Source organism: Pelobates fuscus, chromosome 4 (assembly GCF_036172605.1).
Source record: "Pelobates fuscus isolate aPelFus1 chromosome 4, aPelFus1.pri, whole genome shotgun sequence".
Classification (NCBI taxonomy): domain Eukaryota; kingdom Metazoa; phylum Chordata; class Amphibia; order Anura; family Pelobatidae; genus Pelobates; species Pelobates fuscus.
In genome coordinates, this window is record NC_086320.1 from 148,588,212 (window position 1) to 148,876,569 (window position 288,358).

At 42.9% G+C, this 288,358-nt stretch overlaps 1 protein-coding gene across 1 annotated transcript; it reads left to right on the forward strand.

Annotated features, from left to right (window-relative positions):
• The first annotated feature begins 14,178 nt into the window (after positions 1-14,178).
• RIPOR2 (RHO family interacting cell polarization regulator 2) lies at positions 14,179-229,446 on the forward strand. Its single transcript, XM_063451670.1, has 23 exons — positions 14,179-14,366; positions 92,344-92,470; positions 95,117-95,272; positions 98,057-98,135; positions 99,590-99,613; positions 108,383-108,436; positions 111,358-111,507; positions 113,546-113,609; positions 114,979-115,022; positions 123,878-124,003; positions 124,934-125,082; positions 131,629-131,758; positions 132,073-132,219; positions 135,145-135,825; positions 144,087-144,268; positions 153,456-153,624; positions 177,319-177,454; positions 180,324-180,485; positions 180,807-180,965; positions 212,073-212,275; positions 218,461-218,544; positions 224,391-224,481; positions 227,143-229,446. Exons 1-23 carry the CDS (start codon positions 14,306-14,308, stop codon positions 227,241-227,243), a joined length of 3,279 nt encoding a protein of 1,092 aa, XP_063307740.1. The 5' UTR covers positions 14,179-14,305; the 3' UTR covers positions 227,244-229,446.
• The last annotated feature ends 58,912 nt before the right edge of the window (positions 229,447-288,358 follow it).

Here is a 288,358-nt window from a genome sequence, read left to right on the forward strand (position 1 = left end):
CCATAGTGCTGTGCTGGTGGACTAATAGACATGCATTTGCAACAAGACGAATTGGATGCACTGGAACAGAGGGCGTTGAGGGCTCTGTTCAAACAAGCTTACATTCTAGAGGTAGTAGGGTAAAGTGACACAAGTGAATGTATGTATTTCATGTATGGGGAAAAGTAAGTTACTAGAATAGTTTACAGCAAGCATGTCAAACTCACGGCCCAGCGAGCTGCGAGTACATGCTTGGTGTTAAAGCAGAGTAGGCACCTGCTTTCCCCACATTGCTACTCTGCTAAAATTGACCTGGCCGAGGGGGAGGGGCAGCGAGGGAGCACAATGTTACTGCTCCTCACTGCTTCATCGCGCGACGTCTGTAGTGAAGCCGGACGCCGGAATATGACGTCCGGCATCCCTAAACTGCACGCGAGGGAGCAGTGGGGAGCAGATAGAAGATCCCCACTGGACCCCAGGGAGATGCCCCACATCGGCTCCCAAAGGTAGGGAGCAATAAAGAAATTGTGTGTGTGTGTGTGTGTCTCTCTGTTAGTGTGTGCAAGGCCGGCCTCAGGGGTGTGCGAGCTGTGCGGCCGCACAGAGCGCCATGGAGCAGGGGGCGCCCTGCGGCCGCATAGCTCACACGGCAGGGGCGTATTAGCCGCGAGGCAAACAAGGCATTTGCCTTGGGCTGCATTTTCCAGGGGGTGGCAAAAAAAGCCGCCCCCAAATGCCCAAGGCAAATGTCTTGTTAGCCTTGCGGCTAACAGACATGCCGGCGGGCTGCTGGGCGGTCGGGCGGCGCTGGTGGGCAGGCTGGCGAGGGAGCACTTCCTCTGAGCTGTCTGCTCAGCTCCCTCGCGCGCCGCAGAGTGAGGCTGGGAGCCTCCCAGCCTCACTCTGAGGCACGCGAGGGAGCTGAGCAGACAGCTCAGAGGAAGTGCTCCCTCGCCAGCCAGTCCGCCAGCCAGTCCGCCAGCCAGCACCGCTCGCCCAGCAGCCACTGGACCACCACGGAGGAATAGACCCCCTCCCCCCCCCCCCCAGGATTCCCAAAGGTAAGGAGGCTGGGGGGGTGTTTAAATAAATCTTTAAAAATGTGTTAATGTGGGTGAGTGTGTGTGTGTCTGTGAGTGTGTTTGCCTGTGAGTGTGTGTGTGTGTCTGACTGTGTGTGTGACTGTTTGCCTATGTATGTGTGTGTGTGTGACTGTCTGCGTGTGTGTGTATGACTGTCTGCGTGTGTGTGTGTGACTGTCTGCGTGTGTGTGTGTGACTGTCTGCGTGTGTGTGTGACTGTTTGCCTGTGTGTGTGTGTGTGGCTGTTTGCCTCTGTGTGTGTGTGTGGCTGTTTGCCTCTGTGTGTGTGGCTGTCTGTGTGTGACTGCCGGCCTGTGTGTGTTTGTGTGTGTGTGGCTGTCTGCTTGTGTGTGTGTGTGTGGCTGTCTGCCTGTGTGTGTGTGTGTTTGTGTGTGTGACTGCCTATGTGTGACTGTCTGGGCAGACTAGATGGGCCGAATGGTTCTTATCTGCCGTCACATTCTATGTCTGTGTGTGTGTGTGTGTGTGTGGCTGTCTGTGTATGACTGCCTGAGTGTGTTTGTGTGTGTATATGGCTGTCTGCCTGTGTGTGTGTGTGTGTGACAGGGTGTGGGGGAGAGTGGGACGGGAAGGGGGGGCGCTGTGAAGATTTTTCGCACAGGGCGCCCAAATGCCTAAGGCCGGCCCTGAGTGTGTGTCAGTGTTGCATTGGCTGTGACTGGACAGTGGAGTACCTGGATGTGCATGAAGGCACGCAATGCCACGTCACATTCAGACGTCACATTCCGACGTGACATTGACGTGCTCCACCTTCACATGGTTTCAAGCAGTAGAGGGAGGATCAGATTTGGCACGGGGTCCGGTCGGCGCCATTTGGGGTATACCAGAGGCCGGAGTCACATACTGGCGGCGGCAATGTGAGTGGAGTCTGGTTGTTGGCCAGAGGGGGGAGGACTGTGTTTTTTTTTTTATACTGTACTTTTCAAACTAAACCTTTGTTTCTATGAAAATTTAAGGTTGTTGTGTTTTGTTTTTTTGCTGCCCACATAAGCTTAAACCATGTTTATGTGGCCCGTGCTAGACTTTGAGTTTTACATGCTTGATTTACAGTGTAAGCTTAGTTTATTAGAGGATACAGTTGTAGGAGAGGAAGCAGGTGGGTTACTAACACTGGCGTACATACCGGGGTCCTGGCTGCGACCGGGCCCGTCACTCCAGGTGGCCCGGCCATTATCTTTTGCGGCCCTGGCCCGCGCGGCAAACCGCAGGGGCCGCCGTCCAAGGGGTCTATCGGGTGTCCCATGCTGTCAGGGCCACCCAATGGACATGGATTGTAATGGGGCCCAGTCTGCGCTGGGTGCTTTAATAGTGCGACCGGGCCCCCTGTGATGACATCACACAGTGCTGGGAGGAAGTGACTGCACGTCACTCCTCCTAGCTAACACTGAGAGCCGCACGGGAGGAAGACCAGGGAGTCAGAGTGGGAACTCTGACTCCCATCCACCTGAGCCACCACTGGACCCCAGTCACCCTCCTGCACTTAAAAGGTAAGAAACAGGAGGGTGACTTAAATATTGTGTGTGTTTGTTTGTATGTGTGTGTCTGCCTGTATCTATGTGTGTCTGCCTGTATCTATGTGTACCCGTTTGTATATGTGTGTTTGTGTGTGTGTGCCTGTTTGTATGTGTCAGTCTGTTTGTGTGTGTGTGTGTGTCTGTCGGGGAGAGAATAGGGATGGGGAGGGCCACGGATCAGTTTCGCACCAGGGCCCCATGGATTGTGTGTACGTCACTGGTTACTAAGGTGTGGGGAGGGAAAGCTATTAACAGTTTAATTGATATGTTTTCTTAAACAAATTTTCTAAAGCGTTTTTAAAGGTCTTTTGAAGGAACTGCGACTGGGTGAGAGTCTAACTAAGCAGGGAAGGGAGTTTCATAGGAACGGCATAGCCGTAGAAAAGTCTTGAAGGCAGGTATGGGATGTCAGAGGTGCGAGTACGAGCATAGAATAGATGCAGAGCATATGGGCCTGGACAGGACATACTTCTGTATTATTGAGGATAGGTAGGAGCAGTGTGATGTAGAGATTTGTGAGCATGCACCAGAATTTTAAATTTAGCCTTACATTTGATGGGAATCCAGTTTAAAGACTGACAAATGGGGAGGCGTGTGAGGTGAGGGCAGACTGGAAGAGGAGTCTCGCCGCAGCATTAATTATAGGCTGTAAGCAGAGTCAGCACAAACATCAGGCGGCCGCCTTAGGGCGCACCGGCCCTGGGGGCACAATGTCAGGCCCATGTAAAGTAACCCCTCTAGCCGGTTACTTTATGGACCGTAGCCGAACGCAAGCACCTCCCCTCAGTGCAGCCCAGCCTCTTACTGCTCGCCCAGCTTACTGCCGCCCTAGGTGCCTCCTATACTGGTGTCTGCTGCAGGCTGTGTGGAGGGGGCAGGGATATGAATGACCTCATACCCCTGCTCCCTGTGTACTACACTGCGCTTCTGGCATCCTATAATAAGGCTGGGCTGCCAGACAGGACTCCATAATGCCGGACAGCATGCACTCCAGGGACCTGTATGTAATTTTGACTGTCTCTGTGTGTATGTATGTCTGTGTGCCTGTATGCATGTGTCTCTGTGTGCATGTATGTATGCCTGTATGTATGTGTCTGTATGCCTGCATGTCTGTGTCTGTATGCCTGCATGTCTGTGTGTATGTCTCTGCCTGTATATCCCCATGTGACTGTCTGTATGTCTCTGCCTGCAGGCCCGGACTGGCCATCGGGCACACCGGGCAAATGCCCGGTGGGCCGCGGTGGCCATGGGCCGAGGCCTGGCAGGGGAGGTCCCAGGATCTCCCCTGCCGGTCTATGCAGGGCCGGCACTATCCGAGCGCCGGCCCGCTGTGTGCCATGAAGGGCCGGTGAGGAGATCAAAGATCTCCCCACCGGCCCACTTTAATAGACCTGCGGCTGGGGAGGGAGAGGACCCAGCGGAGCTCTATCTTGCAGCTCCGCCGGGTTCTTCTCGCGAGATCCGGATCGTTGCCATGGCAACGACCGGATCTCGCAAGAGTGAACTCTAGCCCCAGGCTAGAGTTCACTCACCCACTGGACCACCAGGGATGGATGGCAGAGTGCCGGTCCCCCCCCCCACCTCTCCATGGTACCACCATGCCGGTCTCCCCCTCCCAAGGTAAAGGTAAGAAGGGAGGGGGGGACATAATGCCTTATTATTAGTTGTTGTTTTTTTTTTTTTACTAACACAAAATCCCTTTTAACATGCGCACACACAGCACTCTCACACACAGCACTCTCACACACAGCACTCTCACACACAGCACTCTCACACACAGCACTCTCACACACAGCACTCTCACACACAGCACTCTCACACACAGCACTCTCACACACAGCACTCTCACACAAATCACACACAGCACTCTCACACACAGCTCTCACACAAATCACACACAGCACCCTCACACACAAATCACACACAGCAGCCTCACACACAAATCACACGCACTGCACCCTTAAACACAGCAGCCTCACACACAAATCACACGCACTGCACCCTTAAACACAGCAGCCTCACACACAAATCACACGCACTGCACCCTTAAACACAGCAGCCTCACACACCCAGTACCCTTAAACACATCACACACAGCACCCTCACACACAGCACCACTCAAACACAGCATCCATCACACACACATACTGCACTCTTCACATACACACTACACCCCCTGCACCCCTCACACATACACACAGAACCCCAACACACACACACAATACTTCCAAACATATTTATATTATATATATGTGTGTGTGTGTGTGTGTGTGTGTGTGTGTGTGTGTATATATATATATATACAGAACAAATTGAGCGCACTCAATGGATTTGGTAAATAAAAAACAAATATATTAAATAACACGCATATAAATCAACGTTTCGACCGTCTAGCGGTCTTTATCAAAGATAAAGACCGCCAGATGGTCGAAACGTTGATTTATATGCGTGTTATTTAATATATATATTTTTTGATTTACCAAATCCATTGAGTGCTCTCAATTTGTTCTGTTTATATTACTGCTCAGAGAAGCACCTGGTAGTTGCTATTGAAATTATTTTTGTTTGGGATGAGTGCCAGAAATTGTTGTTTTATTTATTTATATTTATATTTATATATATATATATATATATATATATATATATATATATATATATACACACATACTGCACCCCTAAACACATTACATTCCAGACACACACTAGATCCCTTACCCAAATCTGGATCATATACACACACTAGATCCCTATATACACTCTGATTCCGTTATATACACACACACACTACATTCCTAACATACACACTCTGGATCCCTTATACATACACTAGATTAATTGTAAACAAACACATGCTACACCCCTAAACACACACACTCTCTACAACCCCTACAAACACTACATCACCTATATATACACACACACACACACACACACACACACACACTATAGCCTGTATGCACACACTTACTACACACACATTCTCTACAGCCCCTAGCCACATATGCATTACATTACACCACAAACACAACATGACTAAAACCGACCTTATTACACAATACCACACCGCAATCAGCTCACTCTACACACACGCAATACCACAAGCAGGGTCCAAACACACGCACAATACTCTTTCCTGGCCCTTTTGTCTCCTGGTATCCATTTATAGAGACACCAGAGACAAGTTGCAAGGAAACACAGTGCAAGCATGTTATTAAATTTGCTTGCACTGTGCAGAACAAATACAGGGCATATTTTCTCATGCTAGAGCTCTTTAGCAGAGCTCTGCCCTGGAAGAGCATTGACCCAACGCTCACTTTGAGAGAGGGCGTGTTTGTCATTGGTGATGACGAAACACTTCCTCTCTGCCCCGCCCCCTTAGTGGGCCGCTGTGCTAAAAAAATGCCCGGGCAGAATTTTTCTCCCAGTCCGGCCCTGTCTGCCTGTGTTTGGCAAATGATTTAGGTAAACTAGAAAAGTTGTGGCAACTGACATTTAATGTGGCTAAGTGAAAGATAATGCATCTTGGACTTAAAAACCCAAGGGCAGAGTACAGAATATTTGATAGTCCTAACCTCAACATCTAAAGATTATTTCAGATGACTTAAAGGTAGGCAGACAATGTAATCAAGCAGCAGGAAATGCTAGCAGAATGCTTGGTTGTATAGGAAGAGGTATTAGCAGTAGAAAGAGGGAAGTGCTCATGCCAATGTACAGAACACTGGTGAGACCTCACTTGGAGTATATTAGAGGGGCAAAGGTTTAAAAATATCAGGAAGCATTACTTTACTGAGAGTGTAGTAGATGCATGGAATAGCCTTCAGCTGAAGTGGTAGAGGTTAACCCAGTAAAGGAGTTTAAGCATGTGTGGTATAGGCATAAGGCTATCCTAGCTATAAGATAAGGCCAGGGACTAATGAAAGTAGAACATTGGGCAAACTAGATGGGCCGAATGGTTCTCATCTGCCGTCACATTCTATGTATGACAGTGTACCTGTATGCAGTGACGTACACATAACCCATGGGGCCCCCGGTGCAAAACTGATCCATGGGCCCTCCCTCTTCCCCCCCCCCCCCCCCCGACACACACAGACACAGACAGGCAGACTGACGCACATACATACAAAGACACATACATAAAAACAGACTGACACATACACACAATAAACATACATACAAAGACACATGCAGACAAACACACACAATATGTCACCCTCCTGTTTCCTATCTTTTAGGTGCAGGAGGGTGACTTTTCCTGGGGTCCAGTGGTGGCTCAAGTTGATGGGAGTCAGAGTTCCCACTCTAACTCCCTGTTCTTCCTCCCGCGCGGGCTCTGTGTAAGCTGGGAGGAGTGATGTGCAGTCACTTCCTCCCAGCAGTGATGATCTCGTCACAGGGGGCCCGGTCACGCTGTTAAAGCTCCCAGCGCTGACTGGGCCCCCTGACAATCCATATCCATCAGGTGGCACTGACAGTATGGGCCACCTGATTGACCCCTTGGACGGTGGCCCTGGCGGTTTGTTGTGCCGGCCGGGGCCGCAAATGGTGATGGTGGGCACCCGGTCACAGGGCTCTGCTGGGCGGCCGAGCCCCCTGGAGTGACAGGCCCGGTCGCAGCTGCGACCTCTGTGAATGCGGTATGTACGCCAGTGCCTGTATGACTTTGTCTGATTGTGTACCTGAAAAACATTGCCTCTATGATTGTGTAAGTATGTATGTATTTTTGCCTGCATGTCTGTCTACATGGCTTGGTAAGAAAGATACACAAAGGGATCTGAAGGCGAGGGACACACAAAACGGACTAAGCGGAGAAAGAGACACACAGAGGTACTGTGGTGGTGAAAGAGACAAAGAAAGGGGCTGAGCGTAAGAGACACAAAGGGGTGGGTGTAAGTAAGAAATACAAAGGGGGTTGTAAGACGGCGAAATGCATCTTTGCCTGTGTAGCTAAAAAGCCTTGCACCAGCCCTGACTGTGTGTAAGGTGGACCGCTGTAGTGCGTTGTACCACTGAGAAGCAGATTGCAGTAGTCAAGGTGAGAGATGATGGTAGCCTGTTTCAGTACCTTGGTCGCATCTGGCATTAAATAGGGGATGCAAGCTATGCTTTTGAGATAAAAGCAGGTTTTGGCAAGAGACTGGTCTTGACAAATGAAAGAGAGGTTAGAGTCAAAGCTAACCCCTAGGGATGTTTGATTGAAAGGCACATGGAAGGGGAGAAGGACACCTGAAAAATAAAGAAGCATGAGTAGTGCTATCAGACTGGGTCAGTCAGCTATCACTGAGTGCTAATATGTGGTCTTCAACCCATGGAGATGAGACATAGCTAGACACATCTGGTTGTGATAAGACCTAAAGTATGATGACATAGAGCCTCTCGTGAACTAAACTTGGCATGTATACAGTATATTGGCAAAGGCATCATTACAACACACCATGATTACAACATGTAAGCTTACACACAAGCAGTAAAAATTGCAAACCGAACAAAAGAAAAGTTTAAAATATGAAGCTTAAAATAAAAATGCAAAAGCAATGCATTAATGTATAGCTGAGAAGTTATTGTTACTATTATTACTATTACCGACACATTCCGTAGCGCTTTACAATATTATGAGAGGAGGGGTCTAACTATAAAAAGGACAATTGCAAGAAAACTTACAGGAACGATAGGTTGAAGAGGACCCTGCTCAAACAAGCTTACATTCTATTTAGGAGGTGGGGTATAAAACACAGTAGGACAAGAAATCGCTATCAAATAAGGTGGGAGTGAAGCAGAGCTGGAGGAGAGAGTAGAGTTTGGGAGCGAACAAGAGACAGGTATGTAATGTAGAGGTTACTCTGGGAGGCCATAAGCTTTCCTAAAGAGATGGGTTTCAGGGCACTTCTTAAATGATTGAAGGCTAGGAGAGAGTCTGATGGCGGTAGGCAGGCTATTCCATAGGAAGGGAGCTGCCCGCGAGAAGTCCTGCAAGCGTGAGTTGGCCGTACAGGTGCGAACAATGGACAGGAGAAGGCAGAGCGGAGAGACTGAGAAGGGGCATACCTATGGATTCTTATGATCAGTTAGAATAGCAACTGGATGTAGAGTTCCTTCTAACAGATGCCTCCATTCCTTCAAGGCTGATATTATAGCCAATAGTTCTGTGAAGATATATGAGGGTCTAGAGTTGTTCAGTGCTTTATAGGTATGGATTAGCACTTTAAATTGACTCCTATAGGATACAGGAAGCCAATGTAAGGACTGACAGAGGGGTGAGGTGTGAGAGGACCGACTAGAGAGGAAAATCAGTCTGGCGGCAGCATTCATTAGACTGTAGCAGGGCAATATGGCTTTTGGGAAGACCAATTAGGAGAGGGTTACAATAACCCATGCAGGAAATTATTAGAGCATGGACAAGCTCCTTTGGTTGCATCTTGCGTAAGAAAAGGGGGGATGCGGGCTATGTTTTTAAGATGGAATCTACAGGATTTGGCAATACACTGGATCTGAGGCTCAAAGGTGAGGCCAGAATCAAGTATGACGCCAAGACAGCACGCTTGCAAGGATGGAGTTATGTGGACTATTCATACATATGTGGCTTTAGACGGTAAAGAACTGTGCTCTGCATAACTAGAATGCATTTTATAGACTACAGAATGGTTATTGTTGGTAAAGAACTAATTAACTTCTTACTATTCTACAGATATTCCATTGTTCCAGGTATCACTGGTTCAAGTTTGGGATCAAATGTAAGTGATAATTGTATGAAATAAAGACTCTGTGATTAGCACCTATCCCACCTTCCACTCACAGTGAGACAAATGGTGGACAATGTTATCAGAGTGGCCTAAGATATGCCACCGAGTATGCAATTTATCTTGTGTGCTTTGAATACTGCCGCTTCCTCCCGTAATGGCCTCATCATGCCAGCTGTGTATCCAGAAATCCCATACCTCTAATCAGTTAATAACACATCCCCTTGACCAAACATAAATTAAAACCTAGACTCCTGTTTACACACCTACATTTACCTCTAATTATTAAGAATGGAAGGTTGTCTCTGTTAACCTTTTTTTAATATAATTTACACTATTGTCACTAAAGCCCCATAAATCATCATTCTCTAGGTGTTAACACAGAATGTTGTGTGCCATTAGCATACAGTACTATGTACATGCTGCATTACGCGTTAAAGAGACACTGTAGCCACCCAGACCACTTCAGCTCATTGAAGTGGTCTGGGTGCAATGTTCCATGTCCCTTAACCCTGCAATTGTAATTATTGCAGTTTCAGAGAAACTGCATGTAACGGATCACCTGGCACCCCGACTGGGTACCTATGTTGACGGATGCTCCTAGCGTTTACCAAGGACCATCAGCCCCGCACCGAGCACTCCACTTGACACCATAGGCACTGCAGACCCCATGAACCGCCGCAGCTTGGTTAGGGTCTCGCCGTCTCCTACCCACCCTGGACCTACGAATAGGCTCCAGGTTCCAGTGGGTGAACCTCTTTCCCCAGAAAGTGAAGCAGGAACAAGCTCTTAAAAGAACTTATTTTCCAGTGATTATCCAAGGGAGTATGAAGAGCATCGCAATCCCTTGTAGCGGTTTCCCCCAATAAGAGACAGGACTCTAAATTGAGGGTGAAGTAGAACTGAAGGTTTAATGATACAGCTGCTCTCTTTATACACATTTCCCCACAAGGTTACTACCCACGTGGACCTTGTGGAACACAGGACACAAAGTTACAACAGCCAATCAACACAGTACAGTAAGACACTCCCAGCTAATGCACACAAACCCTCCCCTCTGCCTGTGATACAATTACCAAACACAATGGACTAACTTAATTACCACAAGCAGAAAATATCCAGTTTTACCCAAAGTCCAGAAACACCCCAAAACAACAATACATCCTTGGATAGCCCTGATCTGGGTGAACAACATATCCAAAAAGCACCCAGATCAGAGCAGGGGTTCAAAAGTTTTATGGAAGTCACATTTGACCGACCGCAAGCATGGCTTTCATGCCCAAAACAGTTCCACAGATTTAGGCTGTGCGGCCGGTCTATCTTCTTCTCTCTCCTGGAGATAATTGGCTTAAGTGGCTGTGGTAACTTAATTATCTCCAGGTACAGGAAATATCTCTAAGTCAGAAACTGTTACAAAAAACACATAAAAATACATAACTCTTATAATACAATGTTTAACCTATATGTCCAATGTTAAAAGTGCGCTATAGTACAAATAAGGGTGGGGTCAGAAAATAGCAAGGGATGATAGGAGATTGAGGAGGGACAAAGGAGCCAGTTTAAACTGGTCTGGCAGTGTCCTTGGGACAACGCCCTGCTGGAGAAACAGTAGGACAGGAAAAAGGGGGAGGGGAAGAGGCACATTTTCCCATGGATTTGAAGGGGCAGAAAAAGTGTTTTAAAATCCAATAAGCCCAAATAGTACTTTTAAAGGGCAATACATCCCAGCGGCCATAGTTGCATGGCAGGAGGCTGGCAAGCAGGCTCCTCCAAAAAACTCATGGCAAACTCCCTTAAAAAGGGGAGTTTATCACACCTCAATAATTACCCTGCAGGGTTAACTCCTCCGCTAGTGGCTATCTACCAGGAAGTCACTAGAGGGACTTCGGGAATTGAAATGGACCTTTAGTCGGTTACCTGGCGCTGGACGTCATTACACTCTGCATGAGGACCTCCAGCATCAGATTTTCCCCATAGGAAAGCATTTATTAATAATGCTTTCCAATGGGGAAATACTAATGTGAGCGTGGCCATTTCCGCGCATGCACATTAGGTCTCCCTCGCTCAGGAGCGTGGGCAGAGCATGACCTAGCACTGAGGGACATCAACGCTGTATTCAGGTGACTGACTGAAGGGGTTTTAAAGCCTTCAGCCACGTGAGATGGGGGTAGGGCATTGTAGGATTCTACAGTGCCAGTAAAATGGGTTTGTTTTCCTGGCATTATAGATTCCTTTTAAGATGTAATAAATTTAATTTGGGTGGAAATGGAGGGAGTTTTGTGCCAGATAAGTCTGTGAAGTACTTGCACTTTCTATTGGTTGTGAGGACAGGTAGTAGTGTGAATTTGAAGTACAGAGATAATTTTCCTACATCCATTGTGATTTTATGAGGGTGTAACAGGAGCATCATTTCGAGTTTGAAATGTGTTTTATTTGTTTTGAGGTAGCTTTTGTTTTCTTCCCTTCTTCCCAAAACTTCAAATTGGGGAATTTGTATCCTTTAATAGGTCTTGTCTAAAGGCTGGAATGTTTAAACTCTGGACAGGGTGTGGACTACCAATGATGCCACTTGTGTCACTGATGCCCAAAATGGAGCAGTCCTGCTTGATGGGGTGCAGGGTCTGCCGAAAGAATACACTCCATGTAGAATCACAATTCCCTGGCTGACCCTACTCAGGGCAGAAGATGGTGTAATGGCGTGCTTGCTTGCAAGCAGAGCAGCCACCATCGGGTATGTTTGCAAAATATGACTCCAGTCAGTGACCTAGCCACTGTAAGATGTTCCCCTCGCAAAGTAGGCTTATTGCATGTAAATAATTGTCATCGGCAATGCTAAAGCGCATGGTTAAAAGAGTACTCCTTTTCTCTTCTGAAAAAGAGGGCAGAAAAAAATAACCATTGGAGCGTTGTAAGATGTCTGTCTGTTTAATGTTTTGAAACATATATATTTATTCATATTTGTAGAAATGAATAGTCACAACAGGAAGTAGTTGTTCTTCACCTTGGCGAAAACTGTGTATCTTTGTTAATCCAAGCTTTAAAAAAAAAAAATGTTCAGGGACACTATGTTCAGGGACACTACATTACAGCACAATTTAGTGCTTCTTGTGTATATAGCCTGTCCCTGCAGTAGTTTCAATGTAAACACTGCCATTTTATAGGCAAGGCAGTGTTTACATTGCTGGCAAGTATCACCTCTAGTGGCAGACGCTCAGACGGCCACAAGAAGTGCATCCTAGTCCACTGCTGCACGGTGTGCAAGTTCAGCATCTCCACGCTCTGCCACTAGAGTGCTTCCTGCATCGTAACGGACCTTTGGTCCGGTATCTGATGCTGGACATCCTCCCTTTTTGCATGGGAACATCCAGCGTCAGATTTTTGAAAAACCTTTATAAAATAACCAGTCCCCCTTAGCCTCCACATGCCTAGATTAAATGCTTTCCTATGGGGAGGTCTAATGTGTGCGTGCACCCCATTTGATGCGCATTTGCACCTGCTCGTCGGAGGGGGCGGAGCCGTGACCCAGCGCCAAGGAACTGGGGTCAGGTGCTGGGATCCGGTAAGTCAAGGGTTTTTAACCCTTATTTACCCGGGCGGGGGGGGGGGGGCACGATGGAGGGGGAAGGCAGAGGGGGAGCTATAGTGCCAGGAACACAGCTTTGCATTCCTGGCACTATAGTATCCCTTTAAAACTGTAAAATATAATAACTATAAAGTTTTTTCCGCTATCAATTTTTGATTTCCAGCTGTACACTCGAATTACCCATAACAAGAAGGGGTAATATATATTAAATATTGTTTCACTTTGTGTGCACTTTCACTTTCTTTACAGGGTATTTTTTTATTTGTATACTTCTGAAAAGGGAGGGCACGTTAATAGTAGTGCCTAATAGATAGTTGGGTTACTCTAATCCGTTCTTATAAATCACTTAATTTTACTTTAAAATGCCCTTATGGCTAACCCAACCATGGTCAGTCTGCCTAGTGCATTTGGGGATAGTATGCTGTGTGCGGACATCAAATTAATAAGTTGAACATAACAGATGCTAGCAGTCAGGAAGACAGTTGTGGCTTCCAGCCCAGAAAAGAGACCCTATACACTGATGGGAAGGATATTAAACACGTTTAAAATTAAATGCTGTGTTGCACCATAACCATTGCACTAAGATGAAGTGGTTATGGTACTTAGAGTACCTCTTTTATAAAATAGAAATACAGGAACATTGAAACTTTTCCCAATTGGATTTTAAATAAAATTCCTACAGCAGGCCTCAAATGGTGGCATGTATGTTTCTAATAAGAGTAAAAAATTAAAATGAAAAATGACGTTCCATCTCCTGTAGATTGTAAGCGTGTTTGACATTTCTTTTTCGTTTCTGTTAACACTGTTCATCATAACTGAATCTACAACAAAATAATTTCTGCATTAAGAGTTAAGGCTCTAGGCATCCTTGTGTGGGATAAAAATAGACATGGCAGGAAAACGTCAGAAAAGCAATTAGATTAACAGCTATTCAAATATAAGACCAATTAACATTACAAAAAAAAAAAAAAAAAAAGAGCTGCTGCATGTGATTTGACAACATTTCTCCAATGTAAGGGACTTTCAGGTGAAACTTGATGTTCTTAACTCAGAATAGATAGCCCAGAAGCATCCATTGAAGTAATGGCAAAAGTGCAGGATTCTAATTCAATTCTGCTCAGGGGGTGGGAAACCTCCCATTTACTTCCTTTTAGAAAGCAGTGAGTGAGGACTCCCCTCAGCAGACCATGCTGTTTTTTTAAATTCTGTACCATGCAAGTGCAATAGTTGGTAATGACGACAAAGCTCTGATAAAGCAGATCTGTCAGTGAGCCTGCTGGCATAGAAGCCCAACGGATGTTGCTGCAGTCAGGAAGCCAGCTCTGACACACGTTCTCCTCCAGCACTTCTGTGAACACTTCACTCTTTAAGGTGCTCTGGCTGACCGAATACATGGAGACTCCTGAGGACCAAATCAGCCTCCAAGAAGAAGCCGATGATGTGTTTAGTGAAGGTAATGGGTCCTCTGGATTTCTAAACTAGAATACTATTCCAACATTCCAAACAGCTCGAATTTGGAAGCAGGTTATTTGGGATTATTGAAATCTAGAACATTTCGGCTGTGGGATTATTCATTTCATAAAACTTTGTGTGTGGCCATTTTTGGTTAATTGCATCTTTAATTCATCTGGAGTGGGGAGATGCTATTTTATTTGTTTTTTTTGTGTGCTAATTGTATTATTTTTAGACAATGCCTAGGGCTATACATATAAAGCGTGTCAAGAGACTCTGAATTTTGAGTAGAACCCATCGTTTTATATCTGTATACTAAATCTTCAAATAAAACAATGTAATTGTTTTGGTAATATCTTAACTAGTATTTTTTTTTTTTTTTTTTTTTACCACTTAATATGGGCAGCCATTCTTGGTAATTTCTACTGACACTGTAGACTATTATTCAGTTTGGACAAAAAAAAAAATATATGCTTCAAATGTGTATGCATGTATTCAATTATTTATAGTACCTTGTTTGTAGTGTTAGAATTTTACCTTAATATTTAAAGGCGGTTGCCATGCATGTGCATCTGGGTGTGGTTCTCTTTAAGTTCTCCTACTAACCACAGTGGTTTTGTTTTTTGTTGATTTTGCACCCACAGGCTGTTCTCACATAATTTATTTAACTGAAAAATAAGTGTAGTTGTGGAGAAAAAAAGTGTGATGAAGAGATTCACATTCTCTTCATTGTAGGTCAATTCAACATGCCCACACAACAGGTCCGCAAAGGTATACATATAATGTGGGACAGTTGGTCCTTGTTTCCCAGAAAGCCATAATATACATGCCTAATACCTAGGGACAAAATGGAAGTATTCATGAATTCTTTTCTTTTTATTTTTTTGTAATCTATAAAATGGATTCCTATAAAGTTGTGTTAATCTCATTTCAGCACCATAATGATAACATTTCAATTTATTATATATATATTTTAAGTATTTTGTTTTTACATATAGCTGTTTTTACATATAGGGCATTATGGTAAATCCTCAAGATGACAAAACTTGATGGCGGTTGCTCTGCCTTTTGTCATGTCTTATTTCTAAATTACATGCTAGTGCCTACTGTGTTAAATATGGCATTCTTCCCCCAGGATTCTCCATGGACCTCAGTGTTGTGCATTTGTCAGAGCAGCATCAAAATGTGCAAAGCTCCCAGAAGGTGATAGAGCCATGTGAAAGAAACACAAGTGTTATGAATACAAAGCTGTATTCCTAACACTATAGTAACCCTCTGCCACCCCAGCCATGTTAAGGGTTAAACCCTTATTTCACTCACCTGACAAGAGCCCCGATGTCCCTAGGCACAGGGTCAGGCTCCTCCTCTCCCTGTTTGATATTGCAGGTTTAAGGGATCAGGGACACTGCATGAAGACTATTTCAATGAGTTGAAGTGGTTTGGGTGCCTAGAGTGTCTCTCTACGTTCTGTGGTAATGACAATGTCCATAACTGTTCATTTTTGTAACCTAAAGCTCTAGTAGAAGTACAAGGGGAGCAGTACCAGAACAGAAGAGGGTCCCACACAAAAATAATTACCCCAACTCTATAGTGGCCCCCACTTTCTTTGGGGCCCCTTAAAGAGCTGGGGTAACCAAAAGGTCAGGGCTGGCGCCACCATTTGGCGAACAAGGAATTTGCCTGGGGCACCAACCTGCTGGGGGCGCCCAGCGGAGGTTTCCTGGTGGACTGCCCCTGTCTGGTGCTGAAGCACTGGGTGAGCGGCTCCTTAGCCACCCTCCAGTCCAGTAACCCTAGCACCCGAGCAGAATGCTTCCTGCAGGCAGGGGAAGCCGGGACGTGACCTGGTATCCAGGCTGCCCCATGCCTGTGAAGACCGGAAACGCACTGCAGGGAGCCGGAAGCAGCCTGTGCTCTCCTGCTTCCCCAGCAGAAGCAAGGCTGGTGCTCTTCTCCTCTAGGAACAGCACTCGGGTAGGGCCACGTGGAGGCTAAGGGGGACTGGTTATTTTATAAAGGTTTGTATATTTGTTTGTGTGTGTGTTTAAACCAGTGGTAGTCAACCTTTTTCTACCTACTGCACACTAATGCATCTTTTTGGTTGAAAAAATGTCCTTACCGCCCACCAGTTTTCGCGCAAGTGCAGAATATTTTTTCTGAAGGAGGGTGTTAAAAAAAAAAAAAAAAAAAAAAAAGTACGTACATTTATCTTTTTATTTATACTTAATGCATGTTTATAATGTTTTTTTAACTTTTTATAAAGTTTAATGAGAAAACAATAAAATAAATTGAAATTACCTTTACTAGTGATTAATGATATCCTTGAGGTTGATACTACAAGACTAAATATTTGATATCTGGTTCGATTTTCGTAAGGAACAAACGAAGGTCTCCTCTTTTGGTGATATTCAGACGACTTCTCTGTTTGCGCATAATATGATTTCTCACCCCACTTTTTTTTTTTTTAAATTTTTTAACCTTCCTTATAGCAATGTCCAGTAGGAGGGCTGATCTAGGTATCCCACTTACTATAGCCACTATAACAGACAGGCATACATACATACGCGCGCGCACACACACACAGACAGGCGCACACACACAGACAGGCGCACACACACAGACAGGCGCACACACACACACACAGACAGGCGCACACACACACACACAGACAGGCGCGCACACACACACACAGACAGGCGCGCACACACACACACAGACAGGCGCGCACACACACACACAGACAGGCGCGCACACACACACACAGACAGGCGCGCACACACACACACAGACAGGCGCGCACACACACACACACAGACAGGCGCGCACACACACACACACAGACAGGCGCGCACACACACACACACACAGACAGGCGCGCACACACACACACACAGACAGGCGCGCACACACACACACACAGACAGGCGCGCACACACACACACACAGACAGGCGCGCACACACACACACACACAGACAGGCGCGCACACACACACACACACAGACAGGCGCGCACACACACACACACACAGACAGGCGCGCACACACACACACACACAGACAGGCGCGCACACACACACACACACAGACAGGCGCGCACACACACACACACACAGACAGGCGCGCACACACACACACACACAGACAGGCGCGCACACACACACACACACAGACAGGCGCGCACACACACACACACACAGACAGGCGCGCACACACACACACACACAGACAGGCGCGCACACACACACACACACAGACAGGCGCACACACACACACACAGACAGGCGCGCACACACACACACACACACAGACAGGCGCGCACACACACACACAGACAGGCGCGCACACACACACACACACAGACAGGCGCGCACACACACACACAGGCGCGCACACACACACACACACAGACAGGCGCGCACACACACACACACACAGACAGGCGCACACACACACACACAGACAGGCGCGCACACACACACACACACACAGACAGGCGCGCACACACACACACACACAGACAGGCGCGCACACACACACACACACAGACAGGCGCGCACACACACACACAGGCGCGCACACACACACACACACAGACAGGCGCGCACACACACACACACACAGACAGGCGCACACACACACACACACACAGACAGGCGCGCACACACACAGACAGGCGCGCACACACACAGACAGGCGCGCACACACACAGACAGGCGCGCACACACACAGACAGGCGCACACACACACAGACAGGCGCGCGCGCACACACACAGACAGGCGCGCGCACACACACACACACACACAGGCGCGCACACAGACACACACACACAGGCGCGCACACAGACACACACAGGCGCGCACACAGACACACACACAGACAGGCGCGCACACAGACACACACACAGACAGGCGCGCACACACACAGACAGGCGCACACACGCACGCACAGACAGGCGCACACACGCACGCACAGACAGGCGCACGCACGCACACACACACACACACACACACAGGCAGGCGCGCGCACGCGCACACACACACACACACAGGCAGGCGCGCGCACACGCACACACACACACACACAGACAGGCGCGCGCACACACACACACACAGACAGGCGCGCGCACACACACACACACAGACAGGCGCGCGCACACACACACACACAGACAGGCGCGCGCACACAGACACACACACAGACAGGCGCGCACACAGACACACACACAGACAGGCGCGCACACAGACACACACACAGACAGGCGCGCACACAGACACACACACAGGCGCACACACGCACACACAGACAGGCGCACACACGCACACACAGACAGGCGCACACACGCACACACAGACAGGCGCACACACGCACACACAGACAGGCGCACACACGCACACACAGACAGGCGCACACACGCACACACAGACAGGCGCACACACGCACACACAGACAGGCGCACACACGCACACACAGACAGGCGCACACACGCACACACAGACAGGCGCACACACGCACACACAGACAGGCACGCACACACAGACAGGCGCACACACAGACAGGCGCACACACACAGACAGGCGCACACACGCACACACAGACAGGCGCACACACGCACACACAGACAGGCGCACACACGCACACACAGACAGGCGCACACACGCACACACAGACAGGCGCACACACGCACACACAGACAGGCGCACACACGCACACACAGACAGGCGCACACACGCACACACAGACAGGCGCACACACGCACACACAGACAGGCGCACACACGCACACACAGGCGCACACACGCACACACACGCGCACACACGCGCACACACGCACACACAGGCGCACACAGACAGGCGCACACACAGACAGGCGCACACACAGACAGGCGCACACACGCACACACACACACGCAGGCGCACGCACACACACAGACAGACAGACAGACAGGCGCACGCACGCACGCAGACAGACAGACAGGCGCACGCACACACGCACACAGACAGACAGACAGGCGCACGCACACACGCACACAGACAGACAGACAGGCGCACGCACACACGCACACAGACAGACAGACAGGCGCACGCACACACGCACACAGACAGACAGACAGGCGCACGCACACACGCACACAGACAGACAGACAGGCGCACGCACACACGCACACAGACAGACAGACAGGCGCACGCACACACGCACACAGACAGACAGACAGGCGCACGCACACACGCACACACACAGACAGACAGACAGGCGCACGCACACACGCACACAGACAGACAGACAGACAGGCGCACGCACACAGACACACAGACAGACAGACAGGCGCACGCACACACACAGACAGACAGGCGCAGGCGCGCAGAGACAGGCAGACCGGCGCAGGCGCGCAGAGACAGGCAGACCGGCGCAGGCGCGCAGACACACACACAGGCAGGCACACACACGCAGGCAGGCAGGCACGCAGGCACGCACGCACGCACGCAGGCACGCACGCAGGCAGGCGCACGCAGGCACACGCAGGCGCACGCAGGCAGGCAGGCGCACGCAGGCAGGCAGGCGCACGCAGGCAGGCGCACGCAGGCAGGCAGGCGCACGCAGGCAGGCGCACGCAGGCAGGCAGACGCACGCAGGCAGGCGCACGCAGGCAGGCGCACACACGCAGGCAGGCGCACACACGCAGGCGCGCACACACAGACAGGCAGGCGCGCACACACAGACAGGCAGGCGCACACACACAGACAGGCAGGCGCACACACACATATATATATATATATATATATATATATATATATATATATACACATACACATACACATACAGACACATACATTATATTTAAGTCACCCTCCTGCACCTTAAAGGTAGGAAACAGGAGGGTGACTTAAATATAATGTGTGTGGGGTCCAGTGGTGGCTCAAGTGGATGGGAGTCAGAGTTCCCACTCCGACTCCCTCCTCCTCCTTCCTCCTGCGCGGGCTCTCTGTATGCTGGGAGGAGTGACCGGGGAATCCCTCCCTCCCAGCAGAGATCATGTAATCACAGGGGCCCGGTCGCGCTGTTAAAGCACCCAGCGTTGAGCGGGCCCGCCCGGAATCCACATCCATCAGGTGGCCCTGACGGCATGGGCCACCCGATGGACCCCTCCATATGCGGGCCCGGCAGTTTGCTGCGCAGGCCGGGGCCGCAAGTGATGTCGGAACCCGGTCGCATGGGTACCGCCGGCTCGCACCCACCCGCCCGCTCACCCAATCTCTCAAAATTAGAAAATCCCTACCGCCCACTAGCAATCCTGAAACGCCCACTAGTGTGCGGTAGGGACCAGGTTGACAACACATGGTTTAAACAAACTAACTATGTAAACTGGTATGAGGGCATATTTCAGTAAGAGGGTGTGTATGTGTGTCAGTGAGATTGCATAAGTGACATTATGTGTATGTCAATGAGAATGTGTGTATGAGTATTAGTGAGTGTGCATGTGCTAGTGATTATGTGATCAATTATATTTATGATAGTAATATAATTTATTATAATGAAAATGTTTTACTTACAGTGAACCTGTTGGACAAGTTCACTGTAACATAAGGTAAATCTCATCATTATAAATTAAATGCCACAATATTATAAATTACATCCCACCAAATGAATTGAATACATCATTTATCACAGTGATACATGATGGTTTTAATGTAAAATGTATGTAATGGGCTGTTTGTTTGTATGGATGTATATATTGGCAGTGTGTATGGATGGATGGATGGATGTATTGGGCAATGTGTATGCATTGATGGATGTACTGAATGTGTGTGTTTATATTGGGCAGTCTCTTTCTTTAACTAATTGTCTGCTCACTGTGTCTCTCCTAAAATATCTACAAGCCTGTCTTTGTTTCCTAAATACCTCAACAATCTCTTTATCCTTTCCCTAATTGCCTTCCTGGTCTGTCCCCTTTCCCTATATTTCTCACTGGTGCCTCTGCCCTTCCTAAATGTGTCTCTCTCTGCTCCGTCTTGTTTCCCTAAACCTTTCTTCAGTTCAGTTTTATTTTTATTTTTCTTCCCTAAATGTCCTGGCCTGTCTCTTTTAAAGAGGCAACTAGACACTTCGGAGTCTATTCACTAAACAGTGATTTGAAAATGTTATGAAAGAGTTGAGATGGTGACTTTATATAACCATTGTGTTTTTGCCTAGATGTTGCAGGTTATATTTAAGCTCTCTGTTGAATGAATAGACAGGGTAAAGAAAATAAATCAGACCTAACTGCAAGCCAAACGGCAAAAGTGTAAGCCGAAATAGCTGATCTAGAAGAATTCTCTAACTCAGCTACAGTCACAGCTCCGCTGTTTTTGTTTAACCCCTTAAGACCGCAGGTTCTATGCCGTCCTTATTTAGATGGCTCTAAATGCCGCAGGGCAGCATAGAACGCCCCGCGATCTTATGTACTTACCCGGTTGCCGGCGATCCCACGCCGGCGATCGCGGTATGGAGACTCACCTGGGAGCCCCCCTCCGTCCTCTTCGGACCCCCTGGGCCATTGATCGTGAGGACCTCGCGATCACATGGACGGCATAGCCGTCCAAGGCATTGCCAGCAGGGTTAGTGCTTGTAATGACAGGTACTCCCCCTGCTGCCTAAAAATAAAATAAGTTAATACAGTGTAAAAATAAATAATATATATTTATTATATAAATGATCTAAGTGTGTGTGTGTGTGTGTGTGTATGTATATGTGTATGTGTGTGTGTGTGTATATATATATATATATATATATTAAAATACACATACAATGATATTGATTAAATATATATATAATTTTCATTATATATATATTTATATATAATAAATAAATATGTAAATACGTTAAAAAAATATATAGTGGAAAAATGTATTCATACTTACCGTAATTTTCTTTTCCTGGCTATTATTCATGGCAGCATATACACATGGGTTAGCTCCTCCCCTACAGCCGATACGACAGGAAAACCACCAAGGTTTTAAAAGGAGGCTCAATCCCTAAGGTCCTCAGTCAGTTTACAAGCTCTACAGTACATAAATAGAGACATTAATGGGTGGGAAGTATATGCTGCCATGAATAATAGCCAGGAAAAGAAAATTACGGTAAGTATGAATGCATTTTCCACTTTCCTGGCTAATCATGGCAGCATATACACATGGGGAATACCCAAGCTTACAAAGGGAGGGACAGAGTAGCCAATCAAATAATCAGAATAATTCAACATAGATCGAAGAATGAACTGAGTTAAGTACTTGAGTAGCAAATTGTGCATCATAGACTGTTTTAACGAACAGTATGAAATGCCAGACAAACGTGTCTAAGGTGTCAGCAGAAACCATTGCCATGGCAACCCATGATGCTGCAACAGCATGAGAGGAGAGTGCCCTGATACCCTCCAGCACAGGTAGAGAACGGACGTGACGTCCAAATTGTGCCTTATTAATTGCTTCAATGTCCAATATGTAATGCAGGACAAACTAGTTCAGAGGTCCAAATGCCAACTTTACAAAGTTTCAGCAGGGACCATTGCCATGGAAGCCTACGAGATGCTGTAACAGTACTAGTGGAGAATGCCCCAAATCCTTTGGTACAGGTAGAGAATGGCATTGAAAGGCTCTCACTTTAGGCAGGATCTCTGGTGCTACATGCAAGACAACCATATCCTGTTGAAATTCAGTGAATGGGGGTACACAGGATCAAGCTTAGAGTTCACCCATTTTCCTTGCTGGGGTACCAGCCACCAGCACTTTCTGTGCTACCACCATGAAGCTCCTTCTAGAGGTTCGAATAATGGTTCAGTCAGGGCCGTGAGACCAGTGGTACGTCACATATTGGCTTCACCACACTCAGTGGAGGCATGATTTCATTCAATGCCTATATGAAGCAAAGTGCAGCTAAGTGCACACATTCACCTTGCTGAGGTACCAGTCACCAGCAACAGCAATGTCTGGGCTAACATCATGGAAGCTCCTGCTAGAAGTTCAGTCAGAGTCTGTGAGACCAGTGGTACGTCACATATTTGTTTCAACACTCTCAGCGGAGGCTTGAGTTCAATTGTTGCTTACATGAAGCAAAGCACCAGGGGCATCAACGCTCAATCGGTACCCTTCAGTACAGGTAGAGAATGACATAGATACGCATTCACCATAGGCAGGATCTTCAGGTGCCAAATGCAAGACGACCATATCTGTTGAAAAGTAGTGAAAGGGGGTTCACAGGATCAAGCCTGGAGTTCACCCATTTTCCTTGCTGGGGTACCAGCCACCAGCACTTTCTGTGCTACCACCATGGAATCTCCTTCTAGAGGTTCGAATAATGGTTCAGTCAGGGCTCGTGAGACCAGTGGTACATCACATATTCGCTTCACCACACTCAGTGGAGGCATGATTTCAATCAATGCCTATTTGAAGCAAAGTGCAGCTAAGTGCTCCTCTAGAGTGTTATAACACAGAACCTTTCAAGGCCTGAACGAGGAGTAATTCCAACAGACAAAAGCATGTCAAGCTTAGTAAAGCCTGTATAGGATTGTAAGAGGATCTCAATGACCGTCTCAGGGATGCCTATACTAATATGGACTCCCGCATCAACACCAGAACTTGAGGATCCTGGTGTGTCATGGAGCCTTGTAATAGGTCTGGACGTAGAGGAATTTCCCTTGGAGGTTCCAGAATCCTCTTATTCATCAAAGGAATTAGAGTCGACACGGTCTTCCACTGTCACCTTTTGCATTGCCTTTTTAGGAAAGTCGAAAACAGGAACATATGTACATCAGACTAAAATTCAAAATTTGAGTCAGTGTATCCTGAACCTGAGCATTTTGGTCCTAGCATGTAAAACATACTTCTGGACCTGGCAGGTCCAAGAAATGGCCATCAAATCTATGTAGGGTATCAGACAATCTGCGTCAACCCTGAGGATACGTCAGGACATGGTTGCCAATCCACCTTGTCCACAGTTATTCGGCTCCAGCAAACAGCCATTGTATTCTGAGCCACTGGTTGTTCTTCTGTGCCCTGATCATTATGGGCTGGAATTCCATCAATACGTATCTGTGAGACCCATCTTGGTAGATATAGGATACAGTTGCATTGATATATGAGCAACTTTGGACCCACTCATTCTTCAGCAAGCCTCTGAAGTGAAGAAGAACCTTGAAAATGACTTTTAGTTCCATACAAATGAATGGAAATATTGTGCAACATGGTCCAAACACTGTGCAACCAATCTTATAAAAACTGGAATTCAAGCTAATAATCGACCAATGAGGTTCTGTTCACTGGAAATTCAGAGATCTAATCCCTCTTTCAGCTGCCAAGGTAAGGTGTAACCCCACTGATGGGGACATAGTAAGTGGCTGGCTCCAATAATCTTTCTCTTGTTAGACCAAGATAGGAAGGATCTGTAAGGAATCCAGAGATGCCATTGGGCCCATCTGACAAGTCTGCTAGTGGAAGCCAGGATTCCTAGTAGTTGCATCTATTTTCTTGCTGTTACCAAGCAGAAATGAAGAAACTGGGAGAGAAAACCTTTACAAACTGTGGAACTGTTCCCGAGATAGGGAAAAGCAGAGCATAGAATTTTCCACTTGGGAATGTCAACCACTGAGCTGGTCTGAAACTGCTTTTCTTGATATTCATCAAGCAGCCAAACTTTAGGAGTTATGAAAGAACTATATATCTCTGTGTGCCTGCCTTCTGAGGGTCTAAGGCTATCAGAAGTAGATCCTCCAGATAATGGAACCAGGTGGAGTTCTGGACTCTCAATAACACTATAAGCACATATAAAGATTCTTGGGACCACATTGAGGCCAAATGGTCGGTTCTCTTCTGAGCTAATGCCGAAGATCTCTGCAGATTGGACTGAAAGTAAGCATCCTTGAGATATATAGAGGTAAGGATATTATCCTTCCAGATTGCTTGAGATATGTATCTCATTGACTCCATCCCGAAGACTCTGACATTCAGCCTCTTTTTGGCCTTCATGTGCTTTTCCTCTTAGTACCAGAAGAGAGGCGAAACTTGTCCCTGGAACTGCTCTTGTTCTGGGACCTAAAAAAAAAATCACCTCTTCGTCCAGAAGGCTTCTTCTTCCTTCAGTGCTTTACCTTTTGATTCATTGGTCTTAATACTCCTGTTGGTATGGAGACTCCTGTGCCCATTAAGAAAAAACTCCAGTCTATATCAATCTGGACCATGGATACCACTCAAGCTTCCAGAATATGACGAGCCCAGGTATGTGATCAGAAAAATGAGGCTCCTAGTACTGGAGGAGATATGTTCATTGCTGAAGAGCAAAATGACTGTTATAGCTCCATTAGAACCTTGTTTACCAACTGCCATGAGTCACCTCTGGAGTATTCCCTGCAGGACCAGTAGCTCCATGTATCTCAGAAATACTGGTCACTGGAGGTTCTCCGGTCAGACTATGAGGAGCTGGGATCCTTGAAACTTCCATCCTAAGGTACCAATATCTTGCAGCCCTCATTCGCCTTTTCAATGGAATTATCCAAAGTTTCCCCAAACAGCACCACCACTTCAAATAGAATGGTTTAGAGGGCAGACTTGGAGGATGAGTCATCATCCCAGAAATAGAACCATAATTCTTTCTTAGCTGCTATAGATAAAGCCATTTTATCCAGAGAATATCCTAGTTACATCTAGGGAAGTTTCTGTGAAGAAGTCAGTTGTAACCTGAAGACTTAAGACCGCCTCTTCAATCTTGGATTTTAATATCTCTCTCCATAGTAGCCTTTAGATCTTTAATCACATATTTCATGTTTGTAGAAACAGCAGTGGAAGTCACAGCTTGCTGGCCTTCTGCAATGGTAGGCGTAAAATTTTGGACAGGTCTGCGTCCACCTATGATCCATAAGTGTGCAACTTAGGTGGTGTAGTTCTGGGGTTGGAAATAACTTCCTCCACAGGGTAAAGCCTGGCCTCTTTTCTTACCCCTAAGGCCTCATGAACTTACTTTGTAAGCCCTGCCCACATGTCATGTGGCTGCACAGTGATAGGTCATGCTGAAGCGACAACCTTCTGGAGGAAGTCAGCGCATAACCGATTCCTTCCACTGTTTTCTCCTCATAACCAGATCCTGGTGAAGAATCAGACACCTGACAATTCGAATAACTAAATATTACCTGTGGTAAAGTATTAAGAAAAAATGCAAATGCACTGTTAAATTCTATAAGAAACCAGCAAAACAGCTTTAAAACAGGCTGAAGACCGCACTTATCCATGTCTGGAGACCCTGCAAATACTTACCAAATAAGTGTGGTATGTTTACTGTAATTTTCCCTTTATTTTAGGCACTTTCTGGCAATTGCCCTTATCCAAGATGGCTGCCACAACTTGTATTCCCACAATGCAAGTCATCTGTATTAGGCCCAATAAGGCACAAACTGCACACATGTGGGCCTATTCCGAGTGTGTTTGCTGTTTAGAGACCAGGGAGAGGACTCTGTCTGAAGCCTACATGGCCCCTAAACACCCAGGGAACCAGGAATAAATCACTGGGACCGAGGGGAAGCAAAATAGATAACAAAAGTGCCTGCAAGGGAGTTGAAAAGGCAACCACGTGCAAAAAGTCAAAGTTTAAAGGCACCACAGTCTAAAGGCCTCAAGATATAAAAGGTAACACAGTTTTCAAAATGTATCAAAGTTTTAAAATATATCAGTCTTCAAATGCACTGCAGTTTTCCAATGACTTGCGGTATTACATGCAACAGTATTAAATGCAAATTTAAATGAAACAGTTTTAAATGCCACACAGCTTAAATGCAACACAGCTTAACCCCTTAAGGACACATGACATGTGGGACATGTCATGATTCCCTTTTATTCCAGAAGTTTGGTCCTTAAGAGGTTAAATGCTTCCTAGCAAAAGCACAACCGCATAATGTACAGCCAGGGCCGGATTAACATAGGGGCTGATGGAGCTGCAGCTCCAGGCCCATGGAATAGGCCCATTTAAAAAAAAAAAAAAAAAAAAAAAAAAAATTTTTTTTTTTACACACTACTCTTAGGTTTGCCACCTGACTGGTATTTTACTGGCACAGCCGGTATTTGAGGCTGCCTGGCCGTGCCGGTATTGCAGTAGTACCAGCAATACAAATGCAGGTATTTTTCCTCATAATAAAAGGAGATTACTCTGCAATACCAGCACCGGCCAGTAGGGGTCACAGTGTGTGGAGAGAGGCAGGGATAGGAAGTTACAGCATATCCCTCTCTGCCTCTCTCTACTACTCACTGATCCGTGGGGGAGCAGCAACACAGCACATAGTCCAGACAGCCGCTCTACAGCTCAGGTAAGTGAGGGATGGGTGGAAAGGCAGCAGGGACACATGGGGACACATGTGGAAACTGAGACACTAGGGGACACTGAGACACTAGGGGACATATGGGAACACTGATAGACTAGGGGACACAGACACTAGGGGACATATGGGGACACTGAGACACTAGGGGACACAGACACTAGGGTACTCATGGGGACACAGACACATGGGGACACAGACACTAGGAGACCTGGAAACACTGAGACACTTGGGGACACTGGAAAACATGGGGATGCTGAGATACATGGGGATGCTGAGATACATGGGGACGCTGTGAGACATAGGGACATTGGGAGACAATGAGACATTGGGACACGGAGACACTATGTCCCCATTTCTCCCAGTGTCCCATGTCCCCCATCCAGTGTCGCTAGTGTCTCAGTGTCCCCAAGTCTCCCAGTGTCTGTGTCCCATGTCTCTCAGTGTGCCTAGTGTCCCCATGTGTCCCAGTGTCCCTGTATGTCCCAGTGTCCCCAAGTGTCTGTCTCCCAGCCAGTGTCCCCTAGTCTCCCAGTGTCCGTGTTCCCATGTCTCTGTGTCCCTAGTTTCTTAGTGTCCCCAAATGTTTCAGTGTCCCCATGTCTCCCAGTGTATGTGTCCCTAGTGTCTCACTGTCCCCATTTCTCCCAGTTTCCCTAAATGACTGTGTCCCCATGTCTTCCAGTGTCCCCATGTCTTCCAGTGTCCCCATGTCTTCCAGTGTCCCCATGTCTCTTTGTCCCCATGTCTCTGTGTCCCCATGTCTCTTTGTGCCCATGTCTCTGTGTCCCCGGATCTCTCAGTGTGCCCATGTCTCTGTGTCCCCGGGTCTCTCAGTGTCCCCATGTCTCACTGTGTCCCCAGTATTCTAGTGACATGGGGGGACACTGAGACATTGGGACACTGGGAGAAATGGGGACACTGAGACACTGGGAGACTAGGGGACTGGGCGACATGGGGACACTGACACTGTGATGCATAGGGACACTGAGACACTGGGTGACTTGCCAGACTGAGACACTGGGAGAAATCCATCTATACAGCAGAATCAAACTGTGAGTAGTTTGTTGGTGATTTTACAGACGTTTCTCTGATGTCACTCCTTGTGATTATACAAATGATTAAGGCTGGTATTTTTTTCCAAGAAAGGTGGCAACCCTAACTACTCTTCACATACTCTTGCTTAAAGGAGCACTATAGGGTCAGGAACGCAATCCTGTATTTCTGACCCTATTATGTTAAAACCACCACCCTGGCCCCTTCTTGCCTCCCTAAGTATAGTAAAATATAACTTGTATTCAAGTCTGCAGCTGCTGGCTCTGCCTCTGAACTGTCTGCTGACATCATCAGAAGTGGTGGTCGGAACAAATTACAATACTTCCCCATAGGATTGGCTAAGACTGTCAACTAGGCAGATCAGGGGCAGAGCCAGCACAAGTCCAACATAGCCCTGGCCAATCAGAATCTCCTCATAAAGATAAATTGAATCAATGCATCTCTATGAGGAAAGTTCAGTGTCTGCATGCAGAGGGTGGAGACACTGAATGGCAGTGCTGCACACTAGGCAGTACTGCCCCAGGAAGCACCTCTAGCAGCCATCTAATGAGTGGCCAGTGGAGTTATTTTCTCTGAATAGACAGTGTTGACTGCAAAAGGCCTGAATGGAATGATTCTACTTACCAGAACAAATACAATAAGCTGTAGTTGTTCTGGTGACTATAGTGTCCCTTTAAGTTTGGAAGCTTAAGAGGGATGTATGGGAACAAAACTTGTGTGGACTGGCTGACAATAAAATTAGTTTAGGTAATGCAGACGCTGGTCTCTCTAACACTGTGGCATGTCCCCTTTCTTCTACACTCACTACATACACCTTTTCTCTGTCTCAGACTGTATACCAGGAACTTCTGCCTGCTAGTAAGAAAGTAAGGAGACAAGTGGACCAGCAAGTGCTAGGGGACAGTCCTTAGAAAGCATGGAGTGAGCGCATCATTAGACACATTTATGTCAAGCTCAGGGTGCTGCCTGCATAGAATGCCCTTAGTTGGACAGCCTGCAGGATTGGCGGCAGCTTGACATGCATTCATGTCAGGCGGTCCTTCAAATTCTTTGGACAGACATGCCCCCTTTTTGGACAAGTTCTCCCCTTTTGGCAGGTCTGGTCACGTGATTCGCACCAGTGGCCCACCCTTTTACCCCACCCATTGACTTCCTGCTTCACTGGACACTGCTGTTAGGGGTTATGGATTTACTTGAAAGATGAAAGCATAAATTAGAGAGAGATTAGCATAGAGTATGTGTTTTCTTATAGCTGCATCCTATGAGTTTCCCTCCAGCACCATCTCCATCAGATACATGACGCTTGGGAGGTATGACTGTTTTAGTGTTTTTGGTCGATAAGATTCCGTAATTAGGCCCATCATAATTGTCAGCACCAGGCCCACTGGGCTCTTAATCCGGCCCTGGGTACAGCTGTATAATGCACTAGTTTAAAGATATCGAAGCTTAAATGCATCACAGCATAAAAGCACAACTGCATAATGTACTACAGTAAAACAGGCAAATAAAGTAATGAAGATAAAAAAAAAAACATGCATGTCCGTAAGTAAAGGGAGCAAATTGCTCACATCCTAAGGGCTGTAGGACAGGAAAAAGACTGAGGACCTTAGGGATTGAGCCTCCTTTTAAAACCTTGGTGGTTTTCCTGTCCTATCGGCTGTAGGGGAGGAGCTAACCCATGTGTATATGCTGCCATGATTAGCCAGGAAATATATATATATATATATATACACACACACACACACGTGTAATTTCGTTCTAACTGTATTTTAAAATTTATATATATATATATAATCTCAAAATACATGTAGAACAAAATAAAATTTATATATCTATATACATAAGTGTGTGTGTATATATGTATATATCACTATATATACATATATATATATATATATATATATATATATATATATAAATATTTAAAAATTATATACGTGTGTGTGTGTATGTGTATATATATATATATATATGTATATATATAATAATTCTACGTATATATTTATGTAATTTTACATAATTAGGTCATTTTATTAATTACAATTTGCAGGACCTGCCTGTCAACCCAGGCCGAAAGTTCAGGGAATTTAATTTGCTAGCACTATATTCAACCTTGTAACTTTCCAAGACACCATAAAACCTGTACATGGGGGGTACTGTTTTACTCGGAAGACTTCGCTGAACACAAATATTAGTGTTTCGAAACAGTAAAATGTATTACGACGATATCGTCAGTGACAGTGAAATTTTTTGCATTTTTCACACACAAATGGCACTTACACTGACGATATTGTTGTGATACGTTTTACTGTTTTGAAACACTAATATTTGTGTTCAGCGAAGTCTTCCGAGTACAACAGTACCCCTCATGTACAGGTTTTATGGTATTTTCAAAAGTTAGAGTCAAATATAAGGCTTGCATTTCAGTTTTTTCACATTAAAATTCACCAGGTTGGTTATGTTGCCTTTGAGACCGTACGGTAGCCCAGGAATGAAAATTACCCCCATGATGGCATACCATTTGCAATAGTAGACAACCCAGGGTATTGAAAATGGGGTATGTTCAGTCTTTTTTAGTAGCCACTTAGTCACAAACACTGGCCAAAATTGGCGTTCAGATTAGTCTTTTTGTATTTTTAAATATTAACACTAACTTTGGCCAGTGTTTGTGACTAAGTGGCTACTAAAAAAAGACTGGACATACCCCATTTGCAATACCTTGGGTTGTCTACTGTTGCAAATGGTATGCCATCATGGGGGTAATTCTTATTCCTGGGCTACCATATGGTCTCAAAGGCAACGTAACCAATCTGGTGAAATTCAATGTGAAAAAAATGAAAAATGTTACACGCTATATTTGACCCTGTAACTTCCTAAAACCCCGAAAAACCTGAATATTGCTGAATACAAATATGTGTATTTTATTGCAGTAAAAGCAAACAGTATTTTGACATTCACAGTTAGAATGTCACGTAGAACTAAGAAAATTAAAAAAAATCTTATTTTATCCCATTTTTTTAATATTTTATTCATATTAAATTCTGTTCCATACCTAAATATTGTATGTTAAATGAAAGCCCTGTTTCCCCTGAATAAAATGATATAATAAGTGTGGGTGCATTTAAAATGAAAGAGGTGAATTACGGTTGGACAGACATATAGCGCAAATGCCAGGTTTTGTTTACGTTTTGTTTTGTTCACAACTTGTACATTTGGCTGCGGTCCTAAGGGGTTAAATTTTGCTATTTTGTTTTCAATTAACTGGAAATCAGAGTTTAGTAGATAAACCTCTGAGAGAATGTAGTTACTTTCATGAGGGGGTGGCAAAATGGATTTTTGCCTAGGGCTGCAAAAGGAAAGACCTCAACTCTTGTACAACTTGCACAATTCTTTTAGGGATCTGCCATTTGCCTTTGCCCAAACCAGCATGGCAGAATTCCAGGACCAGTCATAGTAATGCAACCCTGGTAATTACACCACTGAATGAGAGGAGTCCCATGGCTTTATTGTGTTTATATTATTTAAATGCCTTTCCGGAATAGAGTTCTGGACTGCCAAATTCACGTGTGCTGGGGTTTCAGCTAGCTGCAAGCTCAATTACAAATATATCCGTATGTGCAGTGTTTCAAGCAGAAATACTTTGCACAAATCGATTCCTACCACCATGACCACTTCAAATCATTGAAGTGGTCATGGTGGTTGGAGTAACCTTTTAATAGCTGCCCATAAATGCTAGCTATCTATCTATATATACACACACAGTTGCGCCTCGGTTAACATAATTTTCGGTTTACAAATGAAAATCCATTGAAAATAATGCCTCGGTTTACCATTTTTATTTCGCAATACAAAGCAAGTTTCCCCAGGATGCATTGCACCTGGGAGGTTTATAGCACCGCCCCCTGCATGCTGGAGCCTGTGGGTAGCACGTGGCATCGAGTGTGAAGTCATTGGAGCGGCTTTTGCATCGAGTTTTGGAGCCATTCTGGAAATGGTTTGCATTTGTTTTGGGACTTTTTGGTGCATTTCTCAAGCTGTGGAAAGGTAGGGAGCTGAGCTTCGTCGTTTGCATTCCTTTTATTGTGTGTTCTGCATTGTGGGTTGGTTTCCATGCCAGCTCATTTTGGAGTGGGGTAAAATGACACAAAAAGGTAAGGATAGTATCATAGGAATCAGTCAGGAGCTATGAACAGTTTAATTGATACGCTTTTATGAAGAAGTGGGTTTTTAACAATTTTTTAAAGGAGTGGAGACTGGGTGAGCATTTTTAACGAAGGAGGGAAGAGAGTTACACAGGAACGGTGCAGCCCCCGAAAAATCTTGAAGGCGAGCATCAGAGGTGGGAGTACGGACCGAAGATAGACGTAAGTCTTCAGCAGATTGTAAGGGCCTAGATGGGACATACTTGTGTATAAGGGAGGATAGATAGGTGGGAGCAGCATTATGTAGCGATTTGAAAGCAAGAACCAGAATTTTAAATTGAGCTCTATATTTTATAGGAAGCCAATGTAGAACCAGAAGGGTGAGGCATGGGAGGTGCGGGCGGACAGGAAGATAAGCCTCACTGCCGCATTCATTATGGACTGTAATGGCGCAAGTTGGGAGCACGTAAGACCACTGAGAAGCGGATTACAGTAGTAAAGGCGAGAAAGGACCGTGGAATGAACCAACACCTTAGTCGCATCTGGCGTTCAGTAGGGGCGGATGCGCGCAATGTTTTTGAGATGGAAATTACAGGATTTGGCGATTGCACATGAGGCTTGAAGGAGAGGTCTGAGTCAAAGAGAACACCTAGGCAGTGAGCCTGCGTGGTGGAGCTGATGGTAGCACCATTGACTTGGAGGGAGACAGACACAGGAGTAACAACACTTGAGGGAGGAAAGACCAGAATTTCAGTTTTGGTCAAGTTTACTTTAAGGAAGTGGGCAGCCATCCAGTTGGAAATAGCAGAGAGGCAGTCAGAGACACTAGTCAAGAGGGACAGGGAGAGATCAGGAGAGGACAGGTAGATTTGCGTGTCATCTGCATAGAAATGATATTGGAAGTCAAAGGAGCTAATGAGTTTACCAAGGGAGGCAGTATAGATGGAGAACAGTAGGGGACCAAGGACTGAACCTTGCGGGACACCAACAGAGAGGAGTTGGGGAGAAGATGCAGAGCCAGAGAAAGAAACCCTGAAAGAGCGCTGGGAGAGGTAGGAGGAGCACCAGGAGAGCGCAATATCTTGTAGACCGATATTGCGGAGGATGAGAAGAAGCTGTTGATGATCAACAGTGTCAAAAAGCCACAGACAGGTCAAGGAGAATTAGGATAGAGTAGTGACCATGAGATTTTGCAGCGAGTAGATCATTGGATACTTTGGTCAGTGCCGTTTCCACAGAGTGCTTAGCGTGGAAACCAGACTGAAGCGGGTCTAGCAGAGAGTTGGACTTGAGGAAGTCTGTCAATCTCGCATACACAATTCTTTCAAGGATCTTGGATGCAAAAGGCAGTAGCGAAATAGGACGACAGTTGGATGGGGAGTTAGGGTCAAGATTGGGGTTACAGTTGCATGTTTGAAGGGCAATGGAAATATACCAGAGGAGAGCGAGAGATTGAGAATTTTAGTGAGAGGTGGAGAAAGAGAATAAGACAGAGTACGGATGAGATGCGAGGGAATTGGATCTAGGGAGCAGGTGGTGGGGCAGGAGGACTGGAGCAGACCAGAAACCTCTTCCAATGTAGCGGGTGCGAATGAACATAGAACAGCAGATTGAGTGGAGTTAGGGGAAGTATTGTAAGGGGAAGAAGAAAGATGAGAGATCTCTTTTCTGATTGTAGAGATCTTGTCAGTGAAGTGAGTTGCAAAGTCTGAGGTGGTCAAGTTAGTAGGTGGAGGAGGAACAGCAGGGCGAAGAAGAGAGTTAAATGTGTGAAATAGTCGTTTGGGTTTGCGGGAGAATGTGGTTATGAGGGTATTGAAGTAATTAACTTTTGCAGAGGAAAGAGCCAAGCTGTATGAGCTCAGCATAAATTTTTAGTGGAGAAAGTCAGATGCACAGTGAGACTTTCTCCAACAGCGTTCAGCAGTTCTGGAGCATTTTTGACCAGACGGTTTTTCAACTTTCTTACCGTTAAGGGCTGTTTTTTACATTTCTGCTCTGCTTGTGTTAGGCTGTAATTTTCCTCTTACTCATTTACTGTACCCACACATGTATACCATTTTTCCCGCCATTAAATTGTCTTTCTAAAGATACCATTATTTTCATCATATCCTATAATTTACTATAAAGAAATGATAAAATCTGATGAAAAAATGAAAAAGAAAAAACTTTTTCTAACTTTGACCCCCAAAATCTTACGCGTCTACAACCGCCAAAAAACACCCCTGCTAAATAGTTTAGAAATACCCAATGTAACCATGTTCTTATTTTTTTTAAATTTGTTTTGCAAGTTATAGGGCTATAAGTACAAGTAGGACATTGCGGTTTCAAGATATATATTTTTAAAATGTATCAATAGGGACATTGTAACACTGTTATCTGTCATAAATCTCTGAATCACGTCTCACATGATCGGGAGACTTCACTGAAGACAAATATTAGTGTTTCAAAACAGTAAAATGTATCACAACAATATCATCACTGAAAGTGCTGTTTGTGTGTGAAAAATACAAGAAACTTCACTTTCACTGACCATATAATCGCTGTGATATGTTTTACTGTATTAAAACCCTAATATTTGTGTTTTGCAAAGTCTACCGAGTAAAAGAGTACCCCCCATGTACAGGTTTTAGGGTGTCTTGGAAAGTTACAGGGTTAAATATAGTGCTAGCAAATTAAATTATCTGGACTTTCGGCCTGGGTTGTCAGGCATGTCCCTCAAATTGCAATCAATAAAATTACTTAATTATGTAAAATATTACATAAATATGCATGTAGAATTTAAATATACGCACATATGTATATATTTGAAGTCTACCTATATATTTATGAAATTATTTATGTAATTCTGTATATGGACATATGTATATTTCATATTCTTTATTTATATATATATATATATATATATATATATATATATATATATATATATATATATATATATATATATATAGGGAGTGCAGAATTATTAGGCAAGTTGTATTTTTGAGGATTAATTTTATTATTGAACAACAACCATGTTCTCAATGAACCCAAAAAACTAATTAATATCAAAGCTGAATATTTTTGGAAGTAGTTTTTAGTTTGTTTTTAGTTATAGCTATTTTAGGGGGATATCTGTGTGTGCAGGTGACTATTACTGTGCATAATTATTAGGCAACTTAACAAAAAACAAATATATACCCATTTCAATTATTTATTTTTACCAGTGAAACCAATATAACATCTCAACATTCACAAATCTACATTTCTGACATTCAAAAACATAACAAAAACAAATCAGTGACCAATATAGCCACCTTTCTTTGCAAGGACACTCAAAAGCCTGCCATCCATGGATTCGGTCAGTGTTTTGATCTGTTCACCATCAACATTGCGTGCAGCAGCAACCACAGCCTCCCAGACACTGTTCAGAGAGGTGTACTGTTTTCCCTCCTTGTAAATCTCACATTTGATGATGGACCACAGGTTCTCAATGGGGTTCAGATCAGGTGAACAAGGAGGCCATGTCATTAGATTTTCTTCTTTTATACCCTTTCTTGCCAGCCACGCTGTGGAGTACTTGGACGCGTGTGATGGAGCATTGTCCTGCATGAAAATCATGTTTTTCTTGAAGGACGCAGACTTCTTCCTGTGCCACTGCTTGAAGAAGGTGTCTTCCAGAAACTGGCAGTAGGACTGGGAGTTGAGCTTGACTCCATCCTCAACCCGAAAAGGCCCCCACAAGCTCATCTTTGATGATACCAGCCCAAACCAGTACTCCACCTCCACCTTGCTGGCGTTTGAGTCGGACTGCAGCTCTCTGCCCTTTACCAATCCATCCATCTGGCCCATCAAGACTCACTCTCATTTCATCAGTCCATAAAACCTTAGAAAAATCAGTCTTGAGATATTTCTTGGCCCAGTCTTGACGTTTCAGCTTGTGTGTCTTGTTCAGTGGTGGTCGTCTTTCAGCCTTTCTTACCTTGGCCATGTCTCTGAGTATTGCACACCTTGTGCTTTTGGGCACTCCAGTGATGTTGCAGCTATGAAATATGGCCAAACTGGTGGCAAGTGGCATCTTGGCAGCTGCACGCTTGACTTTTCTCATTTCATGGGCAGTTATTTTGCGCCTTGGTTTCTCCACACGCTTCTTGCGACCCTGTTGACTATTTTGAATGAAACGCTTGATTGTTCGATGATCACGCTTCAGAAGCTTTGCAATTTTAAGAGTGCTGCATCCCTCTGCAAGATATCTCACTATTTTTGACTTTTCTGAGCCTGTCAAGTCCTTCTTTTGACCCATTTTGCCAAAGGAAAGGAAGTTGCCTAATAATTATGCACACCTGATATAGGGTGTTGATGTCATTCGACCACACCCCTTCTCATTACAGAGATGCACATCACCTAATATGCTTAATTGGTAGTAGGCTTTCGAGCCTATACAGCTTGGAGTAAGACAACATGCATAAAGAGGATGATGTGGTCAAAATACTCATTTGCCTAATAATTCTGCACTCCCTGTGTGTGTGTGTGTGTGTGTGTGTGTGTATATATATATATATATATGTGTGTGTGTGTGTGTGTGTGTGTGTGTATATGTATGTATTTCATTCTAATCATATTTGCTGGCTCTACTTGGAAACTGTATTTTTGTGCAGCTGAGCACCGGGCATTTAACAAAGAGGAAAGCTGGAGTGCAAAACACCAACAAAGTGTGTGTGTGTGTGTGTGTGTGTGTGTGTGTGTGTGTGTGTGTGTGTGTGTATATATATATATATATATATATATATATATATATACATGCTGTGTGTGTAATTTTACTCTAATTTTACTCTAGTTTAATAAAAAAATGATATCTATCTATCAGAAATGACCGCATAACATTTAACTTATTCAATCTATTTAGATATATAAAAGTTACATTTTATTTGAAAATCTCTACAAAGTCCTTGGAGTGCAGTCATTTCTGCTAGATCTTGATTCTTGCCAGACCAGCACCGGGCACCACAGTATTACACCAGGAGTGCAAGCCCTCGTGATAGATAGATAGAGAGATATATATATATATATTAGATATATTTTTAACCGGCAGGGGGACTGCCTGTCAGTTCAGGCAGTCCCCCTGCAGGCAGATGCCTGGACGCCTATTGCAGCCATGGGACCGCTCTTTCGGAAAGGTGGCTGGGATACCAAATTAAGACAAAGAGAGGCATTTTGGATATATCACCTCAATACATTATCCCCAAATGTTCTAAATTAAGGGTTTTCATATTCTCTATTTATTTGACCCATACCATAGAAGAATCTTACAGTTAGTATCTATACATAAAGCCTTGTATATATTCTCTTGTAAATACTTATGTACTTCATTATTATTTTCTTTTTACATTTAGTTTTATTATTAGTCTTTAATTATCAGCCTAATGTGGTGAGCACTGCTTTTTACTACCCAGTTAGGATTGTCTCGTGTATATCTGGTCATCCATTACTTAGGTATACTATAGCAAGTCATGATAAAACCTTTTTCTGCTATTATACTTATGGCTGCTGAGGCTGGAACACCTATTACCGTTATATATGATATGAGTAGACTTGCAGTATCATTTTTCTAGTAAGTCATATACTCCTTCTGTTGTCTCCTCCATTTATCTCTAATGGATCATGTGATCGGTAAGCGGTAGACACCATATTTAAAGCCATAATGTATATCCAAGATATGTTTGGAATTGTTATATCAGTATTGACATCTTACTGCTCAATTCGTATGTTTGCAATTCTGTAGGTTTTAACACTTTGCGTTTCTTATTGAGCAATGCATTGTACTCAAACTTCATTGTTGGGAATGATGAACTGGTTGATAAGGGGAAAAAAAAGGGGGGAGAAGAAGGGAGAAAATTTCACAGCGAGATAGGGTAGTAGAGGATGCTGTATTGAAGGCAAAGTGTTTTACAGTATCGTTTTAGGGAATCCCGCTTTTGTGCTGTGAGTAGCTTAAAATCTCTGATCTCAGTAGGTATATTGTGCAGTTCCCCCAGTGTCAGCTGGTTCCAATGTTGGATCCCTAGGGCCACAGCAGCTATTGGTTTGTTTTCATTCTGCTGTAGGCCTTCCACTGGCCTAGGATTAGGTTGGGATAGCCAATCAGGTTGCCTGTGTCCAATGTGGTTTTAGGCATTTGCAGTCGCACCATTGATGGAGGGAATGCGACCAGGCAGGGACATACTACCAACACCTTTTCGATGTAGTGATTTGCATTTAGTGTAAGGTACCATCTGAAGTGGGTTTTGTATTCCTGTTCTTTATGGGTGACACACAGAAATTTAGCTGGCCACATGTTTTTATCAGTCTTTGTGAGAGAGAGTTCCTCCTCCATATCTTCATGTCACCTCATCATGTATGTGAAAGGTGCGTTTACAAGGGAGCCCAGGAGCTCCTGGTATATCAGAGAAATTGATACTTTAGGGGATTGTCTCTGAAGATGTAATTTTTCAAAACATGTGGGTCTCTTAATGTCAGCCTGTAATATTTCTAGCTGTTGAATTAAACTTTTCATTTGTAAGTATCTAAAATTATCGCAAGAGTAAGAGGTGGCTTGTTTTATGAAATTTGAGTAAGTGTTCGGCCTTTCTTGACCAGTTCTGATGTACATGAAAGGTCTGCTTGGTACAAATGGTAGTAGTCTTGCAATTGCACACAGAGGGTACACAGGGGATTCCTGTATAGAGACATTAAGGGGGAGCAGTCTGACTTGAGTGCATACTTTAGCAAACTAGAGTTTTATATGCGGTGAGTGCAAGAGAGGGGGGCACTGGGGCAGAGAAAGTTTTGAGTTTGTACGTTCTCAGGAGGACGTGGGATACAATGCAAAAGTCTAGGAAGGACATTCATCTTAACGGTAGTTAAGCATCCCACCCAGGAGATAAAGTGGCCTATTCTCATAGTTCTTGCTTAATGGCTTTCGGCAGGGGAGTGTAGTTTAGTGAGTGAAGTTGATCCCAGTGAGGCGAAATTATCATCCTCATAAGAGGAAATTATCATCCTCATCCAAATAAGTGAGTGGTTAGTGTATATATATATTTTTTTGATGGATAGATCTAAGTTTAGTTTTCCTAAAACTTGGAACAATACTAATTTCATATGGGATTTCGGGACCTGTTCAGTCCCCAAGGAGCAAATTTCTATAGATGACCCATTATGGTGATCCCTAAAGTGTCTGGAAATTGGACTCTCAAAGTGTTTTCTACCTGAATTAATGTCTGATGCACTGTAGCGAAGCTCCAATACTCTGAATGAGTATCTCCGCTAAAGTCCTGTCAGCAAGAAATGGTGCTGATGTGTTTATAGCCAGGGGTCAAGTCCTGGGGAATAAAGTGTGGGAACTCACTCGAGTTCCACCCTCACCCCACCACCAGAAAAAAAAAAACTTGCATGCATATATAAACACGTACACACACACACACACACACACACACACACACACACACAAACATACATACACTCAGACACACACACATACACTCCCAGACACACACTCCCAGACACATACACTCACAGACACACACACACACTCCCAGACACATACACTCACAGACACATACACTCACAGACACACACACACACTCACAGACACAGGGCGTTAATATTCTTTGCACAATGCACATTGCACACTGGGCACTGAATGGCACTTTAATATTATGATTTTCACTTGATTTATTTATTCCTTCTTAATATTATTATCATTCTTTACTTCTATGCCTGTCTAGTCAGTTTAACAGGGAGAGAGGCTTTGTAATGTTTTACAGTCAGCCTATTTTAGACTGACTTTTCGATATTGATACTTTCTTTCCTCTCTACCCCTGTAGCTCCATGTCTATAGGAGCAGTATCCTGTCTGCTATTATTATTATTCTTTCTTATTGAGGTGTACTGCTGTGGAAGATATTGACCATGCACTGCTATAATACATTAGGTTGGGTGCATGTATTAATTTACAACAGACACTCCTATTAATATTATTATTTTTTCCTGTGGCTACAGGATTCTCTAAGTGACACCACCTTTGAGAAGGTTATATTTGGAGTATAGTATATTGGATCCGGTCCTATTTAGTATATATATTTTTTCGAATAAAGCTGTTATATAGGATGGGGGATCAGACTATATAATTCCACATACTGGCGTCCAATTTTTTCCTTTTACCTACAGGTGGCATCAGGCATATTAGTCTCGAGTATGTATATTAAACTTTAAGTTACGCTTTTGATTTAGATACCCATACAAGATAACCAGTTTATTTCTGACGCTCTGGTACTATATATTATTTCCAGGTTATACAGACAGTCTGGGTTTTTCTTCTAAGACTGTCTGTAGCTTCTCTTTTGTTTTTTAACATACACACACACACTCCCAGACACATACACACACACACACACACACACACACACACACAGACACATACACACACACACACACACTCCCAGACACACACACATCCACACACACATCCACACACACATCCACACACACATCCACACACACATCCACACACACATCCACACACACATCCACACACACATCCACACATACACTCCCACACACATCCACACTCCCACACACATCCACACACACACTCACACACACACACACATACACTCACAGACACACACACTCCCAGACACATACACACACACACTCCCAGACACAGACACATACACACACTCACAGACACATACACATACACACACTCACAGACACATACACACACTCACAGACACAGACACATACACACACTCACAGACACAGACACATACACACACTCACAGACACATACACACACTCACAGACACATACACACACTCACAGACACATACACACACTCACAGACACACACACACTCACAGACACACACACACACTCACAGACACACACACACACTCACAGACACACACACACACTCACAGACACACACACATACTCAGACATACACACATACTCAGACATACACACATACTCAGACATACACACATACTCAGACATACACACATACTCAGACATACACACATACTCAGACATACACACATACTCAGACATACACCTACACACACACACACATACACACACACACACACACATACACATACTCACAGACACACACACATACACTCACAGACACACACACATACACTCACAGACACACACACATACACTCACAGACACACACACATACACTCACAGACACACACACATACACTCACAGACACACACACATACACTCACAGACACACACACATACACTCACAGACACATACACTCACAGACACACACACATACACTCACAGACACTCACAGACACACACACACACTCCCAGACACATACACAAAAATTATTTGCATATATTTTTTTAATTTAAAAATGTCCACCCAGCCTCCCTACCTGGAGAGCTGGCGTGGACCTGTCCCTGGGGTCCAGTGGGGCTTCAGTGCGGCCGGCTCTTGTCTCGCTGTCAGCCGCGGTGAGGGAGCTGTGTCCTCTCTGCTCCCTCTCGTCGCGCGGGCTGTCTGCTGATGCCGGGAGCCGGAAATGACGTCATATTCCGGCTCCCAGCATCAGCAAACGACGCGGCGAGAGGGAGCAGAGAGGACACCGCTCCCTCGCCGAGCCTGACAGCGAGACAAGAGCCGGCCGGGGGGGATCCTTCAGGTGGCCATTAGGCCACCTCTTGGGCCCCCCATGACAGGGGGGACATTTGGGGCGGCATTTTTTGCCGCCCCCCGAGTGCCTGCAGGACCATAAACGGGAACGGCGTTCCTGCACTAAAAAAAGTGCAGGAACGCCGTTCCCACGCGTTCCTGCAGGACTCGAGCCCTGTTTATAGCACACCTAGAAAACACACAGTGAAGGGGAGAATAACACACTTTATTGTCTATATAGTGTGTGTGTATAGTATATAATCTACCTTGGTGACAATAAAGGACAATGGGTTTACTCCCTAGAGCCACTGTGTCTGAAATTAGATCATCCAGAGCTTGTTTTTATTAACCTCCAGATCATAGGGCGCCTATAATACAGAACTGTACAAATCCACAATAAATACATAAACAAAACAATCCATACATCACCAGACAAGAATTATTTCCAAAAAGCGCCCAGATCAGATGTACCAAACCCGAGAAATCAGAGTGCAGTTTGACCAAGCGTTGCTACATCCCAATCCACCATGGAGTTCTAGGCTGTCACAGCTAAGTGACGATCTTTGAATGGATGCTGTTGGGGATAAAATCGGCTATATACGAAACTCTCTTAGTTAGATGGATATTTTGCTGGAGCCGCACCCTCTGTGATAGACAGGATCCTGGGAATCAGTCAAGAAGACAAGAGATGTGTTCTATAACCAATTCAAATTTTATTATACAGTCATATGCATTTATACCCCATTCTCATGTCGGTGGGGGCCATGAGCATTAGTGACATAATTTGTTTTTCACAAGTTATAAACAGCTGTTTCGAATTATAATCTTTCGTCATATAACGCATTACATATTTGATTAAAACCAGATATTTACAAATACCGATATCTTGGACAATTAACAAGAACATTTCGAAATCAGTATTTTTTTCCCGTAAAAAGGATTTTATATAAATCCTTTTTCCGAGAAACAAAGATGAAATGCCAAATTCATTCTTTGTTCAAATTAACCCTTATATGGACAGCTAGGATAGATATCAAAATGGATATTTGCATCTACAATTCCCCTCTTAGATCATATCATGATCTATCTTACGGTAAATATCCATGGGAGGCCTGCGGCAGAGAAACAAGAGGAGGTATATTCAGACGTGCTAATCACGTCTGCAGGACTTTCATTATTTCTTCACCTCGATTTCCCCCATTTGCTCTGTGCCATAGGTTTTCCCTTTAAGAGGAGTTCGAGCTGTTGATTTCAGCTTTTTCAATTATCTGTTGAACACATCTTTTAAGTGTACATCATGTTATCTGTATCTTGAGTCTTGGGTCAATGTAGGGAAAGTGTATTTGTGAAGGCAAAGTGTTATTCCCAACAACGGGAATATTATTATTATTATAATTCAAAATGTAAGCTCGTATAGTCAAAATGGGAATAAGATCCATCCCCTCTTTGGATCAGGGTCTTGGATTACCATTCCACCCGGTGATCTGGGGCCAGGTCAAAAAACCCAGTGGCAAAAACTCATATTTGAGGAAAAAGCACATCTGGGGAAACTCTGAGTGAGGGCCATGACTGTGTAGACATGTCATCCCCTCACGTTGACAGCATTAGTGACTTATAAAACCCCGCATTTGTAAGTAAATAGCTTGGGTATTGGGATTGGGAAACACTTCTTGATTAGTTTCAAAAGGTCCATTTACATATTAAATCATGAGATAACTTATAATCAGTTTGTAATTCTAACAATAATCCCAATCATGACTTTGCATCCTATGCCTCCTAATCACATCCCTATTTCGATGGTCCAGTCATATCCATACTTAATAAATGGGAATCCATCCTTGGTACACTCAACATACATCAATGACACACATAGTACATCCATGCCTGAGTAAGCTAACACTTCCTCTCTCTCCGGCTAACTCTACAAAAATAAAAATAACAAAATAGTTTAATAGTCCAGCATAGTCCAAATAGAATAAGTCTTTCAAGGAGAATAAAGAATGTTAGACACCATAAACTTTGTATCTTCTGAAAAGGTGGCTCCCCCTAGCTCTCATGCTGCGGTTGTCATCAGTGTCCTTCCCTACCTCCCCTCCAATTAGCGCTCTCCTAGACTACCGGAAAATGGGTAAAACCATATGTGAAGTTGACCGGGCGGCCGCTTAGTCCATGACTGGGTTAGGGTTTCAGACATTCAAAGCCTGAACATGCTGTATGGTTTCTAGCTGCTCTGGTTACAGGGAAACGGTCACAGATAGAGGTAGCACTCAAATGACAATACATGGGAGGAGGGTAGGGGAGAGCCAGGGAAGTGATTATAGTCTTTAGTAGTGGAGTCCTGCACCAGTTGTCCAATGGCGAATTTTACAAATGTAAAATGTTTTGCATATAAACATAGAATGTGATGGCAGATAAGAACCATTCGGCCCATCTAGTCTGCCCAATTTTCTAATACTTTAAATGGACTCTACAGTGCCAGGAAAATATATTAGTTTTCCTGGCACTGCACGACCCTACAGTGCCCCTCTCCATCCCACCCCCCATCTCAAGTTGCTGAAGGGGTTAAAACCCCTTCAGTGACTTACTGGAGTCCAGCGCCGATGTCTCTCTGCGCTGGGTCAGGCTCCGCCTACTCTCCTCTCTGCATGGCCGCACACGCGCATTAGACCTCCCCATAGGAAAGCATTATTCCGTGCTTTCCTATGGGGATTTCGGCGACGCTGGAGGTCCTCACGTAGCGTACTCCTTTAAGGGTAGTGGATGCATGGAATAGCCTTCCAGCTGAAGTGGTAGAGGTTAACATAGTAACGGTGTTTAAGCATGCATGGGATAGGCATGAGGCTATTCTAACTATACGATAAGACCAGGGACTAATGAAAGTATTTCGAAAATTGGGCAGACTAGATGGGCCGAATGGTTCTTATCTGCCGTCACATTCTATGAATCTTTGAAAACACACTTCTTAAGGAAAGCTTATCATTTAAATGGGTAGCGGATTTTCATTCTCCTCTCCTGCAACTGTCAAATAACATACTAAGTTCCCCTACTTATGCCCTATGTGTCACTATACTCCACTCCCTCTAGCATGTAAGCTCATTGAGCAGGGCCCTCAACCCCTCTGTTCCTGTGTGTCCATTTGTCTGGTTACAATTACATGTCTGTTAGTCCACCCATTGTACAGCGCTATGGAATTTTGTTGGCAATATCTAATCTAATTACATGTGGCTTCATTGTAGTATCTAAATCACAAAGTAGCTCATCACGATCTGCTTATAAGGCCCTTATAAGCCTGCTTTAAACAGCCATTCAGATGTCCCTTTTGGCGTAATGCCAAGCGTAAATCATGTGCCTTTAAGTTCTTTCAAAGGTGAGCAATTGCATCTGAGTTGCAAATACTGCCCAATGGGGATCCCTTTCTTAAGGTGCCTAGGGTGATAACTGCTGCATTTAATTGTCAAAGTGGAATTTTTATTCTTGAAAAGTGCAGTTCTAATCCTATTCGCTTGCATCAAAAGGATAAAGTCAAGAAAATTTAACATGTTGCCCGCCTATTACACTTGTGAAATATAGGTTTAGATTATAGAACAGGATAAAACACTGAAAAGTAACAGATCTACTTTAAGTAAAGGAATCGCTTTAGAAAAATTCTACAACTTTGGAAAAAACTATGCTGTTAGTTTAGCTTTCAAACTTATAGTTTCCTAGTCACCTCTTCACAATTTTGGTAACACTGAATACACTCAAATATGCAAAATTACTTTAGACTTAACCTTCTAGAAAGGGCCTGTAACAACCTGTTTTTCATTTTTTAAGTGATGTTGGCTTATTTGTTGTTTTGTTTTCTATTTTGTCTGAGAACTGTATAGTGCTTCTTGCCTCACACACTGATAATGTGTTATCAAAGTTGCTAGTGTTTCCTGATGGCGACTTCTAAAACCACATTACTTTGGATGATAAGAAGCAGGCTTTGTTGTAAAAGTTACCCATGTTTCTGAAATGTTATTCTTAAGGTTTATTTTTTTTGTTCAGACGTGTGACTTTCAGCTGTAAATTGCAAGCTCGTTTTCCATCTTATTGTAAATGTAGTGGTTCGCTGCTAATCACTGAAGTGCCTTTTTGTGGCTGTCCAATCACAGGCTTCTCAATGCAGCCGAATGAGAAGTCATTGCAAGGCAGGTGGTTCTTTTGCTGCCTCTTGAGCTAAACAAACTAGGAAATTACAGGACCTGTTATCTGCTGACAGGCAGTTGGGGTGTAACCAGATTCATTTATAAGTGCCAATTGTTAGACATAAAGCATTTCAAAAATTTAACGTGCTTTAGGGTACAATTACGCCTGGCGACGTTTGGAGCCGCTTAAAAAAGGACGTAATTGTACGCCCTCCGGTCTTAAGGGGTTAAACTAGAACAAAACAAAATTGGTTTCACCAACCTATTAGATAGCAACCATCTGCTCTCCTTTCTGCACTCCAGTGCTCTCAGCTAGCCTGCTGCTTTCCTTTCTGCACTCCCAGTGCTCCAAACCAGCCTTGACTGCTTTCCTTTTGCACTCCCAGTGCTCCGTCTCCTTGACTCTCTCACTGGAGAGAACTGCCTCTCTCCTACCTGCTTCCAGGGAGGAAGCCAGCAATCCCCCTTTACCTGCCTAGCAGGGAGGGGTTTATTCCCACTGCTACAGCTGATTATCTGCAGCTGAGCAGTGGGTTGGAGACAGATCCAAAAAACTCTGGGCTGGACCTTATTTCTCCCAGTTGTGTATAAACTGCGGAGTGGAGCATTGGCCCACCCTGCTCTCCAAATGCTCCACCCCAGGGGCCCATAACTAAACTTTTGGTTTGTGTTGCCTACAACACAAACTACAGATACTCCCCCTGCGGTTAAATGGCCTCTCTGCCTTCACTTTATCACAATATATATATAACAAATATAGCTTGGCACTCACCCTATCTCAATAATGAAGTTGTAGATGCCTTGGTGCTATCCCACGTTTAAGGGATATATATGTAGAAATAAGGGAAGCACTCTCCGGTCTTAATAAAAAGTCCTTCAGTATTTTATTTCCAAAACATGGATTTACAAATTTCGATCGACGTTTCGACCCCTCAGGGTCTTCCTCAAGATCATATATATATCTCTAGCAGGGCTAAAATCGCATGGCTATGTAGTGGTCTGCGTGCTTTTAGTGTGGTCCTTAGAGTTAAATGAAAATAGAATGTCTCACAAAAAAGAGGATCACACAACTCTATAGGTGATAATTCAATGTTTTATTCAATTGTGTGACTTACCTTTAAATCTTTACTGCCATTTGCCTGTTCAAGCCTACAGAAAGATTTGAATAAATGAAGTCCGTCACATTCTTTTCAGATAAGATTATCGTAACCTAATTTCGTGTCATCTGTAGCAACTGATGTTAGAGATGCACCGAAAGTTTGGTTGCCAAAATTTTCAGACAAAAATGGACAAACTCCTCCCATCCCCCGCCCCCCTCCTTTCCCCTTATGAGAGGGCACAATGCCCAGTTAGTAGCCAGCACTATGAGAGGGCACAATGACCCACAGCCGCTAACAGCTTACATTCAGGGTGCAAAGGTCAGACAGCTGAATGATCTCCACCGGCAGCTCCTCCGGCTCGTTCACGGACAAATCAAACACCCGCAGGGCCTTCAGCTTGCCGAGTGCTGGGGTGATGCTCTGCAGCTTATTGCAGGACAGCACCAGGCTCTGCATGTGGGAGAGGAGGCCCAGACTGTCTGACCGCTCCGTACTCTCGCTCACCTTCAGGTAGTTGAGGGAGAAGGTGAAGAGAGCCAGGGAGAGCTGGACGCCACACGCCCGCAGCATGCCATCCACAGCCGCATACTCGAGTATCAGCTTTAGGCGATTCTCCCTTTCTGCCTTCTCTATCTCCGTTCACTGCTCGCTGACTGCTGCCATCTTTACCGACAGACCCTCAGACCCGGAAATATTAGAGTGGCCAGTCTAGTGACTAGTACCTTTGTCTAGTCTAGTGACTTCACTAGACTAGTACCTTTTTGTCTTGCCTCCAGTTTCCCCTGGCTACCTCCAACATATTTTATGTTTTAACCCCTTGTCTACTTTCCAGATTGATCTATTGTCCGTATACAAGGGGACAGTTTCTGTGCTAAAAGCAAGCCTTTTTAATAAAGCTCACGTACTTAAGATTTTAAGCACTACTTTGGAGGTCTTCTACAGATATGTACAGCTGTAACTTGGTAGAGGAGTAGCCTTTTAAGGCTAGTACTTATTTATTTTTTGCACTTGAGATATGTGTTCTGTGATCATACTGTGTATTGAGTGGATTATCATCCCATTTACTATAAGATACTGACTACACTCATCCACCTAATGGTGGATTAGGTGAAATTCTTTGTTTAAAGGACCACTCTAGTGCCAGGAAAACGAGTATGTTTTCCTGGCACTAGAGTGGTCCTTTAAACAAAGAATTAAACATACTAGTTTTCCTGGCACTAGAGTGCCCTGAGGGTGCCCCCACCCTCAGGGACCCCCTCCCGCCCGGCTCTGGAAAGGGGAAAGGGGTTAAATCTTACCTTTTTCCAGCGCTGGGCGGAGAGATCTCCTCCTGCTCTCCTCCTCCGATCCTCCTCTTCTCCTCCCCGTCGGCTGAATGCGCACGCGCGGCAAGAGCTGCGCGCGCATTCAGCCGGTCACATAGGAAAGCATTCATAATGCTTTCCTATGGACGCTTGCGTGCTCTCACTGTGATTTTCACAGTGAGAATCACGCAAGCGCCTCTAGCGGCTGTCAATGAGACAGCCACTAGAGGACATAGGGGGAAGGCTTAACCCATTCATAAACATAGCAGTTTCTCTGAAACTGCTATGTTTATGAAAAAATGGGTTAACCCTAGAAGGACCTGGCACCCAGACCACCTCATTAAGCTGAAGTGGTCTGGGTGCCTAGAGTGGTCCTTTAACTGTATAGAGTTAAGCCCTTTGGAGATAACTGGAGTGTCCGACTGGTGAATAGATCCTAAGAAGTAAATGTCTTGGGTATCTTATTTTATGCTACTTGCTTGTTACTGCACAACATGGCCTGTAATGTGTGTCTGTCTGTGATTGTACAGCGTAGCCTGTAATGTAGAGATGCACCAAAATTTTTGGCTGAAAATGGGCTTATACCATCAAAATCATTTGGGTGAAAAAAAAAATAATTTTCCATTTCGGTGCATCCCTAACTGATTTATAACTTTTCAAGTCTGTAGCAATAAAGATGCCTATTAAGCAGAATAAAGAGAAGCCGACCTGATGGAACCACTTATCAAATCTACCGTAACTGCACATTTTCTGACTTAATGCAACATTTATCTTTGGAAGGTTTGATGTAGTTTTAATAGTTGGTTTGTACCTATTTAACCATTGGATGTTATACAAGGTTTTGTTTTCTGTTCTCCCATCATACTTTTGTCTGTACAGTATTTATGGTCTGTTCATGTTCTGTGCAAAATACAGCTGCCTCTAGTGGATGCAAGAGCAAGACAAAATTGGACTAGGCAATCCGTGCCAAATTCCTATTTGTTTACCCCACATCCTTTCCTTTTAGACTTGGTGTACAAAGTGTACCACGTCCGAGACCTATAATGTACATTTTGTATTTCACAGCTTGGAAGTCTGTGGTTCTTTCAGCTTTCATCATTTGGATGCTTGGGGCGTCCACTTTGTTGTGAAAACTAAAAAATGTCCAGTAGTTTATCTCCATGGTAACTCTTGCAATCCTCCTTATTGGATTGACCTATTGTGTGATGGCAGAAAGCAAGCACAACAGGAAAAGGAATTTGTAATAGCAGTTATATAACCAATTAGGTTGCGGAAATTTTGAAAGATTCAGGTTCATTTTGCTTTGTGTTTTTTCTCTTTTTCTTCTTACTCATGTAGAGAGAAATCAGGCATAAATCAGAAGAGGGAAAACAAATATGCATCATGTGAATGGTATTTTAGGGGAATTGAAGAAACCAGGGCACACAACCATTTGAGAATGACTCCTTAATTTCTGGCACCATTGTGCCGATATATATCACAATTTTTCCCCACCATAACCTATTTGGATTTTGCTTCCCAAGCACTACCAAGCCTCAATAAGCAAACCAGTAACCAGCCTCATCCTGAAGAGTTGCATTAACAACGAAACAGCTGTCTATGAGTTGTTCACTGGTTTTGCATCTTTTCCTAAATTGTGTTCCAAGCAGTTGTATACTGCAAACACAAATTAAAAGGAATCCATGTTTAAAATGGAATGAGGCAAAATGTGATTCTTTGTTAAACTAATTTGCATATGCCCACCCAGAATCCTTTGCGGTTGAAACATCACTGCAGATTTGGGATTTCTGTGGGAAAAGCAAGTCTTATGGATTGACTGGTGTGCAGATTTTTGTTTAGCATTGTATTAACTATATATAAATATATATATATATATATTTTTTTTTTTTTTTTGGGGTGCTTACTACTACCAATCACTCAACTGTACTTTTCCAGCGATTTACGCTTTAACAAACATTAGGGAAGAACTAGCAGATGACATTATCTCTTGCAGTATCATATCATTTATATGTCAACATAGCTGAGTGCTTAAAGGACCACTATAGTCACCCAGACCACTTCAGCTCAATGAAGTGGTGTGGGTGCCAGGTCTCTAGTTTTAACCCTGCAGTTTTAACTGCTATGTTTCACTGACGGTTAATCCAGCCTCTAGTGACTGTCTCGCTAGAGGCGCTTCCGCGATTCTCACTGTGAAAATCACAGTGAGAAGATGCTGGACGTCCATAGGAAAACATTGAGTAATGCTTTCCTATGGGCTTTTTGAATGTGCGTGCGGCTCTTGCCGCGCATTCGGATCTGACGTCGGCAGGGGTGGAGAGTTCCCCAGCACAGAGGGAGCCCGGCGCTGGAGAAAGGTAAGTGTTTAACCTCTTAAGCCCAGCAGCCCTGAGGGTGGGGGGACCTAATGACCCTATAGTGCCAGGAAAACGAGTTTGTTTTCCTGGCACTATAGTGGTCATTTAAACTCTAATCATCTTGCATAGAAACATAGATTGTGACGGCAGATTAGAAAATTGCATGGAGTCTGTGCAGCGTTTCGGTACGAAACCCTGCATATACAGAGCACTGACCGAGCCTTATCTCAGGAGGGGCACTCTTAGATTTGTTAAAGAAACAATCCAGGCACAATAACCAATACAGCTCTGTGCCATGGCGCCCTCCCAGAGTAAATAGTCAAACTGACAATTTACCTGGGGTCTGCCAGGATAGGGGCTGTAGTGGGGGACAGGGCCACTAGTAGTGTGTGTGTGTGTGTGTGTGTGTGTGTGTGTGTGTGTGTGTGTGTGTGAGGAGTGCATAGTGTGTGTATGTGTGTGTACGGGAGGCAGTGCGTGTGTGTGGGGGGGGCAGTGTGTGTGTGTGTGTGTGAGAGGCATAGTGTGTTTGTTGGGGGCAGATTAAAACAAGTGTGGTGTTTTTACTCATTTTTTAAAAAAAAATATATTCTTTATATCCCCCCTCCCTTCTTACCTTTGTCCAAGGAGGGGGCATATTGCTTCCAAATTCCTGGTGGTCCGGTGGAATTCCTGGCGGTTCTAGTGGGGAGTGAACTCTAGCCTGCAGCTCCTGGGCTAGAGTTCACTCTTGCGAGAATGGAGCATTGCCATGGTTACCACGGCAACACTCTCGCATGCTTGCGAGAGAAACCCCGAGGAGCTGCAAGCTAGAGCTCCCGGGTCTCCTCTTCCTGCTGTGCCGGCCTCCCAGCAATGTGCCTGCGGACCTGTGAGGGAGATCTATGATCTCCCCTCCAGTTCGTGAAGGCATTTAGCAGGGCCAACGCTTGAATAGCGTCGGCTCTCGGGGGCGGCAATTGCCCTGTTGCCCCACCCCCCTGGATCCGCCACAGCTTAACATCTCTGCTGCCGGAGGTGTGACTCTACTCCTGGCGGTGTCACAGGGGCCTCATTTGCATATGGCATCTCATTACTCATGCACAAGAGCATCAATAGATGATTCAGTGCACATATGCAAGACAACCTGTCGGTGGGAGGAGGGGTGCTGTGCACATATGAGGCAGAACCTATTGAAAGCGAATAAGATTAGCTTAAGTTCCCTGACTTTTTAGGCATGGTAATTGCTGTCCAGGTTTTGAACAAATCATGCAGACTCACTAGTGCAGGAATCGTATTCATGGTGTTTGCATACATTCCAACACCGTGAAGTAAATTTTTTTAGTTTTTCATTCTTATATCATAGGCGCTCTTACTGCAATAATGCATTTGTGGAACTGTTGAATTACTATATCCACCGTGTCACTGTTGGCTTCCAGTTCCTTAGGGGGAAATATGCTGAAATTTAGACAAACTGGAGAGCATGTACAAATCCAATCAAAAAAATATTTTTTTTTTGCTTTTCTTCTCACACAATTTTAAATGTATTTATTTTTCTCCAGTGAACAATTAAACTTAAAGAAACCCTTAGTTCATAAAAATGAAAAACTGAGTAAATGTGATGAAACGGCCCCCTCAAAAAATAAATACTTTTTGAATGCTATATGTGAACTAGCAACAAGGATTTTTTTTGTTTTTTGCAATTCGGAAGATCACTTGGGCTATCAAAAAGACTGGCAAATTAGAGACTTCATCATTGCAGAATACACCTATTGCAGAAGATACCCCAAAGTGTCAGGAGATATGTATGATCAAATGGTTGTGCGAAAAGCTTTAAAATGTCTTCAGGTCAATGTTTATGAAATTGCTGTCGTGTAATATATTACAGGTCAGTTGGCAAAATAATACCCAATGTGTCACAAAAGAAATGTGTGGGTGCTTTTAACAGAGCATGAAATTATCATGGAATAAATTAAACAAATGCCAGTACAGTACTTTACAAAAATTCAGAAAAATCTGCTGTTAAGTGGATTTAGTTTTGTATGTTCAGAAACACACTGTGCTACAGTACAGTAAATTCATTGCATTCAGCAGGAGACCATGAAAATGGTCGCATTAAAAATAAATGAAGCGTAGTGCATTTGTTTTTGTAATCTGAGAACCCACTGCATGATGTCATTTTTCACTTTACTTGGCCTTGTCGTTAAGATTTGTCTACAAAACAAAATTAAATGCTTATGTGGATGTTAAAGAAATTGTGTATCTGTGACCCTCTCAACATGCTACACAAAGTAAAGCTAAGCAGAATTAGTGGATTTCTTTTTAAAGGAGCACTATAGGGTCAGTAACACAAACATGTATTCCTGACCCTGTAGGGTTAAAACCACAATCTAGGCCCCCTGGTCCCCTCATGCCTCCCTAAATATAGTAAAATCTTACTTGTAGTTAAGCCTGAAGCTGCTGGTGTTGTCCCTGTTTCCTTTAGACCTGCCCACTGCCTGCTGACATCAGCAGAAGTGGTAGCCTAATCCAATCACAATGCTTCCCCATAGGATTGGCTGAGACTGACAAAGAGACAGAACACAGCCCTGGCCAATCAGCATCTCCTCATAGAGATGAATTGAATCAATGAATCGATATGAGGAAAGTTCAGTGTCTGCATGCAGAGGGAGGAGATACTGAATGTTTGGATGTATTTCAGGCAGCCATGACCCAGGAAGGATCTCGAACAGCCATCTGAGGAGTGGCCAGTGAAGCTATCACTAGGCTGTAATGTAAGACAGTGTTTACAGCAAAAAGCCTGAAGGTAATGATTCTACTCACCAGAACAAATTCAATAAGCTGTAGTTGTTCTGGTGACTATAGTGTCCCTTTAATGAGATCACACAACTTGTCCCAGTTGCTAAGTACACGTATGGAAGCTATAGCACGTACAAATTCTAAAGAGGAAAATTTAAATGCATAGCGACAAAATTAAAGTGTACTTTGACATGTAAATATATTAAATACTTGGCTAATACAACAAAGAATGTTCCAATTTTACGTTCAGTTCACAAACTTTATGTTCAAAAATACACCATATCATGCATTTCATATTGGTCAGTTACACCACACTTTAAAATATTTAAATGTGTTGAACTTTTAAATTGGTATAGGTCTGGTGCTAAACAATAGACTTACAAATGAGTTTCAGCTGCTATGAACTAATTAAAATTCCTTTTAATCTACGCCCTCCATGAATAAGATGCCACAGGTAACCCCCGGACAAATTGATTTTGATTTGTTATAGATTAAAGGGAATTTGACCCTTTTTGTAGCTTCTAAAACTCGTTTGTGTGCAAATCTACTCTACAAATTTCCTGGGAAGAAAGTGTGTGACATTTTGAATGTAATTTTATGAAAGGAATAAAAAGTTCATCTTTTTTATATTCTCCTTTCAAAGTGATTTGAAAGGAACACTGAAAGTACCATAACTACTAGAAACTCATCGGGCCCCCCCGCCGCCATGTAACTGATATTTAGAATGGTTTGACGTCTTACCTTGGATCTGCTGGTTACCAGTCATTGCCTTCACTACAACTTGAGTCCAGCAGAGAATTTATGCCTAAATTACGACCAGTGGTGCATGATTTTGATCATTGGCAGAGAGCGATCAGTTGGTGCTCTTTCCCAATGAGCTGGCCGTGCACTGCAGAACTTAGTTTACCCCAGGTAAAACGTCAAACCATTCTACTCACATCTATATAACAGTTCTGGGCTCAGCTAGGACTCTTGAGTTGTAGTGGTTATGGTGCTTGGAGGTTTATTTTTTTTCTAAAGAAGAATTCTTTATCTGATTCTAATCTACAAATAAATCATCTCAATTGCTATTCATGGTCTGCAGCCTTCTGTGTGTTGTTGTTTTTTTCTTCTTGGTGTTTCTAAGGTATCTTTGTTAAAATTGATTTTTAGTGAGTTTTAACGCCGGTTTCTAAAATGTTTTTTGTTAATTGTGCTTGGCAGTCAAAAATGTCTTTAACATAACATTCACTGACCACTTTTTGGTCTTGTTGATTTGATATCTAGTGGGGCACTGTTCTCACGTTTTAAAAACCACAGGCATTTAACCCCTTAAGGACCAAACTTCTGGAATAAAAGGGAATCATGACATGTCACACATGTCATGTGTCCTTAAGGGGTTAAATATCTAAATGTGCATTTTTCCTGTTCCATCCTAGATGGAAACCTTTTAAAAAGACAAGATGTGCTAAACAAAATCAGCTTTGTTTGTTCCCATGCCTTCAAAACGTGAAGGCATTTCACCAAACACATTATGCATTTTCATCTACAATTCAAAATGTAATTGCTGTTGAAGTACATGGTGGTCTATGTAGGATTGTGTTCCATTATCCTAAATTGACCCTGGTGAATAATTACAAAGAGCTTCTTGGATAAGTTTTTTTTTGAAAGAATTTCTTCTCCCATATTGATATGTTGTAATCTTATCCTTTTTGAAGATTGGCTACGGCCCACTATGGAAGTAAAAAAAACAAAAACAAAACATGGAAACCTAAATTATTTATCTGGTGTTTCTGCCTTATATCAAATGTTGCCCCATTTTAATTCACCGTAAATAACTTTTCAGTAGTAAGATACTTTAACCTTATTTAGGTTGATGTAAAGCTATTCCTCGTTAAGATTGATCCATACCTTGCATACTTTCAAACTCTGCTTAAAATATGCAGTTTCCCTCCATTGCAACATAAAAAATATAATCACATATGACTGACACTTCTGTCTGCTTTTGTCACACATTGCATGTAAAGTGCACCATTGGCTCACTTAAAAAGCATTATCAGATCCCATGTCTGAAAGTGTTGTTTTTTTTTTTTAGTTTTTTTATTTCTCCTGCACTTACATCATCTGTGTCCTACTTGAAAACTGCACACCAGATTGCACTTGAATAGAGTGAATAATTTATAGGTAGTACTATCACAACAACTGCACAATGGCAGCTTTTATGCCTGTCTAATTATGGGACGAACGAGGTAGCATTATCTGGCAATTTCTACTGAATTGGCAAAACAAGATACAGAGAAGGAATCCGGTCTATTTCACGAACAGACATGAGCTCAGTAAAATTCAATGCATTCAAATATGGATGAGTGTGATCAGCATGTTTGTTTAAAACTATTGAGCACATTACATCGCTGCAGATACACCAGTATTCAGCATGATCCTTTTTGGTTTTCATACTTTGATGAAATGTTACATGAAAATGAGACTAGTAATACATATACTTTTTGTGTTGTATAAAATGGAATCTATATACACAGAGTGTCCTGCATGTGACTCTGCATTATTGGCCTACATGAGGGAATGCTTTGTTAATCTAACACTTGGGGCTAATACTCAAGGTTGTAATAAACATTTTTAAATGTTTGTCGAAATATTTTTATTGTTGTATTCTGTTGTATGTTTGTTATTTAAAGAAATCCCTTTTAGGATCATGGTATACTTGGTTTTAAAAGCATTTTATGTAGAAAGAGCATATTACACAACCGTATTAAAGAGGAAAATAAATGACCGGATGTAGGCAAAAACAAGAGAAGCCACTCAGTGTTTATTCTCCTGTAAAGATGTTTTCATTCATATTTTTTATATTCCCATATTTGCAAAAGTCCTATAAAGTCAATATAAGCATACTTAAGTCCTATTTGTTCATTAAGATGTGCCCTTGCATTACTGGACGAGCAATACAAGCAAGATAAACGTGCTAAGTAGTAATAAAACTTCAAAAAGAAACACATCTGACACGGGTATGTAAATATTGTAATGCATCTGTCCATTTCCACAAAGGGATGTAAATGCTGTTCATCGCTCCAGCACGTCAAGGGTTGAACGGCAGTGAGGTTTGAGAACCTCAATAACAAGCTGCTTTCTGAGTTATGATGATACCAGCATCAGGCAGAGCTCCAGCCTATTTTCTCACCCCCCTTTTCCCTCTTCGCTAGTCTTTCCCTCCCTCTCTCACTATGGATACAGTAGCTGCTGCTGCAAGCAGTGTGGGATATGCCAGACAGCCACTAAAGACAAGCTGCTAACTGATCTGTTATATTTATTTTATTTTATTTTTTTTGGCATCAAAGCAAACACTAAGCTTTGTTAGCCTAGGTATGTTGGAGGGGTAATCGCATACAATGGCATACCTGGCTGTGATGAAGTTGTGTTGATGAGTATTTAACTGCACTGCTAATCGGTGGGTATATGCCATCCACTAGAACAGTGAAGGTAAGATGATGCCCTGCGCCAGGCAAGCCTGCTGTCATTTAAATGGTATGTGGGGGAATGCTTTGATTTATTTGCCCACATAATTAAATAACTGAATTTAATTTGTGTAATCTAGGTGGCATAGGTTGTTTTATCAGTTGGTGTTTTGTAATTGTAAGCAGCATATCTTGCTGTGATTTTTTTAATGTAGACCTACATATCTACAACACTGTATGTATTCTGTTCATTTAATGCCTTGAGAACATCCGTTCACAGTGTAAAGATGCATATGCCGACTTCTGTCACCAAAATTACAACATTTGCTAATGGAGTTTCTACATTTCCTCTAGAAGCAGTTAAAAAGGAAATTAGAAATGTTACTTCATCCCTTTAGGAGTTGTTGATTCACCTACTATTCTGATAGACCTCTTTTTCACCTATTGGTCCTTGTACATAAGGGTAGTGACCAAATTAGAATAACAAATTCATAAACTCTCTAGACATTCACTTTACATGGAGAGACATCTCAATTCCTACCACCTAAGTGTTTTTAGGCACTTTTTGCACTTTTGCAGTGCCTATTTTCTTTGGTTCCAATTCCTACCATTACTAGTTACTAAAAAGTCAAAAGTTTTTAATATCTCTCTAATGTTTCTAACATCTGGGACATTTAATTAAAAAAAACAAAACACTTTTGCCTAGTTTAGTGGTTCCTAACCATAATACATGCATGATCCATTATCTTGGTGAACCATTCATGCTTATATTTTAATGATATTAGAACACAAGTTGAATTATGGTAAGGCCTTAATGAGCTGAAGGTCTTCAAGGGTTACTCTAACTCATTGAACCTTGGTTTTGGGCCCCACTCAAACATAAAAATTAAAACAAAACAAAAATTGCCTCTGTTCCAGCATTGAGGCCAAGTTCCATAAAACTGATCCTCCTCTGCAGACGTCACTCTCCCTAGCTTCCTGGGATGACGAATAAAAACTTAGGGGGTGGGGGGAGGTGCATATGTACATGTAGACCTGAGGTGCTTAGAGTAATTCTTTAAGTCTCTCAAATGAGGTCCCTACTGCACTGAGGAAAGCAATGCTACTATAGCAAACCACGTATTGATGTATCATCGTCTGTGTGTTCTTCACTCACAGATACTGTGCTTAGTGTCTCGCCGATCAGGGCTTGGCTCGGGTATCATGTCATTATATCCCAGCCGAGCTCAGATTCACAAAGCGCGGCAGAAGGGGAAGGACTGTAGGAAAGTCTCCCACACTGCAGTCCATGAGACCCCAGTACCAGAAAGTAGCCTATTATCAGTAAACTAGTGGTTAGTGACGTCTGTAGATTGTCTTCCTAACTAAGAAAGGGGCATGCAATAGAGATACAGTGAAATGTAATGTCACAGGGAGGTGGTGTATATTGACAGGAATGTGAAATGTGGAGTGGAAGGAAGCCTAATAGAGAAATGTGTTGTGTAATGTAAAGGGGTAATATCTATTGAAGGAATAATTGAAGTTGTCCATTAAAGAAGGTCTAGTCTAGACTTCACTTTCTAGTAAAGTGTGTAGATTTGCCTAGGGTGGTGACAATCTTTGCACTGGCCCGGCTTTTAATGCTCATGTTGTCAGCTTCTTCTATATCCTGGTTTCTCAGCCTGTGGCGGGATGCAGTAGAAGAGCAGCACTGCCATTGGGGAGATCAGAGATCTCCCTCACTGGCCAGCTACCGTAATTCTCCTGCAGTGACGGAACTTGAATAGAGAGACTAAAATTGGTCTCTTTTGCTTGCACTGTATTGGAGCAATACTAATGGGTACTTATGGGTGCAAGCATGTTTCTTCACCCGCCGGACCACTGGGGACCAGGATTACCCCCTCCCTTGCCCAAGGGAGAGAGGATAAAGCTTAAGTTTAGTGTGTTTAGGAAAAGGAAAAAAAAAATCCCCTTACTGTAGCCCCTATATAACTCTTCTTCCACTGCAGCCACTATACCCACGCTGCAGCCAATATTCCTCCCTCTACATCAAATACCCGTCCCTCTTCATCCACTTTACCTCCCATTGCATCACCTACCCCCATTACATGTCCTATGGCCGACTCTAGCCCCTGCCGCCTCCACCCCCCCTCAATAGAGCCCAAAATGCAACATACAAAGCAAACACACCCACGCACAGCCCTGTCCCACTTAACATCCAAACACCCACCTAGTCACATTCACCATTCAATCATACTCCAAACTAGTTGTAAAATTTTGCATATATATTCTATATTTTGCCCCAAAGCTATATATTTGTGTGAAAATGTAGGTGTCCGTCTCCTCTTTGTGTAAATATGTGTGTCAGTATCCTCTGTGTGTCGAATATTTATTACACAAATTTGTAAACTGAATGTTAGAAAGTGTCCCCTCAAGGCCCCATTAGAGACTACAATGGAGTCTAATGAGCCTTGGAGAGGGTCTCTCCAACACTCTAGCCCCCATTCACAATATAGTAATATATTCTGATACCCAGCCCAAGTTGGCTCTCACCTTAATTACTGCTGCAGGCTGGGCAGCTGATGTGGCCGGCTGGCAGGCCTCTTTCTTTCCCTAGCAGGCATCTGTTTCTTTCCCAACCACCATTTTTCTTTTTCCCCTTCCCCTCTGTATGCCTCTTTGTGCCCCCAAGCCCCTCTATGTGCCTCCCAGCCAATCGGTGTCTCTGCTTCCTCCTCCGGTGTCTTCTTTAGCCCCCCTTACCTTCTGTACCCTCTTTATCACTCATCACTTTCTGTGCCCTTATATAGCTCCCTTTCCCTATTGTGTTTTTATTTAGCCTCTCTGTACCTGCTCAGCCTCACCTGATCCACAACGACCAAACCGGGTTTGTTAGGGGTAGACAGGGCTCGGACAACTCCAGGAAGGTGCTGGATGTCCTGGTGGGGACGGAGGAGGGGGGGTGGTGATGCCTTTTCCTTGCACTGGATGTGAAGGCCTTCGACAGATCGAATTGGCAGTTTATGAAGAAAGTTCTTACCAAGTTTAATTTCCCCTCACAGGTTAGCAATCAAATAATGTCTCCTATGGCGGTTTCCTGTCTGACAAATTTCCCATCACTAATTGGACCCGGCAGAGCTGCCCTCTCTCCCCCCTGCTTTCTATTTTGTCCTTTGAAACTTTAGCGCAGAAAATAAGGAATCATATGCAAATTTGCGGCGCACAGATGCAGGGGAGCGACTGCCGCCTTGCCCTCTTTGCAGATGATATTTTTATAGCATAGTCTGACCCTATGTTGGCTTTGCCACACCTCCTGTCACTACTGAAGGAGTTTGGAGACTTATGACACTATAAGCTGAACCAGGATAAGATACAGGTGCTACCCATTGGGCTCCCACAGTGAACAGTGTCAAGGTGAAGAGGCCTATCCCTTTGATTGTCAAACATCATCTCTTATGTATTTGGGAATTAAAATTACCCCCTCTTTGGCGGACATTGTGAAACCTAATTATACTCCCTTAATTCAACTTTTCAAAAATGATACCCTCAGATGGAAAACTGGTTGGATGTTAATGCCTTCAAAATGACACTACCGCGTTTACTGTATGTCTTGCGCATGCTACCAATTAAGATTCCCAGTTAATTTTATAAATCCCTACAATCGGCTTGCAGCTCATTTATTTGGGGTGGCAAGAGGCTGAGGCTACCTCTTGCTCTCTTACAGAAAACTCTGTCCTCAGGTGGGGTGGATCTCCTAAACATGATGTATCTCAAAGCTACCTTACTTGCAGCAAGCATTGCTATGCATGCCCTGTGTGGACAAGTTCAATTGGTGTATTTAGAAAGGGCTCAATTTCGGGACCAGTCTATGACTGATTATATGTGGACCCTCATAACCCTTCGCAGGCCGGAACGTGACTTGGTTCCTACTACGCAACTGATTTGAGGGTGTTGGATGACTTCTTGTCCAAAGTAGGTTCTAAAGATACGATCCACCCTAAAGCTCCTTTAACAGTACTTAAGGCCATAACCCCAGTGGGATTTCTTGGAAGAAGTTGGGAATGTGCCATTTGCTGGAGGGGCGGAAAGTGAAAACATTCCCTGAACTGCAGATATTATGGGGCATCCCTGACCGAGACGCTTTTTCTTTATTTACAGGTGAGAAGTATCATGACTTCACACGCTTGCTTTGACTTCCCCAATACCTCTCACCAGCTGGTGCTACAGAGGTGTCCGTCAGCCCTGTCTAAACCGAAGGCGTTGTCCCTATGCTATAGAGCAGGGCTGGAACTACAGCCTGACAGACAGGTGCTCTGCAGATCTCATTGGGAGAGGGATGGTGGAGAACTGCTACCAGAGGCCACATGGCTTTGGGCACTTCAACCGGTTGTCCACGTGGACAAAATGCTATTCCCACATTGAGGCACACAGGAAACTCCTCTGACGATGGTACATGAAACCACACAGACTAAACAAAATATATCCAGCTGTATCCTCAAAATGCTGGAGATGTATGGGTGAGGAAGGGACCTTACTCCACATCTGGTGGACTTGTAGCTGGATACGCCTACTGTGGAACGCCATCCAATCATTACTGAGGACCTTGGGGTACCTGGGTTCCCAAAGACTGTCTCTATATGCCTCCTTCAGTTATTCGGTAACACTGTACACCACTCCTGCCATCAACTGATAGCCCTTACCCTCATAGCAGCTCAAAACCTGATTGTGACACACTGGAAGTCTCCAGTGTGCCCATCCCTCACACATATTGGAGACAAACTTAAATCAATTTTGCATATATGAGCACATGTCCCTTGATACCCCAGCTAAAACTAGGACATTTCAGGAAACGTGGGCTCCATGGTTAATACTAACAAACCCTGATGGTGGCAGTGGCTAGCGCCTTCCTCGGCCACAAAACGAGGAGAGTGACCAACAGCCCCTACCCCCCCCCCCTTTTTTATTTTCTCTCCCCCTTTCTTTTTGTCTACAATTTTTACACTCCTGTTTACCAGTTGCATGCTAAACTTTTTGCAAGGACACTCTGGGAGGAATGACATATTCTGCCAGATCCTCACAATCAGGTGGGGGGGCCTTCCCCTCTCCACCCATGCCCACGCAGTTTCCTACTTGGGGACAAACACCAGTACCACCTTGACCTATAATGGCTTAAGCCTATGCATCATAGTAAATGTCCTCTCAGATAATTGTCATATCAGAACAGTATGTTTATTATGTTGATGTAACGTCGATATGTTTATACCAATGTATTCCATTATATGCTACAATGTACACTCCAGGCATCTAAGCGTGACCATTATTGCCTTACTACGTCAATTGTTAAATTGTACCACTTTGTAACTATGCCATGGATATGTAATGGGGGGAAAAAAAAAGCTACGAGAAAACGTTAAATAAAATACAAATAGTAAAAAAACAACAACAAAAGGGACTAAAGCGTTTGCCTAACCTACTTTTCCTGATACAAAAAATAATCAAAACTGTATTTAAATAAGGTCTTTATTGATAGTAATTTAGGAGACAGACCTAACAATACTTCAATGCAATTAACAAATGCAAGTGGGTTTTTGAAGTTAAACAGAATTATTTCCAAATAAGAATCGTAGCTTACTTTATCAAAAAATAGAACTATAATTAACTGAGGCAACTTCACGAGTCCATTTATATCCTTTGACGTGCTTGGTTACAGAAAAGGCAGTGCTTACGTTGCTGAGCCTACAGGGTCAACCTATTTGCTCCAGAACCACTACATTATGTAGTGGCTCTGGTGCCTAGAGCGCCCCTTAAAAACTTGGGAATATAGTGTGGGGTGAGATAGCTATGTAGTGTGTAGGTTATACAGTGTGTGTGTGTAAGGAACATGGTGTGAGGTGGGATAAGGATGTAGTGTGTATTTGTATAGGTTATGTAGTGAGTTTATGGAATATAGTGAGGCGTGGGTAAGGGATATAGTGTGTGTGTGTGTGTAGAGAACATGGTGTGGGATAGGTATGTAGTGTGTAGGTTATGCAGTGTGTGTGTGTGTATTGAACATGGTGTTGTGCGAGATATGATGTAGGGAACACTGTAGTGTGGAATAGGGATGTAGTTTGTATGTTTGTAGGTTATGTAGAGTGTGTAAGGCACAGAGTGTGGTGTGAAATAGGGATGTAGTGTTTGTGTATGTGGTGAAATAGGGATGACTGGTGGCAGAGTGAGGGAGGGGGTGACTGAGTGAGGGGGCAACTGCTGACTGTTAGAAATACCTTCCTTTTTTTTTTTTGGTGGGCTGTCCCTCCAGTCTGCAGCTCCGCCAGGTGTAAGATGCAGACTGTGCAGTATCTCATAGAGATGCATTGAATCAGTGCATCTCTGAGGAGATGCTAACTGGTGCTGCGTGGCACTTTGACGTGCATGCGCAATAGCCTCCTAAAGCACTCCTATTGTAATGCATTGGATTGGATGTGATCATAACGTTTGACCTTCACGATGGAGGCAGCGTCGGCATTGGCGAAAGTGGCGTGGAAAAAATAAGCAAGATCACCTTTACCATGCAACGGCAGGGGGGGCCTGGGACCTAAATAGTTAAACACAGGTTTTGTATTCCTGACCGTATAGTGTTCCTTTACTGTTGTGGTTGATCAGTTTGTGTTTTTATGATTATAATTTTTGTTATACATGAAATTGTCAGCGATGGTATTCATTTCACCATTTGTGAGAGAGGGGTATGAGATCCACCCAGCAATTTCTAAACAACTGCAAAACAGAGGAAGAATCTAGGAGATCAGATTGATGCCAAATTTCCCTCAGCTGCAAGAGAGTATTAGTAGAAACTAATACATTCCTGGCTGGCAGGCATTAAGAAGTGAGAGAAACTGGTGTTGGAAGCAGAATGCTGAAGTTGCAGCAAAGACTAAAGAAAAGTCCAAATATGCAGATACTCTAAAGACTGGTGAAACATGTGTTTGTTGGTTTAACCCCGTAAGGACCAAACTTCTGGAATAAAAGGGAATCATGACATGTCACACATGTCATGTGTCCTTAAGGGGTTAAGCTGAATTAGTAGATGAGATGTTCTACTTGTTAGTGCTCAGATCAGATCCACTAGGTTTGATACATAAATATGCGCGTAGAATTGAAACATATTTATTATTTTTACATAATTCTGAGTTTAATTTCAATTTGATGGTCCTGCCTGACAACCCATTGAGAAAGTCCAGAGAATGTACTTTCCAACACCCCATAAAACCTGTACACGAAGGTACGGTTATACTCTGGATACTTTGTTCAACACAAATATGAGTGCTTTCAAACTGTAAAAGTTATCATGATGATATCATCAGTGAAAGTGGAGTTTGTGTGTGAAAAATGCAAAAAAAAAATACAAAATTGAAACGCAAATTTTGGCCAGGGTTTGTGACGAAGTGGCTACTAAAAAAAGACTGGCCATACCCCATTTGCAATATCCTGGGTTTTCTATATTTGCAAATGGTATGCTATGTTTGGGGTAATTCTCATTCCTGGACTGCCACAGTCTCAAAGGCAACATAAAAATCTGGCACATTTCAATGTGTAAAAATTGAAATGGGCAAGCCATTTGACCCTGTAACTTTCCAAAATACCGTATATACTCGAGTATAAGCCGAGTTTTTCAGCACATTTTTTTGTGCTGAAAAACCTCAACTCGGCTTATACTCGAGTCAATGTCTGTATTATGGCAATTTACATTGCCATAATACAGACAGGGGGCTGTGGGGGCTGCAGAGTGGTTACTTACCTCTCCTGCAGCTCCTGTCAGCTCTCTCCTCCTCCGCGGCGGTCCGTTCAGCACCTCGGTCAGCTCCCTGTATAAGTCTCGCGAGAGCCGCGGGCTCATAGTGCGGCTCTCGCGAGACTTACAGTGTGAGCTGAGAGAGAAGCTGCACGGACCGGCGTGGAGGAGAAGGGAGCTGACAGGAGCTGCAGGAGAGGTAAGTGCTCTGACAGCACCATCCCCCCCCACTGAACTGCCAATGCCACTGGACCACCAGGGAAGGAGAGCCCTCCTCCCTGCCATGTATCAAGCAGGGAGGGGGGACGAAATTTTTTTAAATAAAATAAAAAATAATTAATAATAATTAAATAAATAAAACATAATAAAAAAATATTAAAATAATTAAAAAAAAATAATAAAATTGCCCACCCCACACCAAGGCTCAGTTACACACACACACACACACTGCACTCATACACACACACTGCACTCATACACACACACACTGCACTCATACACACACACACTGCACTCATACACACACACACTGCACTCATACACACACACACACACTGCACTCATACACACACACACTGCACTCATACACACACACACACACTGCACTCATACACACACACACTGCACTCATACACACACACACACTGCACTCATACACACACACACACTGCACTCATACACACACACACACACACTGCACTCATACACACACACACTGCACTCATACACACACACACACTGCACTCATACACACACACACTGCACTCATACACACACACACTGCACTAATACACACACACACGCTGCACTCATACATACACACACGCTGCACTCATACACACACACACGCTGCACTCATACACACACACACGCTGCACTCATACACACATGCATTCATTATATACACACACACACTGTAAATAAATATTGAATATATATAAATTTTTTAGGATCTAATTTTATTTAGAAATTTACCAGTAGCTGCTGCATTTCCCACCCTAGTCTTATACTCGAGTCAATATGTTTTCCCAGTTTTTTTGGGTAAAATTAGGGGCCTCGGCTTATATTCGGGTCGGCTTATACTCTAGTATATACGGTACTATAAAATATGTACATGGGGGGGTACATTTGTACTTGTGAAACATTGCTAAACACATGCGTTTTTTTTTTTTTTTTTTTATATCCGTAAAAGAGAACAGAATTATGACATTCACAGTTAAAATGCCATGCAGAACAATCATTTCTTAATTTCTCAAACTTTTGTAGATTTGATTTGTGTTAAATGGACACTATATAGTCACCATAACAACTAACAGCTGTATTTGTTCTGTTGAGTAGAATCATTCCCTTCAGGAAGGATGAGGAGATGCTGATTGGCCAGGGTTGTTTTTGACTTGTGCTGGCTCTGCCCCTGATCTGTCTCTTTGACAGTCACCGTCAATCCTATGGGAAAGCATTGTGATTGGTTTAGAGAATCACTTCTGATGTCAGGCATATCAGGGGCAGCGGCAGCAGTTGCAAACTCGATTACAAGTAAGATTTTGCTATATTAAAGGGGGTGGGGGTAGATGGTGATTTTAGGGTCAGGAAAACATGTTGTACCCAGAAGGGGGGCACCTGAGGCAACCACACTGCCAACCTGAACTCTGCGGCTGCAGCTACCTGTGCCCTCACATAGGGATCCTTAAATGTGTTCAGCTTTTCTTTTTTCTTTTTTAGTAAATATATTTTTATTGAAGAAACCTTTCAATAATGCAAGATAACAACAGTGTAGGTCACGCAGGACCTGAAACGGCTTTTGGCAAGTAGAGGAGACGCGCAGGTCTCTATGATGTGCGCATAGTAACATAAACAAGCATAAGAACATACAGTAGATTAGTCATGGGGGGGAGAAACGTATCCATCTACCCCAGAGCTAACAGCATAAGCGTGTACCCACATCATTACGTGATGAAACAGTGTTTGCACTCCCCAACATGCATGTCATTATACTAAGAACACTATTTGCGCATCGTGTGCCAAGTAGTGCGTCTATAAGCAAGGATGTATGGTAAACCGCTTTGGGAGGCATGAATGAGCATTTTCAGTTATACGGCCTTACCAATCAGTGGCCTTGTGTGGATGAGCACAGGAGTTGCGTACAGTATTATCAGCATCAGAATTGGGTTTGATGTATGCAAGAATTATCTGGGTGTGACCGTGAGACTTGTAAGTCTCCAAGATAGGGAAACACGTGAACAGCCCGGATATACCCTAATTGTATATGGTGAACCAAAATCGGAGTGGTTGTAAGGGAAGCGGGTTCTCGATCCACCCTAGGGTGATCACGTGTCCTCCAGTGTGTGTGATGTGATCATAGGCGTGCGCAGCCTATTGCATTAGGGTGTGCACCCTAAAGCACAAACACACGCCGCATGTATATGTATATGTGTATATATATATATATATATATATATATATATATATATATATATATAGGAAACATGGGGGGATGGGGTACATTGACGTTGTGGCAGGCTTATGCAATGTATGATCATATAATGTAACTAAATCCCCATTTTTTTGCCTAGCTTAGGTGTTTTTAAAAAAAACTTTTACAAACTAATAAAATCTGTCAACATTGAAGTTGCTGTTTAGTAGTTAGGAGAGTGCGCTGGATCTTGTGTATTTATTATATATATATATATATATATATATACACACATATATACATACACTGCTGTGTGTGTGTGTGCTCTGTTAGTGTGCTGTGTGAGGGTGGTGTGTGTAAGGGTGCTGCTATGTGTGTGTATGTGTGAGGGTGCTGGTAGTGTGCTATGTCGGTGAGGGTGTTTGTGTGTGTGTGTGTGTGTGCGTGCTGTTTGTGTGTGAGGGTGTGTGTGTGTGTTAGGGTCCTGTTAGTGTGCTGTGTGAGGGTGCTGTGTGTGTGAGGGTGCTGTGTGTGTGATGTGTGTGTGATGGTGCTGTGTGTGTGAGGGTGCTGTGTGTGTGGGTGTAGTGTATTTCTGAGGGTGATGTTTGTGTGTGTTTGCGAGGGTGTTGTTAGAGTGCTGTGTGTGAGGGTGTTGTGTGTTTGTAAAGGTGCTGTGTGTGTTTGAGGCTTAGTGTACTGTGTGTGTGAGGGTGCTGTATGTGTGTGGGTGCTGTTTGGGTGCTGTGTGTGTGCTGTTTGTGTGAGAGTGCTGTATGTCTGTAGGTGCTTTTTGTGTGTGGGTGCTGTATGTGTGTGTGTGTGTGCTGTATGTTTGGACAGATTGTGGAGGTGGGGGCAGGTTAGTAAATATCCCCCCTCCCTTCTTACCTTATGTAGGGAGGGGGGATCCTTGCTGCCATGTGCCATCCCTGGTGGTCCAGTGGAGAGTGAACTCTAGCCTGCGGGGCTAGAGTTAACTCTCGTGAGATCTATATATACACACACTGACACGCATACTCAAACACACACACATACACTAACAGACACACACACACTCATACATTCATAGACACACACATTCAGACACACTCATACATTCACAGACACACATATTCACATACACTGACACACATACACATTCACATACACTGACACACATACACATTCACAGACACTGACACACATACACATTCACAGACACTGACACACATACACATTCACAGACACTGACACACATACACATTCACAGACACAAATTCACAGATACACATTCACAGACACACACTCACACATTCACATACACAGTCACAGACTCACAGACAGTCACAGACACACACACACAGTCACAGACACACACACACACACACACACACACACAAATGATTATTTTTTTTAATTAAAAAAATGTCCACCCAGCCTCCCTACCTGGAGTGCTGGCGTGGACTTGTCCCTGGGGTCCAGTGGGTCCGGCGGCTCTCTCAATATCAGCCGCGGCGAGGGAGCTGTGAGCTCTCTGCTCCCTCTCACTGCGTGGGCTGTCTGCTGTAGCTGGGAGCCGGAATATGACGTCATATTCCGGCTCCCAGCATCAGCAAGCAGCGCGCGGCGAGAGGGAGCAGAGAGCACACCGCTCCCTCGCCGCGGCTGATATTGAGAGAGCCGACCGGGGGGGTCCATAACCTCTTGCCCCCCCCCCCCCCTCCCATCCATGACAGGGGGGGACATGGGGGGAGGAAGGGGGGCGCTGAGTGCCTGCAGGAACGGCGTTCCTGCACAAAAAAAGTGCAGGAACTCCGTTCCTGCAGGACTCAATCCATAGGCGTGCCGCGGGGATTAGGGTGTGCCCAGGCACACCCGGCACACCCCGTGCGCACGCCTATGGATGTGATCGGGACATGTGTGTGTTCAGCTTTTCTGTGTTTTTACTGTTCATTGAGATTATCTATAATACATCTATTGTCCTGGCTCCGTAAGGTTAAGCTCCAAGATTGCATATCACTGTACCCCCCTCACCACATAGAGCACGCAAGCGGTCCTCCTGTATCATTACAGCGAACCACTGCACACTCGGTATATAGCCAAGGCCTTCTGTTTAAGCACCAGCGTACTAAAGCTCCGTTGCTTAGCAGGGCCGGATTAACACAGGGGCTGATGGAGCTGAAGCGAAATAGGCCTATTGATTTATACATAGGGACACTGTGATAGGGTCACTGGGAGATGTGGGGGCATGACACTAGGGGACACTGGGACATGGGGGACACTGGGAGACATGGGGCACTGAGACACTGTGAGACATAGGGACACGGTGAGACCTGGGGTAATCGACACTAGGGGTCACTGAGTCATGAGGGCACTGGGAGACCAGGGAACACCAAGACACTGGGCGACATGGGGACACTGATACATAAAGGTACTGAGACAGTGGGAGACTTGAGACACTGGGGGACAGGGAGACACTGGGAGCAATCCATCTATACAGCAGAATCAAATTGTAAGTAGTTTTATTTGGTGATTTTACAGCATTTTTTCTCATGTCAATCCTTGTGATTTACATCATGTGATGTCACCCATACATAAAAGCGTATCAATTAAACTGTTTATAGCTTCCTACTGATTCCTCTCTTGCAACTGTCATTAGTCTAATACAATCATTACCTTTTGTGTCACATTACCCCACTCCCTCTAGCATGTAAGCTCATTGAGCAGGGCCCTCAACCCCTCTGTTCGTGTGTGTGCAACTTGTCTGGTTACAACTACATGTTGGGTCGTCCACCCACTGTAAAGCGCTGCAGAATTTTTTGGTGTATATAAATGCCATAATAACGAATTATGCAAATTAGCAATTTTTGTCCAACTTAATGCTTCTCCTAGCGGTACAGTAAAACCTGCCAGAGTACTACTGGTGCTGTAACCACTACCTGTGCGATGTAGTGGTTATGGCGCTTGGAATGTTCCTTTAACTCTTTCAATACAAACGGAGTGATGGCTCTAACATGCACTATACTGTATGTTCTGACTATGCAAAAAGACTGCTGTAAAATGTATTTTGTTCTTGACTTTTGTAATTTTTCAATATCCTTCAGGATATGTGTTATTAAAATGCACTATAGAGCTCTCTGCATGTCAGCATAAGTACATATTTATCTTCTTTATGCTAGGAGTGCCGGAAACAATGCTGAGATCCAGTGTGTGTGGTTTTTTTTTTTTTTGCATCAGTAAATTTACATTTATTTATTTTTTTGCAAGATGGTGTACGTTTTCATCCTATATCTTGTAATGTTTATACATATAATTTTTATTATGCTGTTCTTATGTTGGGGGTGAATTTGTCCTAATACCATTTATACATTTATGATATTACTATATTATTTGATAAAGTGCATCATAGTTTTTGTTTTGTATTTATTTTTTAATCTTCCAAAACATGTGTTAACAATGAAAATGTTGCTCTGGAAGTTGACGAATGTTGCTGTTATAGGAATCGAAGACCTCTTGCCCTATTTTTCCATTTTATTTGAAAGTCTTAAATGTAATGCTTCAAGTAACACTCAAAGCACCATAACAGCAACTCTCTGTAGTAGTTATGGTACCATGAGTTTTAGAACATTTTTGTCTTATTACTCGGTGCCCTGCTTCACTTCACCAGGAGAATCAGAAGCCCATGTTTAGCAGATTCTGGGTCTCCCCTCTCTTGGCTACCCCAGGCTAACCGATGTCATGTATGCAGCACTCCAAATCTTTTTAAAGCACAGCAGATTAAACTCAGCAGCAGTGTTTCTGGACTGGCAGGTGCTCAGAGGATATCTCCAGGTCTGAACAGACAAGGTCTTCCATCATGACCCCTTGCTGATTGTGTTCTGTGTTGGTCTTTGCCAACTGCCTAGCACCTATCACCGTGTAATCGGCATGCTGACGTTCCAGCATTACAGGTAATTGCCTTGTAAAGCTGAAAACAGCCACTAGATGGTGACATGACATGCACAACTATTTTAACTAGGAAGCCAGTCAGAGCAATTTTGCCTGAGAATATGATTTTATTACACAATATTCTTTTTAATATTTTGTCTCACAGCTATTAATGCAAACGCATCTGCAGATATTGATATTAGCAGTGGGGTTCCTTAGGGTTAAGGTTAAGGGTATAATTAGGGTTAGCGTTCTGGTAAGTTAAGAGTTAATGCTGGATTATGGTTAAAGGGAAACTATAGTGCCAGGAAAACAAACTCCTTTTCCGGGCACTATAGATTACCCTCGGTCCAGCGCAGATGTCTCTCGTCGCTGGCTCAGCTCCACCTATGCTCCTTCCACTCAATGCCCGCGCTCGCTTTAGAATCTCCATATGGGAAAGCCTTATTCAATGCTTTTCTATGGGGAAAATCTGACGCTGGAGGTCCTGATGCAGAGCAAAAGTCTGTTTCAATTCTGGAAGTCCCTCTATTGGCTGTCTGGTAGCCAAGTGTCCTTTTTAACTAACCGTTTAGTGTAAGCAAAGGGGTAAGATTGGTATGGTGTTGGGGGGGTTATAGGGTTACCATTGACTACCATGAATTAATTTAGTTCCTAGACAAATAAGACCTTTAACAATCAGGACTGATACGTGAATCTATTTTGAGCTCTTTATCACCTTACATTTTATGCAGATAAAAGTTGGGATAGAGGTGCAAAGATAGGACTAATACCCTGACCACTAGGTAGCAACAAAATAAAAATAATAAAACCTTTATTGGGTATCTGTATAAGAATAGAAAATGTAGTGGTAAAGTGTACTACTATCACATGGACATAAAGGAAAAAAAACAAGAAAACTAGATCTTGTGTGTACCAAATATTTACAAGTGTACAAAGGGACAAGGAAAACCAACTTAAAACCAGATACGGTATGTACAATATGTGTATAGTGGTGTAACAGTCTTGTTAATGTAGAGATAGACCAAATCCCAATAATAGAAGAATATATAGAGTATTAAAGTAATACTGACTCTGTAAAAAGCTGTAAGATCTAGCTAGGAGTACAAATTAGGCAAGTATAAGAGAAATCCTAATTCCCCAATTGATGCTATATTGAAATAGTAACAAGCTGGAAAGCAACAATGTTGCAGACTGGAAAGGGGAACCTCAACTAAATGCGAAGGAAAGGGGAACCTCAACTAAGTGGTACTAGCAGATTATATGGTTGCCTAATTAGTCTCTTGTCAATCTATACTTAACGTTCTGCCAGCACTCTAACAGTGAGTGCCGCTGTCTAGTGTCTATAGGGGCACCCAGGCTGACAAAATAAGCCAACGCTAGTAGTCTGTCGGATACAAGAGTGTTATACGGCACTGTTAACATACCTCTATTCCGTGCCTTCGATGGCACCTGGGCTTTACGTCCAAGCCAACACGAACGGTCTCTGATGCTAACCGTGCCGAAAAAGGTGAGAGTGCACCTGGACCTATTAAGATACAAGGGGGAGGGGGATCATACCTTCTCACAAGTTTAGAGTAATATGAATGCGATGGCGCCAAATCGGCTGGAATCTGAAGTGTCCAGGTTATCTATGACTCTGAGCCCCAGTACAGGAGGTGGATACATTCTGTAGCATATGCTATTTCCAGTAATACCTCTGAATGTTGAATTAGCTTATACCGTATATCACTGCATTTATAAAGAACTGCATGGCCATGATTTTTACCTTTACCTATGCAAGCATTATAGATTGCTATGGTGATGTAAGTGTCCGCTAAAAAAAAATATTTTTGGCTTCTAGTGCATTAAAATGTTGCACTGCTTTATTACCCACTTGTGTGGAAAAAAATGCAGAACAAACAAAGTAATAAATGAGCCTTTTTTTTGTTTGTTTTTGTTGGAAAGGGGCTTGTTTTTTGCAGTTTTGTTGTATAAGTACAAAAACACAAGGGAATCTTGTGTTCTACATAGTAAAGAAAAACAAGTAGGTTCATTTTGAAACACTAGTGATATACCATCTATGAGATCTTGACTCCGTAATGTATCAAACTTAAGATTTAGGGTGTGTGAAGCAATAAGCAAAATGTAAATGTAAATAAATGCATGGTAACACTCAACATAACACAGTAGACAGGAGGATACCTGTTGTTAAAAGGACACTTCACTTCCCAAAGACAACAAAATAACTGTTAAGTAGATATAGCCTAACGAAAACAAGCATGCATTTTCTATTGGAGTTAGATCTAAAAAACTGCTTTAAATCCCCCATTTAAACTGCTCAGACACCCTGTGGCTGTCCAATTACAGAATTGCCAAGTACATCAGTGAGAAATGTTTGTAGGGCAGGTACTCCATGTAATTGTCTCTTGAGTTTAGCTCTTCTGAACTAAACAAGCAGAAAGTTACAGGACAGGTTAATTTGTTAAAGTGCCAATTTCACACACAAAACATTTCAGCAATCTAAAGTGCTCTAGGGTTCCGGAATGTCCCTTTAATCAAAGAACCAGCTGTCATGGTGAGATGCTTATAGGAGGTGAATAGATTTCAAATAAAGGGAAGTAGGCTCAACCTTTCACCAGATAAAAAGGAAGAGGTCGCTGCCCAGTTGCTCATATACAACCAACTCTTCTTTCCATGAGCAATCTCTGCTTTTGAACCAGGGACTGAGCTGCTTGTTGTCTATAACATTGTCCAGTGACCTACACCTTGTCCTCCAATCTGGTAACGCTGAGTGCTTTGGGATTGCTGCCTCTTTAGGTTTTCTTCAGCATACATAATGTTTACTTTCAAAGATGTTGATGGTAACCTCTGCTACTGCAGCCCAGTTGGATGCTGGATTAGCAGAACATTCTGTTAATATGCAGAGTGGATACAAACATAAAGCTTGAAGGCAAATACAGTTCTAATCTGACTTGGAGGCTTACATATCTATACTGTATACTCATTACTTCTTGTCCCATAAAGAAAGGGATACGTATTCTACACAGTAACTGTACATAATACATCCCCCACATGCGTCAAGGCACTCATACAATTTGCCTTGTTGAGAGGAATTGCTTTTTGTGACATGCGTAGGTTGCATCATTTTCTTACCAGCTGTTTCGTAAGCACATTAGGATAAAAAAAAAAAAATTAACACTTTCCATTGCAAAAGCAAATCTTGTCTTTTCTAGTGAGGTGAGATCAAAAAGATGTCCTTAACCCCTTAGTGACCAGACAGCTTTTCAATTTTTTTTACTGTTTTGGACCAGGGCTGTTTTTACATTTCTGAGGTGTTTGTGTTAAGCTGTAATTTTCGTCTTACTCATTTACTGTACCCACACATATTGTATACCGTTTTTCTCACCATTAAATGGATTTTCTAAGGATACTATTATTTTCATCATATCATATAATTTACTATAAAAAAAAACATAAAATATGTTGAAAAAGGTTTTCTTTAAAAACCCACACGTTTTCTAACTTTGACCCCCCAAAATTGTTACGCATCTACAACCGCCAAAAAACACTGTTATCTGTCATAAATCTCTGAATCACGCCTTTAACCTAAATACATTAGGTTAAGGAAAATACAATGAAAATAGTATGAAATTCATAAAGAGATTAATTTAAGTGGAATTTTTGCTTTACTAATTATCTAAAATTTCCCTTAAATATGGAAACATGGTTAGATCTTTATACAAATTCATACATAATGTATACAAACAGCTATATATATATATTTTTATTTTTTTTTAGTAATGAATATATATTTTTTTAGTAATGTTAAAACTACAATTATAAAGAACAGAACAAAAAATTCATGTTACTTTGCTATAAAATTGGTGACAGATGATAATCTTGTTTGGAGAGGATTAGGTGTGAGCAGAATGTTTTAAATAAAGAGGTTATTTAATTAATATAATAAAAGGAGAGACCGGAGATATGTTGATTTCTTCGAAAGGATCAACGTCCTCCAAGATAATATAGTGGCTTGTAAAATTTATAATGGTGAAATTGACATAAAGTAAATTAGGATCCATTCTAGTTATAAAGAAACAGATGTATACATGATCACACATTAGTCCATTGTTGGCACGTTATTCGAACATCAGAGGTATAGAAGTGTCAGGATTACTAGTTGATCCAGCATGCAGTACTGTCACACCTAGGACTAAGGATAACGTATAACCGGACCTTAGTGTCTGGACTTAACGTCTCCAAGAATAGTCAAAATACTTGCAGAGGTCAGGGACACAGAATCAGACGCAACGATGAGGGAAAGCCAAAAGGCAAGGATACCAGATATCTGGGAAGTCAAACAAAGCCAAAGTCAAATACCAGAATATCAAGATCAGGAACGTACTCTCGGATAACCATAGGCATGAAACTACGACAGGGCAATGAGCAAGATGAGAGTAGGGTTTAAATACCCCTCCTGTGGATCTGATTGGCTGTAACCGGCCTTTGACCCCCAAAGGCAATTACCAGGTTTACATGTGCTTGATTGCTGCTCAGCACAAACCCTCCTGTGGATTTGATTGGCCATGACTGGCCTCTGACCCCAAAAGTAATTACCAGGTTTACATGTGCATGATTGCTGCTCGGCACAACTTTTCCTGTCAGGACCGTTAATGCCATTAACCACATTTTTATGTGTGGATTAATACGTGACAAAGAGTTCTACAGGAATTGGATAAATTCTATGTTTAAAAAGCGAACCTAAAACCTTAAATGTGCAGTTCATTGCATAAATAACCTGATATCATAACCCACAAGAGAGCACTTTTATTCAAATTTTTTAAGTATATTAACACCAATGATTTTAACTGATCTTTTATTTATAAATACCACCGCACAGAAATAGATTTTTTTGATTTGGTGCTTTATGTTGAACATAATGTACTAAAAACACGGACTTTTTTAAAAAAAAGTGTGGACGTTAATAGTTTTATCCTAAACTCTAGTTGACACCACCCACCCTGGATTAACAATGTCCCTTTGGGCCAATTCTGTAGAATTAAAAAAAGTTTTAATAAACTCCTCACGGGTATTACACATTCTTCCTAATGTTCTCTAGGCTTCTAGTCCAATTTATTTAATACAACATTTTTTAATTTAATATGGCAATGCTTTTACGAGCACTTTCTCGTATTGTGGGTTATGATATCCAGGTATTTATGTAATGAACGGTCCATTTAAAGTGTTTGGTTTGCTTTTTAAAGATAGAATTTATCTAATTCCTTTAGAACTCATGACTTTTATACACCTCTGATGTTCGAATAAGGTGCTAACAATGGACTAATGTGTGATCATGTATATATTTGTTTCTTTATATCTAGAATGTATCCTAATTTACTTTGTCAATTTCACCATTGTAACTAAAAGGAATTACAAGCCACTGCATTATCTCGGAGGGCGTTGATCCTTTCGAAGAAATCAACATATCTCCTGTCTCTCCTTTTATTATATTAATTAAATAAATAACATCTTTTTTTTATTTAAAACATTCTGCTTACACCTAATCCTTTCCAAACAAGATTATCATCTGTCATTATTTTATAGCAAAGTACCATACATATTTTTCTGTTTTTTATAATTTAGTTTTAACATCATTGAAGTTTCATCACTAAAAAAAAATAGAGGCTTGTATACATTATGTATGAATTTGTATAAAGATTAATTTTTCTTATCTAACCATGCTTCCATATTTCTTAAGGAAAATTTTAGAAAGATAATTAGTGAAGCAAAAATTCCACTTACATTGATCTCTTTATGAATGTCATACTATTTTCATTGTATTTTCCTTAACCTAATGTATTTATATATTTATTTTCAGACGCTGTATAATTTTTATACTATATAATATCGACGATGATGTATGTACACCTGAATTTACAGATGCACTGTCTAATTTTAGGGAATTGATGGTTTACACATGAAAAGACCTGCCACAGAAGGACACATGTGCCTTTAAGAAATACTGACAGGCAGCATAATTTTACAGGGTATATATACCATGATAGAAGGATTCCTCACTATCTTGAGAAAGCCCGCCAAGTACGGGTGAAACACGTTGATTAGCTGAGGATCAAGCTTCCATTCATCTCCATTTCTCCAGTACCAGCAGTAACTTTTAGCAGTTTGAGGCATCGTCATCGTCGGCTTGCGGCTTGAAGAAAGGACTTTATACTGTTCCAGCTGCTCCAACGGAAGGGTAACACTTTATCACCCACTCCCTGCTTAACTGCACATACTGGACTTACTAGTGGTTATCATTACATTTTATACCACTTCTCTTATTTCTCACAAGGATTTTTTTTATCATTTGTCAAATACACTGTTTGTATTTTATCGCCCTTTAACCCCTTAAGGACACATGACATGTGTGACATGTCATGATTCCCTTTTATTCCAGAAGTTTGGTCCTTAAGGGGTTAAGTAATTTTTGTAAAGACTTTACTACAATACTGAACTGTGGATTCTCAACACCATTTTATTTCTGATCATAATACCAGAAATACGGTTATTAAATCTGGCTAATGTGGCCACTGTGGAGGTGGATAAATACTTTACAGTAAATTAATATACTGTCATATTTTTCCCCTTTTTATAAAAATTAAGGGTAAGACTTTTGAAGCGCTGACACTTTTTACATTGCTTATATTAATATATGTATATATTAATTAAAAAATACACTTAGTATGACGTATATAATATATAACTGTAACGGATCCCCTATACTTCGTGTAGAAGCTCCCAACATCGTAGTATAGAAGAAGTTGTAGTGATTATAACTCCCAATCCCCCAAACATGCGCCGTGACTTTATGAAGGGGTAAAGCACTCTGTTTAATGGAAGCCATAGCTGGCCTTTTATGCAAGTCCCCAAGGTGTACGCCCACATGGACCTTGTGGGGGACAGGGACACAAACATAACAACCAATGAAAACAAGGTTACAAAGTGTGACACTCCCAATACAAACATACAATCCCTCCCCTCTGCCTGGGAGATAATTGAGGCAGATAATGTATTAACTGAATTATCTCCAGGCAGAAAAAACACATAATTTACAAAACCCCGTAAGTACCCCCAAAACACATAAAATCCCCTGTTCTGGGTGACCAACATATCCAAAAATCACCCAGATCAGTTCAGGGGTTTAGAATTTCTATGGGAACCCCATTTTGACCGACCGCACGAATGGTTTCATGCCCAAAATAGTTCCAGAGAATCAGGCTTTGTGGGCGGTCTACTTCGGGGATTCGAAGTTCCGTTCGAAATAACGAATGTAGCCGTTTGTGGATTTAATCATTATGTGTCTCTTCGTGAGATTGTTTTTTTTACCGAACGCCATTCGAATAGCCGAGCCTCCAGGTAAAGTTTTAGCGGTGTTTGAGCCGTCGAGTGTCCGATTTGAGTTCCATGAACTCGACGACCAAACACCGCTCATTATACTCGCGGCTAAAGATGGCCATCGCTGCTTCGGGAATTCGAAGTGCCGCTTTGAAAGTTTGAAGTGTGTCCATACCAGAACATAAGGGCGCATATATAATAGTAATGCTATTTCCCTTGCCCCCATGTAAGGATTAATACTATTGCCAATGGTTTGACTTCTTACCTTATCTGCAAGGACAGTCTTCAGCCAGAATCCTTTTTAACTGATCTAAGCATTGTGGTGTAGAGCTTTGCTCATTGGCTGAGAGTGGTCAGCAGTCTTGCGAACAGACTCTCCTAGCAAAAGCTTCCAGTTCTCGCTTCTGGCCCTTTTCCACCTGCAGAGGGGCACAGTGGTGCCCAGTAGACCCTAGGGCAAAATTTGCATTGCGACCATATATGTAATGGTGAAATTCTAAGCACAGATTCAGATTTTCTTAAAATAAAAAATTTCCCATGAAGTAAAACATTTCAGTAATGCCAAATAGAACAATCCTGCTACATTTTGTAAAGTGTTTACATAGGGTTTTTAACAAGGTAGTAGGTGATTTAAAACCTAAAAAAACAAAACAAATTATTATTGCTTAGCTTTTTATTTAAAATCAGCAGTTATTAGTTTAGCTTGCCGTTAATCACCAAAGCTTGTCTCCGTAAAGACCTCAAGAACAATCCAAATGCAGTGCAGCGTGACAAATTTATGCATGGAGAATTCCAGGCCACTACTAGCACCATAACCACTATAGTGGGCTGTAGTAGTTATGACACTTGGATCTTCCTTTAAAGGCTACTCCAAGCACCAATGGCCTTGTTAGGTGAAGGAAAAGACCAGGAGTTTCAGCCCCAAAATATATATATATATATATATTTTTTAAAATTCTTTATTTTGGTTGTGCACAGATTGAATAAAAAGACGGTGTGTGCCACAACAGCGACATCCGGTAGAGTAGGTAAACAGTGGTATAACATGTTATGGCATTAGATATACAGGCACATTTTTTATATTATTTGAAAACAGTAGTGCAGGATCACGTTTGATTTTAACTATGATAACATATTACACATGTCATGGAAATACCGATACAGAAATAATATATGCGGGGAACATGACTTGTGCTTGAGAGTGTACATAGAGTGTTAAATAATAATAAGGGAAAATTAACTGGACAACGATATTCATGACTAGCGCATATGTGTTAATGATTAGGGCAACTGAATATTGGATCGCTGGAGTCAGGCACAGTGTTAAGAGGACATACAGACAGGTCTAACCACAGGCTGAGTGAACCTATTGTGACATACTGAGTTAGTTGCAGTGTGGTTCAGGCTAAGACGAGTCGTCTATAGCAGTGCTCCCCAACCTTTTTATCGCCGCGGACCGGTAAACATTTGATAATTTTTCCGTGGCCCGCTTGTTTTGATTTAATAAGACAAAAAAAAAAAAACAGTCACATATATTAAAAAAACACGCAGACACATACATAGTCAGAAAATCACAAACACAGTCACATAAAGACAGAGACTCAAAATTGTGTGTATGTGTGTGTGAGCGGTGCAGTGTGTATGTGAGGGTGGCAGTGTGTGTGAGAGTTGCAGTGTGTGTGTGTATGGGGGGGGCAGTGTTTGCGGGGCAGTGTGTGTAGTGTGTGTATGGGGCAGTGTTTGGGGGCAGTGTGTGTAGTGTGTGTATGGGGCAGTGTGTGTAGTGTGTGTATGGGGGCAGTGTGTGTATGGGGGCAGTGTGTGTATGGGGGCAGTGTGTGTATGGGGGCAGTGTGTGTAGTGTGTGTATGGGGGAGTGTTTGTGGGGCAGTGTGTGTAGTGTGTGTATGGGGCAGTGTTTGTGGGGCAGTGTGTGTATGGGGGCAGTGTGTGTAGTGTGTGTATGGGGCAGTGTTTGTGGGGCTGGGTGTGTAGTGTGTGTATGGGGCAGTGTTTGTGGGGCTGGGTGTGTAGTGTGTGTATGGGGCAGTGTGTGTGGGGCTGGGTGTGTAGTGTGTGTATGGGGGCAGTGTGTGTAGTGTGTGTATGGGGCAGTGTTTGTGGGGCTGGGTGTGTATGGGGCAGTGTTTGTGGGGCTGTGTGTGTAGTGTGTGTGTAGTGTGTGTATGGGGCAGTGTTTGCGGGGCAGTGTGTGTAGTGTGTGTATGGGGCAGTGTTTGGGGGCAGTGTGTGTAGTGTGTGTATGGGGGCAGTGTGTGTAGTGTGTGTATGGGGCAGTGTTTGTGGGGCAGTGTGTGTAGGGCTGTGTGTGTAGTGTGTGTATGGGGCAGTGTGTGTAGTGTGTGTATGGGGCAGTGTGTGTAGTGTGTGTATGGGGCAGTGTTTGTGGGGCAGTGTGTGTAGGGCTGTGTGTGTAGTGTGTGTATGGGGGCAGTGTGTGTATGGGGAGTAAGGAGGGTAATATATTGATGTCCCCCCTCCCTTCTTACCTTTATTGAAGAGGAGGGGGGACATTTCTTAGTCCCTGGTGGTCCGGTGGTGGTGAGGTGAACTTTAGCCCAGTTACAGGGCTAGAGTTCACTCTCGCGAGATTTGGAGCGCTGCCGTGGTTACCGCGGCAACGCTCCAAATCTCGCGAGAGTAGGACCCGGAGGAGCTGCAGGTAAGAGCTCCTGGGTCCTCTCTCCCTCCCCTGCCGGCTGCCAGCACCGTGCCTGCGGACCGGGGAGGGAGATCTCTGATCTCCCCTCCGGTCCGCAGGCACATTGCAGGGCTGGCACTTGGGCAATGCCAGCCCTGCATTAGCCGGCAGGCTCGCACACTCCTGGGCGGCCCGGTACCGTTTGATCCACGGACCGGTACCGGTCCGCGGCCCGGGGGTTGGGGAACACTGGTCTATAGAACATTCTACAGTGTAAAACAATATACTTGTCGCTACGAACACAAGATTACCTCGCTAGTTATATGAGCAGGCTGGAACATTTCTAGGATAACATACAAGGCAAGATATATTTCTGCAAGGACTTAGGGACATGGTTGGTCTAACTGCTGAGTGTGTGTTAATTGTTGAGGTGCTAGCTAGACTGGATTCTGCTGAGCTACTTGGGCCTCTACTGTGTGCCTCCCTACCAAGTGCAGCCCCTTATGCATATTTTAACTACGTGTTGGTTACTTGAAAGGTGATAATGTTGGTGGTACACATAGGCAATAACCTTACAACATGTGATTTAGTATGTTGGAGTCATGTCAGCAGGGTCAATGCAAAGGACATTGCTAGAATGGTAATTGCGGTCAGAGTATGCAAATCCAGAACAAGTGAGGGGTTTTTCCTCTAATGTGCCTCTGAATGTCTGTCGTTTGGTGTGGGTACCGCAAGTGTCCTTTGCGTGGTGCAGGCATTTCTGTAGGCTGCTCAGCCGATGCCCTGTGATGGGAGGCGGCAGGGGTACAAGTGCCATATGTCCTCGCCTGCTAGCGCTGCAGAGGTTAAAATCCTGAGTTGCTTGTCCCACCGGACCCGTTCTGGGACCCGTGCGTGGTCGTCACTGCTCCGGTCCGTCTCGCCGCCGCGAGCGGGAGCTCTGGAGATGGTGTGTGCCGCTTGGAGAGGAGGTTTCTTCTGTTGTGGTCTTGGAACGCGTCCCAGGGTCTTTTTCCTCTGGGCCCTCCGCCCAGGATGCTTGAAGCCAGCTCTGGGCAGTTTTGGGCGTGAGCGGGTGCTCGGTGAGTTGGCTGTCTGTCTCCCCTGCTGCATAGCGACGGGGACCCTAGGTTTGCCGCTTGTCTGCTGGGCGGGGGGGCAGGAGGGTCAGAAGGTTTGTTCTCCCTCCTCTGCTCCCTGGAAGTCTGTGCTCCTCTGTCCTGCAGCATCTGCCAGAAATTGTCGAGCAGCTTGTCTAGCCGTTCCTCGAGTGTCGCTTGTGGGCCTTGTGTCGCCAGAGCAGGTGCATCCGCCGCCATCTTACTTTCAGCGTTGGAGCTGAAATGGCTGGAGTATACGGTGCCTCGCTTTGCCCGGGGGCAGTTGCTGGTGCCGGGATATCCCTCACCGGCAGGGGGGGAGAGGAGGGCTCGTGGGTGGTCCTCCGCTGCGGTAGCGTTTGCTTCCTGGGTGCTCCGAGCTGGGTGATCGGCCGCCTCACCCGCGCCCCTGCCTCCACCCAGGCCGCAAAACAGGCTGGTTGTCGCTGTAGTAGGCCCCGATGATTCAGCTCGCGTTCCCGGCGGCTCAGCGTGTTGTGAGTCGGCTCTTTGCGATCTCCCTTGCATCCCCTACCTGGGTGGTGCAATTTAGGGGGATCTTGTAGCTCGAGAGTCGGGTTTATTCCGTTTAACTTAGGGTTTCAGACGGGAGCTCGTGCTTCACGCGTCCGATCAGCTCCACAGCCAGGCTCCGCCCCCAGCCCCAAAATATATTTAATAGCCACTTAAGCCAACCCAATGGTGCACGCACATATATGCCATAAACCATGCACAGCATTTTGCTACTTATTACCTTTGGAACTTGGTCACCTGTTCTGCCCAGGCACAGAACATGGGACTCGTGGCTAACTGTAATAAATTGCAAATTTAGCAAAGAGCTCTTGTTAGGTGCAGTGTGAAGATAGTTACAGTACCGCTGAGGGAGTTTATTTTTTTCAATTTTGTTATGTAATTTTCACCCTCTCTAATCCTCTCAGCCTGCAGTGTTTTATTTTTTTTGCTCCAATGATACGGCTGTACATGACGTTATTAAAAGTTGTAGTTCAGCTGATTTGAATCAGTGCTGTGCCCGTACATCACAACATAGAAGATAATCTTGGTAGAGCTATAGAAACTTAGGCGAGAATAGATCTCGGTAGAGCTCCCTGCAGGAGCTGAAAATGTCCTAATCACTTAGCGATATGTTGTTGTGTTTTTTTTTTTTACTTGATTTGTAATCTATAGGATGCAGGACATTACCTCCAAGATGTAGTATCAGCCCAGGGTTATCGTGCTGAAGCAGGTATGGTGGCATTACCATTTGACATCACTTATGTGTCCACTGTACCCACGTTTAAAGGTAGAGGGGAGAATATCAAAATTTGAGCTAAAAATGTAAAAGGTGTCTTTACATAAATGTTACATCAATTTGAAAATTAACATTGAATCCTCTATTGCTTTCTGACTTTTTGTCCCCTTTAGAGACAATTTTTATTACTGTATCCAGTCCCCTAAGCTGGCATTGCAGAGTGTCACCGTGTAGCAGGAATGGCAATCATCATTTTAGGAACAGGCCACAGGACCTATACAATGTTTACCAGACCAGTGTGGACCTGAATAATCCCCACTGGTCCAGAAGAGGAGGGTACGCACAGTCTGAAGGACGCAGGAAGGGAAACCAGTTGACACTCCGTAATCCGAAAATAAAAGTTCAAGTTAGGTCCAGTGTGTTCCCACGTGAAAACAAGATAGGTTTAGCCACATCTAGTACCCAGAATTTAGAAGATTAGATTAAATTTTAAGTTTCCGGCAAAGAGCTCAGCCATGGCGTGTTCTGCTCGATTGGCTGCCTGTAGGAAGATTTGACCTTGGAGTTAGTTGGTGTTTATGGAAACAAAGACCCTTCACTTCTAATACAAGTTCAAACTGGTATAAGCCAAATACACAAATTGGAAAGTTAGGATGGTCAATAAACATGTCAGGGGTCGGTATGGTCAGTATACAATGAACAAGTCAAAAAAGTAGCATGGTTAGGAGACCTGTATAAAATAAGAGGTTGCAAGTACAATAAGAGGTTGCAAGTAAAGGAACACTCAAATAAAAAAAAAATATATATAGAATTGTTGTTTGTAAATTGTAGGGTTACTTTAAGGTAGCCCATTTGCTTCTTCTTATGTTCTACACTACAAGACCTGTCAATTTTCTATACAAAATAAGAGCAATGGCTGCAAATTATCGGAGGAACTATATAATTCAGGAAGGACGTGGCAGGAGAACCAAAAACTATGCCAACAAGTTAACAAATGTCATAGAAATATTTGTAAAGGGCTGCAACTTTTCATACAAAAATGCTAAAGCCTCAGTACTTACCCTCTTTTGTTTTTCAGATAACTACTTGTTTTCAAATGCATTTATGCCTTTAAACACAAAAGCTGGCATAATCACTCAAACAGCTTACTTCCTTCTCCGAGAAAGGAACAAATTGAAACTGACAATTCTTTGGAACAGGCATAGAGTTTGAAGTGCACATCGTTATCTGCCAGCCATTTAAAGCTTCTGAAATACCAGTCCCTAGTGACTGCTAAAGCTGGCAGTGACTTTGAATAAGGAAGTCAGTCACCTAATTACTGATGGCCTATATTATGGAGCACACAAGCAGTTATTCACGTTTTGAGTGGTACTGTTCGAGCCTTGAAGCCAATGACCTATTCAGGCCCCAAATCTAAAAGTTATTTCCACAACACAGATTATTCTTGAGAACCAGTCAAATTTAGTAGTGTTACCTCAAGGCTGTGTCACATTAAATTACTATAAACAATGAGCTGCAGAACATGCAACCAAAACGCCGAGTCTGAACAGCTGTAGATGCATGTGATGTTAACCCTTTGTCAGTGGTTTATAAAGGCTGTAGTACTGGCTACATCCTAAATGTACTCATCCACCTGTTCTGTATTGGATCTCTTTGTAGTTTACAAAAAACATTGAGAATCTATATTTGACTGCTCGTGCCGTAGGAGATATTTTGACCCTAAAATTCTTGTTTGGTTTTAAAAAAATAAAAAAACTTGTAAATGTGCATTTCTTAATAAACTCTAGTACATTTTTTTTTTTTTTTGACAAATTGTCATTGAGTAGATATGAAGGAGCCTATTAATCAGGGTTTAATAAATCCAGCTCACTATGGCAACAAAAATGCAATCCGAAACCCAAAACATTCTGTTACTAGCTCAATACACACACTTACTGAGTTTAGTCCTATCTACTACTGACCTTTTTTTGGCATTGAGGAGAGTGGGAGGTCTGCAGCTCATCTCAGTCTCTTTCACTGCTTACTCTCAATCCCATTTGGCATTCTGACTAACATGGTCACGGGTTCGCTAGTCTATTGCTGTTATTCCTTCAAACCTCCACTACTTCTAGTTCCAGATGTGCCGAATATGGTGGTAGTGCCATTGCTGTGTACAGTTTTCCCAATATAATGGACGCAAACAATCGTATTGGGAAGAAGAATCAATCTGAGCTTTTTTAGGCCACACTCTGCCCCTAGCATGGGTTTTTTAAGAAAAAATCACAGGGGTTTCCTTCCCACAAGCCATTGTGTTTGAGAGATAATTGAGCTCCAATTAAGATAACTCCATTATCTCTCAAATAAGAAAACTTACATCCGATTTTAATATATCACAAAATACACAAGAACAGTACAGGAACCTCACAAAAATTATATTCCGAATAGCCCCGATCTGAGCGCACAGTATATCCAAAAAGAGCTCAGATCGGTTCGGTAAAACGAGAGTTGGGTTTGAAAAGTTTTAACCGACCGCCATGAGGTGGTAGCCCAAAACAGTTCCAGAGCATTGGTCTGGCTGGCCGGTCGGCTTTCGGAGGTTCCTGTGCATACACCAACTAACGCATCCCCTGGCTTTTAAGAAATAAATGCTTCCCTTGTATGGTAGTTTCTTACTCCCGACCGTCGTTCTCCTAGCTGATCGGGAAGTTGAATGGGCAGGGGTAAAAGGTTCCATGGGGTTCGCGAGCTTGCACAGCTGACTCCGAGATCCATGCCGTCGACGACCTTGCACCACTGCCTGCGTTCGGGAGACAAGATGGCCGCCAGTCCTGATAGCACGTGTTCATATATGCGAATGGCGGCCACCCAGGGAAGCACATGAGGTGATTGCTCGTTTGTGGTTAAGAGCCAAGGGTGGTCGGGGATTACAAGGTGTTAACAAGGGGGACGGTAACTGAACAGAAGGGAACGGATAGCCGAACACAATTACTTGGTAGTGATCCCATTTGAATGCAGGGGGATATCAGACGAAACAAAGTACAACTAAAGGAACACGCACGACGAGTCCCATCTCCCATGACAAACCTCTAGAGGAAACAATATGGCATCACATCCTCTTGGCATGCTGCCTGGATACAGTATACGCTACATCAGGGGTAGGCAACCTTTTAGCAGCACTGTGCCGATATGGGATTGTGATGTCCCGTAGCGTGCCGGTCCTATTTTTTTTAAATTGAGGTGTGTATGCTGCTGTATTCTGCTTGTGTTATTTTTACTGTAATTGCTTTGTGTGTGGATGGATATGTCACATTGTGTGTTTGGTAGTGTGTGGGGGCTGTTTGGGGTATTGCATGTGAGAGGCTGCATGTGGAATTGTGTGCATGTATGTGGGTTGTTAGTGGTGTTGCGTTTGTGGGGATTGTGTCTATGTTTGTGTGTAGGCTGTTCGTATTATTTGTATGAGGGGAGGCTTATTCTGCAGGTCTGTGTATATCTAGCAGTGTGGGTGGCTTCCCTGGGTTCCAGTGGGGACCAGGCTGGCCAGGTACAGGTCAAGGACAGGAGCTGCAACAGCAGCTGCAGGATGCTCGACTACAGTGTGGATTCCCATTCACAAGTGCTGGGAGGAACTGATCTGAGATCACTTCCTCTACGTTCTGCAATGCATAAATTGAGGATTGTCCTTCACTACCTCTTTGTATTAGCAGATATCTGAAGTTTCACTGAGACTCCTGATAGGCCAGAGCCTGTTTGGCTCTAGCAGCCTTGAGTGCCGTGGAAAGACACCTCGAGTGCCGTGCATGGCACTAGTGCCGTAGGTTGCCTACCCCTGCGCTACATCTTTCTCTGTGATCATAATATGCAGAGTCAACCTGTTTCCCACTACAAGGGTTTACATGCAGACTTTCCATGTCCTCTCTATTTATTCCCTGCCAACACTGATGAGAGAACTCTTTTGACAATTGCTATTGACCTGGTAATTGGTGACAAGACAAGTGGAGAATTTCAGTAGTTTGGGCCTATTTCAGTAGTTTAATAAAGAACTACCTACACGACTAAACGATGTATTTACAGTTTAACAAACCAACTTGGATCTTTGGCATGCTTTTTAACATAGTTGCCATTGTATTAACCCCGAAGTGTGACAGAAAAAAGATCATGTGGACAAACTGACAGGTGTATTCTGACTTTTATGGCGTTAACATTTAGTCCCCTTCTGTATTGTCATTGAAATTCAATGAAGGTTTGAACATGCAAAAAAAGCATATTAATAAGGCCAAAAGCTATGTATATTAATGCATGAAAGTTTTATTGGTGCCTGGAATGTCCCTTTTAATATGTTAATAGCTAGCATATACCATGCCTTGACTTTTACAGCAAGCTGGATGAGGGTAATGGGAATCTATGCAAAATCCAGCCATAGAAACACATGATCTATATTCGGACTGTAATGTCTACAGTAGTTTTGAGTTAACTGCTTTGATGAAAGCTAAACTCAGCAACGGTAGCCATAGTAACAAGGTTTCCTGCAAATACAATACCAACTGTAATACATTTTTTTTCCTTCAGTATGAAGATGAAAAGCACATTCTATATATGTTAAGTTGGAATGTATGTAATGATTGAGATGATGAAAATAATCTTGAGTATGTATGTGTTTTTATGGGGTAGGTCACAAAGTATTTTTTGGGTCAAGTAGAATCTCTGAACAGCTGTCTGAGTTTGCAATAGATATGAATAACCATCTGTAACCCCTCTCCCCTTATTGCTAATACAGTAATGCAAGGAAAGGGTGCAGTAATGGAAAATGGTTACATAAATTTTAAAGCTGCTCAAAAATAAAGGAGGGGACATATTTTTGTTTGTCTTTGCTTGTAATAGTGTGTAATGTTTATATAAGCATTGACTGGTATTTTGAAACTTTTAGCATGTTAAGAGCAACCTTTAAAACAAAAACTACAAATAAATTGTTTGAAAAGTATGCAAAGGCCCCAAACGGCAGTGACAGATCCACTTTAAGGAGAAGATTTTCAAATATCACTGATGATGACATCACCGCATGGTGGCTGTAGGGGGGTGGCAAACAAAGGTGAAACTTGCTTATCTGAACCTGTCCCTTTCAGGTGCCGCCATCATCTCCCTGCTGTTCTTCTTAAGATCCTAGCTTAAAGTTGCTGACACCTGCGTCAGTGCTCTTCCCTCTTGCATGCTTGGGGTTACAGTTTGGGATGGCGGCTTGAAGGCGGTTGCTCCAGTTGGTATCAGGCTTTGTAAGGCATAAGATTAATACTGAGACATAGTAGTCCTTACTTTTTCTCAGTATTTATTTTGACTGGATTGGAATTTTGGTGAAATTCCAACACTGAATCTTTATGAAATGCTCATTTTGGAGCGGGAATGACGGTGCTGCTTTAATAAAACAAGATGGATATAAAGCGGCCCTGTCACAGTCTGGGGAATTTGCAAAGTACTGAGACAGTGATATTGCAGCTGAGAGTCTGGGGAGCAGCTTTACAGCATTGAGGTATTTGTAGGAAAAAGGCAGAGAAAGAGATTTGGGGTGGGGGAGTAAGAGAAGAGAAAGTGATTGAGAAAAATGTATTAGTGTGACAGTGCCGCTTTAAAGCATATTTATTGCTGAAAGATGAACACATTTCTGCCTCAACTGTGCCTTAACATCCTTCGCTCAAGTTGGTCAAGTTGAGATGCAAGTTTAGGAAACATGCCTTTCAGAACTAATCTGCAAAAGTGATTATTATATCCAGTTCCCGTGGCAACTATGTAAACCTAATGTATGCCTTCATGGTGTACATCATATAGAGACTTTTAGATCCCTGTCTGAAACCTTAGTTTAGTCACTGGCATATATTTCTCTCACAACAGGATGCCCCCAAGCCAGTTGTTGGCATAAATATTTATTATGTTCAGGACAAAGTCCTGACCGATTCCCAAGTCTTTTAAAAAAAAAAAAAAAAAAACATATAAAACGTCAAATGCCTGTATTCTGGATATGCATTTAATTTAATTTAATACACTACAAATTTGCACACAAACACCCCTTATAAATTTAGAAAGTCCATAAATTGTTCTGTGACTGCAGTGTGTGGTTTAAGATGTTGAGTATCTATGGAAACCAAGCTTAGCAGTGTTGGGATAAGTACCCACAATCAAGAGGCAGAAGTGGAAGCCATAGTGAGACTGTAATTAAGATGCAGCATGTGAAGGGATGAAGATTAGAAAGAAACAGAATGTGCTTTAGTACTACAACAATACAAAGAAAGAAATCTTAAACAAAATGCACTATATTCCATGTGAATCTAGTTATCTTCTCCGCGGAAGACAATCTGGGTAGATGTAATATTTCCGATTGACAGCCTTTCTGACCACCTTCTCATGCAATACAATGAGCACTTCATTCTGTAACTCTCCTGCCCAATCTGAGTGACCTGTAACAGAAAAGAACAACCCAAGTGTAGGATCAATTCAGTTTTATAGCGCAAATGGATATTTATTTCTTTAAGGCAGTATTTAACAATATTGTGAGAGACGAGAACTATTTTCTTGTCGGAATACGCATTGAAAGAACATTAATCCTCCCTTTCCTCCCCACCCCCCATTGCACATTCTCCCCTCCCCCCCCCCCCCCCCTCAACTCTGATATTGAATCTGTACATACCAATCCATATGTTGAGACTGGATACAGAAATCATTTAAAATGATCAGCATTACTGAATGCAATTACCCCTGTACAGGGGATGCAGAATTTGTAGAGAGAATGGATCCCCTCCCAGCAATATGAATTTGTCACAGAACTAATTTTAACATATGCACACGTTCTAGAACTTCCATTCAGTGGTGTTGCACTTGGAAAAATCCACCTCAGTGTTTTGACAAAACCTCTTTATTATAATATTCATTTCACAAAGTACTAGCAATACATTTACATTAACTGAGCAAATTTCTACTTGAGGGAATTTTTTCTCAAAACTAAAACATTTAAGTGGGAACTAATCTTCAGGGCAGGTTCAGCAAGGTTCCAGGATTTGTTAATCTGCGTATCTTTTTATTCTTCAAATCTGAATATAAAATGAGTTGGTTCTCACAGGGTCTGGTTAACATGGTGTAACAGTTGCTACCATGGAAACCTTTTCATTTGGCACACACAATTTCATACAGAAAAGAAGCAATCATTGAGACAAACACTTAAAACATTTTTTACTTTTTTTTTTTCTTGAAATGGTTTCCTTTGATTTCTTGATGATGCAGTGTTCCATGTTTAACCGATTAATTACTGAGGAGGTGGAGAGACTGCAGAGTTTTTCAGCTGTTCTTCACTACAGTCAATGAAGGGTTCCTTTTTGGGTTTCCTTTTTTTTTTTTTTTTTATACATTGTATACATATTTTTCTTTTGTTTAATTCTATGTGCTGTCTTAAACCGTGAAAAATATTTTTCAATTAAATGCAGATGCATATTTTAAGGAAGTTTGTGTACACTGCTAAATATATTGTATTATGATATAGATATATACGATATATATATATATATATATATATATATATATATATATATATATAATATATACACACACACACACACAACTCCAGACAAATACCTGTAAAGGGAAGATCTATATAAAATGTTAGGATAATATTATACTGAGAATCTGATAAAACAATTGCAGCCGTAATAAATATTTCAAGCTAGAAATTGTGACTGTTTTGCGATGTTTTCAAGACTTAATCCTAATCTCTCATAGTAAGTCAACATGTCATTTCCATTGGTTCCTCTTTTTAAATACTTTAGTATTTTGCTAAATACATGCAGGTAGACCTGTTGAAATCTTTATTATTGTAACATTAAAGATTGTTTCTGATTGTTAAACTGTAAACCTACGTCTGTGTTGAGAGGATGCTTTCTGAGACTGCTACAGTAAGGATCTGTTTCACAGATGACCTCGTTAAGACTTACAAACAAAGGCACAATTTAACAAACCTTAAGAAAAAAAATAGACGTTCACATTTTTCCTTTTAGTCCCGGACGACTGAATACATCACTGCTATTTAGAATCTTTACCATTAGATCCACTTATCAGCCACAAGAACATAAAGAAGCCTTCTGTGGCTCAATGTGCCATTGTATACCTACACAAAGGAAGCCTGCACTAAAGCAGTTTTCTAATCTTGTCTTACAGGGCTACGTTTCAGAACCCCAGAAATCATGTCTGTTGGCTCGCAGGCTTTTCCTCCAGGAGGGCCAAATGGGATTCTTAGAAGTCAGTCATTTGCAGGCTTCAGTGGGATTCCGGAAAGAAGATCAAGGTAAAATGTTTCCTACGTTAGAGGCGGAATACGCACTTACTGCTAATAAATATGAGCGTGCAGGGTAGCGTGTGTTTTTTTTTTTTTGTGTCTTATTATTACTGGCATTTATATAGTGTCAGCAAATTCTGCAGCACTGTACACTAGAGAAATACATTTTGTATTTGTTTGTGTGTATTGTAAAGAGGGTTCTGCCAGGTGATAGATATGCCGCTGTTTGCCAACTGGAACAGAACAGAGGCTGCTGGACTCTGGGATCGCTGTACTCCATTTGATGGAGCATGATGTGTGCGTGTTCCCGACCCCCTCAGACTGAACATGACGATCTCTCGGAGGGAGAGGGGAGAGGACTGGGCCTTCTTAATATATTAGCAGTGTGTGTCTGAGTACCTGCCATTTTTATATATCTGCCCACACTGAATACACACACACGCTGCTACCCACACAACGAACCACACACGATACATGCACACACATATACCGTTGTCCAATTAAGTACACATGCTGCTAAACACATACTGACACACATAGATGCATGCATACATATATACATGTCACAGTCCTATACCATTTTATCATATTTAACAATTTAGGTGATCCATTTATAGATCGTTTGAGAGCTTTTCCAGAAAAAAAAGTTTATTTTGTTGTTTTTCTTTTTTGGAAGGTGGGGTAATTTATTTTTCTTTTTTTTCTTTTACAAAGCAAGAGAGGTGTAGGGTGCATATGGATGCAAATTTTGGCTAGTTTTAGAATGAGCATAAAGTGTGTGTGTGTGTGTGTGTGTGTGTACCAAAACAGTTACTATTTTGAGTAGAGAATTGCTAGCAAATGTATAGCTTGAGAGAAAATTTTATTTAAAAATAGGAGTTTTCTTCCACCAATTCTTTGGTATAAACGTCTATGTCGAAAAATGAATTGAGTTAATTAATTGAGTTTGAGATGACATACAGGCGATCCTCCTGCTCTCCAGCACAGCAACCACAGGCCGTGGGCACTGGTTGTTCCAGGTACTCTCTAGCCAGCGTTCCTTTCACTGGCTAGAGGAGTATAGGAACTGTTCAGACATCCACATGTTGAATGTGGACCAGCATCTTGGTCTCATGGAGGATTGAGCAAAGAAGAAATGTCTGGTTATTATTGATACTCTGAGAAAAGACCTATGGAACCTTGTTTCGGACCGAACAGTCCTTACTTCTAGTCCTATGTGATGCATTGTGATGTGTGCATCACAGTGAGTGTCAAAGGTCTTTTAGCTCTAGATCCTGTGGCTGCAGTGTTTTTCATATTTGCCCGGCGACTAGGTAGATGCATTGGGTAAGCGACCACAATTTCAAATATATATGTTTACTATATTAAGCCCATTGGATAGCCATTTAACTCCTGGAGGATTGCCCTTACTATGTAATTATTGTCCACAGGCCAGGCAAATTAAATTAAAGCACCAGCAGTACCGTAAATAATTGATACATTAGTGTAACCTCGAATGACTTGTTCTACTCTAAATATCTGGCCAGTTTAAATCCTGAAACTATTATGAACCACTTTACATAACTTTGTGAATAATTACTATTTACCTGTGATTTTGGATTTGTGGTTCAGAAAAATATTCTACACCTGATTTCCTTTGAAAATGTTAAAGGAAAAATCTGATCAGGATAACTACTGCGGCACTATATCCCTTTCGCAACACTTGCAGGCTGTCAAGCAGACATTCAGGAAGGTTACCAGGCCTCACTCACTCTGAACGATAGTTCACAGCGGAAATGAATGCTTCTCATAGAGGAAGCGCTAGTTTCAGTTGCAGCTTGCTATACATACCACATATCTCAATGCTCCTCTATGACAATCTTCTCATTAGAGACTGTCCTAGTCTTGGAATAAAGGTGAATGTTTAGTTTTTTTGTTTTTCTTTAATTTACCAGTTTGAGATATATATATATATATATATATATATATATATATATATATATATATATATATATATATATATATATATATATATATTAGAGAGAGATATTATGTTTGTTTTAGTTTTATAATGAGCATGTAAGACAGCTGTTCTTAATTCTTACTCTGTTCTGAATTCTTGACTGGTTTGAAGTGTTTGAATTTCTGAATCATTACATGGAGTTGAAGATACAACATATGTTGTGCTGATTAAAATTAGACTTTAAATGTACAAGTGGATTTCAAGCATTCTTGGTGCTAGCCCTGAACCCTCCCTGCTAAAATCAACAACTGGTAAAGCAGAAAAAAAAGGAAGGCCTAATTCTGTCTTTAAAAAAAAAAATTAAATAAAATACAATTGGCATATATGCTAATTGTTTTAGCCACTTATTCAGCTTAAATACTTCCATTCTGTGTACTGGAAAACATGCCCTTGGGTACTGAGAGCTTATCCTGTCAGTGGAACACACCCTATAAAAATGTTAGGGAAGGTATCATTTCAGTATTTAAATAGATTTTGACGCGATGGAAAGAAAAAAACATGCAAAATGTGTTCTATACTTGACCGGACTTTTATAGAGGATATGGAGTACCATATTACCCTGTCAGTGTACTCGGTCATTAATTGATTTGTTCTTTTTAGAATCGACGTGAGGATTGATTTGTATTTCTATACTTCTCTTGTTATTTCTGCAGATGTAATTCTTTCCTTGGAAACTCTTCAGCACCTAAAAAGCCTCAAGCAAAGCAAAAAAAAATGCACAATTTGACCCATAAAAACAATAGCTCTTCCAAAGAGCCTCAACCAGAACGAGTAGAAGAAGTGTATCGATCCCTGAAGACTGGGCTTGAGTAAGTGTTACCATTGCTTGAATGTAGTCCTACGTGATCTTTTGCCATGTGTTTTCTTCTGTTCTAATGATCTCAAACTCCCTTGTTTTCACTAGTTCCCCTCATCTGACATGTTTATATTCGTCAAAAGTTAACAATTTTATGAATCTAATGTTTCATTAAAGGGACACTATAGACACCAAAATATATTTTTAGCTTAATGAAGCAGTTTTGATATATAGATCATGCATGCCCCTGTAGTCTCCCTGCTCAATCTTCTGTCATTTGGGAATTAAATCACTTTGTTTATACAGCCCTAGTCACATCTTCATGCATGTAACTTGCACAGCCTTCCTAAAAACTTTCTATGCCAAGAGATCTAAGGTTTAAACTTCCTTGACGGCACATTCTGTTTAATTTAGAATTTCTTATCTCCTGCTCTGTTAATAGCCTCCTAGACCCTGCTGCCTGAGCCTCCTGTGTGTGATTAAAGGACCACTATAGTGCCAGGAAAACATACTATTTTTCCTGGCACTATAGTGCCCTGAGGGTGCCCCCACCCTCAGGGTCCAACTCCCATGCCGCAAGAGCCACGCGCGCATTCAGCCAGTCCATAGGAAAGCATTCTCAATGCTTTCCTATGGACGCTGGCGTCTTCTCACTGTGAAAATCACAGTGAGAAGCGCGGAAGCGCCTCTAGCGGCTGTCAATGAGACAGCCACTAGAGGCTGGATTAACCCTAGTGTAAACATAGCAGTTTCTCTGAAACTGCTTTGTTTACAGCAAAAAGGGTTAAGCCTAGCTGGACCTGGCATCCAGACCACTTCATTAAGCTGAAGTGGTCTGGGTGCCTATAGTGGTCCTTTAAAGTTAAATTTACAGAGCAGGAGATAACAAATTCTAAAGCAAGTTAACATCTGAATGACATTAAAGCCTTTTGTAGGCTGTGTGAGTCACAGCCAGGGAAGATGTGGCTACTGCTTCATAAACAGAAATTAATGTGATTTAACTCCTAAATGGCAGAGAATTGAGCCGTGAGACTGCTTATGATTTATACACTAAAAAGGTTTCATTAAGATAAGCTTGTTTTGATGCCTATAGTGTCCCTTTAAAAGTGTGTCTAACACATGTGAGCATTCTCTGCATTGGGGATAAAAAGTTTATTGAGAAATAGCTGGTATATTTTATTAAAAGGGAATTGTCTCTAACCATGTTTTTTTTTTTTTTTCTTTCTATTATGTTCACATATCCCTATAATTTAAAGAGACACTATAGTCACTAAAACAACTTTAGCTTAATGAAGCTGTTTTGGTGTATAGATCATGCCCCTGCAGTCTAACTGCTTGCTCTCTGCCATTTAGGAGTTAAATCACTTTGTTTATGCACCCTAGTCACACCTCTCTGCATGTGACTTGCACAGCCTTCCCAAACACTTCCTGTAAAGGCATACAATGGAGGTATTGTTGTACTCAGAAGATGTAGCTGAACACAATATGGGTTTCTGTACAGGAATAGCACTAACCAGCTTTACGGAATACACATTACAATAACCTTGTTATGTGTATATACCAAAATAGAGAAAAAAAAACACGCAATTTTACTCCCTATATTTAGCAGAGATTGGTGGTGAAATGGCTATGTAAAAAGTGTCAAAATAAACTTGGGTAAAGAGCCTCTGATGTCTACTTTATATAAATATAATACCCATCACAGAAAACAAAATTGCCACACAAAAGTATAAACTACCAAGACAAACATACCAACTTCTAAAATTGCTTTACAAGTGACATTTTAATTTAGTCCTTGTAGATTGTGACCTGTAACTTTCAAAATAAACTGAAATTCTACACATAGTATGTACTCTGTAAATCAAGACACATAAATTAATTGATTTTAAATTACTTTTCGTATGCTGGATATATTAGGCAAATGTTATTGCCAAAACTAGGAAAAAAATCATATATATATATATATATATATATATATAATTATTTTTTTTTTCTTTGTTATAAATGAGAATTTATATGTGAAATCAAATTAAAGTCCTTTTTTGTTGTCTATAAAACGGTATATAATATGTGTTGGTACAATAAATGAGAGAGGTGCAAATTGCAGTTGAACACAAACAAAAAAATGCTTGTGTCCTTAAGGGTAAAAACAAGCTTCTGACGCAGTGTCATTAAGGGGTTAAAGGAAAACTGTATAATATTATGAATACATATTTTTATTCATAACGTTCGTATTCCTTTCCCATATTAGATTGAGTTCCTCGTGGTGAAAAACTTGGGAAAAAAAAACCTCACCTTTAACCCCTTAAGGACACATGACATGTGTGACATGTCATGATTCCCTTTTATTCCAGAAGTTTGGTCCTTAAGGGGTTAATCCAATGTTGTCCCAATTTTGTGGCAACAGGCACTCCGTTTTCTTAATTTTGCATGTGCATCACTGCACTGTATAAAGGTGCAAAATATTCAATGATACAAAAACCTTATGGACAGAATGTATTTTATAATTTTGGACATTAGACAACTATATGTTACAGACCTGCTAAAAGCACAAGCAAGAGTAGTGCTCACAAATGAAGAGTTGTGGAGGGGAGAGTCCAGAATTGAATATGGATATGTGGGCTTGGGTTGTGAAGATACATGTTGTGGGGTGGTTTTTTTTTGTTTTTGTTTTTTTTCCTAAAACATTGTATTTAAAAAAAAAAAAAAAAAGTCTATTTGGAATAATAAGCCATTGTTCATAATTGTGGACTCTGCATAGTCATACCTGTCTGTATTGTTTTATTTCTATTGATAGTGAGTATCTGGAGGTTCACCAGACAGAGTTAGATAAGCTGACTACTCAGTTAAAAGACATGAGGAGAAACTCCAGACTGGTAAGGACTTCCCACTCTACCCAATAACATTCATGCGATATGATTGTACATGATACCAAAATGTGTTGGCTAGCTGATTTGACCTGTCTAGTATGCTTCTTTTGAAATGTAGACATATTTTGTCATATATTGTGTTAAAGGACAAATAAAAATAATCTAAAAATGGATATAAGAGAAAGATTTAAAAAAACAAACCTGAAGATGTTGTTGGAAAAGCTGCTAAAACGTAATGAGGTAATAGATTGGGAAAACTTAAATCAACCTAGCGCTAACAATATTTTCAGATAGAAATAATTAAACATTTTATTACAACAAATGCATAAACACCCCACAGAACATGAGTGGATTAAAACTGCCATAAATTACAAACAAAGCAAAACTAAATAAACAAATGGAAATTACAATATAGAAAACACTCTGTAATAAGCAGCAAGCCCTTCAGCAAATTAAGAGTCACTCTGCTGGTAGTGCTCCAAATGCTAGTACCGGAACCAGTAGGTAGATCCTCTGTAGAACCGTTTATCCCAGGCCGAGTCTTTTATTTGCATTTGTGTAATTGAAACTTACAGGTATATACGTAGTTAGAGCTTCTAAGGTGCTGCGATTATAAGACAAATCCTGGGCATTAAAGTCCCTCACAGGTTCCAGCAACAATATATCAATAATATTAAAAAGTTCTGAGTGCAGTAGTTAAGTATTAAAATAGCCGATCTGTGGCAGTAATTCTTTCAAAATGTTCCTGTATGTCTTTGGAAGAATAAAAGTGCCTATTGTATATCTGTCAACATGTTTCGTCCTTCTGGGCATTATCAAGACAGTGCTACAGGACAACGGTCTCCTCAAAACAATTTATTTTTTATTAATTTTTTTATATCATTCTTTCATCAAGTTTTGAAAGGAAATATTTTTTTTAAATGAAACCTATATGTAAAAAAAATGTATTAAAATTTTTTTTAATTTGAAAAACACTTTCCTATCTTTAGTATATGACAAGAATGTTTGACCATATACACACTTACCTTTGGCCAGCCCGTGTTTGAAAACTGACACTTGGTCTATCTGGTCTTCCTTGATTTACTCTCTGTACTGGATCAGGAAGGACCTTAGACACTAACTGTGGGCATTCAAACACTGTCCGATCCAAGGGCATGAGTATGGTGGTAGGATTCTGTCCTTTACTAATGGTAGGTATATGTGTGTTGATGAAAGCAATAGTATATTAAAAAATTTTTTTGGGAGGTGACCGTTGTCCTTTAATATGTGTAAAATCAAGATCTCCCCTTTTCTGCATTTTATAGTAACTGTAGATAATTTGTACTTTCTATAATATACACCTGTTTAACGACTAAGTTTGTTGCATGATATTTCTTTAAGTTTATTTAATTTGCATTTGTGTAATTGTATAATGAAAAATTCTCAGCCAATTTTAAAAAACGTATTTTCTTATTTTGCAGGGAGTTCTATATGATCTTGATAAGGTAAGGTGCTACTGGAATTATAAAATCCCCACCTTTTGTAAAGTGAACAAGCATCAGATGCTTAATTCCATCTATTTGTTGCTTTAATAATATGGTGAACATCATTTACAGATCTAAACAAAATTATTTTGTCTCAAATTTCCCACAAAAGGTCATTTTAATACGTTTCAGCCGGATGCAATTATTGCCTCCTCGTTCTTATTTACTTTTATATATTTTCTTTTTGTTTAGCTAAATATTTTTGATATTTTTTTTTCAGTTCTTTATTTCTGAAAACAAGCAATTCAGAAACAATACAGATGTATATACACAATGCCAGATGTTAAAATTGTGAGATTTTAAAAGATAACAAAATGATTAATGGGAGGGTGGGGGTCAACAAGAACGTGAAAAACCCATGGCGGTGCTGACTCTGCTGCAATACAGTACGTCCAGACTACAATGAGGAAGCATAGTCTCTGGGTGGTGTCCATATCTTTTCAAACTATGGGAAAGCATTATTAACCAATGCAGTTGAATGATCCATGAGATTTTGGGATTTTGTCTTTAACCCACCTAATTGGTGGAACCAAAGTGCCAAACCAAGATGCTGCCTCCGTTGGGCATGTCCACTACATGTGGAAATAAGTTACATGTTGGCCACACAACCGCCAACATATGTCAGATGTTTTACCCATGTGAAACAGAGAATCCGGAGAGATATGCTGTCTAAACAATATTTTTTACATGAGTTTGGAAATAACTGAGCTATTTATTTTGCAGTAACATTTTCTCAAAACATTCCTAATCATTTTGTAAGAAACACCATATCACATAGTGTTAAGCATCATCAAGACATAGGTCCTAGATATAGTTTATAGCTGACATAGACAATCTAAATTTGCATCCTCTTTGTTTTCTGATGCTGCCCTATGGAGTTTCAAGTTCTACACAATGCATCTAAGTTTTTTCATTGTTCCTATTGACCTCCCGTTCTTGCCTGCTTGTACTATTGGATTGAACAGAATTGGAAAGCTGATGTCCTTGGTCATGGACTGTTAAAATACTTGCAATGTGCTGCCCCCAAGAGACTCCTACTTTTCAAATTTTTATGTGAGATAGTCGCCCTTTGCATTGTTATTCTATAAATTATTCACTGGTGAGACCTCACTTGGAGTACTGTACACAGTACTGGAGACCCTATCTTCAGAAGGATATTGATACCTTAGAGAGAGTTCAAAGAAGGGCTACTAAACTGGTTCATGGATTGCAGGATAAAACTTACCAGGAAAGGTTAAAGGATCTTAACATGTATAGCTTGGAGGAAAGAAGAGACGGGGGGATATGATAGAAACATTTAAATACATAAAGGGAATCAACACAGTAAAGGAGGAGACTATATTTAAAAGAAGAAAAACTACCACAACAAGAGGACATTGTCTTAAATTAGAGGGACAAAGGTTTAAAAATAATATCAGGAAATATTACTTTACTGAGAGGGTAGTGGATGCATGGAATAGCCTTCCAGCTGAAGTGGTAGAGGTTAACACAGTAAAGGAGTTAAAGCAAGCGTGGGATAGGCATAAGGCTATCCTATCTATAAGATAAGGCCAGGGACTAATGAAAGTATTTAGAAAACTGGGCAGACTAGATGGGCCGAATGGTTCTTATCTGCCGTCACATTCTATGTTTCTATAAAGTAATGACTGGGGGTATGAAATGGAGCACAACGACATTGGAGGAAATGTACTCTGCAGTAGAGATGGTGAGATGTAGAACAGAAATATAATGGCATGGAAGGAAGCCGTAGAGGACATCAAGACAAAGCTTATACAGAGTGTTCATTCGGTGCTACTCTTTCATTTAAAGGGACACTGCGCACCAAAACAACTTTAGATTAAAGCTTGGTATTTCTTTAATTAGGTCTTCTGTATCTTAATGATACTCCCTCCTTTGCCACTTGCCTTTATTTATATTATCCTTTCTTCCTTGTGCCGGATCTCAATACCTTAGCAAAGCCTTTTTTTTCTCCTCTGCCCATGTCTGTTTGCCTTTCTATGGGTATTTTTGATTGAAAAAAGAACTTTGGAACTGAAAAAGAACTTTGGTTTAAGCATCTGGATATTTTCACCTTGCCTGCTATACATAAGAAAAGTAATAAAGTAGTTTATACTACATTGGTTACAGGGCTCGAGTCCTGCAGGAACACGTGGGAACGGTGTTCATGCACTTTTTTTAAATGATGCCCCCCGTGTGCCTCCTGTCATGGTTCCTGTCAAACGCGGCGAGGGAGCTGTGTTCTCTATGCTCTGCTCCATCGCACACCATTTGCTGATGCCGGGAGCCGGAATATGACGTCATATTCCGGCTTCCGGCATCAGTAGACAGCCCGCGCGGCGAGAGGGAGCAAAGCAAAGAGAACACTGCTCCCTCGCTGTGTCTGACAGGGAGACAGCCGCCTGCCGCACTGAAGCCCCACTGGACCCCAGGGACAGGTCCACGCCAGCTCTCCAGGTAGGGAGACTGGGTGGACATTTTTAAATTTAAAAAAACAATAATAATTATTTGTGTGTGTGTGTGTGTGTGTTTGTGTGTGTGTGTGTGCGTGCGTGCACGCGTTTATATATGCATACGAGTGTATATTATTATTTTTGGGTGGGGGGGCGGTGGATCTTGGGTGAGTTCCCAAAGACTTTATTCCCCCGGACTTGATCCCTGATTTGTTATATATTATAGATCGAAACAATTGCTTCTCAATTATCTGTCATATATGTAGCTCTAGCCACATCTCTCCTGGTTGTAGCTCACCCAGCCTCCATGAAAAAAGTTTAATTTTCAAATCCCATCTTACAGCCAGAGTCGTAACTATAAACCACGGGGCCCCGGTGCGAAACTTGCCTTGGGCCTCCCTCCCATACGTTTCCCCCCCCACACACATGCGGACACACATATACAGACACATACATATAAACAAACAGACACACATACTGACACACAGACCTACGTACAGACATACATACACAAACACAGACATACAGAGAAACATTCATACACACACAAGCACCCACGTATACAAAATATTTCAGTCACCCTCCAGTTTCCTACCTTTTAGATGCAGGAGGGTGATTTCCCTGGGTCCAGTGGTGGCTCAGTCTGATGGCAGTCAGAGTTTCCACTCTGATTCCCTCCTCTGCTTCCTCCTGCACGACTCCTGGTGGTTGATGGGAGGAAGTGACCGGGGCTGTCACTTTCTCCCACCATCTGACCTCATCAAAGGGGGCCCGGTCCTGCTGTTAAAGCGCCACAGTGCTGACCAGGCCCCCTGGAAATCCATAGCCCATGGGTGGCCCTAACAGCATGGGCCCCTTAACGTGCGGCCCCTGCAGTTATATCCTGCCGCCCTGGGCCTCCACACATGATGGTGGGCACCACGGTCGGAGGGGTCCACAGGGTGGCCAGGCCCCCTGGAAAGCTATGCACCTGCGACCGGGGTAGTTCCGACACTGCTTACAGCACAATGTGTTTACTTTAGAAGTCTGATCTCCTACTCTATTCTGTTTTAATCATGCAGGAAAGGCTATTAACAGAGCAAGGGATTGGAAATTCTAAGCTAAAACGAAAGTTACCTTTTTAGGAAGTTTATAGAGACTGCGGGGTTCTAAGCCAGGAAAAGTGTGACTAGGGCTCCATAAACTTAGTGATTTTACTCATAAATGGCATGGAATTAAGCTGTGAAACTGCAAGGGTGAGAGATATAACTATTACAAATCTGCTTCATAATACAATAACATTGTATTGGTGCTTAATGTTCCTTTTTAAGGATGCTTTTAAAATTATAGGGAACAATTATGTATTTAAAAAAATATTCTTTTGTTTTTTTTACCTTTAAACGTGACTACTAGTACCTAGGCACATTTTCTCTCTTTCGAACTTTAAGTTACTGTTTAAATTGTTATATTGGACATCTGAGCCTGATGTGGTTGCTTGGGCTAAAAGAAGAGCTGATGGAATGTAAGAATTATTGTGTAGGACATGTATTAATGAAACACTGGGAAAGAAAGTACTTATTACTTTTTTGTCAATATACTATTTTGACGGGTTTTTAATGTTGCTGGTGACTGTGGGTCTAATTTCAACACTTCCTTCTCGGAAACAAAAATCTTGTGAAATAAATCCTTCCTGATTTTTCTATAAAGCCACACATGCATTGTATTGTGTTGAAATATTATGCTCTGTCACAATATAAAGTGTGAAATTGTACACTTTTTTGCATTACATTTTGTTAACTGGACAATATTTGAAGTACAGAACATTAAAATGGTAGTGGTTGTTTTGCTGTCCAATGGTTAGTAACCAAACCATTTTTGAACAACTTGACACTGACGGTCTCCTGAGCACGTCTGGTCTGTCCTCCTTTACTGGTCTATCTAAAGTTAGAGCTCCTCTTCTTATTGGATATACCAATATTGTCCCCATTTAAATGCAATGCACTGGCTGAGCGTGTCAGCTGATGCTCTAAACCAGGGGTCCTCAAACTCAGGCACCCCAGATGTTGCTGAACTACAACTCCCATGATTCTCTGGCTATCTATGTAATTAAAAGAATCATGGGAGTTGTAGTTCAGAAACATCTGAGGGGCCGGAATTTGAGGACCACTGCTCTAAACCAAAGCATGCCAACTAAAGTTGGGCAGAGTTGACATTACTAATGCGAAGGCAGGAACGAAGGCACATGCATGGCACTCAGGGGACGCCCACGACACAAGGACTGACCGCACCTTGATTGGAACGCCATGGGAGCCCCCAGAGTCACCCCAAACCCGGGGGGGGGCAGAGATACTGGGGTCCCGACGGACCAATAACACAAAGTTGTGAGGTTTACACGTTGACTCACAGTGGACCGGGGCGGTGACAAGCTTTCCCTGACAGGGTACCACTTACACACCCTATGGGGCGGGCCCCGTCTGCTCTGCCAACGAGTTAGACAAGACCACAAAAGTTTTTTTTTAATTCTTTGTATATACATAATTTTCTTGTTTACTAGAACACAACTACCCATCATAACTACACCTGACTGAGACACCAAGCAACAGCGCACAGAAACGTACCCTCCTCACATAGACACGCGACCTAAACTCCCACACTCAGACCAGACTCGCGAAGCCTTGAGGCCCGCAGACCTCTACACAACCACATCACAACAATATGGCACTCAAAATACTATCTTTTAATGTAAGAGTGCTTATTACACCCAACAAACGAAAATTGCTCTTAAGGGAACTTAAGTAAAAAAAAGTGGATATTGCACAGGAGACCGGTTCCTTACTTGACGCATGGAGACTACAACACCCCGATACAAAGGACTACACATTTTCCTCCACTCGCCATGATACATACTCATGCATTGACCACCTACTACTGAACAAGAGCGGAAGAACTAAAACCCTACACACAGAAATCAACACAATCACATGGTCAGACCATGCAGACATGGCAATCACCCTACATAAACTGAACTTTAGTCCAACTGGCACTGGTGGTTAAAGACCAGTTTACTCAAAGATGAACCAATAGCCGCAGCCACATAACAAGCCATTTCTGACTACTTCAACCTCAACACAAACTGGGACACAAACCCGAGTACAATTTGGGCAGCTCACAAGGCTGTCCTCCGGGGCCACTTTATCAGAGCTGCCACACACAAAAAACACAAAACTAAACTACTGCTGGAACTGCAACTAGCGCTTAAAAAACTAAAACAACCTAAATCCAACCCTACCAACTCTAGGTTAACCAAACTGATAGTATTGAGACACTCCATTAAAGAACTTGCACTAGAAGACGTGGCATGATCAATTCTTTGGTCCAAATTACTTTACTACTAGAAGGCCAATAAAATGGAGTCCCTCCAGCCTAGGCAGGAGACTAAGCCAATCACCAAGATTAGGAACACTGCCTAGGAATTGGCAACCACTCCGAAAGCCATTTCAGAGGTCTTCACAAACTACTAAACATCATTATATAACCATTCCCCACAGCACACTGACCACAATGCAGAATACAGAACGCAGATAGACACATTCCTCACAGGACTGGGCTTACAGACGGTAACAGGGGAAGAGACCGAGACCCTCAGGGCACCCATCACACAAGATGAGGTGGAAATAGCCATCTCTGCCCTTAAAGGCAACAAGGCACCAGGCCCCAACAGGTACGATATCTGCTATTACAAAAATTTTGGGAGGAACTCTCCCCACATATCGCTAAATTATGCAAACACTTCCTGCAGGGACACACACCAGACAAAGACATGGCTATGGCAAACCTTATTCTCCTACCCAAACCCAACAGACACCATACTCGCCTCGATCTTCCGACCAATTTCGCTAATCAAATCTGACCTCAAACGTTTTGCTAAGATACTAGCGCACAGGGTGACACCATTACTACCTAGACTGGGCCACGTAGATCAGGTGGGATTCATACCAGGCAGACAACTGTATGAGAACACCAAAAGGTGGGTGGACATGGTGTGGTTCCTAACAAACGCCAAGATGCCTTGTCTGGCTCTGTCTCTAAACGCAGAGAAGGCATTCGATTGCGTACAATGGCAATTCCTTTTTCGACTGTTCCAACATCTTCAGTTCCCAGCTGCCTTCATAACTGCAACCAGAGCCCTATACACAGATTTGAGAGCTCAAAGAATGATCACAGGGGCCCCAGGAACACTATTCCCCTTTACCAATGGCACGCGACAGGAATGCCCACTGTCCCCACTACTCTTTGTTCTCAACTGACCGCAGACCCCGCCCGACTATTCTCCTTCAACTACACTCCACTGTTCCGCACAATTTCAGAGGACCTGAAGAAATGGGCGGACAAACCCATCTCTTGGTTAGGCCGGTTACACACCATAAAAATGAACGTCCTGCCCATACTGCTGTTTCTCTTCCAAGCTCTGCCAGTAAGCGTTACCCGAGGAGATTTAGCCAACATACAAAAAGCCATAGACACCTTCATCTGGCAGAAAAACTTCCACAATTGTCCCGACACCTCCTATACCTACCTAAAAACAGGGGGGACTGGGACTGCCAAAGCTATATCACTACTATTTAGCAAATTATCCACTGGCACTCCCCACCGGACAAATGACAGTGGGTAGAAATAGACACTATTAACCGTGGCAGACATCCCCCAATTCTACATATAGAGCCCTCCTACGGACTACCTGCCCAGCCATACTGAATTCAATCCACATATGGGACAAGATGGCACCCAAAATATGCTTTAAGTGGATCCCTGTCACCAATGACCCCAATACTAAGAAACCGACAATTTCTCCACCCCCCCCGGGTATTAGAGCAGCAGTCTTCAAGGGACTGGAACGCACGCAGAGCCCTGGCCCAACACTGGGCCAATCCTGACGTTCCCCCGACAGCGCTGGTAGTCGTCAAACTACGTGATAATCCTCTCATGGACAGGCTGACTGCACAGGTCAGAAACACCACCAACACTTTTCAAAAAGTTTGGGACTTGTGGGAACAATTCGACAATTAACCCTAGAAACAGAACTGAACAGGTTTGGGAGGCCACGTGCTTCCAGACTGAAGGTACACAATCTGCCACCGGTATTAAGGGGGAGGGCCAGACGACATCCTGGTTCGACAAGTAATGAGGCCCCAACAGCACTATACCACCTCACTAACGGTACACAGACACCGTAACACGAAACCAATCGAAGCCGCAACTAAGCAGGCAAGAGACGCAGAAACTCCATTCCTGACACTCAAGGACACTGAGATAGGGTAGAGAACTCTCGCAAAGTTTTAGTTCACAAGATTACCTTTTGTTATACTATGTTACTGTTTAAAAGCACAGTTATGTTCAACACACTAACAGGCGTTACCTAATATGTTTATTTTGGCTTTCTGTATCAATGTATTGTTATATAAAACCTTTCCGGCTTTTGCACAAGCCACAACCTCACTACCGTACTTTCAGTCACGACAAAAATAAAGTTTTAAAAAAAAAAAAGACTATAATTTTTCTGGTGTGTTTTTAGCCACTTCCTGAAAAAACATTTAAGTAAGGAAATGTATTTTTAATTTATTTTATTTTACATTATCTATATATAATGAATAAAAAAAAAACTATATACAATGGGACCTCTGTTTACAAACGCCTCGGTTAACATAATTTTCGGTTTACAAATGAAAATCCATTGAAAATAATGCCTCGGTTTACAAAATTATTTGCAATGCAAAGCAATTTTCCCCAGGATGCATTGCACCGGGGAGGTTTATAGCACCGCCCCCTGCATGCCGGAGCCTACGGGTAGCACGTTGCTTCGAATGTGGAGGTGTTTGAGCGGCTTTTGCATCAATATTTCCATTCTGGAAATAGTTTGCAGTTGTTTTGGGACTTTTTGGTGCATTTCTCAAGCTGTGGAAAGGCTGACCTTCGTCGTTTGCATGCATATTTTGTGTTTTGCATTGTGGGTTGGTTTCCATGCCAGCTCATTTTGACCTTTTTTTCTGACCTCCAGAACGGATTAATTGGTTTTCAATGCATTCCTATGGGAAACCGCATTTGGTTTACAAATTTTTCGCAATAAGAAACGTCCCGGAGAACGCATTAAATTCGTAAACCGAGGTCCCACTGTATAATGTTTTATATAACTATAAAAATGTTAATGTAGAACCTTACTTTTACATAAATGTTTTAGTGGTTAATGTATGTGTTTTTGGTGTAATAATATAGTCCTTTACTTCTCAATTTTTTTATTTCCCAGCAAATCAAGACAATTGAAAGATATATCCGAAGACTGGAGTTTCACATCAGTAAGGTAATAAGCATATAAAACGCCTACTGGATAGAATTTCAGAACAGTCTGTGGTTTGTTCAATGATTTCTGCTATACTTTTATAATTTTATGTACTGTGTTCACTGCAGTGTTTGTTTATTATATTGGAACACTACCACCCCAATAAGAAATAATGTGTTGGGTTAGAATAACAAGTAATTTTGGTTTTGTTATTATTGTGTAATAGCTTAAGTTTAATTCAATGCCATATAATTCTTGTAAAGGGAATTATGTAGTTGCAATTTACATTATTTATTTAATAAATTCATCTTTAGTTACCATAGAAAAATAACCTGGAGCATGGATGAAAATGACACTCCACGCAGAGAGCTCTAACAGGGTTATTCATTAAAGTAAGAATTCAAAGTGAAATTTAAATTTAGGATGGTAATAGCATAACTACAGCAACATGCTAAGTACAGCACTGTGTTGCTTCGAGAGCTAACAGCTAGAGAAGAGGTTATTGTGGAGTCCGGTGGCACCCAGGTATAAATTCAAACCATTCTGAAAGGGTTTGTCAACTTACATGGGGGGACACCGGCGTCACTATAACCACTCATACATCAAACATAATGAGGGGGGAGTTATATCCCTTTGTATTTGAATAGGCAAGGTATTGGTTATGGGGCTTTGAGTGTTCCATGACACAAGCTAATGTGCATTATGCGATTGTGGGGTTTACAAGCAAGTAAATGTATACGAGGCACCATTAATTTCCTTTCTGCTTTTCCCATTGCAGCCTTGTAATCGCATTCAAACTGACTTGTATTGGTAGTTTTGTATGTTTCTAATAAATTCCAGAATGTAATTTCCAAATGTCCCATCAATGCTAATGAATATAGTTCATATCTCACACATGGCTATGTGATCCCACCTGTTACACTTACTGTTTTGAGCCCTGCTTCCTGTTTGAAGATGACTTATCTTGAACCAGCTATATGTGGTTGATGCATGAAACTCAAAATTTGTGTGTGTGACACCAGCTGGGATAAATTGATTGATATAACGTTGGCAAATTCATTAAGAAATGTTTTTGTGAATGTGGCATCTGATTAATTTTATTAAAACATTTCTTGATGCTATAATATATATTCTAATTCAGCATGTTGGTCGCTTACAACATTTACTTACTCCAACCATAAAATAAAAAAATAAACAATTAGCAATTTTAATTGTAGAATTTAATTGAGAATGTATTGCATTGTAACCATATTACTGTTACTATTTCGGCATTGTAACCGCGTGGGCAATAATAATTGGTTGCATATATCGGTGTGTTGAATGATTGTATTGTTGTTCCCAACATTCTTATGATCATTTTGTTGGACTCCTAATATAGAATCCATTTTTTTTTATCTATTCCCTCTTTACATTTTTTTGTTCTATTTTTTATTATTTTGGTATATTTGCTTATGTTAGCTCTGGACTCCATATTGGGTGTTTTTTCCTATTGGTTTCACTTGATACTTTTAGTAGACACAACCCCAATTGTTTATACTACAATTGTATGGTCAGCAGCCTGCTTAGTTGTCTTTAGTAAGACTTTTAATGTGTGTAGCCACCAAGAGCATCAGACATTACAGCAAGTATGTACGTTACTAGATTCAACTAAAACATGTCTCAGTTGTTATCAAAGTTACATGTTATTTTCAATGCATGTGGGAAGAACCTTTCTCTTTCTACTGGCTCTGTTCCTGCTGTCCTGAAACATGCTACTGTAGTACCCATCTTTAAAAAAACATGTCTCGACCCATCCTCCCCTTCTAACTATCGTCCTATATCCCTGCTCCCTCTTTCTTCAAAGCTTCTTGAAAGACTAGTCTTCACCCATCTGGCCTGCTTCCTCAACTCCTACTCTCTCCTCGACCCTCTTCAGTCCTGCTTCCGCCCCCTCCACTCTACTGAGACTGCCCTTATCAAAGTCACTAATGACCTTATCACAGCTAAGTCCAAAGGTCACTACTCCATACTAATTCTTCTTGACCTCTCCGCTGCTGTGGGAAGAACCTTTCTCTTTCTACTGGCACTGTTCCTACTGTCCTGAAACATGCTACTGTAGTACCCATCTTTAAAAAACCATGTCTCGACCCATCCTCCCCTTCTAACTATCGTCCTATATCCCTGCTCCCTCTTTCTTCAAAGCTTCTTGAAAGACTAGTCTTCACCCATCTGGCCTGCTTCCTCAACTCCTACTCTCTCCTCGACCCTCTTCAGTCCTGCTTCCGCCCCCTCCACTCTACTGAGACTGCCCTTATCAAAGTCACTAATGACCTTATCACAGCGAAGTCCAAAGGTCACTACTCCATACTAATTCTTCTTGACCTCTCCGCTGCTTTTGACACTGTTGATCATGTTCTCCTTCTCCAAACTCTTCAATCACTCGGTCTCTGTGACTCTGTCCTCTCATGGTTTTCCTCCTATCTCTCCAAACGCTCATTCAGTGTCTCCTTTTCTAATGATCCCTCCACCGTTCGTCCTGTCCCAGTTGGAGTCCCTTCTATTTTCTCTTTACACTGCCTCTCTTGGCAAGCTTATTACCTCTTTTGGATTCAAATACCACATGTATGCTGATGACTCCCAGATAGCTCTCCTCTCCAGACCTCTCTGTTTTATACCCCACCTCCTATAGACTGTAAGCTCGTTTGAGCAGGGTCCTCTTCAACCCTTTCTTGTAACTGTCCTATTTATAGTCAAATCCCCCCTCTAATAATATTGTAAAGCGCTACGGAATCTGTTGGCGCTATATAAATCATAATAATAATAATAATAATCTTGGTATTTCATTATTCTCTGTTAATAATTGTTGTATTTTTTTCTATTTACATGCATTCTCTGATGTTTGTTTTTTTTTACCCTGTAAATCAACAATATTAATTTTGCTCAATTCCTGACTGCAATTGTAGGTAGATGAGCTTTATGAGGCGTACTGCATCCAGAGGCGCCTACGAGAGGGAGCGTGTAAAATGAAGCAAGCATTTGCTGCGTCCCCTTCCAGTAAAGCAGCTCGGGAGAGTTTGTCAGAGATCAATAAAAGTTTCAAGGAGTATACAGAGGTATTTCAATCCATTTTGTATTTTCTTCTATGAATTCTGCAGGACTTCCTGCATTTTTTTTAAAAAGTAAGATTTGGCTCTTGTATGTTTGTGATCCTCTCGAATTATTGATCCCCAAAGTATAATTTTACTAAGCTATTACGTATTTGAATTATTGTGCACAAGCAACACTCTATTTTTACTCATTCCTAGAATATACATACATAAATGCATAGTTCTACACATATACACACACATATATAGATATCTTGCTGACTAATAAATAATTGTATTTTATTTATATATATATGAAACCAAGAGGGCTGCACTAACCTGAACATGCATACATTATAGGGTGCTGCTGGGGCCAAAATATACCAAATCCAGCGCACTCGCTTATTCACTAAACAATTATTTCAAATCTTAGCGATTGTAAGTTTTATTTAAAAACGTCTCCCTGGGCTTGTCACCATTGGGGTACCTCAGGGATCTGTACTTGGACCCATTCTCTTTAATATTTTTATTAGTGATATTGCAGAAGGTCTTGATGGTAAGGTATGTCTTTTTGCTGATGATACAAAGATATGTAAGAGGGTTGATGTTCCAGGAGGGATAAGCCAAATGGCAAATGATTTAGGTAAACTAGAAAAATGGTCAGAGTTGTGGCAACTGACATTTAATGTGGATAAGTGCAAGATAATGCATCTTGGACGTAAGAACCCAAGGGCAGAGTACAGAATATTTGAGTCCTAACCTCAAAATCTGAGGAACGGTATTTCGGAGTGATTATTTCTGATGACTTAAAGCTAGGCAGACAATGTAATAGAGCAGCAGGAAATGCTAGCAGAATGCTCGGTTGAATAGGGAGAGGTATTGGCAGCAGAAAGAGGGAAGTGCTTATGCCATTGTACAGAACACTGGTGAGACCTCACTTGGAGCATTGTACGCAGTACTGGAGACTGCATCTCCAGAAAGATATTGATACTTTAGAGAGAGTTCAGAGAAGGGCTACTAAACTGGTTCATGGATTGCAGGATAAAACCAGGAAAGGTTAAAGGATCTTAACATGCATAGCTCGGAGGAAAGGGGGGATTTGATAAAAACATTTAAATACATAAAGGGAATAAACACAATAAAGGAGGAGACAATATGTAAAAGAAGAAAAACTACCACAACAAGAGGACATAGTCTTAAATTAGAGGGGCAAAGGTTTAAAAATAATATCAGGAAGTATTACTTTACTGAGAGGGTAGTGGATGCATGGAATAGCCTTCCAGCTAAAGTGGCCTGGACCCCCAAATATATAAATAAAAACCAAGAGGGCTACACTCACCTGATCATGCATATTATAGGGTGCTGCTAGAGCCAAATATACAAAATAAAAAATCCAGCGCACTCGCATGCATATATATATATAATATATATTCAGTCAGCAACATATAACAGAGTGCATTAAATTGGAACAGAACAAACAAAAACAGCAGTGTAATTAAAGAACCGCTATAGGCACCCAGACCACTTCAGCTCAATGAAGTGGTCTGGGTGCCAGGTCCATCTAGGCTTGACCCTGCCTGCTGTAAACATAGCAGTTTCAGAGAAACTGCTATGTTTAAATATGGGTTAATCCAGCCTCTAATGGCTGTCTCATTGACAGCCGCTAGAGGTGCTTCCACGCTTCTCACTGTGATTTTCACAGTGAGAAGACGCCAGCGTCCATAGGAAAGCATTACGCATGCGCATTCGGTCGAAGAGGGAGGAGAGTCCCCCAACGCCAAGGGAGCACGGCGCCGGGGAAAGGTAAGGGATTAACCCCTTCCTCCCCCTAGAGCCCGGCGGGAGTGGGACCCTGAGGGGGGACACACACCTAAAGACCATATAGTGCCAGGAAAACTAGTTTGTTTTCCTTTAAGTTATTCAAGGGTTGCAAGAATATTGACTCAAGTGGTCTAAGCAAGAGCCCCTTAATTTGTGGAACGTGTCGTGGAAGAAGTATTATAAACTTTAGTGGTTAATTTTTGCACCTGACAATTGTATAATTCTATTTTTACAACATTTTCAGAATATGTGCAGTGTTGAAGCAGAGATGGAGAACCTCTTAGGAGAATTTTACATCAAAATGAAAGGTAATTCTAAAGAATACAAATCTATAAGAGATCGAGTGTGAAAGCAACCCTCCATACTATGTGCTGGGTTATAAGAAGAATGCGTAAATAAAAAAATAAAAAAAAACATGAATACAGGTTCAAGCAGAGGAATTCTGGAGTGACATTTGGAACTATGGATTTACGTCAATGTCAGATTTGCAAGGACAGCATGCTCCCTTATGAGACCGAGACCATTGATAGAAATATGTTGTGTTTCTACACTGGACTCTCTCTATTTCCATGAGAGCAAACTGCAGTTTTAGTGTTAGTGATCTGTAGAAAGCAGATTGGTCCTTACATGTTGAATAGGTGTTTGTGGTTATTTGCTGCCACCTAGGGTACAGTTTATTAACTTAAGCTATTAGCACATTTTGTTTGTTACATTCTATGTTACAGTAAAAATCTGGCATTCCTACTGCTATATACTGAATCCTATAAAGTGCACTCAAAGTTTATAATACCCTAATGGGGTTAATCACTAGTTACGCTAATTATCAACATCCAGATTTTGCAATGCAGACCACAAATAGATCCTGAATCTGTTCTGAAATTCAGCTGGATTGAACACTGCCAGACAGCTGAAATCAGGACCAAATGCTTAAAATCCAGGCAAAAAAAAAAAAAAATCAAAACTATTCGACCACTGGCAGCACTACGGGCAAGTAATTAAATAACCCTCCTTTCTACAATAGTTAAATATGTGGTGGCTGGCCAGCACTTGGTTGTCAGCCGCCACATTAAATTATTATAAACAAATAACCCTATGGAGAGTGTCAATAATACCCCTATATTACTATAAGGGAGGTTTAAATCCTCCCTATGCCACAACTTCCTGACTGCAGGAAATCTACTAAATGCTTAAAACTGGCAACTGGGCAGTCATTGCTTTGCATGCCGCTTATTGGGGGGTAGACAATGACATATCCACCTTCTTACTGTATACATATTTAAAGTTCCCACCCTATGCTCATAGGTGGCAGCCAGGGGAAGTATACTAGGTCCACCCCCTTAATATTATAATTGGAGTCTCCACCTATTGCCTGTGAGCGGTGCGGGGGATGCTACATTCCTCTCCTTAGATTTTAAAAGCCCCCCCACCAGCTGACCATGGGTGGAGGCAGGGCGTGACATTAGGATGCTTCAGTGCTTTTGCATCCGAATCCTATCCTATAAATATAGAATTCGAAAAAAATTCACAGATGTTGAGTGAACAACCATTACATTGCTTGCCATTACAATGCTTTAGAAATTGAAAAAAAAAATAACTGCAGTATTAATGTAACCTAATTTTGCATCTCTATAAGTGAACATTTTTCTTTGTATGTTAATTTATTTTTCTCATCCATAGGTCTAGCTGGTTTTGCAAGACTTTGTCCGGGAGATCAGTATGAGGTAGGTATCTTTCCCCCACTGCAAAGGTTCAGTGTGTTGTCTGTTTATCAGGCTTTGGAGTTTTTGAGCAGTCTGCATCCACTTATATTTCTTGATAATTTGAGAGAGAGGTGTGAGAGAGAGGTGTATGTATCAATTCAAATGATAGTAGCAATCCAAAATTACTTTTTGGTGCCTTATAGTGGGGCAACTAGTGCATACAAGACTACGTCACCAAACATTTCTGAGTATCCCTAAGGGCAAGCCACCATTTATCTCAAATGTTATGTTTCATATATTTTTATTTTATTTTCCCTTCTTTTTTTTTTTGTAAATCTTTTTATTGAGATATTTTCATGTGGAGAAAGGCATTCAACTGGTAAACAGTAAGAAACTCGCAGGTTTCTGTTCTCTGTAAGTAAAGTTAAGACAGTGAAACAAGTAGAATTCTGCATACTTTTCAATAGAGACCCGCGGGTCTCCGGGCATGGTAAGGTTAGCTATCCAGCATAATGTTTACAGCGTGGGTATTATATAGTGCGAGACGGTAGCCTTATACCGAATAACATGTATGTATCAAATTAAAAGTTTCGATCAACAGGATTATATGCAGTAGACAAACATTGGTGGCATACGGGGTAAACCGTTCCCAACATAGAAACATAAGAGTCACCAAGCACTGTATTCCACGGGCAGTTGGGTATGGTGTCAAGGCAGGTATAAGAAAGGTGAGTTCAGACTCCCGCCGGGTTCTAAGTTATGGGTCAGTCATGTTCTCACTAAGTAAACCTAACATGTTGCGTTGGCGGGTGTTGTTGCGTAGCGTCACTGTAAGGTAAGAGTCCGGTCGTATAGGGATACATTATTGAGGTAAGGGTCGCCCTCATGTAAGGTCGACGCGGGTTGGTTTCCATAGTTTGGCTACGAATTTCCGCGGGAGGACGTCCTACAGTCCTTGTCACTAGTGTACTAATCTACGGTCGTTGCTTCTCTTGGCAAAGCCCGTGGTGCGCGAATATCCCAGGATGTGAATAACATAGGTTTGTTTAGTACAACGTAATTGTCAGGCATGAGCTGTGGATCCATGTCATTCAGTGCGTTTCAGCGTTAGCGTGAAGTGAGTTTGGAGTGGGTCTACGTGATACAGGACTATTAGCTACGGACGTGTGAGGTCCCAGATATTTACTCGTGTGGTAACAGTGTGTGCGTCTGGGCGCGTCTCGCGCGCCCCAGAAACCTAGGCAGGTGAGCGGGTCCGTGTGGGTCAGGAGCCCTTATTGTGTCAAAGTGAGGCAGATTTGCGTGCGTCAGTAACACTTCACGATGATCTCGGCCCCCCTCCCCCAGGTCCCGGGGCCCCTGAACCCAGCAATCATAGAGGTGGGAAAGGGGACAGGAGGAAGTAGGTGTAGTAGGAAGGGATAGAGGGTGAGGTGCTCTGCGTCAAGCAGAGTCCACGCCAGCCGCCCCCCGGTCCGCGGACCCAATGGAATCAGTTGTCTGTCTATACTGGGTAATGTATGTGAACCACGGGAGCCACAATTCCATATGTTTCGTTGCACGGCCAGTCAGGGAGGCGTGAATGTCTTCCGCTCCATGTATGTCCTCTACTCTGCGGATCCATTCTTTTTTTGTCGGCGTGTCGCTCTTTTTCCAGTGTGCTGGTATACTGGCTTTGGCTGCGTTAAGCAAGTGGCGTAATATAGATCTTTTATAGGTCCGGATGGATTGCGTTGAGATGTGTAGGAGGGCCAGTTCTGCGTTCCATTCCGGGATATCTCCCAAAATGTCAATTATGGCACCTTTAATCATCGCCCAGTATGGGACGATATCCCTACATTCCCACCAAATGTGTATCAGCGTGCCGCGTTCTGCTTGGCATCTCCAGCACAATGGGGTGATCGATGGAAAGATCCGGTGCAGCAAGGTAGGGGTTCTATACCACAATGAGAGCAATTTGTAGTTGACCTCCTGGTAGTATGAACTCATAGAGCTTTTCTGTTGCCATAGCAATGCCGTTTCCCATTGTGCAGGTGTAAATACCTTTCCAAGTTGTTCTTCCCATTGACGGCGAAAGGTGGATGCCTGAGTTTTGTCCCCGATAAGTAAGTGTTGATATAAAGCCGAAATTGTGTGGCTAAGTGGGGCGCCCTGGTTGCAGAGGTCTTCAAACCAGGTAAGGTCCCGATGTAAGCGATCTTTATGTGGTATCGAGTTGTAATAATGTTGCATTTGTAGATATCTGAGGACCGTGAGGGGAGTCCTGGGATTTGTTCCCAATAGCGTGGTAAGGTCTATCATTCCGCCCCCTTCGAGAATTTGGTAGATGGGAATGTATTTCCTAGTGCTCGCAATGGGCCATGCGTCCGATGGTAGTCCGCCCCCCAAAGACGTGTTACGCGTCAGCGGGATCATGGGGCTGGGAGTAGGCGAGATGTGGCCCATGTTCCTCAGCGACCGCCATCCGAGCAGCGTTTGTTGTATCGGGCCTCCGTTGTCTTCGTTGGATATCCGTCCCCGTGCAGTCCCCCATATCTCCATTTCGAGCGATGGTCCGAGTAGGCCTTTATCCAGCGCTACCCATTGTTTCGACGAGGGGTCAAGGTGCCAGTCCAGTATCCGCTGTAATATCGTGGCCTGGTGATACTTCTTGAAGTCTGGGAGTGCCAGTCCCCCGTGGTTCCGCGGCCGGCAAAGTATGTCGTGACGGATTCTGGAACGGCCACCGCGCCACACAAACTTAATTATCGCAGTTTTCAGTGAGGAGAAGAAGGTGCTCGGTATGGCCAGAGGAATTGTTTGCATGAGGTAGAGAACTCTCGGTAAGATATTCATTTTTAGTACAGCTACTCTGCCGTGCCATGTTACGTGCGGGTATGACCATCTATTCAGATCGGCCGCTATTGACTTCAAGAGGGGAACAAAGTTGATTTGATAAGTATCGTCTGGGGCTGTGGCCACCCAGACCCCCAGGTACTTCATTTTGCCGTAGCACCACCGAAATGGGAACTGCGAGTCAAGAGACGTGTAGTCTTCCGTAGGGATCGTGATATTCAAGACCTCACATTTGGAGAGATTAAGTCTGAAGCCCGAGATCTTACCAAATCTGTCGAATTCCGCGAGTAGGCTAGGTAGCGTTGTCCTCGGGTTCCTAACGAAGAACATGAGGTCATCCGCGTAAGCGGCTACTTTATGGTGTGTGTCTTGCCATTCATATCCATGTATGTTCGGGTTTAAGCGAATCGCCTGGAGAAGCGGTTCCAGTGTCATTGCGAACAGAAGTGGCGAGAGAGGGCAGCCCTGCCGGGTGCCATTACCAATCCCGAAGGCAGCAGTCGTAGACCCGTTGACTCTTACGGTTGCATGCGGTTTACTATAGAGGGCTGATATCCACGTGAGGAACCTCTGCCCGCATCCCATCTGTTGTAAAGTGGCCATCATGTACGTCCAGTCGACCCTATCAAATGCCTTTTCGGCGTCAGTCGATAAGAGGAGTAGTTGGGCCTTCGACCTCCTGGCGTGTTGTTGGATGGAGAATAGCCTCAGTGTGCTATCCCTAGCCTCTCGTCCCGGGATGAAGCCTGTTTGGTCTACGTGAATCAGGTCCGGTAGGAGGTGGTTGAGTCTGCTTGCTATGACCTTCGTAAACAATTTGGCATCGGTGTTTAGCAAGGAGATGGGACGGTAGCTTCCGCAGAGCAGAGGGTCCTTCCCTGGCTTGAGCAAAACTGTGATGGTCGCCGCTAAGGATTCCGCGCCCAAGTTCCCTCCTTCACCCACCGCATTAATCGCTTTAGTCAGCCATGGCAGCAGGAGGTTGGAGAAGTTCTTATAATAGCCTGTCGAGAAGCCGTCCGGGCCCGGGGCTTTGCCTGATTTGGATATTTTGAGGGCCGCCGTCAGCTCTTCCAAGCTAATCGGTGCATCAAGCACGGATGCTGAGTCCTGGTCAATCTTGTTGGTGACTGTGTTGAGTAAATAGTCCGATATATGCGTGCATCGGCTTTCGTCTCGTGTCGTCCGCAGGTTGTAAAGGTTTTGGTAGAAAATACGGAACTCATCAGCTATCTTCTGCGGAAAGGGGGTCACCTCGCCGGAGGCTAGTCTTAGTTTCCGTATTTGCCTGCGGGGCATGGGGCCCTTTAGCAGCCTGGCCAGGTATTTCCCCCCCTTATTAGCGTGGGCGTAGTAAAACCCTTTTGTACGCTGTAAGGTGCGAAGATGTTTTCGTGTGATGAGGTCTCTAAGTTTTCTCCTGAGTTCCATCAGTTCCCCATAGACTTCGTTCAGCTGTGACCGTTTGTGTCGACTTTCCAGTGAAGTTATTTTCCGGTATAAGTCGGTCATCTCGGCCATGGTTGCTTTTCGCTTTTGTGACGCGATGCGGATAAAAGAGCCGCGGATGACACTTTTGTGGGCTTCCCACACAGATATCGGTGACGTTTCAGGTACATCGTTTTCGCGAAAGTAAAGTTCCAACTCCTGGTTTATTTGATCTGTAGTGGCGGGATCCAGTAGTAGAGCCTCATTGAGTCTCCAGGTCCAGGACGATGGGCGGAACAGGGGAGACTCCAATTCCATCCAGACCGAGCTGTGATCCGACCATGTGGCAGGGTCTATGTCTGACCTAAGTAGACGGGAGAGACCTTCTTGTGTTATAAAGAGATAGTCAATGCGCGAGTAGCGATTGTGAAGGGCGGAATAGTAGGTATAATCCTTCACCGAAGGGTTAAGCGTCCTCCAGCAGTCAACCAATCTCAGGTCCTCCAGTGATCTGCGTATAGATCGGATACTGCTCTGTGGGATGCAGCTGTGTCCCGAGGAGGAATCCAGCACTGGGTCTAGTGGGACATTGAAGTCTCCCCCCACAATTAGGATGCCGTCTGTGAAGTCCTCCAGAATGTGTAAAGTATTCCGGAGAAAAGGAGCTTGGCGTCGGTTGGGAGCGTAGATGTTGGCCAGTGTGTATATCTTATCTGCTATGATTCCTTTTAAAAAGAGGTATCGACCTTGGGAGTCTTGGGTACGTTCGAGTTCCTTAAATTCGAGCTCAGCGGCTAGTATAATGGCCGTTCCAGCTTTGTGGGCCGTCGAATGGTTAGAGAAAAAATTATTCGGATAGTGTCTATTTTTTAGCTGGGGCACTGCGCCCTCCTTAAAGTGGGTTTCCTGAATCATGGCCACTGTTACGTGTTTTTTCTTCAGTTCCCTCAGGAGGTGAGTCCTGCGTTCAGGTATGTTGAGGCCCCTACAATTCTGCGAGAGTACCCTCAGGGGTGTATTTTGGTAAGCCATACCTGTAGCGTGGTGTCGGTGCTACCCTAATTCACTAGTGGACCTAGAGAGCCCGCGATCCCAGGGGTCAGCCGACAGAGCAGCCAAGCTCGACACAGATCACCGTAGGAAGGGGAGAGGAGGTAGAGAGGGGAAGAGATAAGTAAAAGGAGTGAGAGGTAGGTAGCAAAGGCTCTAGGGTCCAAGGTCAGGGTCCAGGTGCCCGGGGAACGGGGCCTGTCAGCGTCCCTCTAGTGTGACAAAAAGTGGAAACTTGTGTCTCGGGTGGTCACTCCGGGATTGTAGGTATCTCGAGTGTAACCCCGTATATAGTGATATTAATGGTAGGACTCGTGCTGCAACCAGCGCTAGTGGTGCCTCGCCCTGGTTCCAGCCCTGAAGGCGAGAGCAACCACAGCCCAGTTGCCCAACTCGTAGCACGAGTGTGTGATGTGGGAAACGCGCGTCAGGCTCTGCCCAAGAGAATTGATATACCTAACAGTGGGCTCGTCCGCCCCACCAGACCCCCTAGAGCTAGTTTCAAGCCAGACAGATCGGTCTGTGTGTGAGGGGTCATAGTTTCTCAGGAGCGTCGGGAATGGTATAAATGGATTGTATATTGGCTATCGTCTACGTCTCAGACCCCCAGTGTCCCCCTCGAATCCCCCGGACGGGGGGGTACTTTCCCATTCGTCATCCTAACGTCGTCCCGGTCTCTGTGTTTAGTCATGTGTCTTCGTACTAGTGGGACGGGGTTCAGGGCATCACCTACGGGCAGCGATGGCTCTACCAGTCCACCCACCCGGAGGGAAAAGTCTGTTCTGTCTCATGGGAGTGCCAGTCGGTGACACAGATTCAGTGCTTGGACCATGAAATATGCATTAACAAGAGGATTGCAACAGCTTAAAAAAAAAAAAAAAAAAGGGGGGGGGGGGGGGGGTTTGGAGGGCTCCCCCGGTCTAGACATCGTTATTACCTCCCTATAGGCGTGTCTTTGAGATCCCTCTCAGTCAACGACAGGGGGTATAGGCGGGGTGGTGGAGGGGGGGGTACCCTAAGACTATGTCTCCAGTCAGTGTCATACCCAGCGCATCCCAGTTATGCACCAATCAAGAGGTAGAGACATAACCGCAATTACATTTTAACCCCACATATGTGTCCCCTGCCCCGCTCCCCCCACATATAGGTACATGCTGATTCATGCGCAATTAGGTGACATGAGGTATAATAATAGGCGTATCTTTGAGGTCCCTCCCGGTCAGCGACAGGGGGCGTAGGCAGGGTGGGGGAGGGGGGGGGGTGGTGGGTGGTAGCGGGGTACCATAAAACTACGTCCCAGTCAGTGTCATACCCAGCGCATCCCAGTTGTGTACCAATCAAAAGGTAAAGACATAACAACAATTGCATTTTAAACCCAGATATGTGTCCCCCGCCCCGCTCCCCCCATATATAGGTACATGCTGAGTCATGCGTAATTAGGTGATATGAGTTAAAATATAGTAGGCGTGTCTTTGAGTTCCCTCCCGGTCAGCGATAGGGGGCGTAGGCAGGGTGGGGGAGGGGGTGGTGGGTGGTAGCGGGGTACCATTAAACTGCGTCTCCAGTCAGCGTCATACCCAGCGCATCCCAGTTATGCACCAATCAAGAGGTAGAGACATAACAACAATTGCATTGTAAACCCACATATGTGTCCCCCGCCCCGCTCCCCCCACGTATAGGTACATGCTGCATCTTGCGTAATTAGGTGATATGAGACAAAATATAATAACAATAAAGGAATAATAATAATATTAATAATTAGAATGAAATAAAGTAGGCTAAAATAAGTATTCTCCCCTCTCCTTCCCTTTGCCCTTTCGCTTCTCCCTCCTTATAATGTATACATATAAGGTCACATCGACTTGACCGTGCGGAAGCCAGGAATCTTGGTGTGCAGTTCAGGGCACGAGTCAATGAGGTGGATGTCTGCGCCCTCGCCCAAGGGATCCCCCCCAAGAGAAAAAAAAAACAAACAAAAAAAAACATGCATGCCCAGGTCCCTGAAGAGAAGCTTCCCCCCAGGTAAGAAGGGTGGCAGGGCAGCCGCAGAGAGAGTCACCCGATGAGGCCCGCAGGGCCATGCCCCGAGTCCACAGACCCCCCCGTTCCCCGCCCAAATGCGGCTCACCATACCTGTAAGCGTGCGCCGTCCCGTCAAGGCCCAAACGAACTGTGGGGGCAGATGGCAACAGCTTCAGGTGAGGTCCGGGGGGCAGGTCGGTGGGACGATGTTCATTCCTCAGGGGACGCCGGGTTCCTACGCCGTATTGCAGGCCGAGCGGAGGGGGAGCGGGCTTCTCTCCGCCGGGATGTTCTCTGCGGTCTCGACATAGGGGTCGTTGGTCCCAGGATCCAGTTGGGAACGATGGGAGTTGGAAGGCCCAGGTCTTCCATGAACCTCGGGACGTCTTCAGGCCAGCGGATAGATATCCAGTGGTTGTGGTGTCTGGTCAGCAAAGCGAAGGGGAACCCCCATTTGTAGGGTATGTTGTTTTCTCTTAGTGCAGCTGTCACCGGGCGGAGGGCCCGCCGGGCCTCTAGCGTGAGTGGGGACAAGTCGTTGTATAGAGCAACCTGCGCCCCTCTATAGGGCCACGTCGGTCTATCCCTGGCCTTCTTCATAATGTTATCTTTAATGGGGAAGGAATGTAGGCAGCATATGAGATCCCTCGGACCCTCTTCCAGGGATCTGGGTCTCGCAATTCTGTGTGCCCTTTCGAACTCTATATGCTCCGGCGATGTTGGTTGCAGGATAGTGTGGAAAAGCTCAGTGAGTATGTCCACCACATTTTCGTCCGTGCCCTCAGCCTCAGGCACCCCCCGGATGCGGATATTACACCTCCGTCCTCTGTTGTCCAGGTCCTCGAGGTGCCTCCTCGCTGATAGGAGCATAGAGCCTTGGCGGGCAATTGCCGTGTCGGCAGACGTCTGGCGTGCCGTGAGGGCCTCAATTGCCTCCTCCGATCGTGTGATACGGCCAGCATGGGACGTGACTTCTGAGCGGATCCCCGCTATTTCAGCCCTGAGGGTGTCTTGGATGGCGGAGGTAAGTGACTTTAGGTCTTCCTTTGTGGCCATAGATGCGGTCAGACTCTCCAGCCTATCCTCAATCCTCTCAAGGGCGGTGCCGCCCGACCCCGGCGGGGTGGTCGGCGCCATTTTGGGGCTTCCCGTTTCTCCGCTGGCCCCCGGCTGCGGATGCAGGTACCCGTCCAGGGGGCCCTGTTGGAGGTTCCTAGGGGTCTGAGGTTGCTCCGGGCGCTTAGTGCGACCCATTTGGCTTATTTAAATGCTTAGAGGGCAGCTTGTCGGGGTCTGGTGGAGCGGAGCTATCTCTCTATGCGGCCATCTTGGTCAGAGCCGTAACCACGCCCCTTATTTTCCCTTCTTGTGTCGTCATTGTTGAGATATATATTTTAAGCAACTTCTCAATGCACAAAATGTTTACAATGTGCTTAAAAATAAGCATTTTAAAAGCATTTGTAAAATGTACCTTTTTAAAATGTAATCTTTTCACTGGAAACCTCCTCAAATTACAACAAGCTTGTACTGTTTTAATATAGATTTTCATGAGATATGGACGTCAGCGATGGAAATTAAAAGGAAAAATAGAGGTTAATGGCAAGCAGAGTTGGGATGGAGAAGAAATGTTCTTTCTTCCACTAATTAACGGTTTAATTTCAATTAAGGTAAATATTATTTTTTTAATCTGCTGTAATGTATGATAAAAGGGTACTCTTTAATGGAACCCAAACCCCCTCCATTCATACTGTTTTTGAATGGTTTGTCTTCTTACCTGTCGTCTGTCGGGCACCACTTCCCACTTTCACTTCTTACACTGTAGAGCAGGACTTAACTCATTGTCTAGAAAATAAAACAAAAAGGCAAACCATTGAAACACCGTATGACTACTTGGTGTTGGGGAAGGAAGAAAGACTCACAGGCACTCCGAATTCAAGCCGCAAGCAGTTTTATTGTAACAGAATGCAATGCAACGCAACGTTTCGACCATAAAGGTCTTTTTCAAGCTTGAAAAAGACCTTTATGGTCGAAACGTTGCGTTGCATTCTGTTACAATAAAACTGCCTGCGGCTTGAATTCGGAGTGCCTGTGAGTCTTTCTTCTTTGCCTATTATTCTGGGATTGCTGGTCCTGCTCTGGAGCACCCGTGGCTGCTGGGAAGGAGTGCGGTTCCCACCATCTACTCTACTTGGTGTTGGGGTGCACAAGGGCATTCCTGGCACTATAACCACTATAGCGAACTGTAACGTTTATGGCGCATGGAGTGTTTCTTAAAGGTTTTTAATGTGTGGAGACTATATACATGTATTGTTTTTTATTTATTTTGATTTTAAAGCTTGGAATCTTTTTGACCTCTAATGGCTTGTCTGATGGTCTAACATAACCTTTATTCTGTGTTAAAAAAAAAAAAAAATCCCTGTATGAGCCTAGTCCACTATAATCTATAATATATTTCCATCTGCTTTTCCTTCACTCTTTTGCATTACCATTAAAACATGTAAAGTAGTATCTCCATTTTGCTTAAGTGTGTGTATGCACAACATACTTGAATGAAGTTTAACAAAAATAACACATCTATGACCTTGTTTGTCTTCTAGGTTACAGAACTTAAAGGAATTGCTACTCATGTCTTAGTTGGAAGTGTTACTTGTGAAACAAAGGATTTGTTCTCTGCCAGACCCCAAGCTCTTGCAGTTGACATAAATGATCTTGGCACCATAAAACTTAACCTTGAAGTAACATGGTGGTACGTACCATGATGGGAAAAACAGTCATAATCCAGAAGTCTCTTGAATGCATGTGACTTAGAAAACAATGTTTTTAACCCCTTAAGGACCAAACTTCTGGAATAAAATGGAATCATGACGTGTCACACACGTCATGTGTCCTTAAGGGGTTAAGGTTGTGATGTCTAATCTATGGCACTACAGATTGTATTGGCTTGTTTTCCATGTGGCTGGCTAATTCAATACAAATTTCTTTGTTATTTATACCTCTTAGACTGCACTTATCCTAATGACTAGGAAAATATTCTTCCAAATTCAGCTTCCCAAGTCATGAGTGTCTTCTTAATTATCCAGATCCAAATTCCTTTTATACAGTTCACCTTATTCTCCTTTACCTATAATCTCTTAATCTTTCTCTTTGTATGAAACCCCTCATGTCCTCTACATCCTGATGGTGGATATTAAAAAGTGTACGTAGAAAGATAATACTGTACCATTTGCAAGAGTAGAGAAAATGGATATGCACCACGTTGAGAGATTAAAAAAAAAAAAAAAAAAAAAAGAGTTTAGGAATGGCGGGGAAGTAACAACCAATATTTTATACATTTATTTTTTTGGTCCTTGGCAATCTGTCTAAACTAGTTATATGCTAAGATAATAATGTTTGGAACCGTACGTATTGAATCCATCAGATGTCATTCTCTGCTATCTCCAAAGTAGCACTGATGCTGGACGCTATAGACATATGTTCTTAAGTGATGTCCAAATCCTGTCTGCACCTATGCCGATAACTGATTGTACATAGTTACATAGCTGAAAAGAGACTTACGTCCATCAAGTTCAGCCTTCCTCACATATATTTTTGCTGTTGATCCAAAAGAAGGCAAAAAACCTAGTCTGAAGCACTTCCAATTTTGCAACAAACTAGGAAAAAATTAATTCTTGACCCCAAAATAGCAGTTGCATGTCTCCTTGGGTCAAGCAGCTATTACCCCACTGATTAGAAATGATATCCCTGTATGTTATGTTTTTTTGCAAGTATGTATGCAGAGAATTCCATATCCTTATTAATCTTCCTGTAAAAAAAAACATTTCTTTGCCTTAGATGAAATCTCCTTTCTTCCAGCCTAAATGCGTGACCTCGTGTCCTCTGTATAACCCTGTTTATGAATAGATTTCCAGATACTGGTTTGTACTGGCCACAAATTATATGTATAATGTTATCATATGCCCTCTGAGGCTCCGTTTTTCTAAACTAAAGAGATCTAAATTTTTTAACCTGTCTTCGTAACTAAAATGCTCCATTCTTTCTATCAATTTTGTAGCTCGTCGCTCGTCTCTGCACTTCTTCTAGTGTCATGATATCCTTCTTTAGAACAGGTGCCCAAACTTTCACAGCATATTCAACGTGTGGTCTTACCAGCGATTTCTAAAGAGGCAAAATTATATTTTCATCCCGAGAATTTATGCCCTTATTTATACATGACAAAACCTTGCTGGCCTTAGCAACTGCAGATTGACATTGCATATTGGTGCCTAATTTGTTGTCTATAACAATTCCCAAATCCTTCTCATGCGTGGTTATCCCTAATTCACTACCATTTAGGGTGTAAGTTGTTTGTGCATTCTTGACCCCAAAGTGTATAACTTTGCATTTCTCTACATTAAATGTGATATGCCATTTTAGTGCCCAGTCCCCCAACCTATCCAAATCCCTCTGCAGCAAAGCAATATCCTGCTCACATTTTATTACTTTACAAAGTCTTGTCATCTGCAAACACTGAAACATGGCTTTCAATGCCTATTTAAAGATCATTTATAAATATGTTAAATAGAAGCGGTCCCAAAACAGAACCCTGAGGGACACCACTTACCACTTTTGTCCAGCCTGAAAATATCCTTAAGCCAATGTTCTACCCTAGAACAAGAATATTAATCTAGACCAATTTATTTTAGTTTGAAGACTAACCTATTGCGAGTAACCGTATCAAATGCCTTGGCAAAATCCAAGTAGATCACATCCACCGCAACACCCTGATCTATACTTCTACTTACTTTGTAGAATGCAATTAGGTTAGTTTGACATGACCTATCTTTCATAAAACCACGTTGATTATTGCTAATAACACAGTTTCTCCCAATGAATTCCTGAATATTATCCCTTGATAGCCCTTCAAATATTTTCCCAGTCACAGAAGTTAAGCTCACAGGTCTATAATTTCCAGGCAAGGATTTTGAACCCTTTTTAAATATACCAATGACATCTGCCTTCCTCCAATCCTCCGGTACAATACCTGAAACAAAAGAATCTTGAAAAATTAAATACAGAGGTTCACTTATTTCCCACTTAGCTCCTTAAATACTTGTGGGTGAATAATGTCAGGCCCCAGAGCTTTATTTACATTAATTTACTTTAACAGCTGTAGCACCTTGTCTCGAGTCATCCAATCACAAGTTATCTGCAAGTTTTTTGCAGCAATCATTTGCATATATCTTGCCATAGGATCCTCATTAATATATACTGAAGAAAAAGTTATTTAAAATGCCTGCCTTTTCCTGGTCTTCATTAGCTAACAAACCCATCTCTGTTTCCAGTGTGCCTACACTTTTTTTTTTTTTTTTTTTTTTTTTTTTTAGAATTGCTGTACTTTAAAAAAAAAAAAAAAAAATGGGTTGGTTTTGCATTCTTTGGCAATCAATTTCTTATTTTCTAGTTTAGCCACTTTAATTGCCTTTTTGCAAGCATTATTATCCTTGTATTTTATATAGGATGGCTCTGATGTGTCACATTTTAAATGCCCTTTTCTTATTTTTAATCTCTTGTTTTACTTCTCTACTAAGCCACATTGGTTTTTAATTTTTTTTTTTTATGTTTATTACCCAATGGTACATACTGAGAAATTTACCTTTTGTAATATTTGTTTGAATAGTTTCCATTTATCCTCAGTGTTTTTTTCACTAAGGAGTTTATGCCAGTCGATATGTTGTAGAGTACATTTGCACATACACATACCCTTTTGACATTTTCACGATAACCCAAGTTGATAACTTCATTCCTTTATTATGTAAAACCTCTGGTCCTATTTTTTTTCTGTGCCCTTTTGTGGTTCTTTCGCCCAAAAGCACATTTATCTATTCATCTTTATATTGCTGTTTTTTTGGGCTATTCTCACCTCTGATATCCTGACTCTGCTAATTATATTGTATTTGTGTGCCTCCATTGTCCTGACTTTTGGCTAGTTGTAGGCCTGATATTCTTCTTGAGTATTAAAGCGGCACTGTCATGGCCGAATTCAGTTTTTTTTTTTAACCCCCCTCCTGACTCAACTACATCTAATCGTCCCCCTAGTCACCCCCAAATGCCCCTAAGTCCCCCATATTACCTATTTTTGCATCTTTATTTTCTGCCTGGACCTAGCTCCTGGGCGCTGCCATCTTCGTATGGGTAGATGAAGTCCCTGTGGGACACGTCACCTGCCCACATTAGATAGCTCTGTGAAATTCCCGTGCATGCCCAGTTAAACACTTGGGCATGCGAACAGGAATTTTATCCATTCAAGATGAATAAACAAATAGAAATTTCAAACGAATGAACGAAGACCTCTTCGTTAGTTTGTTTGGTTTATTACAAGGAGGGAGCTACTAATATGTAAATATAGAAATGGCAGGGAGCTGTGTTCCCCGCCACTTCCTAAGCCCCCATGTTCTCCCTCACTCTTTGGGTTCAATATGACCCCCATAATAGCATAAGGGAGATTAAAATCTCCTGAACGTACCTACTCGCTAAAGCCTTCCCACGCCCTGCAATTAGGCTCAGTGCGCCCTGGTTGGTTTAAGCCAACCAACCAGAGTGCTCTGACAGGTAAATGAAGAGACTGACAGGTAAGGCTCTACATTTACCTGTCACAGCACTCTGGTTGACTTGAAACCCAATCAATCTGGGTGCTTGGTGTCATTTTACACAGCGTGGGAGCGTTGTTTGGAACTTTCCCATGCTGTGTAATTTGACTCCTAACACTGTGATTGGTTGATTGAAACAACCAATCAGAGTGAGAGTTAAATTACACAGCATGGGAAAATTCCAAACAACTTTCCCACGCTGTGTAAAATGACACAGAGCACTCTGGTTGGATTTCAAGCCAACCAATCAGGGTGCTGTGACAGTTAAATGTAGAGCCTTACCTGTCAGTCTCTTCATTTACCTGTCAGAGCACTCTGGTTGGTTGGCTTAAACCAAACAATTAGAGAGAACTGTGCTTAAATGCAGGGCATGGGAAGGCTTTATAGGGCTGAATTTTTTTTTTAGAAAATACATCAAATGTTAGTTATTTTTTTATTTACAGGGATTTCGTTTTATTGTTCCCCCCCCTCACTATTTTTAGGGTGAGGGAGGTAGGTAGGTCTATATTAAAAACAAATTTGGGTTGGGGAAGTGACTAGGGGCTTGGGGACCCCAGGTCATCTGGGGGTGGGGTATTTACACTTAGCCCCCACCCGTCGCCCACGGGTGAGGGCAAGGAGAGGAGGACAATAGGTCTCCCTGGATCCCTTTTTCATTTAGGGCCCCCACCCGCCGCTCATAGGTGGGGGCCGGAGGGGAGGACAATAGGTTGCCAACCCTTATTATTATTTAGGGCCCCCACCCGGCGGTTGGGGGGCGAGGACAGTAGGCCTTTTGGTAGATAGTTCCCTAATACCGTGAGGAATTAGGGCGTTATCTACTAAGCGGCTGCAAGATGCAACCTCGATCAGATCAGAATTTCATTCATTTGAATGAAATTCCGATCCGAACAAAGTCCCGAATTGCGTCCTAACTCGAATGGAGAAACTGTTCTCATTCTGTTAGGACGAAATTCAGTGGTTTCGCTGGCATTCTGTCTAAGACAGGACGTTCGGGAATACTGACCGGAAGCATCACAAGATCACTGAGGAAAGGTAAGAATTGTGGGAAATTTACTTTGGCCACAGGAAACGGAGCACACTTTGTTCCTCCGCTGGTCAAGCTTACGAAACCTCCATAAGACAAAGTAGTCCCTACTTTGTCTTATGTTTTAAAGAAAACTAGAGCAGACCGGAAGAAAGGAAGAACAGATCCTGACAGAGGGAGAGAAGAGGAATCGATTAATGAAAGTTAAGTTCGGCATGACCGTGCCGTTTTAAGCCCAGCCACTCTGATGTCCAATAATACATTTTTGCAACTTTACTACTATATACTTTGATAGGGAAATGAGCTATAATTTGTTAAATGATATAGCAGTCTTGGTGTATAGATTATGCCCCTACAATCTCATTACTCGATTCTGATGTTTAGGAGTTAAATCACTGTTTCTGCTTTTCCAACCCTAGCCACATTTTCTCTGGCTGTGACGAACAGTCTCTATGAAAAATATGGTTACACTTTCAATCAGATCTTACAGAACAGTGTTTACTGTAGAAGTTCTTGTATCCCGCTTTATTTGAACTGTATTCTCACACACACTGGCTCTACACATTTTAATTGTTAAACTTCCTGTATTGCAAAGTATGTTTAATTTGGATCTTTGTTGTACAGGAAGTTTGTAGGGAGGTTGTGTAAGCCACAGCCAAGGGAGGTGTTGCTAGTGTTGCCCAAACAAAGTGATTTAACTCCTAAATTGCAGAGAATAGAGCAGTGGGACTGCAGGGCCATGAACCGAAACCATTTCATTAAACTAAAGTTCTTTTAATGCTTAGTGTCCTTTTAAGGAAAAGAAAATGGTAAACTTGACAATTATTAAACACTATAGAAGTCCATACTAATGTGTTACTATATCTTTCCATGTTCACATCTTAACCTGCTAAATCAACATTTAGCAGGTTAAGCTTAAAGGGACACTATAGTCACCTGAACAACTTCAGCTTAATTAGGTTGTTCGGGTGAGAACTATAGCTCCCTGCAGCCTTTCTCATGCAAACACTGTATTTTATGAGAAAATACAGTGTTTACATTGAAAGCTAGGAACACCTCCAGTTGCAGTCACTCGGGGTGAACCAGAGGGACTTCGGAGTTGATGGAGGCATAATATGCATCCATCCACTCAGATCTGCTGTCAGCAGAGCACAGGGCAGCATTCAGACACTACCTCTGCATGCAGACACTGAACTTTCCTCATAGAGATTCATTGATTCAGTTCATCTCTATGAGGAGATGCTGATTGGCCAGGGCTGTGTTTGAATCATGCTGGCTCTGCCTCTTTGTCAGTCTCAGCCAGTCCTATGGGGAAGCACTGTAATTGGATCAGGCTACCACATGTCAGCAGACTGCTTGTTTTTCAGAGTCTAACAGCATGTAGATTTACAGCTTCAAGCTTGAATACAGTAAGAGTTTTACTATATTTCTGGAGGCATGAGGGGTCCAGGGGGGCTAGATGGTGGTGTTAACACTATAGGGTCAGGAATACATATTTGGGTTCCTGACCCTATCCCTATAGTGATCGTTTAATTTAATGCTTGAAGTTAATTGATAGTCATAAGTACTTCAGCCTTTTTCTGTATTTTCAAAACGTGCCTATGCTGATTTCTCACAATGCAAGTCTATTTTGTTGCAGCCCATTTGATACAGAGGATCTGACACCGTCTACAGGCAATGTAAACAAAGCATCCGCTGTCCAAAGACGAGTTTCTATATACAGCCAGGGCACACCTGAAACCCCCACGTTTAAGGAGCACTCTTTCTTTGTAAGTTTACCTAATTTTCATTATGCACAATAGTAATGGTTATTGGCACAATCTTGTTTTATGGTGCCTTTTCAGTGCTAACTTATTGTACCTCAGGTTTGACAGGTCTTGTGTATTCAGATACTTCCATAAACAAAACCGCATGCAACAACTTTGTTTTCATTATTTATTTAAAGACTCCCATTTCTGGCAGTTTGTTCTTGTATCCCTCATACACTTATTCTACCTTTTTGAAAGCTTAGCAAATATTTTTGTATTGTGGTAAATCTTCACTTTCTACTTACTAACATTTTATTTGCTTTTAATCGCTAAAGAAATGGCTGAATCCTCCACAAGACAGGCTTCGTTTGTCAATTATGGATGCGCTTCAGGAGACTTTCTTTGACAAGCTCCGGCGCAGTCGCTCTTTTAGTGACCTACCATCTCTCAGGCTGAGGCCTAGATCAGGCCGAGAGAGATACGTGAGTTAAATAGGGCTGATCTGTGTGTCTCTTCGAGTACTGTTAGTCATGTGACTTATTTATATATTGCATGCATGCGCTCAGTGGCCGTCTATTGGCGTTTCCATATTTCTTAGTGGCTTCTAGTAAACTGTGTGTCTTAGTACGTTTATAAAATCATATTCACTTTTTTTTTCAAATCTAAAGTGCATATTAAATGCTTATGCAAGTTTCCAGTCCTTCACAGAATTCAAAACTTTAAAAAAAAAAAGCACTGCTGTTCTGTTTGGAGACATTCAAGTTTTCCACGTATTTATAAATGGTATAAACAGGTTCTGCCTCTAAAAGACATAAATATGCAACAAGCTTTGCTGCAACTCTGGATTCCAGAGCGAAGTCTAGTCTACTCTTGCTGATGATATGAGAACCTGTAGAAATTATTTACCTTAGTAAGCTTAAACATCAATATAATGCATCATATATATATATATATATATATAATTTTTTTTTTTTTGTAAAGAAAATGTGATCATTTGTCTTACTGCAGAAGATACATTGCAAATTATTATTTCTATTTAGTTAGCTTGCTACCTAACAACTTTACATTTAAATGGAATGTTGTGTGTGTGTATTTGTAGGGATATGTCATTTTCTTTTAAAAAAAATAGCAGAGTATTTTAAGGGACATAACCAATATTCTTTATTGTAGTGGTTAAAGGGACTCCACAGGTATCTAGACCACTTCATCTCATTGAAGTGGTTTTAGTGCAGTGCCCCTGTCTAACATTGCAATGTAAAACATTGCACATTTTTAGAATTGCAGAGTTAACTCCAACCTCGAATGGCTGTCTTCCAGTGGCATTTCCTGGTACCTAACTTAATTAAAATTTTTGAGGATTTCAAACATTTTTAAATTCCCCTTAGAAATGCATTGATTTAATGCACCCCAATAGGGAAGCTTTATTGAGAGCACCGCTCACACACATTAGGTCACACCTTCGCAGTGACGCTGTGTAATGAGGAGACCTAGCCAACATTGAGGGAGCTTTGATTAAAGTGTTATAAACTTATTCTTCTTAGGGGGGACCTATTCAGTTAGGAATATAGATTTGTATTCCTATAGTGTTCCTTTAAGGGAACACTCTCAGCACCAAATCAATTACATGTTAATGCAGTAGTTTTGGTGCTTAAAAGATGTCCCTTTGTCTGTTTCTGAGTTGCAGAAATGTTTACATTCTGCCAAAAACTCTCCTCTAGTGGCTCTGTTGTGGTAAAATTGTGCTCTGTTACGTAGTAGGCACCCCAGGTGCTGGTGGTCATAGTTCTTTCTTTGGTACATAATACAAGGCCGTTGCACTAGCACTCTTAGAATATCCACCAAATTAAGTGAGGTGCAAAACTTTGTGCCATATGGTCTGTTGACCACCGTTAAGGTGATGCATTCATACCATGTTTTGGTACTATTTGACTGTGGGATCTTGGCTCGACGTGTGTGTGTGTGTGTATGTATATGTATATGTGTGTATATATCTCTATCAATGTATAGTTGTCTTGGGTAACAGGTCATTTTACATTTCATCCACAGAAGTGGAAGGTAGACAATTTTCAGAACTTAATTTTTTTTTTTTTTTTTTAATTACAATTTGGTTTTCCACTGTTTTGCAGGCATTTAATATCCATTCAGAAATATTCTGCCGTTTCCAGAAATAATTCTAAAAGTGGCAGATTTATTTGATACAGTACATGCATGCCAAAAATATTTTTTTCATTAGATTAACAGACTTTCATACTGGTTAATAATTTAAAAAATAAAAATAAAAAAAATTGGCAAGTATAGGTTCCTTACTAGAAAAGTGTTTTTAAATTGTGCAAGTAAAGCCTTAATGATATGCCATAAATTGGTTTTCAATAAACTATCCATGTTCTTGGGTACTTAATATATTCATAACAAGAGGTGTTGTGGCAGGCGTATCCCATGTATGATCATATACTGTAACTAAACACTCATTATTTTTGCATTAGTTTAGTTTTACAAAAGCAAAAAGAAACCTATTACTATACATTCTGTGAGCCTTGAAGTTGCTGTATGTATGTGTATATATTTTTGGCAATATAGTAACAGTAAGTAACCCATAAATAATGTATTTACTTTTTACCTACTTTTGTCCTTGCCCATTTCCAAATTCAAGTTAAAGTTGGAATTTTAGTTACAAAATATTGAAGGGTGATTTGTTAATTTAAATATCAGTGTGTGACTCCTATATAGGGATCACACTTCAATATTTTCTAACCTTTGTTCATAGGGTCCATACCCAGGGTACAACTGGCATTACCCGAACTGACCAACCCTCACTTAGGATATTTGACTCAAGGAGGATTTGTATTTTTCTGATATTTCTAAAGGTGGACCCTTCCCCACCTAATTAAGCATCTATCAAAATACAACATCAGAAAAATTAGTAAACATTCACTGAATAGCCTCTGAGGGCACATCCAATTGTCTTATATGTGTTGGGTGGGCGAAGGAAGGGTGTAGGCAATAAAGCATTGTATTAACCATAATAACTTTCTACATCTTCTCCCCACCCTATTGACCTTTTTTTTTTATTGTGACCTAAAATCCACATGAAAATAGAATGGGTGGAACATAGAAGGTAAAAGTTACTTTTGGTCTTGCAGGAGCATCAAATCCTGAGAAGTGCAGAAGCGCAATGATGCGTTTACAAGGTGGTAAATCCATTGTAATGTGTACCATAAACTAGGGGCAGTAACGAAGCGGCAAAACCCAATTGTTTCATTATCTTTACATTTTTCAAGAAGTATAAAAACAAAACTCAAAACAACTTAATTTTGCTCTTGTTTCTCCCCCACCCCCTTTTCCCTATTTAGATGCATTCATAATAAAATTTGGTGTGTATTATAATGTGATATTTTCTTTTCCTTCAGTCAAATTTGCAAGATGATGTTTTTGATAATGAAGTGGACTCGGTTGAGAAGAGGACACTCTCTTTAAGTTTTGATGACTTGCCTAATGGTCAATGCACTCCTCCAAGATCGACTGCCTCTTCGTCCCTGGGCTACTCCAACCCTGAAATCACTGTCACACCGCCAGAACACCTCAGTGACCTGTCTTCAGAGGAACCAGAACACTTGAGTGCCAGGTCTTCTGCTGAATCAAGTTCACAATCTCAAGACACACAGTCCCATACAGAGCATATAAACGAAAATGAGGAAGATGTTGCTGGAGACAAGTCTGATATCTCTGTTTGCCAAAATCCTGAACCTCATGTGGATAATATGTTCATAGCTTCTAATGACTCTGCTTCAGTTTTACAAGACTCCGAAGAGGCTTCAGAGCTGAAGCCAGTAGAGTTGGACAATTGTGAAGGTAATATCACCAAGCAGCTGGTTAAAAGGCTTACATCCACTGAAATACCAGCTATCTCAGAAAGGCTGCAGTCTGATTGTTCCATGGCCAGTGAATCTGAGGCATATAGGTCCTATTTAGATGGAAGCTTAGAGGAGTCTTTGCAAGGCCTGCTTCTCACTCTGGAACCTTGCAAAGATCAATATGCAGAATATCAGGAATTGTATCAAGAAATTATTCATCTAGAGGATGTTCTAAAAGTAAGTGAATGAAAAACCCCAACTGTGCTATTAAAGTGTATACTTATGCTCAACTCTGCCAAAATTATGTTTTGTCAGAGACTTGCCATTAATGTTACAAAGTTCCCAGCAAGTGAAGCCTTTACTAACTCTATGTACATTATAGTCGGCTATAAACGTAACTTGAGACGCTGTGTCAACAATCATAAAGTCATTTATGAAGCGTGTACTGTCCCAGTAGTAAGTGATATCCACACATGATCTTTCTACCTTTTAGGTGCCAGGAAGATGTGCAACAAAATTGCCAGACACATTTTTACTTGTCTCTGTGACTTAGAAATAATTCATTAATTGAAATGGCAATCAAAAACCTTTCCATAATTCTGCCACAGTAATGTCTATAGTGTATTAAAATGCTGTAACTTAAAATTCCCTAAAGAATATGAACTTTTTTCTTTTTTTTTTTTTTTTTAACGAAAATTATTTTTTAATTTTTTTTTTTTTTTAAACAAAACAAATGTAATATTTATATTTTTACAAGCCAATGAAACACCAATACAGGTGATTTTTTTTATATATATATAAATGAGAAACATTGTTTCCTTACATTTTTCACTGTTGAAGTTTGCTTTTTTTTAAAATGTATTTATTCACATTGTTTACACTATTATGACACAAATTGTGGTGTACAAGGGAGAAAACACCCTCAGAGTTGTTTAATATAGTGATTTAGGGCTGCAGGGCATCCAATGTATATTTCTCAATGCACTCCCACACCTCGCTGTTTTTCAGTTTGGTGGGCTTGTTTTGTCAGTCTGGTGTTTTGCGTTTCTCAAGGTCAAGTTAAGCATACCCATGTCTACCATTTTCTCACTTTCATGTTCATCTAATGTTTTGCATTAATAAAAGCATTTTAATCCATCTTCATTTTCAAATCTCTTGTGGGTTTTATTTTACCTGGAGTATTTACACTTTATTTGTGTATTTATTATTTGTAAACTGATTTAGGAACCCGCTTGTTATACCATGGTAAACCACTAAACAACAAAATTCTATGTATGTTTGTTTATGTAGTGTGTGTGAGAGTTTGGATTTTTTAATGAAGTGGTCTTACTTACACCAACTATGCCGTTTGGCTCTACTCAACTCTGTGAGCTGCTTAACTTTGCTTCTTGGACATGAGCCCAAAACTGGTTAAATTTAATTTGCACCATGTTAACGCTCATACAGCCCCATGTGAAATGGATTTCTATACAAATTAAGTCTTGTGATATAAGAAGAGTTGGGTTGTTCTTCCAGCATGCACAGTGGAAGTGAAGGTCTACAAACCTAGGTGTTTTAAGCATCCTGAATATGATATTGCCCTGTATCCTGTTACTTGGCTGTCACATCTGGCTTCACACTCTGGATACAGAGAAGAGTATGTTTTAGGGTTGGAACTATGAGAAAGTATCATATTAAGCCACATAGTTTATTATGTACACGTGCTGCATTGATTGGTAAAGGTATGGTCCAAACATCTTAACCACTACGTCAGACTGTAGTAATAATAGTGCATGGAGTTTTCCTTTAGCTTAAGAATAGTATTTCTTGTAATTGATTAAAATGGATGATGGCTGCAGTAGTAATAAACAAAAGTCAACAAAACAGGGGGGAAAACAACGTAAAACATATACCACAGTAAATCAAAGTGGAAAATTGTATTCCAGAGGGTGTTGTCGAGCGGTAGGAAAATGTATGTGACTTCGTAACTTACTGATAGACATTTACATAATTGAGTAGGTTTAGTAAAACAAGTACAATGTATTCTGTTTAGACAGTTTAAAAGGACACTGAAGTCACCCAAACTACTTTAGCTTAACAAAGCAGTTTTGGTGTATAGATCATGCCCCATGCAGTCTCACTGCTCAATTCTCTGCCACTTGGTTTATGCAGCCCTAGACACACCTTCCCTACACGTGACCTACAAAATCGCCATACACATTTCTTGTAAAGATCTAATGTTTATAATGTTAATAGCCTTGTAGAGCATTCTGAAGCCTCTGTTAATAGGACTTTAAAGTAAATACACTGTGCTGTAAGATCTGTCGGAAAATGAAATCATTTTACATGTAGGCTTTGTGATTCAGTGTGGTTAGGGCTGCATAAACCGAAGCACAAGTGATTTAAAGGAACACTATAGGGTTGGGGATACAAACTATTTTACTTGCCATTCACCACCTCCATGTGCTAGTCTTCATGGAGGCGCTCCACCTCTTTAATTGAGATAATCAGTATAGATGCCAATCCAATGTTTCCCCATATAGAAACTGAGACCATCTGATTGAAATAGCAGAGTTAAATTTTGCTATTGGGGCAGAAGCACCTCTAGTGACTGTCAGTGTGAACTCAAACGTTCTGAAAAGAGGGGTGATTTGAGGTCTTAATAAATTTTACTTCCAGAAAGGTGGTGCGATCCTTTCTCCTAAAAAAGGTGTTTCACATATAGTAAATCACAACAGAGCTGTCCAAACTGCTCATATCAAATATACTAATGCATTTTTTAAGAAAATGTTGCAGCTTTTCCCATGCTTTGTTTTGCCAGTCACCCGGCACGGATCATTACTGGATGCATAGTAGCTAATATTGACTGCCCAACCTTAATTGTGACTTTTGATGTTATGAAACACTGACCTGCACTGGAATGAGATTCCACTGTTAAGTAAAATTATGCTACTATGATCTTTATATTTTTGTGAATGGTTAAAAGTAGAGTAGTTTACGGCTTGGAATTGTTGGGTTGGCAGTTACTACTTTAACTCTAAAATTCTTGTCACAACTTTCACTATCCTGCCATTGCTTACTCCTTTATATCTCCTATTATCCTGCCACGGCTACAGCTAAATATTATAGCAGATAAAAAATAAAATGTGCAGTTTATGCTCTGTATTAAAACTCCCATCATGTTTACATATTCACTGTTCTGTTTACCTTCATTAACCTCTCCATACACCGTGACGGTTACCCCTTTGCTCCTAATATTCCCATCCAAACATTAGCATGCCAATTGACCTTTCTTCCGCAGTTTACATACATGCAGTTCCCTGGAAATAAATATACTGAATACACATTCCCCTGCTAATTAACAACTTCCCTTCCAAAACTAGACCCCTACACTGCCTTGCAATTACACCAACATCCAAAACTATAACACATCATTTACCTGCAATTTTGCCGTCTCTTCTCAATTCACATCCCACATTCATTTGGTAAGTAACCTCCTCGCCTACCTCAATTAACATCCATGTAAATGATTTTGGGGGTTATACTCGCCTACATACACCGCACATTATAGTAGGGCATAGGGGGCCAAAGAAAAACATTAGTTTATTCTCCCATCCCTAAAGCTTACCTTGGGCCAGGGAGGGTGAAATCCTATTCTGTGATGGGAGATTGGCTTATTTTTCTGCCCCTGATCAGTGCCAGCTTTGTGAGTGAGTGTGAGGGTGAACCGAACGAGAGGGGGCGGGGTGAGGTGCTGCATTCCCCAAGGTTTGGCTCTGGCTCCATTCTTCCTTGCCCCTGAACGGGCCAAAATCGACTTTATCCTACAACCATGTGAGCGCATCGTAAAACCACCTTCCCAAGTTTTAAATCCGCACATAAAGTCCATCAAATTTTGTACAGATACAAAAAAAATTAGATATTAAGTGTATGCATGACCGCTTTGGTGTGGTAGCTTGAAAATATATAGGAAAAAAGGAGAACTAAAAAGATATATAGTAAATTATAAAAATCAAGGCAAAAACATGCAAAAATATATATGCATGTTTGGAAGAGGTTGATTCTCATACATAAAAATGTACATAAATTATATAAGTTCCTGACCTGTGAGGGATAATCTAATCAAACTAATGGCCGATCAACTAATTGCCTTCCTGTCATTCTATGCTATTCTTGAAATTGCACTTAATTATCTAAAATGAAATCTAGAATATACAAAATAATGGTAAATTAAATTATAACATTACAAAATCATTATTACCAGCTTGAGCATTTGTTCAAAAAACTTAAAAATTTAAACATATTCTTAAGTTGGTAATAATGATTTGATACTGTCACGATTTATTTTACAATTATTTATTATAGTCTATATAATATTTATATACACAATATATTTAAAAGGGGGAAAAAAGTGAAAGTTATAAAAAAAAAATGTAAATCTAACTATATGATCCACATATAAAAGTATATCCTAGTTTACAAAAGTGGCTATGTCCAAATCTACATTTGGACCAAAAGGTGTCAATGACTTTAATTTCTAAATCCATTTTGTCTCCAGTAGGGACAATCTTTGAATTATGTACCCCCATCTCTATTCTGGCTATATCTTATTAATAAAGATGCATATAAAATCTTTAAAACTAAATACATTATAGTGTTTGGGGACAGTATGTTTTTCATTCTTCTTCCTGGTGCCATAACGATGCTCCCACTACATTCATGTAATTTCTGTATAGTTCACCCCACATATTGCATCTTGCTATATATCTTACCATCGCAATTTATAAAATGTTCAATATTCAATCTATTATTAGTTATAGTACTTGTAAAATTGGGGGGAGGGTTGTGTTTTGGGGTTTTTTGAAAAGTGAATATTGAACATTTTCCACACCTAAAAAACCTATTGGTTTACAAAGCCAATTATACTCCATTTTTTCCATGCAGGTAAGATAAAGATAATTTCAAATTTCAAGCTTTATTAAAAATTGCGATAACTTTTTTGGTAAATTTTCTTTTAAAACCTTCTTTCTAGAATATCTCTTCTTTGTATAAATCTACTTTCAATCACATCTGGTTTATTTAGTTTATTGTTTAGTTTAGATTTTTTTCTGTTTATTTAGTCATCAACAAGGTACTTGGATTTAGGGTGATGGAAATAGTTATACTGAATTTTTGAGTTGCCATCTGTGGGCTTAAAAAGGTTTTGCACCAACAATGACCTTCTGGGAAACCTATCCATATGAACTGTAAATTGACCATAGTTATTTCATTTTATGTGTCTAAAAAAATCTTCCTAAGGAACATGGTTTCCATCCCAAATAAACAAGATATCATCTATATACCTTCTCCAGAACACCAGTTTTGCACCAAAAGGGTTTTAGTCCATATACAACAGGACTCCCAATCTGCAACAAAATTGTTGGCATAGCTTGGGGCAAATGTAAGGAATAAAACTTTGTATTCCGATTGTAGGGGCCGATTACCAATAATTTGACATTGTATGTTACAATAGATAATTGGTTTTTCAGATTATATGACATTTGTGGTTTGCCGCTCTGTGTCGCTTTTTTTAACTTTGGAGGGCATGTCGTGCCCACTCATAAAATAAAAAGAACATAATACAATTAAATACATTAAACCATAGGACTACAAAATGCAGATCGGGGGGGGGGGGGGGGAGGGGGAGGCTTTTCGTCAGGGCGCGCGGCGGATCTAGGCCCTTTCTCGAGCTCTGTCTTTGTCTAGTTCGTGGGGGTTTATTCGTCAGCATAGTCTTCCCATGGTTGCCAAATTTTATGGAATGATTTTTCTGTGTTTCTAGTTTGGGCTGTGAGTTTGTCCATCAAATATGTATCTTTGATCTTTACTATTACGTCGTTATCTGTGGGTATCGTGGGCTTCAGCCACGCCTGGGCTAGAGCCCTTCTGGCCGTCAGTGTGATTTTATTGTTGTTCTTTCCTGGGGAGGCTGTCTATGGGTTTGGACAACAGGACCGACCATGGGTCTAAATCTATGTGTCTCACCAGTACGTCGGTCAGTAGTGTCTGTATGCGCTTCCAATATTTGTTTATTTCTGGGCATTCCCACCACATGTGCACGAAGGTGCCTTTACAACCGCAACCCTTCCAACATGTGCCTGTCGTGGTTTTCCCCATTCTGTGCAATTGCACCGGTGTGGTATACCATCTCATGAGCATTTTGTAGGATTGTTCCTGGTGCAATACACCTATCGATGTCTTAGCTGTCGCTTCCCATATGTCTACCCAGTCCTCTCCTTCTAGTAACCCTCCCAGGTCCGTCTCCCACTGTCCAATGTATCGTGGGTCTTTAGCGTCTTTGTCAGGGTCGCTGAGTTGTGCGTATATGGCTGTTATTAAGCCCTTTTGAACGGTTTCGGCATTACATAGCTGTTTGTAGAACGTCATGGGGGTGTGAGCTGCTTTTCTAACCTCGGGGTTTTTGGCGAAGTCTCGCAGTTGTATATATCGAAATAAGTCTTTCGTAGTTAGGGGTGCTAAGGTTTTCAGATTATCAAACGTTCTGAAGGATTCCCCATCATACATGTGGCCATATCTCTATCCCCGTACTTTCTATGCCCCGAAAGTCTTGTGCGCTCAGCCCGGGTTCAAACGCTTTCTCAGGTACGGAGTCAGTGGTGAGGGTGTGTGTTTAAGTGCATATTTGGTGGCTGTCCTGTCCCATATACGTATGGAATTTAGGATCGCCGGGCAAGTAGGGATGGTCTGTCGTGTTTGGGGACCCATATCCAGAATTGTGGCAGATCCGTGCTCATTAGCTTTGCCAAGCTACTATTTGGGCTAACTGAGCCGCCAAGTAGTACTGATACAGGTTTGGGAGACCCAGTCCTCCCCTTGTTTTCGGTCGGTTAAGTACTTGTCTAGCTATTCTGTGTCGTCTTTGTGCCCATATAAAGTTATCTATCTGTCTTTGTAGTGTCGTTAGGTCTTGTTTGGTAACTTTGATCGGTAGGGCCTGGAACAGGAACAGTAGGCGGGGTAGCAACGTCATTTTTATTGCATGCAGTCTCCCTATCCATGAGATTGTTTTTTTCTTGCCATTTTTCTAGATCCCGGCAGAGTGCTTGCATAGTGGGTGTGTAATTTGCTTCATACAGTTTCCCTGGGTCTGCAGTGAGTCTGATACCTAGATATTTAATGTCAGTTCTTGTGAATTTGAGTGAGTGGTTGGTTTTTATGTTACCAATCTCCACCCTGGCCATTTCCAATGGCGTGGCCACCGATTTTTCTAAGTTAATTTTGTAGCCTGAGACGCGTCCATATTCCGTTAGCAGGGAGAGTAGGTGGGGTAGGGATCTCAGGGGGTCAGTAAGTGTGACCATGACATCGTCTGCATACGCAGAGACTTTGTATTCCTCCCCTCCCGCTCGTATGCCTGTTATGTTCCCATCCTCCCTTATCCTTTGCAGGAGTGGTTCTAGTGATAGGACGAACAGCAGGGGGGAAAGAGGGCATCCCTGTCTGGTGCCATTAGCGGGCCTGAATGGGGTCGAAGCTGTTCCTGGTACAGCGGTTTGCGCCCGCGGTTCTGTGTACAGGGCTTTAATGCCTCTCAGGAATGTTTCAGGCATTTGTAGATGCCCCAAAATCGAGAAGAGGTAGTGCCACTGGACCCTATTGAACGCCTTCCCCGCGTCCAAGTATAGAATCAGAGAAGGCGTCCGAGTCCTCACCGTCCACCAAATGACATCCGCTCCCCTCCTGGTGTTTTCGTACAGTTGCCGAGATGGTACGAAGCCGACCTGATCCGGGTGGACCAGTGTTCCAAGTAGGGGGTTCAGTAGAAGGTTCTTTTTAAAAACGATATGGTGATACTTCAGTCATAGTTCTATGGACCCAACTACAGCTAGTTTACTACCGGACACAAACTATAGTTTCCCATTCCAAAGGCACATTACTAATTCCAGGGACTACTTCAGAACCCTTTGGTTTTATGTACAGTCTTTATGGAGACGGTGGAATTAGCAACAACTTTGGATGAAGATGGAGTAGTGCAGGTGAAGAGCCATTTGGTATTTGGTCACGTCTTTAACCCCTTAAGGACCAAACTTCTGTAATAAATGGGAATCATGACATGTCATGTGTCCTTAAGGGGTTAAAATATGTAGAGAAGCAATCCTGTTAACAGAATGCTCGAAAGTGGGGAAAAATAGGGCAAATGTGAGGGAAAACAATTTAACCTGCCGATGAAAGACTGTGGTTACGGATATGTCTGCTTGTAAAAATTGCCATTCTATTGTACAAGCATCAAAGCTAAAACTATAGTTACATATAAAATGTTTCCATGGTGCATATATTTATACAGTAGTTAATTTTGCACCAGATAAGACCAGTAAAAGGCAGGATAATTCAAAATGGTCTAAAACCTAGAAATTGCACAGAGCAGCTTAAATGCACTACATAGGTTTGCATGACCATGTTATGTTTCTCTTTCCTGATGAATATCATTGGTCTTCATAAGTGCCTTCTACTTTTTCCAGTGCAAAACAACTGTAAATCGAAGCAGGTCTTCCAGTATAAGTCTAACTGTTGAAAGTGCTCTAGAAAGCTTTGACTTCCTGAACACATCTGACTTTGATGAGGAGGATGTGGATGATGGCATGGTTTGTAATGGTGGAGGCGCAGATTGTGTATTTTCAGATACTGACGTGGAAAAGCCCAGGTAAGGTTTCATGGTGAATGCAAATGTATATACCAATATACAAGTAGATATGTATACTGAGTCAGGTTCCTGTCATTCAAGCTGTGAAAAAAGGTTGCTGCCGTAAGCCATTGATTCTCAATCTATGTACCGGTAATTAATATGGTCATGTGTTTTAAAAATAGTGTTGTTCTCAGAATACATTTCATCAATTTAGGAGGATGTAATCACAGCTAAGACCAGATTTGTGTTAGCACTGTGCTTTTGTGTTATAAATAATCACAATGGACCTGTTCAGCTGGAACGTTTGTATCAATATCTGAGCCCTGTTGAGATCGAGGAGCAGAATTACAATCTAAAGTTAAGAGTTCCATACATTAATGAGCTGAGAAATTCCAACTAGGGCAGTGGGTAAATTGTCCATTTATGTATTTGTTCCAAGTTCACAAAAAATATAGAATGGTAAACAAAATGTATCCACGTAATTAATTATTTGTAATTTGTATATTTATTTACATGGAGGGATACTTGGGTTTTTGCTGTAGTTTTGAGGTGGGTCCTGGATTTATTCACTTTTTTTTATTTCTTCTATCATTTTATAAGAAGCAAAAAATATGACCATAATATTCCCTTCATGCCAGTTGTTTTTGTTTTTTGTTTTTGTTTTTTTAATTCTCTTTGGTAAATAACCCTGTTAAACTTTAATTTTTCTTATAAGACATGAGAACAAAAAACAGAACAGTGTATATAAGGCGCTTAACAGAGATAATGGCAGTTTTAATTGTGATACCAGCAGCTCTTACACACTTAATGGATCTCCCAAAAGATCCACTAAAAGAAAAAATATAGAAAAAAGGCGAACTCAGTGTTTAGGTGATCAACCCCACCACCCAGCGCACAGAGTCCAAAAGTGCAGTGCTTTAAATATACACTTCCCCTTGGTATATATGGGGGATTTTAAAGTATATAGAAAAAATCCAATTTTTTAGAACCTTTTTCGATAGCGGCTCTAAACAAGAGGAGAGTCTGAACCTTTTAGGTGGCACCAGGATACCTTCTTCTGTATAAAACATAGTATTTTCTCCAAGCAGAAAAAGAAACAATCTAGGTGTGGCTATTTCAACAAATCAGTGTATATTTTATATAAAATTGCCTGCTCACCTTATTTGGAGCCTGTTAGATAACTGGCTCCAAAATTTCCACTTGGTGTCAAATTCCTAGGGTGACACTTCCCTTGGAACCGGAGTAGTAAGTTCAAGATGAAGGTAAAAAGGGTACTTTAAATTAAGAACTATGATTTATTGCAAATAAAACAAAATAGTAAATAAAATCAGCTTAAATATACAAGTATAAATAGGCAATGAGTCCTTCTTTTAGTCCTTCTTTGTGTCCAAGACGAGTTTCGCCGGTAAGGGCTTTTTCAATTGGTGTTGATCTCCAAGTTTCCCGGTTCCAATTTGAATGCTGAGGAGACTCCTCCTTTCTTCGTGCTCAACCAATCCGGAGAGACCTCTCTCCAGCTGTTGTTCGGGTTCCTCATAATGAGAACGATCATTTCCCCATTGTTCGTGAAACCGGAAGTGGCGTCAGGTTCTGTTCCGTCACGTCACTAGCTGGTAGTTGACCTTTACTACATTACCCGTACTGTTCCTCTCAGCATTTTAGCGATACCTCATTTCCGGTTCGTTTGTTTTAATTAATTATTCTCACATATTTAATTAGTCCATGAGGTATATAGGAGAGAGAAAAAAGAAGGGTCTAAGAGGAGTTGGCAATCACAATATTAATAGAAATATTGAGACATACTTCATAAAAAGCTTCACTATTTATAATCCCAAAGCTTTTCATAATTGAAATAAAAAATGTACACACAATTAATGCTAGTTCAAAAGTTTCATTAGACCTTAAAATACATTTATAAGAACTTACATTTTAAAAAGTTGACTATAGGAAATGGCATAATTCAAAATCTTTTAAAATAAATAAGCTTTTAAAACATGGTCTGTAACGACTTTCAGCAATTAGTAAGCATTATTTCATATATAAAGTTATGCAAATCTTACTATGGAGGGAAAACACGCTGTGTAATTTTCTCACGGTTTTCAATTCCATGTCAGTCACATCATACTATACAAATATTAATAAATGTATATATAACTTAGTGCCATTTCACAGACCTATGTTTACCCCATACATATAACACAGCCCATAAAGTACATAAGAACACATTAGTTTACTGCAAAATGCTCTGCTCTTTGAGATTGATTGCAGCATTTACAACAATGTGTAGATAGTATGCATTCTTTTTATGTGTGTACTATTTTGTCAAACAATTACTTCATGTTTGCTAACGAATGGCCTTTTTTTTTCCCTCCATTTTTAAATAAATATGCCCATTAGCCATTGAGTTTATGTACTTTTACCACATGTTTATCTTTTCATTTCCACGTATATCTAAGGAAACTAGTATCCCTACTACCAAAATAAAAATAAGTAAATAAGCATAAAATGTAATATCACGAGCAAGGGAGAGTATTTTTTTTTTTTTAAATTTGTTTTGGTTCTCTTGCATTCATTAATCACTTTATTAAACCCATTTAACAAATGAGGGAATTACAATTTCATACCCAATATTTATCAACATATGAACTGTTTCTATCAAGATGTTGTGAACGGTGTTGAGGAGATCACAATGCCACCGGTCCAAAAATTTGCAGACCCAATTTTACCTTGATCAGATTAGGCATTATATCTTTAATTAAACACTCACATTTCAACACAATCCTGCCGAAATAGAGTTATTGATATATTAACTGGTCCATCAGGAACTTGGCAAATTCAGTATTGACACATCTGTCACTTGTTAGCATCATCTATGAACTACATAGAAACATAGAATGTGACGGCAGATAAGAACCATTCGGACCATCTAGTCTGCCCAGTTTTCTAAATACTTTCATTAGTCCCTGGCCTTATCTTATAGTTAGGGTAGCCTTATGCCTATCCCACGCATGCTTAAACTCCTTTACTGTGTTAACCTCTACCACTTCAGCTGGAAGGCTATTCGATGCATCCACTACCCTCTCAGTAAAGTAATACTTCCTGATATTATTTTTAAACCTTTGTACCTCTAATTTAAGACTATGTCCTCTTGTTGTGGTAGTTTTTCTTCTTTTAAATATAGTCTCCTCCTTTACTGTGTTGATTTCCTTTATGTATTTAAATGTTTCTATCATATCCCCCCTGTCTCGTCTTTCCTCCAAGCTATACATGCAATGTAACTGGAGACTCCTCAAATATGCAATTGTTTTGGCTTTCTCCATTGGGGAAAAAAGTTAACTTGTTTTGTTGGGGTGTAGATATACCACAAAGAAAAAAAAATCCCAGAAAAATTGGGTATATCCAAAACAACCACTGTAGCCTATTCAAGTCATCCCTTACTGAGAAGCCTCTGTGATATCCAGTAGCTGTCAGGCACGCTATCATTGCATGCTTGCCGTTTCTAATGGAAGAAAAATGAAAACCTCCCTGGCTGTTTCTGCCCCAAATATAAAAGTGCAGATTTCTATTGAATTTGCACTTTCATGAAATGTCACAAAAGAGAGCGGTTCCAGACACACAAAGCACTTCAGTAAGCTGTTTGGAGTGTTTCTTCAAGCTTGCAATATAGACTTCTTGAGCTCTACACAACAACATTGAAGGACCACTAAAGTCACCAAGACCACTGCATCTTAATAAAGTAGCCTGGGTGCAGAAGTCATGTATGTTTAATCCCTCAAGGTAAAAAGTTGTCATTTTGCAGAAAGGGCAGTGTTTACATTAAAAAGTTTAACACTCCTGTAGTAGCTCTTACTGACACTGTATTCAATGCTTTCCTATGAGAAGCATTGGATGCTCGCTCTACCCGCGCATGTGCCGCAGGTTCCCCATGCTCCTCTATGAGGAGCATTGTATTGGACCAATGTTGGAGGAAGCCAGGTTTTGGACCAATGTTGGAGCAATTGCCCCCCAGGCCGCCCCAAATCATTTTAAGGCCGCGGCGGGCCGGCCCTTTAAATGCTGCAGCCGCCTGAGCGCTCTGTTAAGCGCCTCAGGCGGCTGCAGCTGCTCCTTCCCTCCCCTGTAGCGTGGCCGAGCTCCTCTCCGGTCCGAGGTGCCCGGCAGGAGTGATGGGAAGGTGCTCACTCAGTCACTCTGTGTGCACTTCCTGTCAGTTCGGCCGGTTGCAGGAAACAGAATCTCCGCGCGGAACAGGAGATTGTTTCCTGTACCCGGCCAGACTGACAGGAAGTGCACACTGAGTGTCCACCTTCCTATCACTCCGGCCGGGCACCGCGGACCGGAGAGCAGCTCGGCCACGCTACAGGGGACGGGGGAGTAAGAAGAGAGAAGGGGAGGGGGAGTAAGGGAGGGGGGAGTAAGAAGAGAGAAGGGGAGGGGGGAGTGAGAGAAGGGGAGGGGGGAGTGAGAGAAGGGGAGGGGGGGAGTGAGAGAAGGGGAGGGGGGGAGTGAGAGAAGGGGAGGGGGGGAGTGAGAGAAGGGGAGGGGGGGAGTGAGAGAAGGGGAGGGGGGGAGTGAGAGAAGGGGAGGGGGGGAGTGAGAGAAGGGGAGGGGGGGAGTGAGAGAAGGGGAGGGGGGGAGTGAGAGAAGGGGAGGGGGGGAGTGAGAGAAGGGGAAGGGGGGAGTGAGAGAAGGGGAAGGGGGGAGTGAGAGAAGGGGAAGGGGGGAGTGAGAGAAGGGGAGGGGGGGAGTGAGAGAAGGGGAGGGGGGGAGTGAGAGAAGGGGAGGGGGGGAGTGAGAGAAGGGGAGGGGGGGAGTGAGAGAAGGGGAGGGGGGGAGTGAGAGAAGGGGAGGGGGGGAGTGAGAGAAGGGGAGGGGGGGAGGGGGGGAGTGAGAGAAGGGGAGGGGGGAGTGAGAGAAGGGGAGGGGGGAGTGAGAGAAGGGGAGGGGGGAGTGAGAGAAGGGGAGGGGGGGAGTGAGAGAAGGGGAGGGGGGGAGTGAGAGAAGGGGAGGGGGGGAGTGAGAGAAGGGGAGGGGGGGAGTGAGAGAAGGGGAGGGGGGGAGTGAGAGAAGGGGAGGGGGGAGTGAGAGAAGGGGAGGGGGGAGTGAGAGAAGGGGAGGGGGGGAGTGAGAGAAGGGGAGGGGGGGAGTGAGAGAAGGGGAGGGGGGGAGTGAGAGAAGGGGAGGGGGGGAGTGAGAGAAGGGGAGGGGGGGAGTGAGAGAAGGGGAGGGGGGAGTGAGAGAAGGGGAGGGGGGGAGTGAGAGAAGGGGAGGGGGGGAGTGAGAGAAGGGGAGGGGGGGAGTGAGAGAAGGGGAGGGGGGAGTGAGAGAAGGGGAGGGGGGGAGTGAGAGAAGGGGAGGGGGGGAGTGAGAGAAGGGGAGGGGGGGAGTGAGAGGAGGGGGGGAGTGAGAGAAGGGGAGGGGGGATGTGAGAGAAGGGGAGGGGGGAGTGAGAGAAGGGGAGGGGGGGAGTGAGAGAAGGGGAGGGGGGGAGTGAGAGAAGGGGAGGGGGAGAGTGAGAGAAGGGAGGGGGGGAGTGAGAGAAGGGGAGGGGGGGAGTGAGAGAAGGGGAGGGGGGGAGTGAGAGAAGGGGAGGGGGGGAGTGAGAGAAGGGGAGGGGGGGAGTGAGAGAAGGGGAGGGGGGAGTAAGAATAGAGAAGGGGAGGGGGAGTAAGAAGAAGGAGGGGAGATGAGGAAAAGAGGGGGTAAGAAGAGGGGAGGAGTAAGAAGAGGAAGAGGGGAGGAGTAAGAAGAGGAAGAGGGGAGGAGTAAGAAGAGGAAGAGGGGAGGAGTAAGAAGAGGGGGAGGGAGGAGTAAGAAGAGGGGGTGGGAGTAAGAAGAGAGGGTGGGAGTAAGAAGAGGGGAGGGGGAGAGGAAGAAGGAGGGGAGGGGGAGAGGAAGAAGGAGGGGAGGGGGAGAGGAAGAAGGAGGGGAGATAAGAAAAAGGGGAGTAAGAAGAGGGAGAGGGGGGAGTAAGAAGAGGGGGGGTAAGAAGAACAAGGGGGTTAAGAAGAACACAGGGAGGAGGGGGGTGAGAAGAGCACAGTTTGGGTGGGTGAGTGTAAGAAGAGATCACTAGGGGAGGGTGGGGGAGAGGAGCGCTCGAAGGGACAGCTCTATAGGACAGGGGGCAAGACAGGGAGCTCTTTCACACTACGTGCACACACACACACAATGCATTCCTACATACACACACACAATGCATCCCTACACACACAGAAACACACAATGCATCCCTACACACACACAGAAACACACAGTGCATCCATTACACACACACACACACAATGCAACCCTTACACACACACACAATGCAACCCTTACACACAGACAATGCATCCTTTGCACACATACACAGAAACACACAATGCAAACACACACTGCTTTTCTTATATACACACAGAAACACAATGCATCTCTTAACCTCAATGCACACACATACAGACACACACCTTGCATCCCTTATGCATACAAACACAGATTCACACAATGCATCCCTTACACACAACCAGAAACACACAATACATCCCTTATACACAAATACACACTGCTTCCACTACACACAAACACACTGCATCACCTACACAAACTGGTATCCCTATACACTACATACCATAAGCACACATATTAGATCCTCTTCAATAACACATCCCCTACACACTCCAATCCCTGTGAGTGAACTCATGGGTGGGTGGAACATATAAGTGGGCCTTATGGGCATACTCACCGTCAGGCCTTGGGGCCCAGACCTTGAGCTGTGTAAGGGGCCCCCAAAAAATGGAGCTGCTTCCAATTCTCCCAGAACATTGAATTTTGTGACCACAGTTGCAAACAGCCTCCAGAGATCCTGTTCTACACCAGACCAGTGGAGCCAAACTGCAGCCCATCATCATCCTCATCTGGTTGTAAGTAGGCAATCTAGTATATTATTAGTGACACTAATCTATAATTTACCTCACATTAAAGGGACACTATAGCTTAATGAAGTGGTTCTGGTGTCTATAGCCGGTCCCTGCAGGCTTTTTAATGTAAACACACATTGTGTGCAGCACTGGCGTTCGTTCATATGGCAGATCATATGGGTGGGGCATTGTGATGTCACATGGGGGGCGGCAAATTTTTCTTTTGTCTCTGGCGGCAAAAATCCTTGCACCGGCTCTGATCCTGGGCAGGTGCACCAGTCTACTGGTGACCCACAGGAGGGGAGTGCACTGATTGCACAGCACTCTCCTCCTGCCCAGATCCGTCTTTACCGCAGTGCAAGTGCCCTCTGCCCCTAATTTACAGTGGCTCACACTCACAACAAGCAGTGCCTGGAGCCCTTTGCAGAGACGGGAACAAAGAGGTTTTGCGGCAGCTGGCCGTCCTGCAAGCATTACATTAAACAGCTGTTCCCCATGCAGCCACAGGTGGCACTGTGCTGGGAGAATGTGATTACTCTTCACTTCCTCCCAGCCTACAGAGCAGCGCATGGGGGAGAGAGAGGAGGAGGCATGATTTAATCTTACAATAAATCTTCTAAGCAAACCTTTATAAATTTGGGGGGGATCAGCTCTGTTTCCACAGTTTATTGGTGTTTACTCTGATGTCTGTATTAATATTGAGGGATTTCTAAGTAGTAACATCAGTGTGTGTCAGCAGGGCCAGCTGTTGGGGTGTGCACGCTGTGCGGTCACGCAGGGTTCCATGACAACAGTGGCGCCCGGCGGCCAACACAGCTCACAAGTTGAGTACACCAGCATATTTAATTTAAACGATTCGCTGGTGGTCCACTGGTGCGCACCAGCAGTAGGTGCAGTCAGATCATATCCTCTCCCTTGTGGTCCGGCGCTCAGTTAGTGAGTCACAGCACAGGCTCAGAGATTCTCAGCCTGCGCTCTGACAACATTGAAAGTCAGAGCCGTGAAGGAGCGGGTATGGCAAAGAGCTACTGCTTAGCATAACATCAATATCCGTTATAAAACCAGGAAAAGGTGGGCATGGATGGTGAACTGATTTGGTGGCGCAATGGGCCACTTGACTGGTTTTGCCCCCCAGGCCTAAGGCTGCCAGCCCTCCCCTGGAGGAAGCTGTGTTGTGGGTGGAAAGGTGAGCAGTGCCAACGCAGAAAAGTGGGAGGGGGACTTTTTTTCTTTATTTGAAAAGGAGGTCTTGTATATAACTAGGGACAGGGGTACCATAGCGTTAGGAGTACAGGTTTGTATTCCTAAAACTACAGTGTTATTTTAACAATGAAATCACCATCTAATCCCAGTTATAAGAGTATAGGGAGGTGTTAGCCACAAATAAAAAGTTGTTGTTTTTTTTTTTGTTTTTTTTTTTATTGTGCTCAGATGATACTGAGAGAGAGAATTTTTTTTTAAACACTAGATTCTAATGTAGGCCAGATTTTGTAAAGTCAATGAAAATGAGGTTCCATCACTGTGTAATGATATGCATGGTGATTGCATTTAGAGCTTCTAGCTATTGTTTGATTAATTTTCTAATATGTCTTCATCAGCCCCTTACTTGTATTACATATTAAGTAATAATGGTAAAAGTATTTTAATGAAAACTATATTCAACTACCCAGACTGGTAGCATTCACGCATCTTTTTACTCTATAAACTCCCCTCTGGAGTATGACTTTCAGGCTTGGCATACTATTTAAAATAGAGAAACACAATAGAAAATATATCAATACAGATCTTTACCTGAACATGACTTACTATTTTATGAACGTGGGAAAAAATACTCAATGTTTATCCTTTCTAATGTCTGACTGTTTACACACTATACATTAGTTATTGAAGGCACATCCACCTCCTCCTTCCTACATTAACCACTTTTCATTGCACACACTCCCATGGCTCTTTGATCTATTAAACGGTTTAAACGAAGAAAGCAGATAAAAGAAATAAATAAATACAGTTTGGAACGTATTATCATACTCTCTCCAATAGAAAATGAGCAGTTAATGACTTGTGCAAAAAGAAAACTACTGAAATTAATTATTAATTTTACCACACATGTATGTGTTTATTTCACACATTCATATCCTATGCAACTGGAATTTGACTCCTAAAAATTGATCATCCTTCTAAACTAAATTATCCAAATGTGTTAAAGAAAAAAAAAGAAAGAAAGAAAAAACACACCTTCGCTGGAAGGATAAGCAGTGGTTGATGTTGGTGATGGTTGACAATTGTGTTACTCTTGTGTGTTATAGTTGCAGAGCTGGACATCCAGAGGCCCGAGGACATCTGAGCGAAGCATTAACAGAGGACACAGGAGTTGGTACTAGTGTTGCAAGCAGCCCTTTGCCACTCACTACCGGAAATGAAAGTCTTGATATTGCACTGCTTAGACATTTACAGTACAGTTCTGAGCTTATTCAGGTATGCTAGAGCATTCTATTGCATAGATTAAGTGGGTTTTAAAGAAAAAAATTAAATGGTACTTTTAATTTGCTTCTGTGCACCCTCCGCATATACCAAGATGTATATCATACTTTGCATCAACTATGTATCTCATCATTCTTCCTGATAAAGGTTGATACCTGACACATGGTGACTATTTTGTGACTATTTTTAGGCATCTGCTATACGCCAATTAAATATTGCACATTTACACATTTTCCTATTTTCATTTGAAATATTTTATTTTGTATTTGTCTTGTGACAAGCCATGTCTGTGCTGCTAGTCCTGTCGTTTCCAGCTCAATGTTTAATGAGCTTCTATAATAAGAAGCTGGTTAAGGTACAGTCAGCATGGAGTAATGATTTTCACAGAGATTGATTACTTCAGTGTTGTGTTAAAGTGCAGAGAGCTAGTGACATCACCTTTTCAATGTCAAAACCTACATCCACCTGCCTCCCATTTTAACTTCACGATTTCCATCAGCTGATAATCGTATACTCCATCCATTTTCCTTCTGTTTGTGATCTCTGGTTGTACTTTATAGATGTGTTTGTTAAATTTAATGTGCTCTCAGCTTTCCCCATGGGACTAGCCCACTCCAGATTCTGACCAGTGTTTATTGTATGCAATCCGTACTATTTATAGTAGTGCTTGCAAACTGAACTTCCCATAATAACTACGAATAGGAAACTGATCTGTCTCCAATTCATAGTTGTGTTTGTAATTGGTACTATAAATAGTATACATGTGTCTTGCATTCCAAAACTAAAACTGCTGGAATGTCTGAAAACAGACACAAGTTACTGTGACTCATTCTTAGTGCAGCACCAAGACATACATATCCCAGGCTACTTGGATGGAAAGTATAATGGGCTACAAAAGCCATTTACAACTGTATCATTAATAGGTCATCTCAGGCACCAACACAACGTTAATGCATTTTGAAGGTTTTGAGTTTTGAAATTAGCTGTATTTTTTTGCATGCTTAAAAGAACACAATAGGGTCAGGAATACAAACATGTATTCCTGGTGCTATTGTGTTAAAAAAAACATTATTTAGGTGATTGGCCCCCACCCCTTGCACCCCTTTAACCCCTTAAGGACACATGACGTGTCTGACACGTCATGATTCCCTTTTATTCCAGAAGTTTGGTCCTTAAGGGGTTAATAGTGTAAAACTTACGTTTATTCTAGTGACACACAGGTCTGTTGACACTGGCCCCGCTCCCAATCTGTCTCCTTGGCTGATATCATCAGAATTGACTATCTTAGCCAATCCAATTCTTTCCCATAGGAAAGCATTGGGAGGCTAATGCGCTAGCACAGCAAGGCACTGTGCTAGCAAATCAGCATCTCCTCATAGACATGTGTTGAATCAATGCAACTCTATTGGGAAAGCTCAGCGCCTTCATGCAGAGGGTAGAGGTGCTGAACATCAGTGCTGCACATAGCACTCTTCTAGTAGCCATCTGAGGAGTGACCACTGGAGGTATCCCTAGGCAGTAACGTAAACACTGCCTTTTCTCTACAAACAAAAAACCTGCAAGGACTTGATACCGGAGAAACTGACGGAAGCGAAGCACAGAGAGATGGACACAGGTTTCTTCAGGAAGGAAGAGATTCTTTATTGGATCACCGATCGGGACTCAGAGGGACTAGCGTCACCAAAATACCACAAGTTCTGAGTCCCGGACAATAGTGCAGGCTCCTTATATAGGCACATAACTCCTCCCATATTAAGCTCCACCCGCACATTCTCTTAACCAATCAATACAAATAAGAATTAACTTCCTGCTTGACCGCATGGCTTGTCCAGCACAATGGAGGAGGGGAATACTACATCCTGTATTCTTGCACATGCTCCGTACACTACTGATCGTATCTTGCCTCGTGCAACCAACTGATCGATACGTCAGCATATGCACGTACACATGCCACGTGGTAATCTCGGCCTACTAAATTTATTTTTACCGAGATTCCACCACATTCCCCCCTTTGATGCCTCTTGATATTTCACAATTACTTGAGGCATCACTTAACCTTGGTTTGCATACACCGCAAGTTACCTTGAACCAGACCAGACTTATCTTATGATGTGAATCTTCAACACTCATCTTCCTGCATTGGTTCTCCCTGATCTAGAGCCTTATACTTATAAATCGCCATTATCTGTGCAGCAGCCTTCCTCTCTGCTATATTTTCTATCAGGCTTTGCACAGACCTAACTACTAAGGGTATAAGACACGGCAGGAGTAGACACAACATTAAAATCAGTAGGACTCCACCTACCACTGCCTTAAGCCCTCCAAACCACTCATACCAGCTACCAAACCAACTACTTGGATTATACCCTTTCCATACCTGAGTAGGCACATGCGCTAGTTTAACCATATGGCTAGTAAGCTCAGCTATTGCTTGCCCTTCGTCATCTATCTGAAGACAGCAATTGCTCAGGTTAAACTTCCCACATACACCTCCCTCTACTGCCAAAAGGTAATCCAAGGCTAACCTATTTTGGTAGACTGCTGTCCTCATCCTGGTGTTATGCTTCGCTAGAAGATTGAGCGCCTGTGATGTCTCGTTGGTGATAATCTCAACCACCGCCTGTAATCTTATAATTCGGTTGAGCATATAAATAGGGGTTCTATAACCAAAGGTACCATCTTCTGCCCACGTAGCTGGCCCATAATAATCTATGATACGCTGGGGAGGCCATTCATCATCTTCCCAGGCGCCTATCTCTATGGGCCCCTTTTCTTCCCATGATTCACATCATACACTTTAACACCTAAAGTCTCACCTGTTTCAATCGGTAACAAGAAGAAGGATGGTTTGAGCATACCCAACACACATGCCCCTTCCCAGTCCTGTGGCAACTCCGAATAGGCTTTCTTACCACAGATCCAGTACAAATTTGCTGGGGCTCTCCAGGTAGATGTGATGGATAAATCAAACCACACATCCTTTAAATTGGCGTATCTAGCAAACGGGTTAGATGGTTCTGAGACATTTGAAGCCGACCACCAAGTTTTATTCTTTGTATTATCATCATAAGCTTTTTGCCCTAGACAAGTTAATTCTCCTACAGAAGTATTATACATTATTCCTTTCCTTGCTATGCAAACATAACCTATGATGGAGGTCTTTAATCTCCACTCAGATTTACCTCTAACACTCATCTGATAATCGGCTTGTGAAGATATTAATTGTTCAACTGCCTCAGAACCGGACATTACCTCCTTTGCTTCCCAAGGCCATTGGTCTCCCATGTTAGTACCTCCACACACATAGCAGTTGGTAACATTAAGACTACCGGCAATACTTTCAGCTAAGTCAATGAACAGGTTTTTAGCATTATGGGGGATCTTATTATCTATACTCATTTCTTCATAAAAGGAATGATATACTTGATGAGTTTGGGAGGATACCGTATCAGTCTCTATCCCTATAAATAATACTGTCCCAGGATCTAAACCCGTCCCGTATATTTGAAACCCAAATAAATTGCCATATTTGTCTAAGAACTTATCGGGGTTATTTATAAGTATATGGATGGGATTACATTCCATAGACTTACAATATGGGCTAGTCGGCAACTTAGTCACTATCATGTCTTTGTCTACTGTCTGTCCCCAAGTCGCCCACCCCACACAAGACCAATATGGGCAAAAGTTATAGTCTTTATTTGGGCATCTAGGACTCACATATTTATTTTTACTACTGGGACAAATATATTTATCATTAGACCCATACGTCCTCTCCCATCTAAGATCCCCACATACATTCCACGGCTTTCTACCACTCGATATCGCTTTACACGCATCAAATAGCAGAACACCCGAAGAATGTACGGATTCTAACACCGTCTTATTAATTAGGGTCCCCTGAGGATCTCCATTCCTGAGAGTCAACCAAATTGTACGAGGTTGATACTCCGGACTGAAGCACTTAGGTTCTCCTACTCCTAAATGGCACACACTATAGTCTATATTTAGGTATCTACATCTCGATACATCTCCTTTACACTCGTATTGTGAATGCCAAATTAGGGTTTGGGAAATATGGTTACCTGTTCTCGTAGTCTTAATGCATACCTCACAGCTAGGAGTGTCGGTACCTCTACCTTCCTGAATATAAAAACACACATAAATAAACACTATCAAAAACACATCTTTCGCCGTCATCCTCAGTCTTCGTCCGTGCGAAGGCACCTCAGCTTCCAGGATGTAAGGGCTGCAGGGAATGGAGTTCTGCTCGTCTTCACAGGAGTCCCTTCGAGACTTTCCCTGGCTTATATACTATGTGCTGGTGAGCGGACAGGCTTTATTATGGCCGTCTAAAAACACTCACTTCACCAAATCCCTGTAACAATAAAATTTGTAATCCACAATAGTTCCTCGTTACTCCGACTGAGTAGTGCGTTTTAACCGGATCTTGCAGGGATTCTCTGGATCTGCTGTAACTTGCCAAGAATCGACTGCTGCTGGTTTAACCCTGGAGTGATGTATCCACGGAGTCACTTCGGCTACTTTTATCGCTGTAGGGGTAGACAAAAGAACAACATAAGGACCTCTCCACTTGGGCCCTAACGGTACATTATTCCACTCTTTAATCCACACTTGATCTCCTGGATGATAACTATGAACTGGGGAATAAATATTCACAGGTAATCTATCTTGTACCCATTTCTGTACCTCCTCCATAGTCTTACCCAACTCTACAACCTGCTGCCGGGTAATTCCTTCTCCCAACTGACTCAAATCCCCCCTTAGGTTACCAAGTACGGGCGGTGGTCGCCCATACATGATTTCAAAAGGAGAGAGGCCCATCCTTCTGGTAGGGGTACTGCGGATTCGCAATAGAGCTATGGGTAAGAGAACGTTCCACTTAAGTTGGGTTTCCTGACACATTTTAGCCAACTGATTCTTAATAGTTCTATTCATTCTCTCTACCTTACCAGAGCTCTGGGGTCTATATGCAGTATGAAGCCTCCACTTTATACCAAGCATATGAGTCAGTTGTTGTAGGCACTGATGAACAAAAGCTGGACCGTTGTCCGATCCTATAGAACAGGGTAGTCCATATCGGGGTATTATTTCTCGTAGCAGGAATCTCACAACTTCTCCTGCTTTCTCTGTACGAGTAGGACATGCTTCTACCCAGCCTGAATAGGTGCACACAATTACCAGCAGGTAACGATGTCCACCCGATTTAGGCATCACTGTAAAGTCAATTTGTAAATCGGACATGGGGAGTCCCCCCATAAACTGGACTCCTGGTGGCTTTACTGGTCCTTGTCTTGCATTATTTTTAGCACACGTTACACATCTTCGTACAATGGCCTGAGTCAAGTTGGACAATCTTGGTATGTAGAAATGTTTTCTGAGAGATTCTTCTGTGCTGTCTCTCCCAGAATGTGTCCCGTTATGATAATTTTGGACAATTTCTACCGCTAGCGATGCTGGTATGACTATTCTTCCATCTTCTAGCTGATACCACTTGTTCTCCAAATACTTTCCTGGTTCAGTCTTTAACCACTCCTCTTCTTGAGCTGTATAAACTGGAGTCCATTGGGACAGTGGGGTTGGTATAAGAGCAGCTATATGCCCCACATACTCCTGTCTTCCTGATTCAGCAGCACGCTTAGCTGCACTATCTGCCATCCGATTTCCCTTGGTTACATCACCATCTCCTCTCAGATGCGCTCGACAATGTATGATACTGACTTCTTTCGGCTCCCACACTGCTTCCAATAGTTGTAGGATTTCAGCTGCGTATTTGATTTCTTTGCCTTCTGAATTCAGTAGTCCTCTTTCTTTATACAAAGCTCCGTGGGCATGAGTGGTTAAAAACGCATATTTGGAGTCCGTGTAGATGTTCACTCTTAAACCTTCAGCCAATTGTAACGCTCGTGTCAGTTCTATCAATTCTGCCTTTTGTGCTGATGTTCCTTTCGCCAATGGCCGAGCTTCTATCACCTTGTCTATTGTTGTTACTGCATATCCTGCATAGCGGATCCCTTCTTTCACATAACTACTGCCGTCGGTATAATATTGAACATCGGGGTTCTGGATGGGAAAATCACGAAGATCTGGTCTACTTGAGAATACTTCATCCATTACTTCCAAACAATCATGTTGACTTTCAGTAGGTTGTGGCAAAAGGGTAGCTGGATTTAAGGTGTTTACAGTCTCTAAATGCACTCTGGGGTTTTCACACAACATTGCTTGATACTTGGTCATACGGCTGTTACTAAACCAATGATTTCCTTTGTAATCCAACAACGTCTGTACTGCATGTGGGACTCGTACATAAAGTTCTTGACCCAGAGTGAGTTTATCGGCTTCAGCTACTAGCAGGGCGGCAGCAGCTACGGCTCTTAGACAAGGTGGAAGTCCGCTGGCCACTGCATCCAATTGCTTAGACATGTAGGCAACAGGTCTTTGCCATGATCCCAAGTACTGTGTCAATACTCCCACAGCCATTCTTCTTTGCTCGTGTACATATAAGTAGAATGGTCGTGTGTGATCAGGTAGACCTAATGCTGGGGCACTCATCAAAGCCTTCTTCACATCTTCAAATGCCGTTTGCTGTTCTTGGGTCCATAAGAAGGGGTCGTGCTCTGTACCTTTGATAGCTGCATACAGAGGTTTTGCCAGTATCGCGTAGCTGGGAATCCATATCCTACAGAAGCCTGCTGCCCCCAAGAATTCTCGCACTTGTCTTCTATTCTTGGGTATTGGTATTTGGCAGACAGCTTCTTTTCTCTCTGGCCCCATAATTCTTTGACCTTCAGAGATATGGAATCCCAGATATTTGACAGTTGGCAAACACAACTGAGCCTTCTTTCTAGACACCTTGTATCCTGCCTTCCAGAGAATGTGTAGTAGATCATGTGTTGCTTGCTGACAGATTTCTTTTGTAACTGCTGCTATCAACAAGTCATCTACATATTGTAACAATACACACTCTCCTGGGATGGACTCGAAATCCAGTAGATCTTGACTTAGGGCTGAACCAAATAGGGTAGGTGAATTTTTAAACCCTTGGGGCAGTCTTGTCCAAGTCATTTGGCGTTTTGAGCCCGTTACAGCGTTCTCCCATTGGAAAGCGAAAATACATTGACTTTCTGCGGCAATTCGGAGGCAAAAGAAGGCATCTTTGAGGTCTAAGACTGTAAAGTAAGTAGCCCCGCCCGGAATTAAAGCAAGCAGGTTATATGGATTGGGTACAACTGGATGTATACTAACAACCGCATCATTGACTGCTCTCAAGTCCTGCACAGGTCGATACTCATCTGTACCGGGCTTTTGAACAGGCAGCAATGGGGTGTTCCAGGGGGAAGTACAGAATTTTAGGATACCATACCGTATGAACTTATCCAGATAGGATTGGATGTTCTTCTTAGCCTTCTGCGGGATGTGGTATTGTCTTAGGCTCACTGGATAAACCCCAAGTTTTAGTTCAATTTTTATAGGTGGAATATTGCGGGCCAGTCCTGGTGGGTTGTTCTCTGCCCAAACTCCTGGTATGTTAAATAATGTCTCATCACTCCTAGGGTTTTGGCTAGTCAACGCTGTATAAAGTCGCCACTCTTCTTCCTTTGGTACGGATAATGTCATGATACCTGAAGGTCCATTAAACTTTAAAGATGTTGTTCCATTTGGTAGGAACGTAATCTGCACTTGTAATTTTGATAGCATATCATGTCCCAGCAATTGGACTGGACATTCAGGCATATAAAGGAATTGATGTTTTACTACGTGGCCTCCCAATGTACAGAGTCGACTTTTAAGAACCGGTTTTTCAGCACTTCTTCCAGTTGCTCCTATCACAGTAATAGTCCTTCCAGATGGAGGAGCAACTAGATTAGTCACCACTGAATGTTCAGCACCAGTGTCGATCATGAACGCACTCCTTTTTCCCCCTATTGATACATCGACCATAGGCTCCGCTCGACCAAGGGGGATGGAGCCCGGTCGGTATCAATAGTCCTCCATGACCGTGTCAGCCAATCCTACAAAGTCCCTACCTTCTCTATCGCCGGACCTTTGCGCTGCTGGAATATACCTGTCTTCCCTAACACTTCCTCTGTTACCATTACTCCCTCTATTACCATTACTCCCTCCGGGGCCTCCTCTACCTCTCGCTCTGCCTCTAAAGTTTCCATAACCTGCCCTGGGTTGGTCTCTCTCGTACTGCTCTCTTTGTGGACATTCGTTCCTCCAATGCCCTTCTTCCTTGCAATACGCGCACTGATTCCTACTCAAAGGCTCCCTATTCCATCTACTATCGCCTCTATCTGGGCCCCGTCTATCTACGCCTGCGATCGCTACCGCTAGCATATCAGCCTTTTTACGCATCTTGCGCTCCTCCTCTTTCTTACTTTCTGTTTCCCTATTCATATAAACCTTATTCGCTTCCTCCATTAGTTGGGTGATTGACATACCTGAAAACCCTTCTAACTTTTGTAGCTTGCGCTTAATATCTCCGTAAGCTTGGCTGACAAAGGCGGAGTTCACCATTCGGGAATTGTCTGCGTCTTCCGGATTAAAGGGGGTATACAAGCGGTATGCCTCCAATAATCGGTCATAAAAGACACTGGGCGCTTCATCGCTTTTCTGAATCACCTCAACTGTCTTCGACATGTTAATGGCTTTCTTTCCTCCGACTTTCATGCCAGCACTTATAGCGTCTCTATAGGCTCTGAGTTGAACCATATCAGCACCGTTTACATTCCAGTCGGGATCGGTATTGGGATAATGTGTTGCGGCCCATGCTGCTGGATTAGCTTGGTTCAAAGTACGGGCTTTATCCTCTAGCGCTTTAATAGCCGCTTGATTAATTCTTGTCCTTTCCTCATTGTTGAATAAAGTCATTAATAACTGCTGGCAATCAGCCCATGTCGGGTTATGTGTCTGTACTATTGAGGTGAACAGATCAGTCATAGCTTGTGGTTTCTCAGTATACGAGGAATTGTGGGTCTTCCAATTTAAGAGATCGGTTGTCGTGAATGGGACATATACAAAGACTGGGTCAGCATGTGCCATTTGGCCTGCGGCATCGATATAGGCTGACCCAGGATTCAGACGAAGAGGCATCTGATAGTGTTTTAATTGTTGGGCACCGGTCAACTGTCGGGTCTGTATGGGGCTACGTGGAGGGGCGTCAGTCATAGGTTCCAGTCGGGGAGAAATAGGGTATGGGGATATGGGAGCTTGGTTTTGGGAAAAGGTTGTAAATAAAACACTTCGAGCCGAGCTAGATGAAGCTTGACCGGAAGTCTGAAGTGGCGCCAAATCAGGATATTCGTTTTTAATGGGGGTTGGTTCTGATTCCGGAAGGGGAGATTTAGTACGAGGGGGGGTGGATCCTGTACTGGAGGAGGAAGCGGAAGTGGATGAGGGTAATGAGGGGAGGGTTGCAGGACTTCCTGCATTTGCGTCACTTCCTCTTAACGGAAAGTAAGGGGGCGGCAAAGGGATCTCGGACTCAGGGGGCGTGTCCAAAATGGGCCTAACACCAGTCCTAGTGGACAAACAAGTCCTAGCTACCATGAGGCGACACTGCTCCTCGTGGCATGTCTGGAGCCATTTTGGCGAGTCATTTACGGCCTGTCTCCAACAATCAATATAAGGAAACTGGCCGTAAAGTTCAGGCCTACCTGATACAGCCACGTGTAAGCGCTGTACCAGAGTTGGATCCAAACTGCCACGTGGCGGCCATGCCGCAACCAAAGTAGGCCACTCCCTAGTACACAAAGTGACCAAACGTACAGGAGACATTTTAACCCCAAAATCACAAGTTTTGAATCCCTTTTTAAAATTCTTCACCATACAACCTAAGGGATCCGGAATCGTTGACTGCGACGCACCCATACTTAACAATGGAACGTCGTCGACAACGAATACTATACACGCGTACTATTCAACAGTCACACCCGTTTCCTCTGGCAACAGCACCACGTGGTACAGTTACCAAGTGAAACGTACACAATAACAATAAACACTCAGGGAATTCCCGTACACACACAGCTGTTACACCAGTCACTATATAATCAATATTATGCCCTTTGGCGAAACTATACAGTCACCCACGCTATAATTCTCTATATATGAATTACCCGTCTATAACACACCCCAGTAACATCGTCTTTTACAAATAGCGTTTACAGTACGGTTAGCATAGGTCAAAGCACAAGTTAAGGTCACAATACAATTATTAGTGGTTATGGTGTTAAACATGCAATGGACGACAATGATTAGTACTTATATACAGTGTCAGTAAATATACAGGGTTATGGTACCGTGCACTATAATACAGCAACACACTATTAACACTCTCGCTAGACGGCTGAGCTCGCGCTATCTAACAAGATATACACTTTACTAAACAATCTTTATCACATTTACAATTCCCAACTAAACTATTGGCCAGTACCTTGAATGGACTACCTAAAACTATATACACCCGTTTTGGTTAGCCACACTGCCCAATCACCACATATAGCGAGCTAGAGAACCGAATTTACACAGGCGCCTCTTAGTCGCACTATCAAAAGTCTAGTGGGTTCCAAATTTACACGCCTTCCCACTTAGCCCAGATAGGTTGAGAGCTAGCGAACCGAATTTACACAGGCGCCGCTTAGTCTCCCGGTCCCTCCGACCTAGCGAACGTAATATACACCCTAGAACGCTAGTCTAGACAAGACACCGGTGTCCGGCTAGGGCTATTTACACCAGGACCCCGCCTGACTAACAAAATCAAACGGTCTGACTAAAGAGCGTTCGATCGAGCGGTGCGCCTTCGCTCCTTCCCTCCGACAGAGGGGGCAGATACACAGATTCAAACCCCTTTGGGCCTACCGCACAATCGGTATACCCCTAGTGGGTTCTGCCGTCTAAAACAGCAGTTGTCTTACCTCCTCGTTCCTGAACCTGAGTTCACACTCATCGACGGGGACACCCCAGCACTTCTCACTTAGAGGCCGATGATCTCCTGGACAACAGACCAGTGGCGCCGAGACGAAGGGAGGTCCACGCAGAAGTTCAGGGGTGCAGCCGTAGAGAACGTGGGCAAAGATAGACCGTCTCACGCCTCTGCCTCTCAGCTACCGTTGAACGATGAGCTTCCCGGCCAACGCACCAAATGATACCGGAGAAACTGACGGAAGCGAAGCACAGAGAGATGGACACAGGTTTCTTCAGGAAGGAAGAGATTCTTTATTGGATCACCGATCGGGACTCAGAGGGACTAGCGTCACCAAAATACCACAAGTTCTGAGTCCCGGACAATAGTGCAGGCTCCTTATATAGGCACATAACTCCTCCCATATTAAGCTCCACCCGCACATTCTCTTAACCAATCAATACAAATAAGAATTAACTTCCTGCTTGACCGCATGGCTTGTCCAGCACAATGGAGGAGGGGAATACTACATCCTGTATTCTTGCACATGCTCCGTACACTACTGATCGTATCTTGCCTCGTGCAACCAACTGATCGATACGTCAGCATATGCACGTACACATGCCACGTGGTAATCTCGGCCTACTAAATGTATTTTTACCGAGATTCCACCACAGACTAACTATACTCACCAGTACAATAAGCTGTAGTTGTTCTGGACTGGAGACTATAGTGTCCCTTTAACCCCTTAAGGACACATGACATGTGTGACATGTCATGATTCCCTTTTATTCCAGAAGTTTGGTCCTTAAGGGGTTAAAGGAACACTGTTCACAATAGCTTCATCTCAATCAAGTTGCTATGTAGCCAGGAAGTCGGACGGCTTAACCCCAAAGTTGTTAAGACCGCTCCATCAGCTCATCCTACTGGCCTCCAGCAATATCTGAGACTTCAGTGAGCAGTGAGGAAGCAGGGCTGGACTGGGGATACAAAGCAGCCCTGGAAAAAAAAGTGAGTAAAAACATTATTTTTAAACACACACAGACACACATCACACACATACACCATGACAGACACACACACATACACCATGACAGACACACACACATACACCATGACAGATGACAGACACATACACCATGACAGATGACAGACACATACACCATGACAGATGACAGACACATACACCATGACAGATGACAGACACATACACCATGACAGATGACAGACACATACACCATGACAGATGACAGACACATACACCATGACAGATGACAGACACACACGTACCATGACAGACACACACACGTACCATGACAGACACACACACGTACCATGACAGACACACACACACGTACCATGACAGACACACACACACGTACCATGACAGACACACACACACGTACCATGACAGACACACACACACGTACCATGACAGACACACACACACGTACCATGACAGACACACACACACGTACCATGACAGACACACACACACGTACCATGACAGACACACACACACGTACCATGACAGACACACACACACGTACCATGACAGACACACACACACGTACCATGACAGACACACACACACGTACCATGACAGACACACACACACATGTACCATGACAGACACACACAGACACACACGTACCATGACAGACACACACACACATGTACCATGACAGGCTGAAATAATAAAGCTACCTGTGGGTGACCGGCCAGGGAGTCGTGCAGGGCAGACAACTGGGTAAGGTGTGCTGGCGGCTGCAGGGGGGAACTGGCTCCTGGCTGTGCTGGCGGCCACAAGGGGAGCTGGCTGTGCTGTCTCTGCTCCCCAGTGCTCAGCTTAATGAGACCGGGGCTGGAATTTGACATCATATTCCGGCCCTTGACTCATTAAGTAGCATGCGAGGGCGGGGGAGCAGAGCCAGCACAGCCAGCTCCCCCTGCGGCCACCAGAACAGCCAGGAGCCAGCTCCCCCTGCGGCCGCCAAAACAGCAAGCTCCCCTCTGCGGCCGGCAGCACAGACAACTGTCTGTCCAGCCCCAGTTACCACCCGCCCACCGTGAAATTTCCCGATATCCTAGTGGGCCAATCCGGCCCTGACAGGCAGGCTGAGAAGATCAACTGACACTCTCAGCTTATAACATGCTTCTCATTCATGAAACTGTGTGAAGGGCACATACTTAAGGTAACACTATGCCCTGAACCTCCCTACACCATAACTGCTTAATTGAGATGATGTTTTAACAACTGAATTGAGATTGTTTTAATGGAGCCCAGAGTATTCCTTTAACCCCTTAAGGACGCAAGACGGTTCAGGACCGTCATCTGCATTTTTGCGTTGCCGACCGACGACGGTCCTGAACCGTCCTAAATTTAAAATGTACTTACCCGATCGCCGTCGTTCCCCCGGCGGCGATCGGCGGTGCTCCCGTTGTGGGGAGACTGCCTGCAGCCCAGACAGTCTCCCCATGGCGGATTAGGACCCCTGTGGCCATGTGATCGCCCAACAATAGGTGTCCTAGTCTCTGCCTGCAGGGGGACTGTCTGTGCTGACAGGCAGTCTCCCTGCAACTGTAAAATCATAAACATTTTTTAAAGTTATAGTTAATAAAAAAAAAATATTATTATATATGTGTATATATATGATATATAGACATATATTATACCTATATAATATATGTCTATATATCATATATATATGTCATGCTAAGTGTATTTTTATATTAATATGTACATATATTAATATAAAATTACACTTATAATTAATTTACACACGTATATATATAATATATATAATAACTATATATATATTGTATATATATATTATTATACAATACGAATAATAAATAATTTAAATTAAATTAAAAAAATTAAAAATAATAATAAAAATTAAAAAAAATTATATATCTATACGAAATGTTATTCTAACTGTATTTTGATATTAATATATATATTTATATCAAAATACACTTAGAATGAAATTGTATATATATCTATGTATATATATAAATAAATAAAAAGAATACGAACTATTCATATGTCCATATACAAAATGACATAAATAATTATATAAATATACACGTAGACTTCAAATATATAAATATGCACATATATTTAAATTCTACGTGCGTATTTATGTAATATTTTTACATAATTAAATTATTTTATTGATTGCAATTTAAGGGACCTGCCTGCCAACCCAGGCCGAAAGTCTAGAGAATTTAATTTGCTAGCACTGTATTTTACCCTGTAACGTTCTACGACACCCTAAAACCTGTACATGGGGGGTACTGTTTTACTCGGGAGACTTTGCTGAACACAAATATTAGTGATTCAAAACAGTAAAACATATCACAGCGATGATATTGTCAGTGAAAGTGACTTTTTTTGCATTTTTCACACATAAACAGCACGTTTACTGATGATATAATTGTTGTGATACATTTTCCAGTTTTGAAACACTAATATTTGTGTTCAGCAAAGTCTCCTGAGTATAACAGTACCCCCTATGTACAGGTTTTATAGCGTTTTTGAAAGTTACAGGGTCAAATATATGGGTCAAATATTTTTGCATTGAAAATGGCCAGGTTGGTTACATTGCCTTTGAGAGCGTATGGTAGCCCAGGAATGAGAATTACCCCCATGATGGCATACCATTTGCGAAAGAAGACAACCCAAGGTATTGCAAATGGGGTATGTCCAGTCTTTTTTAGTAACCACTTGGTCACAAACACTGGCCAAAATTAGCGTTCAATTTCGTTTTTTACTTTTTTCACACACAAACAAATATGAACGCTAACTTTGGCCAGTGTTTGCGACTAAGTGGCTACTAAAAAAGTCTGGACATACCCCATATTGAATACCCTGGGTTGTCTACTTTAAAAAAAATATGTACATGTGGGGTGTTATTCAGCGATTTATGACAGATAATAGTGTTACAATGTCACTATTGATACATTTTAAAAATGTATGTTTTGAAACCGCAATATCCTACTTGTACTTATAGCCCTATAACATGCAAAAAAATAGCAAAAAGCATGTAAACACTGGGTATTTTTAAACTCAGGACAAAATTTTGAATCTATTTAGCAGTTTTTTTCATTCGCTTTTGTAGATGAATAAAAGATTTTTCACATAAAAGTCAAAAAACATGTATTTTTTTCAATTTTTCATCATATTTTTTCATTTTTTTAAAATTAAATTACATGAGATTATATAAATAATGGTATGTAAAGAAAGCCCCTTTTGTCCTGAAAAAAACAATATATAATTTGTATAGGAACAGTAAATGAGAGAGCGGAAAATTACAGCTAAACACAAACACCACAAAAGTGTAAAAAGATGCCTGGTCGCAAATGTACAACATCGCAAAAAAAGTCCAGTCCTTAAGGGGTTAAATATCTTTCGTTTAAAAAAAAAAATTAAAAAAATGAATAAATAACAGTCCTCTAGATCATAACCCAGCCACTTAGCCATGCCCACCTGCGAGTTTCACACTATTTGTACTCGACTGACTTCCACATAAAGCGCTGCGGAATAAGTTGGCGCTATATAAATACTAATAATAATATATGCACTAATGACCTGCTGCGCAAAGCAGGAAGGGAACCATCATAAGACTTTGTACATGCGCTGCATGCTGCAACAGTTGGAATGTCAGGACAGACACCGTTTCTCTGACACTCCACCTGCTATGGAACTATGTCAATAAAAAAATAAAAAAATCTTAAAAGTTAATATTAACCTCTTAAGGACCGCGGGCGAATGACGTACATGCGACAAAAAACAGTCCTTAAGGACCGTGGACGTACCTCATACGTCCGTGGTAAACTTGAGTGCTGGAAGCGATTATGATCACTTCCAGCCACTCTATGGGTACTACACGATGCCTCGATGTCGAGGCAACGTGGAATACCCCCTCTCACTAGTGGGCACCCGATGGATCGCTCCCCCCGGAGCGACCACTTCCGGGTTGCTGCCTGCGGCGCCCGGCAGTGTAGGCAAGAGCATCAGAAGCCTTCAGACAGGTTTCCGATGCTCTGCCTGTACTGAGTGCCTCGAGGGGTCGAGGCAATCAGTTAAAATAACCAAAAATATTTTTTTTTAATAAAGTTAAAAAAAATTAACCCCTTCCTCTCCCTCCCCATGTACTTACCGATCGCTGCCATTCCCTGCTGGTGATCGGTCTTCTTCTGAGGGGGACTGTCTGGGCTCAGACAGTATACATACAATATGACCAGGCGTAAGTGCGAGCCATCGTGGGGATTCCCTGCTCTGGTGCGCATGTCTGTTTGGTGAAACTTCCCCGAACATAGACTAATGCACCAGAGCAGGGAATCCCTCAAATCTATGTTCGGGGAAATTTCCCTAAACATAGATGAACACACCAGAGCAGGGAATCCCTTAACTCCTCACTTACCGACCAATTCGTTCTACGGTAGATGAGGAGTGTCTGTTTTTTATATATATATATATATATATATATATATATATATATATATATATATATATATATATTATATTATACATATATAGGAAATAAGTGTGTGTGTGTATATGTATGTATATATATTTATAATGCACTCTGCGGTCTTCAATGAATAAACTGGTATTAAATCCATACAGGAATTTACATATAAGTTAGATCGACATTTCGACCCATTCGGGTCTTCCTCAAGATCAATATTTAAAAAAAGCTTGATGACGTGATCTGTGGTTGCTAGGATATGGATAAACATGCATATTAAAGTATCGGTATAATCATCTCTGTGTAAACAGTTGAGATTGACTCTAAATCAAGTGACTTGAAGTGATAAATTACTGGGCTATTTACTAGATCTCAGCTATGCTTTGTGAAATACACAGTGAATGTAAAACAAGTGCAAGAAAATTTTCTTCAAGTCCCTTGTTTTAGAGTCACTCTCAACTGTTTACACGGAGATGATTATACTGCAATTTTCTTTAATGCATGTTTATCGATATCCTAGCAACCACAGATCATATCCTCACGTTCTAATCACGTCATGTCACGTGACCGACGGTAGTCACTTCCGGGTTCGCACTGATAGGCTGAGGGATTCTGTCACTATTGGTGAGTACATTTACATTTTACTTATATATAGATTTAAGTTTTTGTAAAATATTGATCTTGAGGAAGACCCGAACGGGTCGAAACGTCGATCTAGCTTATATGTAAATTCCTGCATGGATTAAATACCAGTTTATTCATTGAAGACCACAGAGTGTATCTTTTTTCTTTGTTTTATATACTTCCAACATGGGATTGCACCAGGGCAATAATCTATATTTCTATATGAGAAGAAAGGGTGAGTGCCAAGCCATCTATGAATGAATATATATATATATATATATATATACATATATATATATATACACACACACACACACTATATGTGTGTATGTAAATATATATATACATACATACATACACACGTAGTGTGTATATGTATATATATGTGTGTGTGTTTATATATATATATATATATATATATATATAATGTATATATAATCAATTTGAAATTTTTTTTTATAAAACAACAAATAAAAACACTAACTTTTGTCAGCATTCGTGACTAAGTGGCTACTGGACAAAAGACTGGACATTCCCCATTTTGAATACCCTGGGTTGTCTACATTTGAAAATGGTATGCCATAATGGGGTTATTTCACGTTCCTGGGCTACCATATTGTCTCAAAAGGCAATACAGACCCAGCAAACCAATCTGGTGTTGTGCCTAATCATTAAATTCATGAAGCACCAATATCCAAACCGTAATAATCAATACCTAATAAGGTTTATAGCGTTATTGGCGGGCACACAACCCAGTTCGGATAGAGTACATTGAGTTATTGGAAAGAGAAATCACACAGAGACCAAGTTGAATATAAGAATTCACACTACACTTTATTATCCACAAAGGGATCTAAGCAAAGTAAGTTTTACTCTCATTTAAGTAGTTGCATGCATTTACTTCAAACAGCTTAGTATCTAGATATATCAGCTTAAGTATACATCACCATTAGAGAAGCTTGGTTGTCTCCTTGCCAGACGTGACTGGGGGGAACTCATGCAGTCACTCGGAGAGGCCCTCTCTTCTGGGAACAGCAGAAACCAGTAACACGCGTCCGCATTACAGGTGGGTAGTTCTCCAAGTGAGCGCAAGATTCCCATAGTCTTATATACCTGTCTTCAAGGACAGACAGTAGTTCCTTATCAGTGCAGCCCAGCAAAAGACCTTGATACAGACTGTTCAGGACCACCAGAACTTATGCCAAGTCTTGTGCGGTTAATTATCGCTTATCTACAAGCTTTCTTTGTACTGTTCTAGAGATGGAAACATAAGTTTTTGATGATAACATAAGTTTCTCAAACTGCTGAAGTGCTGTGTCAGCTTATAGTGCTGTGTCAGCTTAGTAAACAGCTGTAGTGCTGTGTCAGTTCTTAATAGCTGTGGCATAAAGCCTTCAAGCCTGCATCTAGTAATTGTGGCCTTCAAGCCTGCATCTAGTAATATGTGCTATGTGTGCTTATATGCCTACCGGTGCCATCTTAACTACTACTATAAATGTTTGAGTTGCTCAATAGTGATCAATCAATCATACTTAATTAATATGAAATATTATCACATCTGGCAAACTGAATCTTGCAAGCCCTATATTGACCCGGTAACTTTCCAAAACACCATAAAACCAGTACATAGGGGGTATTGTTATACTCGGGAGAGTTGTCTGAACACAAATATAGGTGTTTGAGCCCGTAAAACGTATCACAACGATGAACTCACCAGTAAAAGTGCAGTTTTTGTGTAAAAAAAAAATGCAAAGAACAAATAAAAACGCTAACTTTGGCCAGCGTTTGTGACTAAGTGGCTACTACAAAAGACTGGACATACAACATTTTGAATACTGTGGGTTGTCGTCTTTTACAAATGGTATGCCATGATGGGGTTAATTTTCATTCCTGGGCTAATATATGGTCTCAAAGGCAACATAGGCCCAGCAAACCAATCTGGCAAATCTCAATGTGCAAACATTCAAATGATGAAATGATGAAACATTTGACCCCTGTAAGTTTGCAAAAACCCATAAAACCTTTACATTGAGGACACTGTTGTACTCGGGAGATGTTGCTGAACACATATTGGGATGTTCTTTTTCAGTAACACATAACAGGAACTGAGAATCCATGCCTAAAGCACGATGTGAGTGAAAACACTAAAAAATGACTTCCCAAACATTTGACAAAGACTGGTGGTAGAATTAGTGCATGGAAAGTGTTAAAATAGTAGCGATGTGCATGGGCAAAAAATGTGGTTTGGTACATCATTCCGAATTTCAGCAATTCAGTTTGGCACTTCCGAAATTCGGGACTTCGGCAATTCGGGTAAGTGTAGGGTTAGGGGTAGGATTAGGGGTTGGGTTAGGGTTAGGGTAGGGTTAGGAGATGGGTAGGTTAGGGGGAGAGGTACCCTAACCCTACTCCTAATACAACCCTAACCCTACTCCTTACCCTACCCTAACTCTAACCCTACTCTTAGCCCAACCCTAACACTACTCTTTACCCAACCCCAATCCTACCACTACCAGTTTTTCCACTTTTCAGAACTCCGAAGCACTTCGGCACTTCCGAAAAGCATCCAAATGTCGGAAATGTGTGCGAATTTCCATTAGGACCGAACCGAATTGCACATGTCTATAAAATACCACCATTTGAAATACCCTAGGGTGTCTACTTTTCAAAAATATATGGTTTGATGGGGGTAAATTACACTGTCCGGCTTCAAAAATGTCCCAAATAGGACATGGGTGCATGATGACCAGCTATGAAAATTCCAAGTTGGAAAACTGGAATGTGCATCCTCCAAATAAGGTATTTTAGCCCCCAGAGAACCCAACACATCTATACATGGGTGGTATCACTGTACCCAGGAGATGTTGATGAATACATCTTGGGGTGTTCTTTGGCAGTAACCCGTAAAGTTCTCCGTACATGTATTTTTAAATTGCTATGTGTGTCAAAGAAAAATCACCTATTCTTTTTTTTTTTTTACTTTTTTTATTTGGCATAGATTGGTGGTAAAATGGTTGCATGAAAAGAGTCAAAATACCACAAGTTTAATACCTTAGGGTGTCTTCTTTTAAAAAAATATATACATGTGAATGGTTATTTAGGGATTTCTGACAGATATCCGTGTACAATGTAACGTGCGTTAATTTTGAAAAAAAAAAATGGTTTGTAAATAGCTACTTGTACTTATTGCCCTATAACTTTCCAAAAAAGCTAAGCACATGTTAACATTTGGTATTTCTAAACTCAGGACAAAATGTAGAAACTATTTAGCATGGGTGTTTTTGGGCGGTTGTATATGCGTAACAGATTTTGGTGGTCAAATTTAGAAAAAGTGTGGGTTTTCTAAAGAATTTTCATCATATTTTATAAAAAAATGTTATAGTAAATTATATGATATGATGAAAATAATGGTATCTTTAGAAAGATCATTTAATGGCGAGAAAATCTGAATATAATATGTGTGGGTACAGTAAATTAGTAAGAGGAAAATTACAGCTAAACACAAACACCCCAGAAATGTAAAAAAACCCTGGTCCTTAACGGTAAGAAAATAGAAAAATGGTCTGGTCACTAAGGGTTTAAATATACGCAACAACTGTTTGCCATTGTTTCATCATTCCTGCTATATATATATATATATATATATATATATTTGCAAAAGCACAGTGCTTGGCAAACAACATGTGAATTATATCACAAAGATGAAACATAGAATGTGACGGCAGATAAGAACCATTCGGCCCATCTAGTCTGCCCAGTTTTCTAAATACTTTCATTAGTCCCTGGCCTTATCTTATAGTTAGGATAGCCTTATGCCTATCCCACGCATGCTTAAACTCCTTTACTGTGTTAACCTCTACCACTTCAGCTGGAAGGCTATTCGATGCATCCACTACCCTCTCAGTAAAGTAATACTTCCTGATATTATTTTTAAACCTTTGCCCCTCTAATTTTAGACTATGTCCTTTTGTTGTGGTAGTTTTTCTTCTTTTAAATATAGTCTCCTCCTTTACTGTGTTGATTCCCTTTATGTATTTAAATGTTTCTATCATATCCCCCCTGTCTCGTCTTTCCTTCAAGCTATACATGTTAAGATCCTTTAACCTTTCCTGGTAAGTTTTATCCTGAAATCCATGAACCAGTTTAGTAGCCCTTCTTTGAACTCTCTCTAAGGTATCAATATCCTTCTGAAGATCTGGTCTCCAGTACTGTGTACAGTACTCCAAGTGAGGTCTCACCAGTGTTCTGTACAATGCAATGAGCACTTCCCTCTCTGAACCGTGTAACATACAGGTGATACTCGAAAAATTAGAATATCGTGAAAAAGTTCATTTATTTCAGTAATGCAACTTAACCCCTTAAGGACCAAACTTCTGGAATAAAAGGGAATCATGACATGTCACACATTTCATGTGTCCTTAAGGGGTTAAATGGGGAACCTAATATATGAAATAGACACATTACATGCAAAGCAAGATAGTTCAAGCTGTGATTTGTCATAAGTGCGATGATGGCTTATGACAGCTCATGAAAACCCCAAATCCACAATCTCAGTAAATTAGAATATTGTGAAAAGGTGCAATATTCTAGGCTCACAGTGTCCCACACTAATCAGCTAAGTAAGCCATAACACCGACAAAGGGTTTCTGATCCTTTAAATGGTCTCTCAGTCTGGTTCATTAGGAATCACAATCATGGGGAAGACTGCTGACTTGACAGTTGTGCAGAAAACCATCATTGACACCCTCCATAAGGAGGGAAAGCCTCAAAATGTAATTGCGAAGGAAGTTGGACGTTCCCAAAGTTCTGTATCAAAGCACATTAATAGAAAGTTATGTGGAAGGGAAAAGTGTGGAAGAAAAAGGTGCACAAGCAGCAGGGATGACCACAGCCTGGAGAGGATTGTCAGGAAAAGGCCATTCAAAAGTGTTGGGGACTTTCACTGAGGCTGGAGTCAGTGCATCAAGAGCCACCACACACAGACGGATACTGGACATGGGCTTCAGATGTCGTATTCCTCTTGTCAAGCCGCTCCTGAACAACAAACAACGTCAGAAGCGTCTTACCTGGGCTAAAGAAAAACAGACCTGGTCTGTTGCTCAGTGGTCCAAAGTCCTCTTTTCTGATGAGAGCAACTTTTGCATCTCATTTGGAAACCAAGGACCCAGAGTCTGGAGGAAGAATGGAGAGGCACACACTGCAAGATGCTTGAAGTCCAGTGTGACGTTTCCACAGTCTGTGTTGATTTGGGGAGCCATGTCATCTACTGGTGTTGGTCCACTGTACTTCATTAAGTCCGGGGTCAACGCAGCTGTCTACCAGGAGATTTTGGAGCACTTCATGCTTCCTTCCGCAGGCGAGCTTTATGGGGATGCTGACTTCATTTTCTAGCAGGACTTGGCACCTGCCCACACTGCCAAAAGCACCAAAGCCTGGTTAAATGACCGTGGAATTACAGTGCTTGATTGGCCAGCAAACTCGCCTGACTTGAACCCTATAGAAACTCTATGGGGCATTGCCAAGAGAAAGATTAGTGTCATGAGACCGAACAATGCAGAAGAGCAGAAGGCCGCTATTGAAGCATCCTGGTCTTCCATAATACCTCAGCAGTGCCACAGGCTGATAGCTTCCATGCCACGCCGCATTGAGGCAGTAATTGCTGCAAAAGGGGCCCAAACAAATCCATATGCATGCTTATACTTTTCAGAGGTCCGATATTGTTCTATGTACACTCCTTGTTTTATCTAATTTACAGAGATTGTGAATTTGGGGTTTTCATGAGCTGAAAGCCATAATCATCGCACTTATGACAAATCACAGTTGAACTATTTTGCTTTGCATGTAATGTGTCTATCTCATATATTAGTTTCCCCTTTTACGTTGCATTACTGAAATAAATGAACTTTTTCACGATATTCTAATTTTTTGAGTATCACCTGTGGAGTTTGAGTATCTTATAAATACTGAGTTTTTTTATTTATATTGTATTAAAACGCTTGTTTAATTTAAAGGGACACTATAGTCACCAGAATAACTACAGTTTAATGTAGCTGTTCTGGTGAGTATAATAGCTCCCTTCCGGCATTTTCATGTAAACACTGCCTTTTCAGAGAAAGGCAGTGTTTACATTACCCTAGGGACACCTCCAAGTGGCCACTCCTTCCTGGGGCTTCCTGGGTCAGGGCTGCACAGTAAGCAGCCCTGCCGTTCAGCGTTCCCACGTTCTGCATGGAGACGCTGAATTTTCCTCATGGAGATGCGTTGATTCAATGCATCTCTATGAGGAAGTCCTGATTAGCCAAAATGGCATTTGGCCCCGCCCTGTGCCTATTTTAAAGGGAAAGCATTGGATTGACTAAAAATTGCCAATTTAGATGAAGTCACAAAGGGGGCAGAGCCAGCTCCGGTGGACCCGCGCAGCGCTGGAATAAGGTGAGTTTTAAGCTTTTATAGAGGGTGAGGGGGGGCAAGCTACCTAAATTGTGGATTTAGCACTATAGGGTCAGGAATACATGTTTGTTTTCCTGACCCTGTAGTGATCCTTTAATATTGGAGAAATAGAACTGATGTACATTTGTGTTTTTTTTGTTTGTTTTTTTGTTTTATATATTTTTAATTCATTTTTGGATTTTGATTTTAATGTCTTTTATTTCTCAACTCTAGCAAATCCTTATATCAAATCAGATATTGTTTGTCCTAAGAGACTTACTGAAGAAGCTTAGTAAGCAATGCCAAGTGTTGAAGCAGTTGTCTGAAATCAGCAAAGACAACATGGGTAACATGAATTCTGTATTAGAAGGTAAGCAGGCTTTAATTTGATTTTGCATGTGACTTATAATATAGAAACCTACCCCTAAAGCTGATAAATCAGGCGGTTATTGATTGTTAGTGTGTTTTAGTGATTTTTAACGTGGTTAAAACTATGGGTTTGAGATAAATCAAATAGTTTGTCTCAATGCCTTCTATGAAGGTATTTTTCATAAGTGCCAGAGGTCTTACTCATGTGAGCCACACACTATGCTATGAGAACCTTTGCTTTGCAGAAGTATTCCCTGCCTCCACTACTCCTTAGGAAGAGCCTGGAGCTAAGCCAGATGCAGATACAGTAATATTAAAATCCTCTTTGCAGGATATTGCTATAGTGACAGAGGATCTGATTACACTTCATGTTGAAATAGCCCATACGTGCCTAGACCGTTTTTGTTGCATTAGGAGACTTTCTACTGGATGGGTGAATGTGTACCATGGGATCCATAACTGATTTGGTAGTTGTCTTCATAGCTGCTTGGCTGGATAACAAACAGCAGACTTAAAATAATTGGTGTGTGTGTGTGTGTGTGTGTCTCTCTCTCTCGAAAGAGAGAGAGAGAGATGTATAGATATATAGAGTTAGATATAGATGTATAGAGAGGTACAGATACAAAGATAAAGTATATTTGTAGAACAGCCAGACATTGGGGATTATTATTAGTACTGAGTGTTCCCATTTGTTATCTAGAAGACAAGTGTACCATCGCTCAATGCAGCAATGGCTGTCCTATCTAATCGACACTAATGCCTATTAACAACTATGGATTATGGGAGTTATAGCTGAACACCATTAGCTGTAATTTTTTTGCAGGGATACTTCTGGCATAGATATTTTCTTCTGATCATAACCTGAGGCAATTTACTAACTTTGCTCAACTAGTTTGTATCATAAGATTTGCATGAACGGTTTCACAAAAAACGGTAGTTGCTGATATACTTATGAAAAGAGCTTTTGTTAAAGTAATCCCGCCTAGCCTTGGATGGCTGTTAAACAAATAGACTTTCATGTGAAATGTTTCAGAACAGTTCAAAATATAGGTCTGAGGGCCAGCCCATGAGATCAGGTTTAATAAGTGAAAAACGGTAAGATATCATTGTCTTGGGAAACCAAAATTCTTTCATGGGAAGACATGTAAAGGCTTGCATACAGTTATGGGAGGATAATGAATTTAATAAATCTGATTTGCTCAGCTATTTTTTAGCTCTGCATCTTAATATGCTTTATGGTAGCTAAGGAGTTTAATGCCTTATGTCTGGGATTGGTAACTTAGGCACTACAGCTGCGTCATGGCTGAAATTCAACTAGTTAGCAGAGCATGATGGGATTTGGTCAGTATATGCTTCAGTGAAGAGATCACTTATTGTACTATTAAGTCAGGGAAGCTCAATAAGTAGATTCCCATATATTGTAAAACTTCAGCTTTCACAATGCTTTGTCATTCTAAAGGCGTGTAAAGCATCATGGAACTTGTAGTTCTGCAACATCTGGGGATCTACCTTGTATTAAGTGAACGGAAAAAATTACATTACGAAAATCAATGAATAAGCATAAATAATAAGTACTGGAATTTTCAAATACATTGTGTTGCCTGGGTTCCAACTCAGCATGGTCAAATGTCCATAAGTGCATAATACTTACTTTTGACTTTCATTTTAGTTTACCACAGCATTGTTGGGCAGGGGAGTTGCTAGTGGTCCAGCCACCAAGCAATGCCCCTGCCCTGTTGTAGAGGCATACTTGGCTATAGCGCAGTGCAGTGTAGCAGGCTATAAAGAGTATAAATGTAGCTTTCATCACTCATATGATAAATTCCATTGCCCCTTGTGAGAGGTTAAAATACTAAGCTAGGGCTCAACACAAGTTTCATCTATCCTGTGGTTCTGTATTTAACCTATGGGGAAAAAAAAAACATTGTAATCTATAAAGTGGGCCTTTGGAAACCAGAGATACCTATCAAGTTTGCCACTGCTTTATGACAATGTTGGGGAAATTGTTACTATAGAAAGACTTGTGTGGATAACCTTTTATAGTAAACTTTAAAGGGAAATCATAGAAACCAGAAATACTATAGCATGGCCCTTCATAGAAAAGGCAGTGTTTACATTGCTGCTTAGTAATACCTCTTGGTGCAGTCACCCAGACTGCCACTAGAGGTCCAACTAATTTAGTGCTGCGTTATGTGCAGCATCTTTGTTCAGCATCCCCACGCCCTGCATGATTGCTGAATGTCCCCTTAGGCATTGATTAAATGCATCTCTATGAAGAGATGCTGATTAGCGCAATGGCATTTTGCCGCACATGCACAATAGCCTCCTAATGCTTTCATATGGGAAAGCATTGGATTTGCTGAGATCATCAAGATTGATGATCTCAGCCATGGAGGCAGGTCCAGCCTCTGCAAGACCGGCGTAGCGATGGAGAAAGGATAAGTTTAAACACCTTTTAATTCTATTCTGTGGGGGGCTGTAGAACTAAACTGCCACTCCAGCACTATAGTGTTAGGAATACATGTTTGTATTCTTAACATTCTAGTGTTCCTTTATGTGCTACTTTGTCCGGTATTCTAATCTTCTATGTCGAACAATGTTGCAGATATTTCTGAACTACAGGCTGAACACCATGGGAAATGAAGTTCTGAAACATCTGCAGTACCAGTCATTTTTGATTGACGTAAGCTGCATAAGGCTTAACGGTAGTAGAAGTCTGACATTAAAATGCTTTTGGTAGCAAAACCAAAACATTGTTTTTTTGAGGGGGGGTTTTATTTGTAAATTTGTGTTTCAGAAGCTTTAGACTTATGTGTTGTGTTTTTTTATGTTTTTTTTAATTTCTTTTCTTTTTTTTTTTCTCCTTGTAGTCATTCCTGGGTTACACAGCATGCCATCACTGTTATCCCTATGGACAAAATGTTCCACACCGCAACAGGCATACCACACGTCTGCAGAAAACATGGTGAAGCAACTGGATGCAAATTTTGGCCAAACGGTAAATGAGGAATGTCCAGGGCTTGCAGAAACAGGTATGTCTGTATCCAGATTATATGATAACCATTATGTAAGTTTTATTTTTACGGAGGAGAATCAGGGGCTATAAGCAAAGGTTGTGGACAACCAATAAAGACATTTTAAAAATATTCATGTTGAAATTGAGTTTCCAATTTTGCCATTTTACCCTTGTATTTGGAAATTGCTTGCCAATTCTCCACATTACCTGTTTTAAGTATTAAAACTTATGTTTACTAGTATTATACCATGGTTTCTAAATCATGCTGTATTTTTTGTAAGTTTTGTTTTGTTTTTTTGTTGTGCGTAGAAGTAATGTATCTGTCTTTGTGTTGCAGTTTTCAGGATGCTAATAGCACAGATACTTGACAGAGAAGAACACATGCTGTCCACAAGTTTGACTATGGAAATAATTACAGTTTTTCAGTATTATAATTTTTTCACAAGCCATAACATCAGCGATCTTAAAAGCTATTTGATTCAGCTTTCCAAGGAAGGTAAATATATATTTTCGTTTGATTTCTACACGTCAAGTCAGTAATTTGATTACTCAAAAAAGTCATCTTTAAAGTAACAATTACAATTTTAAATGACCTTTTCGTCCTGACCTCTCTACTTGTGCTGTGATAACTAACATTGCAATGCTTTCCCAAACTCTTTCTAAGTAATAATTTGAGCAACCCACATCCTAAACCATGTTAATGGCTTTCAACACATTTCATTTAAAGGCCTTGTGTCTCCAACAAGAATTAGTAAAATCAGATTTAAAATGTTTTGCTCCAGGGAAAGACAATTATGCTCTTAATATATCTCCAGACATGAGTAGCCAGATTAGCTTGTCAAGCTTGCTTAAACTGGAAAAAAAAAACAACACAAAACCCCCCACAGATTTGTGTTTTGAACTCTCCTTATTTTGATATATGTCAGAGCTAATGTATGCACTAAAATGTCTTCAAAGCGCTATCATTAAGTACAGCTTATTGTAGTGATTAGAGTGTTTGTTTTAGGGAGCTCAGAATGTAGACATTTGTTAAAAAAAAATAATACATTCAATCAATCATACTTTTCTACTTAAAGGGACGCTCCAGGCACCCAGACCACTTCTGCCCATTGGAGTGGTCTGGGTGCCAACTCCCACTACCCTTAACCCTGCAACTGTAAATATTGCAGTTTTCATAAACTGCAATAATTACCTTGCAGGGTTAAGTCCTCCTCTAGTGGCTGTCTACTAGACAGCCACTAGAGGGCACTTCCTGGTTTATAGCACAGGTTTTCTGTGCTATAGCGTCGCTGGACCTCCAGCGTCGCTAAAATCCCCATAGGAAAGCATTTTCAATGCTTTCCTATGGAGAGGTCTAATGCGCGTGCGCGGCATTGCCGCGCATGCTCATTAGGTCTCCCCCGCTGGCGGCTGCGCTTGCGCAATCAGTCTCCCCCACCATATGTCGGTGGAGGAGGAGCGTGGGTGGACCCTAAACCAGCGCCGAGGGACATCAGCGCTGGTCTCAGGTAAGTCACTAACCCCTTCAGTAACATGGGATGGGGGTGTTTTCCTGGCACTGGAGTGTCCCTTTAAATGGCAGTATAGCTAATAAAAACCTATGGTTCTTATTGGGCTCAGCAACTGGAAGATGTTGTTTGGAATATATTCCACATTAAGCAAATGACTAAATTGCTTATTATCCCATTACCTTAGATGCATATTTTAATTCCTCCTAGCTTCCGCCCTAATCCTAGTGAGCATAGTAGGAGATGTAGTTAAGCAGAAAAAAAACACTTCTAGCACTTAATTGGATGGGACATAAATTCCCTGCAGAGTGATTTGCCTTTTGCATTTGCCTCTTAACAATTTCAGTAAGGTGAAGTGATTATGGTACTTAGGGTGATTGGGAGAGATTGGACTTCAATGAGATAAAGTAACAAACATATAGACCAGCGTTACCCAATAGGGTGTTCCAACCCTAGGGTTCCGCGAGCACAAAATTGGGGTTGCGCCGTGAATCGCCCCATCCAAGATGGTCGTTGCTCCCTGCTGTTCCCGGAAGGTCGAAACAGCAGAGATCACGCAACCGCGATCTAATTGCGAGATTGCCACACACTTATGCATGTCTGCCCTGTGTCAGCTCGCCCAGCGTCAGCCCACCCATTTAAGTTAAGAATTCCTCCCAGCCCTGTATTCCTTCATTCCTCTCTCCACCCAGCATTCATTAACTCTTGTCTCCTCCCAGGATTCCTTTACTCCTCTTTCCTCCCAGGGTTCTTTTACACCTCTCTCCTTCAGTATCCCTTCTCTCTTTCCTCCCAGTGTTCTTTTACTCCTCTCTCCTTCAGTATTCTCCCATTCCTCTCTCCCCTAGTGTTAAGCTAACTCTTTCTTTTCTCCAATATCAATCCATCTCTTTCTTCATTTGTCACACCATCTCTCTTCCCAGAATCGCTCTATTTATTTCCTCATCTCCCTCCATCTCCCCACTAGCGTATCTCTCTTGCACAGACCTCCATTACTGCTGTTTTAAAACTCAACACTGTGCACCATAATGAGAGCATGCATCTCTACTTATCTGGAGAGGCATTGTTACTATACACAAGCCAAGGGGTGTTATTCTGTATGTATATATTTTGTGGGAGTATATATTTTTTGTCAACATGAGCCAAAAACTTACAGACCAAGAATGGACAAATAAAAATCGCTAGCTTTATAAATAGACACACAAAAGGGCTGAATGAGATTTGATCTCACTTCCCTCATTATAAAGGAAACATGCACCATTAGCATTATAGACTGGTCATCCCACACTACAATCCAACACTGAACCTACAGATTTTAGCCTGAATTTTCAACTCACTACTTAAGTGAAGAAATTCCAAATTATAAGAATTGTTGAACAAGAACATAAAAGTTCCAGATTTTTTAAAATTTGTATTTATAAATAAATTATTTGAAGTGAATATTTTGGGGATATGTATTTCCTGCAACCTACCACTTAAATTTCTCCTTATTATTATCACCTCCCCCTCCCCCCCCCCCCCCCCCCATCCTTATCAACTAAACTTTGACATTTGGGGTCAGTGCATTTGTGGCTCAAGTAATTGGCTGCCTTTACACTGACTTGGCATATTGATCCAAGTGCAATATCTAATTTATTTAGTTAAATGCTCCATGTAGTTCCCTATTGTTCTCACAAGAGCAGGCATTTGACTTTTGGTTGAAGTGAAGCTTGCTTGCATAGTGACATTTAGTGTTTATGGGAGTAGCTGCAGTTTCTTCTAACTACCAAATAATTTCAAGAGTGAAATGAGAGTATCCACATAATTTTGGCAATTTCAAAACATTTTTTTTATTTCTTATTTACATATTTTATTTATATATATATATATATATATATATATATATGTGTGTGTGTATTTTTTTTTTTTTCTGCATACTATCAGTAGAAATCTGTGACACACCAAAAATTTTCCATTTTTTTCAATTTCCATTTAATTGGTAAGGCATTTGATTTGATTAGCTAGGTGCTTGCTATTGATTGTTGGTTAATTAGCTATGGTTTGCAAATAAGCCTAGCCCTACCCAGGGTTTAAACATTCCTTATGGGTGGTGATTTTAGTAGGTATATTATGGTTGTGGTCATTAGCTTGGCTAATATAGCTTGGTTGCTACTTCTAAGTGCTGCTTCTAAGTGTGTTGTTACAAACGCTGGTATATTAAGTACCCTGTTCGACGATTCCTCCCGAACTGCTAAGCATGAGTGATTATAGCTGCAGTTCGGGTGTAGATACGAATAGTTCCAGACGAATGCAGCCTCCAAGTAGTTTCTCCCCAGCAAGTAGACAGATACCCAAACATGAGCCTAGACTTCATGAAGGGTACAAAAGGAGTGAATCTTTATTGATGCCACACTGGCTTTTATGCAAGTCCCCATGCAAGGGGACCTCCCACATGGACCTAGGGTGGGACAGGGACACAAAGGTTACAATCAATAATATTTCAGTGACAAAGAGGAACACTCCCACTGCAAACAGACTATCCCCTCGTCTCTGCCTGTGAGATAATTGAGTCAGCTAAATGATAACTCAATTATCTCCAGGCAGTAAAAACATATTTTCCCCAAAACTTAGAAAGTACCCTAAAATACATAGTATCCCCATAACAGATATATCCCCTAATAACCCTGATCTGGGTGACCAACATATCCAAAAATCACCCAGATCAGTTCAGGGGTTTTCGAATTCTATGGAAGTCCCATTTGACCGACCGCACACAAGGCTACTGCCCAAAACAGTTCAATGAGTTTAGGCTATTTCGAAAATGTGAAAAAAACAAAACAAATAAATGCACGAACCGAGCCCCCTGATTCGTGGGAACAAAACTACTGAACAGCGCTCTCCTGGCTGCTCGGGAAAATGAAGCAGGCTTTCGTATGTTTTGACCGGTATTCGGGAAGTCGAGTGTCTTATTTTAGTTCCAGACACTCGACGACCAAGTCCCGCTGCCTCCTTTCGTGCAAACAAGATGGCCGCCGTTTTCTCTCTCACATGGCGTTCAGCTATACGAACGGCAGCCACCCGGAGAGAGCGCTCAATCAACAGTTCCCTTTGTAGATAATGAGCCAGGGGGGTGGTCGGTGTTCAGCAGTTTCAGCTACCGAACCAATAAAACATAAAAAGTTCCGAATGGACATAAGTCTTGAATAAAAGGCTCTTTTCTACACATGTGTGATTGGAGATATTCTGGAGAGAAACTGGAGGTAATCTGAGGTATACAGGAGGACAGCAAAAAATTTATATTTGTTTGATTTAAATTATTCACCTCATTAAAATGACAGACTTAGTTCAGTATAATAGTTGTTATGCATTTGTTTCACGTTCTTCTTTTTGAAGATTTGGATTGTGTCTAATCTGTAGACAGTTCTCTATATTGCAGCAGGAGATTGTATTTTTGAAGTCTGAGATTTGGACATTATCTGGTAAACAAACGCAGGCTGGAACTGCTGCAAAGCCACTGCCGCAGAGACGTATTAGGAATGGCAGATGGATTACTGTAGGATTTGGTAGACTTAGAGTTGTGGATAAAAGGCATGTTGCACAGTCTGTTGCTCTACACAATTCATTTTCTGCACTTTCAGAGTGTAATGGTGTTATGGAGACAGGCTCAGGCACCAGGTGTAGTGGTGTTATGGAGACAGGCACTGAGGGTTGTGGTGTTGTGAGAGACAGGCTCAGGCACAGAGGGTAGTGGTGTTGTGGAGACAGGCTCAGGCACCTGGTGTAGTGGTGTTGTGGAGACAGGCTCGGAGACTATGATGAGGCCTAATAGAAAGCATATGTTATTGGGGATTCTATCATAAGAGGTGTGGAGCTGGACAATGGTGGTCTTGTGAGATGTCTTCCCGGAGCTATTGCTCACAGAGACAGGAGACTTATTTGTAATATTGTTAAGCGAGCAAAGCAGGAAGGGGAATTGGATGTACTTGTCCATCTAGGGAAAAATGACTTGGCTTGCAATGAGGTTTCAGAAGTAAAGGAAGTTTTTAGTGTTTTTGCCAATGATATACGGCAGGTTGCTTCCACACTGTCATTCTGTGAAGTTCTACCAGTGCATAACACTCAGAACGATAGGCGGATGCTTAATAGGGACTTTATAGGGGCTTGGTGAATGGTGTCGGGAGCAAGGATTTGGCTTTATTTCTCATGGTAGCTCTGTTTGGAATGGAAATAAACTGTAGAAAAAAGATGGTTTGCATCTTTCTCTAAAGGGAATACATGTTCTCAGTGAGCAGTTCAGAGGTTTTCTAGGATGTATTTAAACTAGGAGGGTGGGGCAAAAGGGTGATAAAACATCAATCCAATTGCCCCCCAAAACAAGTGTGTTAAAAAATGATACGCTTAGTCATGTCTGTAAATGCTCGCAGTTTAGGGAATAAGATCCATGAACTTGTGGCAATAATGGCAACTTACAATGTAGATTTAGTTGCTGCTACTGAGATATGGTATAATGAGAAAAATGACTGGGACATAGCAATACCAGGGTACTCTTTATATAGAAAAGACAGGGAAGGCTAGAAAGGGGGAAGGGTGGCCCTATATGTGAAGGATAGCGAACATAGTCCGTTTGGGTTACGTTAGAATTTGGTAATCACACAGTAACTCGTGTAGGTGTAAAATATATAGGCCCCCAGGACAAATAGAAGAGTTAGATAATCTACTAGTTGAGGAAATAACTTCCCCCTTCATTGTCATTTTAGCTATCATCATGGGTGACTTTAATCTTCCTGATGTCAATTGGAAAAACAAAATAGCTGCTTGTGCCAGGAGCACACATATTCTAAACTGGGATTGTCTCTAAAACAAGTCGTTGAGGAGCCAACTCGTAAAGAGGCCATACTAGATTTAGTGTTAACAAATGGAGATTTGGTATCAGATATTACTGTAGGTGAAAGTTTAGGATCCAGTGATCATCAGTCAGTGTGGTTTAATTTAAGAACAGTGACTGAGTCACATCACACAAAAGCAAAAGTTTTAGACTTTAGAAAAACAGACTTTTCTAAAATTAGAATATGTGTAAAGGAGTCATTATCAGACTGGAGCAATTTGAATGGGAGTCCAAGAGAAATAGGATTATTTAAAAGTTGCACTGCTGAAGGCAATAGAAAATTGCATTAGGCTTGTCAGTAAAAGTAAAAAAATTCAAGAAACCACTGTGGTTCCCCCGCAGATGTGGCCAAAATAGTAAAAAACAAAAAAGTTAGCATTTAGTAATTATAAAAAATAAACAAAGTGAGGAAGACAGAATAATCTATAAGATTAGGCAGAAAGAGGCTAAGCAAGTTATAAGAGCTTCCAAATCACACACAGAAGAGAAAATAGCACAGTCAGTAAAAAAAAAAAAAGGGACAAAACATTTTTTAGATACATAAATGAGAAAAGGAAAGTAAAACAAGGATTAGTTAGATTAAAAACAAAGGAAGGTATGAAGAAGAGGATAAAGGTCTAGCTGACTGCCTCAATGAATATTTTTGTTCAGTATTTACAGATGAAAATAAAAGGAAAGGGGCCTCAGTGATGATACTAAGATATGTAACAGGGTTAATGTTCCAAGAGGGATAAGCCAAATGGCAAATGATTTAGGTAAACTAGAAAAATGGTCAGAGTTGTGGCAACTGACATTTAATGTGGATAAGTGCAAGATAATGCATCTTGGACGTAAAAACCCAAGGGCAGGGGGGCGTGGTCTGCAGCCGAGCGAGCTGGACGTGTCTGGCTAGAGCTCCGCTGTAACCACAGTGCCAACGGCTAACAAAGGCTGAAATTCGATATTTTTCGATATATTTTCCGACTCACCAGTGCAGGGGACCGGGATGGAAAAGAGGAATCAAAGAAAACCGGTGAAAAAACCCTCGGAATCGGTGACTTCGGTCCCCGATATGTTTGCGGCCTCACGAGCCGCGAGGCTATCCACCCAAGATGGCGGTCGGGACGGCCCGGGGACACCTACCTCTCCTGCGAGCCCCGGCAGCGGTGCTGCTGCAGGGGCATTGGACTCGGAGGCCAGCCAAATATTGGCCAAACTATCGGAGGTACGCACATACCTGGCCACAGAAATTGTCCGCACTACGACGGAAGTGAAGGCCGAAATCCAAGCCCTGGGTACGAGGACGGCGGCTCTCGAACAAAGGATGGAGTCTACAGTACAGGCCCACAACGAGTCCGCTGCACAAATAAACTCCTTAACGTCCCAACTGCAGATGGCCGCAGCGGCGATAGATGACCTTGGCAACAGGTCGCGGCGGAATAATATCCGCCTCCGTGGCCTTCCGGAACAGGAGGGAGAGGGGTCCCTGGTGGAAGTGGTCTCGAAGATCTTTAGACCGCTTCTCCCCGATGTGCCAGAACACCTATGGCACATCGAGCGGGCTCACCGGGCGCTTCGTGCCAGGAGGGCGGATGATAAGAGACCGAGAGACGTAATTATTAAATTTCTGTCCTTCCAGACAAAGGAAGCATTGATGAAACGTGGCAGAGAAGGCCCAATTATGTATAACGGGACAGACCTTGCTTTGTATCAGGACTTAACCCCTGCCACCTTGAAGAAAAGACGAGACTGGCGTCCTGTTACGGAAATCTTACAAATGGAATCCATTAAATATGCATGGGGTCACCCTTTTCGACTATTGGCCTTCAAAAATGGTCGCACGAAAGTCCTCCATGCTGATGGCGATCCGGCTGCGTTCCTATCTGAGCTCGGGATTCGTATACCGGAGGGTTTCGCGGTTCTGAGGTCTTCGGCGGAGGTCCTCCCTGCCTTACCTCGGGAGTGGTACACGGCAGGCGAATGATTTCGGATCCTCTAACTCGGCATTGGGTGAGCGGCCGGTGGCCCAGAGCGGTGAGCTATTCCGGGTGGGCTCTTATTGTTTGGGAGGGGGATTGCGGGAATCCCTCATCCTCCCCACTTTTGTTTTTTCACCCGGGACCCGGGGGCCCCTTATAGAATTGCCCAGTAATGTTTTTCTTCCTTCCATCGGGGGGGGGGGGGGGGGCACTAGTATTGGGGTGGGCTAGGGATTTCCCCCACTCCCATATGTACGCTATTGCACCCCCATACCGTCCCTCCTCACCCGGCCCTTGCCCTGTCTACACCTCTGTGGCCCCGGGATGGGGAGTGTTCGAAGGTTTGATGGCGAACGGCCCTTCTTGATTGACTATCACAAACTTACGGCGGCCGTGGGCATACTCATTACTTTTAATGGTCGTTCTTTAATATGCTCTGCTCTGATGTTTTATACCCGGGACGCCTTGATTTTCATTCGGGAGGTGGGGGAAGAGGGAGCTGGCGGTATTCGAATTTGCATGGTTATTTTTACGCTGAACGATAATCCTGTCGGGTTCCCCCTATCGTGTATACCAGGTTTACGGAACTCGGGAGGTTAGAGCCGGGACGTGTAGGGGGTATCTCTCCGCCTCTAATTATTAGGCCTATACGGCAACCCGGCCCTAGTGACCGATGACCCCCTCTCCCCTCCCCCGTTTTATGCAATGCGCCATATTAAACCTGTTCCCCCCCCCTAGTTTTAGTTCTAGAACGAGGGAGGCGATACCCCCTTGGGGTGACGGGTAGGATAAATCATTTTACTTTTTGTACCCCTCTCCTTAGGCGGTTAGACGCCCCAGGTTCGCTGCCTCATGTTGTTTTGCGTTATATTTTCATACGGGCTCAGCCCTGATTCTGACCCGCTGGCAATTCCGGGTCTTATTTGCCTCCCCCCCCCCCCCCTCACCGTACGCCCCTTGCCCTCGGGACCGCCCATCCTGCTCCGAGGTGCATTTTTAGCTGTTCCTCCCTCCCCCCCCACACCCGCCCACTGACCCCGTCGGTGGGGGTTATCCCCTCTGGGATCGGGGGTGGGGAGGCATGCGGAGTCATCCACGGGACAGGGGGGTGGGGCGGGGTTGGGGCCCCTCTGTTGGACTGTGGGTCCGGGCTGGCCTTGGTGGGATCGCGAGACGTCTCGCCCATTGTCACATCGTTTTTCATGCAAAAGTTAATCGATTAGGCACCCTGTTGGTGCCCATATTTTCGTTGGTCTATGTCTGGGCGACTCTGGAGCCTTATGCGGACTCCGGGGGAGCCTATACAAGGCCCCCACTCGTCCCTGGCTACGAATAAGACCAGGGGTTTATTATGTACGTTATTCTTTCTCTCTATTTTTACTTTTCTTTTTCCCTCTCCCTTCTCCCCTTTTTGCCCTCCTCCCCCTCCTTCCCCCTGTTTTATGGTGCCCTCTTTGGAAGGAGGCGTTGGTTCAATCTGCGGTGACTCAGAGCTTGGCCCTGACACAGGGAGCATAGATAGACAATCTGAGACACCACTCTATATACCACCCGTCTATCACCGGTACTTGGTGAAAATGGCCAATAGGTTTAGCCTCTCCCTCATTCACTATCAATGCCCTTGAAACTATTATCCCTGAACGTCAAAGGCTTAAACGCACCGAATAAACGTCGCCTCATGTTTAGGGAACTTAAGCGTTTAAATCCGGACATTGCACTCCTGCAGGAGACACATATTCCGAAATCGGCGAAGTTCACTCTCAGGGACCACACTTACAGGACTACCCACGAAGCAAGGGCATTAAACAAAAGGAATGGGGTGGCGGTGCTTTTACACCATAGATGCCCGCTTCGGGTAGGTACTGTCACAACGGACCCGAGTGGCCGTTTTGTTTTAATATCCGGAACTCTGTATTCTCACGCCATCCATATTATAAATATTTACGCCCCTAACGACCCCTCGGTGGACTTCTGGGACACCATGACCCAGGTCGTAAACGGTCTGCCTCACGGCATGGTTATCGTGGAGGGCGACTTTAACGCCACCCCATGCCCTGCGGCGGACAGAAGCCCGCGCGACGGACTCCCGAGGTCTCACGGGAGTGGCCGCCAAGACAAATTGCTCCGCACCTTCCTACACCGCACAGGCCTCATTGATATCTGGAGAGCACACCACCCCGATGGTCGAGATTATACATTTTACTCAGCACCTCACAAAACTTACTCTAGGATAGACTCATTCCTGATTAATTCCAGTGCCGTGTCCAGGGTTTCGGGCGCTGCTATCGGTTCCATCACCTGGTCAGACCACGCGGAGGTCACGCTGACTTTGGATAAGTTGTGTGCGGCCTCCCCGTGGTCCTGGAAGTTAAACACCTCTTTACTACAGGACCCGGTTATAGTGGAGGTTATCCGCAAAGAACTGCTCGAATATTTCGCTAGAAACGCGTGTACTGACGTAAGACCAGCTACGCTATGGGCCGCTCACAAAGCGGTCATTAGGGGTATATTAATTCGCGAGGCCACAGTAAAGAAAAAACGCAAAACGCAACTGCTGTCTGCACAGCTGGAGGCATTAGGGAAAGCAGAAGAAAAGCACAAGGCCCTCCAGTCGCCAGTCACGCTAGCGGAAGTGCAGAGATTGAGATCCTCGGTCCGCAACACACTCATAGATGACACGGCTAGGGCCATGACTTGGTCCAGACGGACCTTTTATGAGAAATCCAATAAAATGGATACTCTGTTAGCCAGAGCCCTACGCCCGAGACAGGGACACTCGCATATCACACGTATCAAAGACGCTTCGGGTAAAATCTGTACAGACCCCACTGAAATTGCAGGGGTCTTCACGGAATATTACTCTAACTTATACAACCACTCCACCGGGACTGCTTCAGACCCTCAACGGGAAGTGTACGATGCCCATGCCTTTCTGTCTCGTCTCGCTTTGCCAAAACTGCAAGCAGGTGAATCGGCGGCTCTTGGAGCACGCATAACTACCGATGAGATAAACGTTGCAATTTCAATGCTGAAAGGTAATAAAGCTCCAGGTCCAGACGGTTTCGAGGGCAGTTATTATAAAGCTTTCCGAGAGGAGCTAGTACCTCACTTGGAGTCGTGGTTTAACGACCTCATGGGGGGTGGTGCCCCGGACAGAGACATGTCATTGGCGGACGTGGTATTGTTACCTAAACCGGGTAAGGATGATCTCGACCCGGGCGGTTTCCGCCCGATCTCGCTGATCAACCACGACTCCAAGATCTTGGCGAAGGTCCTGGCCAACCGACTAAACCCCTTCTTGACGACACTGATACACCCTGACCAGGTTGGCTTCGTACCTGGTCGGCAGCTTTTTGAAAATACCCGGCGGAACATTGACCTCATCTGGAGGCAAGCGAATAGGAAAATCCCAACATTGTTTCTGTCCCTCGACGCCGAGAAGGCCTTTGATAGGGTTAAATGGCCCTATCTTTTCGAAGTCCTTCGACACTTTGGCCTGCCAGACTCATTTATAACTGCGGTACAAGCAATGTATACAAATGTTAAAGCACGGGTTCGCATATCGGGGGCGAAGGTGACACCCTTTAGCCTAGGAAACGGCACCAGACAGGGATGCCCTTTGTCTCCCCTGCTGTTTATCCTCTCCCTAGAACCCCTTCTGCAGTCAATACGAGACAACCCGGACATCCATGGGATTTCGGTGGGGGGCCATCAGTACGTTGTGTCGGGTTTCGCCGACGACATCTTACTGACCCTGGCTGACCCACTTCCGTCTATGAGGGCGTTAACGGGTGTCCTAGCTGACTATAGTAGACTGGCAGGATACAAAGTGAATATGCACAAATCCTGCGCATTACCGATTTGCATGCCTGACCCGGACATAACCTCCATAGGCGACACATACCAGATTCGCTCAGTTAGGGATCATGTAAAATATTTGGGGGTGTGGTTAACGGCAGACCCTGCTCGACTATTCACACAAAATTATACGCCTCTGATCCGCACGTTAATGACGGATATGGAGAAATGGTTGGATAAACCGATCTCATGGATCGGTAGAATCCACTCGGTGAAGATGAACATTCTCCCTAGGATTTTGTTCTTGTTCCAGGCCCTCCCAGTTAAAGTAACCAAATCGGACCTGGGCGCACTCCAACAGGCAATAGGGAAATTCATCTGGCAGAACAGGAGACCCAGGACCTCTCGGAACGTTCTCTATCGAGCGAAGACGAGAGGAGGCCTGGGCCTCCCTAATTTGCACTTCTATTACCAAGCAGCGCAACTTACACAGTTAGCCTTATGGCATTCCCCTCCAGGGGAACGGCGGTGGGTGGACTTGGAATCGTCCCTCACGAGACCAGATTTGCCTCAATTTCTGATGTGGGTCCCAAGGGACCGTAGACCATCGACACACATCGCATGCCCAGCTATTGCGAACTCTCTGAGACTTTGGGACGCCTCATCAACCAAATATGGTTTGTCACCCCGACTTTCCCCCCTAACACCCTTCTTGAGAAACACGGCATTTCCGCCGGGATTAAACGCTAGGGATTTTAGGGGTATTGAAGGCACAGGGGTACAGCGCCTCTGCCACCTCTATGAAGGCGGCTCTGTTGTTACATTCGACGAACTTAAGACTAGGGCTACCCTACGCCCCGCCGACTTCTTTCGCTACCTCCAGGTGAGAGACTTCGCCCAGGCCCCTATGATTAAAGCTAGTGCACTGAGCCGGCCAACCTTCTTCGAGTCCATATGCCTCAAAGAACGGTTTCCCAGGAGCCTCATCTCCATTCTGTACACACACCTGAGTACACACACGACGGAATGGGGTGACCTCACATATATCTCTCAGTGGGAAGCGGACTTGGGGGAGGAATTGGAAGGCGTCGACTGGCAGGAAATCTGGGAGGCAGCAGCCTCTTCGTCGATATGTGTCTCCATGCAGGAACAGGCATATAAAACCCTTTTTCGGTGGTACACCACCCCGGTGAAGTTATATAAAATGCGCAAAACACCCACGGACCTGTGCTGGAGAGGCTGTGGCCAGAAGGGATCCTACATACATATGTGGTGGGAATGCCCTGCAGCACAGAACTTTTGGAAACGGGTGGTAGGACTTTTGAAGGATGTTTTTGATAGAGAGCTTAAGTTGGACCCATGGGTATTCCTCCTGGCCAGACCTCTTGATGACTGGCCCAGAGTGGAACAAAACCTATTGCACAAAGTGAACTTAGCTGCTAGAAGAGCCCTGGCCCAAGTGTGGCTCCAACCCGACACCCCCCCAGTCGACGTAGTCGTGCAAAAGATCAAGGACGCTTTCCTTATGGATAAGCTGACGGCGCTAGTTAGAGGCACTACTAAAAAGTTTGATAGGGTCTGGGCCCCGTGGATAAACAGCGGAATCGGAGACTAAGGGAGAGGAAAGGGGATTTACTTCGGAACCCCGCCTGAGACTTCGTCTTCGTCGGGACCGGTTATGGCTTGGAGAAGATGCTTGCAGCACCTTGATTTCCACCAGGGCCCAACGCCTTACAGTTTAAATTTAATTCATGAAACTTTCCTATAATTATAACACGCTACTACGGATTGAACCTACTCCTTCCACCCTCCCCTCCCCCCTTTCCTTCCCCACACCCTCCCCCTCTTCTCTCTGAGTTCCTTCACCCTATCTTCTTCATCCTTTCTACGTCCGACCCTATGTACACCAGGCCTTATCATCGCTCGGTCCTCTATCTAAGTGACACCGCCCATTGAAGGCTTAGGACACTGTATCGCATACATGCCGATCCAGTGCCTAAGGCGACGCCCACAAATGATACGAGGTCAAAGATATCATGTAAACCAACTAGCCTTGTATATAGAACTGGGATTCTTTGGCTTTTTAGACGGAAAACCGAGGCCTACTGCTCTAACACGCTAAGGATGTATGTAGACCTGAGCGGTGTACAGAGGAGGACTGTTATTTTCCTATATTACTAAAATAAAAAACAACAAGGTGTAACTCCACACATGTTCTTGCATTTATAACAAAGGAACTCTCACGAGCTATGAAAACTGTGGACTGATTAATATTTTTGCTTTCTTTAACGTAATGTTTTCAAAACCACTGTATGTTCATGGGCTAAAGGTTTTATATATGTGGGACAATGTTATTGCATTATGTATCTCTTTATACTGCTTCCACGTGCCTGTGGTTACCTTACCTTGTATATAAATAAAGAATTTAAAAAAAAAAAAAAACCAAGGGCAGAGTACAGAATATTTCATAGAGTCCTTACCCCAAAATCTGAGGAAAGGTATTTAGGAGTGATTATTTCTGATGACTTAAAGGTGGGCAGACAATGTATTAGAGCAGCAGGAAATGCAAGCAGAATGCTTGGTTGTATAGGGAGCGGTATTAGCAGTAGAAAGAGGGAAGTGCTCATGCCATTGTACAGAACACTGGTGAGACCTCACTTGGAGTAGTGTACGCAGTACTGGAGACTGTATCTCCAGAAGGATATTGATACTTTAGAGAGAGTTCAGAGAAGGGCTACTAAACTGGTTCATGGATTGCAGGATAAAACTTAACAAGGAAAGGTTAAAAGATCCTAGCATGTATAAGAGGAAAGACGAGACAGGGGGAATGTGATTGAAAAATTTAAATACATAAAGGGAATCAACACAGTAAAGGAGGATATAGAAAACAAAAAGGTATAGGCGCTCACTATATTGGAGAACAGGCTGCGGTATACCATACAAGGATTCCCAAAACCTTGTGTGGTGAAAATAGACAAGATAAAAAATAGCGTATACTGCGCCTTAAAATTTATACATACATGAATCTTTGACACAATGTAATAAACCTCAGGAAAAAGGAAAGAACAAATAATAGTGCAATACAGTTTGGTACAGTACAAAAACAATAAATAATAATAGCTCTAGGAAAACCACTCACATACGCTAGAGCTTCTTAGAGTTCTGCTGTATAACGCGTGGACGGTTCAATCCCCGTCTAAGGATGTGTGGTGGTTGAAGTGTTGATAATCCTCCAGATCTCGGTAGTATGTATGGGAGGTAGAAAAAAACAAAGAAGGAATCCAATGGTGCAGTAAGTACTAATATATGGAATAAATAAAAAGAAGAAATGTGCTTACATTCTCTAGAGCAGGACCTGCTCTAGTTAAAACAGCATGGGTGGTATAATCCCCACCTGAGGATATAGATGGTATCAGGAATCAAGCCAAAAGAGGAAAAGGATAAATAGTACTGTTAAAAAGTAACTATTTCTTAAAAGAAAAAAGGTATAATAACAATACAATTAAAGAAGATATAAAATCTATGTATAAGTCCCACTTGATGCGTTTCGCCTGTTCAAAGGGCTTTTTCAAAAGTGTGGGAGACATCCTCTTCGTGTTCTAAATGTATAAGGTAGGCTTGATTCCAAATTTCTTCCGGGTTTGTTCTATTTCCGGTTTCGTGGGTCGCACTGGAAATGACGCAATCAGTCAGCATCTGTAGGTATGATACGACAAAAATAGGTGGAGCAGTGTATAGCAAATATAAATACTTCCCTCTCTTCAATATTACAGCCAAAACAATGAAACTGAAACAGAAACAGAGGGAGATACAATAGTGTAAATCTGATACAATGGAGATAGGTCACTATATCTTTAAATAGCACACTCACAAAAGTAGAGCCATAAGATAACCTGGCTCTGGTCTGGATAACAATAGGATCCTTAAGGGAGATCCAAATCCCACTCCAGCAGATGAGAAGGATAAAACAGGAACAATATAGCCTTCTATAAAAAAGCACTCAACAATGATCAGCACATTATCAAACCTGCTGATAAGGGAGGAGGCATAGTGATTCTGAATAAAGAGGACTATGTTAAAGAGGCAGAAATAATTCTTTTAGACACTAGCACATATAAAAAATTACCTAACAATCCAGGTTTGAGTATACAGACGAAGTTTGAACAATATATAAAAAAGGGGTTAGAAATGAAGATCCTTAAAGAAAAAGAAGCAGAATATCTATGTATTAAACATCCCATAACTCCGTTTTTTTATTATCTCCCTAAAGTACACAAGGACAGAACTAACCCACCAGGAAGACCGATTATTGCCGGAGTAGATTCTGTTTCATCCAGGGTATCAGAATATATTGATGTTTTATTACAACCTGTGGTGGTAAAAACAATCTCCTACCTCAAAGATACCATACACATGCTACAGATTCTTAAAGATATAGTATGGAGAGAAGAATACTTGTTAGTCACCTGCGATGTTAGCTCTCTATACAGCATAATACCTCATAATATAGGTATACAAGCAGTGCAATATTTTCTAGAGAAATCTAGTTTTAAACCAGAACAAATAGATTTTATACTTGAAGGAATTTTACTGATTTTAGAAAATAATTTTTTTTGGTTTAAAGACTCCTTTTTTATGCAAATTACCGGTACAGCTATGGGCACCAAATTCGCTCCCAGTTATGCCAACCTTTTTATGGCATACTGGGAGGATAAAATAGTATTTCCACATCTTGCTGCTACGAATTTGGTGTCCTATCATCGATATATCGATGACATATTTTTAATTTGGAAAGGAGGAGAGGAAAGTCTTAATTTATTTTTAAATGAATTGAATGTCAACAATTGGGGGATCGTTTTAACTTCTACATATAGCACTAATCACATTCATTTTCTGGACTTGGAGGTTTTTGTTTCAAATTCTACTATCAACACCAAGAATCACTTCAAAGATGTCGTTGCTAATAGCTACATTGAAATGAATAGCTGCCATTATCCACCATGGCTTAAGAATGTCCCAAAAAGTCAGTTCCTACGAGTACGTAGAAACTGTACACAAGAGACCGATTACATTTCTCAAGTAGAAAAAATTAAAGAACAATTTCTAGATAAAGGCTATGAGACCAGAACTTTACAGAACTGCATTGAGGAAGTTAAAAAGATTGATAGAAAAGACCTTATACGCTATAAAAAGCCACATAAGAAGACTGTTGATAAACATGCACTTAACATGCCTTTTATATGCAATTATAGTGGCAATAATCACAAAATAAATAAAATTGTTACCAAGTATTGGCCAATTTTAAAAGAGGATCCAGTATTTTGGTGACTTTGGTGACTATATGGACTTTGTTTTATGCTGTTCTTTTATTTCTGGAATAAATTATTTTTTTTAGAAGCATTTATTGTTCCTGTTTTATCCTTCTCATCTGCTGGAGTGGGATTTGGATCTCCCTTAAGGATCCTATTGTTATCCAGACCAGAGCCAGGTTATCTTATGGCTCTACTTTTGTGAGTGTGCTATTTAAAGATATAGTGACCTATCTCCATTGTATCAGATTTACACTATTGTATCTCCCTCTGTTTCTGTTTCAGTTTCATTGTTTTGGCTGTAATATTGAAGAGAGGGAAGTATTTATATTTGCTATACACTGCTCCACCTATTTTTGTCGTATCATATTATTGTATTTGTGAAGGTGAAGGGGATACCTCACTGGTGTGTTGAGCAGTTTTCATTCTCTGGGACGTACTTGTTTGTGTGTACAGCATCTGTAGGTAGGCTTGTGTGCCACTGTGAAACGCACGCGTCACACTAGGAAGTGACGCGGCGCGGTAAAATTGCTGATGGCCGTAATGGATCACAGGATATTAGTGTGGAACGCACGTCGCGCTAAAAATGGCGTGCGTGCGTTCCAAATCTCGTTTCTATGTAGCATCTATCAGATGAAATATATAGATAAAACATAAAGTGGTGTAAGACTTATGGGGCTATTAAGTAAATAGATTGGCCCAATATACTGTAGTAACAGAACATAAATGAAGCATATATAAGTGATGGATGTATCATTAATATCAGTAATAGAATAATGCACATTAATAATAGCAAACAAATAATAAGCAGTAAAATATATATATGTATATTTCTATATTTTCTACCTCCCATACATACTACCGAGATCTGGAGGATTATCAACACTTCAACCACCACACATCCTTAGACGGGGATTGTACCGTCCACGCGTTATACAGCAGAGCTCTAAGAAGCTCTAGCGTATGTGAGTGGTTTTCCTAGAGCTATTATTATTTATTGTTTTTGTACTGTACCAAACTGTATTGCACTATTATTTGTTCTTTCCTTTTTCCTGAGGTTTATTACATTGTGTCGAAGATTCATGTATGTATAAATTTTAAGGCACAGTATACGCTATTTTTTTATCTTGACAGTAAAGGAGGAGACTATATTTAAAAGAAAAACTACCACAACAAGAGGACATAGTCTTAAATTAGAGGGGCAAAGGTTTAAAAATAATATCAGGAAGTATTACTTTACTGAGAGGGTAGTGGACGCATGGAATAGCCTTCCAGCTGAAGTGGTAGAGGTTAACACAGTAAAGGAGTTTAAGCATGCGTGGTATAGGCATAAGGCTAGCCTAACTATAAGATAAGGCCAGGGACTAATGAAAGTATTTAGAAAATTGGGCAGACTAGATGGGCTAAATGGTTCATATCTGCCATCACATTCTATGTTTCTATGTAAGAAAAAAAAGAAAAGCGCACAATGCTACCCAATCTTCTTCTCAAACAAAGAAAAAAAAAATATGATGACAGCTACTTAAAATTTGGATTCGCGGGGGGCGGGGCCTGACCGCTGAAAGGAGAGGACGCAGACCTGGTTAGCTCCTGCTCTGCAGCGATAATTAAGCTGAATTAAGCCACCTAAACGGGACCTAATCGGCCCAAAAAGGCTACCAACCGGAAGGTGACAACCAGGGGCACACAACCATGCCACACAAGCGACACATTTGGTATACAGCACCTGCCCTTCCTACAAGGTCTACACGCGTGGTCGGCGTGAGGGAGACGGCCGCTCCCCCGCTGACATCCACGGCTGACAAGCGGAGACCAGGCCCTCATTCCCCCCCTCTGGACCGGTGGGGGTTATCCCGGTCTACCTTCGGGAGACCCTGGCACGACCCGACGAGAAAGCTGAGGAGACGCAGGGGCCTGCAACAAGCGGTGGCACTACACTTAAAATGGCGGAGGCAGCATGCTCCCCCAATACTCACAGCGAGCAGCCAGACATAGGGCAACGGCTGGACAGGGCCTTCCAGGTTTTATGGGACAAGCTGGAAGCCCTTATGTTCCCGGAGAACACTAAGGCAGTGCCTGCCACCAAGCCACGTACTCACCGAAGCGAGATCAAACAGGTGCAGGCACGGACACCTCGAGAACCGAGCCACCCAGAAGGTCGGAAGCAGCGAGACACTCACCAGCGGCAGGAGACCGAAGACCTGTCAGGCGGCAATAGGAACCGGCAAGTAACCGTGCGGACGCACATTAGCCCAACCTCCCACCAACCTAACAGAGAGGGCTTGTCCCCTATGCTTATGACAGAAGTGCTGGAGGAGTGGGAGGCCGTTCAGCGAGTACCCCCGCCAGCGACCATTAACGTAGCCGCCAAGCACAGCTCACTTACAGCGGAGCCAACTTTACACGCACATCCTGCAGTGCGGCGGCACCGAAGAGGGAACAAAGGAGGCACCCAGCAACAAGCTTTAAAGAGCGATGTCCAACTACCTCTCACGGCGCACACCAACCTCCAGAGGCACAGAGGTGGCAGGCTTACCCCGACAGGGCTGCAGCCCAAGGGATCCGATAGCTACCTGAACTCCCACAACTGGCACCAGACACCTAGTAGAAGAGGCATAGGGTGAAGTGTGGCCCGCAGAGGGACTTGCCCACTCGCTCAGGGAGAAGACTCCCGCGGATTGGGGCCCACACCATACTGGACTGAAAGTCCTACTGCATACACAATACCACAGGGATACACTTACTCAAGCGCGCAGGATATATCATAGGTATCACTATGTGTGTCGTGCCACTAGCCTAGTCCAGTCAGTTTAGACATATAACGTACAACTTGTTCATAGATCCTTTCCCACAGCTGTTGCCTACTGTCTTATTCTACACTGCATCTTACTTGATGTTACATGCCTCCTATGAGCATTACAGCTGGCGCAACCCCAGAGGTCAACACAATAATCCTGCTTCACCAGCATGTAATCCACACACTAATAGTTAAACGACGCCAACCGCGCTATACCTAGCCTGTAACCGATTAGTCACGACACAAGTGAATGTAGCCGTGTCCTGCCTAGCTTATTACTCAACTTTAAACAACACTTAAATAGTCTTACTACGATTAATGTTTTGTCTATTTTCTATGAATCACACATGTTTAGCCGTTACTTCGCATTTAAAAGTAGCTAACTCGTGAACACTCTTGATTACCTGCATACTAACTATAAAATTGTGCAAGAACTAACATACTCCTGATTGTTATAAATGTTTGAAAAAGCATGTGGATTGCTGTTGGGGTACCCCATGCATGTTGTTCTCTCATATGCACTACAAAAATAAAGAATTTAAAAAAAATAAATAAATTTGGATTCGCAAGTGCCAGAAATATTAATATTCCTCAAGCACCATACTTCCTTTGCAAGAAAATATAGCCAAACAGTTTGTGAGCACCTGCTGAATTACGTCGTCATTTAGAGCAAAACCACGTAGAGTACAAAGATAAAGACATTGCCTTTTTTAAAGCAAAGATTCAGGAGTATTATAAGATTAAACAGTTTATGAGCAAAATATTTTAAAATGATCATTAAAAAGCCACTTATTAAAAGGTTTGTGCTACGGCGTCAATTTTTTTTTCAGGGGGTTCCACGCAGTGGCGTACTAAGGGGGGGGCGGGGGGGGCGGCCCGCCCCGGGTGCCACTGACTAGGGGGGTGCCATGACGTCCGGTGTCATGTGTCACCCCCCGGCCCCCATCATTACGCTGCGCACAGCCGCAGCACCTTTGCGGCCCGGCAGGACTTACTACAAGGATGAGAAGGGGAGGAGTGTTGCGGGCCGCGGCGTCGCGCAACGTGATGACGTCGTGCGCAGCGCCGTCAGCCCGCCTTCACGGATCTTCAGCGGAAGGATCCGGGCGGTGAGGCACCCAGTCGTCAAGGCATCAATAAAATGTAAGTAGTAATTTTATGTGATGGGGCTAAATTAATTAAAGGGGGGGGGGGGTGGATAATGGATTAAAGAATTAAAGGGGAGGGAGGTTTAATTAAGGGGGGAGTGTATTAATTAAGGGGGGGTGTATTAATTAAGGGGGCTGTATTAATTAAGGGGGGTGTATTAATTAAGGGGGGAGTGAGTATTAATTAAGGGGGTATATTAATTAAGGGGGTGTATTAATTAAGGGGGGTGTATTAAGGTTTCAGTGAGTATTAATTAAGGGGGTGTATTAATTAAGGGGGTGTATTAATTAAGGGGGGTGTATTAATTAAGGTTTGAGTGAGTATTAATTAAGGGGGTGTATTAATTAAGGGGGGTGTATTAATTATGGGGGGGTATTGATTAATTAAGGGGGAGTATTAATTAAGGTTTGAGTGAGTATTAATTAAGGGGGGTGTATTAATTAAGGGGGTGTATTAATTAAGGGGGGAGTGAGTATTAAGGGGGTGTATTAATTAAGGGGGTGTATTAATTAATGGGGGTGTATTGATTAATTAAGGGGGAGTATTAATTAAGGGGGGAGTGAGTATTAATTAAGGGGGTGTATTAAGGGGGTGTGGGTTAATTAAGGGGGTGGATTAATTAAGGGGGTGTGGATTAATTAAGGGGGTGTGGATTAATTAAGGGGAGAGTGAGTATTAATTAAGGGTGGTGTATTAAGGGGGAGTGAGGATTAATTAAGGGGTGATTGGATTAATTAAGGGGTGAGTGGATTAATTAAGGGGGTGTAATAATTAAGGGGTGTGTGGATTAATTAAGGGGGGTGTATTAATTAAGGGGTGTGTTGATTAATTAAGGGGGTGTATTAATTAAGGGGGAGTGAGGATTAATTAAGGGGGGTGTATTAATTAAGGGGGTGTATTAATTAAGGGGGTGTATTAATTAAGGGGGGTGTATTAATTAAGGGGGGTGTATTAATTAAGGGGGGTGTATTGATTAATTAAGGGGGAGTATTAATTAAGGGGGGAGTGAGTATTAATTAAGGGGGGAGTGAGTATTAATTAAGGGGGGTGTGGATTAAGGGGGTGTATTAAGGGGGTGTGGGTTAATTAAGGGGGGTGTATTAATGAAGGGGGGTGTGGATTAATTAAGGATTGTTTATTAATTAAGGGGAGAGTGAGTATTAATTAAGGGTGGTGTATTAAGGGGGAGTGAGGATTAATTAAGGGGTGAGTGGATTACTTAAGGGGTGAGTGGATTAATTAAGGGGGGTTTATTAATTAAGGGGAGAGTGAGTATTAATTAAGGGTGGTGTATTAAGGGGGAGTGAGGATTAATTAAGGGGTGAGTGGATTAATTAAGGGGTGAGTGGATTAATTAAGGGGGTGTAATAATTAAGGGGTGTGTGGATTAATTAAGGGCGTGTATTAATTAAGGGGGTGTGGATTAATTAAGGGGGGTGGAGTAATTAAGTGGGGTGTATTAAGGGGGAGTGAGAATTAATTAAGGGGGTGTATTAATTAAGGGGTGTGTGGATTAATTAAGGGGGTGTATTAATTAAGGGGTGTGTGGATTCATTAAGGGGGGTGTATTAATTAAGGGGTGTGTTGATTAATTAAGGGGGTGTATTAATTAAGGGGGAGTGAGGATTAATTAAGGGGGGTGTATTAATTAAGGGGGGGTGAGGATTTATTAAGGGGGGTGTATTAATTAAGGGGGGTGTGGATTAATTAAAGGGGGCTGTGGATTAAAGAATTAAAGGGGGAGGTTTAAATAATGGGGGTGCAGGGTTTTTTTGATTAAGGGGGTTGCAGTATTCTATTTATTAAGGGAGGATGTGTACTGCAGATTTTTGTTTTTTTGTTAAGGGGGTGTGCAGGGTTTTTATAAGGGGGTGTGCAGGTTTTTTGTTATTAAGAGGGGTTGTGCACGTTTTTGTTTTTTATTAAGGGGGTGTGCAGGTTTTTTTATTAACCCCTTAACACCGCAGCCAAATGTACAAGTTGTGAACGAAACAAAACGTAAACAAAACCTGGCATTTGCGCTATATGTCTGTCCAACCGTAATTCACCTCTTTCATATTAAATGCACCCCCCCTTATTATATATCATTTTATTCAGGGGAAACAGGGCTTTCATTTAATATCAAATATTTAGCTATGAAACATAATTTAATATGAAAAAAATGGGAGAAAATAAGATTTTTTTTGATTTTTTTTGTTCTTCATGACATTTTAACTGTCAATGTCATAATACTGTTTGCTTTTACTGCAATAAAATACACATATTTGTATTCAGCAAAGTCTCACGTGTAAAACAGTACCCCCTATGTACAGGTTTTATGGTGTTTTGGGAAGTTACAGGGTCAAATATAGCGTGTTACATTTGAAATTGAAATTCGCCAGATTGGTTACGTTGCCTTTGAGACTGTATAGTAGCCCAGGAAATAAATTTACACCCATAATGGCATACCATTTGCAATAGTAGACGACCCAAGGTATTGCAAATAAGCGATGTCCAGTCTTTTTTAGTAGCCATTTGGTCACAAACACTGGCCAAAGTTAGCGTTTGTATTTGTTTGTGTGTGAAAAATGCAAAAAACGCCAATTTTGGCCAGTGTTTGTGACTAAGTGGCTACTAAAAAAGACTGGACATACCCCATTTGCAATACCTTTGGTTGTCTACTATTGCAAATGGTATGCCATCATAGGGGTAATTTTCATTCTTGGGCTACCATAGGGTCATAAAGGCAATGTAAGCAATCTGGCGAATTTTAATGTGAAAAAAATTAAACACAAGCCTTATATTTGACGCTGTAATTTTTGAAAACACCATAAAACCTGTACATGAGGGGTACTGTTGTACTCGGGAGACTTCGCTGAACACAAATATTTGTGTTTCAAAACAGTAAAAAGTATTGCAGCAATAATATCGTCCCTGTAAGTGCTGTTTGTGCGTGAAAAATGCAAAAAACTTCACTTTTACTGGCGATATCATGGTTGTAATACATTTTACTGTTTTGAAACACTAATATTTGTGTTCAGCGAAGTCTCCCGAGTAAAACAGTACCCCCCATGTACAGGTTTTATGGTGTCTTGGAAAGTTATAGGGTTAAATATAGTGCTAGCAAATTAAATTCCCTATACTTTCGGCATGGGTGGTCAGGCAGGTCCCGCTAATTGTAATTAATTAGGATACCTAATTATGTAAAATTATTACATAAATATATGTGTAGAATTAATATATGTATATATATACATATGTGTATATATACGTATATATATATATATTTTTTTTTAATATTTTTATTTATATATAGGTATATATATAGTGATATATACGTATATATTTATGTATATAGATATATATATTATTTCGTTATAAGTGTATTTTGATATAAATATATATATATTAATATCAGAATACAGTTAGAACGAAATAAAACACATCTATATATTTTTTAATATTTTATTTTTAATTATTTTTTTTATTTAATTTTTTTACGTATTTACATATTAATTTTTTTTATATTATTTATAAATATATATATAACAATAATTATATATATATTTAATCAGTATCAGTCTACGTGTAATTTGATATAAATATATATATATAATTATATATATATTAATATTAAAATACACCTAGACGGTGTATGTGTGTGTATGTATATGTGTATATATATACTTAGATCATATATATATAATATATATATATGATCTAAGTATATAATTTTTTTTTTTTTACACTGTTTTAACATTTTATTATTTGATTTTCAGCCAGCAGGGGGACCAACTGTCATTACAGTTGGTCCCCCTGCTGGCAATGCAGCAGGCAGCTATACCGGCCATGTGATTGTGAGGTCCTCGCAAGGACCTCACTCTCACATGGCCGGGAGGGCTCCTGGAGGGCGGACGTGCCGCGGGGGGCTCCCTGGGAGTCCCCCGAACCGCGATCGCCGGCGTGGGACCGCCAGCGACCGGGTAAGTTACTAAAAACCGGAGGGCGTACTATTACGTCCGGCGGCGTTTAGAGCCGCTTTTAAAAGGACGTAATAGTACGCCCTCCGGTCTTAAGGGGTTAAGGGGGTGTGCAGGATTTTTATGTGTAGGGAGTGAATGAAATTTATGTGATCGGGGTGCAGGATTTTTATGTGTAGGGAGTGTATGAAATTTATGTGATCGGGGTGCAGGGTTTTTATATGAAGGGCGAGACCAGGGGCTTTGTCGAAAGGGGCAGGGCAGGAGTTTTCTAGAAGGTTCTCACAAGCCCTTTTCTACAAAAGCACTGGTATTGAAAATATTGAAAAAATATGTGGGTGTTTTCTTACATTTTTATTATGGGGGGGGGGGGGGGGGGGGTGCCACACTCAGGGTCCGCCCCGGGTGCCAAATGCTCTAGGTACACCCCTGGTTCCACGATATTGGTTTACTACAGGGATAGGCAACCTTCGGCACTCCAGATGTTGTGGACTACATCCCCCTTAATGCTCTTACACCCATAATGCTGACAAAGCATCATGGGAGGTGTAGTCCAAAACATCTGGAGTGCCAAAGGTTGCCTATGCCTGGTCTACTATGTCAATGAGTTCCACAGGAAAAATTAATTGGGAACCCCTGATATAGACAAGCATTGGTGTAGATCTACTTAACTGTACACAAAGTCCCTTAACTACCCAGGATCCCCCTGCTCAAGATTATCCCCTAGAGGTCAAAACTAGATTTGGAAAAATGGCTTCCATGAACGCACAATCATTGATGTGATTCTTCAGAGTATTTAATATTTTTGGATACAATTTTATATTGATTTAATAGTTTGGGAAAAATATTTTTTTTTATAATTTTTTTCGTCAATCGTTTTTATTGAGACATAAGATTAACAGGCAATTATTTTTGACATAGTGACTTTTGCAGAAAAATAGTGTAGTACAGCATGGATATGCAGGGCCGGATTAACATAGGGGCTGATGGAGCTGCAGCTCCAGGCCCAGGCCCATGGAATAGGCCCATTGGTTTTAAAAAAAAAAAAAAAAAAAAAAAATTTTTTTTTACATTTTTTTTTTTTTTTTTTTTTTACACACTACTCTTAGGGTTGCCAGGTATTTCTCATGTATTTCTTAGGGTTGCCAGGTATTTCTCAGAAGTATTTCTCAGGTATTTGAGGCTGCCTAGCCGGTGCCGGTATTGCAGTAATACCGGCAATACAAATGTCTGTCTCAGTATAAACATAGTTTATTCTGCAATACCAGCGCCGGCCAGTAGGGGTCGCTGTTTGTGTGGAGAGAGGCAGTGATAAGAAGTTACGGCATCTCCCTCCCTGCATCTCTCTACTCACTGATCCGCGGGGACCAGTTCTGCACAGAGAGTCCAGACAGCAGCTCAGAGACATGGGGACGCTGAGACATTGGGACACTGGGTAACATGGGGACCCTGAGCATGGACGTCCGCAGGAATTTTTCCGGGGGGGAGGGGGGACATAATTGTAATGACATCCATGCTTGGCCCCTTTTTGACAGTGTCATGAAAGGGAAGGAGCATAGTCATTTTCACATAAAGCCAGGGTGAATAGCGTTTTCACAACTATGGTGTCAGGAATATATGTTTGTATTCCTTACACTATAGTGTTCCTTTCATCAAATTACAGGAACATTCTGGTCACCATAACAACTTTATCTAAATGAAAATGATGTGATGCAAGGAGGCCCCTGGGTGCTCTTTCTTTGAAGGGGTTAAACCGCTCTCAAATGGTTTACCCCCAAAGGCTTCCTTCAGCTCCAGATCTCCAGGTCGCTCAGTGGTATTCAACTTCTGAAACAGAGTGTCAGGAAGTGCAGATTGACGTCAGGCATGGGTGCTGCAGATTGGCTAGAGTGGTCAGCTGACCCTCTAAGCCAATCGCTAGTTCCCGATTCATAAAAATGTTTTACGTTTTTATGAATGGGGAGCTACTGATTGGCTTAGAGTGCTAGCTGACCCATCTAGCCAATCAGCGGCACCCCTACCCAGCGGCCCTCTGTGTTTCCTGACACTCAGTAAATAAAAGTGAACACATTAACATTGATATTGTTTGTTTTTACCTGGGGAGATGAGAAGGTCCAAAGTTTCCCTGCCAGGCCCAGGTACCAACGCCTAATGATGTGGTGTCCAGAATGAAGTGCTCCAATCTCATTTTCTTCTCCTTCATTTGACACAGTCTTCTTTGCCTTCTGAGGCTCCTTCTGCTCCTTTACCTTTCTGCTACTTTCTGCTTATTTTGCGCCCTTCTGCTCTCTTTCTGATCCCTTTCTGCTCATTGATGGCCCTTCCTGCTTCTTGATGGCCCTTCCTGCTTCTTGATGGCCCTTCCTGCTTCTTGCATACCCTTCCTGCTTCTTACTGCCCTTCCTGCTTCTTTCTGCCCCTTCCAGCTTCTTGCAGCCCCTTGCTGATCCTTTCTGTTCCTTCTGATTCTTCCTGCCCCTTCCTGCTCCTTGCTGCTCCTTGCAGACCCTCCCTGCTCCCTCTTCCTACTCCTTGCTGCCTCTTCCTACTCCTTGCTGCCCCTTCCTGCTCCTTGTTGCCCCTTCCTGCTCCTTGCTGCCCCTTCCTGCTCCTTGCTGCCCCTTCCTGCTCCTTGCTGTCCCTTCCTGCTCCTTGCTGTCCCTTCCTGCTCCTTGCTGCCCCTTCCTGCTCCTTGCTGCCCCTTCCTGCTCCTTGCTGCCCCTTCCTGCTCCTTGCTGCCCCTTCCTGCTCCTTGCTGCCCCTTCCTGCTCCTTGCTGCCTCTTCCTACTCCTTGCTGCCTCTTCCTACTCCTTGCTGACCCCTCTTGCTCCTTGCAGACCCTTCCTACTCCTTGCAGACCGTCCCTACCCCTTCCTGCTGCCCCTTCCTATTCCTTGCTGACCCCTCCTGCCTCTTGCAGACCCTTTCTGCTCCTTGCTGACCCCTCCTGCTCCTTGCTGCTCCTTCTACTTTACCCTCCTGTTCCTTGAAAACCTTTTGACCCCTTCCTGCTTCTTGCTGCCCCTTTCTATTCCTTGCTGGCCCCTCCTGCCCCTTGCAGAACCTTTCTGCTCCTTCTACTTTACCTTCCTCTATGCGGTCTCCCCCACCCCCCATCCCTCACTTACCTGCTCTGTAGGCTGCCTCTGTGCTGCTCCCCTGCGGTTTCAGTCATGAGAGAGAGGCAGGGATAAGCTGTAGCTTCCTGCCTTTCTCCATTCACAGCGCCACCTACTGGCCAGCGCTGGTATTGCACTGTATTCTCACACTAAAACAAAAAATAGCAGCACAAGCTGAAAAATCCGGGGGGGCCAAGTACCCCCTTTACCCCCCCATTCGGATGCCCATGACCCTGAGACACTAGGGACACAGTGGCCCCATGTCTCCCAGTGGCCCCTAGTCTGTGTCCCCATGTCTCCCAGCCACTGTCCCTAGTGTCTCAGTGTCCCCATGTCTCCCAGTGTCCCCATGTCTCTAAGTGTCCCCTAGTGTCCTAGTGACATCAGGACACATGGAGACATGAGGACACAGACTCTAAGGGACACTGGGAGACATGGGGATACAAACACTAGGGGACACTGGGCGACATGGGGACACTGAGAGGCATGGAGACACAGGGAGACATGGGGACACTGGGCGACTGAGACATAGGAGACATGGCAGTGTTCCCATGTCTCCCAGCCAGTGTCCCTAGTATCTCAGTATCGCCATGTGTCCCTGGTGTCTCTCAGTGTCTGTAGTGTGCCAGTGTCCCTAGTGTCTCAGTGTTCCCTAGACTCCCAAAGTCCCCTAGTCTCCCAATGTCTCTGTGTCCCCATGTCTCCTAGTGTCTCAGTGTCCCCTAGTATAAAAGAAAAAATCTCAGGCACTCAATGTGATAGATTTAGGCAGGTTTATTGGACACCGCAACGTTTCGACCTGTACCCAGGTCTTTATCAAGTCTCCAATGTCCCCTATGTATCAGTGTCTCAGTGCCCCATGTCTCTCAGTGCCCATAGTGTCTCTGTGCCCGTAGTGTCTCTGTGCCCGTAGTGTCTCTGTGCCCGTAGTGTCTCTGTGCCCGTAGTGTCTCAGTGTCCCCTAGTATAAAAGAAAAAATCTCAGGCACTCACTGTGATAGCTTTAAGCAGGTTTATTGGACACCACAACATTTTGACCTGTACCCAGGTTTTTATCAAGTCTCCAGTGTCCCCTATATATCACAGTATTTCAGTGCCCCATGTCTCCCTGTGTCCCCTCGTGTCTGTCACCCAGTGTCCCCAAGAGTCTCAGATTTCCCAGGTCTCCCAGTGTTCCCTAGTATCTGTGTCCCCATGTCTCCCAGTGTCTCCATGTCTCTCAATGTCCCCTAGTGACATGGGGACACTGGGAGACATGAGGACACAAACACTAAGGGACTGGGAGACATAGGGACACAGACATTCCCCCTTTTTGTGTATGTTCGCCCTTTCGGCCGTTCTGGTTATGTGATTTGTGTCAGTAGCCCACCCTTTTACCGCATCCATAGACTTCCTGCTTTACTGGACACTGCTGTTGGGGGTATGGGTTTACTTGAAAGATGAAAGCATGAGATTAGCAAAGGGTATGTGTTTTCTCATAGTTGCATCCTATGAGTTTCCCTACAGCATCATCTCCATCAGATACATGACGCTTAGGAGGTAGGACTGTTTTAGTGTTTTTGGTCAATAAGATTTTGTAATTAGGCCCATCATAATTATCAGCACCAGGCCCACTGGGCTCTTAATCCGGCCCTGTGGATATGTTCGGTTAGCAATTGCAATCGGTAAGACAGGTGGGACAACACTTAGTAGTTGTGTAGTGCAAAGCAGCAATAGTCACAAGACGGTTTCAAGCCTCATCATCGTTTTAGCCAAAAAGTAGCCTTCAAGCCCATAGTAAGTGAGCCAGGAGTATACGTATACTCAGTGTAGTACTAGACAAGATAGGCAAAGTGCCAGCATGAGGGATAATAACGGAGAGGAAACCGCATATATTTACAGCCAAGAGTCACCCAATATCATAGGCAGGTCAATGCAACATAATAAGACAAGTGGTTGTGGCAGATAACCTATGAAGCTCAGCTGTTCAGACTAATATATGACTGCGCTGATCAATAATGCTAGTCTGATGAAAAAGGTCATCCAGTTTTTTCAAGAATTGGTCCGCTGGATGCAGGTGTGTCAGAGCAGACTGCATATACCCGTCGGGTGCTGCGAGAGCATAGTGTAGCTGCTATTGTCGCTGTGTTGGTACTAACTGTGTGCTAGTGGGGGCCAAAATAAACCCCACTGAAGGATAACTGAGGGGAGGTGCGGCGATTGGCTGCCTCTCCCGCCGAGCAGTGCCAACAGGCCCCACCAAGATATCCATCTGCAGTGATGTTAAGGCTGCATCGGTCGCTTCAGTTCACTCTGCTGGCTCCTGGAACAGCGTAGCCGGTTTACAGTGAGTGTTGAGGACGGAGCTCCTGCAAAGCGTGACCGGTCACTATGAGGGTCAAGCCCCTCCTCCTTGTTGATACATTTTTATATATTTTATATTTTAATTGGGGAGAGGGGGGAGGATATTTTAAAAGTTTACCCAAAACTATTAAAGGACCACTCTAGTGCCAGGAAAACATACTTGTTTTCCTGGCACTATAGTGCCCTGAGGGTGCCCCCACCCTCAGGGTCCCCCTCCCGCCCGGCTCTGGAAAGGGGAAAAGGGGTAAAACTTACCTTTTTCCAGCGCTGGGCGGGGAGCTCTCCGCCCCGACGGCTGAATGCGCACGCGCGGCAAGAGCTGCGCGCACATTCAGCCGGTCGCATAGGAAAGCATTTAGAATGCTTTCCTATGGACGCTTGCGTGCTCTCACTGTGATTTTCACAGTGAGAATCACGCAAGCGCCTCTAGCGGCTTTCAATGAGACAGCCACTAGAGGATTAGGGGGAAGGCTTAACCCATTAATAAACATAGCAGTTTCTCTGAAACTGCTATGTTTATAAAAAAAAATGGGTTAACCCTAGCTGGACCTGGCACCCAGACCACTTCATTAAGCTGAAGTGGTCTGGGTGCCTAGAGTGGTCCTTTAAATCATTTGAGAAAACAAGCTTATGCAGAGATATACAAATTTGCATATTAAACTGGAAGTATAGAACTTCATATTTAATATATGCATTGCTTAGCTCATCCATATTTTGCAACACAACTACCTCCTTTTTTCATGATTAATCATACAGTGTAAATTGCTGACATATTACATTCTCTGTTTTGTATTGTAGCCTCGGCTGTCCAAATGCTGAAGACATCAAGCGACACATTCTTGCTGCGTAACATTACAGATTTAACTGCATGCAGTTTGCCACCTCGACAGGAAATTCTTAGAGCTTTGACATTGCTTCTCACAGAGAATGAGAGTGGTGTCAGTCAAGCCCTGGATGTACTCACTGCAGCTGCATCTAAATCAAATCAATTCAGAGAAAAGGTGGGTAGTAATTTTTTATCAGAAATTACCATGTCTATAGAGTATTCCTTTATGCTGAAAAATGTTTGCTGAATCATTCTAATTTATTAAAAAATAAAATAAAAAAAAACCTGTGAACAGTGAATCATATATTGACCACATCACTACTAGATTGTAGAAAATATAGTTGCCTTGGCTGAAAAGAGAGGCTGAACTTGATGGACGCATCTTTCTCATGTCTGTTTTTGCTGTTCTCCAAAAGAAGACAAAAAAACCCGTCTCAAAACACTTTCCAATTTTGCAACAAACTAGTCCTTCTTTGGAACAGGTGCCCAAAATTGCACAGCATATTCAAGTTGTGGTACCATTGATTTATAAAGAGGCAAAATTATATTTTCATCTGAGTATTAATGCCAAGTAGATCACATCCACTGCAACACCCTGACCCTACTTACTTCTTTGTAGAATTCAATTAAAAGGATACTATATTGCTAGCAATACAAAGTTGTATTCCTAGCACTATAGCTCCCTCAAACCCCGCCCCCTCCCTCCACAGAATATTAAGGTTTAATAAACCCTTACTGTACTTACCCGATTCCAGCGCCAATGTCCCTTGACACTGGGTTGGTGATACGCCCCCTCATTGCTGCAATACTGTCTTTGGGGAATTGATTGATGCTGGATGTCCTTGTGCAGAACGTGACCAGAACTCGCCTAACCACTAGAGGTCTTAACCATGCAAGGTAATTATTGTAGTTTCTCAGGGTTAAGGGGACAATGAGCTGAAGTGGTCTGGGTCCATATAGTATCTCTTTAAGTTAGTTTGAAATTACCTATGTTTCCTAAAACCATGCTGATTTTTGCTAATAACTGTTAATAAATGTTCTTCCCAATCCTAAAAAGTATCCCGTAATAACCATTCAAATACTTTCCCAGTCACAGAAGTTAGACTCACATGTCAATAATTACCAAGCACAGATTTTGAACCCTTTTTGAATATAGGAACCACATCTGCCTTCCTTCAGTACAATTCCTGAAAGAAAAGAATCTTGGTTCACTCATATTTTTTTTTTAATTCTTTATTTGTTTTGTGCATAGATAAACAGGTGTGCAGAGCCACGACAGCATCTGCAAGCATTTTCTTAACATTTCAAATCGTGACAGTTTATACGACACATTTTTTATATTATATGAGGATTGCAAGCTATTAAACGTTGTTTTTATGGCATACCATGCTAATCTAGACATGCGTAGAAAAGTTCTAGTTGCGCTGATTATATGAAATGTGCTAGTCGTTTAGATGTATGCCTCTGTAGCGTAGTAAAAATTATTAAACAACGAAATAAAGAAACAGAAACATGAATGCAGCTAGACAATTTGCTTGTGACATGTTATTTGCTGGCATGAACAGTTCTGCTGTGTTGGTTAGACTACATGCTATGTGTGATATGAGAGTGATTACCGCTGGGCATTAAGGTAGACTATATAGAGTATTAGACCAATTTAAAGGGAAACTCCAGTGCCAAAAAAACGATCCGTTTTTCTGGCACTGGAGGGTCCCTCTCCCTCCCACCCACCAATCCCCGGTTACTGAAGGGGTGAAAACCCCTTCAGTGACTTACCTGGGACAGCGGCGATGTCCCTCGCCGCTGTCTCCGCCTCCGCGACGCTCCTCCTAGTGATTACGTCGGGCGGTGGGCGAGACTGATCTCGCTCACCGGCCGAGGAGACCTAATGCGCATGCGCGGAAATTCCGCGCATGCGCATTACGTCTCCCCATAGGAAAGCATTGAAAAATCATTTCAATGCTTTCCTATGGGGTTTTGAGCGACGCTGGAGGTCCTCACACAGCGTGAGGACGTCCAGCGACGCTCTAGCACAGGAAACCTGTGCTAGAACCCAGGAAGTGACCTCTAGTGGCTGTCTAATAGACAGCCACTAGAGGTGGAGTTAACCCTGCAATGTTAACCCTGCAATGTTAACCCTGCAATGTATATATTACACTTGCAGGGTTAAGGGTAGTGGGAGTTGGCACCCAGACCACTCCAATGAGCAGAAGTGGTCTGGGTGCCTACAGTGTCCCTTTAACAGTAACAATGATTCTTATTCTGAGTATACTGTTGGCAATGGCAGTAAGAGAGCGTCCCAAGTCCTGTTGTATATCCAGGCTAGTAGCTGGGCAGCGGGTATCTGTGATTCCTCACCCGATGCCGCTGGTGTGCTTCAGGGGGTAGTCCAGCGTGATGGTTCGCGGCAGGCACCGACACTTCCGTTTCTCGCCATGCGGTTTGCGCCAGGCTGGGGTGAGGGCTGAGGTCTTGCTTTTCCGGCAGTTGGCGTGGCTGCGAGCAGTAGACAGCTCTGAGCATGCCGTGGCTTGCAAGCTGCAGTGTTCGGAGGTTGCTGGTGCTGCTGAGTGGTAAGTGGGTCGGGTTTGCCTGGCGGTTTCGCTCAGTTGTGTGCAAGAGTGAGTGATGGTGCTTGAGGAGTTTGCCTTCGCTTCCCGCCATCCGGCTCTCCGGCACAGTCTCCATCTGGAGGCTGCTCTAGGGGCACGGTGTGAGTGTCTACACAGGCGGCGCCGGGTGGCAGGACGGATGCATGCCGCCATCTCCTTCACCACTAGTTGGAATGACCGACCCCTGATGCGATATTGTGTCCATAGGTTGGTGCAGAGCCGATGGAAAAATTCCTGGACATGTTTAGGTGGCTTTGTAAGGGTGCTTTGTGTTGCGGGTCTCGTTCGGGCCGCCATCTTGCTTGGGCCCTGACAGGCTTGGTTGACCGCTGGTTTTGTCGCTTGATTAAACAGAGTGGCGGGGTAATCGTCCCCAGCGAGGACCGGGATATCCCCCGCCGGTCCAGAGGGGGGGTTAGCGGGCAGTGTCTGCTTCTTGTTTGCAAGCAGGACCCGTGCCGGGAGATCGGCCGCCTCCCCATGCTTCAGGCTCCGCACCTGTTTAGGCCGCGTGGCCGGTTCGGATGCTTGCATTGTTTGTCGGTGCTTGACCGGCATTAATCTGTTCCTCGTGTTGTTCTGCCTTGTTCTCTGGGCTTCGTGTACTGCTGGCTGTATTTGATTGAACAAAATCATTGTTTCTGTGCCCGCTGGTGTAGGAGCTCTCAGAGAGCACGTGCGGCCATCTTGGCTGTCAGGCCCCGCCCCCCTTGGTTCACTCATTTCCACACTAAGCTTCTGAAACAAACACTATAGGAACTATGTGCGCTGGCTCCGCCCCCGATCTGTCCCTTGGCTGACATCATTAGAATTGATCATTTCAGCCATAGAAAAAGCATTGGATTGACTGAGATTGTCAAGGAGGCTGGATGGGGACTGCGCAAAATGCCGGCCTGGCCATCATCGCCTCAATCTCTCCTGGCCAATCAATGCAAATCTGTGTGGAAAGTTCTCTGCATGGAGACGCTGAACGTCAGTGCTGCACACTGTGCAGCACTGACCCAGGAAACACCTCTAGTGGCCGACTGAGGAGTGGCCACTAGAGGTGCTGCAAGACTTTAATGTAAAGACTGCATTGTCTCTGAAAAAAGTGTTTACAACAAAAAGCCTGCAGGGACTGACTATACTCACCAGAAAAATATATTAATCTGTAATTGTTCTGGTGACTATAGTGTTTCTTTAAGTACTTCTGGGTGACAACTTTCAGGCCCTGGAGCTTTGTTTATATTAACTTTCTTTAATTGCTGCAGCACTTTCTTGAGACATCCAATCACACATTTTTCTGCAAGTTTTTAGCAACAATCATTTGCATTTCTCTTGCCATAGGTCCCTCTTTATATAGAATATATACTGAGTAAAAATAGTTATTTAAAATGTCTGTCTTTTCCTGGTCTAATTAACACAACCATCTCTTTTTTTCTACATTTTTTGCTTTTTCAGAATTTATGTACTGAAAAATATTTTGAGGGTTGGATTTTGCTCTTTGCCTATCACTTTCTCATTTTCTAGTTTAGTCCATCTAATCGCTGTTTTGCATTTATTGGTTTCCTTATATCTTATATAGGATGCCTCTGATTGCTTTAAATGCCCTTTTCTTTTTTTAAATGCTTTAAATGCCATTTTCTTATTTGTAATTTCTTGGTTTACCTTTCCACCAAGCCATATGGGCTTCAATTTCTTTATTTTATATTATTACTAAATAATAGCATAATAACATTTACTCAGCATGGGTTGCATAAAAAGCAGATTACAGAGTGTAATAGAGTTTAGAAGGAGAGGTCTACTTTTTGTCAGAGAGGTGCAATGGATAGAGTGGAACCATTGAAATTCATTTTTTGGGGGGGGAGTGAAAACAAGATCTGGATCAAAGTTAATACTTGTTTGGAAGGAAAGGGGTTTAACTAATTTATCTATTGAAATATCCTTGAAGCGCTCCGGTACCAGCGGGCATTCAAGCAATAATTTCGGACAATAAAATCATGCATGCAGCACCTGATGCCCGGAATATGCAGCAGGACACCTGGCGGAATGCACCGACACGAATCCCGCAATTAACAGCAACACGAGTGCTCATACCGGCCACGAGGCCTAAGCGGGAGCGGAGACTGGTGCCTGGGGGAGGCGGCCGCTCGCCCGGCATAGGAACCGCTCGCAAGCAAAAAGCACACGCTGCCCCGCTACCCCCCCCTCTGGACCGGCGGGGGACATCCCGGTCCCTGCCGGGGCAGACTACCCCCGCAAAACAACGCGAACAAGCGACTGACCAGGCGGTGAAGCGAACCTGTAAGGGAGATGTTAAGATGGCGACACAGGCACGGCCTGCGGCACAGAGCACTCATATTAACCCGCCCAAACATACTTGGACGTTCTTTGAACGGCTCTGCGCTAGATACTGGACGGAACTCAATGCCGGGCGCCGAGCCTTCAAGATGGCGAGGAAAGCGGCTGCAGCCTGGATTCGCCCGGCGGTCCGGCGAACCTTGGGCGGACTCCCGCCACGAACTAACAGAGGGGCTTCCCGACTAAAATGGCGCCGAAAAGCGAGATGGCCGGTAAGACTGACAAGGCCCTTGAGAGACAGCACTCACACAGGCTCACACAAACGTGGGACCGGCCAGTATACCCAACCTTTCAGCCACTCGGAGATTCCGGAGGCCTCCAACTTGCATGCCGCACCCACCAACCTCCGAGCCCCAACCCGCAGCGAAGGGACCAACCGGAAAGGCACACAGCACACACAGGCCGCTGGACGGGTCCGGAGAGAGGAACAAGCGAAAGCTTCGACCCCTGGAATGCTGACAACCAAGGGAGGAAGGCAGCTGCACACAGTCAGCCTACCAGTACAGGGCATCGGCTGAGCAATCTACAAGACCACTCACAACATGCAGGGGCCAATGGCGGTACACACGGTGCATAGAGCCAAGCAGACACTCAGAGACAAGATTAAAGGAACTTGTCAGGCCTAACCCGGCAATGGACTTTTACACTCTCCTTATAATTCTTAATTCTTAAATAACGTTATCTGCACTGCCCCTGCTTACACGCCTATTTAATGCTCACCCTCATGCATATCTTAGACCACCCTTTTAGTAGCCCGTAATAACTTGAATTGCCAGGATCCAGTGGCATCTTACCTCAATCATTACGTCTTTTATATAACGTTAAACATGCCCGACATTGAGCCCTGTCGAGGTCGCAACACCGCAGGCAGTAGCACTGCATAAAATCTACAGCATAAAAAGCATACACCCAGCTACTTATAGTAAACTGTTCAAAGCACCTTATTGTTTAGTATAACTCTTATTGTTTAGTATTACTGACCGTACAAGAAGCAAGCTTACACCTGTTTAACTTTAACTTTACTTTTATACTTGAATTGTCTAAACCTGTTCAAACATCACCAAGTTGGCGACCCTTGTAGTCAGCTTATGACAATGTTATGTTATATCACTCTAAAGCATCAGCAATGTACAACCAAACTGTTTATAGCCACAAAAAATGTGCTTGTCTTACCATGTACCTCTATGTTTAACTGTCTTCATGCGCTAGAGGACTACCTTTGGGGTACCTCACCAGCGAATGTTATCAACTTACGCACAACAAAAATAAAGAATTAAAAAAAAAATATCCTTTTCTAAGCAGCTTGGACAAATAATATATTGATCTTATTATAAAGTGCCCACTGTCCTAGTAAATGTTTCTAATCCTGTACCAAGTTAATATCAGCTAACTTATTTTTGATTTTTAGGCTCTGCTGTATTACTGCGAGGCACTTACTCAGTCAGAGGTTGATTTGCAGAAGGCTGCGTGCATGGCTCTCCGATGCCTCCAGGTTAGAACACTTTAAAGTGACATTGCGTGACAGATGAAATGAAGTCTTTAGCATTACTTTCCCACCAGAGCTTTAACATTACTTTCCCACAGACAGTAGAAATATTCAGCCTTTGCAGTGCTACTTGCTTAGAGAATAGTTTATGGGCAAAACCAAAACTAAATACAGGTCTTATTGGCTTGCGTTTACCAGTAAACACAGGCTAACCAAAGCAGCAGAGTTGCTTGACGACTGTCCCCTTTTTTGGGAGCACATAATATTCATTTGTGTTATATTTCATTAGCACAGTGATCTCAAAATCTGGTTTCTCACAGAATTATTTGAATTGGGGGGTGCCTTTTTTTGACCAAAAACAACACAGTATTTCCTTGCGCTAACTCCCTATAGTAAAACTATTTAAAACATACATAACAAGTAGCTAAGAAATATCAGTAATTAGAGGCATGGGTTTGGTGTTCTGGGTTCCACAATGGGACAAGACACCTAATGTGATCATGAGAATTGACCTATATTGTGCAAGTTGCATTTTATTTTAATGGCGCCCCAAGGCAAAGTTTAGGTATGCAAACTGAGAACACAAAACGAAACAATCGGCAAGCTACACATTTGGAGGGTTATTAATATATTGTATGTCATGCAGGAATTATTATGGTATGAGTTGTTGTTTAAGTTTCAACAATATGCGTGTCTCTTCTACGCGTCTAGATCTGCTGTCATTTCTCACACTGCTTGGTGTGTCAATTTTATGACCAGGGATCAATCAATTAGCATTCTTTTATGTAATTATGTTGTGTACAGTTAAACAATGTTCCTATAAAATTAAAAGAATTTTTACCAGCATTACAGCCACGGAGGTAAGGTTAGATAATGGTCGTGGGAAAGTTACATTTTGCAAACTCGAAGGTCTTTCTTTAGGTGCTGGACACAAATTCTTAGAATTATCCAAAATCTCATTATCTATTGTTTGAGATATTTGCACTGTTTTACCATACCTGTCAAGCATAGTCCCAAAATACTTTAAACCTTTAAAAGTGTGTGTAGCATTATACAAAAAAAATTCTGACTGATATACAAAGCACCTTTTAAAGGTAGAGTGGAATAATCCCCACACTTGGATATGTAGAAATTTTCCAAAAATCCTGTGTGTGTGTGTGTGTACATCAAGAAATAAAATATAGTGCTCACTGTATAGATAAAAACATTAAAATAAGAAATATACTCAATGATGTAGAGCAAAAAAATGTTTGCTCAATCCATAAGTGGTAGGTGGTATATTCCCCACCAAGGAAATTGATGTCCAAATGTCAGGATAAAAGCAGGAAGGTCTAAGGGTAATAAAAATTCAGTACAATTTATTGAAAACCGCTCATAAAAACAAGTAAAATAGAGTAAGATAACATGCTAACATGTTTCACCTATTCAGGCTATATCAGAGTTTTACAAGCAAAAATTGTAAAATAGCGTTTACATGACATCATAGTCAAGTGACCGTCACGTAATTAACATAAATACTTAAAATATTCAAAGATTCATGTATGAGTAATGAAAGTGGGAGGTAGACAGCCCTCATAGGTACCTTTAAATAAAAAAAACAAGGCCTGTGGCCAATATGAAGATGAAAGTTAAAGGATCACTATAGGATCAGAATCACCGCCCCCTTGGTGACATGATCAAAACTGATGATTTTTAGCGAATCCAATACTTTCCCATAGGGATTGGCTAAAATCGGCAAGGGGACAGGGCCAAACACTGTTTTTAGCCAATCAGCACCTCCTCCTAGAGATGCATTGAATCAATGCATCTCTATGAGGAAAATTCAGGCTGAACGGCAGGGCCGCTTACTGTGCAGCCCTGAGCCAGGAAGCCCCTCCAGTAGTCATCTGAGGAGTGGCTACTTGGAGGTGTCCCTAGGGGCAATGCAAACACTGTATTTTCTCTGAAAAGGCAGTGTTTACATGAAAATGCCTAAAGGGAGCTATTATACTCACCAGAACAACTACATTAAGCAGTAGATGTTCTGGTGACTATAGTGTCCCTTTAACAAAAGGGGAGTGCCAAGATGGCACCGCAGCCCGCGTGAAAAATTATAAAATTAATAATCGCTGTATGGCCAACATATTAGGATGAGGAAGGATGAAGGGGCTAATGTAATACATAGTCACATGACTATGGGGGGACTATACAAAAAGGGAAAATAGTGAAATAATTACGAAAAAACTAAATGGAAATTAAAAACAAAGTAAAACGGGGGGCGGGGCCGGACCGCCGAGCTGAGCGGTCGCAAGAGAGACCAGCTCCTGCACACCACAAACCTTTAAGCTGAAAAATATGAAAATTAAACTAAATACGGACCGACAACATTGGACCTTAGTGCTAAGGGGTCACTGGATCCAGGGCGAGGCTGGCTCCCCGAGCTTCAGTCCCCTGGAGGGGAGACCTACGACGACCCAGTTGAGGCCTACTCCGGCGGTGAGGGGGGTGGACGGCCGCTGCCCCTCTATCCTGCCTCACGGTGCCCAGCCTGAGACCCAGACCTGGGGGGACCCGGCCCCGTTCCCCCCCCTTTGGACCGGTGGGGGTGATCCCGGTCCTCACCCTGAGGCTATGAGTCCAAGACCCAACAACACCACCACCCCGCTCGAGGGCCCGGACGCAGCACATAAGATGGCGGACGCCATGTGCTCCAAAGTCAGCGGAAAGAACTGCTCTTCCACCGAGCTCTCAACTAACAGCGAGATGCCCAGGAGGACTGATGACTCCATGGCTTTCCCACCCCGCACCGCAGCCCTACAGTTGATCCCTTACCTGTCCACTACACAAGCCAAGACCACGGCGAGCAGCGGCAGCAACCAAGCCGGACCAATAGTGGCTGCGGGGCTGGAGGAATGGGTCACCACACGGCGATTGTCCCCGCCGGCGACTACCAAACCTGCCGCCAAGCGAGGTACCCCTACAGCAGGGCTTACCACACATGCACCCTACGCACATCCTGCAGAGCGGAGGCCCCAAAGAGGGAGTAAAAGTGACACCCAGCAACAAGCTAGAATGATCTTCGACCAACTACCCATCCCGGCGGACATTAACCTCCTGATGCCCAGATCCGGCAGTCTCAATCCGACAAGGCTGCGGCCCAAGAGTAACCAAAGAGGAGCCCAGCGACACGCATTGCTGGACTTCGCCTGACTCCCAGCACTGACAGCCACGCGAGCCCGGCAACACCGAGACGGCAAAACAGGCATTGGCTAACCTCGAGTTCACTGCATTATGCGAAGACTCGGCTCCTGGAGCCTGCGCCTGCTCACGAACTATAGACCAGCCAGGGTGAACAAGCTACATGATGCTTACGGTTTAGACCCAGCATGTTTCCATATTGAGCACTTTGATATAGCATATCGTCCAAACCTTGTACTACACACACTAGGCATGCACTAAGCCCAACACTTAGATAGCAATGTTCTATCTTGTATAAATCGACTACTCAGCGACATTTGTTTTTTCTCTGCATGTATAATCTTCTGTATACACCATATAGCTTATCGTTAAAACCCTGTACTACATAATTGTCTAAGCTAGTTAAAATTATAAGAAATGTACACATTCCCACTTTCTTACTGAATAGGCAAGCAAGCGAGAATTAACACTCATAAATCGATTGTTAGAATGCTCTGGTATCTACGTTCTCTGCACGAGCCATGTTTTTTCCTCCTTTGTCCCTCCTCTACCTATTTCTACATGGCATGTGCATTATGTTAACATATTGAAAACTAAGCGTCAACCTAAACTAGTGTTCTACTATAAAAACTATAAAAATGTGCCTGTATAAAATATGCCATGACTTGTACTATGTTTACCTATCTTACTGAATATCGCTGTTGTGGCGAATATCTGCGATCTGTTAATTCTGTGCACACCTAAAATAAAGAATTTAAAAAAAAAAAAAAACAAAGTAAAACGAACATATAGCTGGGCAATAAAAAAAACAATGTCACAATTAAAAAGAACAGTGATAAGAAATCTAGTACAAAGAGAGAAATATGTAGAAATCCATCTTATTTAAAATGCACATTTTAAAAATCTTTTTTAAAAATTCTTTAAATACATAAAATGGAAAGGGGAATAACCTTATCTAAAATAGAGATAATACAAATGGAGACCACCATGACAATGCCATGTTACAATTCTAACTCAATCGCATCACTCAGTTCCTGAAAATGTCTTCAGCCATACATTAGATTTACGGTAGATTAGAGGGCTGTGCAGGTTATTAGAATAAACTGTGTTCGTTACTGGACCATTACTAATCCACTGACTAGTCTATATAATTGACCCAAGGCAGGACGCAAGCGGTTTTTAACATATTCTGACAAATCCATTTGAGATTTGCTGTGGCTGTGAGCTGCCCATGTTTGCTAAGGGCTTATTTTTGATAGCAATATTGGTCTATAGGAAATGTGTTTGAAAGTTTGCTAATCATGCATACATGGTCTTGAGGCATTACATATACATGGGTTTTAGAGGCATTCACAATAGTGGTATATAAAGGAGTTAATATAGACTATTGTGCGATTGTAGCAAGTCTGCGTGTATGTCACTTAAGTTGGGCAAAGATTCCATTCTTACTCTGTTTATCTTCAATTACTGGCCCTCACTGTGCAAGCAGCTTCTTGCTTCCATTAGTTGCGTGGCAGTTCTGTGTACATGGTTGGCACCGATTAAATAGAGCTATGTGCCATTAACTGTCTAAACTTTATTGATTTCTTCTTCAGCTGCCAGGTGGAAGGCAATGATCGTGTTAAGTGTTAATGGTTTGGCTCTGGTTTTTTTTGGCGCCTTTTCCCTCATGGTGATAAGTAATTGCAAATGTTGTTTTTTTTAAATCTTATTTCTATAGTTGCAGCTTTAAACTGCACAACTCATTGTTTTCTAATTGGGATATTTATAACATACGGTAGATATGATTTATTTAGCCAGTTAGGATTATGTGTAAATGCAATAAAAATATAAATCACCATCAAGAAATAATATTACAAAATACAGAGCCCCCTTAATGCTCAACTAAACGGAAAAAAAATAATAATGCTGTTTGGAGGCGTGGATTAATAGTGTTGCACACTCACGTTTGGGTATGGAAATGACAGTGTTATCATACCAACTACCTTTTTACTGACTCACAAATATTTCTGACAAGATTAATTATTGCTATTTAATAACCACAACCACTTATACTCCTAGAAATATTTCTGGTGAAAGCTGCACCTTCTTCCTTAGCATAGTGCTGCAGATGAAGTGATTTCTACAGGTTTTCTCATAACGTTATATAGAAGAGTTTGTATAGTAGCCTAGTGTCTGTTGTCAGCATGTCAGGTAGTTTAATTTGTTTTATGAATTAAAGTACTTTGGCAGATAAACTACATCCCCATAAACTTATGAAAACAATGGGAGTAAAATAAGACAAATCCTGGCCCCTGCAGATATGCAGCAAATTGTAGACATTAGCAATACCCTTTGTTTATTTATTTTTAAATGTTTTTTTTGCTTCTATATAAGGCATTCTGAAGAGCAACTCCAGCCTAGGGTGTCTCTTTAAAACTGCAATTACTCACTTGATCATCTCAGTGGCATTTAACTTGCCTGACCAGGGCCGACACCACCTGTTCCTCTAAGTTAAACCTGTCTCCTTGCATTTACTTCTGTTTCTCTGTTGTACAGCATGCAGAATATGTTGGGAATGTATAAATAATACAGGTATTAAATAAATATATGTATGCATATAGAGATATAGATATATTGATATATATACATATATGGTTTTTAATTTTTTGAAATTTTTATTATTTTTATTTTAGGCTACAGAAAGCGTTAAAATTCTGGTTACGCTCTGTCAATCAGATAATAAAGAGATCAGGGAAATAGCATCCGAAACATTACTATCTCTGGGTAAGTAAATCTACTGTTAATATTTGTGAAAAACATTATGAAATGTGTTTTGTGAGCATTTGTTTTACACATTGGTGGGGATATATTGAAACATATGGTGCCTTGTCTCTCTAGATTGTACACTCATTCGAGCAGGATCCTCATTAAGCTCTTGTTCCTATGTGTCTCATTTGCTGATAAGTTCCACATTACAATTGTAAAGCAGTCAGGAATATGATGGCTCTATATTAATGGCAATAATAACAAAAATATTTGTTTTAGTTAAATGCAAAGCATTCTTCAATTATGGCATTGTAATTTATGTATGTAAAAGTAACCTGCAACAAAAAAAAAAAGATTGTTTTGTTGTTCACACCTGTTGGAACGGTCACCTTCCCTCTACAACTCCAGCAGTCTCAGTTGTCACGAGTTTCAAAATCAGACATGTCACAGTGGCATTCTGGGATTTGGATGAAATACTGAATAAGTCTCCATAAAGCATCCAGAGAGACCAATGACATCATCTTTCACAATTATTGTAAATGTAGATGTGGTGCCTATGACATTGGCCAAAGGCCATTAATGACTGAATGCTGATATAAGCAGGAGAGTTTACCAGAAGTAGATGCAGCTTTAGAAAAATGAAAAAGAAAAATTAACTAACTTCATACAACAAGTAGGCTTTCTACTGCTTTCATTTTGAGTACATAGGACAGCAATGGACAAAGAAATAATGGATTTTTTTCCCTTCCCAAAAATTGTTGGCTCCAGTGCGGTCAGAGGTGCTCAGGACCCACATTTATTAGGGGTGCTGTCAAAAAAAGAGGGGAGAGCACTGCCTCTAAAATAGCCCTAGTGTGTACCCAGAAACTATATTAAATTTTAGTTCCACTATCTCTCTTTAGTACCATGCTCAAGCAGAATTTCATGGCACCTCCTATATTTAAACATTGTAAGCGACCCTGGTTACAACCTTGCCACACTAAGCTGACTCGTTACCTCCAAAAATGCTTCACAACTACTGAACGCTGCTGGAGAAAATCTCATTCTGTGTCTGACTTCCTCCACCATAAATTTATGCTACACTCGTATAGTTTGGCTCCTTCCTAGGCAAAAGAAAACTGCTTTGATATTCTCATATTCTCTCTCTTTTATTCTTCAATATTCTCATAACCACGCTCTCCCAAGAACCCGAATGCCTCTTTCTCTGCTTCTGTCAGGATTACTAAGTGATCCAGCACGCAGAATAATATCACACCTAGGACTAAGGATAACGTATAACCGGACCTTAGAATGGCCGGACTTAAAGGGACACTATAGTCACCAGTGCAGCTACATGTATTCCTGAGCCTACAGTGTTAACACTACCATCTAGCCTCCCTGGGCCCCTCATGCCTCCATAAATATAGTAAAACTCTTACTGTATTCAAGCCAGAAGCTGTAAATCTGCATGCTGTTAGACTCAGGAAAAACAAGCAGTCTGCTGACATGTGATAGCCTGATCCAATCACAGTTCTTCCCCATAGGATTGGCTGAGACTGACAAAGAGGCAGAGCAGGGGCAGAGCCAGCATGATTCAAATACAGCCCTGGCCAATCAGCATCTCCTCATAGAGATGAATTGAATCAATGAATCTCTATGAGGAAAGTTCAGTGTCTGCATGCAGTGGGAGGAGATACTGAATCACAGGATGCTCGTGCACAGCAGATCTGAGTGGATGGAGGCATATTATGCCTCCATCAACTCAGAAGTCCCTCTGGTTCACTCTTGAGTGACTGCAACTGGAGGTGTTCCTAGCTTTTAAATGTAAACACTGTATTTTCTGAGAAGGTGTTTACATGAGAAAGGTTGCAGGGAGCTATAGTTCTCACCTGAATAACCTCATTAAGCTGACGTTGTTCAGGTGACTATAGTGTCCCTTTAACGTATCCAAGAATAGTCTGAATACTTGCCGAGCTCAGGGAAACAGAAAGTGTCACAACGATGATGAAAACCAAAAGTCAAGGATACCAGAAATCAGGGAAATCAAACGAAGCCATAGTCAGATGTATATTGCACTTTTAATAATCCTCATATGATTATAGACTGGCAGAGCGTGCATTTACCCTTACTCATGTAAAATTAGCTGCGAGTTTCACACCCACCACTGATAGCAGGTTTGCTTAAATTAGAATTTGCATATAAATGTGCAACAACCTTTGTACACAGCGACACGACAGCATACCAGCTTGGTCCCATCTGTCATGTTATAGTTTCATTTTGTTTATAATGAAAAAAATGAGACAGACGTAGCGGAAATGTAAGTATAATCCTGAAGATGACCAATACATTGTATGTTCTTTTTTACTCATGCATTTACATTTCATTCTGTAACGCTCTTTACCATTGTCTCAATACAAGAAAGAATTTTTAAAAATAAATAAATACATAGGTCCTGCTATGAGCTGCTTTTTATGTGACAGTAATGTTAAGTAAATTAAAGGAAATCCTGGACGAGGTTGGTTTAACGTACCCTTTACTGGAAAATGTATTTGGTAGTTGAATACCCAGGGGCCACATAGAAATCAGTGTGACCCCTCAGGGTGCTTAGTTAGTATAAACATCCTCTCTTCAAAGGGAGATCTATTCTTCCAAGACTAATTGTTTTCTTCTTTTTTCTATTGTTTTGTTTTATTTGTTTAGGAGAAGATGGAAGACTTGCATATGAAAGACTAAATAATGTCCCCCCGGAGGTTCCCACTACAGGAGACCACCAGGAAGCTACTGCTGCCACAATGTTTTAGCTCTTGCTTACCTCTGAATGATAACCAGTATTACGAATTGATGCTGCCTTCAGAAAATGGTGCTGTGTCAGAAACAAGTGGGTCAACTACAAAAGCCATTAAGGATTAATTGGCCCACTGATTTTCCTATTACACCATTTCATATTTAGAGCACAAAATTATCTACTTATTGTCATTTTGTCTAATTTCTAAGCAGAGTGCGTATGATTGCACAGCGAAAGCCCATCAGCTGAATTAGAGTACCCTTCATTTACCACAACACCTCTGCCTACACTTTTACTTTGTTTTTTTAAAGTCATATTTAGCTTGGCATCTCGCAACTCCAATGAGTATTACTGGAAACAGTTGTAACAGTGTAACAAACAATTCCTTTGATTTCATAATTATTTTAATGCTTAGATTCCATTTAACTTTCTATAGATTGTGACATTATATTAAAGAGTACAATACAAACAGTTTTGTTCAATAAAACAAAATAAATCACAAAACACGCATTCTGGTTCTGTCATGAAACACACAGAAATCAAATCATATACATCTTCATATTACGCCTTCCCATCATATTCTTTGTATTATGATTCATAATATACTAAAAAATTAAGACTTGATTTACAGTCTGAACTGTGTATGTGCACAACCTCACCACATCTTGCCTGATGAGATACAGAAAATACTATAGTTAACACACATCTTACAAATGCTGTTTATACTTTCAGAGAATGTAGGCTATTTGTACAGATACTATTTGTCTTTACAAGTTGTGAACATTGTATCATATTCACTATCTTTTAATGTTTGGAATCTTCTCTTTTAACAGAACCAGGGTTGTATGCTTATTTGATCCAGTGAATCTTTAACAGCATTACTGTGCACCTGCCCAGGTGTATTTTGGTGACTTGTCAAACTATTTAATAGATTTGCTATTTTTTTTTTTTTTTTGTACATTGGCCCCATTATTGTCACTTTGATTGGGGCATTTCCTGGAATTCCCTAAACAATAACTTCTGTTAGCTCTCCTGGGATAAGCTCTGCAGGCCTTTCAGTATAAGTAGGGGAGGTAGGGAGCGGCACCCAGTGAAATACCCAAGTAAGAAGTCAAACCGTTCAAAAACAGTTTGATTCCTTACAATGGGAGGGTGTCAGGGCATTCCTGGAACTGCAATCATTATAGTGAGTTGCAGTGGTTATGGTGCTTGGAGTGTTCCTATAAATTAGAAGATCACTTGACTTTCCCAACAATACAATTTCATTAATAGCATAGTTTTCAAAAATGCAACAATGTATCACGTGTAATAGAATATCTGCATCATCTGGAACTTGACTCGCCCTTCTCCAACAAAAAGACAGCGAGCTGCCTTTTAATGCTGTGTATAAAATATGAATTGTATGACACGCCATATTATGCTTATTCAGACAGCCCTGTGTTGCTCCGAGGAAGGCTCTCTACAATTTATTTTACGTTGAAATGCTTTTAGTTTTATTCAGAAGCTAGATTTGCTCTGTTTGGTTTCCTTAAGCAATTGTTAGTAATGCTTGTGAGAATTTAAATGTTTTATTTATAGATAATGCAGGAGTAGATCATATTGTTTTGGGGTTCTTTTTTAAGCCTAATAAGGAAGAGTGGAAACAGTATTGCTTCTTTAGAATGATCATCTAAATCACTAGTTCTTAACCTTTTTTTCTTCTGATACCTCAAGTATGAACAGGATATTTGATTGGTGACCCATCTGGAATTTTAAAAAAATAGCTCAGTGACCTACTTATCAATTGCAATCTTGGATATAAAGCCAACAATTCTGCAAAACACCTTATTAGACTTTATCCATAACAATATAACAATATATTGAAAGCAGTTGCATGAACCATGATAAATGTTACGTCTGTGTTGTTTATTGGGAGACAAACTGAAATGTTATGGAGACACAGTTTTGGTTCCGACTCAGGGGTGTTAGAATGACTGATCTAATACTCTTATAGTCCACCACTGGCAACATGTTTTTTTCCAGACACTTATTCGTGAAACAAGTTTTTTAACCAGGAGGTCTTCTAAAAATGTATATTCAGCCTTCTTTTAAGTAATTTCATCCATCATTTGTAATCCATAAACTCCGGTGCATGAAGATATAGACAGGAACAGTGAGGAGAAAAAGTATTTGTTCCTCTACTTATTTTGAATGTTTTCCCACTGACAAAGAAATGATCAGTCTATAATTTTAATGGTGAGAGACAGAATAACAAAAAAAAGATCCAGAAAAAAACATGTCAAAAAAGTTATAAATTGATTTGCATGTCAATGCGTAAAATATGTATTTGACCCCTTCGACTTAGTACTTGGTGGCAAAACTCTTGTTGGCAATCACAGAGGTCAGATGTTTCTTGTAGTTGCACCAGGTTTGCACACATCTCAGGAGATCTCAGGAGGATTTTGTCCTCCTCTTTGCAGATCCTCTCCAAGTCATTAAGGTTTCGAGGCTGACGTTTGGCAACTCAAACCTTCATCTCCCTCCACAGATTTTCTATGGGAAATAATGTCTGGAGACTGGCTAGGCCACTCCAGGACCTTAATGTGCTTCTTCTTGAGCCACTCCTTTGTTGCCTTGGCTGTGTGTTTTTGGTCATTGTCATGCTGGAATACCCATCCACTACCCATTTTCAATGCCCTGACTGAGGGAAGGAGGTTCTCACCCAAGATTTGACGGTACATGGCTTCGTCCATCGTCCCTTTGATGTGGCGCAGTTGTCCTGTCCCCTTAGCAGAAAAACACCGCCAAAGCATAATGTTTCCACCTCCATGTTTGACGGTGGAGATGGTGTTCTTGGGGTCATAGGCAGCATTCCTCCTTCTGCAAACACGGCAAGTTGAGTTGATGGCAAAGAGCTCAATTTTGGTCTCATCTGACCACAACACTTTCACCCAGTTCTCCTCTGAATCATTCAGATGTTCATTGGAAAACTTCAGACGGGCCTGCACATGTGCTTTCTTGAGCAGGGTTGACCTTACGGGTACTGCAGGATTTCAGTCCTTCACAGCATAGTGTGTTACCAATTGTTTTCTTGGTGACTATGGTCCCAGCTGCCTTGAGATCATTAACAAGATCCTCCCATGTAGTTCTGAGTTGATTACTCACCGTTCTCATGATCATTGAAACTCCACGAGGTGAGACCAGACCGAGGGACACTGACTGTTATTTTGTGTTTTTTCCATTTGCGAATAATTGCACCAACTGTTCTCACATTTTCACCAAGCTGCTTGACCTTGGACAGGTCTTTGGTCTTGGCCATGGTGGAGAGTTTGGAATCTGGTTGATTGCTTCTGTGGAAAGGTGTCTTTTATGCAGGTAACAAGCTGAGATTAGGAGCACTCCCTTTAAGAGAGTGCTCCTAATCTCAGCTTGTTACCTGTATAAAAGACACCTGGGAGCCAGAAATCTTGCTTGTCTCTCACTGTTAAAATGCATCTGCCGTTAAAATTATAGACTGATCATTTCTTTGTCAGTGGACAAATGTTAAAAATCAGCAGGGGATTAAACACTTTTTTCCCTCACTGTATGTGTATATATTGTTGTTGAGAATCCTGAACTCAGAAAAAGCATTATTTATCTGGTTGTGCATAGACTCTACCTAGTCATGCTGAAGTATGTGCTCACAGAACATTGTTGTGACTGGGATTCTCCATCGAACACCGTAAGAACGCTTCTCTAGGTTTCTAGAGGGTATGGGTTAATTTGACTATTTTGTCATTGGTAAATGGGTGCAGTGGTATTCCATCTGGCAAGTGTAAATTATGCTAAAACTGTACCAGGATTAAAAATTTACAAATACTGCAGTCTGACCATTAATAATAATTATTTGTTTTGCTTAAGCCAGTTTATAGATTACTTATATTTATTTTATATAAAAGCTTTTTTTTTGTTTGTGTTCTTTTTTGTGTTTATATAATTATATGTATATATACACAAATGCACTTTAATGCTTGCATCAGGAATGAGCAATCTATGGCCAATGACTGACTAAGGATATAGTCCAAAGGTCAGAGGAGCATAGGTACAGCTCCCATTGCCTTAACGTTTTAGATGATTCTTCTAAAGTAGCAAAATGTTTCTTGTTAAACCTTGCTTTAACTTATGATGTTTAAATCTACTTAACCAATCCTAGTGAGACACTTGAAGTTCTATAACCACTTCCGCTTACTGTGGTGGCTGTAGTGCAATAGCCATTTGAGATTTTCGTAAAGGGACACTATAGGCACCCAGACTACATCATCTCAGTGAAGTGGTTTGGGTGCCATGTACCCTCCATTTTAACCCTACTGCTGAAAACGTTTGTTTTTTTTGTAGAATGGCAATATTTTCATTGCAGGTTTTAAATACCTCTAGTGGTTGTCACTGTGAAAGCCACTAGAGGTGCTTCTGATGCAATAGCAAAGTAGAACTCTCAGAGAGACCATCTGGTTGGCGCAGTGTGGTGTTTTGCCACTCATGCAAACTTGCGTTCCAGGGTTTTCCAATGGAAAAGCATTGGATTGGCCAAGATCATGGTGGAAACTAGCGCTACCAGGGAGAAAAGATAAGTAAAGTACCATCCTTTTTAGCTTCATGCAGTTGGGGGCTTGGGACCTAAACTGCTAACAGGGCAGTATAGTGTTATGAATACACATTTGTATTACTAACACAATAGTGCTCCATAAATATCTGCAAAAATGTGTACAGCCATAGGACTACTAAACTAAGCACAAACTCAGATACACTTAGCGTAGCAGCCCTACAGGCATTGTGCAAGTTCATAGCACCTGTGGGTAGGAAAGGCTGATTACACACTGTGCTTACAAAGTCCGAATATTTGTAATGACAAATGAGATAACAAAGTTTCCTCAAATTGCATTATTAGCCTGAGGTGTAGATTCAGCGCCAAAATTTTTAGCAGGTATTAATAAGATGACAAAGTTGTAAAAATGTGAGAATGAATAGAGGGGTTCCTTGTACCATTATCACTGCAGTAAGAAGATAATGGTGCTTGGAGTATCCTTTTGAAGTAAATTGATATTGTATTATCTTGGCTTTTTAGTACATATTGTTTTGTACAGTATGTTCAAGTTCACTTCCATTCATTCAGGGATTTTCATGTGACATTAAGCATGATGTAATTTTAATGTAAATAAATGTATTAACTGATTATCGATGGATGAAAGTGGCAAATAGTCTGGCTTTTCTAAAGCAGAAACAGTAACCATAAACCCTTTTCTCATTATTTAATTATAAACATCTGGAAACAGGTTTTCACTTACCTTGACTCGTGAATAAATGGTGTCTGTACTTTGATATGTCAGGAGCAACTGGAAAGGCTTTGTAGCGCATATTTTATTCTAGTGCATATTTTACGCCATCTGTCATATATTTAATAATGTTTTGCTGCCTAGTATGTACTGTGAAGATAAATAAAACGTTATACATGTATGTCTTTTAAAATGTATGTTTGCCACAAAATCTGGCAGACAAGTGTGTTCCAAAAAAAGTTGTAATACGAAAACAGAGTATATTTATTTGCTAGCATAACCTAAATATTGACTTAATGTTCTTATTGATTACCAGGTACTATTTGTAAGCATTTTGGACCCTTTACCTATTTAATATAAATAATGGTGTTCATTGCATTGTAATACTTTTAAGGTTAGGGGAGTAGCCATAGAGAGCCAGCTGGCTTTAAAGGGTTAAGCTTCAATGTTAAATCCTTACTAATGTCCTGTTCTCTTGCACGAGGTGGTCCTTCTTCCCCTGGAGTTACCTATGCTATTGTGCCTTTTTGAGATCTGCAGTATTTGTACTCAGCCCATTTTCCATTGTGTAAATGTTACATTAAAGACTATTTTTAAATATGATACCCTTGCATTTTGATTTATTTTAAGTATTTTGAAAAAAATGGGATGCCTTTGATTTAAAACGTAAACAATTTATATGTGAAATGAGTGTTTTAAAATGTATTTGTGATTCTCATGATTAATCAAGTGGGACTACCCATGCATGGCCACTTTCCGTGGACAGGACAGGCATATTTTACTCATCAAGAGATTTCTTCTTGTGGGGCCAGCTTAACATCGTTAACGCCTTTCTGGATTCTGGTTCTGTTTATAAAAATAATATACCGAAGTTTGAGTGCTTTAACTTTTGATAACTGACCATTCCATATACTCGCCCACAAGAGCTTGAAGTTTCTCATGACTTCCTAAGACTATCTAATGGTGGACATGCAGATTTGTGGTCCATACAAAACCAGAACTATCTCTGTGGAATTCACAATATAATTGCAATCTTTATGTAAAAAATGCTGACAAGTGTCTAAATTGGTGGTGAAATAGTGATGTAAAATAAACAAATTTATGGTGAGCAAGAATTCAGTTTAAAGCAATATCTCCATTGATCAATAGTTTGGCATTGTATTCCGCATATTTTGTGCATGACACCATTATTATTTAATAGAAATATTAACATTGACTCCAGTAAATCGGCATGTTCCAACAACTTGCAATAAATGTTATTCCAATATTGAGTCAAAAATGAATACAAATCCATAAAATGTCGGCCCATTTATCTTTCCCTACAACAGTTTAGTTAATTAATCCTTCAATCAATCCCATTCCCATTAGCCCTTCATGATGTGACCATGAGCCATATTGGGGATTAATGTGTCTTTTAATGGTGCTGATTTTTCCCATTAAGGGTTAATAATGCAGTCAGACTTAAAGAAACTTTAACAAATACAAATATAGCCTGGTCAACTTTCCTTATCTCTTCAAACATGATTTAAAGCTAAAATCAATAAGTTGGCCCCGGAAACAAGAAAAGGGACTGAGATTCTTAGAAAAACTAATGTACAAAAAGAATTTAAATACATTTTAGTGAAAAAAATTATTTTGCAATCTTGAATTTGCTCAACTATTTTTACATTTATACCATATTGTCCTAAGAATAATATTTGCATTTTCTACTGTCTTGTTTTTTTTCACACACCTTTTTTGGGTACACAGTTGTGTTTAAGTGGCTTAGTTTTATGAGATATGGGTGATGGGTTTAACAGCAATATCTTTTGTTTAATTGCTTCTCATTAACATTAACAAACCATTTCCTTTTTTTAAGAAGGAATCATTTCCATATACATTGTTTTCTTTCTGAACTTCAAACTGTGAATATTGCGGTTCGCATTTCATTTAGTCCATCACAATATCTTCCTACACCTTCAATTGTAAAGGTGTTAATAAAAGCCTGGGGACTGTCTTGCTGTTGGAAGGTAAGGATTAAAGAGACCCTCCAGGCAATGACACTTGTTAGGTGCACTGTGCAGGTTTTTGTTTTCCTTTTGGCATGAACCTCAATAGTTTACTCCATAAGTCCATGAATTTGCAGCATGCATTAACAAAAGGTTTCTGTGGAGTTCGTTCTGCTCCTGGTCAATGAATGAGTTTCTGTGCATCGAAATTTGCACAGAACTGACATTAGCCAGAAATCATGTCCCAGGCTGGCTGATAATGTCCAGTGAGGCTGCCTGAGGTGCAGTTATACTTCTGACAACAAAATTGGTATTTGCAACTCTGTAATTTGACTAGAGGAGTGAGCATGTCCATGAAGCGACGCCATGTCGTGTTTGCCGTGACTAGTATATTGCTATAAACAGAATTTGGTTTTATCAGTGAGTATTGACTTTCTCATAAAGCTGATAACTTAAGAGCTTTATGGGAAGGGGGGTGGGGCCAAACCAGCATGGCGGCAGGACGCATCTCGGAGGAGCTCCTCCACCAATATGCCAAAAAAGGCATTTCACACTACTTGATACCCAAGCTGCCTGCCTTAGCCACAAAGCGAGAAGAGGGCTGGCGACCCAAGGTACCTGTCCTGCAACACCCGTGGGAAAAGCGGCCCGGTGGGCGCCGGGCGGGGGAAGCGGCCGATCCCCCGCTTCGAAGAAACCGAGCTGCAGATAAGCATAGACCTATGCCCCGTAACCCCCCCCCTTGGACCGGAGGGGGTGATCCCGGTCCCCCCCCAGGGGGCAGCGCAACCCCAGCAATCAAGCTCCCGACTATGGGTGCACCCAGCGGCGACCACGCCAAAATGGCGGATACCACATGGATCCCAGCACCTAACTCAGTGCTCGAAGACATACTCGTCCGGCTAGACAAGAGGTTCCTGGAATTCTGGCGGAGACTAGAAAGAATTATGAGTGTGCCTACCGCTGTACAGACAGCTGCTCCCTCACACCAAGGCCCACCGCGAAAGCCTGCAACTCCACCTAGAAGGAACCACCCCACACGACGTCTGCACAAACGGCGGGCACAGCTCAAGCGACGGACATCCAGAAGGCCCCACACGAGGAGGCTGACACAGAGGTCAGCACTATCTTCCACCCGGCGGACGACAACTGTGATCCAGCACTATCCCCGGACACCCACTGGACTTACCCTGCAAAGCCCCCCAGGGCCACAGAAACAGCGAGACAGACCACAGGAATCCAGAGGAATGGAAACATCGCTGATGGCGGTCAGCCGCAGCGTACAGCTAAATGCCCTTAAAACACAGCGTCAAGCAATCGGACCCCGGCGGGGCCTTTCATCCCACAGAGCTGCGGAAAATAGCACATGACAGAGAGATCAGGAGCCAAGGCAGGGGATGGGGTGATCTCCTTACAAGGTATTGCCTGGGCATTTCAGTGACTACCATGCTTTTACTACACTGCCCGACCTGCCCCGGCCATTACCTGAACTGCCTGTGCCAAATCACTTGCTAGCTTGACCTCATTGGACTTCCTTTGCAACCCTGATGGTACTGAAGGGTCGGGGTCTACCCAACCTGAACAGCACAGCTTAATGCCTCAATATTATTGTTTCACTACACTCCCCTTATAATTTACCAGGCATGCTTGCCTACGCTTCGTTAATATTGACACTGACTCCTATTACGCTTCGCTAGGCATATTACCTGCTGACAACTCTTAGCCTGCTATCACACTCACATATTTTCACTCACTTAGTGCTTGGGTTGTGCTCAACTTTAAAGCTGAAAGTATGTCCCTAGCCCATAATTAATCCCAGGGGAATATCCCTCCAACGCATAACCTGTGTACTTACCATAAGTTACAGCAATCACACTATCAGTTTAAGGTTTATTATTTGCGGACGCAGTGTTTAAAACCTGGTCACCTCACCATGACGTGACCTGTTAACCGTTAATACTAGGGCACCCACCGTATGCTCCTGCACAGCCTAAACCACTACTATAGTCCACCCATGTCAGGGACACCCGCCCTTATTAAAAATGTGCCGGCAAGATACTACCCTATCACACTAGCAAGTAAAGTGCACTGTTCCTCATGACACACGATTGATAAAATGCTATTCGATGTTACGCTTATGTTCAACTACCTACATTTTTCTCATGCTACACACGTTCGCAATTGCATGAAACATCTAATTATAAAAAATGTGCAAGTTCTAGTTATGCCACATATGTATATCACTTTATGAATATCCTGCATGTAAAGGCTGTTGTGGCTATACAAGCAATGTTGTTATCTCCTATGCACAATAAAAATAAAGAATTTAAAAAAAAAAAAAAAAAGAGCTTTATGGGAATACTTTATTTTTATGACAACATGCAAACCCATTTTGTACAAAAACTTACTTTACACACGATTTGGTATTGCCGCCCTCAGGTTTTTACCACAGCCGATCTCACCAATCACACCTCATATTGACCATATACTAAAATAATTTTTTTTTTTTTCATAATTTATATTTCAGGAGCACTCTTTATCTCTCACCTTCTTACCCGAAAGGTCCTGGCTTTACAAAAACAGTAACCCCTAACAGTACCTATTTTAACAGCCCTCCACCCAAAAAAGCAGCTTCTAAAACAGGTGATATATATGTGCGCGCAAGCACATCATAAGTTTTTCATCAATTATGGAAGTCTTTTTGACTATAAACACCCTTCTTTGTTTCCTTTCTCTTAGTTTTCTTTTTGACAATGGTCCTATCACTTTCTTTGTGTTTTTCTGCTGATAGTAGTTGCAGTTTACACTATGATATTGACATTTTAATCCATCCATAACAAAGTCTAGGCACTTTTTAGAGGGATAGTCCTGACGTCATTTGTGATAAATCAACTGTTAAAATCTTTTGTTCATAAATCAGCACATTCAACAATGTTGCTCAAAGGAAAGAAAGTACATAAGCCATAAAATACACATTAGAAATCTAACAACAAATGACTGATCTGCTTACATAAGCAACATTTATGAGGTTGTTTGGTGACAACAGGCCATTTAAGTTTTGTGTTATTTTTTTAAATGTGAAATGCTTACGAAAGTTGTTTTTGATTTTAAAGGGATTGTTAAAAATTTGACCCAATTTTTTCAATGTAATGTACATTATACAAAATATTGGCAAAGATGTAATTAAAAAAATAATTTAAGAAAAAATAAAGTTACATGCCTATTAATGTTTCCTTGTAGAGACCCCTTCCATTCCAGGATAAGTATAAACTGAACTGTACTTCAGTACCAGATGATTGGGAGAGGACAGAGTTTCTCCCTATTGTGCTTGCGGCCAGTCAAAACATTTTTTGGATTTCGGTTTGTCTAAAAATGTTGTAATTTCGGGGGTGGAGCCTGACCTCCGAGCAAGCTGGACGCAGCAAGCCGTAGCTCCTGACCGACTGGCTTAAATATACGCATAAACACAGCAAAATACGACTGGTACACAAGCCTCACACTCTCATCAGGACAGGGTACCTAAGAACCCTGCTGCGGCCTACCCGGAGCGGAGCTGAGTGGAAACGACCGATCCTCTCGTGCTCTGGTAATGGAGCCTGCAGCACTCCCACCCTCCCGGACCGGTGGGGGTCATCCCGGTCCCTGTCAAGCGACTTAAATACTTAGTCCAAACCTACTAACTACTCTAGGCCAAGCGGCCTTGATTGGTGATCCAAAATGGCGGAGCTTTGCCCCTTGATGCCGCATGGCGAGGACTCCAAGCGAAAGGCAACGCAAGATCCCACAGCAGACTCCGTGAGGAGAATCAATGAAATCTTCCGGAATTTCTGGGTGAAACTGCAGCGCAGATTCTCCACCACCACCGCTAACAACGAGCAAGGGGAGAGGGGAGCCTGGTGACAGCAGAGGAGGGTGCCTGCGGCCAGATCCACACAGAGCAGAAAACCCGCTAGCCCCCCAAAGCAGGCAGTTATGAGGCCTAGTGCACGCCGCCTACCCAAGCTAAAAGCAGCGGAGGATGCGCACCACAGGCTCCAAGCAAGGAGACGGGCAGCAAAACAGCGCACGAGACCTGAACGACCGACCTACAAAGACCACCATCCTATCCCACGAGAGACAAGCCCGAAACCTGCCAGATCACAGACCACAGTGCAACCAGCGCCGGCTAGGCCTGTGCAGCAGAGGACGCAGACCACCCACCCAACAGGCACCCGCTCAAGTCCCAGGTGACCCAGAACCCGTCCCAAGCATCCTGGGCAGAAGACCAGGAGAGGAAAGACTCTGGGGCCCGGCCCACAAGCACAATGGAAAAAAACCCTCTGCAAGAAGACCTTACCATCCCCCGAGCAGACCGGAGAGGTGAAAAACACACATGCGTTCCAGAAAGGGTCCAGCGGAACGAACAACTGAGGTTCTTAACCCCTGCAGCACCGGCAGTCGGGGCCATCTGGCACTTACAGCTCTGCAGCCTCCCATCGCAGGGCATCGGCTGAGCAGCCTACAGGGAAGCTCATAACAAGCAGAGGACACTTGCGGTAACCTTACCTTGTAATAGATACGCATACCTTGACCGCAATTACCATGCTCACACTGTCCTTTGGCATCCCAGTGAACACTGTTTTTTCTTATTTCTCCTTTGTTCTGCTTGCACTACTGACTCACAACCTGCCCTAAAACTCTGAGAGCCTCCTGGGGAATTAATAGGACAAGCACATTGCTAGATCCTTAGGATCACTGTTTATTCTGTATTTAGATGATTTGAATCTAGCATATCACATTTCTCTACACCTTAGTCTAGGAAGTCTTTAAACATGTCAAAATACCTTCTAGTCATATGTATAGTCAGTACATAATGCTTGCTTTGATTATTTACCTAATCTCTTCATCTACTGACATATTTCGCCTGCATGAGTTTAACACCAAAAGGTGCAATACTCTACTTTGCTACATTTCACTCATTATTCATGAAATTGTGCTGTCAATCTACATGCCGCATTGAATTGTTATACCGTTTGTTATTATTGAGCTTGTCGATGTTGTTGTGGCATTGTCAGCTGATATGTTACTGTGCACAGCAAAAATAAAGAATATATAAATAAAAATGTTGTAATTTCCTAAATTTGGACGCATGCACAATTGTTTCCTATGTGGAATGAAAGGATGGCAAACACAAAGTTACAAAATGAAATTATCTGCTGATATATCAAAATTAAGAAAACTTTAAAAAAAAATATTTTAATCTTTCAGCTGTTTAGTAGCTAACTCCCGATTTGTTACCCTTACATGGGATATCCATATTTAAGGATTGCAAAAAAAAGGGCGCTATCTGCTAAACAGCATCTTAATTTTGTATCCTTAAATATGGCAATCCCACATAAGGGTAACAAATTTATTTGGGGAGTTATCTGCTAAACAGCTGAAGATCAGAATTAAGATAAGTCCTTTTCTGAATTTTGCTCTTTAAGTTGTTCAGTAGAAAACTCCATAATTTGCTATCTTTATCTAAACAAATGGATCTCAAATGAATCTGTCCATTTTCTTTTAGTTTTTCGAAGGCCAGCTCACTGAGAGCAGACACTGCGGGGAGCACTGTTACAGTACTCTTTGCAGGGTCCTAGTGCCCTTAAAATAGCGTGAATGCGAGACTCCCCAGCGGTCCTGATTGCAGCTCCAGCCTCCAGCCTCCAGTGCAGCCCATCCCATCCCATCCGACCACCAGGGGTAAGGTTCTCCCTCCTGGACCAAGGGGGAGAGAAGATATAGAAATACCAAGACTCAATATCATACACCCAATAAAGGCTGTTAAAAGAAAGAAGGATGGGGGGGCGGGGCCTGACCGGCATGGCGGACAGTCGCAGCATGCAGGAGCTCCCTACTAATCTCCACACACAAGCGACTTACTGGGACTCCTGCTGCCCAAAACCCAGCACAAACGGACACCTGCCGGTGTCGGTCCGCAGCCGGGGGGTACCGATGAGGAGGGCTGTTACTCTGACCGACGGCAGACACATGGAGCAGCTGCGGCCTAGCGGGAGCTCCGGGCGGGGGAATCGGCCGATCCCTTGCCCCCCACCTCTCCTACTCACTGGACCACGCGGAGCACCGTTCCCCCCCCACAGGGCCGGGGGGGATATCCCGGCCCACCAAACGAAGCATGGGGCCGGACCCGACCCGTATTCAAGCGACCACACCACCCGCATGGCGGAAGGGGAAGCCTCACCCACGTGTCAGTCCGACAAGGTAACAGACAAGTGGAACTATGAATCCAGGCTGGAGAGGATTTTTCAAGATTTCTGCTGTAAACTAGAGGCATTAATGACCCCTCCAGCCCAGATCCAACTGAAAGCTGAACTCTCACCCCACCGACTGCCTGACCCACGGCTAGTCAACATGCACCATGGCACTAACAGACCTCTGACATGGCGGGGCTACAACAAGCACCAGTTTACAGTAGGGGGTAAAAGGGACCAACCGGGACCCCATGAGAAGAGGACGCACCAAACGCGACCAAAACTAACTCACTCAAGCAGCGGTGTCTTCACCAGGCCCACTGACGCATCTCATGGTCCAAAGCTTTGTCCACAACGACGGGGACGCGGTACTGGGGGCCGCCCACAACGCCTTTCCAGGCCGAAGACCACATGGAGTCGGACTCCAAATCACCGACCGCACCGCCGGAGGCTTACCCGCCGCTGGCGGCGGCAGAACACCCGAGCCCCACATGGCGCCCGAAGAAGGGACGACCCGGCCTCTCCGAGCAACCGAGTCGGTGGAACACAGGTGAAGGCCTTCATGGGGGCCTGGGGCTGGCAGACGGCGACCACCAGTCCACACCAAGCCGTATCTCTGTGGAATCTACGAGATGCCGGGGCCATCCTTGCCATCTCTCCGGCACGCACGGCGGCACTACCAAGCTGCGGTATAGGCTGAACTGGCCCACTAACAGACAACCCCACTGCCACCAATCTTAGCCACGGGCTATTGGGACATAAACTGTTCGAATACACGACTTCCCTTTACTGGACTCACGTTTGCAGCCTCACTTCTAAGTTACATATTGGTTTCAGTGGTTAGCTATCGCATGCAGACACATAAAGCGAATAGACAAAGCGTAAGGTTTAAACTACACTCTACAACACACTCGGTAGGCGTATGATCAAACTCTCTATTTTACAACAAACTAGCATGTTTCAATCACCTGTCTGGTCTTATCGTGCATAGTTAAGCTTGCTTCACTAACAACATATACTATAGGCGGAATAGCTAAGCTTCGCACCATAGCTAGCAACAAACTCACTACCCGCCACGTTCCTTTCAACACACATCTATCACACGACCTTCCCACACCTACACTGCTCTATTGAAAACTGAGATGTGTTCGTTTAGCATGTATAACATAATAGCTTGTTATAAACTACCCAAATGACTGGCGAAGGCACACCGCCTGACTCATAGTTTAACCTACTAGGTATTATAATGTTGGAATATTAAGACTAGTTTATGCACTGTTAATTTGACATGTTACACACTGGATCAAACAATCCATAGCCTGAATATCCATGCTACAGTTTAAACTTACACAATCAGTGATGAATCTACATTGACTGCAGGGCTCCAAAAGTGGCTGCAGCATTATGGTAGTAACTTCACATAACCGTTCTTTATTTACCTTTAAAATGTAATATATCTGTTTCGATAATCGACATAAAAAAAAAAAAAGTGGCACTGATTAACAAGGAAGTGTATTTATCAGATGCAAATGTTGTATCCACCCCATTTTGTGAACAAACCGTACATTATCCTTTTCTCTTCTGTATCCCATCTCATATGCCGCAATAAAACAAAGATTGACAAAAAAAAAAAAATAGCGTGAATGCATCTAATGATGAGCTTATGCTATGCATGCTCGGGACAGTTCACTGGAGTCCCCAAAAGTGGAACGCCAAGGAACGATTCGGGACAGGACCAGAAAATTAGTACTCTCCCACCAAAATAGGGATGGTTGGGAGGCCAGGGCCTGCTGGGCATTGACCACCGCCTACTCTGCAACCAAAAGCTTCTGCACTGAGCGAAGTACAGAGGAGCAGGGAGGCGCTCACTGGCTGCAAGCCCTTATCCAATGGGAAGGCTGTAGTGATTATGGTGCTGGAGTGTTCATTTAAAAATATATTATGAATCTAACATCAAAATACCACTAGATAAAATGAGTGCCTTAGAATCAGAAAACAAATGATACCTTCCACTCCTAAAAGACTAATGTGAAAACATGAAAAAAGATAGAGCCTGGAGTTACCACAGTACTCCAAATAGGCAGTAAAATAACAAGGTACAGGTCCTGCTATCCCACCTCACTGTGGCACCTACAGTGATATATGCAAACAAAATTTAGAAAAAGGAGGGAAGTGTAACCACAAGTATGTTCAACAAGTGCTACAGCTTTTTTTTTTTTTAAACTGATTTTCTCATCCCTCCTGGGTGGTATGTTTATTCCTCATTCTCGGGTCCTCTACCATAGGCCTGGGAGATTGAGGGTTCAGTGCAGTATCTTAGTTGTTCCTAGAACTGCACTCTTCTGGACAGCGATCTCAGATGTCCCACCTGGAATCTGTTGAAACCACTCCTCCAACTTGGGAGTCATAGCCCTGAGTGCTCCTATTACAACTGGGACTAGTACTGCCTTCACTTTCCACATGCTTTCTAGTTCTTCATTCAGTCCTTGGTATTTCTTCACCTTCTCATGTTCCTTCTTCCTGATGGTATAGTCACTGGGTATTGCCACATCCACCATGACTGCAGTGTTCCATTCCTTGTCTACCACCAAGATGTCATGTCAGATTGGTTGGCCATCACCTGCTTGTCTGTCTGGATCTTGAAGGATCTTAGCCCTGTAATTCTCAACTACCCTTTGTGGTATCTCCCATCTGGACTTGGGCAGGTATTGCAAACTTGCAGACTTGCCAGTTTAAGAGTGTCAAGAACCCCCTTGAGGTGTAGAAGGAAAGAATGCTGTTCCCAGAGGATTGTGAAATTAACTAATTGTTTAAACTTTATTAAATTACAAATAAAAATAAACTCCACATAGTAGATAAAAACAAAAATGATAAAGCATAAAAGCTATAATCCTCCAGGTCTCCGAGACGTGTTTCGCCTGGTATACAGGCTTTTTCAATCTGTGCATTTTTCCAATTACTTCCTTCCTTCAAAAGGGATGTTAGATGGTTCTTTCGTCCAATAGGATGCTTGTTCAGTCGGGGGCGTCATTCGAACCAGGTGCTTTCAATGATAGTTTGTTCGTCCGTACGAATGGCGGAAGTGACGTATCTGGCTGGCTTTTTATGTTGTTCGTATGTTGTTACGGATCGGGCTAATCTCATACATCACCCTCAGTTCATTCGTTCAATGAAAGTGCAAAATGCGGTATCCATGAATCCTTGCGCTCAATAGCGCCATATTTTGGAAGGTCACAATAAATATATGGGACGGGGAGAGATAAGAGGGGAAACGAATATTAGAAAAAGAGACCTTTAAAAATGAAATAAAAGAGAGAGAAGTACAAAATAAAGAGACAACCTTTTAAACCACAATTTGTAAAATGCATTAAAATAGGGCTAGGGGCAATTATAAGAATATTATACTTAACTTCATACAGAATATATATATATATATATATATATATATATAACCCAGGAGCTACAATTAAAACTTTTTAAGATAACAGCATATTGTTCTATCAGCTGTGTCTCTATATGTTAAATTATGTCACCAACCCAATGAGAGATTTGTTATCAACCTAAGAGATATTTGAATGAAAGGTGGAAAAAATTTACTTATTTAAAAAATAGTTTTAAATCCCTTAAAAATTTAATCTAGAAAAGTGGGTGATTATAAAAAATGGCATAACTCAAAATCCACATTGAGACCATGAGGAGTCCACGTGTCCAGATTAAAAATCCACCTCATATCTGTTTGACCCAAATCTCTCATTATATCTCCACCTCTCCAATTAGTACACACCTTTTGGATCCCAAAAAATTCCAATAGACGTGGGTTATTCTTGTGGTGTATTTTATAGTGTAGTGATACACTGTGTTTTTCGTATCCTGTAATATTTCGTGTGTTCTTCAATCATTATGTGAAGGGGATGTTTGGTTCGACCACGTACATAAGGTTGCAGGGACATCTAAGAGCATATACTACATTTTTCATATGATACATAATTAATTCTTTGATTTTGTATTTTTTATTGTTTGTATGGGTATCTTAAAAATTAGTAATATGTCTCTTTAAACTGTTGGTATTTCGACAAGCCAAACAGACCCCACACCTGAAGAAACCTGTTTTATGAAAAAATGCTGGTTTAAAACTTTTTTTATATGGTTATGAACCAATTTCCTACTTACTTGGTGCTCCTCTGTAGATTATTAAGGGTTTTTCTGGTAAAATTTGGTTTAAAAGGTTATCATTTCTTAGAATCGACCAAATTTTATTAAAAATTATTTTTATTTTACAACTGTTTTTGTTAAAATCGCATATAAAAGGAATGTTTTTATCTATCCTCATAGATTTTTTTGTTTGTACTCTAACAGGGATTTTCTATCCATTTCTTTTACTTCATTAATATCCTTCTCAAGGTCTTTTTGACTTTACCCTTTCTCCAAAAAGTATGTTTTCACTATACTGGCTTGAGACTCATATGTTTCACTGTCCATGCAGTTCCTTCTCATCCTGAGGAACTGTAATTTGGGTCCATTTGTGAGCCATGGGACGTGATGACCACTATTAAGTTGTAATAAGTTGTTTACATCTACTGTTTTAAAGTACGTTTTTGTCTTTAGTTTTCCTTCCTAAGTAAAAATATAAAAATCTGACGATTTGCTAAAGTGCGTAGTCAGTTTAACGCCCCAATCACTGGAATTGAGGTAGTTTACGAATGATTGTAACTCTTCCACTTCCCCCTTCCAAATATAAAATAGACCATCAATGTATCTGCGGTAGGTGACCAGGTTTGCAACCCAGGCATGCCTCTCATATACAAACTGTGATTCCCAGTATGCCATGAATAGATTGCATAGCTGGGCGCAAACCTGGGGCCCACCACATTCCCACATACCTGGAGATAAAAAGTACCTTGGTACCAGAAGTAATTGTTAGTAAGTATAAGTTGCATTCCTTGCATTATAAACTCTATATGTTTAATAGGAAATTATTGATATTTTTTAAGGAAGAATTTGGTGGCTTCACATCCTCTACTATGCTCTATTATGGTGTACAGTGAACCGACGTTGGCTGTCACCATAATATAATTGCTTTCCCAAGCTATTTCCTCCAAGGTCTGTAGGATATTGATAGTGTCTTTTAAATAGCTAGAGCACTGTTGTACTAGGGGTTGGAGGTTCAGATCTATATATTCAGACCGTCTACTAGAGATGGAATGTATGCCTGAGACTATTGGTCTGCCAGGGGGAATTATTAAGATTTTTGTGTATTTTAGGCAGCTGGTAAAAAAACGGAATTTGGAGCTTTTGTATATTAAAGTATTTATATTCATTTTTATGTAAAATTTTATCCTCCTTCCCCTGATCTAAAAAAGGAATTGGAATTTTCTAACAATTTCTTTGGTGAGGTCTTTTTCCTATATGTTATAAGTATGTATATCTCCTAGCAGTCTAGAGCCTTCATTTGGATATTTATTATTATCTATAACCACTATGCCACCTCCCTTATCGGCTGGCCTAATTGTAATAGTGGTGTCCTACTGTAGATCCTTTAGAGCAGTTCTCTCTTCTCTACTCAAGTTATGACCTTTGGTCTTAGTTATTTTATTTATTTCATTCATGACTACTTTTTCAAAGGTCTTCATTTCGTCTGAAATCATCTGAGTAGGGAAGAAGGAAGACTTTTCTTTTAGATTTGAATGCATGTATTAATAAAACACTTTCTTAGGCATAATTGTCTTTTAAATTTGTCAAGATCTATATACATATAAAATGTATTAACTTTCTTAGAGAGCACAAATTTTAGTCCTTTGTTTAAAACATTATGATGGTTCATAGTTAAAATGTTTTCACTTAAGGTAAAAATTGTTGTGGTTTCTACATCTTGTCTCTTTTTATTCTTCTGTACCTTAACAAGCAAGCTACTATCTCATTTCATTTTTGAATTGCGATCTCCAAATTTTTTTGGATTTTAGCAACAAGGCATAAACTTCTTCTCCCCATACTGATCCACCAAGACCAGGTGAGATTCATCCTGTACAGATACTAGGGATAATATAATAATTTGAAAGTTGGCTTGGGTACATTATTGTCACGACTAGTAATGTGGTCCAGCACGCAGAAACTATGTAAACATATACATAGGTAAGAAAAGGAAAATAACAGGATAGAGCGTAAACCGGACCTTAGAATGGCCGGACTAATACGCTAGAGACAGAGAATGGTCAAAGGGAAAGCCGAGGTCAAGGAAGCCAGAAAATACTCAATACCGATAAAACAAGCCAAGTCAGGGAAACCAGAGATCAGAATAACCAGGGAAACGCCAAGGATCAAGATACCAGGAAATCAGAATCACGGAAATAGCACTCTCAGGAAATCAGGAAACTGAAACCACGACATGGCAAAGTAATGGGAAAAGCTAGGGGTTTAAATACCCCTCTCTAGGCTATGATTGGTCAGAGGGCGACCTCTGACCCCAAAACGTGCGTGTGCGTTGACGTCGTGACGTCACGCACACGTTGGTATAATTTTCGGGGGCGGAGCTACTCTTAGGCGCGACCACGTGGTCGGCGCCATGTTTGATTCGGGCGTGATGCCCGGAAGAACGGAAGGAGCGGTTCCCGGCTCGCCGACGAGCAGGTAAGCTCGTGTTGTCGGCGTGGCCGTGCCGGTCGGGCACAGCCGTGAGGCTCGGCGGGCCTGTGACCGCAACAGTACCCCCCACTCGAAGACCGCGCACCGGGCGGGAAGGACCCGGCTTAAGAGGAAAGCGGTTGTGAAATGACCGGATAAGACGGGGCGCATGGACCCGGTCAGCAGGAACCCAACAACGTTCCTCGGGACCATAACCCTTCCAGTCAACAAGATAGGACAAGACATCTCTGGATAATTTGGAGTTCATGATAGAACGGACTTCGTATTCTTCTTGATCACCCACTACCAAGGGCGGAGGAGGAGTGGATAATCTGGTGTAGCGATTGCAAGTAAGGGGCTTGAGCAGAGACACATGGAAAGTATTTGCAATTCTCATATGAGCCGGAAGTGCCAAAGAATAGGTCACTGGATTGACACGTTGGGTAACCCGAAAGGGACCTATGTACCGGGGGGCGAATTTCATGGACGGGACCTTAAGTTTGATATGTTTTGTGGAGAGCCACACCCTGTCACCTGGAAGATATACAGGATTAGCGCCCCGTTTTTTGTCAGCTTGGGCCTTTGCTCGTAATGAAGCTTTTTGCAGAGCTGAATGGACGGAATCCCAGGTATCCTGAATTGATTCCAAACGGGTGTTCAAGGCAGGAATTTCCGTGTCTGAGAATTCAGAAGGAAAAACAGCGGGGTGATAACCCTGATTTACAAAGAATGGACTATGATTAGAAGATTCATGAGTGGCGTTGTTCCTGGCGAACTCAGCCATGGGTAAGAGCTCACACCAGTTAGACTGATTGGCAGGGGCGTACCTAGAGCATTGGGCACCCGGGGCGGGTCCTATTTTTGGCACCCCCCTGCCCCCCCCCCCCTCAAATTTAAATATAAAAACAACCAATTTTTTTTTATGTATTTAGCACTAAGCAGTGTTTGTGTGTTTGAATGTATGCATGTTTTTGTATGGAGTATATGTGAGTGAATGTAGCGGTGTGTTTGTATGTAGTGTTGGTGTTTGAATGCAAGCATGCATTTGTGTGTTGTGTGGTATTTGAATGCAGTGGTTTTGTTATATATAATGGTGGGGTGTGTATGTAGTGTTGACGTTGAAATGCATGAGTGTATTTGTGTGTAGTTTTGGCGAGATTTTTAGATGTCTGCACATATACACATACACGGACATACACAAATGCAGATTGCAGATACACATACACACAAACACAGTCACACACAGATACACATTGACACACATGCAGACATCGTGGTGACTCTAGGAACAATATATATGGGGGGGGGCACATAAGATACCACAGTCAAAACAGGAGGGGGAGGGGGAGCAGTAAAACTTCTCACTAGGGGATGGGGTAATATGCTGCCATTGGCTGTCTGATGCCAGCATGCTGTGTTCTGCATGCTGGCATCTGACTACACATTTGCATATTATTCACATTAGCCACCCAGATTTCTTGTTGTGGGCTGGCTGACACCTCTTAATTTCAATCTTTGTTTAGCAGATAACTCCTATTTGCTATCCTTTGTGGGATTGCCATATTTAAGGACACCAAATAAGGTGCTATCTGCTAAACAGCACCCTCATTTAGTATCTTTAAATATGGAAATCTCACATACGGGCACTAATTCAGGGAATGATCTACTAAACAGCTAAAGGATAAAAAAATGCCCTTTTCTTATTTTCAGTTGTTTAGCAGATAACTCCCTTATTTGTTATCCTTATGTGGGATTGCAATATTTAAGGACAGGAAATAAGGGAGCTATCTATTAAACACATACACAGAGATACACACAATCACTGACCCACAATCACATACACACACACAAATATTACATACATACACACATTTAATCATTAAGAGGTCCACCCTGCCTCCCTACCTTGCTCTAGAAGGGCTGGAGTGGATCCTCAGTCCCTGGTGGTCAGTGGTTGCTGCTGGGATCTCTGTGCTCTTTCTGCACAGTTCCATCGCACGCCCTGTAATGATGCCGAGGCCGCGATGACATCATATCCTGGCTGCCGGCTCACTGCAGGGCGAAGACCGTCAGACACAGTCACTCACACACAGTTACAGGCAGACAGTCAAACACGCAGGCAATCACACAGGCAGACAGTCACACATACACACACAGATTCACAGACAGTCACACCCACAATCACAGGCAGACAGTCACACATACACACAACACAGTCACAGGCAGTCACAGACAGTCACTCACACACACACGCACACAGTCACAGACAGTCACTCACGCACGCACGCACACACACACACAATCACAGGCAGACAGTCACACACAGTCACACAGACAATCACAGTCAGACAGTCACACACACAGTGGCACACACACACACACAGTCACAGACAGTCACACACACAATCAGAGGCAGACAATCACACAGGCAGACAGTCACACATACACACAACATAATCACAGACAGTCACACACACACAATCAAAGACGGTCACAATTAGGGATCGACCGATATTGATTTTTTAGAGCCGATACCGATACCGATAAGCTGTGAACTTTCATGCCGATAGCCGATAACTTGCCGATATTCTGTACATTTACCATTTTGAAAAAATAAACTCTTTCTAACGGTAAATGCACAAAATATACATGCCACATGTAGTGGATGAAGTGTATTTAGACAGGGGAGCTGTGTGTGTAGTGGATGCAGTGTGTATTTGTGTAGTGTGTATATATAGTGTATGCAGAGTGTATAGTGAATGCAGTGAGTGTTTGTGTAGTGTGTGTGTATGTATATATATATATATATATATAGTGAATGCAGAGTGTGTATAGTGAATGCAGAGTGTGTGTTTGTGTAGTGTGTGTATAGTGAATGCAGAGTGTGTGTTTGTGTAGTGTGTGTATAGTGAATGCAGAGTGTGTGTTTGTGTAGTGTGTGTATAGTGAATGCAGAGTGTGTGTTTGTGTAGTGTGTGTATAGTGAATGCAGAGTGTGTGTTTGTGTAGTGTGTGTATAGTGAATGCAGAGTGTGTGTTTGTGTAGTGTGTATGTATGTAATGCAGTGTGTGTGTTTGTGTAGTGTGTATGTATGTAATGCAGTGTGTGTGTGTGTTTGTGTAGTGTGTATGTATGTAATACAGTGTGTGTGTGTTTGTGTAGTGTGTATGTATGTAATGCTGTGTGTGTGTGTGTGTGTTTGTGTAGTGTGTATGTATGTCATGCAGTGAGTGTGTGTGTGTGTTTGTGTAGTGATGTAATTTGTGTAAAATGGAGGGGGGGATTTTTTATGTTTATTATAAATTTTTTGTAATATTTAAATTGTATTGTTTTTGTTTCTTTTAGTCCCCCCCCCCCCCCACCTGCTTCTTACCAGGGAGGGGGGGATATAGTATTCCCTGGTGGTCCGGTGGCTTGTTAAGTACTGTGGGGCGGCAGGCAGCAAGCGCTGACTTACCCTCCCAGCAGCTCCTCCAGCTCCCCAGTGTAAATCTCGCGTCCCTTAGTGCCGCGTGGAGTGTTGCCATGGTAACCCGTGGCAACGCTCTGCAGCCGCGGGTCTCGCGAGATTTAGACATGGAGCTGCTGGGAGGGTAAGTCAGCGCTTGCTGCCGGCCCCCCCAGGATCGCCGGGCTTGTAATGAGCCTGGCGGTCCTAGGAGGTATTATCGGCAATATCGGTAGCTATATTGGCCGATACCGATATTGCCGAAAATAACGAATATCGGCCGATTATATCGGTAAAACCGATAATCGGTCGATCCCTAGTCACAATCACAGTTACACACTCACACACAGTCAAAGACAGTCACAATCACAATTACACACTCACACACAGTCAAAGACAGTCACAATCACAGTTACACACAGCACACACAGTCAAAGACAGTCACAATCACAGTTACACACAGCACACACAGTCAAAGACAGTCACAATCACAGCACACACAGTCAAAGACAGTCACAATCACAGTTACACACTCACACACAGTCAGACAGTCACAATCACAGTTACACACAGCACACACAGTCAAAGACAGTCACAATCACAGTTACACACAGCACACACAGTCAAAGACAGTCACAATCACAGTTACACACAGCACACACAGTCAAAGACAGTCACAATCACAGTTACACACAGCACACACTCTCTCACTTACAGTAAGATTGGGCTGGAGGAGGAGTGGATCCAGTCCCTCCTGTGCTGTAGTTGGGGAAGCAGGGACTCCTTCCTGCTTCCCCTCTCTCTGTGTGCAGCAGAAAGAGGCTGCATTTAGCTCCGCCCCCGCATCCGGCTTGGCTCCGCCCCCACGGCCGTTTTAGCTCCGCCCCCAAATCTCCGTGCAGGTTTCCTGCTTCCAGCCCCTGCGTGTGAGCTGTGTCAGCTGCCCGGCGCCCTGCTGCTACGGCACCCGGTGCAGCCACACAGCTCACAGAATAGCAAGCCTGGCCAGCCCTGGTGGCACCCCCCTGCCTGATGGTACCCGGGGCGGACCGCCCCCCCCGCCCCCCCCCTTAGTACGCCACTGCTGATTGGCATTAATAAAGCAACGTAAATAGGCTTCTAGAGACTGATTCGCCCTCTCTGCTGCTCCATTAGTTTGAGGGTGATACGCCGACGAAAAGGAGAGTTCAATGCCTAATTGCTTACAAAAGGAACGCCAAAACCTAGAAACAAACTGGGTACCTCTGTCAGATACTATGCTTTTAGGTACACCGTGCAACCGAAAGATCTCTCTCAAGAATATTTGAACTAGATCTTGAGCAGATGGTAATTTTTTAAGGGGGACAAAATGTGCCATCTTTGTGAACCTATCGATAACCATAAGGACTGTATTAAACCCGTTTGAACTGGGTAGATCCACAATGAAATCAATGGCTAAGTGGGTCCAAGGAGCACTGGGTATGGGCAGTGGTTGTAAGAGTCCAGGAGGCGATCTAGGAGGAACTTTAGAAACGGCACGTATTTGACATGCCCCAACATATTCTTTGATATCGTTTCTAAGAGCAGGCCACCAAAACCTCCGGGAGATGGCAGAGAGGGTTTTATGCACTCCAGGATGGCCTGCTGTGAGGTTGTCATGGAACAAATCTAGTACCTTCTTTCGAAACTGAGGTGACACATACAGTTTGTCCGGAGGTTTTCCCACAGGAGTTTGATCTGCTATTATGGCACAGAAGAGTGGAGAAGACACTTCGGTAACTGTAGTGGCAATGAGGCATTCAGGAGGTATAATAGGATATATCACCTGTTCCGGAGCTTCATCTGTCTCAAACTGCCTAGAAAGTGCATCTGCCTTGGTGTTTTTAGTACCAGGCCTGTACGTAATTATGAAATTGAATCGGGAGAGGAACAATGACCATCTAGCCTGACGAGAGGACAGTCTCTTAGCGTCCCCAATATAAGCCAAATTCTTATGATCAGTAAATATCAAAAGTGGCTCTTTGGAACCTTCCAAGAGATGCCTCCATTCCTTAAGGGCAAGTACAATGGCCAAAAGTTCCCTATTTCCTATGTCATAATTCTTCTCTGCAGGTGTGAGTTTGCGAGAGTAAAATCCACAAGGATGTAAAGGTGTATCAGGACTTTCTCTTTGAGACAGAATGGCTCCAACTCCTGTCTCTGATGCATCCACCTCTAGGATAAATGGTTTGGTTGGATCAGGATGGGTCAGGACAGGTGCTGAGGAAAATAAAGATTTTAACAGTTCAAATGCCTCTCTTGCTTCTTTGGGCCAAGATGTACAATTAGCTCCTTTTTTGGTTAAATTGGTTATAGGGGAAATCACGGAGGAAAAACCCTTTATGAATTTGCGGTAGTAATTCGCAAAACCTATAAAGCGTTGAGTGGCTTTAAGGCCCTTGGGTAATGGCCACTGTAAGACTGCCTCCAGTTTACGGGGATCCATCTGGAAACCAGACGGAGATATAACGTATCCAAGGAATTGTATCTCCGTTTGGTCAAACTGGCATTTCTCCAGTTTACAGTAAAGGCCATTCTGTAACAGGGTTTTCAGTACAATTCTCACATGTTCGTGATGTGTCTCTAGGTCTGGGGAATAGATGAGAATGTTGTCCAAGTACACTAGAACGAACATGTGAAGGTACTCTCTTAGGACATCGTTAATAAAATCCTGGAATACCGCTGGAGCGTTACATAATCCAAACGGCATAACCAGGTATTCGTAATGTCCCATTCTGGTGTTAAATGCGGTCATCCATTCGTGACCGTCCTTAATCCTGACTAGATTGTATGCGCTTCGGAGATCGAGCTTGGTAAAGACTCGAGCTCCCCTCAATCTGTCAAACAGCTCTGATATAAGGGGAATAGGGTAGGCATTTTTTATGGTAATCCTATTCAAACCCCTATAATCAATACAAGGGCGTAGGTCTCCTTCTTTTTTAGAGACAAAGAAGAATCCAGCCCCGGCTGGTGAGGAGGACCTACGGATATGACCCTTTCTGAGAGCATCTTTAATATATTCCTCCAAACAAAGATTTTCCTGGGGGGACAAGGCATAGACTCCTCCCTTGGGAGTCATAGACCCTGGTAATAAGTTTATGGTACAGTCATAAGGTCTATGAGGAGGTAACCCTTCTGACTGGACCTTGTTAAATACCTCTTTCAAATCCATATACTGCGGTGGAATTTGTGTGGTCAAGGGAGGTGCAACAGGAACATTAATGGTACCAATAGGTTGTGGGATTTGCTTAAAGCAAACACCTTTGCATCTCTCACCCCAACTCACAATCTCTCCTTCAATCCAATCCAAACGTGGATTGTGTTTCAGGAGCCAAGGGAAACCGAGTATTATCGGAACTGTAGGTGAAGATATGATTTGAAAGGTCATTTCTTCAGAGTGGAAAATACCCACTGAAACAGTGATTGGCAGAGTTTCGTGTGTGATGAAAGGCTGGGTAAGAGGCCTTCCATCAATGGCCTCGACTGCTATCGGTTTCTCTTTATGTCTTAAGGGCAGGAGATGTTTTGCAGAGAATTCTTTGTCTAGGAAATTCTCCGCTGCCCCAGAGTCAATCATAGCCTCACACTGAACAGTAGTGTTCTTGAAAGATAAGGTTACTTTGACAAGGAAACGGTTCTTAGTCAATTTAGGGGACATATACATCACACCTAAGGTCGGTCCCCGTACGTGCCTTAGGTGTGCAAGTTTTCCGGCCGAACCGGGCATGACGATCTTAGATGTCCCTTCTTGCCACAATACATACATAACCCCTCGTTACGTCTGTGTTGTCTCTCTGCCTCAGTGAGTTTAGCGCTACCCAATTGCATGGGTTCAGGTTCTGGAAGAGGCGTTTGGCTACTCACCACTGGGTTAGAGAAACGAGGAGCTATGGACAAATTAGAACGTCTGTTACGTTGTTTGTTTTTCTCTCTCTCTCTGAGCCGGTTATCAATGTCTATCATGTAGGCAATAAACTCATTAAGATTAACCGGAAGGTCTCTAGCTGCAGTCTCATCTTGTATACTCTCAGCTAGACCTTCAGAGAAAGCAGCCACCAGACCACTATTGGTCCAATCAACCTCAGACGCTAATGTCCTGAACTCTATTGCATAATCGGCTACAGAACGACTGCCTTGCTTGATTCTCATAAGGGCTTTGGCAGCGTTCTTCTCCCTGCCTTTAGGTTCAAACGTAGCCTTAAAGGCCATAAGAAAAGTACTGTAATCACTGGCTACTGCGTCACCACTTTCCCATAAGGGGTTAGCCCAGGTCAAGGCTTTTCCAGTTAATTGGTTCATCAGATAGCCTATTTTTGATCTATCTGTTGGGAATGAACCTGGGGAGGCCTCAAAGTGGTATTCAATTTGGTTTAAAAAACCTCTGAATTCCTTAGAATCACCTCCATAGCGAGGGGGCGGTGACAAGGTTATGGACGGTGGTTTATGTGGTACGGGAACCACTACAGGTGGCTGAACCACAGGTGGTACCGGAGGGACCTCTAAATAGGCAGTCCTCTGGAGCAAGGTCTGAAATGCCTGGGCAAATTGGTCTAACCTGTGGTCCATATCCTCCACCCTACTCTCACAGGCGATCATATGCTTGCATAGTTCTGCAGGATCCATGGCCATGTCGTAATGTCACGACTAGTAATGTGGTCCAGCACGCAGAAACTATGTAAACATATACATAGGTAAGAAAAGGAAAATAACAGGATAGAGCGTAAACCGGACCTTAGAATGGCCGGACTAATACGCTAGAGACAGAGAATGGTCAAAGGGAAAGCCGAGGTCAAGGAAGCCAGAAAATACTCAATACCGATAAAACAAGCCAAGTCAGGGAAACCAGAGATCAGAATAACCAGGGAAACGCCAAGGATCAAGATACCAGGAAATCAGAATCACGGAAATAGCACTCTCAGGAAATCAGGAAACTGAAACCACGACATGGCAAAGTAATGGGAAAAGCTAGGGGTTTAAATACCCCTCTCTAGGCTATGATTGGTCAGAGGGCGACCTCTGACCCCAAAACGTGCGTGTGCGTTGACGTCGTGACGTCACGCACACGTTGGTATAATTTTCGGGGGCGGAGCTACTCTTAGGCGCGACCACGTGGTCGGCGCCATGTTTGATTCGGGCGTGATGCCCGGAAGAACGGAAGGAGCGGTTCCCGGCTCGCCGACGAGCAGGTAAGCTCGTGTTGTCGGCGTGGCCGTGCCAGTCGGGCACGGCCGTGAGGCTCGGTGGGCCGGTGACCGCAACAATTATGCAAGATCCATGTCACACGGTCTCATCCTGCTGTCTACTGATGCAGCTCTTTTGCTTCCTGTTGCTCTTCATCTTGACCTTGAAACAATCTTTGAATGTATTAAAGCACACAACAATAGAAACATGATTGTCATAGAATTTTAGCTTATGCTGATGACCTTATTTTTACGTGCCAAACCCTGCAATTTCACTGCCAAACATTATGGCTTAATTCCAGCTCTATGCCTACTTATCCAACTTAAAAATAAACCACTTCTCAAAGTTGATAATACTCAGTTTCACGGAAACACCCTTTCCATGAAAATGTTCCTTTTGTATTGTCCAGTATAACACTGGAACATAGAATTTTACAACTTTATACATTGGTCAAATCACATGGGGAGTGACTGACCCCCGTCTAACCTTGATCCATTGGTGATGTTATGACCTGGAATACCTCTGCTCCTTGGCCAAGAAGACCAAAATAATGATTTTTTGTTTTCCAAATATTTCTGAATAACAATCAATGACATAGATTTTCCTCCCTTTTATACACGTTCCCTTTTTTTACACTAAACAACTTCCACAAGCTAATTTATAAATGTTTTTAATGTAGCTAAACAGACTATGCCATTAATACAACAGAAACATTACCCTCCTCCCCACTAGAACTTTGGTTCTTGAGAATGAAAGCATGTGGAATGAATGAAGCATTAACCTTTAGTGCAACTGGTAGACTTCCAACATATGCGACAATCTTGGTGCAGTATTTGAGTCTGACCAAGGAGTTTCCACAAGATACTGATTAGTGTTGCAGGTACTTCTCGGACTACACCCTAATTCAATACAGGGCACATACTTCAGGACTTCAAATTTACTGTGGGACCTCTCTCTCTTCCTCTGAGCAAATCTAACATAATAATAATAAAAAAACAAATAGGTCACTTTGCAAATCCTCTGAGAATTAGTAATAGTGGAATTTGGGACATTAACATTTTAGCACCTCATGACCATGGCTTTTGGGGAACAGGACTGTTGGCAGGTAAATCTGGAACCCAGGAGCAAAGATGAACACACCCTTGCATTGCATTGCCACCAGAGAAGAATATGAGTGAGACATAGAACAAGAGCAATAAAGTGCTTAGAGTGATACAATTTTTAACATAACACCTCAGCAACTACTTCCTTTTGTGTTTTCCCAAAACACACACAACAAAATACCAGAGTTATATATAAAAATAAAAATAAAAAAATCAAACAGTGCAAATTGTGATAGATCCTCCACCAAACAAATATAGAGCTCAATTGGTATCCTACCTGCCTATATTGGCTGCTATTAATACAAATGATGATGTATTAATACCAGCCAATATCCTCCTGGGAACTGAGGAAATAAATTGCCTTCCAATTTCTTTCCATTTTTGATGAAGAGGAAGTTGGAAAGCCCAGGATGTCCTCTTTACAATACAGCAGGGATTGATAGAGTAACTCAAAAGAATAAAAGGAGGTACATGCGAACGAAATGTCCAGTAGAGAGGACACAGGTTAATGGGCTGGGTCTCAGGAGGATATAGGCAGGCAGGATACCAAAAAAGACAGAGCTTCAATTGATGATACTAAGCTATATAGCCAGAAAAGAAAACTCTGCAATACCATAGTTTAGCTTCAATAACCTTTAAAAAAAAGGATCCATAGAAATGGAAGAACAATGGCAGCAGATATGAAGAGAAAGTGCTCCTCATTGGATAACAACGTTGGAAGCTGGAAACCATGATTAACAAGGAGGGGACAGACTGTCCATTTGTTTGGAGCATAAAATAACCTGCGATAACTGGATGCCACCTGATTAAAGAACTGAAGCACCTGCACACCTGGAAGAATATCATGGTATAAATAAAGCTGAACTATCTATGTATTTTATACCCTTAATAAAGTCTTTTAAGAACAAAACTCATTAGGTGACAGTGCAAACGGCTCATAATACATCAAATGTGGATCAATCAGCCAGAGCCTGTTTCATGGTGTTTTTTAAATTGTTTTACCAATAATAAACTTGTCATACAGATTTATGCTACGTGACTGCTTATATCTTTTAAACCTCTTGAAATTCAAATAAGCTATTGCTAAACTTTTCTCTGGCTCTATATTTCATCCATTGAAGCAGGTTCATGATATTGGCTAACATTCCTACATAATAAATTGTCATTTATAAGTGCTCTATGTTTCTTTGGTTGAGGTTAGCTGCCACTATTTGGAGCACCCACAACAGCTAACAAGCAAAAACACAACTACAAGCTTTTATGTACAGTTTAACATAAATATGTGGCCTGATCGAGTTCATAGATAAAAACAGTAACTTTGAGTAATGTAACAAAAAAGGAGTCAGTGAAGGCACTGGAAGAGCAAGAGACAGGAATAGGAATGTTCCAAACATGCATATTTCAGCAGTCTGGTTTCCCAGTTCAGGAGCAATGTCGTCTTGTACTTGCAGGCAGAATTTATGGGATTAATTACGGCTAGGTGCAATGTAGAAACCCCTTCATGCCACTCATGCTTTAATGGAGAAATCAGGGTGAGTGCATGGTTGATGTGTCAATATAGATGGTGCCCTGTACGTTGACTGACCCACAAACCAGAACTAGCTGTGTTGTGCCATATAGCACTGCCAAAATTATTATTATTTTTTTTTTTTAGAGAGCCTTGAAGTGGGCGCTCCATTTATAAATTTGTTGTGCATTCCATATGTCCACTAGGGCTTTTCTGGGAAGCTCCCACCCTACCTGAGCAGAATGCTTTCCTCTGCTGTTCCCACCTTCTATAACCTCCGATCCAGTACCAGCACTTTATTTAGTCTACCTCAATACAAAAAGAAGGCGGCGATCCTCCTTTTCCTACAGAGCACCGCAATTCTGGAACGACCTCCCGCGCACTTTAAAATCTTCCCCAAGCCCCAAGCCTAAAGAAATCCCTCTCTACATATCTCAAAACAGAATGAACGTGTCATGGTTGATAATATATTTCCTACCTGTTCTATGTTTAATTTTGTATATATTGTGAAATAATATTGTTTTTGTATTTTATTGTTCCCTAATGTATCAATGCAATGTTTTGTGGACCCAGGACATACTTGAAACGAGAGAAATCTCAATGTATCTTTCCTGGTAAAATATTTTATAAATAAATAAAAATAAAATAAATTTATTCAGTCTGCTACCTTAGCACATGAAATTCCTGAATCGGTTTATCATGGTTGCTGTGTCTTGGATCGTAGAAATGTTCAATTTTAAAAGGTGATACATATTCATTTGCTATTCTTTTCATTCCAAAAGTTAACTAAACACTACATTAATTGAATATACAAATATGCGTATATAACCAAAATATCAAAAGAACTGCATTTATTTGCAATACCTGAATTTTTTTTACCAATTCTACTTTTGTAATCAGACTTTAGCTTTTAGCTGTTTAAACAACTTAAAAATAATGAAATAAATACTAAATATAGTCTTCCTCAAAAACATGTAAATTAGTTAGTGGCCAGTGATTGTAATGGTAATTTTAATATAACTTAGCAGGAATGTGGAACTGCCCTCAAACCCATTTTAAATGTATCCTGGTGCACCAGACCAGTCCCAGTACCAGGAACCAAATATTTGATGAGGAAAAATAGAAGAGAAGTCCAGGCACTCTCAGGATACAAAAAGGCACATTTTGGGGGCGTGTTCGGCGGCCGACGAAGATGGCTGTGTGAACAAGCTGCTCCTCGTGGCCCCAGCATATAACGCTTCAAAAAAGCTTACCCCACACGCACTCACCTCATCATGGGGCGCACTAAGAAGCAGACGGAGCCCCAGGGTACCCCCAGACCAACAGGATCCGGGGCCGAGCCCTCTATCCGCTCCTTCCTAATCACCCCATGGGACTTTGCATCCCAGCCGGAAATGCAGGCCTCAACTGAGACCGCGACTCCCGCCGGATTTTCCCCGGCTTCATTAGCCTTCCCCAAGATACGGGGAATGCTAGACGGGGACCTGCGCACCCTCCTGCCTAATTTACTTACCAAGGCAGACCTGAACGCCCTCTCTGACCACCTCAGCGGAGTTATAAGAGAGGAACTGGCCCAGGAAAGGGCAGATGTAGCCTCAATAGACGCACGCCTTACTGTCACAGAGACCGATACTAGCACCCTCCGGTCTGATGCAGACCTCGCCCGCACTTCCATTAACAGCTGTGAAGCCAGCTTGGCCCACCTAACCACCTGGGTGGATGATCTTGATAATAGGGGCCGCAGACTCAATCTAAGAGTGCGGGGGGTGAAAGAGGGGGGCCCGACAGAGAACCTACCCGAGATCCTACGCACAGTGTTTAGCCATGCCCTCGGGGGACAACAAATCCATAGACTGGGCCTGGTCAGAGCCCACCGCGCTCTGCGCACACCTCCTGCACCCGGCGAACAGCCACGGGACATTGTCTGTTGCCTAGACAACTTTGCCATGAAGGAATATATCCTGCGTGGCGCACGCCGCATGAACACAATCCGCATCGATAACCAGCATATTTCCATATACCAAGACCTCTCCCGCTACACCCTGCAGGCAAGAAAGGCTCTCAGACCCATAACCATGGCACTCCAAGCGGCAGGTATTCCCTACAGGTGGGGATACCCCTTCTCGCTATCCGCACGCAGAGGACCGGACCTCCACATCATAAGGTCCCCGACGGACGTCCCTGGATTCCAGATACAGGTTCCGAACTGGCTGACCCACCAATTCATACGCCAAGCAACAGGCCCTCCACCACCGGGCAGAGATCAGGGCATGAACAGGCCCCAACGTGACCACCCATGGCACCCGGACCCAACAGGGCCAGAAGAGTAAGAGAAAAAACAGGAGGGGGGAGAAGTGGGAGGGAAAAAGGTTTTAAAAGGGAACGGGAAAGAAGGGAAAAAGAAAAGAAAAAAGAAGAAAGGGAGAAAAACAAAAAAAAGGGGGGTGAAAGAAAGGGAGGGAGGGGTAAAAGGGAGAGAGGGGAGGAGAACACAGCCATAATGGCGAGAGGGTGTCACATCAGGCTGAAAAATTGGACAAATGTAAAGGCAGGGGATAGGATCAAAGGGAATGCACACAAACGCAGACACCACAACGTGACTAGGCACCCCAGATCAAACGAGAGACAAGGGGAAAAACGTATAACTGGAACGGGCGCAGATACCTCCATCTATTAGGGTTTAATGCTCAGGCATCTGTTCCGAATGTAATTAGCAGCACTACACTGTGAAGCTCACCACTGCGACACACGCACCGATTCACCTACACGACCACCCGGCTCACGTCCACTGCCACTTCCCCCCCTCAAAGGGACACGTACCCAACCTCACTACAACTCACGAAATACTCACACTCGCACCTACATCCCGCAACCCACACAATGGAATACGACCAAGAGAAGACCGGAGACATGGAACTCACAAAACTGTCTACACACGGACGGCTCGGCGCATAACATGCCCCACGACCCGCACACATAGGGGTAGCTTACCCGGACAGGTAAAAGGGCCTACACGAGCCACACCACCACACTATCGGTCAAACACTGGTCATTGTCTCGGACAACTGGACAGACGGATATACCCTATACCCGACGCTGTTCAAGGCCGACGGAGGTCATCCCCCGTCGACCAGGGACTGGTGCGGGATACCCGAACCCCCCACAGGGTAAGGACTAGAAGCACTCCCACTTAGGCAGAGTGCCCCTGTCCAGGAGCGGTCCTGGGTGCCAGATCCTCTAAGCCTGTGGACCCCACTACCAGGACATTAGTCCACTAACCCGATCTAATACTAGGTCCCATCAGGACCAACTCCGACACACCACCGTACACACACTCTCCACCCCCCCTCCTTTTCTTTTTTTTCTCTCTTCTTCTTCTTCTTCTCCCCCTTGCCTGCCCCTTCTCGCCCTGATCCCCCCCACACCCACCGCCGCGGGTGCCCCAGATGGCCGCCCAGGGGACGCAAGCCCCGGGGACTGCCCGCTACATCAAGGAAAATCTGAACATCATTTCATACAATGTCCGGGGGCCTCAACATACGGGAAAAACGCTCCCGACTCCTACGAGATCTGAAACGATACCATGCATCCGTAGCGTTCATCCAAGAGATGCACTTTCAGTAGTACCGTACACCATCCCTAAGAGATCACAACTACCCACAAGGATTCTTCAGCAACAACCCACTGCGCCGCACACTGGGCATAGGTATCCTGTTCTCCAGGGGGATCCCATTCATCGTATCAGACACACTTCGCTGCCCTCATGGCAGATACATCTTTGCGAAGGGGACCATACACGACCAGACATGCACCTTCGCAAATATCTATGCACCAAATGCTAACCAATACAAATTCCTCCGGGTGACACTAACCACCTTGATGGGATTCACGGAGGGCACAACGATTATAGGCAGAGATTTCAACTTACCGCTCCATTACCAAGACACTTCGCCAAACCCCGCTCAACAGGCACCCAACAGATGCACGGACGATACAGCTCCTACACCACCACCAACTCACGGATTGCTGGAGAGCGCTGAACACCACCGCAAGGGACTACACATTCTATTCCACGGCTCACGCCACTTACACCAGGCTAGATTATTTCCTCCTCCCACACCACCATCTACCCCTCCTCATGGAATCAGAAATTCTACCCATGACATGGTCAGACCACAACCCCATTCGTATAAGACTCAAGTCACCCCTGTTTCGACCCCGTCAGGTATCTTGGCGCCTCAATGAATCGATCTTTGCAGACCCAACCCTGGTCACAACAACAAAACAAACTATCCAGGACTACTTCCTCACCAACGAAACCGAAGACACGACAGCCCTGATGTGCTGGGAGGCACACAAAGCAGTGCTCCGTGGACATTTTATTGCGCACTGCTCGACGCGGAAAAAGGCACACAACCAACAAGTACAAGACCTCAAAAAGGAAATAGCGGAAGTGGAATACCGTCACAAACGGACGATGGACCCTTCTACGTACCGCGACCTACTTCTCAAGCGCACCCAGCTCACCGAACACCTGAACCGAGAAATTCAACGCTCCTTCCAACAATTCCAACATCTGGTATATGGAAACAAATGCAGCAGACTCCTAGCAAACCTACTGAAACAGCTCAGGAATCACCTATATATTCCCAAGATTAAAAACACTGACCAGCAAATGTGCCATCTCCCGGCCAGATCGCAGCGGCGTTCACACAATACTACGAAGACCTCTACAATTTACAAGGTGACGCACAGGCCAACGGGGCACCCCGCAGGACCGAGGCCATCCGTGCATATCTCGATGCAGCCGGACTGAAACAACTAACCACCCCAAACCGGGACGAATTGGAGGCCCCCATAAGAGTAGAAGAACTGGCATACGCAATCAGAAAAGCAAAGACGGGGAAAGCACCAGGGCCAGACGGACTACCGCTACAATACTATAAAACCTTCTTACCAGACCTCCTGCCGAAACTACACTCAGCTCTGAACTCAATTCTAGACGGCGCTACCCCCTCAACCCCATTCACGGCAGCAAACATTACCCTCTTCCCAAAAGAGGGTAAAGACCTGACATCCTGCGCAAGCTACCGCCCGATATCGGTCCTGGATGTGGACGTCAAACTCTTGGCGAGCGTGCTGGCCAACTGTTTGGCACCACTACTCCCAGACCTGGTCCACCCAGATCAGACGGGGTTCATCACTGGAAGAGAGGTCCGAGACAACACCATACGGGCACTGAACCTGATCTCCATAGCGGCGCAACCTGACCAACAGACCCTGATCCTCTCCACGGACGCCAAAAAGGCTTTTGACAGGTGTACTGGAAATTCCTCTTCGAAACCCTCCGGGGCCTGGGCATCGGCCCCAAATACATACAATGGGTAGAGGCGCTCTACAGTGCACCGACGGCTAGACTCCGCATCAACGGGGCCCTCACAGACCCGTTTCACATCCGCAGCAGAACACGCCAAGGGTGCCCCTTATCCCCCTGCCCATTCCTTAACAACATCACAGGCAACGAGGCGATCCATGGACTCAGTATAGGCCGATCACACCACAAAGTCCTGGCATATGCAGATGACCTGCTTTTCATTGTACAACAACCGGCCACGACGCTACACACAATCATGACTGAATTCGAAACATACTGCAACGTCTCCAACGCATCAACTACAGCAAATCGGAAATCTTAAACCTTAATTTTAGACACACCCAAACGCAGACGCTCAGACGCCGCTTTCCTTTCCGCTGGTGCGCCACCAAGATGAGATACCTAGGGGTATGGCTCACACCGAACCCAGCGGATCTCTACCACCACAACTACCTACCACTTCTCAAAACCGCGCAGGCCTGGAACACCTATTACATATCGTGGCTAGGCCGCATCAACACGGTGAAGATGACCCTACTCCCTAAATTCCTAAATTCCTCTTCGTCTTCCAGACGATACCAGTCGCAGTGCCGAAGAGCTTTTTCACATCCATCCAAGCGGCAGTCTGTCACTTCATCTGGAAGGGCAAGTCCCTTTTTTTTTTATATAATTCTTTATTTTTGTTGTGCATTGCATTACAAAGATTCAGCAAAATAAACAGTATGATATTGTACGTGTCACACATATACAGTGATCGTGTTTATGCACATTTTTGTTTAAGTATATCATGAGTGGATCCCTAGGGGGCTTCTGGTGAGTGTGCATGGTTCACTGGTGGTGTCTGTTCAAGCCAAGGGAGGGTGGTACAAGAGGTGCATGTTCCTAGGGCAATGTAGGGGTTTGCGAGTCGATTGTGTTCGCTCGTGTGTGAGCAAGCTTGGGAACATGTACAGGTCTAGAGTTAGATCAAGTGGTTTTCTGCACTTAGATGCCGTTAGTGTGTGTACTGCCCTCCACCCTGGGAGGGTGGTGACTACCTTTGTGCATGGCTGGCCTCTCGGTGGTGGTGTTGCCTTTTTGTATCCTGAGAGTGCCTGGACTTCTCTTCTATTTTTCCTCATGTAATGGTAATTTTGTCAGAATATGGCATACCAGTTTTATTCGGAATATACACCCGGACGATGACGCACATATTTTTCACCAAATACACGTACAATCTCCTTGTGCCATTCTAAGCGTTATACACTCCTGAAGACAATGCTCCTAAATGATGTACGCTCTACCAATGTATCAGCTATCAATGTTGTCAAGCGATTGCCTCCTGTCATATACCTTTTGGACAGTCCTATCATCACTGGTCCTTACTACTACATTCTGACACGAACCCACCGCACTTTATCTACTCTATATATTTTGTATTTTATATAAAATGGTTAACCAACTATAGTAACCATTTACAAATACTGTAACTCTTGTTGATGGTATTTGCTGTCATTTCTTGTATAGCCAAGAAAATAAAAAAAATGAAAAAATTTACGTTACAATGGGGTTGATCTACGAAAGAGGGAATTGTGTAAAACAGTCAAGGTAATTGTAAGGTTACAAAACTAGCTGATACGTGGATATATTTTTCACTTCAGCTATTATGATCTAAAATTTGAATTCCTTATCAAATGTCCAATTTTTTTCAGTTCAGTAAATAAAGTTTATAACACTTTTTTAGGGCCTTTTGACTTAATTCACTAAATATGTAACTACAATAACAATTAACTGATACATTTAAAATATGGACGTTAGCTGTATACAATTTAGAAGCTCTTCAAAACATTAAGGGTTTAACAAAGTACTCAATTGACTTGCATTGAGCGAACTATATTACACAATGTTAAAAAAAAAAAAAAAAAATGTCTACATGGACTAATATTTACTTACCAAGTAAATGTTTAGCTATGGCCCTAAACCAAAGTCAATGCAATCATGATAAGTGATAAGGTATGTAACTTATGATGACTTTAATGAGAGAGAACATACCTCTTTGCAATATCGGTTGTTAGGACAGTGTACACAAAACTTTAATATGACTGTTGAATGTACTAACTTGTCCTGGAGGATAATAGTGCAGTACGCAAAATCTTATCTGTTGCTACTAGTTTGGGTCAGGCTATAGGTGCAATACTTACATATTTTATAATATGTGTGTGTGTGTGCATATGTATGTATAGCGTGAAATGATTTTGCTGAGGATAAAGTCGCTGAAGGTAATTATTTACAGTAACAGTTTGATGTTATTTAATGTATCATTGATTTTAGATCACTAGATAAGACCTTGAAGGCTAGCCAGGAAACAAGGAAGATAGAATGAGGGTGGCATAATGTGAATGCCAAGAACATGCCACTGGACAGATAGACCAAACAAGAGACAGGGCGAGAGACAGACACAGAGACATATATATTTATGTCATGGGCCTAGCTCTACAAGTATCTCCCCATCTTGAACTTGCTTCGGTGCAAAACTCCTTGCCAAAAAATAGAATCCAAGAAAGGACACACTCAAAAGTCTTTATGTGAATAATTCTTCTGCTTTATTTTGCAGTAATGATATATGGCGACGATTCAGTTCAACCCTGGACTTTTTTTTGTTTTTTTAAGTCCGGAGTTGGACTGAAACAGTACACATATTGTTTACCAAACCAACCCATGAACTGCAGACCACCTCTGAGTGTATTGACACTTGTTAACCTCTCCTGACACTTCCATCAGTGTAGGTTCTAATTGTGCGGCCCGGTGGACGCCGTTCGAATGCACAAACACGTGGGAATTGTGTTGGCGGCCATCTTGTTCACGAGAATGCAGGCAGTGGTGTTTGGGCATCGATTGCGTGGAACTAAAATAGGACACTGAAACTCCTGAACACTGCTGAACTTTAACGAACGCCTGCTTCTTGGCCACACATGTCAGGAGAGTGCTGTACGGTACGTTTGTTCGTATGAACCAAACGAAAAAACGCTATCAATTAGCCAGAGTGTGTGTTTGGTATTTCATTCGCATGAAACTCCCGAAGTTGACGGGCCGCTACAACTGAATCCCTGGAACTGTTTCGGGCCTTGTGTGCGATCGGTCAGAACTTTAGCCCGGTGGCGTTTCGGCTGTGTTCATGGGATCTGAGTGCTTTTCGGGTATGTTGGGCGCTCAGATCCAGGCTATCCAGGGATGTATAGACTGTGGGGGTTTCTCTGTGGGAAATATGTATTTTTTATGGTTTTTCATATTTGTACATTTATTGCTGAGTCACGATGGCAATGCATTTTGTGGTTACATTGTGGGTGTTTTTGTGGGAGTGTTTTTGGGGAGTGTCTATTGTACCAGATTCTGTATAAATGTGAGCCATTTGGCTGGGAATAAACAGTTCTTCACTAAGACACGGCTCGTGTTTGGGTGATACTGCGATTACCCCTTCAGCAATACTAGAATCACTGGCAGCTATAATCACTCTGGAGCTATCACAATTAGGAAGGGGCAACAACAGACGGTAAAAACCATTCATCAAGAGGGTATACCGCCACATAGTAGTTTTGTTAAATTAAAACATCCCATGTGTCTTATGCAGACTGGACACATCAACATCCATCAGCACATCCATCAACACACTTGCTTCCCCCTTCGAGACCTCTCTCTTACTGAACTAGTCTACTCAGTGCCTGAGTTCACACACTGTTTTCATGGGATTAACCCCATAGGCCCATCAGAATAGACCACACTTTTCCGACATATGTACACTTAATGTTCAGTCAGCCTTTTTGAAACTCTTCAAGCTTATACCAATACCTATGTACCAAGAGACGCATACTGTTAGTCTAATCTATACTACCGTGCTTGGTCCTGCTTTAAGGGAGGCCAGTTTTGGGGAACCGTTCAAGCCTTCTTGACATGTCTCACATCATTAACAATATCTCAAACTTCTAACTTCATAGATGGGAATTCTTGGCATTCTTCCTACAACATTCAAGTCAATACAGTTGATACAGAGTTTATACACATGGTCTTGGCTACCGCTAGGAAATAGATTTTGTATAATTGGATCATGCCTGAGGCTCCAGCTGTTAGCCTAATGAAAGCAAAACCATGTCATCAGAATGAACTGTCCTGAGTCCATGTCATATTAAATAAGGCAATGGAGTTTTACCCACACCTAGCAGACCTATATCAGCTCGCAGGAGTCAAACACTAGGGAGACCAGGAAGAGATTTGAAGACATTAATTGATATCTACATGAATAATTAAAGGGCAAACCACCTATTAAGTAAAAGCACCTATTATTTATCCCACAAGCACAAGTTTGGGAGATTTGGGACTATTTTACGGTTCATTGTCTAAATGAAGCTCTTACATTAAATCACCTACAAATGCCATCATGTTTTCAAAAGGTGATTCACACATCCTTAAAATACCAGATTCAAGGGGGGCGTGGCCGACAGCCACAGAGAGAGGATGCATGGAGTGAGAGCTCCCGGTCCTGAATGACTTTAATAGCCTGATTTAAACAAGCTGCACAGCCCTACCGCCAGCATACAAGCTCCTAACAGGTAGCTAGACACGACACACCCGATGGCACCGGCCAAACAAACAAAATTAACGGACCAGATGCACCCGGTGCGGAAAGAACGCCTGAGGCCTACCCAAGATGGCGACGATATCGAAGCCTTGTCACAGTCCACTGAAGCCATGCTGGATTCAGGCCAGGATGCAAACCAATATGCCGATGTCCCAGTCACTGAAAAACAGCTGTACACCATGCTACAAGATTTCAGAGTCACCCTCCAATCCGATTTAAAGCAGGCAACCTGTGAAATCAAAAGGGAGATCTCTGACTTGGGCGAGCGGATGAACCGGCTTGAGGCCCGTACAGAAGAAATATGCACCGAGCACGATGCGCTCGCTGACCAAGTACACCACTTGGAAAAAGAACAACAGATGCTTAAATGCTAACTAGCGGACCTAGAAGACCGGTCCAGGAGAAACAATGTCCGCTTCCGCGGAATCTCTGAAAGGGTGAGCACGGAGGAACTCTCAGCGTATATTATGGGACTCTGTAAGGCATTGAGGCCTGACCTAACTGAGGGAGAATGGCTACTGGACCGGGCCCACCGCCTTCCAAGACCCCCGAGGCTGGCGCAGGATACACCACGCGATGTGGTCGCGCGATTCCACTATTTTAAATCAAAAGACGCACTACTAAGGGCATCACGCAAAACTGATTACTTACCTGCCCCACAAGGATGTCCACCTATATGTAGATCTCTCAGCGCTAACAATGTCTCGTTGGAGGGAATTTGTCACGGTGACTAAAACGCTGAGAAACCATAATATCCAATACCGCTGGGGCTACCCTACAGAAATAATCATATAGCGGAACGGCAAGAACCATACAGCAAACGAGACGGAAGTAGGCATGCGCCTCATAAAAGAATGGGGACTGTTCCCAACACAAACGTCGGTAGCGGCCGCTACTGCACCATGGCAAATGTCGGGATTGCCTTTAAAGCACTAAAAAGACTGTTGCTCCAGGGACTCTTTCTCTCACCGGCCGCTCACCCTATCTAAAGAACCAGCTCACGTAACTATATGGTGCACAATGCATTATTCACTGGGAAATGTTTGACTGACTACTGTTGCTAGCTTAGTAACTTAAACTGTAGATAACATGGGTGTCAGTGGGGAGGGGAAGGTTTCTGGGGGAGATGTATATGAGTAACGCGAAATGTCTTTCCTTTTCACTAAGCTGAGGGCTGTGTAACTAGGAATAGCATGCAAGTCATTCATACTTCGCTCTTAACACAGAGCGTACCCCCAAGGGATGAGGGCAGTGACCGGCTGGGAGAGTCAGCCTGTGCCTCAGACAAAGTATGCACCGATTGTGTTGAAGGCACAATGTAAATTCCTTAGTTTTGTTTATTGGCTAATGTTGTTTTGTTTTCCCCCTGTGTCCTCCCCCCCCCCCCCCCCCCGCCATGCCATACCACCATTGTGGAAGTTACACCTTATACAGAAAAGCGTGTCCACAATTATGAACCATGGATAACACCGTAAAAATGTTCTCCATGACTGTTAAGGGTCTCAACAGTCCCCTCAAACGTAGACTAACAGCCCAGGAGATGTCTAAATCTAAAGCTGCCATGGTGTGCTTGCAGGAAATGCACTTCTGCGCACGCAAACCGCCCACTTTCAAGGTTAAACAATTCCCTCAAGCCTTCCACGCCATGTCCCAAACCAAATCCAAAGGGGTGTCGATATACTTTCACAGAGATTGGGTCTTTACTCCCACAAAACAATATATCAGCAAAGATGGTAGATTACTTATCCTGGTGGGCTCCCTGAATGGTCTCCAAATAACGCTTGTCTCACTATATGCCCCAAATGATACACAGAAATAATTTCTGACCATGGTATTTCGTAAAATAGAATTGTACAAAGTAGGGCACACCATCATTTGTTGGGATTTTAATTGCACCCCGGACCCACTTATAGACATACTGAGGGCACAAAACCGACCCCCTAAGCACACATCAGCCTCGCTTGGCCGCCACTTAGCACACTTACTACATAAGCACGACTACTACGATGTATGGCGCAACTTATACCCTGGCACAAGGGACTATACATTTTACTCCCCAGTACACCTGACCTACACTAGAATTGACCTCTGCCTGTTTGACAAACGCACACTGCCGCACGCGAGTAACATGCATATTGGCCCTATCACATGGTCGGATCATGCCCCATTGGTGATTACCATGAAAATTCCACATCCAGCTAGGGGAAGAGGCACATGGCGCCTCAACGAAGCTCTCCTCGATAACACACAATATCTTCCCCGAATTCAGGAATCTTTATATGCTTACTTCGAGGCGCATGCACACTGTGACACTGCACTAACCACGCAATGGGTGGCCCACAAGGCAGTTATGCGAGGTGAGCTCATCAAACTGGGAGCCGATATTATTGTTAAGCGCTAGTATGATGGCTAACAGTTCTCTATTACGGATTTGATGGTTATGCTCAGCAGGAGACAACTTTCTGGAGAAGTATCCACATGGATGCAAAAGGGCATCCTGACTCTCTCTCTGAGAAAGAACAGCCACGACCCCTGTCTCAGAGGCGTCAACCTCAAGTAGGAAAGATTTACTAGTGTCAGGATGTCTTAATATTTCAGCAGATGCGAACATTTGTTTAAAAAGCTCAAAAGCCTCTTTAGCTTCTTTAGGCCATATAGTACAATTAGCCCCCTTGCGTGTCATTGGTGATGGGGGGCAATTACCGAAGAGAAACCTTTGATGAATCTCCTATAATAGTTAGAGAAACCAATAAACCTTTGGACGGCCTTTAAACCATTTGGTATTGGCCAGTGTAGAACGGCCTCTAGTTTGCGAGGATCCCTTTGGCAACCAGAGGCATAAATATTATACCCCAAAAACTGAGTCTCTCGCTGATCAAATATTCATTTCTCAAGTTTACAATAAAGTCCATTATCAGGCAATGTTTGTAACACTTGTTTAACATGTTCATGATGAGTCTGGAGGTCTGGGGAATGAATAAGGATATCATCCAGGTAAACTAGAACAAAACCAACAAACAGCAAATCTTCAAAACCAAAAAAAAGAAAAAAAGGAGAAATTAACACATTCATACCTTCATTCACACTATATCATCCAACTAAGTCAGGTGTTTTTATTGTTTATTGTGAGGAATAATGTCTATTTCATTCTTATCTCTCTAGGGCTTATTAAGACGCTATTAATAGTTCCCTCTCTAATTGTTCCAGTTGTTTTTAGCCAATTTACCCATTTATCATAGTCCTTATATTGATTTTTAATTTTATTCAGCCCTGTTTCCATTTGAATCTGATATTTCAATTGTTGAATGTGCTGTAACACATTAAATGGTTGTGTATTTTTCCAATTCCAGGCAATATTAATCTTTGCCGCTACCAGGCAATGTGTTGTCAGAACTTGATTCGTTTTACTAAGGAAAGGCCATCTCAAGTGCAACAACATAATTTCTGGTGTAGCTTTTATTTTTATATCATTTAAACTATACAGTAATGATTTGGTCGTAAGCCAAAAGGGTAATACCTTTTTACAGCTCCACCATATGTGGAGATAATCCCCCTTAGTTTCTCCACATCTCCAACATAGATCATTATTATCTTGTAACAGTCTTGACAATTTTGAGGGTACTAAATACCATTTATTGATCACTTTGTAAAAAGTTTCCATTAAGGAGAGACTGTGCACATATTTATTTACTTTAATTATTGCTTCATACCATTCTTCTAGTTCTATGGGGCAGTTCAGAGCTTTTTGCCAACTTTTTATTGCTGTTGGAAAGTTCTCTGTTTTTGTAATATCGAGTAATTTTGTACATTTTGCGAAAAGATTCTTTGAATCTTTCCTATTAAAGATTGTTTTTAATATATGGTATGATTCTCCATTATTCATAATTAATTTGTTCTTCAAATAGTTTTTAACTCTTAGGTATGAAAAGGCCTCTCGATTTGGAAGGGACATTGTCCTGACTAATATATCAAAGGTCCTTAATTCATTATTCGCCATTAGATCTTCAACCTTTCTAATATTTACAGCTTTCCAATCTTTTAGCGATATATTCATTATATCCGTTTCAAGACACTCTATATCTTGGAAACCCAAGATCCTATTCTTGATGTCTATTTTCTTTTTTACTTTTTCTCATATAGGAATTATTTGATTCAACACAAATGATAATGAATAATCGCAAACCTTATTATTCCATATAATATTAGACAGATTTTTAGTTTGACGTAGATCTGTTTCAATCCTCCACCATACTTATTTTGGATAAATCTCTTTTTGCAGCATTGCCATATGATACATTATCCCAGCTTCATTATATCTTTCAATATTTGAGAAGCCCAATCCCCCTTTGTTTATATTACAGCTCATAGTATTCATTTTTATTCTAGGCTTTTCCCCCCTCCAAACAAAATTAGCAAAAGAAGATTTGATAATTTTTACCCATGGTATAGGAATAATTAATGGCACCATCCTAAACAAATAAATCCACTTAGGCAGAACATAAGATCTCAAAGTGTTAACTCTACCCCACCACGATATTTCTAAATGGCACCATTCTTTTAAGTCTTTGTTTGTATTTTTCAAAATATGCATAAAGTTTGTTTCCATTATTCTTTCTAGGTTTTTATTTATTCTAATTCCTAGGTAGACAAATTCTTCTGATTGAGAAAAGTTGAATCTATTTTGTAGTTTTTCTATTATATCTGGTGCTATATTCTTATACATTGCAATAGATTTGGATAAGTTCAATTTATAGTCGGATACCTTACTGTACTGTTCAATTTCTGCCATCACATATGGCAAAGAATTTTCTGGATCAGCGACATACAAGAGAGTGTCATCTGCAAATAATGAGATCTTTAAGTCTCCTTTAGAAATAGGCAGACCCTTAATTAGCGTGTTTTGTCTAATTTTTGAAGCAAATATTTCAACGGTAATGATGTACAAAATTGGCGACAAAGGACAGCCTTGTCTCGTACCGTTTTCCAAGCCAAACCAATTTGAACAAATATTTTGACCTATGGACCTAGCTGCCAGTTTCTTATACAGGGTGCCTATCGCATCTAACACCCATCCCGAGATATTAAAGGCTTTTAAAGCCCTAAACATGAATCCCCAGCTGACCCTGTCAAACGCTTTCTCTGCATCTAATGACAGGATCAGCAGGGGACTCCCTTTCTTATCTGACAAATCAATTGAATCTATTAACCTTCTGATATTATTTCCTGCATTTCTCCCAGGGACAAATCCAACCTGGTCTGGATTAATAATTTTAGGTAAGACTGTTTTTAATCTCTTTGCAATAATTGAAGCGAAAATCTTGACATATGGACTATTCTTAATGATTCTTTGATGTACTCATCCATGATCTTACTTTCTTGTGGGAATAGGGCACATACTGCCCCCTTAGGAGGCAAAGCCCTGGGCAACAGATCAATGGTGCAAACCTGTGTGGTGTGACCTGTGTGGAGGAAGAACATCAGTCTGGCTTTTACTAAATGCTTCCCTAACCTCCCAATACTGTACGGGAATTTCGGGGGTCAGAGACGTACCAGCAGTGGCAGATCCAGAGCCTGATCTCGGGAGGGGCACTTGTGTATTATTTAAAGAAATAATCCATGCACAATAACCACTACAGCTCTGTGTAGTGGTTATGGTGCCAGGAGTGCCGGGACCCCCTCCCAGAGTAAGTAGTGAAACCGTTTAAGACAACTTACCTGGGGTCTGCTGGGATATGGGGCTGTAGTAGGGCATAGGAGCAGTGGTGTGTGTGTGTGTATGAAAGGTTCAGTATATGTGTGTGGGGGCTGGGTGTAGTGTGTGAATGTGTATGGTGTGTGGGGAAATGTATGTATGGGGGGCAATGGGTGTATGGGGGGCTGTGGGGGAGGTAGTGTGTGTATGGGTGGGCAGTTTATGTGTGTGGGGCAATGTGTGAATGTGCATGGTGTGTGTGTGTGGGCAGTGTTGTGTGTTTATGGGGAGGGCCAGTGTGTGAATGTAAATGGTGTGTGGGGGCAGTGTGTGTATGGGGGGGCAGTATGTGTGTTGGGGCAGTGAATGTGTGTATGTGGCAGTGTATGTGTGTGTGTGTGGGCAGTGTGTGTATGGGGGCAATGTGTGTGTATGTGGGGGGGCAGTGTGTAAATGTGTGGTGAGGAGGGTAGGGAGGCTTTTTTAAATATATGTTTTCAATCCCCCCATTTTTTTGTCCCCCTTCCCTTCTTACCTTTACTGGGAGGAGGGGGTGACAATTCTTAATCCCTGGTGGTCCGTGGGGAATCTCTGGTGGTCCCAGTGGTGAGAGTGAACTCTAGCCGTAGCTCCGGGGCTAGAGCTCACTCTCGCGAGACCTGGAGCATTGCCATGGTAACTGCGGCAGTGCTCCCTGGTCCTCTCTCCCTCCCCTGCCGGCTGCCAGCAATGTGCCTGCGGACCGGAGGGCTGGCACTGCAAGGGAGAGCCTAGGGGGGGAGGAAGGCAATTGCCCCATTGCCCCCACTGGATCTGCCAGTGCGTAGCAGCGGGTAAAACAACAATGCCCACTTTATTAGTAATGTGAAACATGCAGTTTTCCTGACATTCTTTACCCTATTCCAGTATTTCCCCTTCAGTCCAGTCAATATGAGGGTTATGCTTGATGAGCCAAGGAAAACCTAATACGATGGGACAAGAAGGGGAAGCGATTACCTGGACAGTAATGTCTTCCTTATGCAAAGCTCCTATCGTAATGCAAATAAGCAAGGTCTCATGGGTAATCAATGGTTGAGATAGGGGTCTCCCATAAATAGCCTCAACCGCTAGAGGTGATGATCTCTCCTTGACTGGTATAGTGTTTTCTTAACAAAATATAAATCAATAAAGTTACCAGCCACACCTGAGTCAACCAGGGCTTTGCATGAAAAGTTCTTATCGATCTGCATCACTTCAGTAATGTCATTTGGCAGCAGTTTCGTCAAGAATATTCTCGGATAATCCTTTATTTTAAAAGCAGCGATTAATCCGTTATTAGTCCAGTCTACCTCAGATGCCAAAGTATGAAATTCTATGGCATAGTCTGAGATAGACCGGTTCCCTTGTTTGATATGCATTAAGGCAGTGGGGGCGTCTTCCTCCCTGCCTAATGATTCAAACGTCAGTTTGAATTCCGCCAGGAATTCCTGGTAACAATGAGCGATACTCCTCACACTTACTTTCCCATAATGGATTAGCCCAAGTTAAGGCCTTACCTTTAAGTTGAAACAAAGAAATAAAGTATATACACTAAGAGAATACACGTATACTGAGATAGTTCCAGGTGAACTTCACAACCACCTGTGGAAATATGTAACAAAAAGACAAAAGTGGAGACCACCCAGAATACGTATAATGAATAAAATACAAAAGGACAACCTGATATAGGTCAAATTCCCTTGAATGGGATCTGTGTAAAAATTGAAAACACTTTCATAGCGTAAAAAAGTAAATATAAATGGTGTTTAAAGTGAGATTAGAGATGCACTCACAAACAAACGGTTATTCAGGCCTTTCACCCTCTCAGGGGTAGTGTGATGAGCACAGATGTCCTCCGACACGATATATGTGGATGTAAAAAATGCAATATAGTGAAGTATGTTTAGAAATATATAAATTCACATTTATTCATTGCACTTACAAATTTGCAGCATAAAAAGGCATCTCTCCATAAACATATGGAACTCCTGGTGGTAATAGTCGAGTATCCACAATCCAGAGTCAGGGAGAAGATACAGCATTCAAATAAAAAATAAATAAAAACAAATATAAGTACATAAGAAGTGTAGTAATATCCAACGCGTTTCGTCCTATTGGATGTCGGACTTCTTCCCTTCAAAAGACAAACCCTACAGGACTTGCTGGAAGCGAGAGGGAAATCGTCAGGCAACTGTAAAAAGGCAGAGCTGATTACCGAACTCATGGAGGACGAGCAGCGAAGACAGGAAACGCCTTCCCCACAGCAGGAGGGGGAAGAAGGAGCATTCAAAAAGGCAATAAGACAGCGCTTGGCCTTATTCCCAGAGAGTCCCCCAGCTGAAATACTAGCCAAGCTCATCTCGGAGACCCAAGTATTTGTTCTGGCTCAGAAGCAGGGGATGACCCCCACACTACCAGAGGAACAGGGGGCAAGAGAGGAGCCGGCTACACCATATGACGCCTTCAAGGAATTTAAGGAAGTGGAGGAGGGCATTGACGATTTCCTGCAGGATTTGCAACGCCAGTGCCTCCTGCAAGCAGTCGACCCAGCCAACTGGGTAACCATCTTGTCCAGCAAGTTGTCCGGGAAGGCGGCGTAAGCGTGCATCACCAGAGCCACCCACAACTGGAGGAACTCTGAATAGGCCAAGTCCCTCGAAAAAATTCTACAGCTCTTCGTGTTGGAACATTTTTACAGCGGGCTCCCCATTGAGGTGCGGTAGTGGGTGAGAGACAGACAGCCCAGAACTGAGGCAGCGCAGGGGGCCAATGACTACGCCGACACCCGGCGGCCCCAAAGCCCGGCTGCTCCTGTGACCTAACGACTCCCCTTGCGCCCTACAGCCCCAACCTACCTCCCACCAAGAACCCCGCCAGCAGTGGGGATCCACCTGAGGGTACCCCCACAGACGTGCTCCGGATGCTTCCAATGCCATCAACTTGGCCAACAAAAGATGGACTGGCCTCAAATCCGACTCCAGTGGGTTCGCCCTGTGGTTGCTCAGCCACCAAAAGCAGTGGCTCACTATTACCAAGCTGAGCCCCTGAACCCCCCTGACAACGTCTGGATCCCCGTGCACTCAGCTGGCCCCTACCAAGCTGCCCATGACAACTGTGTCCACCACCGGCAGCCAGTCCGGCTGAATGGGAAAACCGTCCAGGGGCTAAGGCACTCTGGGGCCACCCTGACACTGGTTAAAGTCAGCTCATCACCCTGGCCCCGGGGGCCAGATCTTCCACCTACCCACAGCCCATGTTCATCTGGATTGGGGCACCGGCGATCGGAAGGTGGAAGTCGGGCCCATGGAGAAACTCCCTGCAGACGTGCTGCTCGGCAATGACTTGGGCTACCTCGCCTCCATCTATTTGCCCGTGACAAACACCGCGGAGAGCTACCCCGTTACAGCCAGGCAACAAGCCCGCACCACCCAAGACGGCTCACACTCTGAGGCTCAGGTAGGCACATTTTATCCCCTTCCCGTGCCCCAATTTCCTGTAGCCGGCCCCGTAAGCAAGCCCCCCATGCAAGTCCCCTGACCCCGGGGCGACATTCCCCTCCTTGCGCTCGGGCCACCCGCACTATCTGCCTGGTCCCAGAGGCCCGGGATACTACCCCTGCTGAGTTCAGGAGGGAGGTGGCATCCGACCCTACGTTCCAGACATATATGGACAGGGCGGCCACCGTAGGGCCGGAGGGGGAGCGGTACATCTTGGAGGAGGGATTGTTATACCGCATACCTGAGAAAAAAGAACCAGCTACAGTTCCTACTACCACTAAGCAGTTGGTGGCACCCAAGAAATATCGGCATGAGCTGCTGAGGATAGCTCACGATATTCCCTTGGCAAGGCATTTGGGAAGGGGTTGTACGGCGTTTCAGCTCTCCCAAAACTTTTTCTGGCCAGGCATCTCCAAGGATCTTAGGCAGTACTGCCAGACCTGTGATGTCTGCCAGAGAGTAGTGAAGAGGGGCGATAGACACAAGGCACTGCTCTATCCCCTACCGAAATGACCCAACAGCTATAGATGTTATGCGGCATTAAGCCGATTCTTAGTTCTCCTTACCACCCCCAGGCTAATGACCTGTGCGAGCGCTTCAATTGGACAAGGGGGAGCGGGCTAGAGTTTAGGGACTGGCTGGAGGAGCTCACCCACCTGGTGCAGGGAAACCTCCAGGCGGGCCAGAGGCGCCAGCGCACGTGGTATGATCAGGACTCCAGGAGCCGTAGCTTTCAAGTCGGGCCGAAAGTTTTGGTGCTTTAATCCCTCCAACACGACAGTCTGCAGGCGGCCTGGCAGGGTCCATACAGGATAGTGGAAAAGAAATTTGACACTACCTATGTTATCGGCCTGTGCTCGGGTACTGGAGTCCGATGCCTGTTGCATGTCAACATGCTTAAGCCTTACCACCAGCGGACAGAGGATGTAGCCGCTATATGTGCTCCAGCCTTGGAAGATTACGATAATCTTTCCCTGCCTGACCTCCTGGAGCCATGGTCCATAGAGGAGGTCTACTTAGTGGACCAACTGACTGAGAGGGAACGCAGACAGGCATAGCAGATGATGTCTGCAAAGAGAGCGCCGTTCTCCAATCTGCCGGGATATACCCGCTTGGCCACCCACAGAGTGGAGACCCCGGGCAACAGCCTCTGTGTCAAGCCCCAGAGCCCTGGTCGCTGGAGGTGCGAAACCCTGAGGAGAGGTGGTGGGAACTGGGGACAAAGAGACTAGAGTTCCTGTCACACACACAGGCCCCTGGGAGGGAGAGGACCCTGGGAAGGGGCGTGGAGTGGCGGGAACAGGGGACAAAGGGATTGGGGTTCTGGTTCAGTAATGCGACCCCCGGGAGGGGACATTTTCATTGTGTGTGATCCACCACGTGCATGCAGAAAGTATAAAGCCCCATGTGTTGTTGTACCCCTGGAACTGTGTGTCATCCAGTTACTGGAGGGAAGATGGATCTCTTCATTCTGTATTAGCCGAGGTAACCAGTCAGGTTGCCCTCGGCCCGCTACAGCCATGGTGGGCTAATTTTATGCATCTAAGGCTGCCAGGATGTGGCAATTTTATGCATCTAAAAATGATTGCCATGGTGTGCCAATTTTATGCCTCAAAAGCTAATTTCCATGGGGTACCAGTTGTATGCCTCTAAAACAGATTGCCATGATGTGACAATTTTATGCATCTAAAACGGATTGCCATGGTGTCAATTTATGCCTCTAAAGCCGATTGCCATTGTGTGCCAATCTTTTGCCTCTAAAGCTGCCATTGTGTGCCAAGTTTATTCATTTTAAAAATATGCATTATAAGCGACTGGTTCTCGAAAAATAATCGTTTTCAAAAGTGGGTCTCGCCCGTAAAAGTTTGGGAAGGCCTGCTCTAGAATGTTGATTGTCAAAGAAAGTTTCCATACGTTTCTGTCTGGAATGCCTAGGAGCATGGAAAAACAGATCCTTCTAGGCCACCATGGAAGTATAACTATTTTCCTTGCTTTTTCTGTAATTATTGTCTTAAGAATTCAAGGGATGAGAATCACTGGAGGAAAACTGTAATTTTACTTATACTTAATATGGTGGAAGTACACTAGGGATGTACTTTTCCCTGGAACAAGCATCTGAAATGAATTAATATAAAAAGTTCCTCCCCCAATAGGTATAAAACACGACCTGCCAAGATCCCTCAGTTTGTAACAATAAAACACCAGAGACCCAATACTGCAAAATTAATTTATCATCAAAAAAAGGGGGGAAAGTTGTAGTGCCACTGGGGGAAAGTTGAACTGCAACCATATTAAGGAAAAGGCAGCGTAAGGCAATCTAGCCAGACTAGCCTTGGAAGCTGTCAGACCTTTAGATTTCTTCAAAAAGATTACCAAAAAGATGATCACTTTTTCTGAAATCAGAGGAACAGTCAATTTAAATCTTAAGGGCTCTTTGGCGATATTGACCTCGCCACTGGCTTTTGGAGGGGCCTGTTTGCCCGCCTCCTACCCTGTGACTATGGCCTCTGTGTTAAAACACCAATTGTGCCTCTTGTACTTATAACAGGCCCTGTTCGTGCAATTGGGGCTATATGGATAGTTTACCGAACAGCCGCAAGAACTGGAGACCACCCTGGAGCTTATTAAGCTTAATTGATACATGGTTGCAATTTCCACCTCTGTGGTCTAAGTGTTCGCCTGGGTGGCTGCAATTCCTATAGACTACAACGAGGTGGCGGCCATCTTGTTCACATGGACCAAAACCGCGAATAGACTTCAGGGGGACCTAGCCGCAAATGCCCTTGAACTATTTTTGGCATGAAAACCTTGTGGTTCCCGGTCGGTTCTGCAGCGGCACTTAGCTGTGATTCTATGGAACTGTTTTGGGCAGATAAAATGAACCCCTTATATGATCTGGGTGATTTTTGGATATATTGTTTATCCAGATCAGGGCTATCAGGGTAACATATATGGGGATATGTTGGGTTTTGGGGTACTTATGGTACTTTATAAAAATGTGTGTTTTTCTGCCTGGAGATCATTGAGTTACATACTGTACTTTACTCAATTATCTTCCATGCAGAAGGGAGGGATTGTGTGATGTGTGTGGGAGTGTTGTACATTTAATTACTGCTTTGTGTCCCTGTCCCCCACAAGGATCATGTGGGTGTATACCTTGCTTGGGAACTTGCATAAAAGGCCAGCTGTGGTTTCCATTAAACAGACTTACTTCTCCCTCTATCTAGAGTCTTGTCTCTTATTGGGGGAAACTGCTATATCACTATAAGGATTGCTATAATCACTATACTATCTTGAATTCCCTGAGTTCTTGTAAGAGCTATTCCTGCTTGACGCTCTGGAGGAAGAAAGGTTCAACCACTGGAATCTGGAGCCTTGTCGTAGGTCCAGGGTGGGTAGGAGACGGCGAGACACCAACCAAGCTGCGGCGGTTTGTGGGGTATGCAGTGCTGATGGTGTCTGGTGGAGTGCTCAGAGTCCTCAGGGAGCACTACGAGAGCATCTGTCGGCGGAGGTACTCAACTGGGATACAGGAAGCTCTGTTACAGGCTCTTCTGACATCTAGCATGTGTCAACTTCTCTCCAGCTCAGAGGCCGATGAAGGAAGGACAGTTGGATGATTTATACCCCTAGAAGTGACTTTAGGCAGAAATGATGGTTTTAGGTGTAAGATAACTTTGTCTGGAAAAAATATTATGAATTCTTGAGAAGATGAAAGAGCCTGAATTTTGTAGATTCTTTAAAGGATTCAAATGTTTGAGCAAGGTTGTCTTGTAACAACGATAAAAAAGATTTCATGTTCTGTTGCTTATATCTTTCAAGGACGAACATTGATGACAGATTTGTTTCTTTGTACCATCTGGTAGAGGTGTGGAACATTTGCTACATACCAGATATCTTGTTTTATACATAGCCTTTTTAGGCACTGGAGTAGTCACTTTGCCTTTATCCATATTTTCAGGAGAGACAGTGTGGCGAAAGTGACCTTGCCACTGCTTAGAACATATGCCAAGGTGTTGATATCTACCTTGATGTGTTTCACCAAGATTGACAGAAGATGCATTTCTGCACATACTATAATACGGGAGCACAGTTACTGTAGCTGAATAGATCTTGTACCTCCCTGTTGGTTTAAATAAGCTACCTCTGTAGCATTGTCTGTTCTTATCAGAATATGTTGAAACAAGGGAAATCTGGGACCTGAAAAATAGAAGGGACAACCAGATTGCTTTCAGTTCCCTGAAATTTTACGATTTTTTTGCATCCTTTAAATTCCAAATTCCTTTCACCTTTCATTCTCCTAAATGAGCTACCCCAACCCTGTCTGAAAACATATGTGGTGATCATCTTAAACTTCTTAGTCTGGAAGGAGAGACCTGTATGCAGGAAGAGTGAAGTTGTCTACCACTGGAAGCTTTTTGTAGTTGTCTCGTTTAACCCCTTAAGAACCAAACTTCTGGAATAAAAGGGAATCATGACGTGTCAGACATGTCATGTGTCCTTAAGGGGTTAATTCCATAAGGTGATCAAGACTTGAAGGTTCCCTTTTCCAAGATGCTAAAATATTTTGTTGCAAGGGTCTCATTCTGACTTGTGCCCAGTTGACCGCTGGAATTACAGGTGTGAATATGCCTAACAGACTCATGACTTCTCTTATAACACAAGTTGATTTTTTCTTGAATTTCTGAATGGACAGAAAAATTTTATTTATTTTTTTTCTTCTGGTAAAAAATTTGACCACATGACAGGAGGATTCATATCTAGCATAACTCTCTTTACTGAAAACTCCAGCAGCACAGATCATAAACAGAACAACCAATCAAAAAACAACTACACATTCCACAAAAGGCCCTGCCAGTCTAAGCTCCCCATGCTTGCACAGGTCAATGCATTTTGCCCTTGTGACTTCTTTCTGTATTTATCTTGTTTTTATATTGTATTGTCACAATTTAATTGCCTTATCTGCTTTATATTTCTGTTTATTTAACCCCCACTACTGTCTGCCTTTCATATATATCACTTTTCATACTTTATTTCTGCTCTAACCACTGTGGCCTAGTACTTTGCCCTTCTCGGGCTGGAGCCTGGGACTGTCCTGACTCTCTCTCCCCTCTCACGGCCGTCTCCTTTATGCCCATTTCTAAATCTCTTTTAGGGCTTTCTGAGGGGATCTGTGGGTGATTTTCGGTATTAAAGCGATCTGGCCACAGTTAAAGCTGCAGTATTGCTATGGCTAAAACAAGCAGTGCTACACTATCATCATTTTATCAGATTCTGGGGTTTTAATCCCCTCTAGGCTTATCTTGTTTAACTACTGTTTTTTGTGCCCATTCCAGCTTTTTGTACAGGTACCTCGGGCTCAGTATTTCATTTGCTATTTTCTGCCACAAAGAGGAATATTACAGCAATGGATAAGTTGTCTATATAATTCTAATACATGTCTGAATAATGCCTGGAGAAGACAGTGCTTATTGTAAAAAGACATATTGTGCCAAATGTTTTTTTACCATAGTTGGTGTCCTCTGTCACACAAGACGCAACACCAGGGGTGAGCCCCCAGATACCATATGAGGTGCTCTTACCACTGAAGACCACTGAATTCAGACATATTGTGCCAAATGTTACTGTTACCATAGTGGGTGTCCTCTGTTACACAAGGCACACCACCTGGGGTGAGCTCCTAGTTTATTATACATCTGGTTGGCTGAGGCAGATCTTCAGGGGTGAGCCCCCTGTTATGGTACTGTAACGGCACCCCCAGGCATAAAAGGGGTTAACAGCCGTTTAGTAGATCTTCCCTTCCAGAGACACAGGCACAGCTGCTGTAGACACCAATTCACCGAACCGGAGAAGCATATGAATGCTGTAAACAGCTGAACTGGAACAATGCGAATGCTATAAACAGCCGAATAGGAAAAACCATACAAATAGGTTTACACTCCTAGCAGTCAAACTGGAACAGCATACAGTAAATCCCCCCAAGAACGAGACAAAACTCTGTGTTGAGGGTCAAGCAGTGAACAGACAGAGCTGTGGGTTTATTGTTCTTATAGACACATTAGTACCACCCACAGAGTTTTGGAAAACAACCAATAAACACGTACAATACACTCAGACACTCCCACACAAAATCCTCCCCTCTGCCTGTGATACAATTACCTTACACAATGGGTAATGTAATTATCACAAGCAGAGAAATACAGTTTTTCCACATTATTCATAACTTTAAAAGTTCAAACAGGAAAAGTAATGAGGAGAGCTCCTCGTATTACCGGGGTGCTCCACCTCACCACTACTACCCCTTGATAGATATCCAATAGTACAGGCTTAAAAACTGACAACCTTTATTGAAACAAAAAAATAATAATTATGATAATAATAATATAAATCTCCAACACACTCACAAAAATTAGTGAACAACACACACCCTCATACACCATGAGTAGTGAAAAATAAAACAAAGACTAGAGACTAAACACCTAACTGGTAAAGTATTCAAGCATTTTCCTTGTGTAAGCAGATAAGTCACAATATATCAGAGCAGTGCAGCTCAATACAAATATGTCACAGTATATCAGAGTAGTACCACTCTTGTATAATTAAGTGAGACAATTGAGCACACTGACAAAAAATTGTATATCAAGGAAATCCAGCCTGTTAATAGTTAACTGTAATATATAGCAGGAGATCTCCCCTTTGCATGGATCAAGTAGGGAAAAAAGGAAATAAAAAATAAATAAATGACATAAACTCAGAAAAACTCTTCCAACAGATCCCTAATTAAACATTGACTTCCAGCAGTAAGGAGAAAAACCTCCTTATATTAAGTCTAGCAGAAGTTAAATCGAAAGGATAGGGAGATGAGAGATAGAGGAAACAAATTGGTTAAAGAAAGTGCTGTCTAAACAGAGTCCATTGTACAGAAAACAGACTCAGTCACTACACTTAACATATGTCATAAATCCCTATAGTATAGTATAAAGTTAAAGATCTCTTTAGGGGGTATCCTGCTAGCTGTAGTCTCAGTCAATAAAAGCCATGACCAAAAACGTTAAGTCATAGCTAAATAATAATGGTGATGTAAATACAGGTCGTCCTGCTCAGGTCGCCCAACGCGCGTTTCGGCGGTATAACCGCCTTTCTCAAGGGCAGGTAGCTTTAAAAGTTCACATAAACGTACATTTTCAGAATCAGCATACTCCAAATATGAACATATGTCAAAATCATCCAAATTGGTCCATTAGTTCAAAAGATAGATCGAAGTCCTTTGTGACCAAAAGGGCTTTTCTGCCCAAAACTAGTGTTGTCGCGAACCCGAAATTTTCGGTTCGCGAACGGCGAACGCGAACTTCCGCAAATGTTCGCAAACCGGCGAACCGGGCGAACCGCCATTGACTTCAATGGGCAGGCGAATTTTAAAACCAACAGGGACTCTTTCTGGCCACAAAAGTGATGGAAAAGTTGTTTCAAGGGGACTAACACCTGGACTGTGGCATGCCGGAGGGGGATCCATGGCAAAACTCCCATGGAAAATTACACAGTTGATGCAGAGTCTGCTTTTAATCCATAAAGGGCAGAAATCACCTAACATTGACACCTGTCCTCAAAGCCCCTGATACACACTGACACAGAGCAGAATAGAGACTGTTCCCCCTACATAGGGTCACTTGGCAGGTATGGATTGACACCTGTCCTCAAAACCCCTGATACACACTGACACAGAGCAGAATAGAGACCGGGGGTCTAGTAGCGTGGACACCCAGCACAGGTCGTTCTCCTTCAGCCTTTTTATACGAGGGTCCCTCAACAGGCACGACAGCATGAAAGACCCCATTTGCACAAGGTTGGATGCCGAACTACTCATTTCCCGTTCCTCCTCCTCACACAGAGCAGAATAGGGACTGTTCCCCCTACATAGGGTCACTTGGCAGATATGGATTGACACCTGTCCTCAAAACCCCTGATACACACTCACACAGAGCAGAATAGAGACTGTTCCCTGTCCACAGAGACCATGATACACACTGACACAGAGCAGAATAGAGACTGTTCCCCGTCCACAGAGACCATGATACACACTGACACAGAGCAGAATAGAGACTGTTCCCCCTACATAGGGTCACTTGGCAGGTATGGATTGACACCTGTCCTCAAAGCCCCTGATACACGCTGACACAGAGCAGAATAGAGACTGTTCCCTGTCCACAGAGACCATGATACACACTGACACAGAGCAGAATAGAGACTGTTCCCCGTCCACAGAGACCATGATACACACTGACACAGAGCAGAATAGAGACTGTTACCCCTACATAGGGTCACTTGGCAGGTATGGATTGACACCTGTCCTCAAAGCCCATGATACACACTGGGGGGAGCTACTGTCCTCCCCAACCCCTGCGCGGTGGGTGGGGGCCATAAATCACAATGGGGGGACCTACTGTCCTCCCCCCCTCGGCCCACACCCCTGCGCGGTGGGTGGGGGCCATAAATCACAATGGGGGGGCCTACTTTCCTCCCCCCCGGCCCCCATCCCTGCGCGGTGGGTGGGGGGCATAAATCACAATGGGACGGACCTACTGATAGGAGTGGAGTATTGTTCATATCAGTTTAATACCTTCCGCGTCTCCTATCAGTGGACGTGTATATGGCAGCCATTTTAGGAACCGCACACCTGGGACCCGAGCAAGGTCACCTCGTTCAAGCTGCTCTGGTTCCTTGATGAGCCAGCTGCCCGTGAGTTAACATGTCCCGTGGAGAAGCACTCTGTCCTGTAAAGCCTCACCACAAAAAAATTAAATAAATAACAGCACTCGGAGTGGTGAGTTTAGTAAATGTTCATATCAGTTTAATACCTTCCGCGTCTCCTACCGTGTTTCCCCGAAAATAAGACCTACCCCGAAAATAAGCCCTAGCCGAATTTTCGGGGTGGGCTGCAATATAAGCCCTACCCCGAAAATAAGACCTAGGCATTTTACCTTTGCGGCCCGGCGGGACTTCCTTCTTCTATGAGGAGGGGGAGGAGCGTTGCGGGTCGCGGCATCGCGCAGCGTGATGACGACGTGCGCAGCGTGATGACGACGTGCGCAGCGCCGTCAGTCTGCCTTCACGGATCTTCAGCAGAAGGATCCATTCCGGGCGGTGAGGCACCCAGTGGTCGGACTCTTTGAACTGTGAGTAGATATTTTATGTCTGGGACTTAATTAATTAAAGGGGGGGTGAATTAATTAAAGGGGGTGGATTAATTAGAGGGGGTGGATTTATTAAAGGAGGGGTGGATTAATTAGAGGGGGTGGATTAATTAAAGGGGTGGTGGATTAATTAGAGGGGGTGGATTAATTAGAGGGGGTGGATTTATTAAAGGAGGGGTGGATTAATTAGAGGGGGTGGATTAATTAGAGGGGGTGGATTTATTAAAGGGGGGGTGGATTTATTAAAGGGGGGTGGATTAATTAAAGGGGGGGTGGATAAATTAAAGGGGGGTGGATTAATTAAAGGGGGGGTTCAATGTACATACCTTTACCGTAAATAAATAAGCCCTACCCTGAAAATAAGCCCTAGTGGGTTTTTTGTGACTAAAATTAATATAAGACCCGGTCTTATTTTCGGAGAAACACGGTATCAGTGGACATGTATATGGCAGCCATTTTAGGAACTGCACACCTGGGACCCGAGCAAGTTCACCTCTTTCAACAGGCGACATGATTTGGCCCTGTAAAACTCTCCTGGATATTATGTACAATTTCTATGGATATGGCAGTGATTTCTGTAACAGGGAGATGGAAGAAGATGCTTGGTCGGTCCTCTTACTTGAAATTTGGGGCACTGCGCGGGCAAGCTAATTTGCCACCAGATAGGAGTGGTGAGTTTAGTATTGTTCATATCAGTTTAATACCTTCCGCGTCTCCTATCAGTGGACGTGTAAATGGCAGCGATTTTTAATTGTTGAATCACCTCCCCTTTTTAGGCCAAGGTGGGAAGATGCTTAGACCACTGGTATATTGGTGCCATCTTGGAGGATTTTTTTTTGGTTTGGTTTTTGAAGCCACAGTGCTGCACCAGTGGGCCTAAAAATTAGGCATGTACACATGCCTGAAAAATGTGGTATTGTCTCAGCCGCTGCTGTAGCAGCGGCCAGAAAAATTGATGTTTGTTTCACAGGCAGAAAGTGCCCTAAAACATGGCAGCTTGAACCCTAGTTGGTGGCGGATAAGTCACGCAAGTCAAACGTCATTCAGAGCTAAAATACAGCAGCGTGGGGGGCGGAGCTTGACCAGCGAGCTAAACGGACGCCATCTCGACAAGCTCCCCAGTAAACGGGCACAATCTATTAAAAATCCCAACACCCTCAGCCGATCCAACCTCCTCCGGCCCCCAGCTGGACTCCCTACCTACTCCCGAGCCGATCGATGCCCTTCTTTGCGGCTTCCACCCAGCAGAAGCGGAGACGGAAGGTTGGGGCCTACCCCACGCTCACAATCCCAGACCTGGAGAAACTACTCGGCGGCTACGGAGCGCGACAAGTGTGGGACGAAGCCTCCCTCCAAAGGTCAGAC

Excerpts from the sequence above, each read along its gene's own strand:
- RIPOR2 (XM_063451670.1), top strand. The coding sequence starts at position 14,306 with ATGGAGACTCCTGAGGACCAAATCAGCCTCCAAGAAGAAGCCGATGAT. Across the intron at positions 99,614-108,382 it reads TTCTATATGATCTTGATAAG|CAAATCAAGACAATTGAAAG; the intron begins GTAAGGTGCTAC and ends TTTATTTCCCAG. Across the intron at positions 124,004-124,933 it reads ACGGTTTAATTTCAATTAAG|GTTACAGAACTTAAAGGAAT; the intron begins GTAAATATTATT and ends TTTGTCTTCTAG.